We start from the raw sequence: 288,358 nt of genomic DNA, 5'->3' as shown, positions 1-288,358 counted from the left end.
TAAAATGTGTATATCTTTTATTATTGTCTATTTGCAGTATTTTAGCTGGTAACAACCCAAATATATCTCTTACCAAAAATTAATAATAATAATAACTTAAAAAATGAAAAGGTGGGTCAGGTAGATTCTGTGTCTTAATCCTTAAAATTGTCCTTTTTCAGTCTTGACTATTTTCTAGGTCATTTGTACAGCATGTCAGAACCTTAAAGAAACTCTTGCACATCTGATATAATACTTATCATTGCTTGCTGGCTTTGGAGGTGGGGGTCATGTTGGGCTGGAAGGGACGTTTTGTTGTTTGGGGGGGAGGTGTTTACATATTATTATCTTGACTCATTACAATCTGTAAGAGACAATGAACATTGTGAGTTCAACAGACAGGATCTGTACAGATTGCAATTGGACAGTAAAGTAGCCGTGCCTGCAAATTGACTAGATTAAAGGCTCAATTTCCATTTCAACAGAGAACATAGAGTATTTATTTGTGGAAATACCCTTTGGCTTATCAAAAAGAAGGTTAACAGGTGGCTTGATCTGAGAGTACCTAAAAAGCAGCTAGAAGAGAGCTCTTTAATCAAGTAGCCAGACACAAGCCAAGATCCAACAGCTAGAAATTGAAAATGAAATTAAATAGGAAATAAATGCAGATTTTTACTCTGGACGGTAATTAGCTGTTATTGGCTGTTAGGCATTAGATTACAGGAAGAAGTGGTTGACCACAAGAACACAAGATAGTTGAGGTTGAAGGTGCCTCTGGAGATCGTCTTGTCAGACCCCCCCTGCTCAGAGTCATCCACAGTAGGTTGTTCAAGGCTGCATCCAGCTGGGATTGGAATATCTCCAAAGGCAGGTTCTCCACAACCTCTCTGGACAATCTGTTTAGTATTTGATCACCCCTACAGTAATATATTTTTTTTTCATACATTTAAATGGAATTTCCTGTATTTGAATTTGTGTTGTCTGCCTGTTGTCCTGTCACTGGGCACAACTGAGAAAGGTCCAGCTCTGTCTTCTTTACTCCCACATCACATATTTCTATACATTGGTAATACCCCCATAAGCCTGCTCTTTCCAGGTTAAACAAGTGAAGCCCTCTCAGCCTCTTCTCAACTCCATCATTTCAAATTTTCCCACCAAGAACAGAGGTCTTTCCACTACTCTTTCCTCAGCACTAGGATGTGCTCTAGTTCAACCACAAATTATCAAGCTTAAGTACATGGGTTATAAAGTGTTATTTGTAATGTAGGAGGTCAGATAACTAGAATAACACATTTTGCCATTAAAATCTTTAGAATAACACCTTTACCTTTCTGAAAGAACAACCTTAATTGAAGGCACTGATGGATTTCTTCCTGCCTCAAAATCCTGTGATTTTCAGTCACAGGAATAGATTTATAAAACATGAATAATTTTCAGGGCGGGGGGTGGGGGGGGGTGGGGGAACAAACCCAAAGCATTTTCTTGGACCAAATCTTTAATGACTGATTGGGCTGTGCTGCTGTGCTGTACTCACAGCGTCCTCCTGGTCTACAGTCACTTGAGGATCTTGTTATAGGCATTTGTTTCCCTCCTGGAAACACTGACATTTTGGATTTTGTGGGTCAGCAAAAAGGCAACGACATGGCAGGAAATCCTAGACAATTATTGCCTTTATCTCCCATTAGTAATGTGGCTGCAGCAGGGCTGCACAGCTTGACATGCTTTACCAAATGATTTTCAAAGTGTGGATATTTTTCTGACATGACTTGTTTCTTTGCTTGAATAGGCAACCACCTTAGGATCTATCACTTTTCTTGGCACAGGGTTAATTGTATTACATATCTGATGTTCTCAGGGATTTTTTGTTTGTTTTTTTTTTAAACCTTTCATTAGAAATCAAGCTCTAGATTTCATTCATTGGTGTGTTTTGCTGAATCTGTCCCCCTTCAGACACCGTATTCTTCTAAAAATGGCCAGGGATAGATACAGGAACCGGATCACAGAGATAATTACTTAAATCTACTTCAGGTATATAAAAATTGGAGCATTGAATGGGAAAAACTCTCCAAATGGTGTTTAACTATGAGCTGGCAGCTCTCTGGAGGTGGGGAAGATGGACATCATCATGAGGAAGGCCATGCACGGGTCAAGCGTGCCTCTTCCTTGCTCAAGTATTTCACTCGTTATGGCCTCAGCTATTTTAAAAGGGGTAGTGAAACCAGGCATGGGGTCTGGGTACTCCAGGACTGTCCTAAATCAGGACATAACCCAGATACCAGAGTTCAAGGAGCTGCAGTGGGAATCTGACAGTCCTTATGGTCTGAAATGCATCCATGCATGTTCTCAGTCTCTAGGTGCGTACTGTTCTCTGGCTGCCTCCAGGCTCGAGCTGGTATGCAGCTTGTTTTATTTCTCCCCTTAGCTTCGAGTCATCTCAAGCAAAGGGGTCTTGAAAACCTTTGCCTTTGCACTGTCAGAAATTAACGCATTGGGAAATGAATTACAGCTCCCGCCAGCTAAATAAAAACATAGACTAATCTAAGAAAGTAATTTATTGATTTTTTTTTTCTTTGGTTAAAGTAGATTTCAGGGTGCAAAATACTAACTCAGCTAAATCAATATCTTTTTCACTAACAAGTTTGTCTTTAAGATTATGGGGCTATTCTGAAGAATGGAGTTTAATTTCAAGACATGTCCCTCACAGACATTGCTTTAGTTAAGGCTACGGGACATGTATTGGGAAAACATGGAGGGGGATTCTAAATAACAGTGATGTGTGGATCTTCTACAACCAATTCATTAAGATCACAATGACATATGAAGGCAGAGCAAGGTATATTGTTGAAAGGTGAGCTTGCTTCTAAATGCAAAGCGGTTTTAAATACCCTATTATAAAGTATAGTTTCAAATTCTGGTTTAGTGATCTTTTCCTTATCCAAGTCCTTAACTGGTATATATCAGCATAGCTTTACTGAATTTGGTGGAGTCTCATTGGAAATTTGGCCCTTTTTTTGATAGCAAGGAAATACTTCTAAACATATCTATGTATAAGTTGTCAATGAGATGTTAATTTATACAAAGTTTGCATTTTACAATACTATTTTATAGGAATCTAAACAAAGCTTGTTAGAAAAATCATATATAAAAGCATTATTTTAGCTGTACTGAGGGACTGCTAGGTATCAGCTGTGACTCATATCTTACAGTGTTGGGCATGACTGCAAAATGTGAAGTAATAATGCAGTATACAGTTGGAAAACAGTCCAACTAGAGAGAGAGGACTCAGGCAGCAAGTTGTTGCAGTGTTGTTTTGTTTTGTTATGTTTTTTTTGCCCCAGCAAATTATCCTACTTTACCTGGAAGAATTAAGAGCAACAATCTAATCACCCTTTCTAGTTTATTCTTTCCTACTCCATGATTTATAAATTCTCTGCTTTTTCTGCCCTTTTTTTTTTTTTTTCTCTTCTTCCCTGCAAGGAAAGTTTAATGAGGCATATTTGCTTGTTTCCATGGTATTTCAAAGAAAGATTACTAGCTGAAAGCAAAGAGATATATGGAATAAAGAGGGGAACAAATGTCTTTTCTTTAGTAACAGAAATAAACCTTACTTTCAGAATTAATTATATAAATATATTTTTCTATCCTTGTAATAAGTGAAACCACGACAGTCATTTTTACTTTTATGTAAGGTCTGATGTTTTACAGAAAAAAATGTTACGCAGTACTTCTTTGTTCTATGGTCAGAAGGGCATAGACATCTCTGGCTCTAAAGAACCATTAAAACCACCTGTTGCTATCGAAAAATTTCAGAACTAAGTGACAAACAGGATCTAGTTTGCACTATTCATACAGCACAGCACTGTATTATGCACTGTTGATGAAATCTGAAGTCTGCGAGTAACACCTGGCCAAGAAAAGCAGGAGTGTCCTTATATACCTCCCAAGCAGGCTCAAGTCCATAATTCATTGTGCACCCACTAATTCCCTGTGTCTAGTACAAGGTTTGCACAAATGGAGGCAGGAAAATACAGTTATCATCAAATCCAACCTTTGTTAAAATTAAAGACAGAAGTTCATGAAGCTCAGAGCATTATGTATATTGCTCGTTCATGGTCAGAAAAGAATTACCCCTCATTTTATTATACTGTTGATTATTTGACTTATTTTTAAAGTGCCCAAAAGCTTAGAGGAGGGATAGGATCTTGCCCTGCTGCTCTTGAAGTCAGTGCTAAAATACTTATTAATTTCAGTGGTCAAAATTCAAAGGCACTCAAAACAATGAAATTAAACATAGATACTACCAACAGAACTTGAAGCAAGCATTACATTACTGCAACACTTAATGAAAAATATAAACAGGTGATGCACAAATAAAACATAGAGGTTCATCAAGAACCTGTGACCTGTACAACCATGAGCAATCCACTAAAGACTAGGTCTGTCATTTAAAATGACTTACCTGAGATAGGAGCCCCAGCTTTCCCTCTGGTCAACAGAAAAAAGATCAGTAACTTCAGAGGACAATTTAATGCACCTAAGACATGAACTAGCCTCATGACCAGGAGTTTAATCTAAGTGCCTAAAGCTAGATGGGATGAAACAGGAACAGCCAATACACAAAATAAACAGTAGTAACATTTGGGACAAAACTGCTGAGGGCTTTGCAAATCCCCTTGAAATCTAATGTGTCTTATTTCTTACCTTCAAATCAAGTTGGAGTTACTACAGCATCTCTAGAGATTTGTTAATACTACATGCTTTGTTAGTGTCCTAACCACAACAGTTAGCATAAAGGGAAGAAAAAATAAAAGAAAAAGAAAAGCTGTTTATTCAATGAACACTCTTTTGTTTTAAAAAAGAAGAAAAAATCCAATCCTAGGAGTACTATTTTCCAAAGCGCCGGTTAGTTTACTGTTTGAGGTTTTGTTAAACATCTTCAAATGTGTCTTTGAACTACGTGCACTCACCCTTGCTGGCACTTTCGTGGTTTCTGTTTTGGTGGGGCATCTAGTTGTCTTGTGCAGAGCCCAGCTCCAGCAGGTAATTATCCAACCACAATAACAGCTATTCATTTGATTCCGTTGCTGCTAATCAACTAGATCTAATCCGCAACAATTTTAATGGAATCATTATGAATCAGCCAAAAAGACTTGCCTGCAGCTTCAGCGTGAAGGTATGTCTATGCTAATAAAAAGCCATAGGTTATAATACTGTCAACCTAAGTACACAATTTTATGAAGTATGATTATTTCAATACAATCAAAAGAAAAATAAGGGCTCAGCAGTTTAATGAAAACATACACAGAGTTCTTCTTACCTATGTGTCAGAAACAGTTACTTCATCTGCCATTCTTTTACCCACTTCCACAATCTCATAAAATTAATACTTTTTTTCCCCACTAGCTTTACCTAGAAGACAAAAAGGAATTATTATCTTCATTTTTTAGCTAGGAAGTTAGTGGCTAGAAAAATAAAACTACTTCTTTCAAGTGCAAAGGGCTGAGAACTGCTTTCTCTTAAATCCTCCCTGCTGCTTCACCGCTCAGCTATGAATATTCTCTCTTGCACTTTGCAAATATTTGCATTTTGCAGATCGGTGTGTCTGTGTTTGACAATGGGTAACATGAACACAAGTGTCACTAGGGCAATACTCACTTCTGCGTGGATCGCGGACACTATTCAGGGAAGCAGCCACATTTTAGACAAGATGTTTTGGTTTTCTGCAGGTTAAACAAATTTACATCACCGGTTTTGGCCTCCTAGATCATAATAGGAAATTCAGTTCTTCAGTCTCCAACTATGAGGTTTAAATCTACTTCCATAATTAATCTAGAATTTAGGTATATGTGCATAAACAAACAATGTGAAATAAAACCCAAAACAGAACATATGCCATTTTTGCATTCAGCAGAGTTTGATTAGCATTTCCTTATTTTTTAAGGAAAAAAAAATATTAAAAAAGCCCTGTTCAACTAAAGTGTTAAAATATTATCCTATATATACTTCCAGCAAGCAACTTCTCGGCATGGGTTAGGCTCTACTTCAAAAACTATTGTCATCCAGGAGACAACCTGTAGTTTTAAATGACTAGGCTGTCAGTTCTTTAGCTCTCTGCACTTGCTTTTTCTGCTTTAGTGAATAGTAACAATTACAAGACAAACAGCATGTTATTTCCAACTGTGTTTTTTTGACAGAAATCTTTGTGATACAAATATTGCAAACTTACATTCGTTTGCATGATTAATTTTTATGCAGATTTTTAAAGCCTTAAGAAGCTTTTCATAAAACCCTACAGTCTTTAGAATTTGGAAGAAAACCGAGGAATCTTTAAAAAAAAATATTAAAATTGAATGTTTTAAATAGGGCAGATTTGGGAACTTTTTAAATTAGTTTTGTTAGATTTGTGTTGAGATTTGCGTAGAGTACATTTCATATCCTGAAAAGGGTGTTGCCAACAATGAGAATGAACTATAAAGTAATTCTGTCCCAGAAAAAAATTACAAATCCTATTTTTTCTGTATTTACCAATAAACATATAATATCATACCTAGTAAATAAACATGGAAATATTATACTTGAGTAAAGCTTGGATGTCATTCATGAAGGCTGTTAGAAACCATAGACCCTACTCTAGTTTGGCAGAAAGCATTCTTAAAATTTCTCTTAAGCATCTAATTTTTGAAGGACAAGTAGGGATTTAAATCATTCATCAGTGTCAGATTTGAAAGATGGTACTTATATTTCTTTCCTTCCTGTTCTGCCTTCTCTCCCAACTGGAACATGAGATGTACTTCAGATGTCATTTTCTCCCAACCATTGACAAAGCTGCAACCTCTGCGGCTCTGTAAGAGCCTCCATCATTGCAAGGTGCCATTCCCAGAATGACGATCCATGCCCAACATTTTGTGATATCCTAATTACCTTACCAAAATTTCATGGGTTCAAACAACTGCGGAACAAGGCAGTGGATTTCTGTGAGGTTGTGTATTTTGACAAAGGAGAAAGTGTGACCTTAGCACGGGGTTGTGTCACTAACCCATAATGAAATTCAAGCCCAGATTAGTTTTGCAGTTCTGTTCAATTTTTATTTATCTGCCCAACTTTCTCTTAACGTGCAGGCACCATTGCATGCATGAGAATGAATTATTCCCCATCACACCCCACACCACACCCCTTAATAGATGGTCTTTTATTTCCAAAGCCTGTTTTGAACAATTCTGGCCTTCACATGCATGACAAAGTCTGCAGATGCAGTTTTTATGAACTGAATTCTTTTATGTTGTGCCTTTTATGCAATGCAATTAATGAATGTTACAATAAGTAAAATGAACTTTGAATCAGGGTTAGGTTCCTTATTAATAATTTTGTGCTTTTATAGATGCAATTTAACCAATGAAGAGGACTCCCTGTATCTTTTGAGGCTCTTTGATTTCCACCTAAAAATTTCACTTAAATCCATTCTTTTCCACATATACTTTTACATCAAAGATATCTAATTTCTTTATATATTACCTCTTAAACATACACACTAATTGACTTTTTTATTTGAAATAAAACATTTGTTATCCTGACCACCTTTAGTGATGGTCTCCTAGCAACCAACCCTTCTCAAATGACGACCTTATAAGATATCCTTTATCATTCAAGAGGCTACTTTTCTGTATATTTTTTAAAAATTTATTAAATTCTTTTTTTTACAACTCAGTTTCTGTAAAATAGCTTTATTATTTTTCTCAATGTCTTCATAATCATGAAATGATAGATTCAGAAAAGTATAGTAAAACTCAACATAAAAAGAAGCTGTTGCACTCTGATACAGAAGCCAAAAATTTGAGGTAGTATGGTCTTTTTTTATTCCAGGTTGCATGCAAAAAATTGAAACAATTATATGATGGCATCTTAACTAAAATGAAATGTTTTATTCTAGAATATCACTTCAACTGGAATTAATGTTTCCATCACACAATGTGGTTTAATTGATTGATTTATTTATTTTTCTGTTCTGGGTTGCAACTGAAAAATTCAAAACCTATTGCTTTCCCTAAAAATAATTAAACACAATCTCAAATGGCATTGTACTTAAAGCTGAAACAGCAATATTTTGACTAGCTGGAATTTTCAGGTTATGGATGTTGTTTTTCCCCATTCATTTCTGTTTTGTCACCTCTTTCTTTACCAAAAATGCTAGGCAAAAGGCAAAGGACTGTAAGGAAAACCGTTTTTGTTTTTTTGGTTTTTTGGGGTTTTTTAACATAAGAAGCCTTCCCACCACCACCCCACCACCCCACCACCACCCCCCCAGGGAAATACGGGGAGAAAGACAGAGAAAGGAGAAAGGATAAAATAAAGAAGAGAAGGAAAGGGAAAAATACTAATGTCCTAAATTGTATTCAGAAAGTTACATGATTTCTAGGTTGTTTTTTTTAAAAATAATTTATGCATATAACCATTTTCAATAACAACAGTTATTTACAATACCATCATATAATTAAAAAATTTGCTGCCTTTAACTCTTAGCTAAATGCCCAGCCACTCAGCTGAGTCCCAAGTGTTCAAGTGATGCTATTTTACCTGCATGGAGCTAGAAGTACGCACAGATCCAAGTAAAATGGGGTTGAGAGACCCCTGCATTGCAACCCCCTAGCATGTTTCCTTTTCCTGTATTAGTACTGTGGGGATAATTTATTAAAACACATTAACAGAATTGGGAAGCAATCACTGAGTCATGTCCCCAGTCACAAGGCTTCTTTCAAAATGTCACTCAAACTGCAATAAGTATATGGGGGAAAGGGGTCATTTCAGTGGAAACTAGAAAATTTAGCAGTCACAGTAACTGTAGTAAACAATTTTTGTCCGATCAATTTCTCTGTCAATGGAAAAATGTCAGGCAGCTTTAGTCTGATGTTAGCAGAATGACTGTTTCTCAGATATTAAAATTCCTTCTATGTAGGATTGCAAATGCTTTCTGTTATTTGTATGGGTTCAGATTTTTAGTCCATTATTATTCACAATGTTTTCATTAAAATTGCTACTTGAAGGTTGGTCTGCTTATGGGAACTGGCCTCCTTTTTGATAGCATTTTCTTTGTATTATCAATGCATCTGTGCCCCCACCTAAGTAATGCTGGCAACACATTAAAAATCCTTTTCCACAGGATTCTGCTCCAAACCAGCAGAAAAAGTGGAAAAAGGGGTACTTAGCCCTGATTAAAGAACAGCTCCCCACTTTCATAGACTTAAGTGAGCTGCTGCATAAAGCCTTTTGATATCTGTACAGAGCAGGAGGTGATGCACATCTGCTCATGAAGCTGGAAGTGCAAACCCCATGGCTCATTTTGACATCGTGTGACAGGTAGGACCCCAAGGAACCTGTGGGGAAAGGCAGGATGGTTTCCTCTTCTCTCCACAGCTCAGAGAGGTCTAAGTCCAGGAAACTGCCTTGCTGAGAACACAAAAACCTGGAAAACTGCTTGCACCTGTAGAAACTCCTAAAGGCTCTGACTGCCAAGTGTTGTGGCAGGTACCAGTAGGGAGGATATGTTTCATTGCCTGCCCTCCCACCTTCCAGTTTCACTGTCTGTTAAATATTTTTTTTCCCTCCTCAATTTAAAAAACAAAAAAAACCCCAAAACTAAAACAAACAAAAAACCAAAACCAACCAAAACAACAACAAAAAAATAAAACACAAACAAACAAAAAACAAAACAAAACAAAACACCAAAACCTCTGCTGTAAAAAAGCAAGGAAGCAAAGACCTGAACTATCCTCCCAGAGTTTATACTGCAGATCTGTTGAGACTTGGTCCAGACCTGTTCACTAGAGCAGTTCACTAGACCTGGCTTCTCAGATATAAAGGTTTCATCTAGAATTCTAGCCAACTGGGAGACGTCAGGTGCCTTCCTTTATCTCTGAATTTTTATCTCTGATTTTCCGAACCCTTTGGTATTGTGCCAATCTGTGATTCTTTTGCGTTTATAACTCCAGTAAAAGGACACAGAGAGCATTAGACATTTCAAATCTTAATTAACGAAATACCCTTATTATGCATAATCGAGCTGCTGGGTAAAATTAAATAAATGGACCCTATTTGGAGACAGAGCAGAGAGCAAGAGATCAAGAAACCAGATTAGACTAGAAAAAACGATCCATCAATTATCAGTTACTAAAATTAACTTTGTCAAATGTCAATATGAAGCTTTTCCCCCTTGAGAACTTGTGCTAGTGAAACAGACTTACAGGATTAATCAGCTTTGAACACTTTTTTTTGTTGTTATTGCTGGCTAAATTTCCTGTTCATTCTTCTATACATTAGCAGAAGTTTAATTCCAGCAGGTTGTTCAGTAAAACGGATGCTGTTTATCACTCTCCCTTCTTTTCCCAAGCTGCTGTTGGTTTCAGAGTCAATGAGGAATATTAGTTTAAAAAGCTAAAACCTTCATCAACTAATTGTGGCTAAAAGGACACCAGAACTTTGCAGGAGTATATCAAAGTGCATCCATTCATTGGCTCATACTCTTGATTCTTACTGTAAAGATCTATATTTATGCATGTTCCCTGTTTGCTTACTTAGAAATCTATAAATTATATCCATATCTGTCAGTCTAACAAATGCTTTAGCCAATACACTGAAGGGAAATTTGACCAGTAGGAATTTAATGTGAGTAGGTATTGAAATACACAGAAAGGAATGCATTAACCATTTATTTTAAATTTTGACAACTGTTTTAAGCAACATAGAATATTACAACTGGAAAGAAAGAATTGGTGACTTCCTTAATAATTGCACACTAGTCACAAAGAAATACAAAATTAGGAAACTAAAGGTTACTTCTGCAACTGACTGTGTCATTTTGAGGTCTTCCACGTTAGCAAATTCGTAAAATCAAGTACTAGCATACACACCAACATACAGAATAAGCAATATTGTATCTCCTAAGATGACTATAATTGCAATTCCATGCATCTGAACACAGTCACTCCAGCTGAGTGTTTAGTGCCAAAGATGCTGAACTGGTACCCAAGAAACCTCATTTTCTAGTGAATTGCAGTAAGACAGGTTAAGAAAATTCCAAATACCATTTATCTTTTGAGGGGTAAGAATCAAAATCTTTCCCACTGTTGGACTGATGCTTGATTGACGTCACACTTAGATGAAACAGGCAATGTTAAGCACTACTCTGGCCTAGAAAAAATAGGTAGGATATTATAAATCAACTAAAATATGCTAAGTTTTAAAGAGTGCTCAGCATTGAATGCAAGCAAAAGCAGTAATAAAGATAACCCACCAACGGTGGGCTGCAACCAGATCTAAAAGATAGCAATCTAATAGGCAGCAAGACATGTCTATTCTACACACAGTGAAATGAAAGAAAAACCATAGTACAGAGAGTCCGCTACACTTAGTTAATCAGATAATTAACCAATTGTTTAATTGTTAGATAATTGGATAACAGCAGCAGAGGAAATGCAGCTGCCTGGGTTTCAGCATAGGTTTGAACCACAACAGGAGTTTCTGGGCTGTTAGTCTGCTAAGGAAAAGGGTGGTACTGACTCTTCAATTGTATTTTTAGCAACATAATCTGAAGTAAAGCTAGAACAGATGCGCCTATATGTGGTAAAATCAGGTCCTTCTTCTTTTGCTGTCTATACCTTAAGCAGAGGTTAGCCAATGAAAACACCAGCTCCCACAGTTTAAAACATAGGAAAATCCTAAATGAAGGGGGATCTTTAAAAGCTGGAAGATAGTAGTATATAAAATACCATTCAATATCATGAATATATCTCACCCCTTTCTAAAATGTAGTACAACAAAATACTCCATGATGTTATGCCAGATGTAAGTATGGTTATGGATCTGCAAACAATTGCCTTGGACAGCAAAATGGCTTTATCAAAGCCACCACCACCCTCACCAACACTATTATTCAACTTTGCTACTTTAGTTATCTGGGCATTTTGTAGAACAAGTAAATATTTCTTGGCCCAAGGATCCTGTCATATAATTTCATAGGTGATGTAACAAGTGACAGCAATTTGCAGTAGTAGAGAAAGAGAGGACTGAGTATGGCTGTGATTATCCAATCTGAGCTTACAAACTGAGTGATGCACAGTACATACACTTTTATTTTGTTTTTTACAAAAGAAGGCAGAATTCTGAACAGTAGTTTTTCTATGCCTTTGCTACTGAGATTTTCATAGCCATCTCAGTATAAATCTGATTAGCATACACAATATAAATAAATTCCATATGACTGCCAAATTTCCAAAGTATATTCCAGTAAGACTACCAGGAAGGAAACCATAGGAACACTGTGAAGTGTGTAACAGTGAAATGAAAGCCCATTAAAAAACTACTGAGAAAAGAAAAAAGAAAAAAAAAACCAAACAAAAAAACAACCAAACCTGAATTTTTTAGAAGTTTAAAAGTTAAGGAGCAATTTCTTTTTTCGAAGTATGCCTCTTTTTGGCTACTTTCCTTTACATGTTACTCTTGTAATGTAATGACTTTCTGTTCAAGATAATAAGGAGTATCCACATAGTGTTCAAAGATGTAGACCTTGGGGTAGCCTACATGGAGGGATCAATGCTCACTAAGTAAGGATATGAAGTTATACAAAAGTAGCTACTCTGCACCAATTCTTAATGCAAACAGTGGCCTTTGCCACATCTCCCTTCATGTACCTAAGGGAATTAAATTAGAATCATGGTTGTCTTAATTTCCTGATGTTGTGAATGGGTAGAAATATGTGTGTCCAGAAGGAGACACAGATGTTAAATGGACTGTACTGTGCTGTTGAGATGGTTTTATCTCTCTGCTGTATTTATAGGGAGAAACTAGACTGAATGGACTTCAAAGAAACTTACATTCCTTAAAAAGGGAATAAATTACTTTTTTTTTTTTCACCAGGAAGACTCAATTGTACCAAGAGGAGGGGATGCACCTCCCCTGCCTATAGATATTTAGAAGTTGGATTTGATACAAGCCTTGTGGTACGGAGGACTTTGTCATCATACTTTTTCATGCTATTTAATTCCAGTGGTGTTCATGCCTGAGATCACAGTGTATATTCTCCACACATAATTTCTAAAGAACTTGTCTGAATGTTGGATTTCCTGATGGCCTCTGTCAGGGATGAGCCCACAGGTTCCTGATACAATAGTTGAATTGTACCTGTTTTCTAGTATTAACTTGAGCACCTCCCTGATATCCTTCCAAGTTCCCTCAGCTTTACAGGGGGCTTTATCTCATTTAACCTAATCGTGTAGAAGTTAGACATGCAGTCAAAGATAGTCATGGAAGCCCTCTGTACTTGTTGAGAGGGGCAGGCAAAATAGATCCTGGAATCACGCAGTACTGTAGGCAGAGAGGACCTTTGTAGTTCATCTAGTCCAACCCCCTATAGAATGGAGAGTTAATTACGACACTAGGTAAGGTTGCTCAGAGTATTTTCCAGATAAGCTATAAAAATTTCTGAGGATATAGATTCTATAAACCCATTCAACCTGTTCCAGTGTATAGCCATTCTGACTGTGATTCTTTTTCTCCATATATCCAAAAACCTCACTTATTTTTACATGCCATTTGCCCCTGTCCTTTAGCATGGAGAGTTGCTTTTGTTCTAAGGGACCGTGTGAAACATCATCACTCACATCTTGCTTTAGCAGAGCCAAGGTGATTTTCCAGTGAGCTGTGAAGATTTTCTTTTTCTCTCCTTCACTTGGGCTAACATGACTATTGTGGTTTGTCATGAGTGTCTAGATTGTGGTTGGATGTGGAAATACAGTAATAGATGCTTTCACGCAAAGATGGAAGGTTGTGACACCAGTGTCAAACCAACTATTTCAGCATTCCCCAGTGATGCATCAAAATGTCAAAATAGTGACAGAAGTTGAAAAGCATCTCTAACAGGGGAGAACCCTGAACACACCTTCCAAAGAAAGGAAAAGGCAAGGCAGTTTCAGAAACTGTATTCTGAAACTGTGTCCTCTTAATGACATGGCACTGGTTCTCGTAATGTCTAGTTTAGAAGGGCAATCAACTGGGCAGGCAGCCATTATGTAAACTGCACATTTCTTTGTGGACAAATAATCAGTGGATGCAAAAGGACTGAGATAATTAACAATTATATTATTTAAGCAAAATGGAAGAGGGTTATGGAAGTACCAAATATACTGGCAGAACAAAAGAGAATTAAGTATCTGGCAAAATGAAGTAGAATTAAGAATCAAGAGCACTTGCTAATTTTTTAGTCTTCTTCTGGGGATCTAAAGTACCTGTAATTATGCTGTACTTTGTTTATACTGTGGTAGCACAGTTATGGCCCAATGTGCCAGATGAAAAGCACATAATAATAATTAATCCTTGCACTACAGAATTTGCAATACAATTAGCTAGGATGAGGGAAGAATGGAAGACTTGCTTTGGGGATATGTAATCTTACTTGGGACTAAAACAAGATTTACCCCCAGTTACACTTACAGTCATTAAGACACAGAGAATCAAACAATCTGCTCAAGTCTGCAGAACAACAGATGCAGCGATTGCAGAAACTGATCATATATTTCTCAGTCCTATAATGTGCTTCAAACTGACTGTAATTTCCTATTTTTTCTTTTAATAACTAAGTACTTAGTGCAGGGCAAGAAACTGGATTTCTTTTCTGCTAAATATTCAGGTGGAAAGAGGAGGCCTGAAGTCCTGAGATTCCTGCTCCCTAAGGAGATGTTTCGTACCTGAGCTGCTGAGGTGTTACTATGCATGGCCAAAGAAACTAGGAAGGCAAGAGGTGAACTCATTTTTTAAGTGCTAACCCATGGCTGAAACCCTTTCAAGCATGTTTTGTCAATTTAAATCCCAAGGTCCTTATTTAAACCCATATTAGCTATCAGTTTAGATGAGGGTCTCAATAATACTTCTTAGCTTTGCTAGCTTTGTGTCAGATGGGTCATCCTGAAGTCAGTGTAGAGGTCAGAGACTTATTTAAGTAGAAATGAAGTCAGTGTTCTTTATTGCTGAAATCCACGTATTTTTTGTTGTTTACCTTAATATTGCCTGGCAGAAGCAACAACCTGCGAAAAGCTGCAAGGGTAATAATTCCATTAATTATGCCATTTTTAATTTACTTAACATGCTGGTTTTAAAATAATTTCTTAATACTATTTTCCAATATATTAAGGTGTCAATTATGTTAGTTTCAGCAGTTAGTTCCATCGAATTTACATTGTCGTTTACTTACTACTGTTGAGCACTGAGTTATATTATTATGATAACACTGCCATTCACTGCTGACCAAAGTTGGTTCTAGCAAACAATTAAAACCTCCTATTTCAATAGAATTATCACATCTTCATTCTCCTCTTTATCTAAGAAAAAAAGGCTCATCACAGCCACACTGTTAACAGGATGATTACTAGACCAATTCATCACTTTAATCCACTTATGCCAAGCAAGCTTCTTAGGCCTACAGTTTTTCTGGTGGCCTTTCCAAAAAGCTGAAATACCTCAGTAAGGTGAACAAATGACTGTCTCAAAATAGTCTTGTCAAAGGCAATGTAAATTCCTGTTACATTCAGTAGAGGAAGAAGCTTTTGGCAGTTACCAAGACTAATCTGACACTTCTCAAATATCATACAGGTACCTGTGTGTACCTGTTTCCTACAATTATTTTTGATAAACATGGAACAGAGCTTTCAATGCCAAAGCACTTAAATTTCTGTAACCTTTATTTTTTGAGATGTCACATTGCCCGGTTCTCTGCTGAGAGATTCCCTATCTAAAATGCAAGTGTTGCTGGATGATGCTGTTTGCATTAGATGATATTTGACTTACCCAGCCACACAGAAGAGGAATCAAACACTCTTTTTGTTGTAAGAGCAAGGTTCTTTTGGACACATCAGGGGGTGATTCACTGTGCACCCATCTTCCATCGCTGAAAATTTCATCTATTTTAAAAAGAGGCCAAAGTGCTTTGTCTATTTCACAGTCAAAAACTACTGTGAGATTAATTTTTTTCTATAAAGGTATAAAGTTCAAGTTGCTAAAATTAGCAATTGTTTCACCTGAGCCTCTTCTCTATGGTCCTATTCAAAGCAGTATTGTTTAGTGTTTCAGTGCCTGCTGCTTAAAATGTAATGTTCCCCATTTGATGTGTCAAAAAGCTATAGCTAATTATTCTCATAGCAAGGATAATTGTACCAATTATGATTCTTTAAAAAGAATGGTGGAAACAAAGAAGTAGAGATAAGATTTAACAATGACAAGACAAATTGGGGAAGCAGGGAAATCTTAAATGTTGAAAACCTACCATGCCTTCTTTTTTACAGGAAAGAATAAAACTACAGCTTTATGAAAGAGGCAAAGTTATCACCATTCAATCTGTGGAATTATGGATTATTATGATAAAGTTCCTGTGATTTGGAATGAATCTCATAGCTGTCCCTCCAGACTCAAAATCTAGAGGTATAGGATACAATATAGAGCAGGATCTAATGTTTGTACCATCTCTACCTTAGCCTGATAGGTGGTGGAATTTCAAGTGCATAGTCCTGAAGGCACCAGTCCACCATTTCCAAGACAAGCATTGTTTTTCTCAGGATGGTCTATGAAGAGGCAGACGGCCATAGGATTATGCAGTCTTCCTATGTCAAGTATCCAAATCCATTGATTGCCTCAGGAACTCACGTATTGCTAAAGCACAATTCCAGCCATCTAGGTTAGACCTCTGTTTCCCTTTATTAGTGTACAGGGTGCACAGGCTTTTCCATCCAGCTGGGATACAGGCTGCATACTCCCCTTTTAGGGAAAAGTAGCAAAAAGAACAGAGCTGAAGCTCGGTGAGGAAGGAAACAGTGGAACAGTGAGACCTATATCCCCAGCAAAGGTGAATAATCAAGAAGTAGAAGATATATAGGTTGTCAGCCTAGAGGGTGAAGAGCTCTTCTTTCCCACATCAAAAAGGCCACAATAAGATGAGGGACACCATCAGGGAGGAGCACTCTGTGATCCTGCTGAAAATGACTCTTTATACTGGTAGAAAACCAAGGATCAAGAACACAGTGAGGAATTTTGCTCCTTCTGCTTCCCTCCCAGACCAAACAGAGAATCTAGGAGCTTTTCAACTCAGTCAGTGGCCTGCTTCTCCAGCTGGTACTTCAGGAGCAGATAGTAGGCCTGGAAGTAATGACTTCTATCGTTTACTTGTGGGTATTGTTAATCACTTTAAATGGCTTTGTGACACATTTGGATTTCTCTGAACGCAGTCACACTTTGGACAGAAAATCACAAAGCCCTTGGTTCTGATCCAGATCACACAGGCAGTTAGAATGCACCTACTGTCGCTTCAAAAATGAAGAGTAGCACTGCACAATTGTCCTCTTGTGTATGGCAAATTCAAAGCCACAGATTGAGTTCAAACAAGTGTTGCCCTGTTCTGCAAGAGCTGATAATAAAAACACCATGAAAGTTCTTGGCACAAAGGAAAACAAGTCAATATACACATCAGGACACTACAACAGATAATATTTAGCTCTATTATAACCAAGTATTCAAGCACTCTTGGAGAAATTTAATCTGCCTGCTGCCATTTCTGCCATGCTTGCTCTAAGCTATTCTCTTATCCCTCTCATTGACTGTTTATAAAACAGAAGGCATCCTCTGGGTACTAAGGAGACATTCCACAATCAGGCTGAAGTGTGGCACTCTCCAAGAGGTGTCACAGTAAAAGGTGCTGAGAGATGGGAAAAGTATAAAATCTTTTTGACTCTCCTCCTCCCCTATTGCAAAGTCCTTTTCTGAAATGTATCTCTGTTGCTATCAGGCAACTTTTATAGTAAAAAAAAAATTTATACCAAGACTAGGGAAAGAAGTGGATGGGATGAAAAGAAAATCTGTAAGCATAAAGGTTGCCAAGACATTTAGTAAAACCTCAAAGAGGTTATTAGAAAGGTGGATTTTTGCTTAGCCAATTTTAAATGAAACATGGTTACATTGGGCCACCTTACTTTAAGAAAGACTGTGATTTTCCCATAACACAGTGGAATGAACACCTAGCAACTGCTCCAGGTTGATCATTACTGTGGGAATTACCCTACATTCCCACCTGCCATCACCAGTATTGTTGGCAGGAAAACTCAAGAGACAGTCAATAAGGCTTGGGCTCCTTAACATACATCTGCTCATTGCATGATTAGACTTACTGATCTTGGAGCAAGAGCACTGTTGGGCTGTTCTCAGTTATGCATAAAGGTGTGTAGCTGGCATTCATATTTCACACTGAGAAAATCAATGCTGCAGCACTGAGTTCTGGATATTCAGAGGTATTAGAAAATATCATAGTTTCCAGAATCCTTCCTTGTATTTATTCCATCTTGCTACACAAATCTTTGACCATTTTTTTCCGTTATGAATACCATTTTTCTAATCGATTTCCTTTACATTGTATAGATGCAAAATACTATCACTGACATTAGTTAATGTTGTGAAATGCCAGTTTGCTTTGAATTTCCTTTAAGATGTTTCTGTAAGGCAGAAGGGAACTCATGACCATGATGCAAATTTTGAGGACCTATGGGTGACTTTCACCACATCTCATATAAACTATCTAAAAGTTGTGGGTTTCTATTTTATCTGTGCCAATTGTCTGTACTCTTTCTTTAGGAAATGGAAAGGATAACTACTTCCAGAGGGCAAATGACCCTATTCATCGTGAACACTTATTTTAGATTAAGACATATACTCTGGAATACCTCTTTGCCTCTCCATGAGTTACAAAAGGAGCTTAAACTAAATGGTTCCCTACTGGATAACTAAATTTAAGCTCCTGTTGCAGCTAAATATAACAAGAATGCTGTGAGGCTAAGCCTAAAAGCTCTTTCTGTACTACAGCTGGTAAACAGGCCACCTGACAGCAAGGTTACACGCAGGTGACAGACACTTCCTCTTAACATTACTTTTTTTAAAAGCACTGCTCTCTGTATCCTCTACAATACATCTCAGGCCATCACAAGCCATCGTACACATGAACAGTCCAAACAGCCAGACAGTTTTGAATGGTTAAGTCACTGTTAAGTCTATACACGGATCTTACTACAAGCTCTTTGCAGGATTCAGGAGGTATCAGTTAAGCCAGTTCTGCTGATAAGAAACCTCATGTTCTGTCAGTAACAAGCTTATTTTGAATATGCAAATAGCTTCACTGAATTACCTTCGCTTGCTTTTGCATACTGTCATTTTGCGGCATGGTCTGACATCTGAGGGTATTAGGAAACTGGTAGGTGAAGCATCTAATGATGCCACAGTCAGGACATGGTTCTGCAGGGAGAACAGCCCAAACAGCCTCATGAGAGCATTCAGAGATTCTCCTCCAGGACCTGAGGGTTTAAACTACAGTGAAAACAAAGCCTTTATTTTTATTATAGCAGAACAAGAGGGGAAATAATTTGGTTTCCCCTCTGTTCCCTAAATGAGAAGCAGCAGCCCATTCCCAATGCTCCTTTAGAAATGGCAAAGCATGAGGAACTGCGAGGTGTGAGATGGGATTTTTCAGGTCATTACTAATCTGGTTGACATGCAAAGTGCTGAGGTAGAAATTGAAAGCCCCGTTGCACATCCCAGCCCCCTGAGACATTCAGTCTCCCAGGAATCATTATTTCCCCTGTACAATCTATTGTTTCATAAAGAATATCATGTTTCAGCAGAAAAGTAAAATGTGTCCTCTCATAACTCCATGTGGCTGTTAGCTTACTGCTGAGTTAATACTTTGCCACATAAATAAAACTGTACAAAAAAGAGAGAGCAGACTTGCAAAGAAACATGGGGGTAAATATAATTCATTGACGCTCAGGGCTGAAAAGCTAGTGAGCTTCTTTCCTTTCCTTTTTTCTTCACTTTATCCTTACAAGTTGATGTGTATCCAAACAGCTTGAAAAGTACTTTGAAATCCAACTTCAGTCAGCTACGATGAAGACATAAGAGGAACTGATTTTTCCTTTGTGATGCTTTGTTTTCTTCTCTTTTATCCAGTGTTCACTTCAGCAGTGGCTGCAGAAGAGGAGCCAAGTATTTTTTCTTCAAACTTTTTTATTGTTTGTTGCAGTTAAAGATATATTTCTTGAGTTACACTGAGCACTAGTCACTACCTATTGGTATCAAGCCAAGCCCAGCTAGTGAGCTGAGACAGGACTTGAACCAAACTGCAAGCCTTCTCAAACCAGGGATACCATAATATTTTGCTTAAGGGTTTTTTACTCAGGTTAAAAAATGCTGCTTTTTGTGGAAAGATGTCAAATAACTTTCATCACAGAAAACAATAAGTATTGCTATATTTATCTTTATTTTTTATGACAACTGTACTGAAATCAATTTGACAAACATTCTAAGGTACCATTTGTATGAGCTTTCTCATCAAACTGGGGACCAGCCATTGCACTCAAGGGCAAGGCTGCCACTCAAAGGTGACCTAGAGAGGATGGAGGATAGGGCCAACAGGAGCTTTATGAAATTCAAAAGGGGAAAAAAATGCAAAATTCTGTGCCTTATGTGAGTTATCACTGCACAGCTGGGCAGCAGCTCTGCTGAAAGGCACTTGGAGTTCCTGCTGAATATGAGCCAGTGGCATGCCCTAGCAACAAAGAGGAACAGTGTTCTGGATTGTTGATGCAGGAGCAGAGCCAGGAGTTGGAACGAAGTGATTGTTCCTCTCTAACTGACTGTCATTTGCACACAGCTACAATACTGCATCCAGTTTTGGGACACCCAAAAAACATAGGCACTGGTAAACTGACATGAATTCAGTGATGGGCCACTAACAAGTGAGGTGGCGTGGGGGCAGAGCAGGAAAAGGAGTAACTGCCCTTCACAAGACGCTGGGGGACCTGGGCTTGTTTGGGCTCGAGAAGAGACCACTTCAGGAGGGTATAACAGCATCCTGCCCATACCTACAAGGTCATCAAGAAGGCAAAGCCAGGCTCTCTTAGAAATGAAGCATGGTGGGAGGACAAGGGATCATGGGTGTAAGACAAAGAGAGGTTCAGAACAAATATATGGAAAAATGAGGACAGTCAGGCACTGGAAGAAGTTGTCCTTGGAGCTTTTCAAGACCTGGTCGGCAAAGTCCCAAACCTCCTAGTCAAATCCCACAGGTGGCCCTGATATGAGGAGGCAGGGTTAAAACAGAGAACTCCTGATAGTCCTATGTACTTGAATCCTATGAGGTCTCTGCTAACCTTATCTTCCTGTGTCCTTTGTCAGCATATTTGAAAAAGCCACCCATCAGCTTGTCATTCTGCTAGTGATAAGGTCATTTTGGGTGGGAAAAAAAATCCAGAAGAGCAGAACAATGGGTAATGGTTTTAAACCGAAAGAGGGTAGATTCAGACTAGATATGAGGAAGAACTTTTTCACAGTGAGGGTGGTGAAACACTGGTACATGTTGCCCAGAGAAGTGGAAGATGCCCCATCCCTGGAAACATTCGAGGTCAGCTTGGATGAGGGTCTGAACAACCTGATTTAGTTGACATTGTCCCTGCTTATTGCAGGGGGAGAGTGGACTAGATGACTTTTAAAAGTCCATTACAGTCCAAGCCATTTTATGATTCTATGATTTTATGAATTACTAATGTTTTTTAATACTGAGTTAGTAGAGTAGACCTATGCAGACAACCATGTTTCCTCAAAATTAATTATTAAACCCTTAGTTCAGCAAAGTACTTAAACTCACATTTAAATCTAAGCATATCTTTATTTCCTATTCATTATAGTGTCTCCATTAAATTTAGATATTTCTGTCTTTTTTAGTCTGATCTCTCTAATAGACTCACATATTTGTATTTTTTTAATAGACTCTAAACACCTGCTTGAAGGTGGACAAATTCCCAACATCTTTCCTGTGCTGAGATATTTTGTAATATTAAAATGTGATTATCATTCATCCGATTGGTGGATTAGGTGTTATTCCATTTAATTTTTACAGCTATATGCAGTATCACCGACTATCAGTGTGTAAGAAAGAAACGATGAAATTAGCTGGCTACTGCATAAAATGTAATGGTACTGAAATGATGAGGTTTATCTGGATGATTTTTAGAAGTAAAAGGCTCCAGTGCTGTGATACTCCATTGGCAGGGTGTCTGCCATGCCATGGAGTATGGTGGGTACCCTGCACAGTGCTCGTGTTGTGCACACCCTGGCCATGGGAGCTCCCCACTGACTGAAATGAGGACATGCACCACTGCTGTACCTCATCATTTTGGTTCACAGGTGACTCCATATGAATATGTTCTAGCATATATTGTGAATATGTTCTAGCATATACTGCAGTTTCCACCCTGACCCTTCAGCCTGGTACGCAGCTTCTTTGGAGGAAACCCCAATGCCTGACGTGGCCTTGGGGCCAGGAGAGCCTCAGAAAACAGGAAGGAAAACCACAGTTGAAAACCATTTGAATTATCTTCATCCTGCATAACAAAAGAAATGCTGCTGAGGACAGAAGACCCTCCAAAGCATCGGCTAGAGCTGTTGTCTCGTTCACATCTGAGAAGAAATAATTCTCAAGGTCAAACAGAGGCTGAAGTGCTCCTGGCCTCATTTTAGGAGTCCACCAGATAAATCAACATTTTTAAAGTGTCAGCAGCCAGAAGTGATTGCTCCTGCTTTATTGATTTAAGGGACTGTATTCTTCATGTTCTGAACTGATCACAGTGACTCCTCATTTGAGGTCTCCTAATAACAGCGCGGTAAGCTACAGCTGTGGTTGACCATAAAAGCTACATCCCTGTGATGCAGTGCATGACTCTCTCATCATGTTAAAGCAGCACTAGAAGACAAAAACAGTCCTTTGGAGCTGGACAAGGAACAAGATTAACATTATTGTCTTTGCAAGAATGCCCTGTATACTGGCAAGGATAAGAAAAGTTACATAAAATAAGAGATATGAATACAAAAGTCTAGCCAGCTTCTCTGAAGTGTCAGCTGGCAAATGACAAACGAATCCAACAACTCTGTGTAAATTTATAGTATCTGAGAATCCTACGTTGTTTTCTTAGAATAATCAAAAAAATAATAAAAACCTTAAAATTAAGGAAAACAGAATGATGTAACTTCACCTTGGAATACTTAAAAAAATTATATCCAGTATTAATACAAATGAAGATGACAGGAAAAAGATTTTCAGAATATTGGTTAAATGCGAAGCTAAACAGTATGTGCTAATATTAATTACTGTTTTCACCATTATTCTCTTGATGTTCTAGGAAGGATCAAGAGAAAGACTAGCAAGAATTTTTAACTTACATTGATATGCAAATTAATTTCCCATGTAATATCATGCATTTTCATATAGTAAACTTCATCTTTTATGCTTTTTCTGTCAAAGAAAAAAATGATACTGTGTGCCTTAGGTATTTAATAAAAATTTGTGACCCTTTTCAAGCTTTATTGATCAAGTACACACAGTGAAACCATTAACTGCATGTTAATAGGGTGACTCCACTATGTTTCATGGTGGGATTTGGATCTCTTTTATTGCTTTTTACATTATTTTCCTAATAATTCTTAATTACTTTTAAAATGTACTTTTTGACTGCTGCTAGACACTGAGCCAACTTTTTCATAGAACTATTAATTGCAATTTCAAGATCCAGTTCCCCAATGACAACTAATTTTAACATTGTATATGGAAAAGTTAAGGCTATTTTTTTCACGTACATCTGTTAACATTTACTTTTATACAGTTTTCTTTCCCTGCTCTTTACCTGCTGATCATCACATGCTATACATGTACCTTATTGCTAGAATGTACTGAGTTGTAGAACTAGAGGTCAAGGCGAGGCTCTCATTTAGTTGTTAGGCTGTGTCTCAGCATTAAGATCTTAGATATCCCAGAGAACTTTGTGAAGCACTTTGCTGTGTGGTTTTCCTTCACAGAAACTAGTGTATTGGAACTTCAGCACCTCTGGAACTGAACCTTTAACTCTTGTATCTGTGTTCTCCATGTATGAAATCTAATATTATTCTATGCCAGAGATAGCAATTTAATCCTGAAGAACAGAGGCTATAAAGAAAATTTTATTCATGTTTTTTAGGCACCTTAGGCAGTTTTCAAATTGCCTAATTTTAAATGTCTACAAATTGTCTATACCTGAACTAGGTGGGTTTTGGTGTTTGGGTTTTTTTCCTCTTAGAGACTGGAAAGAGATACGGGCACTTAAAGAATCTGATTCATCTCATCCTGAGGCAGATATCCAAAATAGGTCAGATGAAACGTGTAATTGAAGTTCCTGTTCTCTCTATGACTACAGAAGAAGTTCAGCTGCATACTGGACCATACAGTTCAGATGTAGACATCTGCACATCTGAATAGCTATACATACTGAAGTAAGCTTGACATCCTGAGTTTTCAGTGATGACTGCTGTTTCAGATCCTACATAGATACCCATTGGAAAGTTTGTGCAATATCTATGTCTTTGGGCTATAATCTAATCAATATTTTAATAACTAAACTTTTCACAGTTAGAAAAGATATTTCCCAAAACTATATGCACATGATTTTATTTTAAACTATGCTTTGCAGTCTGGTGTGAACTGTAGAAACTCTGAGAGAAAAGTGCCATGATTGCATGTAGCATCATGACCCAAAGGGTGCACAGAAATTTGTTTGCTAAATTCTGAATAAAACAGTACAAATACAATGAGATTACCCTGTAATTGCATTTTCACCAAACTATATGATTCCTTCTGAATTCAATTAAAGTAGCTCAAAGCACCAATGGAAAACAAATACAGAAGGAAGCAGGGATAAAGAGTATGTCAGAGTGGTAATGCAGGTTAGGCCAGTGAAAACGTTTTGTTCTGTACCCAAGGTAATGGGTAGGAAAACACAGTTTCAGATTCTTTGAGTATTTAAAACTTCAGAAGTAACCAGGAAAGGTTATACGTACAAACAGGAAGGATGATAGAAGCCTGAGTGGCCTTCATTAAGGTTGTTAGCATAGTTTCACCATAATTTTTGGTACAGCGAATCTAACAACAGTTTTGTTGTTAGTTCTACCTTTACTTCACATACATGTTCAGATACATTGTAGAAGTCAAACTAAATTCTCTTGAGCATCAAGAAGGCATTTCCAAGAAGGCATTTCCAAGAAGGGCTCAAGAAGCCTCCTAAATGTTGTGAAAAAAGTGACTTCATAATAGTTTAGTAAATTATCTTCATTAGGCCTGGAAGTGAAAATGGCACCGTCTTTTCTTGGGTTCAGTCTCTGTACTAGCAGGGTGAGAAAGACAGCTTTGAGGTGTCCTGCTTGTTCTTAGGACTGAGACCATTCTAGCATAACAAAAGACAGTATTCTGGGAAAAGAAAAAACATTTGCTCCATTCAAAATATAAATACATTAACAAAATAGACCTAAATCAAAGGGAGATGAATTCAGAAATGCATCAATTTTTAGCAGATACGTAAAGTTAAGGTTCAGGTTCAATGCATTAAGAGAGTCATTATGGCTGAGGAAAGCACACACAGTTCTGTAATGGATCGAATGGGAAACAATAAATAGTTTTCCAAAAGATAACTTTGTACTACCTAAAAATGTTGGAAAATTTAAAGTCTAGAAGAGAGTTGTTGCATTATTACTTTCTTGGAATCAAACATTGCCTTCTCCCCATGTTTCAAGGGCTACCTATATTACTGCCCCATTATCCTTCAGGCCATGGGACAATTTTCTGAGTCCCCCACAGCAAATGCTTTCAACCAACCTCATCTGCAAACCCTTAGCCTGAAGTTCCAAAGTTGTTTTGGAGGCAGTTTAATGCGATTCAATGAATTAGCCTTTAAAATCACAGCTATTTTCCAAACTGCCTCCAGTAGGTCCCCCATTGTCTCTTCACCTTTTTCTAGTCATGAACATTGAAAGTAGCGTTTTTTTCTCCAGAAAATTTGGGTTTAACAGCTTGCTGCAAAATTATCCCCCTTCCACAATCTATCCTAGAGAGCCATAATACCAAGCTTTCTATGCTGCAGATTTCTAGACTCAGTTTCCCATGGACTGAAAGAGAGCCGAAACTGGAATTACAGTTCCGGAAACAGGAGTTACAGATAAACTGAAAAACTCAAGGTCCAGGCTTCCCGTCTTGTCTTTCAGGAACTTGTTAGCCATTGGGAGTACTAACCTGGCAATTTTTTTTGATTCCTTGTCCCCTTTTCTCAATGAGTCTCAAAAACCATGTGCAGCTGTTGAATGGAAGAAAGAGAGACTGACTAATAACTGTAATGATTCTGCATCTATTCCTCCACAGAAAACAGTCTAGCAATTCAGGGAAGCAAGGCTGACAGCCTTTGCAACTATTTATATTTAAAAGGAATAACTTATACACAGGTATAAAACTCTTCTTGAGAATTTAATGTTTGTGGAAGATTTCAGCTCGCTGCCTCTGAGGCTGAGGTGCTCTGTGATCAACCACAGGCAGGGATAACAAAAGTGCTCGCAGTGCACAACAGTTGCTTGGAGAGGTGACTCTGAGAGCTAGGGCTCCTGGTGGCCACACAGTCCTGGTGTCTGTTTGTTTAGCCTTCCTGCTTTTTCTCATTTGGGGTAGTAAAATGCCCAGCTATGGATGCACTGAAACTCATTTCATGTATACCATTGAAAAGCCAACGGAAAGGAAGAGCTTGAGGTCTCCGCCAGCTTGGATGCATCAGCCTCTCTCACCCCCTGAGTCATGTCACTACTCCAGAGCTCTTGCTGCCTTTAGATAGATGAAGTTTTCAGTAGAAGGAATCAAGTGTGTTATGTTATTTCCAGTTAAAAAGAGTCGTCCATGACAGTAAGACCTTTATCTTTCAGGACTGTGCCTCAGGGTCACAAATGAGTGGTTTAGAGTAAGTCACTTAAAGAATCACTGTCAAAGGTACAAGCAAAATAGTTTTGAGTTTGTGGGAGTGCTGCTTCACAATGTTTGATGACAACGTTCACTCTGTTACTTATTACATGGATAGAACATACAAAGAAAAATCAAATTAAGAATCAAGTTAAAATTAAGCCAAAATTATTTACAGAGAGATCAAAGACATAAGGGGTAATGGAGGAACTACTGTTGAGTCATGAGGTTTAGACAGGACCCCCTTGCTTTCTAACTTCTTTGATAGAGTTCAGGTACAGCTAGATCCAATCTTAGTCTCAGACATGGTCAACAGTTTATCTCCAAAGACATTAAGAGCAGGACAAAACAATGAAGGAGACACAAAGTTCAAAATGGACCTTCTTGCTTTCTGAATTCTTTATGCATTTTAGGTACAGCTAGATCCAATCCTAGTTTCAGACTTGGAGAACAGATTATATCTAAGGGTATATCGAGAATGAGGGTTTATTCACAATTTAAGGTTGATCACAAAATTGTAGCAGCACTTAAACATCAATTAAATTAACATTTACCAACCGATTCAATACATTTTACTTAAATTATAACAGTGATTTGATTACAGATACTAAGTGATAATACTTATACAGTATTGGTTATGAAGTATCTAAATCAATTCACACACACATGCTCACAGAGAGACAAAAAGGAGTAAGTGTACAGAAATACATGTACAAAGGTATACCTGTTAAAGTTCCCCTCAAGTATGGTGAAATACTAATGTCAAATGACTTTTCATTTCTCAACAGGTGAAGGGTTGAACCTTGAGGAGCAAAGGTTTCATTTCAGGCTCCATCATAAGCTTTTGCAATGGTCCCCTTAGTATCACAAACTTAGCAGTCTGCTATTTCTGAGCAGTGTCCTACTCAGAAGGAGATGCTGGTTGCAGCCTGTCACAATCCAGGAAAGCTCAGAGGGTCTGACTTGGACCACTGTTTATAGGGTCAGAGATGATTGGCTTTAGTCATCGATAAATTTCCATCCTGGCCACTGAGTTGGTCATTTTTCAGTTACAATGGTACAATTCTGCTTGGGCTACGGTTTGAGTCATGAATGTCCCAAGGCTGTCAGGGGATGACCAATTATTGTTGCCACCTTTTCCATGCAACAAGAATTCCTGGTATGGCCAGTACTGCTCCCCACCTTAGTCATACAAGAGTTGTTGGCATGATCAAGGGGTGCTTAAGATCCAGCCCATTTTTTTTTGGCTGAGAGGGATTCCTGAGGTTGCAGAGTGGCCCAGGGAAGGGAGTGAGATGCACCACCACACTCATCAACCAAATTGCTTGAGGATTTCAAGGGGAAAAAAGAAGGAAACAAAGACTGAGGGGTAAACAGAAGAAGCAAATGTGACCAGAGTGGTTGCCTTGATTCTGGTCATCTCTCAGCCCTGTTGGTGTAGTTAACAGGGAAGAGTCTGCTTGTGAACTTGTGGAAGCTAAATAATGTTGAGTGTCATCTGTTATATAACTCCACCAGTTGCAAAGAGAAAAAAAAGATTTTTTTTGCCTCCAATTTTATTCCTTGATGTTGTCTTCAGTGATTTTTTCAAACTCAGTGTTGCTACTCTTCAGTTAATGTCTTCTGAAAAAAAACCACCAAAAGTTTGATAACTTCAGTGATGATTTTTTAATAGTTGTCTATAATCAAAGCTTGCAACAAGTTATTTTAAAACAGGGGCGGTGTGTGTGTGTGTGTGTGTGTGTAACTTTTAATTTATACTTGCTCCTGAATCAGAGCTCTTGCAGTATCTTGATTAAGAAATATTAATAACTGCCTTCAAAGTGTTGGTTTCACGAAGATAAAAGGAAAGTCTCCCAGCTTACATAAGCTGTCACATCCTGTGGGCTGATAGGCTGATAACATTTTAGATTTGAGGACTCTTATATTAACATTTTCTCTAGACATTCCCAGTTTTCCTAGTAAGTTCCAGTGTTTTGATTTTTACTTATACAAATAGAAAAGCCCTAAGGGCCCTAAACCAAGATGCCTTTAGCAGCCTGATTTTCCAATGGAAAATAGACAGCCCTCCATCTTCTGAAAACTAGACATTTTAAGATGTTTGTTTATTTGGACATGTATAAACCGTAAGCATGCAAAATTCAAAGTTTTAATAAAGTTTAAGTCTCCCTTTTTCTATAGCTACCAGCCAGGATTTGTAAAGACTGCAGTTGTGATATCACTTCTAAAATACATTTAATTTCACAGGGTTTTCTGTGTATCTATGATGAGAGCTTGAGTAATGAATAAGAACTTACCTTTTCATATTTGTTTTTATTTTTAAAGCACAAGGAAAATCATAAGGGAGAGCAGAAAGGAGAAGGAATATATGAACAAGGATCTACTCATTAGAGAAAGATATATAGATATAGATATAGAGAGATATATAAATATATATAGAGAAAGAGCAAATATCACCTCCAGTCATATTCATACAAGATAACGAGGTGACCCCACTGCCCCTTTCCTTTGAAGTTAAAAGGGATGTTACATTTTGCACACTTAAAATAAATGTCTGCCTTCTGGGGAAAAAAAAAAAAAAAAAAAAAAAAAAGTGTTGCTCAAGGGAAGCCATCAGCACTTGAGAGAACCATAATCCCCACCATCTGCTACCACAGAGACAGAGCAACTATTCACAGCTTTTGTTGCAGTCCTCAGGCTGCAATTGTACTGCAACTGAGGGTGGTCACAGTAGACCTGAGCAATTTTATATCTTTACTGCTTATTCCCCTGCCTACCACCACCTCTCTTCCTCCCTGTTCTGCCCATTTTTTTTACTGTAATAGGCAAAATGAGGGCAGGGAAGGGATTGTATCTTTCTGATCTTTAGGCCACCTGCTGCCACCAATGGAAACATGAAATATGTATTGTATTTTGGGCCTGTAGGAGATGTCCCCTAGGATGAGATTCATTCCATTTAATTATAATCATCTGAAAAGTATCCAGTCTAAGCTAACTATCTAAGCTCCTCCTATAGACAATAAAATAGACACAGTTCCAAAGGCAGTTCATCCTATCCTACAATTGGTGTTAATCCTAAAACAAGTGCTGAGTAAAACAAATGGTCCTGTACACTACAAAAGGAGCTCGGTCTCCAGTTTAGAACAGATACCTAGGAAGGGCTTTGCCTAAGCAAATGCGGACACCTCCAACACAGATATCTTTATCTGAGCTGACCTCTTAGATTTCTTTTATAGCCAATGGAAAGAACAGGAACATTTGATTCCTCTCTTCCTAATGTAAATACAGAAAGATTGAAATATTATAACTATTTCGCACCACTAATGACAATGATTAGCTGGGATGTAGACCTTTTTAAATACATTTATATAGCTAAAAGAGGTAACTTCTGCTTCTAATTTCCAGATGGCTAAATTTAAGTGAGATGAACATGGGATTAACCGACAGGCCCATACAACTAGAAATCACACTCTGTGAGCAGTGCCACTAGCTTCAAAAGATTAGTCCCCTTGGCCAGAGAGCTATTGACCAACATTATCACTTCCATTTTCTAGACTGTGTAGCTTTTCATGTGCTTCCCAGAGTAGTGTGCAGTGAGCCAAAAAACTGAAGACCACTCCTTCCTCTATCACAGCAATGTAAAGACAACAATTTCTTTGAAGTTTCAAGTTATCAGAAGAGAATGGAGGAGAACTTAATGCTAGATGTAAAATGTGTGTACGCTACTTAAACTGTCTTGAAATGTTCATATAGCACCATGTTCAAATGTCCATGGCACTTAATCTTCATAGGCTTATGGTAAATATATTATATGAGCTATGCATCTATAAGAATGCTTATTCACCACAGTGTGCATTTAAATAAGTACTAGTTCACAATAATCTTTATAACACAAGCATCTTTACTTCATTGGCATTTAAGTATTAGGTTGAGCTTTATCTCAATGTGCTTATTAGAGAGAGTTGAATGTATGGGAGAATACTTCTTCAACCTTATTATGGCAAGTTTTATAGTTAATTACTAAGACAAAATACTAAATAAAACACAAACAGTGTTACAAGTTAAAATGGAAGGTTCTGTGGCAGATACAGCTTTATAAAAAAGCATAAGTTAAATGCTAAGAACTCATTCATAATAAAAAGCAATTTCCCAAGTATTATGTGCTATCTCCATTATGGTTAAACATCATAAATTAGCAGTGAGCATTCCAATTCCAACATCTTGTGTTCTTCAGTATTCTTAAAAATCAGTCAAATCAAAAGTCCGCTACCGCTTCAATGGAAGTAATAGAAGACAATTTAATTGACGGAAATGTGTTTTAGATAGTACTTCTTATCTTCAGGCAACACATTTTATTACCTAAAACTTCATTACTGTGCAGAAAAAAGGGAGAAAGAGAAACATATGTTTACTTGTAGTGAATCATACATTTAAAATGATAACAGAATTGATTTCTTCCTGCATTTTTTATCTTTACTGTATATATCATGACCTATATGCTGAAATGTGAAAACCTAGTCATTTCTGGTTCACTTTTGTATCTTCCAGAAAAAGAACAATTATATTCTCAGAATAATGGTATTTTTGCATTGCTATAATGTGCATTGTTTTCCTAAGATCAAATCTAAATGGAAACCGGCCCCCGTATCATCCATGGCAGGGCTTCTGTCAGATCTTGTAGTTGTGTTTGCTGAACAAAGACAGTTTGGAGTTTCAGCGGGAATCCCCAACACAACAGTAAGGAACTAGCAATGCTGGTTTTCATCTGCAGGTACTGTCTCTGAAATCGACTTTAAAAGTAACAGGGTGACACCATTGATTTTGATCCTATATAATCAGTGGGAAGCAAAATAAAGAATCTGAACCCACTGCCAACAACTACCTGCAGATGTTTGTTTGCTTCAGAGGAAGCAAAATGATGCCCAGTTTCTGGTGCTTCTGGATTGTCAGTTATGAAACAGCCTCTAGCACTCCACATCAGTGCAAAGAGCATACTTTGATAGGAACACAGGATTAGTCATTATGCTAATGATTAGAAAGAATGAAAATAAAGACCTCCACAGTCCAACCACAGCCCTTTTCACATTTTGACTTACAAACCAGTAGTTCTCCTGTAAAAACAACTAGCATCTTCCACAATCAGAAGAGGTTGAGTCTAAAATAAATAGTCCACTTCCTAAAATGATGAGAAAATTGAAATCTGTTTTGGGGCTGTGAACTGTTGCTTGAACAAACCAGCTGAGACCTGCAATTCGTGGACGTGTTCAACAGTCTTAATCCCATTGAAACCAATAGGATGCATGTCATTCTTACCAGACTCTTAAAGCATCTGGATCTAAGCTTTCACGGTCACAGTACAGAAGGACCACTGACACTCACAAAGGTGTTAATTGACTTTGACTCAGAATTGTAATTGTATTACAGTGTACATTGTATTACAAGTTTTAATACACAATAATTGAATTACAAATAATTTAATATTGGGCAAGGGTAGGGGAAAGAAATCATTGCGGATAATTTTTCAAGTGCATGGAAAACAGCGAAGTGACCTACATTGCTTGGTCGGTCAGGCAGAAGCAGACAATATGGACAACAAGAACACAGCTCTATGACAAAGAGTATAAAGCTTCTACATAACTTTTGAATCCTATAGTGGGATGCAATAACTCTGAGAGCACAGCAGACTATTAACTGTGTGGAAGCCTTGTTTGTGTTATTTTAATTAAATATTTGTACAATCCATGAATTGATAGAAGGAAATACAGAATAAATATATAGAGGTAGCAGTACTTCTAGTGGGACAGTTGCAAATGCTGCTAGAATACAATGACCAGTTTTAGAAACCATATAGAAAAGAGAAAAAAAAGAAAAAAGAAAAAAGAGAAAAAAAACCAACCAAGCCAACAAACAACAAAACCTTTAAAAATTGTAGAAGGTTTTTTTTTTTAAAAAAAAACTAATGGCATAATGAAAAGATTGAAAAATAATGAGAAATTGAATTCCTATACTTACGCTATATTTACTCCTATACTGCTTCTGAGCTAGGTGATTCCAGAAGCAGTATGAAGACGGCTATGCTCCTGGGACACAATTATATGCATTATTAAACATGTTGGCAATTTGGGTTGAATTCAGGTTGCTTACAAGCACTGTCTGTTTGTGTGTAATTGCAGGACAATCTATCTGACTGACATCGACCACATGACGCTGCCATGGCCACTCAAACACATGAGAGGGGAACGAAAGCAGGGAGCACACTCAATGTTTTCCCTTTAAGTTTGCCTCCACGTTCAGTTTCTAGGTGGCTCAAATGCACTCTTATTAATAAACACTATGAACTATTTATCCATTTGATCTAAAGCTCCCTCTCAAGGACCTCTCAAAACACAGTATGTCTGAAGGAAATGGGCTTAATGGCCCCTCAAAGTGCCTGCTTCCATTGGCATGTGCGGATAATGGAGCTTGGAGGCTGAACCTGCAGACAGCATAGTTAGGAGAAATTAATCCTACTGACAGTGACCAGTATGATTTTATCTTGCTTCAGGTCAGTATTCTGTTCTTTCCTATATTTTTAATTTGTATTAATACCTTGTTACTTCTTAAATTAAGAGGGGGTTATGTGAAAATAAAAAGGTGGCAAAGTGACTTCTTGTTTAAGATCTGAATTGTTTCCTATTGTTACTTCCCTTTCCCCTCACATGTTTATGCAGAAGAGAAGTCTGGAAACAATTTTCCCACTGCTAATACACATTAGTAGTCCATTTTTACCCTCAATGTCCTGATTTCATCCTCTTTGAAGAGATGTACTATTTGTAGAGTATTATTACTGGAATGAAAGTATAACATGGTTTGAGGGATAGACAAGTAAGTAACAACAAAGTGCTAGCCTTGCAAGGCACTGTACAAATATCAATTAATGTTTGCTCTTTGCAGCAACCTTATGCAGCTGTTAGATTCCCGTTCTGCAGATGGAAGTACTAAGGCAAAAAGTGGCAAAGTAATTTACACTGTGGTGAGACATTGATTGAGCCAGAGTTTTGAGGCTTGACTCTTTCCTTGGAGTGCTTTCCCAAAAAGCACCAGAAGGCTCTGTAAGCTCTGGAATGAGTTTTTGTTGCAACAGAAACTACGTGCATGTCTTCTTTTTTTCTCTCATGTAAAGAAAATTCAGACTGAGACAGAATGGAAATATCCCAGTGTATAAATAAATCTTTTCCTGTCCCTTCTGTCCCTGCAGAAGAGGTACTTTGTTTCAGGCTTTTTAGCATCCAAGCTGCAACAGATTCCAGCCTGTCTCTTCTGGGTCCCCACGAAGTCTTTTCTACTAAAGTCTCCTTGATGGTGTGCACCTTCTTTCTGCCAGCAGCCCACATTCAAACAAGCCCCTGTGTCTTCCCCCTGTCTTAATAAGCCTTTCTCCCCATCCCCTGAACCCTTATTTTCCTTAAAGAGTCCGACTTTTCTACTTGAGGCTCCTGTCTGCAGCAGAACAAAGCCACGAGGCAGCTCTCCTCTGTGTTGCTTTGCCACAGCCTTTTAAAAGAGCATAACCTCTGATGCACAATGGGCTCCTAGCAGACATATAACCCAGACACCATCCGTCATGCATGGCCACAGAGTGACTCTCTCATTTCTGCTAGTCCAGTCCACCTTGGGAGGCTGAGATAAGGCAGGTTGTTCCTCAAAAAGCCTGTAAGCTTTTCTTTGTTATAAGCTATGAATGTTTTACTGTTGCTCATAAAAGTAGCTTTACATAGGCTTTTACACTGGATTTGGTTCCTCTGTGTGCAGCTTTTAACTGATGGAATCATTCATGGTGACTTTTTTAATTTACTGAATTAGAACAAATAATCCCTTTCTTTCCAGAAATAAATACTTGGTCTTCCCAAAGCACAGTTGCCTTTTAATTGTGTTAATGTATCTGGTGATGTTAAAAGTTGCCACATGGCTGTTTCCTCTGCTTGCTCTTCTGTATTTTCCCTATTAAAACATCAAGTGGATTTCCTTCTCTGTGGAATTACAGCCTCCTGAGGACAGAGGGGGAGGCGGTATGACTCCAGGATGAAACAGTGGCTGAAAACTGAAGGGACAAGCAGGGCGGGAGCTTCTAAAACATGACCCTCAAACTGAGCATCACCCTGGAAACACACAGACTTAATCTACATGTGTTAAGATGGTTAAAGAAGCCAATGAGAATTTATTTTTAGCACACCAGCATAATATGTAGACAATTATTTATTTTTACAGAAGAAAGCATTTGAAAGCTTATTTATTTAGGTCTAAGAATGAAGCTTCCTTACCGTCAAATACCTGATTTTCTTACAGAGCATCGTTCAAGCTTTCCACGTTAGGCTCAAGCCCAATACTGTGCCATCCTGTGCAGCAAGCACCCCACTTCCAGGCTTAGGGAGCTGGGAAGCATCTCAGCATGGAGCAGGACTGGAGCTCAGTCTTTCTGAAACGATTTCTTTCCTGTTTTGTACCTGATATGTGACCAACTCAAAATGACGTTCAGCTACTGCTAAAATGAAAAGTGAAGAAATACTTTAGAAAGAAGGCATTTCAAATTGAAACTGAGATTCTGGGTAGAGAAATGCTTTGGTCTCTTTATAGCATTTGCATATATATATATATATTCGTATATCTAGTACATGTATATATCCTCAAACCATTTGATTTTAAGAGGAAACCACTTACATGATTATTATTTTTAAGAGGGTTGAGAGGTTTTCTCTAATTATGCTATGCTCAACTTATGCATCTGTTCATTACATATCTATCTCTGTTTCTCGATAGCTAATCACTTAGAAGATCATCAGGAAATATATAAACAAGGCAGTTCCATTACACTGGCAGCCAATCAGAGAGGTTGGCAGTACATATTTGATTATCAAAGTTAATATTTCTGTTAAAAAACATTTTATTTAATTGTTTCCTTTCTTTGTGTTTTGATACTTGAACTCCCTATTTATGCAGACAGAAATATTTTGAAATAAGTCTCCCAAAATGGCCAATGACACTGCTAAACCTTTAAAAATTTATGTATTTCTGACTAAAATAAATTATCTTGGAAACTCAAAACTTCTCCAAGACACAACTTGGCTGACTTGGGCCAAGCACGTAGCATGTTTAGCAGCTGGGGTCCACCAGGCTTATCTTACCCAGTTAACAGAGGATCTGGGGAGTGAACTGAGGTAGGTTTAGTAGGTCCCTCTCATTTAGAAAATTGTCTGCTTTGGACATTGCAACACAGTGTGTAATCTCCTCTAGGTCCTGATATGAACTCCTACATCTTCTTATGAGAGTAGTCAGCATGGTCTCATCAAGGGGAAGTCATTCTTGGCCAACTTGATAAACTTCTGCAATGAAGTTACGGGCCTGGTAGATGAGTGGAGAGCAGTGGATGTTGTCTACCTGGACTTCTAAGGCCTTTGGCACTGTGTCCCATAAGATCCTCATAGACCAGCTATGAGTGGACTTGGCAGTGTTAAGTTTACTGATGGACTCAATGGTCTTAAAGGTCTCTTCCAACCTAAAGGTTCTATGATTTGAAGCTGATGATGAGCAGACAGTGAGGTGTATTGAAAACCAACTGGATGGCTGGGTCCAAGGGGTGCTGATCAGTGGTGTAAAGTCTAATTGGAGTCCGGTAACCCGTGGTATACCCCAGGGGTCAGCACTGGGTCCAATCCTGTTTAACATCTTAGTTAATGATCTGGATGATTGGGTAGAATCTCAGAAAGATTGTAGATGATACAGAACCAAGAGGAGAGGCTGATATGCAAGAGGCTTGTGCTGCCATCCAGAGGGACCTCAGCAGGCTGGAGAAATGGGCTGATGGGAACCTCATGAAGTTCAATAAGAAGTGCAAAGTCCTGCACCTGGGAAGGAACAACCCCATGCACCACTACACGCTGGGGGCCACCCAACTAGAAAGCATCTTGGCAGAAAAGGACCTAGGGGTCCTGGTGGACACCAAGTTGAACATGAGCCAGAAATGTGTCCTTGCAGCAAAAACTAATAGTATCCTGGGTTGCATTAGACAATCTGCTGCCAGCAGGTTGAGGGAGGCAATCACTCCCCTCTACTCCATGCTGATAAGGCCACATCTGGAATTTCTGTGTCTAGTTCTTTGCTTCTCTTTCGAAGTCCATACACTACCTATCCTTACAAGCTATGTTTTGCAACTTTTGTCCTACTGAACACTATTATTTAAAGTAATCTGTGGTGCACAGATGAGGATTGGGCCCTACATACAGATGGGTGAATACATTTGTGCACAGCTTACTCTCCATGTGCTTGTTGTACTTGAGATCTCAGGGATAGTATCTATTGTTTTATCTTCAGACTTGTCACAAATAAATGAACTGGGGAGAAAATAATGAAATGACTGGTGCAATTGCTGAATTACTGCATCTAATGAAAAATACATAGCCATAGAATTCTGACAAATATCTTCAGCTCACAGCTGGCAAGGTCACAAAGCCTGAACGGAGCTGCAAAATCATGGATATTTACTCCTCATTGAGTTAATATGACCTAAATTTTTAAAGGAAAGCAGCCTGTCTTTGGAGTCAGAATGTAAATACAGCTCAGGACAGGAAGGCAAGCTCTTAAAGTTGGTCTGAAGTGGTCTAAGAAAACATTGTCCCTGTTAGAAAAATACAACTCAGCAGGTGGTAGTTACTGCGTGTCTAAGGGAAGTGCAGGAATTGATGACTTAAAAACTACTGAGTTATGTTACACTGAGCAAAAAGTGAATGTGTGGGAGCACATTTCAGCTGATGAGTGGTAACTCAAGGGAAATAATTTTTCAGGCTATTCTTATTTGATCTGCAGGAGCATGTCCGTGCTTTCAGCAACTGGGATACTAAAAACCTAGTCATAAGTGCATGTCATGGGATGCTGTATTTTCTGTCCCAACATAGCCACAGATTTAAGTATAAAGAATACATAGGAAGATGTCCTATTTAAACCAGGGAATTATCTAGAAACAAGGCAGCACAGTCTGAATTATCTGAATTGCTACTGTATCCAAGTCCCTGTGATCTTAAACAGATCATGTCCTCTACATCTATTAATTACATTGCAAATTCGCCTGATTGTGTGACTGTCTAACATATTCAGTGTCGTGGCTCTAAAGTCTGTTAATTACAGTTCTGCCAGATGGGTGACAGAAGAGGGAACAAACTCCAAGTTTCTGTAAAAAGTTAAAAGAAATGTCGTTTTGTTTTTCATGTAGCAAATGTTAAACCAGATCCTGACCGATGTAAACTGACCAGCTCTCTTGCTGATGTTTGACTGATTCATACAAACTGAAGACATGACCCAGTGTTAAATGAACAGATGATTCATGAAGTTTTTATATTAAACATAGAAATTATGTTCTCTAACATAGTTTAATAGGTACTTATTGAGTGCCAAGTTTCCACTGGTGCCTTTTAAGTATATTGACTACTAATAATTAACAGATCTTCTTGGAAAGCAGTAATTTTCATATATTCCCCCTGCAAGATTTTTAAGTTAATGCAAGTTAAATTAACTATTGCTGTAAATTGATATATAATCCTTAGCTTTTGCCTTTTTTTATCCTCAGCATAGCAAAGAAATGATCATAAGAGACTCTAGTTTCCATCATAGGTGTAGCAAGGACCCCTAGGGAATTTCCCAGGGCTGACTGCAGCAGGGACTTCCTCAGGTAAAGCAGCCCATGGCTGCTGTTAAGCAAGTTGACAAATGGGTTGACCTTTTAGTCCACAGTATTTTTTTTGCTGGGATCTTTTCTTCACTTGTTTTATGTTCTGTGATTGTGGAAATCAATGTGATTTCCCTTCAAAGGTAACGCACCATTGCAGAGTGTGTCAGGACCTAGAACCACAGAAGGTTTGGGGTTTTTTTTGCAGCGTTGAGATCTTCAGACTGAGTCAGATCCTTATTGAGTCTGAGCAGCCTGACAGAAGTATGCCGTATAAGCTGGGGAATGAAAGCTTCAGAGTGCTGTTTGCACTGCACTGAATGTGGGGATAAAGCCCTCTGGACCACCGCAGGATCCTCGTATAAACAGGTTAGGGAGCTGGATACCAACCTCGCTAGTCCTGCAGCATGAGAGCAATGTCCTCCTCCCAGGACTCCCATTTCTCACCTAGGAGTAGCTCCTGCCGGTGCAAGCACTTAAGGGAAGTTTGTGTCCTTTTACGTGAGAAAAGGCAGTAAAAACGCAGCCCGGGGTCTGAATAATACTGACTCACACCGCGAGAACCCAGCCAAGCTCTGCTGATACTGATGTTTCACTTCCCCCAAACTAACGAAGTCTCTGCTTCTGAAGGAAAAAAAGCCCAAAACATCAGTGGATATTTTTTTTATTATTTTTATTTTTATTCTTTTTTTTATGCCTGCTAGTGGGAAGTCCTGACAGGCCAGGCTTTCCCTGAAACAATGCAAATCACTGCCTTAACGCCATACAGTTATCAGTGCCTTTATCCTTTGTGGGCTGCAAATGCAGCAGAACGGTGCATATTTAGTGTCTGCGAGGTGCCTCAGATAATGATCTTTCTCTGATGCAGTATTATTGCTGTTTCTGGCAGACTCTAGAAGCGCAGGCTAATTGCACTGTGTCAGATGGTAGGTGGGTTATTGGTTAAAACTGTAAGAGGCACATCAGAAGAGTTTTTTACAGTATAATAGGCACTGATTAGCCAGCCATGTAATACAGCAGGGAAAGTTTCACCACTCACTATTTACTTTAAGTTCAGGAGGTCTGAATGTAAACTAGGAATAAAAAAGACTTGTGTTTCTTATTACGGGAGTGAAGGATTAAGAAACTGCACTGACTGAAGAGTCTGGCTCCTTCCTTTACTGATCTCTGTGCCCCATTTTACCTGCTTTAACACCCAGTTCTTGGAAAAATGCCATTTGTTGTTTGACTTTTCCCAGGCTGGTGATACCAAGGAATCTTTCAAATCCCATCAGAATCACCAGCAATTTAATCTATCAAATAAGATCAGGGCTTGATCCTGCAAGATGAAACAAATTCACTTGTGCAGAACATGGAAGGATGTGGCCACTGGTTTTGAAATGCCCTATAGCAAAACAGTATCAATGCAGATTGCAGTGACAGAGTTTAAATGATAAGAAAAATTCTTAGATCCCAGCTTACCCACTGGAATTGAATCTAGAGGTTCCTCTCTTCAGAAACCAAGAGACTGATACTCCAAAAATCCCAGGAAGGCATTTCTCTGTTAACATTGAATACATGAGGGAGATGCTTAGATACTAGATGGCAGTATAAAACCTTAATAAAATTCATTTTAATAATGACATCCCAAATAATCACACAGTACATTATCAATATACTCACTGGGTTAGAAAGAAATGAATTTCATTTCCCTGCCATCCTATATATTCCAGGTATTGAAAGTTTCTTTTAGAACAGAGATACAAACTTTTTTGGATAATATTCAGGCATTAATGAAACTTTCAGATAGTCTCTGCTTTCTCCCTAAATTTAGTAATTTCCATCAATACATCAAAGATAAAGAAAAATAGAATGTTATTTTATATCAATATTCAGCAAGGATCTTCATTAGAATCAGAAAGACTGTTACGGTAAAACTAAACTCCTTAAATATTAAACATTTGAAGTGTTACCTTCTCAAAAGTGCTCTCTACTGCAAACTTTAAGTTATTTCTATTTTCCCCTATTTCTCCCTGTATTGCTACCATGAATGACAGCAGTAAAGAGAAGAATTTGGCCCAGTAAATCTCATACTGAAATATGGTTTGTTGATAATTAGTGGTCTGATATGCTCTTTATCATTTGAGCCAATTCATTTTTACTTTACTAGCTTGGGGAATGCATCAGAAATCCAAGACTGGCTTGTAGAAACCTAAAACTGAGAAATTTATTGAATTCAACAGACGTTAAATCAGATAGCAGAACAGAATATCCTGTTAGCGAGATTTACAGTCTGCTTTTTACTCTTCATTCTGGGAGATGTTAACATTCTCCGTTTACATTTCTAAGTCCTTCTCATGGCAATATCCATAGTTCATAGACTAATTCTTAAAGCATTGTTACATTTATCTAATCCAACCTCCTAAAACACAGGTCAGGGCATTTCATTACGCGTTTCTTGCACCTAGAAAAATACTTTTATAGCAGCTATCATAGAAATGGTAAACTGCTGACACCTTTCTATCAATTTATGTTCTGTTACAGTGAACTCTCATTGCCCCAGCCCAAAGTGCTATATACTGCCATTTACTCTCAACAGTTTGTGGTTGCACTTTCACTCTCCCAGACTGCTGGTTCTTTAGATTTATCAACAAAACCCATGTAAAAGGGCAGAAACAGAACCTGCATGATGCTAAGTTCAGATGAATATTGAGCAAGCAGCAGTAAGACAAGGTATATTAAGTAAGAAATAGAAGACAAGAAAGCAGCAGTCAAAGGGCTCTTGAGCATTTTGCTGCAAAAAGTCCCCTAACCTTTTTGCATTGTGCATTTCAATTGGATGTCAAAGCTGTCTGGATCTTTAGCTAAAATGAAGAGAAAAACAGAGCCTACTTGAAAATTACATGAAAATAAGTACTACTTGTTATTAACATCTTGGGGTTTTTTTTTTCTTTTTTTTTTCGTTCTTTTGTCTTTTTTTTTTTTTTGGTTTGTTTGGGTTTGGTTTTGGTTTTTTTTTTTCCTAATGAAACAAAACTCTTCAAATTATTTGTATTCCACAAGTATCAGCAATTGCATTTCTGACTCTTTCCATTTTCATTTTTTGTTTTTCTTTTTTTTTCATAAGGCTTTGCTTTCCAAACTAGCATGAGCAAACTCATACCTTCTATGAAAGTTTGCTGCTGTGGTAAGGTCAGCCTTTTGCAGACACAGCTGCTGCTGCTCCATGGCACACAAGAAGATGAGAAACATCTCATCTAAAAGCCACTTAGCTCTGTTAGCACACCAGCTCTGAGACATCAGCAGAGCATATCAGATCAGCACAGCACCACCTTCAAACTGAGACTTGCAAACATGCGGTCAGCCACAGCACATGTGGAACAAGCACAGGTCTGTCTGAAAACACCTGTAAGAACATTCGCACAAACCTGCATATGATTTAGCATAGCAGACCAGGTCCATACAGGCTTCACATAGCCATCGTGCCTCTCTTTCTGCTGCAAATGGCGTGCCAAAATGACCACAGAGGTATAGTAAGGACTGAGGGGTACAAATGCCCCAAATGAGCTCCAAAATAGCTTTCTGCAACATTTGACTGTCATCTTTATTCACCATATTACACGTTTTGTTGTTCTTTTATACTTTTCCATGTTTTCCAAATCCACCAGTTGTCTTTCATCTCTAAATCCAGGAAACAAATCTCATACAGGGGTGGACAATTTTTCCATAACTCATATAACTCATCACATAGTGGGTCCCTTATGACAACATCAGGATCTTATTGCAACACAAGTAAAAAATGGCAAAATTTATTTCATTTCCAAAGATTGTTCTGCTGGATGACTCCAAATTCTTTCTCTCTTCCCGAACAGGTAGCCACTGTAATATCTGAGCCTCTCAAAAGCATCCATTTAGTATCTGCATGAGGAAGAAATGTATTTTCTGCAAATAAGGAAGGGTCTGAAAAAGTAGTGAGTGAATTTCCAAGTTCTTAGATCTGGAAATATCTCCTAACTCCATAACAAACCGTTCTCATTATTCTCAAATTCAGTATATCTCAGTAACATCATTAGTGGGACTGCTGTACTGAAGGAAAGTAGATGTTTTCAAAATAGGTAGGGCAGTCGCTGGGGAACTTTCTCTATCTTACTAGACATTAGTAGTAAGGTGTAAAACCTCTTGAACCAAACGGAAATTGTCAATTTGTGTCAGTAAATTTGGATTATACCACGTGACGTGCTGGTTTTCACTTTGAATTGTTTTACAGATACCAACCCCATACTGCTGTCATCCCTATTTCCCTCCATTCTTCCAATCCAGAATCACCCAACTGATCTGCACCAAGGAAATGCCCATATTTTCACCAATGTGCATACCTCCGTTAAGTTTATTCTTTTATTCTACACCCATTGTAAGGAGATGGTAAGAAATAATTGCATTTACTTTTTTCAGTTACATGCCATTAAACTTCCCACGTCAATGCATTCTTTTTTAGTTTGTTCAGGAAAAAGTAATTAACATACAGCCCAAATGTTAAATGCACAACCAGGGCATGTTTTTAATTGCTTTTAGTCACTTTTAGAAAAATAAAGGAACCAGGCATTTTCCTCTAGTTCCTTGTCTAATCAGATTTCAGATTCCCAACACAAATTACAGTCTATTTGTATGCAATTGTGGCTTTTCTTTCTGGGCCAGCTGGTTCTGACTGTTGTGGGAGGTTGAGCAGAACACCCTTCATGCTGTGGCTGGTTTTCAGACTCCAGTGAGGAACAGGGAAGGACCAAACATCTCATTTTCCAACACTTCCTACAGACAGGTAATTTTTGGTTGCAGTGGCAGAAATCAGTCATATCCTAAGCCCTTGAGCAGAAGTTATTTGCAGAGTAGGTAACGAAACCTGTGCTTCAAACACCAGTGCTGCAGTGAGAGCCCTGACTACGTGACTTTCTGTAAGGGCAGGTTTAATCTAATACTCAAGGCACAACAAAATGCAAGGGCTAGGAATGGAAGCAAGGCAAAGTCAAATGAGACAGGACAGGATTTTAATACAGCTAATTAACCATCAGAATAACTTCATATGAAAAGTGCTGTCTTTCCTTCCCTTTCAAGACTTTAAAATCAGACATCACTTTTTCTGAAAGATCTTCTCCAGCTCAGCCAGAAGTCATTGATTAGGCTTAACACAGGAATTAATGTGCATAATTTTGTGTTATGCAGGAGGTCAGAGGAGCCGATGGGTTTTTCGAGCCATAAAATGTCATTTCAGTATGGTAGTGCCAAAAGCTTGATGCAACACATTAAACTCATATGTCTTAGAGCAATGCACATGATACGGGAGTGAAATGTAATCTCAGCAAAAAGTTATTTAACATTGCTCTGGCTTTTAAATACGAGATACATAAGCCATGGGATACAGCAATTGGCTCTGCTCCCAGCTACCTCTGCCAGTGAGAAAACCTTGAGCCTTGAACCTGACGAGTACCTCACCCACAACTGACCACGACAATGCCTTTTCTGTGCATTCCACATGGTTTCTGCCATGCTCATCTGTTAAATTGTGTTTTCCAGGGCAATTAGGTGCTACAAAGAGACCCTTATACAGCATTCAGTCATAAGCTGCTAATAGCTGCTGATTCTTCCTTCTGCAGAAACATACATTAAAGAGAAGATATTATCGTGCTCATGCTGAGGTTTAGAAGTCCTCTGTGTGGGTGTAGGAAGAGAGAAATGGGAGGAAGAATAAGAGTGTATATAAAGAACTAACACCATCTCTTCAAAATCAGAGCTATTGAAAGGAAAATGTTTCCTGGATCAGTCTTGGGAAGGCAAACTGTCCATGTGAACCTTTGTCCCTCTTTTTGCCACTGAAAAAAAAAAAAATTCTCCTAATGGGAGATACTTTATATTATTTGTTTGGATCTAGACCGTGTCCCTAGCTTACTGGAAATCTATATTTGCTACAGATTGCCTGCTTTATGCTTTTTTATAAAGAAGTTTTTTCCAAAAGGCTCGACTCCCCCTGATGTGCATGGGGCAGTCAACATTTGACTGTAATGCGAGGAAAATTGGACCAATGCTGAGAAGAACATCTCTCCCTTATGCCATAATGAACCCCCCCGTGTTTATGTGCTTTTAAAGCATGTTAAGTGATTATGATGGGGAAGACACTTTTAATATATAAATCTCTAGAAAATGACAGGAGCTTTCAGAAGCCTCCTGAGTGGGTAGGAATTCTGAACCAACTGCTATTTCATATTTAATCCCATCCCCTTTCTCCCCAGAACTAGGCAACCCTGATTAGGCTCTACTTTTTAATAAAATAACAAATGCAAATAACAAATGCACGTACCAGCACTGTGCTCCATATAAAATTTACATTAGAGCTTTTCTGAGAAAAGCTTTAATGCTGTGTTTGAAGTAATTTTATTTTTACAGAGTGCTGCTCGTTAGAAGTTGTAAATCCGTTTCTGTGTTGCTGAGGATCTATCTAGCTCTCAGTTAAATGGAAATATATAATCCTCCTCACTCGCTTTGCTTCAGCTCATAGTGCTCTTTCTGGGCTCAGTCCTAGAAGATGCTGGGTATTCCCCCAATTCCTGTCAGGAAGACAGAACCACAGCCAGACCTTCCTCCTTATTTCAGTGGTATATCACCTCCTGAATGAAAGCCATCCCTTCTCTCCTCCTGCCCACTTTGTACATTCTTGATAGAAGGAATAGATGAATGGGGCAGACCTATATTTCCTGTCCCCCCACCTCCATCCCTCACCAAGCAGCAGAGCTGAAGCCGCGGGAGGAGCTGCATGCTGTGCACATGGTGCATTTCCCATGAGTGAGGAGAAGACCACAAGGGAGACTGAGACTTTGAGGATCTCAGTCTCTTCCACAGCTTCTCCTCCCCAGCCAACGGGCCAGTGGATGTGCCTAAAATGAACCCAACATCTAGTATTTCAAAGACATTTTGGCAGCTAGCTACCATTGTGGGACTTTGGTGTGTAGCTACTTCAAAACCCAAAACGTGTGCCTGAAAATTAAGAACATCAGGAACCTCCTGTTACTTGTCCCTGCATGTTTCTACTGCAAAAATAGAGGAAAAAAATAAAACAGAGCAAAATCACAAAGGAAAGGTGACCTGTTCTTTATTTGTCAAGCCATTGGAGATGCTGAAGACCTCCTGCAGTCACGTAGAACCTCATAGAGGTTTTGTCTGTCCTAAACATTGCCAGGCTGGTGCTGAGGCTTTCAGGAGGAGAAGGTAAAGTACCATTACCCACAGCAGGAGCCATGACTGAAAGGAATCTTCTCTGTGCTTCTGAAAGGTTCAGCTTCTCTCCCAGCTGTATTTTGTCTGAAGTATAGACACGATGAGGTGGCTTTTATCCTGAGAATTTTAGGTTAATGTGACAGATGCAAGAAGTCTGAAGAGGATCTTGTGAGAATTCCAAAAAAACAAAACTCCTTTAAAACATGCCCTTCTCACACAATGGAACCAAGTAACTTTGTTTTCCTCCTTCGGGTCTTTTTTCAAATGTAAATTAATTCAAGGTTATCACTTCCCTTCAGCATCCCCCACTTCACTGGAATTACTCTTAATTTACTTTGATGAAACGTACAATATTAGTCTTAATTAGAAGCCCCGGGGACAGACCTGTGTAGACACATGACACAGACACCTTGCACTTTTGTTGGAGCCTTTCTTATTTGTAATTTGGAACCCAGGAATTTGTCTTTCAGCAAATGATAGCCCTGGTATTTTCCAGCTGTATTGATCGGTTAAGTAGTCAATGAGTTCACAGAGATATCCTGATAGACTCTGACTTACACTTAACTAGCTCCCTAAATCAGCATTTGTTGTCTGAGGCGGGAAAAGCCATCTGAGTTAATTGGTTCACATAACCAACCTATCTTACACATACATTGGATTTCAACAAGTGAAAATAAACAGTTAACTGAAGGTTCAATAGAACTGGCCATTGAGTGACATCAGGAATAAAACTGTCCCCAGAATTTTCTTTTTCTCTCTCTTAGGTTATATTGCATGAAAAGAGGGAGGCTGGGTCTGCTCAAGAGGCTGCCTTTGCTGTTGTTCAGCACAGGCATGTGACTTCCTACTTGGCAACCCACTGCAAAGCTGCTGGTTTCTTTCCAGAAACCCAAGTAAAAAACTGTTTTGCATTCAATTTGATGGAGTGAAACATCACAGTTTTCCATGATATTTGGAGGACACAAAACCAAATATCATGGGCTTTTTTGCTTTATTTTATGTACAAGTATATATATCTGTACATATACATATTTGTGTGTGTGTATACTTCAAAAGCTGTGGAGACAAAGTTTGTATGTGAGTGGCATAAGCTGGCAACAAACTTTGTATGTGAGTGGCATAAGTGTTAATTGTACAAGTGAATGATCTCTATTTTTTTCAAAAAATTACAACCCCACAGCTGTTCATTCCACCACTGCTCTTCAACCAGCTAAAAAATACAATAGGCTGCTCTTCCCCACCCCAGCAAACTAAAGAATATTTAAACTGATCTTTCTACACCTCTTCTTCTACAGCAAACACTCACACAGCCATGAATATCAAACTCCAGATGTTTGAGATCTTGGCAGTCATGCCCTGTCCCTGAACCTTTGCCATCATCCGTAGCAAATGGCTGTTACTGAGAGCAGTTGTTGACCTAAATGCTTTCTGGCAGCAGCTTCACCCTGCCCCTATGATTGGCATTTCCCAGAAAGGTGATGTGTCTGATGGACTGTATCAGTTTCGGTACTTCATGTTTCAGATTCAGTAGCTGGTAAAATGAGTTCTGTCCTCACTATGCATAATGTGGTAAATGCTGCATCAGTTTTAGCGCACTGTGCATTTAATTTGTTAGGAGAAGAGGTACATTTTGTACCCACAGATTGATTGTTATTTTACTACGTGGTGTGTTTCAATCAGTAGGTGACATATGTCATCTACTATATTACACTGTTTCAGATGTTGATATATGGTTCAAAGGGAGATGTACTCAATTTAGCAATTTTGTAATGCATTTGGAGGTGCTTTTTGTTCAGTATCATAGCTAGTTTTTCTATTGTGCAGGTTTGTCAGGTGGGTTTTTTCTTGGTTTTTGTTTGTTTGTTTGTTTGTTTGTTTTCTTAAGTGTGTGAGCTATGGGTGTTTCTCTTCATTTAAACTGTACTTAAGCCTTTTATCCCAGCCTCACTCTGTTTTGCTTATTTATATATCAGAAATGCTTATGCATGTAAACTATTACCACATGTAAAAAGATGTGTACAAAGCAAAATCAGTAAATTCATAGAGAAATGGACTAAGCATTACAAAATGCTTATAACGAGTAAACTGTGATTACAGGTGGGATCCTAGGACATTGCTCAAATACCACTGAATTCACAACCTCTTCACATGCCCACTACTTTTCTTCTTGTGATTTATTACTCTAATTTTCTTTATGCAAATATAAGTAGAAAACCATTTCTGCTAAGTTCTGTGGACTCAAGTAACTCCATACAGGCTTAGAAAGAGCTCCCAGTCCTGAGACGCACATTTAGGAAATGTCTTAATTTCCATTTCTGCTGGAAGGAGATTTCCTGAATTTCCAAGCTGACAACAGTTCTACCACTCACAAATGTTGTTGGACAAAAGTGTATTTTTTCTCCTTCTAAAGAAACGGGCTGTGTTCCTCACAATGCAAGGTATGCAGTTAGTAAAAGGCAATGTATAAATATTTTCTCTGAAGAAAAGTGAAGCATCAGATTAAACTGCAGATTCACATAACGTGCTGCAGCTAGAGGTTTGAATGAGGTTCAGGCAACTTCAGTTCTGCTTTTGGCATTTTGGAGCGGATGCTCTGAGATAAAGACATTTTACTAGAGTCATGAGGTTTATCAACCTAACTATGCTCCAGCACTTTAACTTTTACAAAACACTCCACAGACAATATTTAGTCCTTAAAAGAACTTCCCTAAAAACTAAGACTGTCAGTGTTACACACAATTGTTAAAGACTGCATGACATCCTCAAAAGAAGCAGTGATTTAGTCCAGAAATAAGGACAGGGTTTTGTCTCACCTTTATGTGTTTCAGTTCCATATTCCAATCCTTCAAGTAACTGCTGCAATTCAGAATATTCTCTAATGTTTTCCTGTGAATGATTTTGCTAGCACACCCCAGGCACTTAAACTGCATTTGTCCTCTGAACTGCTCTCTGGAGAAGGCTTTCTCACCCCAGTAAGTATAAAGAGAGCCAAAATATACAAACCTCCTAACTTAGGTACCTACCCTGTAAATACCCTCTGAGGGACTGCTGCTACAGAATATAGCATTAAGACATGTAGCGATACCTAGAAGAATTACTAAAGTGTTGTCACAGGCAGGCAGCTACGTATCATTTTCCTGTCACTGAACACCTTTACAGCATTACAAATATTCTAAGCGCTCAAACTATGTGCAAAGTAAATCCATTTTAAACCAAGCCAGGTAAAGTATAAACAGTAAAATGTTTGCCTTGGTGTTTTTTTTTCCTTTTCTTACACAAAAAATAATCATTTGTGAGGCTGTAAAATGTTGGAACAATAAGAGCAATTTTATAAAATGTTTTAACAGTTTGAAAAATGTTCTGCTTGGAGGTTGAGGCATACATATATATATATATATATATGGGGCCTGGGTTTGGTGGGGTTTTTTTGTTTTTCACACTGCTTTTCATACTCACAAAATGCTTTAGTTCATTGAATTTATTAAAGAAAATTGTATGTCAGTGTTTCTGATGCAGTGGTTGGCTGAACGTCTCTCTTGAGAACTGTGGGAGAGAAGAAATTCTTATGCTTTGTTTTTGCAATGCTATCTCTGGAGGTAGATCCAGAATATTGATATCAAGGGACCCACGTAAAGCTTATTGAAATCAATAGGAAGACTGGCCGCGGTGATAATGATATGTGCTACTAGCCACAATTTTGGAAAATTCTTAAGCAGCAGCTTTATACTGCAATGGGATTTGAGTAAATGCTTAAGCGCTCTGCTGTACTGAGATTACATGCTGGAACTGGGGCTTATATACCTGCATTTATCAAACATGGTGTGTATATATGCTTGCAGGTGTGCACACATGTGCCCAAATGAGCAATACATGTAGAGCTGCTATGCCTTTATTACCCAGAGCAGATATCCAGAAATCCATCGGTTGGTTAAGATAATAAAGAACTGCAAAAACTCACTGATTTCTCCAGCTGAGTCCTCCCTTCTGTCTCAGGGAGACAGTTATGTTGCTACATTTGCCAGGCTGTCACTGGCTCTTTCTCTAGTGCAGGGAGATCCTGACACTAGCCATCAATATATCACATCTAAGTTACGTTGTGCTGAAGACTCAGACAGGATGCTTCAAGCTATATAGTTCTGTCTTCTGCATAAGATCTTTCAGATGAGAGTAGCAGATTTACATCATGAGGTGAACTAAATTACAAGAATCAAATTTTCTTTTATGTTTCTCTTACCATTTTTAAAGCTTGACTGTCTTTGCTTCAGAGCCCTAAGTTTCATGGAGACGTGACCTGCTCCTTTGTTTTCCCAATGGGATACTAAAAAATCCCCCCGTCCATAAGAATGAATTTGTGCTCAGAAGTTTTTGCCATGCCACAGCAACATGTAGGCCATAAAGTGATGACTTTAAATACAAGGGAGAGATCATGCTGGTAGGTTTTGGCCATAGAAGAGTTTTGGTAAATGTTGAATGACAAAAGACTGCCCATGCCTCAGGTCTGAACGGCTGACACATGGCACTCTCCTGCTAAACTGGAACAAAAAGCTGGAGGAACTGGGTCCAAAGATTGCTTTAGATCTTTTCCGAGTGAGTTTGTTGTGCTGTTTTGGAACTGCAAAGCCCTCAACAGTGATAATAGGGATAGAAATGTTGTGTTACTATGGAGAGTGTTTTGAGGTAGCGTTACTTCTGAGTTTTGGTGCTGCAGTTGTGTACTATACGTGTAGTGGGGAGGGTTTTGTGGCTGCTCTGTGCTAAATTACTGCAGTGCCAAAGTTTCCTATCTCACTTCTCTCTGCTTCCTCCCCATCTTTCAAAAAATGCTGCTTCAATAACAAGCTGAAGATAACTTGCTGCAGAGTCCTGTGTCTATTTCTCAATCATTTTGCACTAACCAACTTTTGGTTGATGGTTCATAAAAACCAAAACTTTACTTACTGGAACATAATTGTTTCCAGTGGCACCACATTAATCCTGAATTATTTTTACTTTTTTTTTTAAATATTAGCTGTGCAAGAAACTACACTTAAATAAAATTGCATTTTCCTGGAATTATGTGAAACTGTAAGAGGATAGGAGTTTACTTTAGAGATGGATAGGAATGATAGACAGGCCCAAACAGTTATCTACGCATGTCCAGATGGTATGCTTCAGTGATCTGAGCTTAGAAATGTATGAGAAAAACTTGTGATTTCTAATCTTGGGTCTGACTCCACTTCCCTCTGTGGCCTAAGGCAAACCACTTAACTTCTCCATGCCTCAGTTCACCATTTGCCTCTAACTTGAGTCTATAACAGCAGCTGTTTTCACTTTCTTTGGTAATTAGGCAAGCAATCTCTTGCTTGAGGCCTGGCTTTAAAAGCTACCCCTCTGCTTAAAGAATAGAGATTTTTAACATCGGACACACTCATATTTTCCTGGTTTCCAATACTTTTTCAAGGTTTCTTTTGGTATATCTTGCACCTGATAATGCAATCGAGATATTCAGGTTACTGTATATGTAATAGCTGAGCAGCATGCACTTACTGGTGCATTACACCTGCCACTCTTCCAGCACCAAGTGGACCGAGGAAACACCGGTGAGCATGTCAGGTACATCATCAGGACCTTGCTACCTATATGGCAGCCACTGCACACTGTAGTTGTATCTATATAGCTGAATAAAACAGGTCAGGGACCATTTTCTGCTGCCAAGATCTATCACATGCTTCACACTCAAGCAATATATATTTTGCACCCCCCAAGTGGAGTGGTTATGTCCAAACTGCCTATGGGCATTGGTCCCTTTCATATACTGTCCCTTCTACTAGTAGAAGAGGGTTAATTGGGAGGGAGTAAATTGGCACAGGGCAAAATCATGAGGGAGAAATCTATAGGTTGCATGAGGGCTGCAGGCCATTCTCAAGCCATAGACCTATTTTATTCACCTGGATGGATATGGACATGTCCCAGCGAAGTATCCTGACTGCTAGGTAAGGAATAAGTTTAAGAAATAAAGCTTTTAAAATGTTATAGCATGTTCTCCATAGATAACTGAAATACTTGCAGTTCTGATGAAAATAGTAATACCTAAGACCCTCTTCTTCAGCAGTGAATCTCAAAATATACAGGTGATAAAGTGTCATCACCTCCACTTTACAAACTGGAAACTATAACCAAAAGAGAAGTAATATCCTGAGTCACCTAGCACACCTATAAGCGGGACAAGACTCAGACTTGAGGCTGCCAAGACCTGCTGGGTGTTCTAGGGTGCTGGGTGGTGTAGGGAACAGGGCTTCCCAAAACCAAACTGTGGTTAGGTTTTACTTAGACACTTACATTGTGTAGTAAGCTCTGCAACATTTTTGTAAGATTAGGTTTGGTTAGAAAAGTTTCAGAATGAACTAGCAAGTCCCAGGATGATTAATGACTGGTTTCAGTTACTCAGGAACCTTTTCCTAGACTTAAGATTCCTCAGATGTTCACACTGCTCCTCTAATTGGGAAGCATATTTCTCCTTTTTGAGATATGAGATATGAGAACAGTGCCTGTTTTCTCAGCAGTGCCTTGTTCAATGGCATTACCTATCTAATAAATGTTTGAGTAGCATTTATTTTCATGGCCATATCAACTTACAACCTTGTCAACAACTAGTATATCCAACAAAATCCTTCTTCTCTCTGGTCATTTCCAACTGAACACTGCATTTATGGAAGAATTTTTGTTATTGGTCCCCAGGTGCATGCACTTGCCCTCTGTGCTATTGAATTTCATCCCATTTCTCATCCAGTTGCTCCTGGTAGATGCTCTGAACCTCTCTATATCATCAACAAGCTTTATTAATGTACTCTCACTTTCTATACCAGGATTGCTAGTGAAAGTATTAAGCAGTATTGCTCCCAAGGCTCCTCTATCGGCCTTCCTTCAGGCTGAAAACTCCCAGTCTCAGCAGTACCTGTTGCAGTCTCTTGGTGAACTAGTCTGTGGGCGACCTGACACTTCTCTGTCCTTTTCACAGTTTAACATCTTCCTGCTTTATATTTCAGCTTTAACTTTTATATAGTTTTGTTAAAGTTCATGCTCCTTTGCTGAGGAAATCAGTGTGGTTAGGTTTTTTATACACGAAAAACAATCAGATTACTCCAGCAAGATCTACCTTTGGCATCCCAAATTGTGTTTTACTCTGTATCCATTTTTTTCAGAATATTTTAAATTTTTCTTTTCCTTTGAGATTTAGTTCGAAGTTTTTATACTGTTCAGGTAGAACTAACAGGTCTGTAGTGAGCTGGATCATTTTCCTTTCTACTTTCTGAAAATAATCCCTACAGCTTCAACTACATATGCCTTAAGGATTTAGTGCTACTGGCTCTGCAACTTCTTGTTTTGTAATTCAGGCACATCAGATCACCCTGAATTCTCTTAAACCCTCCGAGTTTTGCTGCTTAATAATTTCCTTGTCCATACCTTGGTGTATATTAGCCATCCTGCCTTTGCTACTGGGTCCTGCATTGCTGTTCTTATCAGCCACCTCAGTACTAATAAATAAAGCAGGATCTTGGCACACACTCAAAGACTGACAAATAACCATCCTTGCCATTTAATTGTAGGGATACAATTGACAGGTTTTGATCCATGCAAACTAGTACTGACAGATTATGCTCATGTCCAGCTCAGGGACAGATCAGAGTAAGAAATCTAGATGTGATCATCCTGCTTTGGGAAGCGTAGAGAGTTTAATGATATCAATATTAGCACTTGCTCTACCCACATGACAGATTTTAGGTCCATTTTCTTCATTAGCATAGCCGTATCCATTGAAACCAAGGCACAGTGTTCATTTAGATTAGTTCATTATCTTTCCTCCCTCCACTGCTAATTCTTACTTTGCAGAAAAAGGAAAAAAAAAAAAAAAGAAGAAAAAAAAGACAACAGAGGTACTCAGTAAGTCACTAAGTTTGGTGCAGTCCTCAAAACAGGATGAAATGAAACAGGACTAGAAATGCAGTGAGAGGATTTCTATATGGCTTTATAGATTTCTTTGTTTGTCAAGCCTCTAGCTTGTAAGCACATCCCTGCTTGAGTCTTTTTTTATTCTCTCCATGTTGTGATTTTATCTGTTTTCTTTTCTCTTTTGGACAATAGGTTATTTAACTTCTCCCTACCCTTCCCCCTCCCCAATCTGTCATCTCTGTTGTCTTTTTATAGCTTTGTTTGGCTGATTTGGGTGTGCATGATTTCTCACTCTAATAACCTCTTCCCGCAATGGTGACAGGGAAGGTGCCATGGAGGGTGGCAAACTCCTGCTTCTTTGTTGTCTCCTGTGTGATCTGACAGTCTGGAGAGGAACACAAAAGTGGGAGGGATGGAAATGGGAGGCACTGGAGCTGCCAGGACCCCAACCCCCCTGCTCCTTTTAACATTTCTGCCAGGTTTTCTAGAAATGACAGGTTTTCTACCCTTTTGTTCAAGCCGTTCAAGGGGAGAGGGTGGTACTGAGTGGCAGCACATGAAAGGCTGGCCTGAGAGAGAAAATAGTTGTAGGTTTGATGTGAGGATCTGGGTTTGCAAAGGCTTCTCCTCCGGTGAGTTTCTTTTTGTACAATCTAAACTAGCCGTGGTTTGGCTTTAGGTGCCGTTTATTTCAGAATGGCTCATTCTAGGGGTGTGGGGTGAGGGGAGGGCTCATGTGGCTGTTCTCGTTTATGGTCTATTTAATCTCAGCAAGGGGGAAAAGACTCCAAGGAAGGATGAAAAAGAATGAAAATAAGACTAATGATTGGTCTTCTGTGGATAAGAAGATTCTGAGGTATTACAACATCAAATAACACAGCCAAGCCCTGTCACTGTTTTCTCTATTTTATATCAAGTACCGAGTAGCTAGAGACCAATGGCCTCCTCAACTACTTTATAACACCTTTGTTTCACCTTCACATTGGGGGGGGGGAAAAAAAGCAAAAAAAAAGCAGAATATTAATTTCCTTCACTTTAACTCATATCCTTGCTCATTTACTGTCTCAGAGCTCCTCTCCCTCCACCTACCTGGTCATATGTCACTTGCTTTAAATGTGAACATTTGTCACCAGTTTCTTACCCCACTGTTTAAACTTTCCCCACCACCCTCACGGTGCTGCTCTTAAAATGTTTTTGCCATAGTTTTTCATCACATATTTTCCCTTGGAAGTTGCCAAAAAATATTCTGGCTCAGGAGACCTCCCCACCTGCCAAACTGGCTACCTTGCCTTCTTTTCCAGGGGACTGAGATTATACACTTCTCCCACTTAGAAAGTTCCATTTCAAAGTTACATTAAACCTCAGTATTTATAGCAAGAAGCAACTTACAGCATCTTCAGGATAAAAAAAATGGCCCATGGGTGGTCAAGGTTGTTTGAGATGAAGACTTTAAGCTGGATTTACAACATCACAAGTTGGGTTTTTTTCTACGTTACCATCTCACATTCGTTCCCACAGCTCAGCTCTGAAGGGGAATGTCATTTTCACTATGTTCCTCTCTCTTTTTTTGGTTGTGGTTGTTGTTGTTTTTTTTATAGCAAGTAATTATTCAGGATTCCAGTTTATTACAGCACAGACCAAGCAATCATTGATAAGTCTGTCAGGACTGATTCTGGCTGGGGTCCTGAGAATCACTTCTGCCTCTCTCTCCATCGTTGCTCCTTTCTGATATTTAGTGGCTTTTAACAATCTCATTTCTAATTTATTTTCAGGAGCTCTCTCTGCAGGTTTCTACTTCATAACTTGGACTTGGCTCATTTCCTGGCACTGTCCTTCAGAATCTGGAGAGGGAGTGCTGATGGCTCAAGTAGTTCATGGGAGTAAGGAGAAATCGCCCTCCCAAAACCTGAGTACCACTCTGCATGCCAGCTGCACCCTGTAGGCATCAAAGCTGGCAGTAACATGGGTTTAGTGTGCCCTTTTACCAGTGGTTTTGCAAGTATCTAAAAGATCTGCTCTGCCTGCTGCTGCAGGTGGAAAGAAACCAGGAAAAAACTATGCTTTTCAGGAAAAAACTTTTTGCTGCAGTCTTTAAGGCCTGAGTTTGTAAGAACAAATTAAGTATCTCTTTGAGATCTTAAAGACTTAGTTAGAAATACTCTGAATACAACTTTATTTTTTGCGAGGCATTTTAATAAGTATATTTGGGTGGCTCGTTCCACTTTCAAATACATAATTCCCTAATGCTTTTAAGTCTTTCCGATGCAACTGTAGACCATCCCAATTATAGACATTTCTGTAATACCTTGTTTGTTAAATAGAGCTCTAATTCTGCCTGTGACTTCATTTGATGTTAGACTCCTCAACAATGCAACCTCATGTTTGTGGGAATAGTAATTCAGTATTCCAGTGTAGTTTGCCATCCCACCAGTCTTGCACAGCCCCAAGGTGCCCTTCCCCTGCATTGGACAGTGAGTTCTGTGCCCTGAGGCAGTAAAGCTCATTGGTCTTCAAGGTGATCCAGAAGCTTCTCCCATTGACTCATGATGGATCGTGAGTCATGACCAGGGGGGTGATGTTCTCTGGGGACAGCCCTGGAAGGAGGCAGGGCAGGGGGTCCCTTCCCAGAATGGAGCACTGGGGTACCCCCACCTGCCCGGGTGCCTCCAGAATCTTTCATGTTTGCGGGGATGAGCCTTCAATCACATAACATAGCAATTCATATTGCTCAACATACTGTTTTGTCTTTACACTTCTTCATAATCAGGAATCACGTCAGGTTATCCTAATCTGGAGCTTGTGGTCCTGTAACTCTAAGTACTACATCATCAGCTACAGAAAATTCTCATTTAAATTAGAAAGATATATTTTGTAATTCCCATGCCATCTTACACTGATAGCCTTGAAGATTTTCTGCAATGTCTCATCCTTTGCTGCAGTCCCTGCAAATTTATTCCACATTATTTCTGAGACTGGATAATTGTTTCTTATATTTACACCATTACATTTTCTAGTTTTCTTCAGTCTGTACACTCAAGCCTAGGCTAAACATGTTTTTAAACCTGTTTTTAAATTACCTTTTTATTCCTGTAATTCTTACAGACTCGATCAGTTCCAGTTAAAGATAAACTTCAGATCATGTAATCCTTTACTCAGAATTAGTTTCATGCTATGCATTCTGAATTATACTTGTCTCTCCTCTATGTATTTACATTTTCCATTCATTTTTTTCCAAGTGATCTATGTTTAGTTCATAATTTATAAGCATTTCATTACTTTTTAATGAAAAAAAATCATTTTTTGCTTCAGCATTTTTCAGACAACCCCCATGCAGAACTCCTCCATGTTGCTGTCTGCTCAGTCCCCTGGAAGAAGCCCTGGTGTGCACGAGAGCTTCTTTCTTTTTCTGACTAAGTTGTCCCACTGAGAGGTACTACCTGTTCCTTGCAAACCTTGTCACTCTCTGCTGTCCTGATCACTGAGTCGTGAGATCTTTCTTGTTCCTGTAACCTGGGCTGACAACTCTTGCAAAATGGTATTTATTTCTGAATGTTGGGTGTTGGTTGGGTCTGTACATGTTCCCATTTCTCAAGCACCTTTTTTTTTTTTTTCTTTTCCTTTGACATTTTCTTGCTGTATGGTCTACAGCATCTCTTCCAAATTCCTCATTTTGCTGTGTTAACCTCCTGCTTCCCAGCTTCCTCTCCTGCTGGTCGGTCAGTCGAGAGTAGCTGCAACTTGGTTTTCTTTTAACATTTTCATTTTGCCTGGAGTATTTCTCCAGGTTGGTGCATCCTGGTGGCATTTTCCCTAAGTCTAAGTCTCCATCTTCCAGCAGTCCTTCCTCATAGCTCTGGAACTTTGATGCTGGTCACTATCTGATCTCCTGTAATGCAGCCCGACAAAAAGTTACTCGTCTGGCTCAGTTTAAGATCAGTCAACAAAAACATCAAAAGGACTTTTCCTCTCTTTTCAGAGTCCAATGAAATCTTTCTCTTTCCAAAGCTTCATTTTGCTTGGGAAGGCAGTATTCTCCAGGTTTATGAAGCTTACCCATTTGTTCTGGCTTAATTATGTGCTACTAAAGCCAGCAACGGTCGGGAGAAGTGCTGTAAGCTCTAGGTGAATGCTGTGGATTTAGTTCAGTATGAATTAAATATCTGACAGCAGTCTTAGCAGCTGACACTCTTAAAAAAGGACCATTGTGAGCTCTTTCAAAGCTTTTTTGAAAGTAATCAAATATTATGGCATTTGGGAAAGCAGACCCCTTCATGTTCCTGCTTTCCAAAGCTGGGACAGAGAAAACTGTAATATTCGACCAGGTTCCGACTGGAAGAGCTCTGTCTTTTTTGGGTAACTTCTTTGAAACCAGTGCAGCTGGAATACCAAAAGCCAGGCAAAAATAAAATAAAATAATGAAATTAAATAAAACATAAAATACATATAAAAGTTAAAATGTAAAATATAAAACATAAACATGAAAAAATTCAACGCTTTATCTCTCAAACTGTAAGTTAGAAAAAGTCATTAAGGAGGAAAAAAAAAAAAAAAGAAAAAAAGAGAAAATAATCCCACACAGACTGCAGTTCTCATGTAGTTTTTTGATTCCAACTGTTGTGCTGTTAAAAATACCTTGTATGACTCATGCTATAACTGTTAGAGGTGGTGATACTCACTTTAAAGTCCAGAACTGGAACCTGTGCTTTGCTTAAATACGAAGCCAATTCGACATGAAAAATACCGATTAGTTAAATAACTGTGGTAAATCATTTCTACATTTGAATATTTATTTAGAGAAAGATTCCTAGTATATAATGTCTCATTCTTTGAAGGTAATGCTCTGTGAAGTAACCAAATATAAAATGCAGAACTGTCGGCTTCAGACACGTTATATTATGAACTGCCCTGGACATCAGTTAAGACTGGAAAAATGTGACATCAATTTAGGCTGGCTGACCTTCTTGTATCAAAATTGATAATTCTTGAGTCAAGCTTAGATCTGGACTCTCCTCAAGGATCTAAAAAAGCTGCAAGAAATAGCTTTCCATGCTATTTTGATGCTTTCACTTTCTCACTCCAGAGAAGATGCTGTTGTGAAACGAAAATACAAAGAAATAATGCAGGTAAGAAAATTTTGGAGGGTTTTAGGTTTGTTTCGTGATTGTCATGAATTTTCTTTTTACAGTGCTATCTAAACAGAAGAGTAACTCCTTGAAATACAAAGCATCATTTTGATTATGTTAAGGGAGGTATAAAAGGTAATTAAAACATCATTTTAAATAAAGAGTATGATGCTAATAAAATCAAGCATTCTTTTATTGATTGAAAAATCTCTTCTTGTGATTAAAGTTAAAGGCAAGGGTTTCAAACAAATATACTTTTCTAAAAAAAAGAACATGGGCTAAATTGATTAATTAACATTAAGACACCTTTCTGGGGAAAAAGAAAAACAACCACAAAACCACATTAAAATTAAATTTGTGTGTGATTACTTCAAACATCTCCTTATTAGTAGCTACCTAGATGATCGTGGTCCTTCATGCATTCATGTTTAGTTCCCAATTATTCACAGTTTGTTAATTGGTGTGATATGGGATGAATATTGATGGTACAGTCTGAAGATGATTTCCATACCAAAGAGGCAGGTGCATTTACTGCACACAGACACAGCAATCAACAAAGTTCCCAACAGGTCTGGCTTTGACATTTTGCAGCCACCCTCTGTGTGTGCTGTGTGTTGGCTCATTGCACAGATAGGCTTGCAACATGCACAATGGAAAATACAATGCAACACAATAAGAAAAAGTAAATAAAATTTAATAAAACCCCAAACAAACAGAACAAAGTGAAATGGCTAAGTTCCATTGTTTAATTTGTATAAACTTCTTGAGAAGCTGTGGAGCCAGTAGGTGGTTATGATAGGTATAACAGTGGTGTGACTGGGTGTTTCTAATAGAGGTGGGCCAGCGTGTGGTGTTGGCTATCCAAATTTACATCTAGACTGAAACATTAGTGTTTTCTGTGAGGAAAAAAATCTCTAGGAATTCAGATCTGAGTCAGGGTTTTCCCCAAGCTGAGTGTTAGCATCCCATTTTGAGCTCCTCTGTGCATCTGCGTTAAATCTGGCATGGCCACAAGCCAAATTATTCAGAGGTGAGGTGAAATGTCCTTGAGAACCAGTGAAAAAAGCAACCTTCTCCTTCACTCATTTCAAGACACTTTGTTTGTTTTTTCCCACAAGGTAAAGCATACTTCACCAGAAGGATGTGTTAGTGAGTAACGAAGCAACTCAATCTGGAGAAGCTGGAGTGGTGAGAGCCTTATTTACAGGAATATCATCTCTGAGGAGCTGGAGAGATCGTTAAACATTTCAAGGGAAACCTGAGAAATTACATCTAAGCCAACACCTTAGTGGGATGGTTCAAACTGTCAAAATAGGTATGCAACAGGAAAATATGCCAGAAAAAAATGCAAGAGGTGAACAGGATGGAGGATTTCAGCAAGAGATGATACACCTAAATGACAATAAGACACAGCATGGCACAAAGCCTCATATCTGATCTGCAGGAAAGGATTTTCTCCTAACCAAAGACAAAGTGGAGTTTCCAAAGGAATAAGTACATCCCCTACTATTGAAACTAGCCACCAAAATACGGACTCACAATGATTGTCTCCCATCTCCCATCTCTTCTTTATCCTGGCCACAGTGTGCAGTGTGTAAAATAAACTAATCTATACAAGCATGTGAAGTTCTTAATGGATTTTATTTTCCTTTGAAATGACTCTACTTATCCCTGAAATGTAAAGAAATACAGCTACTCAGTAAATGTTCAGAAAGCCAATGCACGAAAAGAAAAAGCATTAACATTTAACTTGCATTTGAGATGGTCTTCACCTTTGATCAGATAGTATAATATTAAAAAAAATGTTATTGAAATACTGACATTTCCAATTTTCAGGCAATATCATTTTCCACATAAGATGGAGAATAGTCTTGGCCTGAATTCTTTTCACTAAAAAATTGCACTTTTAGTACAGTCCAGGTAATATGTAAATTCAGCTCAGCCTGTCAGACTTAATTCCAAAAAACTTTAAAGACATTACATGTAATACTTTCTTTTACTTGTTCAAAATGCTGTGGGTTTTCTTTTACAAAATATGGTGATTCAAAACCTTACTTTTTCCTCAATCTGAAACAAAGCACATTTTAGGTTAGAGAAAATACTGTGTTCTAAACAAAGTGGGTTTGTTCACCTTTTAATTTGCTGCTTTTTTTACTTTTTATTTTTTTCCCCAGTCAGTGGCAATGGATGATGACTTGGGGGAAAAAGAGTTAATTTTTCAGTTCTTCATACTGTTATAAGCAATGCAAGGCAATAGAAGGTAATTTTTTCTAGGTAATTCTATATGACAGAGGGAGAGATGCTCTGGCTATATCTACACCAGTAAAGTGAACAGGGCAGTGCACAAAACACAAGCGCTCACTTTTGAAACATCGCCCTTCCTATTAAATTCTCAGCACAGCCTCTGGCAGGATTTTGGCCTGGTCTAAATCACATTCTCCAAAGCAATGCCCAAGCTTGGTACAGGGTTTAGCTTAGGCAGGAATAATTTTTAATAAAATATGCGTAGCTTGCACATATCCATCCAGTTGTAGATGGAAAGAATATGTTCAGCTGAATGGTCCCTGGACCATTTAATTTTCTATTAACATGTAGCCTCCAAGGCTACATTTAAGATTGGCTTCAGTCTCCGTATAGAAGCCAAGTATGCAAGCCTGGTTCCAGGCACAGCTGAGGGCTGTCTTCTACAGCACACAGGATCTCATCAGCAACTCACTAGCGTTTAATGAAGAATATATTGGTTAGTGGCGTAAGCACACAGAGCATATGCTTGCTCTTGCATGCAGATGTTAAGTAGAAGTATCCCATCTCAAACAAGCAATAAGTCTTTGCAAACCCTCCTACATTAAAAGTAAGCCAAGTAAACCAGTCTTCATGATGTTTTCAGCTAGCAGGTTGGTAATGCTGATGGGGGAGAAAAATAAAGACGTGATGGAGGCAACAAGCCTAGGACAAGAACATGGCTTAGAAGCAAGGAACAAATCTATACCTTGCCATAACATCTTGAATGATGTTAAAGGAGGGACTTTTGCCATCAGCAAATTTGGGGTTAAATCCTGCACTCGCTATAGTAAGATGTCCACTGACTTCAAAAGCAGTTATGATGCACCCTTGGTTTCTTTCTGTATTTTAATTTCTCTGTCAACCCTTCTCACCATCCCCTTTCATATCTGCCTCCACTTACTATGTGTTCAAGTATCAGAGCAGTCTGCTAACCCCCATTACCTCTCTACCATATTTCTCTTGTCACATTCCCCAACAGGAGGCAAAGAGAGCACAGAATACTCACTCATGAAACACTGATTGCTTAGCTGCAGAGCCTACAGAGCTCCTTTCTAACAACATGTTTCTTTTGGGGTTTATGGCAGAGGTGGATTCCTTTTCAGTCTGGCAGATCTCTGAAAAGACAAGTAGATTTGCCAAATGTATAGGCACACACACATAGGCTTGCACATCTCAAAGCTATCAAACATATCACATTTTATTTCTTTCACCTGCTCATGGACTGTGGATGCCTGTGACTTATTGGCACCACATACTGGTTGTAATGGGGAAAGTTTCAGAGGAATGAGCTTTGTACTCCTCCAGTCTCATGAAATCATTCTGGATTCTCTCTCAAATATTTAGTAACTGTTTAAAGCAATTTGGTACATTTGAAGCAATAATATCTTTTAAAAAACCCAAACAAACAAATGAACAAACAAAAAAAAAAAAAGCCAAAACAATCTTCCTTTGGAATTCTACAAAAGCCTACATACAGGAAAATAAATCTAATAAGACTCAAATGCATGTAATAATTTATTTTTCTTACTACACAATAGTTTCACTTCTGACAAGTGGAATCAGCAGTCTGCAAACTGAGCAACAGATGCTCTTAGGTAGTAAGAGTTACTAAGCAGAAAGAGCTTTAGGAGCAGTTGCTAGGTAGTGCAGGAACCTTTTCTGGTAACAGTTGCTACTAGGTATTCAGGATATTTCTGCTTCTCTCATCATCTGTTGTGCGGGCTTCACTCTTTCCACTGACTCAGAGCAGAAAGCATTTGGAGTTTACTGTATTTCTATTCGTTTTAGGAGAAGTTAATGGGACCATGTCTGCATGAACATATTTTGAAAGAGGTTTTGGAAACTGTCAATAAAACATGCATCAATACTGTGAACAGATAATTTTTTTTCTATGAACAAATCTAAAACTTATCCAGAGGTTTGAATGCTTGGTATTAAAAACACAGACGAGTTTTTAAAAGTTAATGGAGACCAAATTTCTTTTGTCAGATTTTCTTCCCCTTAAATGGTGTCATCTGATTTGACAAAATGAGTTAAATTACACTGACAAGGCTGACGACTGGTATATGACATTTCTACTATCCAAAGGCAGAGTAGCCAAAGCTTTTGGCTGTATCAGAAGTATCAACTCCCAGTTCTTATGGGGTTTCATACCCACATCTCCAGCAGAACTTAACCTAGTCATTAACTCTGGTGTACTGGGCATGTATCTGCTGAAACTGTTCCATTTCACCTACAAAATTTAAACATTTAATGGAATGAAACCTGGAATCCTTGTCCTAATGCCTGGTTCAGTGCCTTAATCACCAAACAAGTATCTTATTTTTCATTGTTTAAGGAACAATTTAAAATGTTTCATACAACACGAAATGGCTCCAGTGAGGACAGCTCAGATGGCACCAGCAAAGTACAGATCCGGTGCTTCAGGCAGTATTCTGAGTGGCAGGAAATGTGTGAAAAATTCTAATCTAAGTGTTGTTTTCCCTCCTCCTGGATATTTATTCCAACTGCAGACACATCTGTTAGACAAAAAGAAGGCTGACTACCCCTTCCAAGGACTGCTTTATGGTCTACATCCCAGTCAAACCCACATGGCAAGTTCTGCATGAATTTGGAAGAAAAGTTTACAACAGTTAGCTGTATTTTTCACACAGTGGTATTCACTAGCTCTTCTTTCAGGATAACAGTGCAAGGATCCTAAGACCCTGCATTTTTTTTTGAAGAAAAGCAAGTGAGAGTTTTGAGAGGTGATTGGATTTTTGGCTCAGATCCATATATTGTTGATCATTAGCAAAACAGGTTAGAAGGTATGTAATCGCTTAAATAAGTGGCAGAAGGCTAGGAATCTTGGCTTGTAAATGTAATTACAAAGCCTGTCAATAGCCATTGATTTTCTTAGATGGATCACTTGAAAGCACTCAGAAAGCTGGGAATAAAATGGAGAATGCTATAGAGCTCCAAAAGGAGCAAATACGATTTTTTTCTATCTCTTCTTCCAAGTCATGTACTTACACAGTGGAGTATCTTACATTTCAGGAGCGTCTTTTGTATCTTTGGGAAAAATTACTCAACATTCCTCTTGTTCTCCTGTGCATTTCATTAAACTTTGACTTTTAAAAGTCTGACTAAATGCTCTAACATGAAATGACTGCTAATCTCCAATATTTCTATTCTCATAGTCCATCTACCTCTCAACTATTTTCTTATTAATATCTAACATTTCTTCATATTAGCTTCTAAATAATCCTGTTGTGAACCAAATTATTCTACTGTTTGCTCTAGTGAGACCCACCTCAAGTACTGCCTCCAGCTCTGGGGTTCTCAGTCTGGACCTGTTGGAGCAGGTCCAGAGGAGGCCACAAAAATGATCAGAGAGCTGGAGCACCTCTCCTATGAAGACAGGCTGAGAGAGCTGGGTTTATTCAGTCTGAAAAAGAGAAGGCTGCAGGGACACCTTCCTGTGACCTTTCAGTACTTAAAGGGGGCTTATAAGAAAGATGGGGACAGACTTTTTAGCAGCGCCTGTAGTGATAGGACAAGGTGTAATGGTTTTGAATTAAAAGAGGGTATATTTAGACTAGATATCAGGAAGAAATTTTTACAGTGAGGGTGGTGAGGCACTGGCAGAGGTTGCCCAGAGAGGTAGATGCGCCATCCCTGGAAACATTCAGGGTCAGGCTTGACGGGGCTCTGAATGACCTGGTCTAGTTGAAGATGTTGTCCCTGCTCACCTGCTCATTGCAGGGTTGTTGGACTAGATGACTTTTAATGATCCCTGCCAACACATGCTATTCTATGATTCTAAAAATTTACTCTTGAAAAATTGCTCTACCTCCATTCTCCTTCTTTCCCTGAACCTTTTGTCTCACTGACTTTGTTGATAGATTGGAAGTATTTAAAGATGGAGCCCAGAAGTCTTCCTTCAATTTGTTGGAATGTGCACCAGGAAGTATTAAATGGCAATGAAGATATCAAACAAAGCTGAACTGTATTGGAGGAGAAGAGAAAGAAATGTAAACTCATTGTGGAAGTCAAGTGTCAGGTAATAAAAACGTGAATATCTGGGACTCCTATTCAAACAGTAGCCTGGAGAAAAATTATTATAATTAGTGCCAGTAAATAACAGCCTCCTTTCTATGCAAGAAGCGATAGAGATCCAGCCAAATATTTAACAGCAGGAAATGAAAAATGGATATCATAGACAATTGCTACTATGTATATCACATTACTCTTCCATCTTCTTATTTTTGAACATTTTCTTCATTTTTAACAATTGCTGCTGTAAACCTTTCCCATGTTCTTATTTATAGGCAAGAATATAAATACTTTTCCAGCCACTTGGTGCTATTGAAATATGACAACATGGCTGAATTTTGGAAATTATGGACTCACGCTGAAGAAGTTCATAAGGAACTGTCTCCCATGGGAGGGACCTCATGTTGGAGCAGAGAAAGAGTGTGAGGAAGAAGGAGCAGCAGAGAAAGAGTGTGATGAAATGACCACAGCCCCCATTCCCCATCCCACTGTGCTGCTGGCAGGGAGGAGGTACAGAAATCAGGAGTGAAGGTGAGCCCAGGAAGAAGCAGGAGTGGAGGCAGATGTTTTAAGTTTTAGGTTTTATTTTCTCATTAACCTACTCTGATCTGATTGGTAATAAATTAAATTAATTTTTCCAAGTCGAGTCTGTTCTGCCCATAATGGTAATTGTTGAGTGATCTCCCTGCCCTTGTCTCAAACCATGAGCCTTTCGTTATATTTTCTCTCCACTGTTCAGCTGAGGAGAGTGATAGCGTGGCTTGGTGGGCATTTGGTGTCCAGCCAAGGTCAACGCACCACAATGGTACAGCAGAGTCTTCCAGTGCTCCACTGCTGCTCTTCCCAGCAGATGAATTAGAGCACACTTAGAACTGCAATCGCTTCTGCTAGGTGAAGGTTTAGGAAGACTTAATAATCCACTTGAACAGCTCAGCCAATGTAACTTGAGCCAGTCCCACCCACCCCTGAGGACTAATGGACAATGCACCTACAATCTTGAACTCAAAACCTACCTAATCCTGAAAAATAAGTGGAATACCTTTCTCAGCTAATTCAGTGATGGGTTCTGAGCTGGGTTTAGAGACCTCCTGTGTTTATCATGTACCCCATGTTCTTCTGCTTTGAAGGAATTTCTAGCATCTCAAATCTAGAGGAAGAAAAGGACAGCAAATGCTGAAATTTCAGCCCCTGCCATAAACAGCATCTATCACAGAATTTTTATAATTCAGATTTACAGAAAAAAATGTGAAGTTGCCTGGACTTCCTTACTGGGGGAAAGTGGAAGTTACCACTATATGTTTGCTGGTGAGCTAAATTTTCTTGAAACAATCCACAAAAGATCTTGACAGCACAAGTGCTGCAAAGGTGGATACAAGCCAAGTAACCATATGTGGTCAAAAGGAAAGTATGGGCATTCTTTTCTTTCAATAACATCTGCAAGATGAAGAATTTACTGGGGTTTGTGGCTAGGAAATAACCTAGGAAGTATCAAGACCCTCCCACTGCTTGCATAGATAAGAATATATACTTCCAGGGTGTCAGATGACCTAAGAGTCTGGTCCTTTGTGGACAAGCTCTTTGGAACAGAAAACTTGTCTTCTATGAGGTTTGTGAAGTCCCTGTACCCTATGTGGCAGAAAACATGTGTGTGGAAAGCAATAGAAAACAGCAATCTGCTGAACATGCCACCCAGATTTGAGAACAAGACAGGCAGCTGGGAGTAGGGGAAGGGGGGGGGGGGGGGGGGGGGGGGTGGAGCACAAAAAAAAAAAAAGGATGCTATAAAAATAAAAGCTAAGTCACTTTAAAAATCCCTTAAAAACTCTCCAGGGTGTTGCAAATCCCTGTAGGCATGGAGACTACATGGCTGTGGATTTTTCTGTAGAATTCTGCAGACTGCAAACACTTTAGGATGCTGCAGGGACCAGATGCTGTCTAGCTGTCATTGCCAGAGTATTGCTAGCCAATTATGGTTTTGTTTCACAGCACCTTTAATATTTTCTATTCACTTTATCATTTTTCCTTAACTTTTATTAAGCTAATCATAGGCTTGCAGTTGCCAGCCTGATAGACTTGGAGAAGCAGTTGTTAAGTAAAGCTAGCTTGTCCCTCGAGAGATTCTCTCACAGTCAGATAACAATTCTAATAAAAACAATGATATGGGAAGAGGAGGAAAACAATAATTCGGGCAATAGAATATAGTGTTCATTATGTTAATTTACTCCAAAGTATTTACACAGCGTTACTTGGCACTAAGAAATGAAAATCATTCGGCCCCATTCATGTAAGGAATATGGTAACATCATGTGAAGTGTTCAGGGTTTCATTTAGGACAGGTAGGGAAACAGGGTAACCTTTTAATCCTTTGTCACATACATTCATATTGTGACATTGCATGCCACAACTTAAAATAAATGGCATTTCCTCCATCAAGCAGATCTATTTGGCTATTTATTTACTACACAAACTACTCACAAATATTATTTACTGTGGCTAGCTGAATTTGTTCAGTAGAGGCTCAGGGCTACAAAAAGGTAGGAAGATATGGCAAGTTTAAACTGAGGTGACTTGAGAAGGAGGTATGGAAACACTTTAGTGGTAGTGGGCTGCCTTCTGACTGTTAAGTATATCTCTTATCTAACACTCACTAGAGGAGATTCTTCTCTGCCAGTAACCACCAACATCCAAGTTCCCTGGACAATTTCTGGATAAGAGGGCATAGTGAAGTGAGAGTCCAGTGTTGTTTTAAACTTATTTGAAACATCCATGTTTCTCCCTTATACAGGTGCTGACATGCCATGTAAAGGCTCAATACTGTGATGATGTAAGCCATCCCTTGCAGTAAAGACAGTCTCCTCTAAGCAGAGGGTTTGCACAAGGAGGATTGTACCAAAAGTGCAGGTTGAATGTGGGAGTTACATGAGGGTCACCTGGAGTAAAGAAATCTCACTAAAAGTTGAGTCCACCCAGTCAGTGAGTGGAAATATGTTTACTCCAGGGCTGACCTCACCTCCTTCCTCCTCTGATGGTCCTGATAGTGGGACCTTCCAGAATTTCAGGCTTCAAAGTGAAGTTCTCTTTCTATAGGGAGCCAGGGCATGGTGGAGGTAGTGAATGTGTAAATCTCACTCTGACGTGATGCTGGATCCCATTCCACACTGCTACACCAGTATTTTTGGCTTGACTGCCACCTTGGAAGACCATCCATGATTGCAAGCTCTGCTTCATCAGCTTCTGAAACAGATGCACATCATTACTTGGAGGCGCAAGGGCTAGATATTCCATCCAAATTCTAGGCAGGCTATAAGGAAAAAAAAAAAAAAAAAAAAAACAGAAAAAAAAAAAAAGAAAAGAAAAAAGAAAAGAAAAAAGAAAGAAAGAGAAAAAAAAAAAGGCTTTTCTCCATCTCTCTGCTCCCCTGTTTCCAAGCAGGAACTAAGCAGAATCCCACTTCATTGAAATCATCAGGAATCAGTTGTGCGCCCATTGACTGCATAAGTCCTTGGTGCATAATAAATACAGCAATGGGGTTTTTTTCCTATTATCTTCAGAATTTGGAGACAAGGAATAAAAATATTGAAATGTGCATAATGCAGGGAAAAAGAAGAAACTGCCCACTTAACTAAATAAAACACATCTTTGACTACCTAAAAAACCCCAACAAATAAGGCTATCTGGTCCTACACCTGGTCATTCTCTCTAGTCATGAGAGGATAGGAGAAGAGAAATGCATTTAATTGCATAAGGCTGATGAACTTCTTGAAAGTTATGTTGATTTTGAAATAGAGATTGCTTACTGGATAGTTGTACTGAAATACCAACTGTGGCCATACCAAGTGTGCATCGAAGCAAATCCACACTTATTTTAAACTGCCTTACTCATATGTCAGAAGCTGGTAGCCTGCAATTCAGAGTACATAGCAACAACTGGGCCACGGTGTTCAGTACGTGCATGGTCACTTGGTTTACTCTGAGCTCTGCCATGGCAAGAGCTCCTCTCTATCTGACTTTGCTAATAATCAGAAGTAAAGCCAGAGTTGTCTGTAGGTGCTGCAATCACTGTTGCTTCTTGTGCAACAGCATCCACTCAAAGGCGACAATCACGGGGAGCTGAGCACTTGGAACGGGCCAGTGCCTGATGAAGCTCTTCATGGTGGTACTTGTTGGGTAGCATGGTGGAGCTACCGTGTACACCATAAGGCACAGTCTCAGCCCAAAAGTAGCTGACAGCCTTTAAAAATTTCAGCCAGCCCTGGTTAGGAGAATGGCAGTGCATGAAGCAAAAGCACAAGGAGCTACCTAATGTGGGAAAAGGGTTTCTTAAATGAGTTTCTCCACCAAAACTTTGATGAAATCTTCAAAACATTGAAGGAATGGTAAGCATAAGCAAATCTTAATTCCTGCTTTCTTTACAAATTAGGCTATATAGCGCATACACTCTTAGTGAGAGAACATGCGTGTGCATGTGTGTGGACTCATATATAATTAACACTCATAGACTTAAGCAATAATTCTTCAGATAGCTTCAGTTCTATTTCCCCATTGAAAGTCTTCAATTAAAAAAAAAAAAAAAAAAAAATCTTTCCTAGAACCAAAAGCAGAGAATGTTTGGGTATCTGATCTCTTTAATATCATGTCAATTCTTGAACTTTGGAGGGGTGGATTTATTTATTTGTTTTGGTTGGTGGTTTTTTGTTTTGTTTTTGGTTTTGGTTTTTTTAGTAGAACATTGCCACTGAAGTTATTTTCAGAACATCATATGGATTTTTCATTGAAACATCTGTGTTAACTTTTATCATCCTTGCTCTGCTTTGTAATTTTGGAAACAGATATAAAGAATGAGCAACCCAGAGCACAGTAATATAGTGGGAAGCATCCTTCATAAGTCAATTGAGGAATTTAATAATCTCTTTAGAAATAAGCTCTGCAGCTATGAGAAAAATGTGTGGGTTAAAGGCCTTCCAATTAAGAAAGGTTTCTCTGTGGATTTATAGGCTGGTGGTTAGCTCTTCCTGTTCGTGTTTCCATGGCAACTGTCAGGTAGATTTTCTGCTACTTGCTAGGAAGTTGGAAATGTTGAGTCTGGTTGAGCCTTTCAATTCACTGAAGCTTAAATGAAATTCTTTGCAAGGAACTGGCATTTAGCCTGGGTCATTTATTCATATCTAGAAGAGAAATCAATTATAGTAATCAAATGTGCAATTTTTTTTTTATTGGAATTATTTTGGGTACACAATTTTTTATTATTATTATGCCACAATCTATTTTTAATGCTAGGGTAGGAAAGGTTTGAAATGCTGCAGCTGGTCTCTTTGCTGCTGATGGCTTATGGCTTTAATTACAGCCCAAGACACACACAGGCATGTCTCTTTCTGGTCTACTTATACAAGCTATAATCACACCTGGTGATATTCATGATACCAGCTCAAATCCTATAGATTCATTAGAGTTGAGACACCTGTATTGTGAGAAATGCAGCCTACCATCTTTTCTCCTTTCCATTTTCTTGCCTTGTTGATTTGTTTGAATTAGGCTTGAGGAAAGTAAATAATTTGTATGCTGTTATTCAAACTTTCCGAGGACATCGTGTTTTAATTGCACATCAGAATCCCCGTGTGTTTGCACACTTCTTTGTGCTCCTTATATTTTCCATCCTACACTGACTGCTGCTTGACAGCTCCATGCAAGTTCCATTCTTTTAATTCTCTAACATCAGGTACGTGGGCGTTCATGGTGTGTACCTATACTTTCAGCCTTTCTGTAATGCATAATCTGTACCACCCAATGAGCTGCATCCTGCAGGCTTTGTGTGAATAATACCATGTAGACCTCATTGAGTTTTATTGCAAGAATAAAGCCAGCATGGCTTGGTCCAAATATCACAGATTATCTAAGCAGAGGCAGGATGGTTGTCTCCCTAGAGCAGTAGTTAAGAGCTTGGAAAACCTGGGGGCTTGGTTTCCCACTCTGCCCCTGGCTTCCAGGGAAAAGGGGGATTCATTTAGTGGCAGATCCTAAACTCCATCAAAGTCCTTTCATACTGGAGTTAATGGAGCTGTGACAATTTATGCTAGCTAAAAGACTGCTCCATTACCCGAGCCTCACTCCAGCTGTATAATAGAAATAATACAAGTGCCCTGCCTCCAAGAAGTGTCGTGAGGATAAATAGTTAGACAGGAAAGAGTTATGATACTATGATAATGAAGACCAGAAAAATACCTGCGATAGACAGAAATCAGCATAACTGATCTGACATTTACTTTTATTCTTTCAGTCCTACTGCCACAGAGAGACAGTAATAGCTTGACAAAGAAAAAGTGATGCCCAGCCCCCATTTCTCCTGTTGCTTTGCTTGCTTTGCCTTCTTGCCTTCATTCTTTCTTTCCTAGGATTTCAAGTAACTTTTCTTAAAAGCTTTTAAGAACCATCTATCAACTATATTTCATTTTCACCCTCACCTTGTCCCAGCATATTTGTTTTTCTCTTCTGTGGTGTTCTGCTTAGCTTCATTTTCATGGACCCATGGATCATTTTTCATGGACCCAAAAGCTGTGCACACAGAAATCCAAACAGACTTAGTTAGCTTTGAACACAAAATTAGTTCCTCTGGCATTGATAAAGCAGTCAGAACCAAGTCTCAGTGCCGTAAATTTTAGCAGTTACTTCCAGGCCACCTCAGAGAAAGAGAACTCATTTTGGTCCAAGGAGACATAGCAAGCAGCTTGTACTAGAATACCCTAGCCAAGGTCTTAAAATTATGTTTAGACTACATATTCTGTATATACAGCTCAATTGGCTGCTGGAAGTTGTCTAGAAGGGGTAACATGACTGTCCAGTTCTCATGACTGACCTTTTGTCTTAGACAGATTTGGTACCTCAAGCTTATCTCCTAGGTCTTACTTTGCTATATTATGCAGTGTAAAGTTCCTTGAAGAACAGCACTCTCTAAGTTTTCAGCATGAATGTCTTCTTTCCCTTTGGGTCTGCCAAAGAGCTGGCCTGAGCATTTCTGTGTGTTTCCAGAGAATGTTGCATCACTCCCAGCACCAGTTTGAATTTATGGGTTAGTATCATCATACATACACCAAGGAGCTGAGTGATGGAGTCACAGATGCATAGGTGGGAGGAGGTGCCTCTATAGCATCCACTGCAAAGGAGTGACTCAGTTGCTTAAGGAGTGTCTGGTTCTTACAGCCAGGAGGATATGTTTATAAACCACTCTGACCTGCACTGGTTAGGGGTATATACTTCACCAGGACATGGAGCTGAGTCTGGTTCATAAATCAGATTTTGAACTATCTCAGTCCTCAAGACACCAAACTGTTTTGCACCACAGGCAGATAAGAGAAAGCCAAGGTACTGCCAATGCCGTCAGCATGTATTGACGGTTCTGTTCTGAGGTCTGTATTGGCTGCCCTTGTTTTCTGGTTTATGACGTTAGTTTTAACCAGCAAAGGAAGGAGCAGCTGTGCTTGTTCAGAAGACCGCCTCCATGACAATACAGTTCTACAGGCCCTCCAAGGCTCAGACCCTACTCCTTTCCTGGGGCAAACAGACCTGGAATAGGCAGGACTGATCTTTCATCACCACTTTAAAAGATGGTGGTGTGACCGTGGTTTTGGAAAGTTTTGAAAATGTCCTTTTGTGGTGCTACACAAGCAGAAGGCAGGGCCCCTGTATTATGGCTTGGGAAATTTCAACATATTGCAGGTTGCAGCTCTAGGACGCTGAAGGCTTGGGTTACAACTAGGTTTTCCTCTGTATGTCTTTTCTGTGGCTATTCAAACACTGGGTTCAGGCACACACAATAAAAGAAACTGAGTGCCTACTTAACCTTAGTCTAGCACAGCACATGGGTGAGAAGACACTGCGGAATAGCTCCACTGCTCACTGCGTAGTGCAGCTGACCTAGTCATGGTGAGCTGACAAACTAAGGATGGTATTGCTGTGCTGGAAACTTCAATCTACCTTGCTCCAGTGCAACTAAGCAAGGAAATGGGGGGAACTGAGACGCAAAGCATAATGTGTCTAGGGTGGTTATCTTTATGCACCAGCCTTTGCTCACAGTTGTGTGCAAAGTAATTTTTTTTTAAATCATCCCTATAAATACATGCTGAATATCCAACTCTAAAGCAGTGCTGTGTATAAGCTGCAGGTGTCAAAATGGCCAAGGACTGGAAAGCACCGATGCTTGTTACACAGAACCCGAACCAGTACAATCCTTCACTGCTGTATATAGCCACATCTGTTTTAAACGTAAAGGCTGCTGTTGCAGCTGACCTTATATACTTTCAAGCATTAGAGTATGTTAGCGAGAGTGTTTTAGAAAGGTTAAAAAAGATGTTGTGTCTTTTTTCAAAAGCTATTAGTTGGATACAAGCAAAGCATTTCGGCCATGTGGTGTTATTGTAGGAAATACAAGGATCAATTCAGATTCAGTAATGGCTTGTTCTTCCTGGCATTAAAGAATTGTGGCATCTAATTAATGACTATACTTCTCCATTGCAATCCCAATACAGATTCACATATCCATTTCTGCAGGAGCTCACAGTATTATCCATATACAATTACTCTGTGGTTGTTGCTGCAAGGCAAGAAACAGTTTTACCAAGTCACTCTCCTAAGCAAAACAGGAGAATGAAGAAAAGAAAATTAGTTTTTCCTTAGGTGCAATGCTTGGACTTCTTTGAGGAATGAGGAGTGCCAGCAAAAGACAGGACTTATTTGACTAGTGGGGTAAGAGTATTCCAGTCCAATGGCTTGCCAAACTGCTGGGGAGGGCCTTAAACTGGGTATGGGAGGTGATGGTGATAACAACTTTTATTTGGGCTGACAGGGAGACAAACCCTGTCAAAAGGGGCCACCTTGAGTCCCTGTATACAGATTAAGGCAGACAGAGAAACAGGCAGGAAAAATAATGCTGTAGATTGTGGATGCAAGCACTGCTGCAGTAATTGGTACACAGTTGGACTGGAGACCTCTGGGTCCCTCCCACCCTGAATGAGCCTGTGATCTGTCACCTGAGTGGAGTTTCTCAGTGTTTGCATTCCTGTAGAAGACACTGACCCACACCTGTTTTCTTGATTCAGCTCATAGTCTTTCCTTTTTAAACTCTTCTTTCTTAATTGATCAACAGTATCTCTTTCCAGAACAATAACTTTTACTAAAATTACTTTTCAACTCTTCTCCTACTTACAGTAGTATCAATCTGAAATAAATTCACAGAGACCAAGGCAGTGATCCAAATTTATGTTGCTGTCATTGATGCGTGGTTCAAGAGCTTTACAGCATGAAGACTTTTGAAGATGGCTGTGGGGACACTTTATGTGATCTATATGGATATACCCACCTTTTCCAACCCAGAGAACAGTTCTCGAGTTTTTGAACCTTGTTTAAATATTCTAGAGTATTGACAGTGAAGGACTACATCTTTTTCTGATTTCTGTATATGACATCAGCCTGCTCCCTTTCCAGCTCTCCTACTTCACACTAGCAGAAACAGGCCAATGTCATGTAATCCCCCATCTGAGTGAGAACAAAAAGGGACAGATTATCCAAGTCACACAGATGGCTATTCCTTATCTTACACCTTTCCAAATATTAGCAAGCACACTTCATCAGTAAGATCTTTACATTGCATAATTCAAATCAGAGACACAAATTTATTTGAAAATGTTTAAGCCACTACTGATTGTTCTTATTATGTTAAAAAATAATAATAAAAAAGTAGTCTTAATTGTTGCTATGGTAACTAACACATCTGCCAGGATATGTTGCAGTGGGAAAAGAGTGTGAATTCTGTGAACATTTCCTGTTGTCTTTCCATGGAAAGACTTAGAGCAGGGCTCCTTAGTGACAACTTTACGAACTCAGCTAGAAGGCACTGTGAAATTGAAAGGCAAGCAGTGTGAAATGAATGGAAAGAAGCACTCTGGTTTAAATAAACAAGCAGAAAATCATGACTGGCCAGTAGAACCCATTGCCTTGTTAGAAATGAAGGATTTTTTTGTAGAGTTTCAAACACTACTGGATGCTTTATACAGATGGCAACATACTCACTTGGTAAGAATTCAGACACTTATATTTTCAAAAGGTTCGACAGAATTACCCTTTATGGTTCAGGCCAGCTTATTAGTATGGGAGGAAGGAAAGGAGCAAAGGAAGGAGGTCAGGTTCTTTAGAGTTCTCATCATCTGAATGTGGCCTTACACAGAGTGGGTGAGGAATGCTTGTTTGGATGTTTGCCTGTTCCACATTCTGCAATGTAAAAAAACCCAGAATATTTCCCAAACTTTATCTCTCATTGTCAATAAGATGACCTGCACCTTCTTTTTTTCATTCTTCCCGCCACCCATATTTTTATGTTTCAGTCTGAAAGAATTTGATGCACTGCCCCTCTATTTATAGCTCAAACAATTCAACTGCAAGGCGGGTGGTTTCATTCAAAGATAAACAAACTTCTAACAAAACCCCACTGATTCGTAAATGACCAACTCTGCTGACACTGCAGGCTGCAGGGGACTTAAACTATCCTGGGAAGTTAGCCATTTACTGTACTACAGAATAAGAGCCCCTGTTGTTCCCTTGGCCAGCGAACAGCTGGTGGGTTTTGTTTTTTGTTTTTTTTTCTCTTTTTGTTTTTCTTATAAAAATAATCAATTTCTGCATTGTTTTGTAAAAGTATTAAAATTTAAAATTTTGTTGCTGTTCTAATGTAATATATAAAACATAACTAATTGTATCCCTTGTCTGACACATTTATTGATTTCAAATTGTTTTGGGGGAGATTGTTAGCATCTTTTTCCTTTTAAAATGTACTTCTGAATCTAAAGATTTATCCCCTTGTGTTCAGAACTTTTGACCTTTAGCGCTGGGATTTCTTGTCTTGATCTTGTTCTTGTTGATGCCTCTCTCTCCCTGAATTAAAGCAAGTTTCTATTCCATTGACACTATTACTCCATAAAAAAGAGGTGGTAAGACACATGATTTTGTGCTCTATCTCCTTTCAAACTCAGTGGGCTTCTGGGTGAGAAACAAAACTGTTTGTCTGATATTTCAATGGTAAAATACACTTTTGTCAAACACTGCAGTTGCATTTTATTTAGAGCTTTCTTTTATGGAAATAGACTAATATTGATGAAATGTGGTCTCTGCATCCCTTAGAGAAACAAAGGAGGAGAGGAGATGGCTACATAAATGCGCAGCATTTCTAAGTATCAAAACTACTTCAAAGGTAGATCTGTGCATTATCTTGACTTGTCCTCCCTCCCAGGGTGGATTCCCTTCCTTTGTTAGACCTACACAAATTAATCACATCTGTTTGAACTGAAGATATGATTGATTCACCCAGCAAAGGTTTTTTGCATTGGCTTCCTCCACTTGAGGTTCCTACATCATGGGGATGACTCAGGTTGCTGTATTGTCAAAGGAAAAGCATCCTTCCTGCATTCTCTGACAGAAGGTAAAAGAAAAAAAAAAAAAAAAAAAGGAATTAAAAAAGGAATTAAGGATTATATAGTGAGCCTGTGCAAGCAAAGATCAGACATTTTTAGGGTAGAGGATCACACCTGTTAGTGAGCTCAGTTAGATTGGTCACATAAACTGCCTCCTCCTCCTAGTCTATAGCCACATGGCTAGTCATCTTGTCCTGGAAGGATGGCCCTCATCCCAGTGTCACACAGCCACATGTACCAAGACATCAAGCCTTCCTACATCCAAAACCTTCTTAGTCTGTGTGTCATCTGGGGAAAGTGTGGCTGTTTTGTGGCCTGAAGAGTTATGATTGACTTGTTTGTGTGGGGTTCAGAATGGTATTTTTCAGTTCTGAATTCCTGAAATAATGAAAAAAAAAACCAACCGTGTAATGGTGCATCAGAGAGGTGTTTCTGTAAAATGACCCAAGGGAAATTTGTTTTATGCCCTGAATATGAGAGCCTAGAGGGAGTTATAAGCCTGCTGAAGTAGTATTGAAGGAGAGGAATACTGAAGGGAGAGGAAGCAAAGTAAGGTGTGATTTCATCCATGTTTCCTGCAATGCGTGGTTTCTAGAAAGACTTATCATTTGAATTATATCCTGGTGTCACCTGGGAGGGAGGGAGCTGGTTCCCTTCAAAGGGGAAACCCAGACATGAATGAATGGATGCAGAAAGAATGGGGACCAAGACCAGAGAGCAATGTGGGCTCTACCAACCTCTGCATATTTTTTGTTTTCTGATCTCCTGTTGAACAGTTCTGCAAGGAAAAATTATTTGAAAACATAAATGTGAAGAGGGGGGCTGGCCTGAACATGGTATTTTTAGTGGATTTTTGGTGTACTACTTGTTAATGAAGACACATCACAGAAAAAAAAAGTGTGTTTTTTGCACATTCTTTGACTGTGTGGGAGAAGTGCTGAAATCCATCTCTGGCCTAGACATACTACAGTTGACTCTATTTAGCATTCTTAAAATATGAAGGGAACTGATAAAATTATCACACAATCACAGAACAGGTTGGGGTTGGAAGGGACCTCTGGAGATCCTCTAGTCCAGCCCCCAGCTAAAGAGCAGGTTGCACAGAGTCGTGTCTAGACAGATTTTGAATGTCTGCAGATGAGACTCCACACCCTCTCTGGGCAGCCTGTTCCCCTGCTCTGCCACCCTCAAGGTACAGAAGGTCTCCCTCACATTCAGAAGGAGCTCCCTATGCTGCAGTTTGTGCCCACTTCCCCTTGTCCTGTCACTGGGCACCACTGAAAAGAGCCTGGCCCCGTCCTCCTGACAAGATCCCCTCCCAGCCTTCTCTTCCCAGACTGAACAGCCCCAGCTCTCTCAGCCTGTCCTCATCAGGGAGATGCCCCAGCCCCCTCATCATCTCCACAGCCTCCGCTGGCCCCTCTCCAGCAGCTCCCTGTCTCTCTGGAACTGGGAAGCCCAGCACAGGACACAGCACTCCAGATGGGGCCACACCAGGGCAGAGCAGAGAGGGAGGATCTCCTGCCTCAACCTGCTGGCCACCCTTCTCCTTACAGCCCCCCAGGATCTCACTGGGGCTTTCTTGGCCATGAGAGTACACTGCTGGCCCATGGGCAGCTTGCTGTCCACCAGAGCTCCCAGGTTCTCCACAGAGCTGCCTTCCAGCAAGTCAGCCCCAGCCTGTACGGGTGCATGGGGTTGTTTCTTCATATGTGCAGGACCCTACACTTGCCTTGGTTGAACCTCACAAGGTTCCTCTTCACCCAACTCTCCAGCCTGTCCAGGTCTCACTGAATGGCAGTGCAGCCTTCTGGTGCACCAGCCACTCCTCCCAGTTCTGTATCATCAGCAAACCTGCTGAGGGCACACTCTGTCCCTGCATCCAGGACAGTGATGAGAAGCTGAACAGGACCAGACCCAGCACTGACCCCTGGGGAACACCACGAGCTACAGGCCTCCAGCCAGAGCCTGCACCGCTGGTCACAGCCCGCTGAGCTCTGCCGCTCGGCCAGTTCTCAGCACACCTCACTGCCCACCCACCTCACCCACACTGCCTGAGCCTGCCCATGGGGATCTTATGGGAGACAGTGTAAAAAAAAAAAAAAAATCATCAAAAAAAGTACTTGGTTTTTTTTTTCTTTTCCATTTTTTTTACAAACTCGGAACTGTGTGTGTTTTTTAAAAAAAATAGTTAATACCCATAAGATTTCTTTGAATTAAGAAACTGGCATTTTATTAAAAAGAAAATAATTTTGATGTATTTTCCTTGTTAGGAAAATAAAAACACAACAACAACAAGAAAGCCTATTTTTTAAAGAATCAGTTGGATAAAGCTGTCTTTACACTTGCTTAAATTTTTGGCCAAGTTATCAGTCCTCCTAGCCTACAACTTGTCTTGAACTCCAAGTTATGTCAGCTGGATTGTTTTACATGCCTTTTAAACTATACATTCGTTTTAAAAAGCCAAAATAGCAGGACAGAATGAAAAAGGAGGGAATTGTCTTTAAATTACTTGGATTTATATTCAACAGACCACTGCGTGCATGACAGAACCACAGAAACCAGCAATGTCAAAGATATTAGATCATCCAGTCAGGCTTTCTTAAAATGCAGAATTCTATTTGCTTTGATATCAAATCAAAAGAAACTGAAATGGAACTGTATGTAAAAAATTAAGGCAAATGGTCCTGGCCTTTAGAATAGAAGTCACTTTACTATTTTATGTTTCATGTCTCTAAGGGAGGATTTTCTGAAAACACAAATGGGAGTTGGGTGCCTGAGTCGATGGAAATCGGACACCTGACTCCCATTTGTGCCTTTGAAAAATCTTCTTTTTATAAATCATTGTGGAATTCCTATACTATGATAGAATGTAGAAAGGGAGAGAGGGCTTAGAAGTAATGCTTGAAGTTCTCCAAGGACTATAAGGATACCCTTTCTACTTTCTTGCCTTTGAAACCAATATTCTTGGTTAAGTCACTGTATTTAAATATAGCTGTTCCTTTGCAAAGAATTGTGGTTTGCAGATTATGAAAACCATCTTTCCTGCTGCTGGTCATTCAAAATTCTGCTGTGTGATCTTTTCAAAAAAACCTGCACTATTGTTTGCACCCATCTTTTACTAATAGTCTGAAGTAGTGAATTTCTGAAAAACACAGGGAGATGAAAGCATTCTGTAGCTCATTGGTCCACTGATTGCTGTAATTATTGTAACACTTTTAAGTTACTTTTGTTGCTTTCATTTTTTTTTTTTTCTGGTTTTAGGCTTTCTGACCAACCATTATGCTATTCTAACAAGAGTGTACAGAAAATCAATGACCTGAAAAGTTCAACGCACTGTAATATGACTTAACTCGGAAATATTGTGCAGTATGGTATTACTCATGGTGTACTCCTACCTCAGCTTTTCCCTTGTAACAATCTTCTTAATGCTTTATAGACCTGAGACACCGTAACTCTTCCTTCAAAGTAAAATCATTTCTGTAAGGTATAGGATAACAACAAGAGACATTCTGTGATTTCCCATCACTATTTTTTTTCACCACAAGAGAAATGCCATTCCCTCTCAGTTGTAAGAATGTTTTGAAGGTTTGTTTGCATTCGCCCCCCAGATAAAGTTTTCAAGGTCTTAAAACCAGACTGGAATTCATCCAGAAGACCAGGCAGTTGTTTAGGGAAATGAAAGATACTATGGTGGAATAGGAGATTCAGTTTGAGGAAGATGAATATTTTTTTTTTAATTCATTAATAAGTGAAGAGTATGTAAAATAACATCTAACAGATATATTATCTTTTATATCAACAGGCTCAGACAACTTACAGATGGCTCTGAACTACACTTAAAGTTCTTTAAGAGTTATTCAGTGAAATATAAGCCAGTTACTAAGATATTCTCAATAGAACCTGGAATACCAGAAAAAAATCCTGAAGAATGAAAAAAATACTAACGTGATAATATTCAGAAAAGGTGCATGGAATAATCTGGTAAACTTCAGGGTTGTCAGAGTGATATGAAGTTATGGAAAATATATAAAAAAGAAATAGGAATTAAGTTGATGGAAATTCAAAGAATGAAGTATCAGCCAGCACTAATTAATGCAAAAAATATCTTTTACAAATTTGAATGTCGTCTTTGATGAGATTATGAGTTTGGCAGGGATAATTAAGAGATGAAGCATATTACTTTAGGTATGCAAATCAGATATTACAATGCCTAAAATGACCTCACATGGAGATTTACAACACCTGCCTAACGTAACACTGCAGGTGAGCTTAGGCAGTGTGTAAATGCTTGCTCCAAGAGTTGTGTAAGTGTGTTATCAAAGGCTGCAGGCAGACAGGACATCTCAGGCAGTCTAAACAGCTTTCTGGTGCCTGAAGAGGCAGTATTGACCTCCCCCCCCTGCCCCCCCCTTCTCCTCCTCTTTTCCACCTTCTTCTGTTTCAAGCCATTCCTGTGAGGCTCATCTAACCCTTTGGTGAGCTAATTCGAATTGCCAACTCTACTTCAATTTATTCACTGTTGTTTTGCTGGGCTAATTTTTTTCTGCTTTAATGGGTGGAAATGACTCGTCTAGAATTCAGACAAATGTCAGACCCTGCATATGGGAAACAGCTGGAGCATGTGGCTGGGAGCTGGCTAAGGGAGGTGGAAAGAGGAGAAAAAGTCAGGATGCCTTCTTTTGGCAAGAGAGAGCTTCTGAGTCAGCCCTGGCCATCCATTTGGAGCACAAAGTTCATTTGGAGCAGAAACTGCAGTGTCTCCAAAGCAGCACCTTAGCTGAAGTGGTTTGGTGTATAACTAAAAACGTCTCCCAAGTAGTACCTCAGTTTGAACAGATCGGTTCTCCATCAGGGTTGAGAGGAAAAGGGATCTGACATCTACATGGCATTTTAGAAAAACAGAAAAAAAATCTCAGGGGAGAGAAATGAAGGTGCTGCTTTGTGATCCCACAGTCTTGAATAACAGGCCGAGTAGCAATTTTGCACTTAGGTGCCTAAACTCTGACAAAGACCATCATGGGTGTTCAAATGGGCATATAAATACTCATACATATATTTTTTTGAAAAGTAATAAGTAATACTGTAATAAAAGAATAGCTTCACAGAAAATCAGTTAAACAATGCAGATTAAACTGGACATCAGAAAAGATACTTACAGGAAACATTTCACTCTATGAAAGTATTTCTAGTAGGATTCTGCAGGAATCTATATTAGGGCTGATAAAAATCAGTGTTTCCATAGCAATGGAGAAGTAAACATGGTAAAGCTGCCAAAAAATGGGTAATTATTGGCAGAATGATAGATAAAGATAGTGACAAGGAAATCCTGCAGAACAATCTGACAAGCAGATTCCGTTCAAAGAAAAATGCCTACAGATATTTGCATCTGTATAGCTAGTGGCACACATAAAAGTGAGGAACATTACAGAATTAGGGATTGCACTCTGGTAAACCACTAACTCTAAAATTATATAGCATTGTAGTGTAACTGTAACTCAATACAGAGTCCTAGTAAGTTGCTGGGCCAGAAGGACAATTGTAACTCTGAGAAGGCAAAGGTTGGTACTAACTGTTGATGTGGCATTTGTAGCCAAATGATCTTGCTTGGTCTTGTTGGCTTCAGAATTAGGTTTTTTTAAAGCAGAAAGTTGATAACAATTGCACAGTGTAGAAGAAAATCTACAGAAATTATTTAAATGCTAAAAAAAACCCCAGCTTTCTTTTTCCTATTTAAAGAGCTCAGAGTGTTTCTTTTTCCTAAACCCACACATATATGCAACCTTTAAAAGTTTGCTTGTCCTGAGAAAAAGATTGTGCCTTCAGGACACAACTCCTTGAACCATAGGAAATCCACTATCACCAAGAAAATACTACTTTGTTTCCAACTGAAGGTCATTTCTTCCAGATGTGAGATAGTTTTTTTCCTAGGACAGCTTCCCAGGTTAATTTGTGCATGACTGTCCTACCTCAATTGACTTCATGCTCTTCCTTTGGAGCAACTGCACATGCACATCCATGGCTTGAAGAAAGGTTGAAAGGTGACTTGATAAGTACCTCCAGGAGTAGAAAATCAGAGATTTTAAAAGGCTCTTTAATCTAGCAGGGAGAGCTGTAATAGAGCCATGCTGATCCAAACCAAATTACTGGAAAATAGGTACCTGCTGTAAACACTGGAAGGGATTAATCACTGGAACAAATCACCAATGGAAGTGTTGGTTCCTCGGTCTCTTGATGTCTTTGTGTCAAGCACAGATGTCTTTGTGGTAGTCAAACAACTGCAGTTTGGGTCAGTTCAGCCAAAATTAAATGGCTTCTGACCTACAGAGGGTCAGAGTGCATGAGCTGAAAGTTTTATCTGCCTTCATCTGCATGGCTGTTTGAGCAAAAGGACAATATTAAGGAATCACTCACTACATGGGTAATTTAAATATTTTTTTTATTATCAATCATCCCAGAGCTGATTAAATATTAATGTAAAATCCAAGGGTTTTTAATTGAAGGTCCACTCAGTGAGATTTGTTTTCTCTTCATTAGTGAAACTAACGAAGATATAGCGATCTCATCATTTTACAGGACTAAATGAGTTTTTCTGTTCTTTATCATGCATGTGGTACATAAGCAAATGCCAGCTTCAATCGTTCTTCTAATATAAACAAAATATTAGCACCTGCTCTCATAAAATCAGTAACAAAACTAATATTTGCATCCTCTGAGATTATAATCCAACTTAAGAAGAGAGAGAATGATTTAAAGAAAATCCAGATGCATGGCTAGTCGTTTAATTCATATGAGAATTTTCTAAAACTTTTTTGCAAACGGGGCGAATGAATAGTAAATAACAAATTAGAGAACAGCAAATGTATATCCATTCAAACATTTATGCTTGATACTTTCAGGACTCATAACCATTTTGGCAAAACATCTGGCTCACTGTATACTCAAATAACATGACCCCTCCAGAAGCAGTGTGTTGATTAACTGTGTTTATTTATGAAAATGTTCTTGGCTAAGTTTTTTTCTTTTTTTTTTTTTTTTTTTTTTAATTCGGGCAGCTGTAATGGCAAGAATGTAAAGCAAGATCTTAATTAAAACATGATGGTAAGATCAAATGGGTTTAATTAGAGAAGGGTAATATTCCATGTGTAATGGAAGTGATTTACAGTGTGGTTAGTTTGTTTTCACATCTCTCAACTTAAACCTTGTGACTTCTTCCTCTAAAAATTACCCAAATCCTGATGATTTTTTGTAGAATTTGAGTCTTGACATTCTCTGAAAAATGTTAGTCCTATTCCTTTAAGGCTGCACTACTTCGTGAGTACATCTGTGCTTAACAAAGTATTTAAATGTGATTTACAGAAAAAAATTCTTTGGGGTTAGTAATTTTTCAGATGTCTAGTAAAGCAACAGGTTTTGTAAAAACACCTTTTTGCTATTTCAATTAAGCTGTAGATTTGATACTCAAAAACACAGGGAATTATTACCTTTACAGACATTTCCAAGAACTCATGGAGACGCTTGGGGTTTTGGGCTGTTTTTTTCTTTTTCTTTTACTTTTTTTTTTTACCTTGCCTGAGCCATTTTAAAAAGATGTACAATTTGATCCTGAAACTTTAAAACTATAATGTGTAATTGAAACATCTACATTTCAATTAAAACAAAGCAGCCTAGAACCATAGGGTGTTAGAAGCTTATAAGCAGGGTATAATTTATTGCCATTTTGATGATCTATAAGACTTCAACTTAAATCAATTATAAATAACTCATTTGAAAATGGATACATGTGAAATTAACTAAATTGATAGCAGTTTCTTTTTGTGATCTGAAAATAAATGCATAGATGGCAAGAGAATATTAATTGACCTTAACCTTTTATGTGATAAGTCTCTTTGGTAATGTAGTAATACTTGGCACTTATACAGTATAGTACCTCCTATCTGAAGATCTCAAAGAGCTTTACAAAAATTAATTAAATTTCACAGTACTTCTTTGACATAGGCATATGAAGTATTAAATAGGTGATTGAACAGAAAAAGAGAGGCTAAAGCCAACATTTTCAAAACAGGGGGCCTAGTGTTAGGAACGAGACCCTAAATCTGCTTATTGTGGTACCTTATTTTCATTAAAACCACACTTCCCATTGATCCTTGGTCTCTAATGACTCATAAGCACAGAGCTTTTGACTCACAAGGTCTTTGATGCAAGAACTTGATTACTTTGGCCTTTAGAATGCCAAGCAAATCACAGGTCAGACAGTGCAGAGACTCCTGCTTGGTGGAAAGAAAGAGACATCCTCTCATCTTTAACACATCCTAATTCTGCTAGTCTTCAACACAGAAAATTTAGCTCAGATACATGGCACAGCTTTGAAATGTATCACCATCCGAGACACTAGAATGAACTGTCTCCTACAGGTGCCTCTCTCCATCAACAGTAGGGATAACCAAGAAACCAGCTAACAGAGATGTCTAATTTTTGACAGCCAATATCATGAAAGATTAATTTCACCCTAATTAGGGGAAATTCTACTTCTGTGGACCTGATTAGCATAGTAGTGCTATAATTTCAGTATTAAGAAAGCACAACCAATAGGTAACACTAGCAGGTATCTTTTAAATAGACCCCTTTGAGTCACATATTTCTTTGTCACTTTGAAACTAAAGACATAAAGACAGAATAAATTTTATGATTATTACCTTATATTCTTGTTAACATTTGTTGCGATCTGGATAAGCATAAAAACTTCCTGCCTGAACAAGGTTTAGACTCACAAAGATGGAAATGCAAAATGTTTTCAAGCAAGGTGTAACTACATATTTGTGAGGATGAGTGTGATGGTGTGTGTATATATTGTGCCTTACTTCCAAGATTTCCTGCCCGAAGCAGCAGTTCAGTGTCAATTCAGATAGAGGTACCTGTAGAGGATGGGCACTCTCTCTTGCATGTAATTCATCCATGACGAATTGGAGAAGACTTATTCTTTCCAAAAACCAAGCATTCCCCTTTGGAATTAATTAGGTTTATAAGCAGGGGTGACTATTTTTGTTAGCACAGAGCTCAGAAGTCCGCCAAAAATCTCCTAGCAGAGACCAGACACACATCAGTATTCCCAGGAAAAAGAAGAGACAAGCAGTAATTTATTTTCATTTCAATATTTTCAAAATGTCAGTCCCAAGTTTCCAGGTGTCTTCTTAGGTGATGCAAGAAATTTTTTTTAATTCTGAAGTTCTAAGTGCCCTGTGTTGGGTATCTCCAAAACTAAGAACACAGAACCTTAGAGGGGGGGGGGGGGGGGAATAAAATTTTAAAACAATAATAATAAAAGGCAGAAGGTTTTGAAGATGTATGGATGCTTTGTTTTCACAGGAATCACTATCCACAGATTCATGCTGTTGCAGTCCGTGGAAGATCTCAAGCTTATATACTTTCATCTTCTGTATCTCCCCTACATGTCTTTCTCACTAGTTTTCTCTGGTTTGTTTCCTCTTTACTCTTGAATGCAAGTTACCCAGGCTAAAGCAAAAGCAGACAACTTATATTAGGAAACCACCAACCAAAAATATAATCAGTTGATATTCAGTCTCATAAGCACTTTGCAGGACTAGCCTGCCCTTATTTGTATCACACAGTGCATCAGCCAGAAACAAAATTGATAAGAACAAGCAATGGAGCTATCTTAGTTTATTTTGTTTGGTGGGAGTCTAGAACTACTGCATGACCTTGTTATATCCGACAGGAAATGAAACAATATACTAAGTTTTTAAAAGTTTAATGTGTTTGTGGGTGAAGCTTGATGAAGTGCAAATCTTTTCAAAGAATGAATGTATTTCTGGGTATTTTATGAAAATAACAAAAGACAAGTTCAGAAAACACATCTTGTGTTCCTGACACTGTGAAATTCTTGAACTGGAGTATTCATGGCAGAATATAACCAGCTGGAGCTATTGAACATAATTCTGGTGGTAGCTTACATTTTTATAGCTCCAGGGGCCAGTAGCATATGATGCATATTTGGCACCACAAAAGACAATAATAAGTTTTGATGCCAATTTTTGTTGGTTTTTGGGGTTTTTTTTTAATGATGTGTTTCTGTTCAGCGTGTAGGGAACAGATGCTTTTTCTAGGTGTCTCCAGGTATACAGGCATGATTAACACATTTCACATTATTCAACTACACGGCTGACATATTTTCTAAAATGGCATGTTGAATATTTCCGTTTGAGCTTGTAGCCTGTCCCTGAAATAGCTTCAAAAAAGAAAGAAGAAAAGAAAAAAAAAAAAAAAAAAAGGAGCCAAATCAGGTATAGTCTTTCCTTAGATTACTTTGCCTTTTCTTGTTCTAGTAGCGATAGAGTTTGGCTAGGTCAGCAAATTGTGGAATTAAACCATTGCATTATCTATCAATCCTCTGTGAAAAGTGCTTTTAAAGTTAGCCAGCTCTTCAAATGAGTTACAGCAACCTTATACACCATGAAAGAACACCCTAAGTGCACCCAAAAGATCATTCTCAATTGAACGTTGCATTATCTTTGAAAAAAAGATCTCCTGGAATACCATAAGCTGTATGGATGCCAATTAATAATTGGGAAGACAGCTGTTGGTTCAGTTATTTATAAAGGTTTATTTAACCAGCATGACCACTGGGAAAGTCAAAACCTTAGGTGTGAGTTTTGTTTTCAGCTAGATTTTGCATTGTCCATCCTGTTTTTTACAAATAATTCCTATATCATTATCTGTGTTGAAGCAACATAAGACACATGTCTGAGAATTTGAAATTCAGAAAATGCTGCAGATTGAAGTTGAACTTTGCCCTCCTGCAAATGAGTGCTGTGATTCCGGGATAAACTCACTTCTAGCAGCCACTGACAAACTACACAAAGTCTCCTTGCTCAGCACCCGCCTGCAGCCGCGGCCACCTTCGCCAGTGAGGGGCTCCATTTCGGCTTGACTCCCAAGACCTGCACCACTCTCCTATTTGTCCCGCTTGTGTGGGCCTGATTAGCACAGCAGCAGAGCAGCTTGCAAGCCACAGCTGTTACCTAACGATGCTGCCCACTGACACGTTCATATATCTTTCAGGGAGTCTTCTCTACCTCTGCTTACAGCTGCTTCCAGATCCTTTCTGGTCCTGTTCGACTAAAGTTTTGCATGACTGTGTGAGTCTCACTGTGGCTTGGATCCCAATTCTCATCTCGCTTCGTCCCTGTGTGTATTGTGCTTGCTGGAGATTTACTTTGCCTGAGCTACCTGCCTCTAGATTTCCATGGGAAAGAACTAATTACAGGGGATTTTTAGCACAAATCAGATAAGGAACCTTTTTCTTCCTCCTGCCCAGCAAAGCAGTTTGCTGCTCATCTGGGACTCACACTCAGCTGACAGAAATAACCCCGTTGACATCAGTGCAGCTCGGCAGACTTATATCAGCTAAGAAACTAGCTTCCAGGGTATGTTGAAGGCCTATCTTCTCACACAGGCTTTAGCTTCTCAGATTGTCAGAAAGACACTAGACTTAACCTTCACTGTTGACTTGACCTTTAAAACCTAGTCCCAAGCGCCTCTCTTCCCCACCTGAAATGAAGAGCCTGCTCCAGCTCCATCAGACTGAGGAGGGTTGGCAGGACACCTCCCTTGGCACCTGAGCTCTGGCACACACACCAGGCCAGGGATAACTGAGGCAGCTGCAGAGCTCATCTGTATCGAAAGGCACCCAGGGAGGAGGATTTGGCTTGAAACACGGTTTTATAAGGATGGAATTTTTTTTCCCCCTCTTCATGTTGCCATTTAGAGTTTGTTGCAGCTAGGTTTATTTCCAGGACTGGATGTGTCTCTTAAGTAGTTGTAAGGACACCTGCAGCTCCAGGACAACTATAAATATGAACATTGATTTTTGATTGCTCTATCTTAATTGTCCAGCCTTGGAGGGATTTCTGATGAAAGATATTTTCACTTTGTAAATCAAGCTGGACACACAAAACTGAGATACACCTCACAGTAACCAACAACACTAATCATTTTTAAATAGCTTGCCTGGTGCCATTTTTAAAATCTACTTTATATATCATAATTGAGGACCTCATATCTTGTAACTTGTTTAATGTGTCCCTTCTGATTCTTCTAGTGCTCAGACATTGAGTGATGCTTGAAATCAAATGAATAGGAGCCTTATTCTGTGCACTGCTTGCTAAGCTGTCCTTGCAGTAATAGAAAGAAAACAGTAAACTGCATTATTGAAAACAGTCCCTTATGGTTTTAGGTGACCATGTCAAATAATCCTATTCATAAATCTATTAAACTCCATCTTCAAACTAGTTAAGTCACTTATTCCACCCCTTGTTGTTTATATATTGAACCAGATAGTTACAACTTTGCATCCCTTTCTTGTTTAAATGTGTTTATTCTTATAATGTTCACATGCAGTTTGTAATGTCCAATATTGCCAAGTAACAGGAACAAGCATCTTTTGACCTATATCATAAAGTTCGTAACTGAAGATAAGAGATACAAATCACAATCTGTAGCAAGGTTGCCTTGCTATGTGTTTTTAGAGCATGCAAGGAAATATCTAACTGTTTAGGCAGAACAATGGATGAAGAGTCTAAATTCATATCAATTGCAGAGAGAAATTTGCTGAAGTGCATGACACCGAACACAACTTCAGAATGCAAGAAGCTTTTGTATAATTTCTGTTTCTGAATAGTGCGATCTGACTATTTCCCAAATTGCCAGCTCAAACATCAGCAAAGAAATATGAAGAGGTTCCTAAATTCTAGCAAAGATTTACACCTGAAGCCACTGGTTGGGCTTTCTGAAGCATGTCTAAAATTGTAGTCAGGTAAAATTTCTTACTGATCCATGAAATGCCAAAGTTTAAACAGTACCATTTAGCTGCCATCACCTGTTTCAATTAATTCTCTTACATGTTTCATGCCTTGAAAGCTTTCCCCTTTCTCTTCAAGTCACCCTGTCAAAGACCACAGATGTTTTGTTTTTGTTGAAGCTTTCAGTAATAATAAGACCTGAATTAAATAAATCTACAAGACATACCATACACGGGCATCCATCATCACTTGCAAAATATGTGGGCATTGTTGTCAGATAAGAGAAAAAAGTCCTAAAGGACTTGGCAAGACAACAAGCAGCTTTGTGTTGTGCTTGCTGGGTATCACATTCAGTTACAAGCTTAGGGAAAGAAATACAGTCTCGTAAGCAGGGCACTGGGCAGGGAACTGAACTGCTGGTTATAATCCTTGCTCTCCCACTGGCCTGGCAGGCAATATTTTACCTTCCACTCCATCTTGTGAATTTATGCTGAGACCTCTCTTTGTTTAATGTGTGGGGCACCACCTTTGGCAAGAGCCTTTCAGTATAATACTGATATGGACAGTAATCTAAACCCAGAAAGTCAAACACAGTTTTTCACATTCTTATTAAAGCTTGAGGCACTATATTGAGCCCTGTGTGGCTAGAACCACACAACATAAAAGTAAGATGAAACCTAGCTGCAATGCAATGAAGGATTGTCTCAAGTATTTTCAAAATCCTCAGTTAGCATTTATTTCCCTTCTATGGCTGTCATAGGATGTGAAGGCATCCCACTCCTGCCACCTCACCAGCATCCTCCCTGAGCTGAGGTTCTGTGCTTCTCTGAGGACACCTGAAGCTCCTTGAATCCTTCTCTCCACAATACAGACCCTTAACATTTCTAAGCAAGCACAGAGAAAGGGAAATTTGTAGCTTTAAAAATGAAGACTAACAAGATAGTTTATCTTGTTTTCCATTGTTTTGCAGGAGGACCACAGTAGTACACTGAAGACCTGGTTCTGTCTGTTTACATTATGCCTTTGGATACACCTACAGGATGACTTTGGATCATCCTTTGAGTTGTTCTAGAATATGGTACCTCCAGCTCACCCAAAACTGATATCCTCTATAGATAACCTATAGGCTATTTATCCAGGAGGGCTTTTCCGTGGAGCATCCTGAATCTATCAGTACACATTTTACAAGGCTGCAAATATCACCTGTGCCACTGTGGCCTTCTGTCAAAACACCTGCACCACCACAAAGATCTGACCTCTCCCAGAATTTCAGCTGGTATCAGTTGTACATCTTGTCTTTACCTTTACAATAATTTATCTTCAAAATTACTATCCTTTTGTTTCAGTGGGAGGAAGCTGGAAAGAAGTCTCCTGTATCTCACCTTATATAAGCAACATGCATGAAATCCCAATTCCACCAACATCACCTAAAACCATCAGCTGTGTGAGAAGATCTTTGCCTGGTTTTGCCTGCTTGAGTATATGTGACTGCTAACTACAGCCAGTTTACAAGGAAGTAGGAGGGAATTCCATTGCAGGTTGGCCACTTCAGCCAATGTGCTACAGAGCGAATAGGGAGAAGGACAGAAGCAAGAGGTGTGAAGAAGCATGATTTCAGAGTCTGTGGCCAGCTGTGGACAAGTTCATGTGTTCTGAGATGCGGAAGGAGAGTTTGCATCACTGCAGTGATGCATGTGCAGATGTCATAGCTTCTACCTCCAGCAGGTGAGTTTTGCTCCTTGCTCTTCTGGGGCACGTTGTCCCAACAGTCAGAACAGTGAAACTGGTGTATTATGGTGTCTGGAAGGAAGGTAATAAAAGTCAGGGAATTAATTTTAAATTTCAAGTAAAACAGTGAGGGGTTTTGTCTAATAAAATTCAAAGTAGTTCCATTGTTTCTGAAACATTTTATAATACTCCATTCCAACTGCTGTAGAAAAGAAAAAATAAGCTCTGTGACATTCAGAGAGAAAAGTGTCTGCATAGCAGTTTTTCAGAATGGTTCCAACTAGAATATATTTTCCCCATCCACGACAAAAAGGTATATATGGGAGATTTTAGTTAAGACTTTGATGTGTGTGTTTGTGTGTGCTTGTTTGGATTTTTCTTTATGCTGAGCTCAGTTTCAAATATGAGGAAGCTGTAATGTTGATTTTCTTAAGAACAGGTAGACCAATGCCTCTTAATATCTTGTTCAAAATGGGCGATCACAGGATAAATCATCAAGTCTGAAAGCCTCTTGGCTTTAACATGGACCTGGAATGAAGCTGAGCACTAGATCTACATGAGCATTTTTAACCTTTCCCTCTGCTGCTAAAATCTGGGGGCTGTGGGGGAAGGTTTCAGCCTTGTTTGAATTTGTAAAGCTTTAGGAAAGCACTTTGCACGTGCCAAAAAAATACTTCCTTTAAAATATTCTCAGACCCCACTGAAATAAGATTTGCCTAGAAAACATTAATTGCACATCCAAAGATTTAGATCAAGACTTGGCTCGTTGTATCGAAAGCAGGCTGAAGATGCCAGTTTAATGATTCCTAATATGACTGCAGAAGTAAGCAAGTAAAGATCAAGGAAATAAACCTTTTTTTTTCCTTTTTTTTTTTTCCTCCTCCATTTCAGGGAAATAGGTCATGCAGCTCAAGGAGGAAATATCACAATGCTACAGGGACCACCACTGATATCATGAGACCAATTAGTACTACTTTCTTTTCAACAAAATTATACACAGCTGTGAAGTTCAAGGCATTCAACAGAACTGAAAGTCAGATTACTTCTTGGAATGCTTAGATGTGGATTTCAGTTACTCACTTTAAGCACCAGTCTTTACTTATTACTTTTACACTTATTTTTCCACAAGCTTTTCTCTGGCTTCGGCTAACCATAATGGCAGCTGTCCCTGTAGAAATAGGTATATGGAACTTAATACAGGGAGAAACCAACAGGAATCCAAGGAAATAATTCTGTCTTTTGATGTACGTATTTCTATCTACATTGCAATCCGGAGGTGGGTGGCTATCCTGTGTAGATATATCCAAATTAACATCATTCTGGCTGTGTCTCCATGGTAGCAAGGACTTCCTGCGAGATGTATGATCCTGCAAAACATGGGGTGTATGTGCTGGAAAAGCTGTGCCTCCTGAATTCCGCACCTGTCAGATTAAAGCTCACTTGGAGACGTCCATGTAAGATGCCATTGTGCAAGACTTTGGGGTGGGTTTTTCTTGTTGTTGAACGCTATTGAAAGAGGGCTAGGTCATTTTTGAGATGGTGATTCAAATCCTGACAGCTTGAAAAGGGAATGAAATCTGAGGTGCTTACCCAGCTGGGGCAAAAACCAGAAGAGCTTTTATCAGTTCTGGCTTTCAAACATGGTCTCTGTGGAGTCACAGGCACCTATCAGTAGCCTGATTAAGATACCTAATTTCTAAAAAGATCATTCTAGTTTTTGATGTTTTCCTGTAGATTGGTCTGCTAAATGTTAAGCATTGTTCTTCTAAGCTGTTTATCTCAGCAAACTTGCTGCACGGCAAGCCTATGTATCTTATTCCAAATTTGGGGGTTCACTTTGCAAACTCGTTACATCAAAACATAGATGCGGCAGCACTGAGAAACGCAAGCACCAAGATTTGATTCTACCTAGCCCTCAGACCCTAGAGTGACCCCCATGCCGCTCATCCTCAAAGACAAATAGATGTATTTCATTGTATTACATGGGATTTCTCTCCTCTATTTTGAACTCGGGCAGCATTAATTCATACCCTGGTTTCTAACCAGCTGCAACCTGACTAGAAAGAGTGAGATTAGCTCTCAGAAAACTTTCCAGGCTAAGGATAATACAGATATTTCATGTGTCACTCTCTTATCACAGACATCTATATAAATGAGTTTCTGGGATTCCTCTACTTATTTGTTAGACAGCATTACAGATTTGCAAGATTATGCTTTCTGTGGGCTCTGAGATACCCTCTTCAATCCAGACATTCGGCATTGTTTTCATCACACTTGGACTTTGTTCCACTTTTACTAGCAGCGTGAAGTCAGTCACATTTAAATCAGATGAAAACCTGAATTTTTCATATTAATTAAAGTTCAATAGATTCCTTATAAAGAATAGATGAAAGGAGCAGCAGTGACATGGGAGTCATGTAGACCGGATTTTCTGCAGATTAGCTAAAGCTGGTATGAACTTCCTCCCTGGCTTTCTCAAATGTTTCCTGATTTTTTGAAGAGATTGACAAATAAGGTTTTGCATAATAGCACAGGAGTAATTTCCTCATCATTTACACAGTATAAAGAAGAGACAAAAATAAATAAATAGATAATAAATATATAAATAAATAATAGATAAATTTAAAAGATAGATAAATAAATAATAATAATAATAATAATAATTAAAAAAAGAACCAAAAACCAACAAAACATGGCTGTCTCTCCAAAGCATTGTTTCTTCAAATACTGTTAAAATGCACACAAGCCTAATTAATCTCCAGTATAATTCTCCCAGTAACACTGGTATATACAGTAGTGATGAGTTTAGCATTGGTGTGTTTAGGTGTAGCATCCTGGAAAAAGCACTAATCGAGTCTCTTAAAACCATTGATTTTTGGAGACTGGTGATAATTGTTATTTACAAAGGAACTCTCCCCCATTACATTAAGACCCCTGCATTTGATATAATGGGCTATATTGTTACAGAATCACAGAATAGTTTGGGTTGGAAAGGACCTGTATAGGTTCACCTAGTCCAACCCCCCTGCAATGAGCAGGGACATTTTCAATTAAATCAGGTCGCTCAGAACCTCGTCCAACCTGACCTTGAACATTTCCAGGGATGGGGCATCTGCCACCTCTCTGGGCAACTTGTGCCAGTGTCTCACCACCTTCACTGTAAAAATTTCTTCCTGATATCTAGTCTAAATACACCCTCTTTCCATGCTTGTTTTGACCTTTTCTGGCTGACATACCTGCAGAAGCCCTTCTTAATATTCTTTGTGTCCCTTGCCAAGTTCAGCTCCAGAGGCACCTTGACCTTCATGACCCCATCCCTGCCCAACTGGGCAGCATCCCTATACTCCTCCCAGGATATCTGTATCTGCTTCCACTGCCTCTGTATTTCCTCCTTGCCCTTTAGTTTGACCAGCAGGTCTTGACTCAGCCAGGTCTCTTTCCTTCCTTTCCTGATTTCTTACTCCTGAGGATTGAGATCTCTTGCACTCTATGGAAAGCATCCTTAAATATCTGTTAACAGTGTGCTTTGCTGGTAGATGCCTGCATGATCTTACCTTCCCCTTAGGACAGTGGTTTCAAAGCCACATCTGCAGAAGCTGCACAGCCACATAAACACAGTGAAGCAATCGAGCTAGAAAGCCCTGCTAATAGGTGTATAAACTCTCCCATATGCCATTTTATGAATTAGGTTGGAGGGCTTCTGTTGCTATGAGCATGGTGGGAGCATACAAGCACTTGCTTCCAATAACCTTCCCATATATGCATTTACACACTATATTCTTCATGGCATGAGGAATAAAGAACATAAAGAACCATCAGTGAAACACAGCCCTAACGTGATCTACATAAGCCCTCTTCAAATCATACATACTTTAAATTATACGTACCATGACTGAAGCGTGTGTCACCTCATATTCCCATCCATACTATGTATCTATACAAGTATCAGTATATTACCAAATTTTGTTCAAGTTAACCAGCTAAAGACAGCAAGGGTATAACTGGACGCTGTACCTCAGGACTCCTGACCTACTGGTGTCGTCATCAGGATGGCAGATTCACTTACTGACTAATTATGGAGGCACTGAATTAGCCTTTCTCCAAGATTTTCTGAGGACTGAAAGCACAAAAACTGGGATAATTGGAGTAAGATAGAGCAACAGTTAAACCTCACAAGAGGAAAAGTGAAAAATGGTAAGGAAAAGGGAATAATATGTAAGGTGCTGGGAACCTGTTTGGAAGCAGTATGTCAGTATAAGAAACACAAAGAAAAGGAAGTGAGAGTGTTATAAGGTGAAGTTGAACAAAGGAAGTGACATTAAATGCTGTTATCTCTGTGAACAGAACAATTGCAGAAACAACCGTGGGAGGAAAAGTGAAAAAGAGCAGAGAACAACCTAGAACTCATGATAACTCAAGCCCTCAATCCCCAGATTCTGTAAAGATCTGTAAGTTAATTGTGTCCCTGGAAGATTGGGATGCAGATATATGGGGAGACCCTGACCAGGAATTTAACAATGAGAGCAGTGAAGAGAATGAGTTAGATGAAATTCAGTTTAAAGTGGCCCCTCTTATGAAAAATGAAGTGTCCATAGGGCCCCATGGGGGAAACCAAAGAAATACCACAAAGAAACATTCTGTGGGACCCCCTTCAGCTGTCTAATTTGTAAGAAAAATATGGGTGGAAGCCAGGCAAAGGCAAAACTGAATATCTGTGGCAAGTCTCCTTAACCAGAGGAGATTGTATTATGCTAAACCAAGATGAAGCAGACAGCTTTTGGCGACCAGAGGTATTTTTAACAGGGGGACCAGACTTTAACAATGAACTGCATTCTATCATTTGCCGAATAGCTTATTATATGTGTATATATATGTATATAATATGGCAGGGGGCACACACCCTCAGGAACAAGGAGAACCCACTGCTATCCCTATACAATCATTAAGCGAACTTTCTACTGCTGTTACAAAGACAGCCCACACTCAGGTTATGAACTATAAGGGTAAACATGGCAACTACCCTGTCTCAGCTTCAATAGGACCCCAGGTGATCAAGCCACTAATATGGGGAGACCCCGCTGTTTTAAAATGTATCTTATTGCAAAAAGAGGTGAAACAAAAGATAGCAGTGGAGCTAAACATCATATTAACATTGGATACACCTGAGACACACATTGAAAGGAGCAACCAGTCTGCAGTCACCCCACCAAGACTTGTGTTATTTCCCATTCCAGGAATAGTACCAGGGATGATACCAAAGCACCTCCCCTGGAGACTGGGTCAACCACCAGAAAAATACTTATCCTTCTCACAGATGTAATCATCTCCAGTGTGAATCAGATCTGGTTTAGATGTCAGCAAGCCCCATGCACAAGGTGGTAACTCCTAATTCTTTTATTTGTAGTAATCAAAATGGTAACAGTTGTAATTGTGCTTAAGCCTGAATGCATTACAATAGCAATCACTGTCAGAGCAAGCTATAATTGTACAAATTCAGCAATCTCATCCATTAACATGAATTTGGCAAAGGGACATGTAGGCATAATATGTGAAACACAACCCCCCAAAAATAAAGGGGAAATGTACTTAGTTTTCAATATAGCTCCTTTGAAAAGTGGCATAGATGTAACAAGGCTGGTAGCTATTCAATGAGTGTTACTTAAAAGAAAATATGGAAAGAGGAATAGTATGCATGTGGAGATATAATTTATCAGCAACGGAAACTGGGATAATTTATATTGGTACAGCAAACTATACCTTAGCCTCTACAATGCATCCTACTATCTCAAAGACCCCTGATCAGACTGTCAAAGCCTTATTCCCATAGAACCCTGAAATTGGACCCTATGTTATTATTAAATATACAGACCAGCAACAGCAACAAATGATATTTAATCCATCATGGTCCCTCAAGTGAGTAGAACTATCAATGCAGGTTAATATCTCTGCAATTAAACCTACCTGCTCACCATTCCTAAATATATCCTATAAAGGATGGTTAGCATGGTTGCATTCATGAACCCTCACCTCTCCAAAACGAGCAAGGGGAGAAGTGACTGGCATCCTGGGAACCAGATTGGGAGTGTTAAATGTTAAATGACATAGATGCTGAACTTTTGGCAAACAAATTAAGCTCAGCAACAAGTGATTTGTATAAACTAAAACATCCGTTAACATATTCTTCACTGGCACTGGGAACTAGTCAACGACTTTTAGCTGATACATTGCCTAGATGGGAAAGAATTAATGAAAAGAACCACCAACTAATTGTATATGCATTTGGTATCACCAAGAATAATGTTACTCTCTCACCTGTAACCAAGCTCAGTCATGGGTGCCATCCACTATAGCTGCAATTATAAGGGAAGGCAATGAGGGCACCATGCCCACCGATATTCAAAGGGTAATTTGGGAAAATGCAACTCAATTTAAAAAAAAATACATTTCTATTATTACTGGTATCTAGTCTGCTTTACTTATGATCCCACCAGCAGTAAAGTTACCGCTTTTGTTTAAACAACACGCAATGCTTCAGTATCCACCAGATACCTAATCATTTCCCTTGGATTAAATCACCATGGAACTGTACTCTATCCATGTGAACCTAGTGTATAGGGCCAATGAAATGGGAATAAATGGCAAACTGTTGATGTTGACATATGTGATGTATGGAAACAACAAGGATTTATTTGTGAAAGCAATACTATTAAGGCCCAAGGCGTTTGTCTTGACACTGAACAAAATGTTTGTAATTTTGAAATTCATCCCAGTGAAGCCCCTGAAACTGTACTTGCATGTGTTGGAAACTGATGTGTTTGGATAAGAAACCTTTGTGATTTTGTGTTTATAGACAACACCACTATATATATGCACAATCACTCAAATATCTGTATTTGTAATTTTACTGAAATGATGGGATGACTTTAACTATTCAGGTTATTATGACTAAAATGATATATGACTTTAACTATTCAGGTCCTGTCACCCCACCAACTGTCACAATCCAGCTACACATTGTATCAATATCTATTGCCTACCTTCATTGAAACAAATCTCACATTGGTAATAATACTGTTGCAACATGATGACCTGTACCAATTGCTAAAATAAATTCAAAACAATGGACAGAGAACATCCATCATGATACAGATGAGATACAGCACATCCTAGAAACAGTGAAGAAAGATGGAGAACATCACTGGTGAGAAACTGTCCTTGGATGGTCACCAACAGCAACTGGAGCTTTGAATTTGATGTTACACCCAATTGTAGCCTTGTTAATCTTTGTAGTTTTGTGTTTATTGTTAACCCGCTGCTTATATATCAAATTAAGGTGCTTGTCTCAATGTATAATAGCTTTGAGTGATCATGTCAATGTTAAAGAATCAGCAGATCTCATATATTAACTTATATACCAACCTATTGAAAAGGTGATGTCTTTACCATCCTATATTTATGGCACAGAGGCAAGAAGTGACCATATCACCATTATGTGAAGTACAGTGCATTGGCTGAGGTCACAGGGTGACAATTGTGGTGGATGCACTCCTTCTACTTGAACCAAATGAACTTTGGTTCAGGCAGATGCTCAGCAAGTAGAACTAATCAAAGATAATCTTATTGTGTGAGGCTGTCAGTGAGACAGCACCAAAGCCAAAAAAAGGGTTTGGCTGGAGACTGGCCTGATCAGCAGCTAAAACTGCATTAACACAGAAGAAAATCTGACTACAAATCTACCACTTTATGCTATAAATATCTGCAGCCATCAGAGTCCGTTGAGCTCTCACTACATAGCAACTGCCTGCATGGTGGTGATCTTCCCTTGAGGAGAGACACCACTTAAGGTTACCTTTTGAGGCTGAGAGAACCCTTATCTGACAGCAGACATGGATGGGTTGGTAAGGGACATTTTTTTCCTGCATGTAACATTTAAGATATGTATAGTAAGCTTAAGCAATAATCTTTGTATCCCATACCAACTTCAACTGTAGTAGAGTATTGATCAGCAATCCATCTGTACTTATCAAATATTTTACATACCTAAATTTACTGATTAAAACTCAATAAACTAAACTACTAGATCAAATGTGTCTGAGTGATCTCTGACTCTTTTCCTGACACCTATTGACTAATACCAGGTTCTGACAGTGGGCTGAAAAAAGAGGACATATGACCATTTTTGCCAGCACCATCTAAGGTACTCTTACCACAAGTGCTGCAGGTACATTTATGGCTTCTTGCTACAGTGAAGAATCTCTCGCTAAAATACTATGTTGCATTTATCCTCTGTTTCCTTAAGTCTTCAGAAGAGACTGTTAGTTATACATCCAGAAATGAGGCAGAGAAAAAGTGGGTGTTTACAAGATAGTAGTTTAAAAATGGAAAAATGTACAGAGGTTTTAATTTAGTTTGGGAAATATGTAAATTAATAAATAGGTAAAGAGGTGTATTAGTGGCACATTTCCCAGTGAAGCAAACCACTCACTGTCATTATTTAAGGATATTCTGCTTGTATATTTGACTACCTGTTTTTTATTGAATACTTGTAAAACTGTATATAAAATAGTGATTCTATATTTTTTCATAGAAAGATCAATCAACGCTATTGTTAGTTAACATTGCAGGGGCTTGTTTTTTGGTTTTGTTGTTGTTTGGTTGTTTTTTTCTTGATACAAAGTCTCTAAGGTGTCAGTATAAAACTTGGCTTGGCTTCATTTTGGATGACAGTTTCAGAAAGGGGCAATCCAAGACAAGCATATCCTAGGAGCCTTTGACTCAGAGTTCGCTTGCAGCCAAGGAGACCGCAAGACTGGCCAGTACAAGAGATGCAGCAGGGAAATTCTTCCTGGCTTTCTCCTTTGAGAAAGGGGAGCAGTAGTATTTAGGATGTAAGTCTGTTCCCAGCAGGAGAAAAGATATGCATCGTTATGTATCACATACAGTATTTCTGATACATAGAAGAAAATATTTCTGTTTTCTAAAGGGTAACCATTGCTCCCCTTGCTACCAGAGACTGTGAATAGTGAACTTGCTCCCTCCTCAGCTAGCCCCTCAGAAGACAGCAACTAGCACTTATGGCCTTGGGTCACCTAGAAGCTTCCCAAGGGTCCTTTAGTAGCAAGAATTGTTTCCTCGTCTATCCAGGATGACTCTGAAGTTAGCACCCATGGAGACCCAAGTCTGGGCTATCAGAGCACTGAAGTACTCCACGTAGCTTAATGGGCAGCTGCCTCAAAAATCCATCAAGCCAAGCCAGGGAAGGCTGGTATACCTTCATGAGTCAGGAGAAGAAGCCTCTCCTACCACAGCCTCTACAGTCATGTAGACACTCTATCCTATTTCTTTAGTCTGTACAGCTACCAGTTATACATCCTAACATGTCAAATTTTAGCATATTAAAAAGCATTCCAGACTATTATCCAAGCAGTCAGTAAGGCAGGGAGAAACACGTTTCTAAGTAGATTAACTGCTTGTTCCATCTCTGCCGAAGCCACCTGCAAACTGGCTTCTTACAAATAACAAGGCTCAACTGAAGCTGCTGCTACAGTAATTCTTAACAGGTATTCCTGCAAAGAAACCAGTGAGATAACATCCACTAGACAGTGGTTTTAGCATTTAATAACTCCATTCCACTAAAGCTGTTGCAAGGATCAGCAGCAAGGTCCAACTGGTCTAGCGTTATGGGGAGCATGAAGAGAAATTCTCTGCAGGAAGCTAATGCTATGGTCTATTAACCCTCCCTTGTTCCTAACTAGATCACCCAAAATTGTCTTTTAGATCAAAGCTCTGTTTTGAGAGGGCAACTACTTGTTTCACACAGACTTAAACATCTAAGAAAAGTTTAAGCTAGACTAGGCTGTGGTAAAGACTGGGGCTAGCCTAGGGGTTTATCATCTCCATACCAGAAACCTGAGCATTTCAACCCAAAGTAATGCAGACGGCTTTGTCTTGTTTCTGAAGTGTTTCTACATGGGACAAGAAAGCAAGGACTAAAAGAACCCCTAAACCATTTCATCTTGCTTCAGTATCCTGACAGTGCAATATGAGGGTATGCTGAGAAGAAAGAGGCCTCTGGAAAGCTGGAAGGTAACCGTCAGCAGCAGCAACAAGTGTCCAGAATATGCTGGTCTGATACAGGTCTGTATGTAATCCAGCTTGCCTGGGATTTGCCTCTGGCATATAAAAAAGCTACATAAACCCTTGGCCCTGGTGCTGGGCATCTCCACACTTCCCAAAATGGAAATCTTGGGCCTCCCACTAGTTTTGGAGGATACAGAGAACCCACAGGGGCACAGGACCACTGTACAGACTTGTAGGAAATGTTGGGAATTCATAGCAGATCCAAGCAGTAGCTCTCTCAAGTATGTGATCTTCAAAATTGCCTAAAAGGATGTTAAGGTGCAAAATAAGTCAAGTGTTCCCTACACGCCTCGCTCATTCTTTTGTCGCGGCAAGCAAGACATTGCCATGTGCGGCCAAAGGGCAATGTATCATGGACCACTGGGAATGTACTTATTCTGCCTTCTGAAGGAAGGCACAGATCCTCAAGAAGCATTTGGCAACTCCCTTAAAACTGAAGTTCTTCCGAAGATGGAGGTCCACACACTACCAGAACTCATCCTGCAACAGAAAAATGCAAATGAGCCTTCAACTAAGGGAAAACACCAGCTTTCCTTGTTATCAGCTAAAATTGTATTTGCAGATATTGTAAATAAACAGGAGTATAACACATTACAATTTGATAAGAACTTAGATAATCTTCATTTTCCAGCCAGAAAGCGGATTACTGATTAGAATTTTTTTTAAAGAGCCAAAGCAATAAGTATGCTAGTGAGCCATGCAAAGAGAAAATCTACCAACTATTTTATTAGGGGTTGGGGGGAGGGGTTAGTTTTACTTACCATTGTTTATAATAGATATTCTAAGGCTGAAGAAGCATCTTTTTATTGTCACTCACATTGAAAAGTGTCTAGAGGATTCTAAATGATGGGTAATGAAAAACAAAGTTGAAAGTTGCTGGGAGGTATCTGGCAGGTACGGCAGGAGTCAGGTCAGGCCTTAATGTCTTCATTTTGGTCCAGGGGAAAAGAGTAAACAGAATACTAATGAAAGTTGCAGATGGTACTAAAATCAGTAAAGGTTATCAAGCCCAGTGAAATAATGCAACAGGACCTGAATAGGTTAGGAATGTGGGCTTAAAGCAAAATTATGTTTAGCCTGGAAAATTGCAAGCTAATCCCACTAGAGAAAAAATAATTAATGTTGAGCAGCAAAGGAAGGAAGGTAAAAAGAGCCTGAAATACAGGCTTATGGAAAGTAATTTGTGGTGAAAGAAAACTTGAAGTTAGAGATAAATTTGCAGTGTGAAGCAGAAAGAAAAAATATTGCTGAGTTAAAGACTTAGGCAAAATTCACATCTCATAAAATGCGATGAAACATTGTAGCTTTGTGTGTGGCAATATCTGGCAAAACATCTCTAAATGAAAGTATCTCAGTACCAGAGGGCGAAGTACAAAAAGTGAAGACATGTTTCTTTCTTCCTTTCAGGGATAATTGTTTTCTGAGGATGCAATAAAGGAGTTCTGGAATAAATATGTAAAAGTGGGCTTGAATATGTGATGTGAAAGTGGGCACGTCCCTCCAGAAATAAATATTTCCTCTTCTACTGGTGCTTACATTGTGGTTGGCCAAAGAGAATAAGATGAATTTAAAGACATCAAAATCAAGATCTAGTAGCCAGCGTAGCAGTCACACATAGAGAAGACATAAGTTTTAGTGCTTCAGGCATTTGGAGGAAGGAGTAGGCAATTCTAGAGCTGTACAACAATAAACTTCGGTAAAATTGGGAAGTAAACTAGATAGCCCAGCAGCAGCTCTTCCACACTTGTAACTTGTGCTACTTTCTCCTGACTTAAGCATTTCTGTCGGATAAAACTTGCTTTCTAGGAAAGCATGTTTCAAATTCATCCGGTGTCCTGAAGGGCATTGCTTCAGTGTTTTCTTGTAGAGTAGGGATTTTTTTTTGGTCAGGTCATGTTAGTTTAATTAATATGAAGGATCTCTAGTTATTACTGAAGATCAGCCCTCAGTTATTTACTGCTTCACCTAGACAGCTTTGGATATAAAATAATAGTAGTGTGTTCCAAGGGAACGTGCTCTGTGTTCAGAGATCTGTCCTTTTTCCTGTCCCTGACTTTTTTGTCTCTATAGGAAAGTTATTAAATAGCTTTTAGACTTTTCTTACATATTGATAACATGAAGGCAGTAGTACACATTTTCAAAAACTACTGTCAATGTATAGAATTTTCTGCATCAGGGACAGATTTTATACCATGAAATATTACACATATACCTACACACACACATATACACACATCGATACTGCATTCTAATTAACATTCTAATTTACTATATTATTTTGTTCAGTTTAGCTACTGACATTTGTTTTCAAAAGCTCTTAATTTTGAATTGATATAATTTTTTATTAAATATTTTATAGTCCAGAAGACTTTCCTCAGTAAATAACAAATGTCAGATCGATCAGATTTTAAGCCTAATATATGTTGGAATTGTGCGGGTTTTTTCCCCTCTCACAAATCCAGTTTCTATCATTTCAGTGAGAGGTTCCCATTTTATGTACAATACTTAAGAATGATTAATGAGTTTCATTGTTAAAGCCAAAATTTTAACAAAAGATATCCTAAGTGCTGTAATAACTAATAACTGGTTCCACTGAATTATCTAAAGTCAATTGAAACAAATATAGTTTTAAAAAGTCACTTGCTTCTTCATTACTTATGCTAAGTGCAACACACAAGTTCCCGGTTTTGCACAGGCAACATAAAAAACTTGCTATAGAGCAGCAGTGCAGTCGTACCTGGAAATGTGTGTGCTTAAGGTCATTGCTTTTTCTATTTCATGGCAAATAGTCATTTAACGTTGCATAAAAGGAGCAGGGATTTCTCACAACACCAGCACAAGGCAGACCGATTGCTGTTTCTCACACCTGTCTCAGGAAAATCCCATCCTGTTCCTGCCTCATTACACAACGAAGGGATCTGATCTGGGAAGGGAGTTAGGCTGAAATCTTGTGAGGATTGTTGATCAGACATGCCGTAGGGTTTTTGCGCATATTTTGACCACTGTGTACCTCCTGAGCTCTGCACAGGAGACCATGGTAACACCGTTGAAAGACAACTCCTCCAGTGAGCCACGCACAGAAGCTCTGGCCTGGGGAATGTGCCAGTGGCATACGCCACGACAGCAAAGCCAGGATGCACTGCAGCCTGTGAAGTGACAGCTAGGATGCACTGATACATAAGTGCCTGGCAACTGTTCTAATTTATTGCAGTAGCTGTTATGGCTCTCTGTGAAGCCTCAAATAATCTATGACCATTTCACATTTTAATAGTATTCATGTTGAGGGCCTCTGTGTGACTGCAGCTATATGATAACATATGCCCCAATCGGACCTGTCCTTTGTGTACAAGATGACACAATTTGTGCATAGTTAGCCATGAGGGAGAGGGAGATTACACGTTTCCAGAGCAGGCAACGCCGAGTCTTCCAGCCTCTTGCATACGTCAGAGAGACAAATATTTTATTTTTTAAAAGCATTTACACCCTCAGAGCTCAACAGATGGGATGTTCTTGCCCTTCAAGGCAAATCTCTGCTGTCAGAAGAGACACACAGAGGAGTAAGTAGCAGGCACAGAAACTAGTTAAGAGTTTAATGGGATCTGGCTGATTATTATGCTTTCTTTCATTATAATTAACACATATTTTCAATAACACCAAGGACCTCAAGCAAGGGACACCATTAGGATTCTGTATAGTTCCTAGCAAAGAAAAATGCTGTCCAAGAACATTACTGTTTATAGAAGCTCAGCACTTCAAAAGTTAGGAAAAGCAACGTTCACTCCGTCTTCCGAAGCCCATGTTGTGCAATGATACATAACCATGTGCTCCTCATTATTCAATTTCTCTTTACCCATCCAGCCTGTTTCCAGCAGTGTCTCTCTAGTCGCCATGTCTGAACCCATCCCCCTAACTGCCTGCTCCCACCTTACTTCCAGGCAAGAAGTCCTGCATCATCAATCTATCATCCTCTCCAGCAGCATTTCAGTTTTAGTTCTCTTTTTCCAGGCATTTCCAGCCTCCTTTCTTTCTCTGTCCTCCTGGGTATACATCCAGATTTTCTCCCTTGACATTGCCTCTAGTCCACTCTTGCTTCTCTTGCCTCTAGTTTCAGAGTATTTCCACCAACAGCTCAAGTGCTCAGCACTTACTGTAATGGCTATACCTGCACTAGTAAGTGAAGTGGGTTACAGCCTTGAAAGCAAGTGGCACTGCACAAATCCATGTGCCTAAGCCTCCCTCCCTGAACTTTCTCCCCCCAAATTAGGATGGTGTCATCCTATACTTCCAGTGATGCTGCACCTTTCCCTAAACCATGCAGGATGCAGCTTGACCATCCTGTGTTTTTTACTAGCTTCTCCAGAAGTGCCCTCATTTGTGTAATTTTCTTTATGGATATATTTTTTTACAGTCCTTGACATATATGTCACCCTTACTGACAAATTTCAAGTCCCTGCTTGAATTCTAGCAGAAACACAATAGTTGCAGACCTCCTGAAAGAAAAAAAGACTACAGCCATCTGAAGATGCTTTTCCCCCAGCCTGGCTCTTAGCAAACACTGGGTTGATTTGGCTGAAGTTTTCCAATGATCAAAGGCTGACCCCTAGCAGAGAAAATTTAATCCCCAAATACAGTGCAAAAAAAAGCCATAAGCAACTGAAAACAGGGTTATGTAAAAGAAAACATTGTGAAACTTTGACAAGCACTGCTCCTAGCCCTGCTAATAATACCTTTTTGACTGGTCTGATATCCCTTGATCCACTTTTAAAGATTGCAAAAGATAAAGAAGATTTTACAGGCAGGCTCAATAAATACAAAATCATGTCTTTGTATAGTTCCATCCTTCTCACCTGTTAAACTTTAATCTCAAAGGCAAAAAAAAGGTGTTGGTTCAGGAGCTGCCAACCTGCACTTTCTGAATTCATGATGGTTCCCTGTCAGATCTACGTAACAAGGTGAAAACACAGAAATCAAATGTCAGGGCCAGTGCCACACACAGGGATGCCTTTTTGTGAAGAAGCCCACAGAGCACCCTTCTATGGTACACATCAGGATTTAATGAGCACATTTAGGGAAGCTGCCAGAGTGTTTGGAGTACTTTGGCAGCAGAAGAAACAGCTGGTCCCATCAAAGTGATCATATTCTTGGGCATTAATTTAGAGTCTGAGAGGATGGGGTGATGCTTGCCAGAGGATAAGCATCATAAACCTAAAGGGTTAGGGACTCAGAAATTATAGGCTAGTAAAGGTGTGGCTAAAGCAGTTGCAACTACTTTGTTAACTGGTAGCTTGAACCTTGAAGAAGAGTGTATTTAGGCAACAAGTTGTCTCCAAACTGACAAGTTCTTTCAATGGCAGGAGCTATAGATGGACTAATGCTCTGAGGCATCAGACTGTGAGCGTTGGGACCTATTTTATGGAGTCTCAGTAAACAACAAGTCAGCACTAGTGCAAGAATGAATTATTCATCAGTGTGTATTGTGAAAATACACTTGAATGTGTCTGGAAGATTTTCTTCTGGGAAGCACATGCTGGAGGTATGCAGAGATATGTATTAGGAAAAAATAAAATATGTGTTTGTGATGACCTCCATTAAAATATGCAAGGCCTATTGCTGTCTTATTTATTATGGGATTCCCTAAACATAAGAAAAGCAGCTCCTACAAAGTTTTGGTGTTGACCTTCTCATAACTGCCATAGTAGATGTCTGTTTTATTTTTGTTACCCTTCCAGTCTATAGCAATGAGAAATATCCAAATAATTCCTAAGCCAATTAATGAGTCCCTTTCTGCTCTGAGGCTGTTAAGAAGAAAATTTCATAGTTATGAACACCTGAACTTGATGTTGGTAAGGAGAATCTGGTTATCTTCTCTCCTTCTATTTACACAAGCATGGAAAACATGTCCTTTCATCTTTGATCCAAGGCTTCTATCACTACATTACAAAACTGCTGATTAATGTTCTTCCTCTGCTTAACTGTTTACAGGTTTAGCATCTGGAAGTTTCCATCAAATCATCAGTTAACATCCCACTGAATGCAACCAAACATCAAAGCAAACCCCAAAACACATCATGAACAGAACTGGCACCTTTATCTTCCACGTTAGTTTTCTTGTCAAAAGAGCGGGAACGTATACACAGCATCTGTTTCTCTTGTCTTAGGGCTTCATTTTCACTCCACAAACCATTCTTAAGATACAAGCATTTGGAAGGCTAACACACAAGAGTGGATTAATTTATCAAAGCACCAAATTCCGTAGAGATTTTTTTTTTCAAGTTAGCCTCCTTTGATTGCAAGACAGAAGGATGTACTGAGGGGACAGCAACGTAGGTATGAAAAATGAATTCAACCAAAGGCAAGGCAACAGGGAAGGACTACGATGTGTAACTATCATTTATTCAATCATATAAGCAACAGAATTTTTTTCTTGCTCAATAAGACATTTTGGTAAGGTGAGCTACACATTATAAAATTATGATCTTTTAATAGAAAATATAACATGCCATTTTTTTCCAGCTGGAAAAAAACCCCAAAACCAAATAAGTGATAGCCACAATGCAATCAGAAATTTACAAATTTACTTTTCACTTTACCAAACCGGGTTTTTTGGGGGCTGGATTTTGATGGGGGAAGAGGAAGTCTCCTGGTGAGGTGTTTTTTACCCGCCTAGGATAATTAACCTATATAGGTCACCACATCAGATGTAGAAATCTTCCAACAGCACACTACTTCTGAAGTAATGCACTGAATTCAAAGACTGACAGAACTGTACACAAAGTACTCCATTAACAGCAGGTGCTGTACAAAAAAAAAAAGCTCTTTTTAAAGGAGCTTTTAATTACTGTATATCTTTGTTTAGAAGCCACCTTCAACTATCTTTTCCTTGTGAGCAGCAGGGGAAAGCAATTAAATGTGAGAAAGCCATCCTCAATTTAAAGCTGTAGGAGGAAGCAATTAGCATAACAGAATTCTTAGCTTGTACACAAAGAAATACGGTACGTGAAGTCACCGGAGGCTGGGTATTACTTTGACATAATTAATACATGTCGTAAATCTGAAGATGCGTCACTGCTGAAAGTTAAAAGTCATAGCTGGCTGTATGGCCCATGTTTACTCCCAAGTCTTCCTATAACAATGGATTTGGCTGTTTACACAAAATTACATGTATATCTCTCAGCTGTATACTTCACATCTTCTCTAAACTCCCTTTACCTCAGCAAAGGGTCTTAATACATCTGAGTGAGCCCCTTTGCTCCCAAGGGGCAGGAAGGCACAGGGCTTTATTTATTCCCTTTGCTCCCAAGGGGCAGGAAGGCACAGGGCTTTATTTATTCGCAGCAAGGCCATTTAGATAGATCTGGCTACAAAGAAAGACTTTACAAGAGGACAAAAGGGATCTTTCTGGCCTCATTTAGTATTTGCCAACTTTACAAGTCTTGATTTTAATACTGGGACTAATCTCATACTGGGCTAAAACCTCTTCTTTAACCTTTTTCCCATTACAGCATAGCAGTGCCTATTTAGACATAGCGCAACAAGGCATTTTGAAATTTTGGTGTGGTGATTTTTTTATTTTATTTTTCTTAAAAAAAAAAGGAATGGAAATTTACAAAACGGTTTCGGTGTTTTCAGGAGCTAGTCCTTGATGGTCAATGACGCAAAAACTTGTGGGGAAAAAAAAAACAACCAAACAAAAAAACACCAACAAAACCCACCAACAAAAGTCAATATGAACTCCACTGAAATTAAAGGCAAACATGTTCCCGACTAAAACAAGACCAGAAAATGCTTCACTTGATGGTGTTTTGTAAAGGATACAAAGGTTAATTAGATATCCTCTGTTACATTATATAGTAAGAAACCTCCATTAATTACTGCTTCTTTAATTTAGCTGATTCATTAAAAACTGACTATAGAACCACAATAAAACTGTTATCTTTCCCATAGTACCTAACTTACTTCTACAGTCCAAAGCCTATGACCCTTAATCAAAATTAGATTTGAACAGACACTGAATAAAGACATTGAAAAGTTAATAGTAACATAAAGCTTCACTACAACCTAAAATGAATGAAGCTTCCACTGACTGCAGTCAGATTCTGCTCTTCTAAACATCTCAGTATTTGTTCTTCTGTTTTCTAGTGTCCTACATTACAATATAAAAGGTTGATAGTAACAGCTAACATTACCACTATTTTTATTTCAAGTTAATAGCTCAAGCAGTGTGTATCTATAAATGTTTGATTTTATGAGCTCTTGTGCATTTTCTTAAGCAATTAGTCAAATTGCCTTCTTGACTGTATCTGCTTGCCAAATCTAGCTTTTTTAAGTTTTGTTATTTAGGGCACTATTGTATTCCATTAAAGGCAAAGTTCAATGATTTGTCTTTTGAAGGTCTGAGTGCCTTGCTTAAAATGCCAAGTGCATTAAAAACAGGCCACCCTTGACTGTTGCAAGGAGATATAGAAGGATAATAACTCAGCTGCATTTAACAGAATTTTGACATTGAGCATGTGTGTGTATGTGTGCATGTATGTGTTCATAAAGATAACAAAATAAGGATTAAATGTTGTCAAATCCTCAAGAACATTTAATTTATTTTTTTTTTTTACCGTTTGCCATTTATTTTTCTTAACAAGAAGCAAAAAGAAGGAAAGTCTTCCAGTTAAAAGAAAGAACAGCAAACCAGGAGACACGGAACTTTCATGAAAATGTATAGCAAAACCTTTTAGTAGCATAAAAATAGGGCTTTAAAGCCACACAAGTGTAAATGAGAGCAAATTCTAGTGGAAAAAAATGCTGCATTTTTGCTGAGTACCTGGGGAACCTACAGTTGCATCTCTTCTGAATTATGTTCACTATCTTTATCTATTTGTATTTCCAATTTGAAGATAACCCTCTATACTGTCTTTTCCCTGTGTACTGAGACTAAACCCACAAGGAACAGCAAAAATTCTTGTAGAAAGTGTAAGTCCACTAAGAGATCTCGGTGAGCTTCAAAAAGAGATGGTCCTCAACCATACCAGTTTAAACCTTGTGTCTGGAATGGTGGGAGATTTCTACCACCTGTAGAAATGGCTTCAGGTGGTCACCTGTTAAAAGGGTCTGGAGGCTTTAAAACAGCTGAAAAGCAGCTTAAAAGTTGACTGTGGTACCTATTTGACATGGCTGACTGAGCATTAGGAGGGCTGTAGGGCAGACCTTACATCTGAAGTCCTGTTGTGCCATCTCTGATGGTAAGAGTCACCCTGTCAGAACTACTTTGATGAGTAAAGGCTGCACAAGGGATGCAGGCATAGCAGCAATTAGTTTCTACAGAGTTTTTAAAAAACTATTTAGAAGCCAATTGTCTATGGCAGGCATGTTCAGCGTGCATATGTCTCTTCCTGTGTAAATGGCAAACTTTGAGTAAAACAGAGATTAATTTAATTAAGCTTAAACATTTCAGCTTTTTATTTTATGGTTACACACATAAGTAGAGCAATAACTGAATACAAATGTTGCATATTTACTGTGGCATGATCCAAGCAATTACTGCTAAAGTATTAAGGAAAAGCATCATTTCACTGTTTTAATTTTATTTTATAATTAGGTGGGAACCATATTTTCATGAATACATTTATAGTTAGAAGTTATAGATTATGCTTCTCTTTGTTTTGGATGGATGATTTTAGCCCTGTTGCTAAAAGCCTGTTAGCAACAATTAAAATAGCTATAAAAAGGCATTTATAGCTTTTCTAGTTGTTTTTCTTGTTAGTTTTCATCAAGTATTTTGTGCTCATATGATGTATGCTGTCTGCTAATAGTCACTAGCACAGAGTTTCAAAAATGGTTTTAAGCATCTGGTTTAAAACATAGCTTTTTTATGTACTGTGATCATTAGTTTGTCCTTTTCATGAGTGTTGCACAAGTTGTTTGTTATGCCTCTGACTTCTGTTACTTTTAGTTCTCAAAAATTATTTGAAAAAGTTTAGAAGGAAAGCTTACAAGTAGAGCAAAAACAATACCAGCAACTTTTTGGAGTGCCAGAGTTTTAACTGCTTTTTGTTGAAATGCTTTCCTGACTTTCCATTCAAACAAACATTTATTTTTTTTTCACAGTATTACAGACAGGGCTGAATGCATGCTTGCAAAGTGCAACATGGTAAATGTCTGTGTATCTTTTATACATACCATACCACTAGAATCAATGTGTTCAGGTTAGTTTCTATTCTGAGGAGAGCAGAGAAACACAATCACCACTTTCTGTCATGTGATGCATTGTATCTATTAAAAATAAATTAAATTTCATGCACAGAACCAAACTTAAAAATCCCAGCAAACAACAGAACCTTTCCACTAATGATATTTGGTTATCAGAAGTAGAGAGAGACTCAGACAGCAGTCAGCATGGTCCCAGCATGCTTTTTGCCTTTTTTTTTGTTTGCACAGTAGCTGTCAGTTGCAGCCCTGCAGGTAGTAGAACCCAGTGGGATGAGGGGCGGGACAGAGCAATGCTGCCTGAACTGACAGCAAATTTAAATTACTGAGCTTTCTTTTTATTTTTTTTCTTTCTTTGCGTGTGTGTCCCCCTTTTTTTTTTTTCTTTTTCTTTTTTTTTTTTGGTATTTTTCTACTCTGCGACAAACTGAAAAGCTTCTAGCACACGCTAATTTAACAACCCTGCTTCGTCGTCTTTTTTTTCTCCCCTTCTGCTTCCAGGATAATTAAAAGAGAAACCTGTAAAGGCAACATTCCTTCAAGCAAGTTGGTGCTGCAACGTGCTGGTAAGATGAATTTAGTTGGGTTTTTTTCCCTTCCCCATCTTTTCTTTTTCCTTTTTTGGAACTGAAAGCTTTTGTATGTCTAATGCAGTCATAAGTGTGGTTCCCCTGCTGTGGAGGGTTAGGATGGAATGAAAAGGTATAACTGCTTGATATGTGACCTTCTCCTATTACTTAAAATGGATAATAACAGCTTTCGTGTCTGTCCTCGTAACGCTTTTCTCTCTGTGAATTGACTGTTTTCTCAACAGAAGCAGTGCTGTGATTGTCGCACTATGACAATGAGGACTTGATTGTTTTTTGGTTACTGTTCCATGCTCCTATCAGAAAAGATACTTGAGTTGGGGGGTTTGTGCGTGTGATTTTTTTCCCTTTCAATGTTGCCTGAAGCACTCATATGACGGGGGGTGGAGATGGGGGTGGAGGAGATGGTCTTGGGTATCATTCTGCCTGTTCAGCTGTTTACTGAAGGTAAACAGGTAGGTAAGGAAGTGCAACAGCGAAACTTTTTTTAAAAAAAATAAATAAATATTTTTCAGCTTGCATCGAGTGGGGTCAGTATATCCAGGATTTATTGTTGTCCAGTGCCGGCTAAAGTTCTTGCTCTACCATGCATTGTTCTTCTGGAGAAGGGAAGGGGGGAAGGGATGTTCCACTTTGTATCTTGTCATACCATTGTAGAAGCTAATTGCGAGAAGCTGAGAAACTTTGAGATGAAATACCGAGTGCTTCTTTGTAAGGAATGAGTTTGATGCTGTGGATTGTATTTCCTACGAATATAAGCCTGCCAGATAAAATCAGATCTGTATTATACACGTTGCAGTTCCTGCTTTGCAAGTCCCCTGATTTCCAGGGTCTCCTTTCTAGTATTTTTCTGACATAAATACACTACTATTCATTTTATTTCAGAAAATGAGATGTGTTTTGCTTTTCCTTTGTGTTGATCCTTATGAAACTTATAAGGCGACTTTTTTTCTCAGGCTTTCTGGATGGTATTCTGCCAAGTATTAAATGCTACAACACCTGCTGAAATCAACAGGAAGGCTGAGCTTGTCCTGTGTTTAAGAGGAAACTGCTGAGTACTAGCAGACCTGGATCTGATGTTTGCTGAACTCTCTCTCTTTCCCTAACTGCAATTAGCTGTTGTTACACTTAAGGCTGGATCACGTGAGCTTTTACTGAGGTGTTCAGAATAAACACAACTCTTACAGCCAGTTGTGCGCAGCTTTGTGGCCACGCTGAGGCAAACTTTTTGAACATAGGATGGGATTGTTCAGAGAAATCTGATGGAGTTAGAAAGTCTGCGTGATTTAGTTCTCTAACTCCTTGAAAGCTGTTTTCCTTAGGTTTGGTTATTGGTTTGGTTTTTTTTTAAAAAAAAAGGTGTCTTGCAATTAATCACTTGCAGATTGATACGTCAGACTTTCCAGACTCAAAGGTCTGTTTTGCCAAACGCATAATGTGATCACAGGAGCGAAGCTGTGTGAGGACAGGAGAGATGAGAGCAGTCGGAGATTAAACACAGACTCCCTTTCTCGTCCCTGAAGGGAAGAGGACGTGCCAACACCACATGGGAAATCATATTCTTCTGCAGCAGCTTTGTAGGGGAACAAGGGTTAAGGGCACTGACAGAGGTTCATCACTTCCTATTTCAGCCTCAGTTTCAAGCACTGCAATACTTTTCTGTAGGTTTACTTTGCTTGAGCAGAAAATGGTGGTGTCTTGTGAAATGAGGTCTTTGTAGCTCCCACATCTTGCTTTTGCCCTGACAGCTTGCCTTCCCCCCACTACCCCTACACCAAGGTCTGCAAGGCTCAGAAAATTAGGCTTTGTCTCTTGTAATCCTAAACTCCCATTCATTTATAACCAGAGAAGAAAAGGATTGAATTCAGTGTTCTTGTTATGGAAATAAGTTTTTATTCACTCAGTATCAACTGACAGTTAGAAGCGTATCTGATGTAATATGAATAAACTGTAGACTGTTGACGGTAAATTATGCAGCTATAGTCTCAAATTCTCCTAGAAACAGTGTTTTTACAATGCTCAAGTGACCTAATGGGGTGAAACAACTACCAGTACTCTCATCTGAGGTTCTTAATCAGCCAAAGCTGTGATTAAGTCCATGGTGGTTGATTCCCACTGCCCATGATGGGCACCTCAGCAATGGGCAAGGAGTAGAACCTGAATGCAGGCAGGGGTGGTCAGTCATAGAGGTGATGTCAAAGCCACTGTTACAAAGCAACATGAAAACATATTACAGCCAAGTTTAGATGCTGAGTTTGGTGGTGGGAATTTATTCCTGAAGTCATAAAGTATAAAAAGCTACATATCTGTACCTTTAAAAAAACCACCATCATATTCCAATATACCAGTCTACTTTCTCTTTGAATTTAGTCCTTAAATATATGCATTTTTAATTAATCTGTGCACTTTAAATTGTTGTTGGCTTCCAGTGATACTGTCTTCTACCCAGTGCTTGGAAATTTCTAGTTGAATGGAACTGCTTTTACTGCACAAGAAAAAAGCAAGCCAGAAAACTTGCTGTAATTTCCTGTCAGTAACACAGAAATAAGAAAACACTAGGCTAATAAAAATGATAATCTGAGTTTACAACTGTTAACAAGATTCCTGAATAGAAATGGTGCTATTATGCACAAAGAACCTCTATCATCACTAGAGAAATGCAGTATAAAATTATGAGCTTTATTATTAGGGCCCTGTCATCCAATCAGAAATCAACCCATAATCTTACTTGTGAAATGGCATAAGTTTTGGCATCTTCCCTCCCCTCCTATTAATAAAAGATTAAAGAAATTTTATAATTAGAAACTTTGATAACATAGCTATGAATTTTCTTTACAGGGAAAAAGCTGAAATAATTCTGTATTTCTTCCACATCTCCAACTCTCTGCACAAAATCACTGCAAGCCTGAGTAGCATGCAGCAGGTAGAACTGGGGTAAACCACAGACTTGCCATGGGCAATCATGATGGGATTTCATCAGCTTCTGTCTCCTGAGAGAGGCCAGAATCCCAGACTTTTCTCAGGACTCTGAAGAAGTACTTAAGAACATGCAACAGTAACTCTTTCCCTGAATGGGATTATTTATTAACATTACATTTCTGGTCAGCTGAATTGAAGCATCACAGAGTCATGACAAAATGCTTAGATTTTAACCTCTGAGGATTTTTTTTTTTCATTCTAATAATAAAAGACTTTTACATTTCTCTTCTAATGGCAAATGATTTATGGCATTATAAGGGGCTTGCTGTGTTTCCATTTGATTTAACAAATTAGCTATGGTCTTCTTTCAGCAAGAACCACTCTTAAAGCCCTACATCACCAATGAAGCAAGACTGCTGTACCTGGCCTAGAGCAATCTCAAGTCCCTGGTCTTCCCCCACTAGCCGATTGATAGCATCTTGGGCTAACACTTGCCAAGACACACTCCTTTCACAAGCCTGGCAGCCAGACACATGTCCTTCATCTCCTGGTGAGGTGAGCATGGTTTGCTGTAGACTCTTTGGGACCTCTAACCCTGTGTAGGGTATAGGAAGCCCTAAAAATAATCTAATGCCTTCTAATTACTTTCATCACTCCCAAGGCAGTAGCATATGCAGTATTAATCAGGTCACTAGATATGAATTAACAAAATAAAATATTTATTCTTAAGGTAAACAGTAAAATATCAGCAAGAATGAACCAAAGCATTAAGAGAAGTGGAGGCCCAGAGAGCTCGGTTCTAGACTTTAATTATCGCACAAAGTCTTCCTTGTTGCTTTGAGTGTCCCGTGGCCTGTGGAGGCTGATAACTTAGCTCCCGTCCTAAGGCTGATGAGCTCCAAGACCTCTTGGAGCCACATCTTTCCTAATCCCATTGTTAAAGACACTTACTGTCACCTTCTTCAGGGGTGGTAGAAAAAGGGGAGCAAACCCAAAGCTCTGCATATATATTTATTTCCTTTGCTTTCTCCATGTGGAATCTCCAACTGCCTGTGTATCGCCCATATAAATGTTTGCTCTCTGTTTATGGCATTTGGACACCAGAGGTAAGATTAATCTCATCCAAATTTACTTACCTATGCTGTAGACACCTACATCTGAGCTAATCACTTTGGGGTCCTGTTGACAGCCAGAGGAAATAAGCAGGCACTTTCAGGGAGTGATTTTTCTGACCTATTTTAAATGTTTATTTTATTTGAATCCCACTGAAGGACATCACATTCAAGACTCAGATCATTTAACCGCCTCTCCTCCTCAAATTTTCTTAATTTACCATGCTGTTGCATTGCTTAATCTAGACATTTACCTCGTCTTCTTGGCTTCTCTTTTAACTACTTCATGAAGACAGAGGGCTTAGAACTCTGTACATTACATACCTTGAAAAACAGTCATAGTGCTATTGATTTACCTAGCCAAATATACCCGCAGTGGGTATAAAACAAGGCTAATCACAGTGAAGTTAACCCTGGATTATATAGGCAGGGTAATGTCACTCACTTATATCTTTAGTCCTCCAGGGCTGCTGGGAGGATGCTGTCACAAGTGCATTCCAGCCAGTGTGTTTAATGTACAATTAATCTTGTTCCTCATGGTTTCTTTCAGTAGGCTGAACTGATATAGTGAAAAGAGGTACTGCAACTGGTTTATTTGTTCTACTTTGCAGACTAGGGACATTTAAAAGTTACTCCTCAATGCTTTAAAAATTCTAAAAGTCAGGAAATTCCATGAGTATGGTGAAGTCTACCTAGTTTAGGCACCAGCATTTTAGTGAGCTGGTGTTCCTGATGGAAGTTCCCTTACCCAGAGGAAGCTACGTGTGTTTGAAAGCTTCCAGACAGACAATTTGGCTTCCTGAACTTGTACAACTAAGGCTTCATTTACAGTGCTAAAAGTGTCTGCAGCAGAGAGATCCCAGGCTCCCAAATGTTACAGTATACCTCACCCCCACATCTCACCTGGACATCTGTGGAGCAGCTCTTCTGTCCTCTTGGCCCTTTGCTTGGCCCCAGGCATTTTCTTGGCATGAAGGGTGGTGGGTGGCGCTGGTGGGCTCACTGTACAGAGCACTGGAAGGAGCAGAGGGAGCTGGCGTGAGAGCAGCCTTGTTCATAAGGTCTAGAGGAAGTGATACCTAAGGATGACTATAACCAGCATTGCAGTCAGGTTGATCTTCAAGGAAAATCTGATTAACTTCAAAAGTAAATGTATCAGCACATGAATATATATTAATATATATAAATGCACAGTATAGCTGTTGGAGACTTAAGACCACACTGGACATCAAAGACATTTAGCAATATGGACACGCTGTCCATCAGACAAACATGGTCTTCCTGAAGATTAATTTCTCCCATAACTTAGGTAACCTTCAGCATCTTAAAGATTATGCGTAGGTGTAGTTTAAGTTAGAGAAGCTGTATTCTACCATTCATTTAAATATAAAATAGTCGATCATCAGGTATGATTGAGGTAGCTCTGTTCTGAACCAGAGCTATGCAATGTTTTGCAGAGATAGTCTATCCAGACAAGGACAGTGGCTGGATTTTGAAGCGTGCAGAAAATGTAGTAATACACAAGAGATCTGCTCACGCAAGCTCTGAACACAAGATCTGATCTCTTACACATTTTCTATTTTCAGTGATTAATGGATAAGCACTGTACAAGCCCCTGACACAGTGAGCAATGCAGAAGGCCCGTTGCCTTCGTTTTGGTTAACAAGAGACAGAGTATAGATTAATAGTGGCTCTTAAGCAATCTGATGCAGTCAATGTTTTCCATTGGCACTCCATTAATAAGCAGCCTTACTAACATCTTTCTTCTGCTGTATCTGAAGTTTGATGCTGATGATTATGAAGGACACACGCATGCTAAACGAAGCTCTCGCACTTGAGTGAGGAGCAATAGCAGCCTACCCAGTGTCACGCAGTAAGGGAGACCACATTCACAGGACATTAAAGGCTGGGTACTCTTGCTGAACAGGTTTACACATTTAAGCCTTGATCCTGCAAGGATTTACTCACTTGCTTAACCTTACACACTGTGAATGAAATCCTGGGCCTCTCAAAATCAATGACAAAACGCCACCAACTTCAAAGGGCCACTCTGTGAATAGCCTCTTCGGCTTCAGTGCAGCCACACAGTGTGCAGAAGCGTGTGAGCTGATCTCCCCAACCTTGCTTTCTGGCGTGAAGTCTTAAGAGATTGAGGGAGCTGCTAAGTGTAACTTTCAAAACACTTCCATCTCACAACAAACTATAAGCATTCAAAGATGTTTTCTTGTTTGATCTGTATTCTTTAGGGGTTTTTCCCAAACCCCATGGTAAAACCTGTGGGAGTGGTTTCTGCTGGAGAAGCCTGTGAGCAATCCATAATGCATTCCTCTCCCTGGCTAGTACTGCACTCCGAGCAGGTTGTTGCCTTTGCTCTCCGGAAGATCCAGTCCCTGGAGTGAGGTGATTATGCTGGAACCACATCTTTCTTTTTTAATGAAAAAAAAAATAAAAATCTATAGCTCACATGAGTTTATAGGAAATCTGGGAAATATCTGCTGAAATGACTTACAGGTCAGAAAAACAATAATATATGGATTTGTGCAGGATCTAGCTGCTGTTTTTCATCTGTTTGCTGCTGGTAATTGAGATTCCCTGTTGCAAAACCTAACAGCTGTCTCAGGATCTGTTGGAGACCGGATACCCAGTCCTGCTATGATGTGTAAAACTGTCCCCTCGCAGTGGTACCCCTGGGACCCACTGTGGGGTCTTGAGGAATTTGGTTAAAAGCTGCGTGGGGAGGGAAAATGGTATTAGTCCCATTTTGCAAAGTAGATCCCTTTCCAAAGCAGGATAAGTCAACGATCCTTCTCCCTGCATAGGCTTTACATGTGATGCAGCTTGCACCAACCCTCACAGCAGCTGAGATGCTGAAGCTGGGGGGGAGCTTTAGCAGCCCTGAGTAACACCAAGGTGGGTAACACCAAGTAACACCAAGGTGCCAGCAGCAAAGCTTATGCTGGTAAATGCAGGTCTCATGAGCAAAACAGCTAATGACTGTTTTGCAGATGCATCACCACAATTTGCACATGCTAGGAACTAGGAAAGTTTTGGCTACTGTCTCCCTAAGCCAGCAAAAAGATCTGTGAGGACAGTTATCCCGGTGTAAGTGTACTGTAACAGGGAGTAAGAGCTTGGAAAAGAGGTTTATAAAGTTTTACATCCCAGTTATGCTTTAGGATAAGCCTGTTTTAGCTTTTGTGTAAGCCAAATTATCACTTCTCACCTAAATTGGTGGCAGTCATTTGAGAAGAGCAGGCTGGGTGAGCCCAGTGAAGCTTTGTTTCCTTTTTCAACATTTTCCTCTGACACGTTTCATTGCTTTAGCAGCAAAAAAATCCCCAGACTTTACTGGGGTTTTTGGCTTTTACTGTAAAGGTATTTTAATTTTATCTACGTTGTGCTCCTGTACTAATGGGCTTTACATATTCCCAGCAAAGTCCTGTGTGAAATTCTTAACCATAGAGATTACAGAAATTTACTGCTTCACTGGCATGGTCAAGTTGCCACAAAATTGCATTTGTTAATGTAGCTGTGAAAACACATGGCACCTGCCATCCCCAAGCATAAGGATTTTAAATATGGCTGGGAAGAATTTAAGAATGCCTATAAAATGGGGCTTGGCCATGTCAGTTTAGCTTTAGGAAGGAGACTGTGCTATAAAATCCTCACCCATAATTGGACACAAGTGACAGCTTTACTTAACTAGTGTTCACAAATGAACAAGCAATGAAAATGTTCTGCCTTTCTCACCCCAGAAGAATGACCATGGCAGATGTTAACACTGTTGAGAACAGCTTTATTGTAACTACAGGTGAGACAAATGGGAGATTTATTAGTCTGGGCATTGAGGGAAGGGGAGGGAGGGTAAAAATCGCATACAGTGCTGTTCCAAAGAAATGCAATGTACATTATCAAACACAGGGCATGGCACACACCGTGCTCTAAACCAGGGGCTATTCTGTATCCATGAATTCATGAGTATGCCTGCTTTATTGTTTGCTTTTTAAGCACCCAATACCCAGAATCACAAATCGTACATGATTCTGCTTTTTGTTTCCTCATGCCCTATCCTTTACCCATTTACATCAATGGCACACCTCTAACTTCATTGATAGTACGATGTAATCAATGACTCAAAGTCTGGGAACTCAGTGACCTGCAAAAGAGGAAACAAGAGACAATGTTGTTTCTCTGATGAAAGTCCTGAGACAAGGCTTGATCCAATGTCTGCTGGATCCTTTCTGTTCATTTTAATGAGCTTACAATTGGTCCCTAACATAATGGGCATTCAATAGAAATCAGCACTGGTTGTTCAGGCACTGAGCCAGTAAAGCCCCTAATTATGTGCTTAAGATTATGGTATGGGAACAGCCCCATAGAAGCCACTGCAACCACAGAAATGCTTTAAGTTCAGCCAGCAAGTAAATGTTTTGTTGCTGAAGCATCATCTTTTTTTTTTTTTTTTTTTTTTTTTTTTTTTCAGTCAATGCCCTCTGCCAGGCAAGCTAACAAGTACAGTTTCTGGAAATCCAGCACCTTGAGATTCTATAAATGTGATGATATTCAGATTTGTATTAAAAAATTTTAGCTGCTTTATACTTCTTTTTGCCCAGATATAGCAAAACACTTTCCTGCAATTGTAACATGAATAGAAACACTTGCCATGTCAAACTCAAAGCTCCCTCCCCTTTTAGATTCGCATGTGGTGCTGCAGTCTGATAGTCAGTCCCGTTTCTAAGTAGAATTGCACTTTTAAATTTATATTTTTTTATTAAACTGTTTGCAGTGTTAGCAGGAAAATATTCTTCTCTGTAGCTGAAGTAAATTCTGTTGGTTTGCCTCAAACTCTTTAAGCAGGTGGTCTCTTAGAAGAGCTGCTTAAAGGCACCTTGAGGTTCTGTGCCATGTGGAGCACATATTGTTTGACTGCTTCACTTCAGGTCATCCCGTTTAACTAAAGGGTACCGTACTTCTGCGTTATCTTGCTTTCATAAACCTGTGATATTCAACAGGCTTTTCAGGTATTGTTTACAGCAAACACTGCCTATGGTGTTTCCAAAAGTTTCCTGCTGTCAGAAGCATGAGGGCCAAATTGAAAATATTGGTTTGGGAGAATGTAATCTTTTCAGTACAGACTTTGGTCAGCATGATTGTGTTCAGTGTAAGTGCCCAATAGTAATGATGTCCAGGCATAGGGCCAAATGCTAAAACTGCCCCCAGAGTGAATATACTCATACTCTGCAATAGAAGCAGTAAAGTATGCTCATATTCTGGCCAGCAACATCTGAAAGCACAGCTCCCCATGAGGATAATTCTTGCCAGGAGTATGAATAAGCTGCGTTGAGGCTGTGCATTATGGCAACTGCTGCATCAGGGACTGCTAAGTAACTCATAAATAAGCAGTCTCTGCTGCCCCCCAATTCCTGTATCCAGCTTCAGAAGGTACTCATGTAGGTCCAAGTATGAAAGGCTTGCACAGTGTCCTCAGTGGACTTCGAGAAGACTAAAGCAAAGGTGGCTACTTTCCATCTCCTACTCCTTTGACTGGCCATAATTTTTCTGGCAAGCACAAATATACAGTGCCTAGAAGGATTTGGCTTCTGTTCTTCAGCTCATATTCATCATTTAGGTTGCTCCAGTGAAGTTACGAAGCCAGGAGTTCCTGTGATGGTAGGATAAAGACTCCACTGCAGCTGAAATCTTTATTAATAAATGAATTATGAATAAACCCAGAAAAATAGACACACTTTAATAAATCACCAATCATCTTGTTTTAGGCATACAAGTGGATTTATACCCACATCAGACCTACATTAAAATGTAGGATTTTTATATTAGTGCTCATTTCAGGTTTTTTTCTTGAGAACGACTTCAGTTCTACTCACATAAGCCTTGCAGACCTTCTGATGATATGTCAGAGTGGCTTCTTGAAGTGGGCTGAGTATCTGCCCCAGAATGGCAAATAATGATCTCTAGAGCCTGACTAATCTTTAAGGACGATAGAAGTTACTGTTCCAACATGCACAAATTTTTGCATAACAGATAAAATAATTTTAGCCAGGAACTCCTACACTAGGGATAGCCGTGTTCTGTAAGATGGTGGTATAGGCTAACTCTATTCTTGCAGCAAAGCATCCTGTCTTGTTTTAGAGGTTTCAGACTTGCTTATATGGATGCAGTAGTTCAAAGTTTTGTGCGGACAGATAATCAATATCATAGAATCACAGACTGGTTTAGTTTGGAAGGGGCCTTAAAGATCATCTAGTTCCTACCCCCTTCCCATGGGCAGGATACTTTTCACTAGGCCACGTTGTTCAAAGCTCCATCCAGCCTGGCCTTGAACTCTTCCAGGGATGGGGAATCCATTACTTCTCTGGGCAACCTGTTCCTGTGTCTCACTACCCTCACAGCAAAGAATTTCTTCCTAACATCTAATTTAATCTACCTTCTCTTAGTTTAAAACCATTAGCCCTTCTCCTATTGCTACAGGCCCTAATAAAAAGTCTGTCCCCAAGTTTCTTAAAAGCCCCCTTTAGGTATGGGAAGGCTGCTATAAGGTCTCTGTGGAGCCTTCTCTTCTCCAGGCTGAACAACCTCAACTCTTTCAGTCTTTCCTCATAGGAGACGTGCTCCAGCCCTCTGCTCAACTGCATGGCCCTCTTCTGCACCTTCTCCAACAGGTCCTTCTTACACTGGGAGATTCAGAGCTGAATGCAGTGCTGCAGGTGGGGTCTCACAAGAGCAGAGAGGTAGAATCCCCTCCCTTGATCTGCTGGCCACACTTATTTGATGTAGTCCAGGATACGGTTGCCTTTCTGGGCTGCAAGTACACATTGTCAGGCCATATTGAGCTTTTTGTCTACCGGCACCCCAAAGTTCTTCTTCTCAGGGTCCCTGTAAATTCATTCTCTGCCCAGCCTGTATCAATACTGGGGTTTTCCCCAACCCAGGTGCAGGACCTTGCACTTGGCCTTGTTGAACCTCACAAAGCTTGCACAGGAGAACCTCTCAAGCCTGTCAAGGTCCCTCTGGATGGCATCCCTTCCCTCCAGCACGTTGTCTGCACTGCTCAGCTTGGTGTCATTGGCAAACTTGCTGAGGGTGCAATCGATCCCACTGTCCATGTCACTGACAAAGATGTTGAACAACACCACTCATCACTGGTCTCAACTTGGACATTGAGCCATTGACCAAAACACTTTGAGTGCAACCATCCAGCCAATTCCTTATCCACCAAGTGGTCCATCTCTGAAATCTATGTCTCTTCACTTTAGACACAAGGCTGTCATGCAGGACGTTTGCAAATTCTTTGCACAAGTCCAGGTAGGTGATGTTAGTTGCTCTTCTCTCATCCGTCAATACCATAACCCCATCTTAGAACGCCACCAAATTTGTCAGGCATGATATAATACAGAATATGAGCATTAGACCTCTATATTATTGAATACTGTATCCCTGTATTAGAAATGGTCCCAGTTCTAACTGCTGACACACAAAGATCCAGATATGCTGCTTCTTTGGAGCAGAATTGCAAGTTCTGGGTTCAAATAAGCCAATAAAGTGATTCCCTGGAAAACAATACTCCGTCCTGTACCCCTTTTCTTCAGATACATTTTTCTTGCTTTTCAGGATGTTTCATAATCTACTGCACAGATATCACCTTTTGGAAAAACATGGAAATATCATCAGTTGATGTTTTTATTTAAACCAAAAGCTAGATAACTTAGAGCAAGAATAATCAACGCCTTCTGTACGTGAACACAAGCTGACCACCACAAAACATGAAAACATTGTCACAGTTTAATTTTCTTTCTGTCTTTTTCTTTCAACAGTAAAAGGATATACTTTTGTGCTGTAGCTACTGATCTTTCCTTGAATACATGAGTGAACATACAGAAGTTGTTCTTTTTTCTGTTATTTCCAATCAACTTCATACCTCAAACTACTAAAAACCTCAGGCAAGTCTTTCTCATGAAGTGTGATTCAAAAATTCATGTGACTTAGTCTTCAAAGATTTTACTAGAACAAAAATGGTACTCTATGACCCCTGCTAGTGGTTTATCTTATATAAATGTATATCTCTGCATAAGTTTCACAAAATACATTAGGACAAAATAAATGACATTGAAGCAGGACAGCAAACACTTCAAAAGGAACTAATTTTCACATGCTGCAAAATTAATTTGGGGAACTTCTTAACTCAAAAGATCCTCCATGCCTCCAAGTTTCTTTATGCAGCTTCATTCATTGCCTCAAGATTGATTTTCCTGGGCATGAAACCTTGTTCTCAGGAAGGTAACAAAACTGGTTTTGAAAGTCCTGGTGATAGTGGTTCATGTTACTGCATCATCATTACCTTACTTGTGGGCATGCCTCTAAAATTATGTCAGTACTATGAAATAAAACAGTCAAGGACCACCCTACAGCCCCAAGGCCTGCTGGCATGGGACAGCTAATATTCATCTGTATACATTGCCTGCAACCCCAGACAAAACCGACAGCATCCAGCCTTGCTGTTGGTACCTGCTGTCCTTCAACCCAAGCTGGAACATTTTGAAGGAGACTGTTGACACCACCCAAAGCTCTGCAGGGGAGCATGCTACCGGCTAAAGGTCTTTTAATGATCAGGCAATAGTGCTTAACACAGCCCTGCCCTTGGGTTTGGTTTGTTGTTTTTTTAATTACTATAGGCATAACTAATATAAACACAGAACAAAGGGGCTCTCCTCTCCAGACTACTCACCTGCTCTGATTTGAACTTCAGACTTTAGACAGGTGCAGTTTCTTACCTTGCCAACCCTGTTATGGGGGACCTGAAAAGAGTAGGTGGGAAAAATTGCTAACAGGTGAGTGTACAGATTAACTAGGGCATTATCAAATATAAAAGTATATCCCTAGCCTGCATAATAAAAATTCAGTGTGAGGATATACGTACAGGACATCCCTGAACCATAAGGTTCTGGAAGGTAGGAAAGTATTACAAGCTTGCTTTACTCTTACAGCCTGCTGGAGCAAGCATCCACTCCTGATTACTGGCGGAGACAGGACAATGAGTTGGATAGACATCTGATCTAACCTGGTGCAACCCTGGTGCAGAATCCTCCTATTACCTAAACGGGTGTGGAGAGAGGCCAGGAAACTTTCTGCTGTTATTAGGGAAAACCAAGCTGGCTGTTGGTACTGAACTAATGAGACCTGATGAGGGCTATTGGAGCTGGCTTTCAGACCAAGCATGTCTGTAGCCATCCAAATAAATACACCAGGTACTCATCGATATGCTCTTGTCCAGGAGCAAATCAGATTCTGAACAAGCATCCAAAGATATAAAAGTGTAAACATACTGATGCTGTCCCTTTGGAAAAGTCAGCTTCACACATTTAACAGTGTAGGAGGCGGGGTGAGGGACTGGGGGTTGTGTTTTTCTACTCACTTGAAATGTCAGTTTAGATAATTTTTCTAATTGTCTTGATATTTCATTGCTTCCCATATTTCCCAAAACTGTTATTAACAAACAAACAGATCTTTCTTAGTTGTCTCTGAAAATAACGTTGCATATGCAGGAACTACAATTTACATGAAGATTATTTCTGGCAATGCAGCAGGTGGCATCATGCAGACACATCTACTAATAATGCTACTTCTTTTGGTGCATGTTGTGCAAGCAGCATGGCAGGATATGTTCCAATCCTGTTTTTAGGAAATGAACAATACAGACCACCAATATGTGTATGTCAGTGGAAAATAAAAGCATACAATATATATATAATATGATGATGATGATGATGATGATGCGAAAATGCACTTAGAGGACCAAATCACTGTGCTTCCCTTCTGTGGGTTCTGGCAGGCTTCCTATGTAGCTGGCCAATTTAAAAATAGCAGGGTCATAAGACATGTCCCAAAATTTAATATAATTTGGATTTACCAATAATGTACTCCTCTGAGGAAAAATAAGTCCTCTTCTACAGGATGGATAAGTCTTCCCAGAATATTTCCCTCGACAGATTCTCTTCTGCACATCCCTTTGCCAACTGGAACCTTTTGATCTCAACATTCTTAGTGCCAAATTCTGAAATGGTGTAAATGAGTGAAATTCCACCTAAGGCGGTGGATCAGATCCCATTTACACCTGCAGAGAATCTGGCTTTGATTCTGTAGCCAAGGAGAGATTAAAGCCATTGGTTCTAGCAGATTTGTTAGTCCGTAAAAATGTTCTTCATGTCTGGTTGCAGATAGCTCTGTTATCCAGTCCAAACGTGAGAAGGAAAAGCAGCAGAAAATGCACTTGAAGGGGTGAATCCTGGACAGGAAGGGTGATACACTGGAGGATTTAGCAGGATTTGGTGATCTCTATCATATGATCGAGTATACATTTTCATCATCTTGATTATCTCTTCACTTGCTCTCTGTGCAGCTTTTTTTCTGGATCTACCGATACATATCACTTATTCCAGATTGCTCTTTGAAGAAGGCATCCAATGATACATCAGAGATTAAATGAGTCACTCATGATGGATTGTGCTTCATGGCTTTATATACCACAGAAAATTATGCATTTTACACTACCTTGTAAAATAACCATTTATCTAAGTAAACATATTGACTCCTTTTGGGTTCATCCGAAAACTATCCTGGGTTGTGAATCTTAATTTAGCAAGCTCTTGACAGGCAGGAAAAAAGACAGCTAACAATGATGGAGAAGAATCAGTTACTTAAATGTCAATAGAGGGAGTTTAAAAAATGAGCTCCAAGAAAGAGATCGATTCGTTCTCTACTGTCCAGTCCGAGACACAGACTTGGCAACTTCTACCACCATTTCCACTTAAAAAAATAAAAAAAAAGAACCACCCAGCTCTAGAATTTGTGGCAAGTGTGCAGCCATATGCTGCTATGGTGTTGACTCAGACACAACAACAGCACATGCTAGAGGAAGAAATGAGGCCTAAGTGGTTACAGCAAAGAGGAGCAGCTGAATATAATTTTCCAGGGATTTTACCTTTTAAATTTCCACACTTACTGTAGATACCAAAGCAAGATATCTCTTTTCAAATGTCAGAGTTTGCACATCTGTAATATGAAAATTACACTTCTGAGCCAGATTTTCTCTGGGGTCATTCCACGCAGGTCACTGTAACGTTTAGACATCTGACACTGGCAAAACCAGATCAGCGTAAATGCACCTCGATTTCTCCTCTGAGTTGAAAGTGTCAGAAGCGTGCAAGAATGCTGTTTGGGAAAGGGGGTATAATGGCCTCATCTCAGGCCCTTTCCAAGCCTTGTGTTTGTCTGTCTAGTGAGCAGGAATACAGGTGAGCGCTAATGGAGTCTCCCTTAGCCTTCACAAAATAGCAGGTTATATTTTCTGGTACCTGACCATTTACGCTTGTTACCCTAGACTGCACTTAATTCGTGTACCTACCTGATTTTTTGTCCTCTTGGCATCCTTTTCTGGCTAACTATTTACACCCCTCTCACTTATGATAGGGTCTAAGATGCTGAGTGCAGCATTTACTTCAACAAGCTTTGGATCAGACCTGTAATCACTTCAAGCCTCTGACTAGCTGGCTCTAAGTATTTAGGATGAATCATCTCAGAGACAAAGGAGAATATCAGAGCAAAGTATTATCTTATATATTTCCGCTTCCCCAGAGGTTTACTCTTAAAAAAAATCCATTGTCCTATACGTAATGTAAAATAATTAACAGTGGAGCAAAACATTTTATCATGATACAGATCTGGGCAGTGATTGAAATAATAACAGACTGTTTAATTGCTAAATTATGGTGGTGATATTATGAAATAACATATTATATCCACATTTATAATAAATTAATCCATCATGATTAAAGGTCTCTCAATGAATACCAAATGAATTAATACATGATTGGCCTTTATAAGTATAAGCCTTTAAAATTATGCAGTATTCTGCAAGCAGCTAACAGCCTGCAGAATAAGGTTGCAATGGGAAAATATGTCACGGAAAAAGTTTTCTACATTTCATGCAGAACACTTCCTTTCAGAACATTTTTGCATTGAATTCATTAGCAATTATGACAGATAGCTTTTTAACAGGAGAAAGTGTGTCCATAATCACACAATGTTTGGGGGAGAGGGGAAAATTACCACAATATGACTAATTTTATGAAAGACATCTGTCATTTTCTACTGTTGTAATACAAGCTGTTTAGTAAGTAAATTTAATTAACCAGATTTCTCATTTTAAAAAGGGGAAAAAAGGGCTTTTAGAGCATGCCAAGAGCATATCCCTTGAATATAGTTTGTTTAATGTGCCCAATTAGACTGAATCATCAAATTTTCTGAACCTTAAATATCTCAAATTAATTTGTTTCCACATTGTTTTTCTATATACCATTTTTCAGCCATTTGTACTGGGTAGAAGTTGTTGTTTATTGTTTATATTACTGTTTTAAGTCTCTGCTTAAAACTGAGGCTTTTTGGCACACGGTGTTGTACCTGAAGAAGGAAGTCTCTATCAAAAAGTTTCCCATTGAAAAAGAGAGATTATACAGTGCAAAAAAAGGAGAAAGGCAGGGAGAGCAGGCATATCTGCCCCAGGCCATGAATAACTCAGTGAAACACATGAGTCTTGGTCTACTGATGTATCAAATACTAGACCACGTTAGACTTTTGGCTTGTAAAAGGATAGAATTGTAAGACAACAGTAAGCTGCCACTCAGGACTGTGAAATTCCCTCTGTTGCTCATAGTAGTTGCAGACCTGATGGGCTGGTCCATTTTTTAATGAGGGTAGTATGGTTCATTTTCACAAAATTCTGGTTGTCAGTACTTCATGGACCTTACAGCATAAATAGCAATGTTCTATAAGTCCTTTTGTTAGTAATGTGCTATAACATGGCTCCCCAAAAATACTGGCAGTGTTTTTCCAATGACAGGAAACAAAACCAAAAAAAACCCAACCAACGAAACAAGAAAAAACCAAACCCCCCAAAAATATTTTATTGACATCAGTGCAAATTTGGGGTAGTTCCACTGGCTGTATTTTAATCTAGCTAAGATTAAAATCTGACTAGAAATCTCAATTTAACTTCCGTTAAAACAAATACTTAAAAAATACTAAAATAGTTGATTGTAATGTAACATAGCATGTTTTCCGATTGCTTAAACTATTCTTAAGAGTACTTAAGTTGGTAGAAGCTACTCACTTCCTAAACAAAACCTCTGGTGGATTTCTGATGTTAGTGCACCTTTTGAGTTCTGCTCCTAAATACAAGCACATCCAAAATTTAATATCTGCTGCTTTTGTACACAGGGGAAGACTTCCCCCCTGTTCAGAAAAAAAAGCAGTCACTGCAAAAGATACCCAAGTCCATTGCCTAGGACTCTGCTGAACTGTACAGAATTTCATCGAAGAATTAAAGCTTCTTAATTATTTTTTTCATTTGCTTGCATTTAGAAACATTTACATAGATTATGTATGGAGAGCACGCCATTAATTCGGGCAAGCTTTTATTACTCTAACCTTAGATTTGGAAAGCCTAATTGTACAGAATATGTGCCTGGTATTTAGAAAGCATCATTCGCTTAATAGTGTGAATAGAGTTACTGTATGTGGGGAACAAGTCAGTCCAGAAGATAATAGATTGCTTACTGGGGTGGAATAATCATGAAGAGAAGTGGATAGGGAAAACTGAAGGACTTTGGATATTCTCATGTACATGCACATGTTGTGAATCTGCTAGAATATCTGCAAGCTTAAACACTGCATCTACTCCTTTAGACCAGGGTTTTCCTCCACACTGTTGCAGGAGGACAGACCCTGGTAACTCCAGTAAATGCCCCCAGTCTCCTGCACATGGCTTTTGGATGAGTTGTTAGTGAGTAGGGTCAGAAAGTAGGCAGAAAAGTAACAGGTGAAGAGCTGATATGTGGATTTAAGCACCTTTTTTGGTTGCAGACTCACTGTATCCCCTTTACCAAGACTCTCAGGGCTACATTCGGACAGCATGACGTGCCCACATGTGGTCAGGGGAGAGAGCTGACTGCTTCTGAGGAACAGCTGATGCTTTAGTAAGGCACCATGTAGAAGGCTGCTTAGAGCAGCCAGGACAAAACATTAGATCCAAAGCCCTGATTACAATCCAAGTCATTTGAATATGGCTCCTAGATTCTCTTTGCTTGAACTCCCCATCTGCAAAATAGCACTTTCTAAATGTCCGGGACAAATAAACACAATAGAACTGAATATTAGAGGACATATGATTATCTATATTCATAGCAGTGCTATACAGATAGAAGAAATCTGTGATTCAGCATGTGATGCATGCAGACGTGAAACAAACCCACCCCCGAGGGGTCAGCAGCAGAAAAGGTGTTAGAAGCTCAAGGGAGTTTTATATGAGCAAAGGCAATAGGATCAAGCTCTGAGACAGAACAGCTTTTAAGTGAGCACAGACAATCCTGCAATTAATGGAGACATATCTACTCAGTATTACAGCACAGCCGACCTGCATCCTTGGCTTATTAATTTCTCCCACTAGTACAAGTAGGTTGACATCTTCTAAATTAAAAACAGTTCTGCCTTAGGAAGAATTGCCAAAGAATTTGTACATTAGAAGTCTCAGGAGATGCAACTCTTGCATGCCGCCTTCGCTGGGGAAGAGTACAAGCTTATCCTTCAGGAAGTGTCATCTGCCAGTTATGACAGCTACACATTTGTATTCATTTATGAATTCACCATTTACAACTGTGGCTATTTAACACAACAATTCCCTGGAAAATCTTTGGACTCCGTGTTTGCATAATAAGAAAAAAAACTTCCAAAAACAGCTCTTCTTCTTCCTCCTTTTCTGCTGTTACTCTTTTGTACTCAACTAATTTTACACACGAATAATTTAGGACAGAGTTTGGCAGGGTTGTTCTGGCCTCTGTGCACGTAGGAAGCTTGTGAATCTCTTGCAGTCTTGCTATGGGGGACAGCATTTCTAACAGGGTGTATTTAAGAGAGTTGATTTTGTTATTCTGTAGAGTGAATGTGTAGTCTGTCACTCGGGCAGATATGAGTGTTAACTGGAGCAAGACTCCAGGTGCTGAAGCTCTGTTCCTGATTCAGTTAGAGGTGTCCTGGGTGGCCCTAAATAAATCACTTAATCTAGCTGGTTCTTCATCCTTGTATAACATCAAAATACAGCTAAGATTTCTTCTTCTCCCAGGCATGCTGTGGGAAAGCAAGCTATGCATAACGATGAGGTGTTTAGTGTCCACGCTCCTGTGTATTTGGTCTATGATATGCATTGCTTCCTGAAGTTGAGCCATGGTATACAAGTCCACCTAGGCTGTTAGCTGTACCTCTTCTGGGTGTCTCCCCTTTGACGGCTGAGGTGGTGGTGACCATCTGTGATGTTAATTCATCAACTTCTTTAGACCAAGAGATTGAGAATGAAAAAAAGGCTGTCCAGCTCTCACAAGACAAAAAGGAGACAATGAAGTATACAACTTAACTGTGATGGAGAAGCAAAAATCAAAAGCTTACCTTTTTAATTTTGCACTATTTCAGTTGGTTTCAACAACTGATTTACAAAAGTTGATCCAAAGATCTATGAGTCTATATTTCTATGAGTCTGTTATTTTTTTTCCTTCTTGGCTTCCTTGTTCATTAGTGGTGGTGAGGGCTTAATGGAGAGGAAGAGGATGTCAGTTTGGAGGGGAGTAGTGATTATTTTCACAGAAATTTGGCCTCTGAGAAGCACAGGGAAGCAAATGGAAGAGAGCTTGTTAGTGGACTTGTGCCTCACTGAAGCAACATGCTGCTTAGTGCATATGTAATAATGGGAGATTTATGAAGAGCAGAGGAGGTTATAAGAATAGACCACATTAATCTTCTGCTTCAAACTCTTCTCATTAATCTCCCAGTAATAAACTCCAATGGTCAAAAAAATAGAATTTTCCTTTAGGCCGGTTTTACCGTGATTTTACAAAGTCCTTAAAGGGCCTCACAGAAAAAAGATTGCTTCTGTTTCTCTTGACTTATATCTTATATGGGATGCAGAAAACTCCTAGCCAAGCTGTAGGTTTGCAATAACATGCCTCATCACCATAACCTCTTTTCACTTCTAGCAGAAAGTCAGTGTACATTCCTCATGGCTCAGAGTTTCCTTTCTTCTCTCCCTTCTCCATAGCTAGTGAAACACAACAAAATTGTAATTTGTGATTGTTATCTGCTGATCAGCCTGGACCTGAACTCCATGAGTAGGTCAATTTGCATTTGTAGCATTAAAATAAATCCAGATACCTGAATAAGCAACAAAAAATAAACAAACACCTAAAATAAAAACAAACAAACAAGAGCAACAACAACAACAAACACTGAAAAGAGTTTCCTTTAAAAAGCCATATGAAAGGAAATTCAGCAACAAGCTTTATCCCATCCTGAACTCTGCCTGGTACCTGTAAGGATTGCAGAAGTGCTGCATGCTGCTGAAACCATCCAGATAACTTGGCAGTATCTCAGTAAAATAGATTGGGCTAATCACTAGCCATTTAATTTTATTCTGTGTCTGAACTTCTTGGCTTTGGTGTACTGCAAATGTTCAGTAAGTCTGTTTTTTATGATTTTCAGTTATCTTTAAAAGTATCTTTCAAAGAGTGGAGGCACTGACCAGATAGGGATCACAGAAAACGTGGAGTCATTTTTCTTCAGAGTAGTAGAAGTAGCACTGTCACAACAGCAAAATTGTATTCCATCCAGGGAGTAAATGTATTGATCACTTACTTAGCAGAACTAGTGAACAACATACATTACACCTACCCTTTGCAGCTTGTGCTAACTTGCAGTTTGCTTTTGGATGATGAACTTGATGTATAAAGCCATGAGTTTTGTGCCTGTGACTGTTCTTTGCTCCTTCCTGTGTCTGGCCACCAGAGATCAGCTGGAATCCATCTGCTAACAATCCCATTAACTCAGGGGGACCCATACTTCTACTTCACAAAGTACTTCTGCTACCCCAGTAATTTTAACCCATTTAGTGCCTGGTACAGCAACTATTTACTTAGGTGATTTCCTGGGGAATGAACAGAGGCTGAGTTGAGGTCATCTGTAGGAGTTCATTGTTTGACATTTTCAGTTTGTTTTGCAGTCATCATTCTCGTCAGTCCTCTGCCTATGAGCAGAGGTTTGTACCATGGTAGATTTTTATTTTCTTTCCCAATATAAAATGAATATGACAGGGCTTTAGGTCTTCAGATCAACTCTTTAGCAGTGACCACATACTCTCTAAGCACATGGTTCCTCAGTTGCTGTGGTGAAAAGATTGACATTCTCAATGTAAAACCATCATTTCTGAAGACTGCTCTGTCTGGTGCTCTGAGCAAGGAGCTCCCAAATCTGAATTCAAGAGAAATCCCTCACTTACACTGGTTTTGTACTGAGGTATTGCCCAGTCTCTTTAGGAAACCTTGCAGTTCTTCTGCTAATATTGCTTGTGCTCTTTGGGGAAATGCAGAGCTTCAGGTATTCCATGCTATTAGCTGCGCATCTCCCCAATACACATATTTTTAAATGCAGCTGAGTGCAGCAAATGGATGGTTGACTAAGCAACTTGATGTTTCATCAGTTTTGTTCTGCCTTTGAGAATTTTCTTTATTTTTACCATGGTTTCCCTCTGTCTATGGTATGGGATTGCTAATATGTGTCTCCCTTGGATTTGATATACGTGGTAGAAAATCTTAAACTGCAAGGTATGGTAGAGGATTTCTTGTAATACACTGATTGTACTGGCTAGCAAAGGCTGGGCAGCACCCTGTACAGCACCCACCCAGCTCTACCCATTTGTCTGACCAGTTCATTTCTACACTATACTGAAACATGTGCAGATTTCAGCCTGTTAGCTTCAAAGTAGTTTTTGAAATCAACATTTCGGATGCTTCATTTCCTTCATGTATAGCCTGTCCCTAGATGCACCCAGCTTTTGTGTCCATGGTTTCCCCATAAGCTAACATAAAGCCAGCATGCATGTGCCTGCACGGGCTGTATGCACTTAGACCAGCTGCTGTGTGAATCTGCCTTTAGCCCATGAAATTGCTGCAAATATCTCAATATTGCATTAGGAGACACCGCTTTGCCAAAGAAGTTTTTTTTTATTGATCTCAACAGAAATTTTACTGTAAATATCTCATTTTGGTTAAAAAGCAATCACTCCAAAATAAAAATGCGACTGTTGCTATGGTACTCTACTAGATTGTGGGAAATATGGGAGTTTTAGTGCAGGAAATGAGTTCATGTCTCCCTAGGCACAAAAAGGTTGGACTGGTCATAGTTTCACCCTAAGGTAAATGATTTTAATTCCCCACATCTTCTGAAATAGGCAAGCTGTTTCCTATCCAGCTACTCCACTGGCTGCAAATGTCTGTGTCAACTCAAAATGACACCTAAATAACTTTACAGCTGAGCCCAGTCTCTCAAGAAAAGGTTTGTGTTTTTGTCTTGCAGACAGAGATAACCTTTATCTTGGTCGTCTTAGAAAACAAGGCTTATATGAGAACAGTACTTGTCCTCCAGGACACCATAACTTTTAACTTCTGAGTCCACGAGCAGGCTTTAGCCCAGTTTGGCAACCACTCTATATTTTGCACCAACAATTGGTTCTGCACGCACAAAAGCCAGGACCAGTCGCAATGCCTCTTGCCTGCCAAAATTTCACACAGAGGACCAGCCCATGTATTAGCTGGGACAAGCCCAGGATACAACGTGGATGGAAACCTGCAGGATGTTTGGCTTTGTTAATTCTGCAGCTCACACAGCAGCCTGTGGGGCAGGAGGGGGTTGTGGATTGATGAGAAGAGATTAAATATTTTGTGTTTGGAGAACCCCTCGAAATGGCATAGAAAGCAAATCCTCCGCTCTGCAGAGTTTCCTGGGAAATGACTGTCCCAATCTTTATCGCGGCTTATCTCTCATGCGGTGTCCTTTCGGTGCGTGCACACCGCTGCCCAATCAGCCCACCGAGCCGTGGCGTTATCGCGGCTGTAAGCCCTCTCCTTCTCACTCTGCAAGAGCAGATAAATGTGAGGCAGGTGTGTTGTATCCGGCATGTTAACTGAGTGAGTGCTCCCCAAATCTGCTTCCTCAGCTCTCCCTTTTATCTTGTCTTGAACGCCAAGCAGCCACCGCTGATAACAAGCAGATTAAAAACACTATCAGATTAACATTTTTATGTAATAAATGGTCAAGAACCTCACATTAAAAGAATATCTTTCCTGGCATTAAGCATCCTTCACTCACCCAGGAAGCCTTTATCAGCTTGAACCTGCTCTGCTCGTTGCATAATAAATCTCCGAACCCTGATTTCATTGTAAGAAAATTCTTCATGAGGACAGCAGGGAGCTAAATGGATGACTGTGTTTGAAAGGAAAATCAAGCAAGAAGATTAAAGTGCTGGTCGTCTTTAGTTTAAAACTAACTCACTGTGCTAAATCCTTTAGTTGGGGGACTGCTTAGTTTGGATGTTCCATAGCGTGGCACCAGTTTTTTTGCTTTCTCCAGGGCAGCTCAAATTTAGCTCAGGTCAGACTTACTGCAGACAGACTATTTTTTAATGATAAGTCTCTATTTTTTTTCCTTCAAAAACAAAGCTCTGATCCACTTGCCCTTTCCAGAATGCTAACATTACTATTAGTACTTTAGTTTTGTGTGCTCATGTTACTCATTTTGCCCTTGACAGTTTCTGGCATCTTTTGTTTAATAACAAAGTACTTCTCAGGCCAAACACTGGATCTCTAAAAATGTGGCAAATCCAAAAAAACTACTTTGATAAAAATGGCTATGGTAAACACTCCATGGAAAATCCTGTGGAAAATGAGCAAAGGTCATTCTGAATCCTGTCAAATGGAAACACACTTGCAATTTAGCTGGGGCAGCAGTAGCCTTACAAGTAAAATGTACTAAGAACATTAATCTATTCTTTTCAGGGTAAACCCTGAAAATTGTCCCGGTGATTGCCACTAACTTGTATTCAGGTTGTAAGGGGAGCAAGACTGAGGGTGAAAAGAACTATAAGAAAAAGATTCCATTTATCTATATGCAGTGCTCCAAAGAATGAGAGCAAAGAGTGATATTCAAGGTCTGACATTTGCACCACAACTGCTGCAGCTCTCGTAGACAAATAAGCTTCTGAAGCTCTGGCATCTTTAGATGAGCACTAAAGCCACACAATGAAAAGTAAAACAAATATCTTTCTGGTAAAACAACTTTCTAGTAGACTGAAAAAATGCAAAAATATCTTGTCTGGAAACTGTTTTGGTTGGGGTTTTTTTGTTTTGGTTTGTTTTTTGGTTTTGGGGGTTTTTTTGCACAATGTATCCATGTAAATTTGATGATTTAATGAGGTTTTCAACAACAACTGTCCCAGAAACAGTTTTATATTAATTCAGTGCTCTGTTGCTCCTCAAGATCTTCCTTAAAGATAATTTCAGTCTACTTTAGCTATACTTTAAAATAGGCTGGCTGGCACAGTCCCAAGCTGCTTCACTAGTGTTGCCTGATAGATTTGATTTTCAATCCAGAGATTATTTTTTTTTAAACATATAGTGCCTGAAGGAATCTGAATTGTGTTTTATCTTCAAGATACTGGACAGCCTCTATCCTTTATTACAGAGCTGTACAATACTCAGTATCAATCATTAATAACTTTCCTATACAGTATTCTTAAAACTATGTGTAAACTCTAGTACTTTGCCATTTAATAAAACTTTTTTTTCAAACGCAGATGTTCACAGCCACCTTTGGGAGAAGAATAAATCTTCATCTGTGAAGATGTCTCTTTTTGGTTGAAAACTACTCCAGTAATCCCTGGAGGAAGCATCATTTTCAATCACATTCCAGATGTGATCTAGGCTGGTGCCCTAACCTTTACAGTAAAAAATGATTATAATTTTTTGTTGTTGTTTTAAGGAGGGCACCCTTCAAATGATACACATACAAATTTGAAATTGTCTGAATGCACATCAATATAAAAAGTATAGGGAAACAAACAAAAAGTTATTGTGATGTTTTTAACAAAATATACACTGCGTTCAGTTGTTGACAAGTAAGTACTACAGCAATGCTCCTCAGGTTGGATTTTGCAGTCCATATGCACACTGGTTAAAACATGTCTGGAGCTGACACATGCACCTCATATCAATTGAAATGTTGCTCTTAACTTCAGTGGAATAACATCATTTTGGAGGAGCAAGACATTATCAAGTAATAGTTGATAACACCTGCTAGAATCTCATTTTTAGTAAAGCACAACAGACCCACTTGACAGTATTTTAACCCCTAGTGTTTCAGAATAAAATGCTAAGGAGCCAAGCTTTTGTTCACCAAGCACCCTCCATCTAACCAGATCCTAAAGTATTGTGCAAACGTAACAGATTTCATGAACAATGCAATGATTCACTGCAACCAACAGCAAAGTTCAGCAACAGCTGAGGCTGAACAAAGCAGCTGCATACAGAAAATCCAAACAAAAGGGCATGAGGCAATAATGACTCTATGGAGGAGGCTCTTTTATTTTTTGTGTGAAAGGATATTGGAGAAGGAATAGAAAGGTTAGGCACGGAGATTCCAGCAAGTAGGAGTGTTAGGGGCTACATGAGCAGCCAGAAAGCGATGATTGGGCAGGAAGACCAAACAATAGAAGTGCTGTCAGCACCAGATGCCAATTTCCAATAAATTCAAGCATCAGATAGGGTTTTAGCCACATGACTCCTATTGACTTTAATAGGAGTCATGCAGCTAAAAAACCCTCATTGCTTGGAAAGTTGCTTATTAAAAAGTGAATTTGAAAAATTAATTCAAGACAGACAGGCTGTTCTGAAAGATCTGGCTTGGAAATACTATGAGTTATGCCAGCAGAGAATTTGGCCTGGTAGCTGCAGTATCACCCTGGGCACCTTTTTCCACTTGATATTGTACATGTGCCTTCTCCAGCATTAGTTAGTGTATAAAGAGGAATGTGAGCTCAGCTGACAGTTTGGTTGACTGCCAAATAGAACTTAATAGAGTTAATAGACACTAATCCCGATTTAGAGTTTTTCAAGGTTTGCTCCATAATTTACTATGGCGACCGTATGCTGAAATACTGATTTTAAAGACCAAAAGTGTAGTAGAGACAGCTGAGTGCACCCACGCTTACACTATTCCCTGTAAACTCTAACAGCAGCTGTCATTGACCAATAAATTTTGCCCCATAGAAAAGATAACCTGAAAACACATTTGCAGATCTTTTTAATCTCCATTTGCACTCTTACCTTCTTTACCAAGCTTGACAAGAAGAAAAAGGAGGGGTTTGAGCACAGAATCAGTAAAATATTTTCAATTGGGATGTTAGGTGACAAGAAGCATAAACAACAATTAGAGGGACAGTAACTCTTTGAAGATACATAAAGAATACATTTTTTTCATCAGATCATCCTCAAAGTGCCTGGTTTGAAAGATCCTCATGAGGAAAATAAGCTGAGCTCCTTCTTGGAGATATATGTTTGTCATATTTTCATGAAAGGAGTAGTTAAGTGAGGTTGCTTAAAGAATTACCAGCAAAGAGTTTAAGTGAGGTAGGTTCAATATGTGGAGATGCAACTACACAAGATTCAATGGCAAGCTTCACTCTATTACTTATTACATGGAATAAATGCACAGAGATAAATCAAGTTGAAATCAAGTCAGAATAGAGTTGGAAACAGTTTATAAAGATTACAGATATAAAAGGGTAAAGGAGATACTCCCATTGAGTTATGAGGTTTAGAGGAGCCCCCTTTGCTTTCTAAGCTATCACAGAGCTTACGTGCAGCTTCATCCAGTCTTAATCTTGGGCTTGGTCAACATTTTATGTCTAAAAGGGAAAGATATAGAAAGTGGGGTAAAGAATAAGGGAGACCTTTCTGCTAAGTTATGAGGTTCAGAGTAGACCCCCTTGCTTTCTAAACTCTCATAGGGTTTAAGTGCAGCTGGATCTATTCCAGGACAACAGATTAGATCTAAAGGGGAGAGAGAAAGAAAGAGAAAGTTCATAAAATTGTCCATAAGACTTTATCAGTAAATCAATTTGTTTTAAATCACAACATTATATAATTACCCTAACTACTTCAAATTTGCAATATATATTACAGCAAAGTTATATACCTACTAAAAGTTTGCCCTTGAGTTCAGTGAAATACTCATGTCTTATGCCTTTGCATTTCTCAGCAGGCAAAGGGTTGAGCCTCAAGGAGGAGGGGTATCAGCCCAGGCCCCATCATCAACTTCCCGCGATGGTCCCCCTAGTATCACAAACATAGTGATCAGGGAGCTTTGCATGGCGTCCCGCTCACAGGGAGATGCTGGTTGCAGCCCACTGCAGTCCAGGAGAGCTCAAAAGGGTCTCACTTTAGCACCACTGTTCTATAAGGCTGTGAGATGGTTGGCTTTAGTCACCAGCAAATTTCCATCCCAATCGCAACCTGAGTTGGTAATTTTCTCAAAAATTCCAGGAATAATATATCCCTCCATCAGTTACCACTCAGATTATGATCTGGCAGGAACGTACTGGGGTTGTCAGGGAGTAACCGGTTGTTTCCATTCTTCTTCCCTGCTTTGACAAGTCAACAGGAGTTCCAGCATGGGCAGTGCCATTCTCTGTCTTAGCTGAGTAGGAGTTACGGGTACAGTCAAGGGGCGCTTCGCTGTCCAACTCATCACTCAATGCACCGAGGCATAGCCAGCAGCTCCTGAGGTCATAGAACAGCCCAGAGAAGGGGGAGAACTGCGCCACCACGCATATGTGCAACCATCATTTCTAAATTGGTTGTTGATAAGCTGAGAAGAAAATATTCAGACGTATATCTTTTGTTTCCTGGCCTGGGCACTCTTTTGAAGGAATTAAAATTCACAAGATTAGCACGAGTCCATTTTACCAGCAAGCAACTCTCCGCAGATACAGTGGTCCAATGCAACCTCAGCTGTTTTATTTGCAGATCTCTCACCTGCACTGCTGCCTAATCATTTTCTTGAGGAGGGTATTATATAACACGTGCAAAAACATGATGGCAAAAAGCAGCTGCGATACTAAGTATTCCCATACTAATATGCCCATGTCATGGCAGCCAGAGCAGTTTTTTACAGTACGGACCTTCTGCAATATATTACCCTGTATAAACACAAATCAGGCCCAAAGCAGAAATACTGAATTCTATCATCCATAGCTCAGCAGAGCTATCGAGTTTATCCCTTATTTAACTTGCACACATCCTGAAACATAACCAGTTTTTGTGTTTAAACAAAAAGTTCTTAAGTTTTGCTTCTGCTTAAATGTATTCACCTGCTTACCTCCTTGGTAATAACAGGTAAAGGTCAAGGCAAATTTTGTACCTTAGAAGCTTCAGCTCTTACAGCAGTTTGCATTTACAAGGGGTTAGGAAAAGACTACAGTGTTTCAGCAAGGTGTAGCTCATACTTTTTCCATCCAGTTTCAGTTTCTTGAACACTTTTATGAAGCGTTTAGGACTATACTGGATAAGGACATGAACTGAGAGTGAAAACCACAGGACAATTCTTTTGATTCCTTTCCTTGGTCATATCAATTAAGCCAGCTGAATGGCAAAAGAATAAAAGGACATATACTCACTCAAAAGAGTATGTATTACAGTCCCATATTTATAGATTAAGCTGATATTAAGAATCTGAGACAGGGAGCTTCAAAAGGAAACCGTGTAAAGTACACAGAAATGAGCCTTACTGATATTATCATGTCCAAGAAATGGATGATGCATTCATTTACTGTACTGACATTTCTACCAGCATAAACAGTTTAGGATGTAGGAAATATGTGAGATAACATTGAATCCTGAAAAAATGTCTTTATTCACCCATGGCACCCATCCCTATCTCTCTATTTCTATGTGGGTTTTTTTCTGGTTAGCACATTGGCTCTTGTTAATGTTAATCTGGGAAACAAGCTTGCCCGCTCTCCCCAGCATTTTGGATGACTAACTTTCCCCCTCCAAGCAGAAGCACTAGTTTCTCAACATAAAACTGCTAAGCATGACAACTACCTACTTTCAAATACCACCACAAGTCCTGCCAATGTGCAAACAGCCTTTCTCACATGGATTTCTAACTAGATTCAGACAGAAATAATGACCTCTGTTAACCTGTCCAGGCATCAGCTTTTCTCACCAGTCATTCTCACAAAGGTAAGAAATTGGAGTCCACTGCAGAAGATAGCTTTAAGCTACTTTTCTCTGGTTCCTAACCTTGCGAGTCAAGCCATGAGCCCCAATGCAGTAATATCGCTCACTCTTGTGTAGTGACACAGCATAGGTAACCAAGAGAGAAGGACGCAACAGAAGGCAGGAGACAAAAGGGAGGAGGTGTGTCAGAGGATTTTGTCAAACTTTACCATATTGGATTGCCTTAGGATGGTTACGGTAGGTCGGCCCCATGCAATGCACCTTGTTGCTTATGGTACAAATACAAAAGCTTGCTGCATTTTATCATTAAAAACAGGCTGCAGAAAGTCGCTCAGACAGGTGAGTGAATGTGGTGTGTAAGCGCTTATTTTTCAATTCGCAGTTGTGATGAGAAGCCTGAAATGTTTTGATTCCTCATTTACGATGGTCTTCCCAAGAGACTTCAAGGTCCTCAGCGTAAAGACAACTGTGTGCTTTGCAAAATATAGGGAGAGAAGCAAATATCCTAATATGCCATCCTTTGGCAGTTGAATGCAGCAGAATACTTTGCTGGCCTCAGACATCTTTCTTTGTGTCAGTAAAAATGTAACCCTTAAAAAGAAAAAAAAAAAAAGGAAAAAAGAAATCAAACCACACAAATGAATTGCTGATACCCCAGGGACAATAGACGAAATATGTCTGAGTCCAGATATATGTTAATTGCAAATCAAAGAAGCAGCACAATCCAATGAAGCAGCGATGCTCTGCAGGTTTCAGCTGACACCTGCATTTAGCTTCCTTGTTTTTTTCCACCTTAATGAACATATGGGGACTGTTCTATAAAGGGAGCAACATGTCATACTCTCTGTAAGTAGTTTTGCACAGTTGCTGAAATGAAACAGAATAAGTGGCGGTATAAACATCTTCCATTAATCACCCAAATACTGCTATGACACTTAAGTTAGCAGCTTGATTATTAAAAGCCCATGTTCCTGGATCTCATGTTCATGCAAATGTTATGCTATGCCCATAAAATATTAGGAAAATAATGTGTCAAAAGGAAATTAATCAGTCATTGGTGGCTGGCTTATTTTCCATTTCCCTTCTTTTTTTTTTTTGCATTATTTTAAAGACAAATATCTTTAAAAACTAAAGGTACAATGTTTACGTATTTGCCTGAAATCAAACAGTGGAATAGAAACAGGGGTGTCCAGGCCTTCATGTAGAACAGAATGGAGAATCTAAGGGACTCTGTGAGGCTGACATGCCCCAGACCTGTGGGCCTTGAAGCTCACCTTGGTATTTCCAGGACTCCAGAAAAGCTGGAAAGTATCACTTAGTGTGGTAATAGATAAAATAATAGGGAAACTTCAGGGCTTTCCAGCTCAGGATGTGCCAAGTTTGTGAGTTCTGCCTTGTCCAGCTCAGATAAACTCTCTGACCCTCTTCCATTCTTGACTATGTTCCTTGTTCATACCCCCTATACCACTCAGTTCTTAGGCTGTTTGGGAGGCATTTCTCAGTAGCCAGACTTCTGACATTTCGTGGAAGTGCAGAACTTTTTAAAACCTTGAGTTTCTCCAAAGTAGTCCAGATGCCTGGCCCGGGCTGAGGCTGCAGATGCCGAAAGCTTAAACACCTTTGCTTTGAAAGCAGTTGATGCACTGAGGCTTCCCAGAGCCACAGAAGATTTGGACTTCTATCAGATAACCTGGCAGGAGGCCAAGCTCATTTCTAATAGAAACTTGCATTACTATAATTCTAAGAAGAAAAAAAAAAAGAGGGGAAAAAAAGAAGATATTTTCTCAGAGCACTATATTTAAGAAGATTTGGCATTTTTCCACAAAACCCTACTTTGCCAGAAAATTCACAGCTGCAACAAACTATTTAAAAAAATGGATGAGACCAAAATGTCATAACACAATTAGCAGTCTAGCAGTCAAAAGAGAAATCTCCATTTAATGAGATAAAAAAATAAATAGTCCCATAAACTCACAGATATTATGTTTATATTAAATTATTAGTTTATAATAAATTATCTCTATTGAAAATGAGAGATCTAATAAACAGATTACAGAACGTCCCTGGAAAAATAATTTCAAAATTTCTTATTACAGTTCTGCCTGTGTTCCTCAGGAAAAGTCCAGATGGGACAAGCTCAGAGTACTTAAATTACTGTAGTAATCTTTAAATTACTCTTGATTTTCCTGCACCTATGCCTTTTGCTCACTTTTCATGTATTTAAAACAACAAAAATATCACAGTCAGCTGTGTTATCTCGGCAGTGAAGAGAGCTGAAGGCAACAGTTCAAAATAGATTACTGCCCCTTGAGGTTTCTCTAAAGAAAATGGGCTCTGCCTTGTGGCAATAATAGGAAAGGGAAATACCTGATTCTGGCAAAGTTGTGCAGTTAGGAAGGAACTGTACCCTTTCTTGCTGAATGAATGTCAAAAGGTTAAAGGCTGTTCTAGATTAGCGCCTTGAAGCAGTTTTAATATACAAGTCACTGCAACAGCTGATGGTGTGCAGCAGTGTGGGATTTGTTTTAGAGGCCAAAGTGGGTTGTGCCCATGAGTCTCACTGCTGGCAACTGAATCTGTACCTGCTGCATGCAACCAGCTGGAGAATATTCCTGGCAGTCTACCCGGAAAGCTGACCATCTTACTCCACAACAAAGGGTCTGTTCACTCATGCTTGGACAAAATCTCTGATCTTGTTTGCTTATGCAAGAGACTAACACACACAGAGTTTCGAAGACAACCAATGTGCTCTCACTTCTTCCTAGAGCTCAGGGGTTTTGGTTTAATTATATATATATTTGATATCATATCCATATAAGCCCACCATCAGAGAATGCAGCTTCACTATACATCCCCTGGATTACCAGACACACTGGGAAATTCCTCACTGACTTACACTGGCATACCAGTCTTTCTGGGGCGTCCTGGAAGTGACACCCTGGCAAGCCTCAGGAATGACAGTATTTAAGTACCATTACTTCAATATATTGAGTCTAAGATAAAGATTTTGAAGACAAAGTACAGCAAGTATGTGTCACTGGTCTTCCCCAGTGCCGATAAGATCCAGAGAAGATAAATTTGTCCTTGACCTCAGTTATAGCTTTTGTCTTTCAGATCAAGCTGTGATTATATTTTTGTGTTTAACTCTGCTGGTTTAAGTAATTTTGGGCAGCTAATTTAGCAGAAATAAGGACTTTTTTGCTACCTCTGTCTCATGAATCCCACAGCAATCAAGCAACTTTGACTTTCAGAAATGGTTTTCACTCCAGCTCCAGGTCAAATGACGTGTAGACTGAAGTGCTTAGTATGTCAACCAACCAAACTCTAGGATAATAGACCTTCTGGACTTTTTTGAGGCTGTTCTCCTAAATGTACAGAAGATCACAGAAGATCACACACAGAATCTTAGGGAAAGCCAGGCACATCACATTCAAGGCTGGACTGACAATACCTGACTATCCTTCCTTACTTTAGGGGCTGGAAGGTATTTTGGCCATAGACTTTGTAATTCAGTCTGAAAGTTCAGATTTCCAAGACAAGGTAAGTGGTTCACTTTCCTGTGACTTGTACCAATAGTTCATATTCCCATTAACAAGACAAGCACATATATATTTGAAATAATATATATCTAAACTCAGCGCTTTAAAGCACTGCCTCCTGTCTACATATATGTTTTGTTTTTAATTCATAGGTAAATAATATATACTATGAGACAGTTGCAAGTCATTTTATAAATTCAGAGCCAGTACTGATTTATGCCACCTAAACTACTTGCAATAAAATAGGAAAAAAAATGGCTACGACATTCAGCAGAGGCTGCTTGGGTCTCTACCTTTACTTGTTAATACAATTAACTTGTATATACAAACTACGTAGTTTGTAGATGCGGTGCTCAAAGACATGGTTTAGCAGTGGACTTGGCAGTGCTAGCTTAATGGTTGGACTTGATCTTAAAGATCTTTTCCAACCTAAATGATTCTGTGATTCTACAACTCCCACACAATCCCTGGTAAGACTCCCACTAACCCTATCTGAACATGAAGAATAATATAAGCTTATTCTTCCCATCCTCTGTCTCTAGCAAAACCCTGAGATATACCGGCACCCATTTAAAATCAACCCTAAAGCCATCCACTCCTAATGATTCAAAACTGACAGATTTATTCATATACTTCACCATATACACTGAGCCCTGGAGGGCCTTGGAACATTTTCTTCCTAGATGCCCAGGGAATTCATGCAAATGAGAAGTTCTCTACTTAAGAGAGTTTCTGGAGTGGAATAATAAAAGTGATGTAGCTCAGGACCAAGGAACCATGATGCAGGGGAAGACTGCATTACACCTACCAATATTAAAACTGGATAGTACCAGTATAATGAGAACTGATTTTTATGACAGTGCATTTGTGTTGGAGTTTTGGGGGTTAGGTTATGTCAGTCCTTCTCAGACTTGATGCTGAAGGCAGGAGTGTACGACCTCTTGTCAACGCCGGAACTGGGCACATCATACTCTGAAGAATAGTTTATTGACTATAGCATTTCACCCTGATTTTTTTTCTAAAAGCTAAAATATTTCATGTTGGTGTTTTATTCCAGGCTTAGCTGATTAAAATCAGAATTTTATGAAGGATTAAAAGGAACCAAGTTGCATTTACTGATGTGGGTAGTAAATTCGTATTCCACTTCAGTACAGAATTCCCTCATCCTTTTTTTTTTTTTTTCTCCTAAGAGCACCTTCTTTACTTGGGAATTGGATGTTCGTCTTAAAAGCAGTGCTTTGAGAAGCTGTTCCCAAGAAAATACTTGGTTGGAAATTTTACCTTAAGAATGTGCAGGGCACCCAGAATAATGGAGAGCCAAGAAGAAAGATGAAAATCTTCTAATGTATTGGTGATTTCATTTTTAATTTAGAAAGTTTTCTAAAATGTCCCCTAGCTCTCAGGCAAGGCAGAATAAGGTCAACCAAATGGTAGTATCATAGAATCATTAAGGTTGGAGAAGACCTTTAAGATCATCAAGCCCAACTACAAACCTAACATTGCCAAGTTGACCGCTAAATGTTAATTTATACTGGACTTTCACTCAAATGGATTCTATACAGTAGTACTGTCATCTATAAAAGAGAAAGAAGGTGGTAAACACTCCATGGAGCCATTGATACAACAGTAAAGATTTTTATGGAAAGACTGTAAATCAAACTCATATTTTTACAGAGGTGTTTTAATGCTCCTGTAGATAAAAATCTAACCAGAGGTTGTTTATAACAAGGACAAGACTATTTATTTCCTGAGAAGGGAATGAGATCAAATCTTCATGGGAAGAAATGGTAGTTTCAGAGAGTGGCTCTAAGGCTTCAAATCATTAAGATATTTTTTTTTATGACTCAGCTTTGTTCTTTAAAAAGAATGCCATTTAAATGAAAAGCATTAAGTGACCTACGTTAGCATAGATTGTCATCACTTTTGCTGCACATAAGTAAATGAAGGACCTTGCAAAGCAGAGAAAGGTGTGAAGAGAGGAAAAACACAAAAATGTTGAAGACAATGTGCCACATTTTTCCTACTTGTAAATAAGGTAGAAAAATTCAATGCAATAAAATATCACCGGTGTTTTTGATTTCTAGTCAAACTAGCACTACAAGTGATTCGGCTCACATGTGACCATCCATGTGTGTGTAAAGAGTAAAAGTATCCTTGTCCAATATTATTTATATTGTTAAAATTTTATTTTTCTTACTAGAAATTGATAGCAACAGGTTTGTTTCTTACATGCCCCTTAGTTCTCCAAACCCAAGAGTTTCATGTAGCACAAGCACTATTTTGTTTCAGTTGTGATCTAGAGAAAAATGTGGGGAAATCTTACAATTAGAAAAAGACCCGTAAGATGTAATAGAAAGCAGTGAGGAAGAAAGGAAACATTGTGCAAAAAGAAACAGAGGGTATAGAAGTCACATCAGAGAAGCTAACATAAAAGACTTCTGAAAGATTTAGAGGATGATCTTGTGAAATATTTGATGCCAGGTCTCACATGATTTTTACAGTTGGAACAAATACATCAGTTGTCACAAAGCAGAATCTGAGACAGTCACAAAGTTTTCTGATTTCTGTCAAGGAGGACATAAGGTGTAGGTATTTCAAGATGTACTAAATACAGCTTTAAAGAAAAGGCAGGAATTAAAACATCTACTAAAGCACAAAATGATAAAAACAGATGGGCTTTGACAGAACATCATAAAACCAGGCAAAGATTGGATTTAAATCCCCAAGCATCTGAACTTACTAGGAAACACAAGCACCGACAGTAAGGTTCATCTCAACCAGATTTATAGAAATACAATATAAAGGTCTCCATTCCAGCTAGTCACACACAAGGTTCCCCTTTATAGTCAACAATCAGACATTTTTAGGGTATGGTCCGTTTCAGGTATCTACTTCAGGATGATATTTTTTTCTTTCCATGAAATAGCAATTTCTTCCTTTGAACTAAACCAGGAGTCTGGACTGCTTGTTCACATTAGATGCCTGTATTCTAGAGATCTCAATTGTCTGAATGAATCTCATGCAATGAGGCAACACTTCACCCTAGGAAGCAGTGCTGTTCAAGCCAAACAGATGCTTTCAAGGTTTTTGACTCTCATGGTTAGCGGCTGTTTATGCAGGCCTGGTAGTTTCATTCCCTTTTTCTGTCATGAGGAGGGAGATAATTGCTATAAAAATGCCAGTCTTTAAACTACCTCCATGGAGCTTTGCCAAACTGCAATCCATTTGAATCCTTTCAAGAGCTAGACTGTTTTCCTACACTCTCAGGAAAGCCAGGGGGTGGGGCGGGGGGGAAAGCAGTACTAAAAGTTGCTTGAGTATTCACAGAAATGCAGGTTCTTCAGATGGATTATGCCCAGCAGAGCAAGGTCTGACCACAGCAGCAGGGCAAGTGCTCTGGGTAAATAACATCACCTTACTGCTCGCTCCTGGGTCACCACACACCAGCAGAGTCCTCTGACTGAAAGGACTAAAGGATGAACAAGGGAGAGAATATGACACAGTTCTTCATGCAGATAACATGTAGCTTTTTGACCAAAATCCACTTTACTCCTTGGAAAGAAGTAGCATGGCAAAGGTAGATCCAGTTTAATTGCCTCATATGAAATTAGTTATGGTAAACTGTCACAGCACTCTCCAAACTACCGAGCTACAACAAGGTCTTTTACCATCTCATACCAGCACACTCTTCATCCAGTCCCTCTGCTGTCTTCTCCTCGTCTCACCTTATCCAGGACATGCAATCTCTCCCTTCTCTCTGCTTCTTCCTTGGCTGCTCTCTCTTCATTGGCTCTCAACCACTTAACTTAACCAGCCACAGCTGCACCTTATCTACATCGGCCAACCCACCACCCCTGAAGCCAACCCACAGTTGTATATTATCAATGATAATTAACCCAGCTTCGTTCTACTACAGTAAACCAGAGGTGCTAGACATCTGCTTTCCAAAGACTGTAGAAATCTTCCTAAATACAACTGATTTAAAACTATTTGTGTTAACCTTGCAAAAAAACTTTTAAAAGTCAATTATATATCTATAGACTCAAATAACATAAGCCTTTTAGAATGGAAAAAAATGGAAATCTCTTGGAAAAGCAAAATAGCTATCACCAAAATGAATCAATTCCCAAGATATACCATCTACATATATAAATATGAGACAGTATTTTATGGATTTGGCTAATTGTTTTAATGAACAGAAATGCTCTATGAGGTGTCTAAAAGGGGATGTCTCAAAGCTGCCAACATACTGATATACTGTCAGTTCATCCAAGCGTGTTATCAGGTGGCAAGGGTGAAGCCTTATTGAACAGTATTGGTTCATGTAAAACTAGAATGCTGGAAGAAATGGATTTCTCAGGTGGATCATTTTCTTCAAGGTACCTTGAAATCCCCAGCTGAATATGAAAAGATTTATCCTCTTGCCTCTGCCATCAACTAACTTTGACAAATAAGAAATTTGTGACTTCTGCCTACAAAACATGTAGCTCTGTTGCTATAGGTGCAAGTTGTCAGTTAACACCACTCTTGTCAGAGAAGATCTGAGAACTTGGCTACAAACTTGAGATTACCATGATGTCATAAAACTCACTCTTCCCAAATATTCACAAGTTAGAAATTTTATAATAAATATTCATTGGAAACTTTCTAAAATAAAAATTAAAAAAAATCTAAAAAACATATAATTTAAAAGAAAAATGAGATAAGTAAGCAGATGAAGATTTGAGAAAGGCTGGTGAAAAGAAGATGACCCAGAGCACATATTTTATATGGATAATTTTTTAATGAAATGTTCCACAAATGGCTTCTGACCAGCTGATAACTATTGCTGTCTTACTAGTGATGCATTATGCTAGAGAGGTGGTAAAAAATGGGCTTCCAAAAAACTTTTGAGAGTCATCTAACCCTTGAATAGTTTGCCTGTTAAACAGGCTTCTAAGGTGGTTCACTTTGTGCAAACTCGGTGACGTTCATTTTTATTATTCTGAATCAAAATTCAATCAAGTGTATTATGTCTTCTCCTTATCAAGAGGGGAAATCAAAGGCCATGGGGTAAAGTGGCCCATCCTAAAATCCCCTCTGCAGTGGAGGCTCAATTCACCACTGCCATGTCCGAAGTCTCTCACCAATGCTGCCTTTAATCAAAATAAACAAACATCTTTTCTTGAGGAATAAACCCCATGTATTATAAATAAAAAGTATCTGTGATTTTAAGCTCTAATTCACATTAAACTTGGAGCTAATGTTTAACATTGAATTCAAGAAGTTTATTGCATGGAAGCTAATCACATGTAAAATGCTTTTCTTCACCATCACCCTGATTCTACAAAGATTTAATTTTTGCTTCACCTTAACCTCAAGTTTACCACTGAATCAATGAAATTGGTCTTATGCTTAAATTTATGTGAATATATATGTGAATCTGGGGTCTTAAAGAAAAAGAAGGATTATAGTAATAGTACCATGCATTTATTACCATGTCTTTATGACAAGAAGTTGAAATGGAGATAAATTTTGGTAGATTTTTTTTTTAAATGCTATTGTCTTTTTCTTTAATAGTTCTTGTCCTTAGAACTTAGCTCAGCTTTTTTTGTGTTGCACTCACTCAGGGCAGCTATCATATCATAGCCAGGAAAGATAATTGAATGAAGAATTGATTTTTATTGCCTGTAATAAAAAGCAGTTCTTATTACTTCTACAAATTACTCATAATTACAATTGTCTAGAGAATGCCTTATCACCCTGAGCGGAGCCGAAATAAGCTGGATGCACAATAGTACTTCTATGTGTATGATTTAAAACTTGTGTTCTCATTAATGGCAATGTAATTTAGCACTATGGCAAATCTAGTTCATATCATTTTACTGGACAGATTCTAATACTGCTGGGGAAGAATCTCAAGCAGACATGCAATTTATTTCTGAGTGGCATCATTCCTGCTGGAGCATGTGCACTGAGTCTGAGAGGTTTCTTTAATTATTAAGGAAGTAGAGTTGTGCAAGTTACACTTCACGAAACATTTTGATTATGTCTTTTAGCACCCAAGTGCTGGAAGCTCTGAAGTGTTATAAGCAGGTATCAGATTTGTTGTACTGCAGACATGCAAAGCTAGTTTCAGCATTGATTGGTCTGATTAGGTTCTGTAGATATGTGTCGAATGGCCCTTACTAAAGTCTTGTCTTTAAATTTCACAGAAAAGCAGCAGTAAGTTTACACCTGCCACAGCTGAATTTTTTTTCTTGTTTATCATGCAGTAAGGCTAATAGAGAATAGATCTGCCTTTTGTCTACCTTTTTATTTCTTTTATTTTTTTTTTTTTTTTAAAGTAGAACAGGTAGCTCTGGGTCACTTTCATACACTTGATCTGTTACAAGACAGAGAAGGAAAAGCTAGAATAAATCACAACCTCTCTCACCTCCCTTAAGAAAAATGAATTGTTAAAAATCCCATGGGCAGTCAGTCTTCATTAAGTTCTATTGAAGAGTTTCATGCCTTGTTTAAATGTGTCACTCTGATAAATCAAGGTATTGATCTCATTTGATTATAAACCGTCTTTCAAGAAGAATGAGAACAAGTTTTGGGATGAGACATTGCCATTTCTTCTTGTGACCTGTAGTATGACTGAGAAACATCTGGCCTTCCCTTGTTACATAGTGTGAGCATAAATAAGAGTTACTTTTCTGAGAGGTGTTTAAATGCTAAATTAGATTTGCTAATTTTGTTCATGTTAATCTTTGTATTTTACGTGGTTTAACTTACTCATTTAAAACTTACTACCTTTGAGGCAAATATTTATGTTAGACAGTACTGTGCAAACTTGGATTTGTGATTACTTTTTACCAATCTACAAGTCCTATTAATTCACTAAGACCTGCCTAGGGATATAATCGGCAATTTAAAGAACAATTAATATATTAAGCTTGCATACCAGCTATATAGACCTATCCTAACCACACCATGCAACACAAACAGGCAGTTTGTATAGACATGTACTGAGCTTCTGCAGTTATTCAAAACTAAAATTAAATTACCAAACTCTATTAAAGTATGTGGTATCGTTAATGCTCTGTCCCACAGGCATTCTTATAAACAAGAAACTTCCATTTCTTGTGTTTGCCAGTAAAAACCCCAGTTTATAGCATCAAAAATATTTTACAAGACAAAAACAAAAACAAAAATGTAAACAAGGAAACCAAACCAAGCCTTCCTAAAGCATCTCTCAGGATATCCTACTTGAAATTTCAGTGAAGAAATGTATACTTAGACCTACTTAAAAAAATCTTGAAATGTCAGTCTACATTCAACAGAAGAATTTTTGGCTGCTAATATTAAAGGAAAAAGGTAAAGTATAACCTTGGAGAGGAGAGCTCTTCCAACCCACTTAGTCCTGGGAACCTCAGAGGAGAGGAACTGCTCCCTTGCTGGATTCAGCAGAATGCTGTGGACTCTTCAGCCTCTTCTAAGGTTTCCCATGGCAGCCTCCTGCTCTGCATCGCTGATGCATGGCTTATCTGAGGACACAATCTTTTCTTGTTCCCTATGGACACATGCCACCAGGCTTTCAAGTAACATAAATAATGTATATGTTATCATACACATTTAGGTTTCAGTTTGCACTCAAATCCAGACTCCCCCACTACTTGCTTTCTGTCTTGAGCCCACAGTGGTCCTAGGCAGGCAAGCTGGGAGGAAAAATTCTTCATGGTGGGGTCATTGTGCTCAAGTTCTGTCTTTACATGTCCTGTAGACATAATAGCAGCATCATGACTTCTCTTGCCCTGTCAGTCCCCCCATCCCAAGACTATCTACTTTCAGCAGATCTCTACAAAAGAATTGTAACTGTGAAGGAACTCTCCACCCAATTATTGCTACAACAGGTCACAGGGAAAGACCAAGGCTCGCCCTTAGATAGAACCATGGTGTAGGTTTCTGTCTAAGAAGACCTATGGAAAAACTCTCTGGGTAACTAAACACTACTTTGAGAAGCCAGGCTGAGGCTTATATCTGCAGAGCAGCACTCAGTTCAAAAATGAAAGATGAAGGAAGATTTTCCCTTAGAGAAGGGACTGAGCCCTTTTAGGCTGTGAGATGCACTTTTCCTTTTTAAGATTATTTTCACAAGATGCTTGGATGGCAGGTCACCAGGGAATGTTTAAGCGTTCACAGACTCTTGTTAGCAGGGCAGAGCTGTGTGTCCAACAGAAGTCCCAAAGCCACCTCGGGAAGGGGTCTTCAAGACACCTCAGGCTCAGCCCACTTCCAAACTCAGACCTGGTGGCATCATCCAACACATGATCTTCCTAGATCTCTCCAGGCACAGCCAGGCCCCTTCCACAGCCCAAGAGCTGGCCTCCGGTGAGTACATTTCTGGTGGAGGGGGCATGGAGAGGGGGCATATGAATGGGGGGGCACATGGGTCCTGCCAAGGGACCAGATGATGTGTGTGGCACTCTGGGCATGACAACTGCAACGACAGCATATTACAGTTCCCTTTTGTCTTAAAACTTCCCGCCATCACTTCAGGAACTGATGCCTTCCCCAACCTGCTCTCAACTTCTAACTGTGTAAAACCAGAAACTTCCTTTAATTAGACAGTAGAGGTGCGCAAATGTGGCCAGATGGAAGTTCTCCAAGTAAGCAGTTGTGTCATGCCCAGAAATGTCATTGCCCAACTTTGCCAGCCCCACACACTTCAGTGCTTGCATCTTGAAAAAATCTGGTCATTCCTGACCTGAGCAGAAGACCCCAGTCTGCAGCATCCTCGTGTCACTCCCTCTTTCAACACCAAATGTATGTCTGTGCTGGAGCACCTGGTTCTCCCCACCTGAGCTCCTAAAAGGTGGAAACATAGGTTCCAAAAGACCATGAAGTCAATTAACTGTAGAATTAGATCATTACCCAGTGACATATAGCAGCAGCAGCTGATTCTCACCCCTCTGTCTAGACTCCACTCATGTACCTCACCCATCTCATCAAATTCCATCTTCTGCTGACATTCCCAGGCCTGATAGTGAATGATAGTAGGAAATTAATCCCATTTCAGATCACAGTCCTGCATTTTTCTCGTCCCTGTACAAATCATCTCCATGGCAGGATCTAGACTAGTTCCGAAGACGGGGCAACTTCTGCGTAAATGCCATCACTAGGCCATAGTTTTACTAAGCAACTAAACAGTGAGATGTTTACAGCACAGCATTGCTGGGGGGTGGGCGTGTGAACACAGTTTCACCCACCTCTCTCCTGCATTCTTCTGAAATAATACATTCACACCACAGAAAGAGATCAGCTCCACCACTCTGTGCTCCATCCCCCGTAGCATAACCTATAGATTACCAAAATGCTAAGGGTTCATGGCCATTTCTACTAGACTCTCAGACATCAACTCATAGTTTTCTGATGTCCTGTTGTTTGTATGATCTCTTTGTATGGTCAAGGTAACACAAGCAGGTTTGGGCTCTAAATGCAATGTTAAAAGATTTGACCTGTGGGTAGATGTCTCAGTAGTCTTATGTCTGGATATTGGTATGGTGTAGTATCTTCTGTCTTCTTGATCATGCAAAGGAATTATATGGTTGGTTTTCTTTCAGTTTCTCATAGACGTATAGAAAGGAGAAACGTTGATCCAGGACGCTTTCACCATGGAAGTTCCAAACCAATTTGGCCCGTTCAAGTGGACTAAGAGCAGATGATACGGCAGAGAAACTGCAAGACAGCTAGAGGACTGAAGTAAGACCCTGCATCCAGAAGTACTGCAAGGATCGATCTTAAGTCAGCTGACAACAAGCTGGGCCTACCAGAAGTTCTTTGTCTATGAACGTAGAACAAAAAAGAAACAACTAGAAAAGTAACTTTTAAGTGCTGGACAGTGCCAGAGCTGCTGCCAGCATCCATTGTGGTAGGGAACAAAGCCCCATGATCCTGCAGGAATTCTGTCCACTGAGACTTCTTCTAATATTTTGGACTATACCTTCAATCACTGCAAGAAGATGGGGTGGTCTGACTCCTCTTTGAATCACTGTGATGGGTAGGGACTACATGTATGTTCTCTGAAACAGGCAATGCAACTGCTGTTATCTTTCCCTCAGTGATGTAATACCTCTGCAAGCATAATCATTTCTTCTTCTTACTGTTCTCGTATTAGGCCAATTGACCAACATTTACTGTGTATGAAAAAATAAATGTTTCAGCTGCTGAAGTTGTCTGCAGTGCATTAACTTTCCATGTTTTTCTGGGCCCTCCTGAATTTTCATTCTATTTGGACTTCTTTGCTAACTAGAAAACAGACTAGAAGCCGACCTACTTCAGTAGACAAGAGGAAATACGGTTGTTAACAATCTGTCCAAGACATATACATATGTACCTTTACATATTTTTACATCCTATGTATTTTTTCTGCTTTTGTTTGGGGGAAAGCACTTAACCACTGCACAACTTGAATAATTAAAGCAGCAATGGTTTTCAGACTTTCAGGTGCGGCGAATGAAGAGACGGGACGCAGCTTGATGCAAGCAAGATGTCAGTTTATTAGTGATTTTCTTACTATTATATACATTTCTATCTTCTACATACTACACACTGATTGGTTAAATCTTAAAAATAAAAAACACTGATTGGTTGACATTTAAGGCACACCGTTAAAACAATAGGAACTGATTAGTTTACCTTGTCATAGCAACAATTTCTATTCTGAGATTAGGGGGTTTCTTCCTACGTGGCTTTCGTGATTGGCAAAGTTCCTTATTGGCACTGTCTGTTCCCATATCTAGCTATCTGTTCCTCTTTGTCCGTCTGGTTGTCATCTCAACCGCAAGACTCAAGAGTCTGCGATTAGCTTGTTCCTTTGTTCCCAGGGCTTGTGCTCTACAAGTTCTAACACGTCTCTATTCATCAGGTTAACAGTACTTGGACTCTTGTTCTTGAGGCCTTGTCCTACATTCAGGTTCTTGTCCTCCATAAGCGGTACTAAGTCTTCCACAGATAACTTTTATCTTTGCTTCTGTTCCACTCATTTGTTGTTTTTTTTTTTTTTTCCCTAACATGACTGATTTCTGCTTGGGTGTTCCGCTGACTCCTATTACTGCCTCCTCAAAGGACTGCTCCCTGCACAGTGCCAGCTCTGACTGTGCTGGCTAATTCATCCGTGCTCTGGTTCACTCATATTTAACCTGTAATATGGCAAATTTAGCTGGCTGAGACCTGAAAGCTACACATTTTCAGGTTTTATGTTATGTAAGGTAGGCAGTACTATACTACCCCACAGTTTTTCACTGGCACTAGTGATGGCAGTGTCTTGCACACACTGGAACTCCATGGAATTCAAGGCAATGAGAAATCCCCATCTTACTTCTTAATTTCTTTCCTTTAAAATGGATATAATAGAACAGACTGATATCTTGCTTGCTGACATGAAAAGTCAGTCTTGCAAAATTTGTCATCCACTTTCCCTATTTACAAAATTCCTTCTCCCTTCCCTAGCTGGAAAGGTAAAGGTGATTCTGTACTCCCTTTTAAATGTAAATGATTTATCCTTGGACAATGGTCAAGTAGGATGTTGCAAGTAGATATCATTTTCTAAAATAGGTTAAACCAGCTGACAGGAGAAATCAAAGTTCAATCCTAAGAATTATCCTGTCAAATTATTCATGCTGTTTATTCTTTCCTTCATCTTCACTGACCCCTTGAAGGAAAAGTTCTCCATAAAAAGGCTTACCAAATACCTATCCAATTATTTCTTAAATAGTGTTCAGGAGTTGTTCCATGATCAGTTGTGGTTACCGTTTTAATTAAAGTTTTGCAGTGTATCTGCATGAAAATATAGCCAGCGAGACAGACAGACTTGTTCTATGGGAGTTGATTGACAGAAGGGAACAGATTGACTTGGCATGTTAGTAAGACTCATTAATCTTCTTCAAGTACATACTAGGAAAACATGGAGTTCTCTCAACAAGCTGTTACCAAAACAGAGTTTCTGTTTGAACAGTTGGAAAATTAACAGTACAAGTGGAAGTTGTAAGCAAAGAGTGAGATGCTCTTGCATGATGAAGCATTGTGGTTTGGTGGGTTTGTCGCTGTGTGTAATGTACTTTAATATTTAGAACAGCATGATGCTTGTTAGAAAATAATCCATTATCACTTAGGTCTGAAGTTTTCTGCTCCGAGTACAAACAAGCCTGGAACCTAGCCATTGAAATCCTGTTGCGAGGCTTGAGCTATAGATTATTTTAGTCATTTTATATTGGACAAATAAGCAGGTTCTTAGAAAGCAACGTATATATAATGTGCTTTCATGCCTATGTAATGTGACAAAAGTATGGAAACATGGATACCTTAGATGAAGTACAACAGGTTTTAAAGGAAGATGAAGGTACCAGGACATCTTGCTGGAGAATCAAATGTAACAGAAGTACAAAAAATTGCAATTTCGCTTAGTACTGATCAGCTTATCAGTAGACAGACTTCTAACATTGCTCATATGTGACTTGTATTAGACAATTTTTCGTGTTTCTTATACTCTTATACAGAATACTTAGCAGGAGGGGCTGAAATGTCTTCTTTCTTTTTTTTTTTTTTTTTTCCTTCTGAATTCTTGTATTAGTTAATAGCTAGTATTTTAACCACAGGCTACATCTGACAGTCCTCCACAATCTGCTCTTATAGTTTTTATTGCATCTACTAACAATTAATGTATCATCTGAAAAAAATAGCTTTTTAACATCAAATACAGAAAGTCATTCTAGCTGAGGTATATTGAGGGGAGAGGTACAACAAGGCATTTTTGGGGAGATATGTACATGCACAATTATATTAATGACATATCCCTGAAATCTCTTTACGTTGCAGATGCAACCAATACAAAGAACTTAATTTTGCAAGAGACTATGAATGTCCTTTTTACTCCCACTAAAATCAATAGGACGTTGAGGATGTGACAGAATTCCTTCAAGACAGAAAAATGCTCAAGAGCCCAGACAGGAGTGGCCATAAGGAGGAAATGAGGCTAAAGCTCTTTCCAAAAATCTCCTTCACACATTATAAATTAAATTTATGTACATCACAAGCCGAAAGGCTATGATCTGAAAAGGTGATTAGAAGAAGTCTGTGAACCTGGGTTTTTTTCTTAATTTTTTTTTCATTTCATTTCCCTGAAAGTACAAAGGGAACTGAACTTAAGAATTCCTTGCTATCTCAAACATACAACTTAGTTCTCTGACATTTTGCCATTTGTAAAATGAAGAACATTTTTTACTGATGTTGTAAATAGTACAGGCAAATTAGATGCTATCAAAACCCCCATGAAACGTTCAAAGCAGCGTCAGCATCTGCTTTGCATATAACATATTGTAAAAAGAAATTTCCTCTGCTTTCTTACAGGAAAGATATTTATGTACGTTCATTGTATTTGCAGAGCTTTCTTTTCCAATGCAGTGTCAATTGAATGGTTATACACTATAAATTTTACCAGGCATACAAACACACAGAGAAATAATACAGACTGCAATACACTTAAGCATGGGATATGTATATTGGAGCAAAATTGGACATTGTTAATAGAGTTTTCCTGGTAACAGAACCACTGTAATATGAATTTTTATTCACATTTGGTTTAGCAGGCATGCTCGAGGTGTCAAGCTTAGTTCTGAAATGTAGAGCTGACAGCAAGATACAATGCACAATAACACTGCATGTTTCCAAGGGAGAACTCTGCTGTGTCTTCCTCGGTTCTCCTTTAGCATAGCTGTTCTTCACATTTTCAAATTTAGGCTCATGAATACATGTTCCCCCCAAGAGGGGTAAGTGTCATTAGTATGAATTTTAGAAATCACAAGAAACATTTTCTGTGATGCTCATCAGTGTTGGTTGCCTCCTTTTGTGATATTCAGTGGGTTATTACATCCTGCACTTTCAAAGACTGTCAAAGGTCTTCAGCCAACTGAAGTGGCCTGCATAGGTACTCATTACTTTTGAAAATTAAGTCCATGGTTTCAGCTGAGCATCCAAAAAGCAAAACTCATATATATTTGGAAAGCATTCTTCAGGCTTGCTTGCCAGTGAGAAATGGATTATACAAAAGGAACTCCTAAATAAATGTATTTAGAACATTTTGGACAACGTTTGGCAAAATGCACAGTCTAATTGATACTAAATCTTTGCAGAGGCGTACCATTTAAGTTTTCCTTAAGTGGGTTTACAGATTTGCAATACTCAGGAGGAGAAAAGAGAAAGCAAGAAACAAGGAACAAAGGCTTTCAGTTTACAGACAGTGGAAGAGCAAACTACAGTTCACAGCTGCTCAGAAGTGTCTGTGTGGACACTTTTGGTTTCTGGCACCTTAGTAGACAGACAGCAACTGATCCCTGGTTTGTTGAAATCACACCTTGGATAAAGGGTGGGGAAGAGGAAAAGTCAGACTTCAATACCCATTCTGCCTGATGCATCTCATACCAATGCCTAATCCTCTGTGCTATGCTTGACATCGAAATCAGAGAAGCTGCTACGAAACTGGCCTTGGCCATTCAGGCAGCTTTACCACAGTTAGACAGTAAAACCATATTGTATGTACCTTCTCTGTCCCATGCTGGTGTCCAGCCATAAGCCCAGCGTTCAGCTCTCTGGCTTTTGTCCTGCCACCTCTTGCTCATTACTATGCTGCATGCTGCATGTTGGATCATTCCCTTCCTCTCTTCCCCTTTCTCCCACATGCTCCCTCAGCTCAGATTTCTTCCTTTGATACATCAATGTTAGCGTCTAGACCTCTCCACCATAAAGCAGAGCACTTTAAATTCATTGCCTGACATTGATCCAACACCTCCAAACCACATATCATAGCAGATAAGGCTCCTTTGATACACAAGATCAAGAGTTAGACATCGGTGTATTTCCACAGGTCTGAGATTTAGAAACCTGCAAACCCTCCCTGGGGGCCCTTCATATGCACCCAAATGAAAAAGGATGTTGGTGGTGGTGAGACAAAGAGCTTCAATCCAGTTGGATGAAGCCTGAGCTGGAGTACAAAAGAAGGAGATATGGAAAAACAGTATCTGGAAATTTCTGTATTCATACCCCAGTGACACTTCAGGACTCAGCAAAGGTCTGTGCTTCTGGAATTAGAAGCTTCATTTGGAGGTGTTCAAGAGAGAATTTGACCTGGACCTTAGTTCAGCTTTTGCCACTTGTTGTTTCTTGAGAAATTTCTGTCCAAGGTTTCAAACCAGTACAATGTCCTTACCCTTCATTCACCTCCCTGACCTTCCATACACCCTGGGAAGCATCGATGGGAGCAAAGGAAACAAGTCAAATGTTTATGTTAACACCTTAACCCACATCCACTCTGAATTAAGGTGGAAGAAAAGAAGAAACAGTACCTCTAATGGGGTACCATGATGAAAGGCCCATAAACCCAAGGGTGAAGGCCACCAGAGAAAGAAGCTCTAAATTATGAGTATTTCTTACTAAGGTCATTTCAGAACTGGAGATAAATGGGGATAAAACAGCAAAAGAGATGTGTCATTTTGGCCACACTCCAAGAAAGGTAACTGTGAAGCTTTAAGGACAAGTATTGTAGTTCAGACCCTTCAGGGCAGAGGTTGCCACTGAGACCAATCAGTAAAAGAAATTTTAAAACCATATAAAAATAATCTTCAAATCTAGGGTACCTGGTGCTGTTAATCCAGCCAAAAGAGTTTCAGAAGCACCAAAGCTGCTTATGCAAATGCAGTTATCTGAGAAACTGGTCTTGAGTTCTTATACTGTTTTCATGGATTGACAGTGGAGGCTGTTATGTTAATTCAGAAAGTGCACAGTAATGGTTTAGTTATTACCAAATAATTCCTGTATTGCTAATTACATGAAGTATTTTGAATAAATTATTCATACACACTTTAACCTTTTTAAAACAAATGTTTTTAATCTGGGTTTTATCTATTTTATGCAGCCCCTGTTTTGTTCGAGTGCATGCTCCCAGAGTAAATAATACTGATGCTAGTAACTAACATGGGTTATTTTGGGGGAAGGATACTTCAAATATCCATTTCTTCCCTTTCTATGGGTGGCTGGCTATGGTAAACTGTAGCACAGACTATGCAGTAAGTAGATTCAGCAATAAAGCTGACTGTAAATTAATCAAATGTTGTCTTTGTCACAATGATGGATTATGTGCAGTCAAAGATCTGACACCTTACAGGTTAGAAGGGACTATTCCTCCACCTGACTTACTGTGGTTTTCAAAATTCATATGAAAATTCACCTAGAAAATCTCTAAAATCTTGGTTGGTAGACTTGGCAAGTCTGTTTTCACTTGACATCTGAATTGTAGCTGAGGTATTAAAAACTGCATAATTGTCGACGTTCTGAGCACTTTTGCAATCCAGTATAAATTATCTTGTAGGATTACCGATGATTTATATGTGGTTTTCCTAGTCTTCTGAGTTTTGCTAAGATTAGACTTTCAGTTATTATTTATTTTCACATCTCTGCAAAGATAAAAAGTGAATTATTAATTTCTGTGTCATAGACTCGTATGGTTGGGAGGGATCTCAGAGGCTCTCTCATCTATCCCCCTGCCCTAAGAGGCATCAACAGCAGATGTGTTAGTCCTGACAGATGCTTGTTTAAGGTCTTCTCACAGATTTCCAGTGATGGAATCATCACAACTTCACAGACAGTCTGTGTTTCCCCATCGACACAGTTCAAAAGAGGGTTTGTTTGGTTTGGTTTTTTCCCTAATGTCTTTGCTTTGATTGAAACCCCTTAACTCTAACCTTTCCAGCACTGGCCTGAGGAATAGATTGCTCCCCTTCACACTGCAGCAGTCATTTCTGTATCTGAAGACTGCTACCATTCCCACATCAGGTTATCAATTTCTTTCACTCATTTCTCAACTACTGTATTTCCTTATTCTTCTGAAGGTTCTCTAGCTTAACCCAAGCCCTATGAGCAAAATGTGGACACTAGTCAGGATTTCATCTTCACTGGATCTCCATCCCAGTTCCTATGATGTAGATGTCTACAGCTGAGCCAGTCACCATAGGCTCCTTTTATACTCACCAGAGAGCTCATCACCTCCTTAAAATCAGCAGCATCCAGGGCACAAATGGCTCTGTTACAAAGTGGATGCTTGCTTTTCGCCAGATTAATTGCATCCTAAACTCCAACATCTGTACTGGGGAAGACTCATTTGAGTACAGCAGGTGTGTAAGCAGCTCATCTTGTAGATGCCAGAAGAAGGTGATACAATTTCTGGAGCAGCAATTCCAGAGATCATTGCTTTTAGCTGTGTGCTGCTCCTGTGTAGCCATTGAATACCCGTACAGATAGCACAGGCTCATACCACCTGGTCTCCGTCTTGCTCTTCAGAAAGGGATGAGTCTCATACAGCTTTTCTGTGTCATCTGTCTGTCCCAAACAGAGGTCTCGGGTCCCCCAGGGTGTCTGAAATGGCACTACCTGCCTGTATTTAGGCAACTGAATCCTTCTGCCTTGCAGGTTATGCTCCCCCTTATATTTCCCAGTATAGCACTGGCCCATTTTGAGACACCATAAAACTCAGTTCCTTTCCCATGGAAAAGCTACATAACAAATTGTTCTTCATGCTATACATATATATACATGACATTAATTATTCCTGCTGAGGTGTGGTATTTCTAAATATATGTGGGACTCCAAATAAATGTATTTCTGTTACATCTGCCTTTGAATGTCTGTACATTTTAGTGTATCTTTCCAGAACTCTGTGTAAATTTATGCTTTGGAACTCTAGACCTTGCTTCAGCATCTGTGCTTCACAGTTTGGTGGCACAAAACACTTCTACAAAAAACTGGTGGATTGCAGAAAGTCCATGGTGAATCAGGACACGTAGGGTCTCATCCAAGCTCATTCACTGATTTCAGTCTTAGACAAATGTCTTTATTTCCCTTTTTATTTCCATCCTGTCAGATCTCCAGGACAAAGAATCTCTTCCTTTGCATTTCAGTCTCTGCTGGGACTTCTAAGTGCTATAGGAAACCTAATAATAATAATAATAATAATAATAATAATAATAATAAATTATTATTATTATGCTTATAATAAACCTGACATTTACAGAGAGAACAGCGACTCATTTTTATTTCTGAGCATGCCAGATAGAAGGCCAACTACATCCTACAGCAAGAATATATTTGTACTAGAGGGAGAATTTCTGGCCCATTGAAGGAAAAGGGAGTTTTGCAGCCACAATTTTAACCTCAATCTATTATGAAACCCAAAGAGCAAGGTATGATGGCAGGGTGCAGTGTACCAGGTTTTTTTTAATCAAATAACTAGAATTAGACATGGAGGGGACTTTTCGTAGATTTTAGAGGGTTTTCCTATGGATTGTTCTTCTGACTGGTTTACCAATACAGTATCCATTTAGTAATGTAAGTTTAGAGTTTATGTTGTGTCATTGCTTGTGTCTACCTACGCTAGATCTAACAGCTAGGAAGCATTTTCTGATATTCAGTTTACCATTTCCTTTTTCACAGACCTGCCCTTTTAAAGCTTCATTTTAAAGGCTTATCTATTTCATAGAAACTAATGCACTTTTCATTTTCTAGTATTTGGTATTAAATGCAGATAGCAATCTTTATTTTTTATTTTTTTTTTTAGAAAAGGTTATTATTTTTCTTTTTATCACATGGATGTCCGTAAGTAACATGTAAAATTATCTCTGCTCGTCTCTTGTAGAATTGTAGACACATAGTGCTTGACTGCAAAGCTCTGTAATTTTCATGTTTTTTTTTTAATACCCTGCATTTAAAGTTTCACATCTGCAGATCTGAAGAGGAGGATGTAAAATAAAAAGCACACAGTGTTCTCAGGAAAACAAAAGAGGAGTGGGTGGCTTTAGATAAAATGATTGCCTTGTACCTCTGACACTGATTATTTTGTTTGGTGGTGCATGAGGCTCTAAAGGAAAGAGTCCATTTGGGAGAGACATCCACTTTGAAATTGCCCTGTACAATGGAATACAGGCAAGTCTTTGGCTGAAGGTGGAACTCAGATAAATTCAGACAGAAATGAATGTTCAATGTTAAGCAAAGAATACTGTATTCCTGAATGGATGTTAAACGATGTGTCAGGCAGCTCTAAAGCACACCCTTTAAAATGAAAAGATAGTATTGCCTCCATGTCCTACTTGCTTATTTGCACTGAAGCATCGGTGACAAAATATGGATTGTTTCTCTGATTCTATCTGAAACAATGCTTTGATTATCCTCAGCTGCCAGGCAAACTAAACCCCAGGTATTATCACAGGACAGACATACTTTCAACTTGAGACATAATTTACACTGAATTTATGGTCAAAACATTTATAGCTGACCTGGGCATAGGCAGAATCATAACTAGAGCCCAAGATATTTTTCAAGTAAGAATATTTTTTTTATTTCCTGTACATTTCAATCCAGACTTTGAAAGGCACCTTTTTCTACATAAATTACAAGGATTTCTTAGGGAAGAGGTGGGTATTTGTGTGTAGAAATGAGGAATTATGAGATTTCACTGTAGTAAACCTAAAGGGAATGCATTTTTCTTACAGGTCAGTGAAAACAAGGTTAGTGGAACTTCTTGTTGAATAATCAAAAAGCAATATACTATACATGCATGCAAAACTTGCCTGATTCAATATTTGCTTTAATTAGGCTTGCTGCAGTGCTTACAAGGGCTAGTGATCCCTTTAGAGAACCAGCATTTCAGATTAGGATTCCACTGAAAGACTTGCTGTACTTTTCAATTAAAAAAGAATCCCTCCCCCACCTGCTTCTCCCTTTCTTGCAAGGGTGAGAAAAAAAAAAGAAAAAAAAAAGAAAGAAAGAAAAAAGCAGATTTTAAGCATTAAAATAATACTTTCATTATTAAGTAGTAATGAAAACTGATTCAAAGCATGATATTCTATACTTTTTCAGCAGCCTAATCTAAAGTACAGAGAAGTTATACAATTTAATCTAGGTAATGTGATATATTAAAGGGAGGTGTGTTTTTTGTTTGGTTTTTTTTTTTTAACCCTGGGAATATATATAATTATCATCTCATACTTAGGAATAGCAAGAGAAAAATCTGCAGCTGCTATTTATATATATATATATATATAATTGCAGATGGGTGGTATTAAGGATAATTTAGACAAAAGACAATGTCTCTAATATGTGAAAAAATCCTTGCTCTTTTGTATAGGACTGAATTGGTCTGAAAATGTTTTATGCCAGAATTTTCTGCAGAGTAAAAGCTCTCAAGAGGCATTGAAATTGGCCGTCTGGCTACATGTATTTCTACAAGGGCATCAGGTTTACAGGGCTGCAGCAGGGATTTCATAAGCTCCCTGGTTTTAGGGCAAATCACCTGTGAGGACCTCATATCTCCATGGTGTCTGGCTTTAAGTGTTCTGCCTCACAGCTATCCCAGCCTCGGAGGTGTCCCACAGAGGGCTGCATCTGGACTGACACATCTAATTTCTTTTTGTTAACTTTGTCCAAAAATTTCCAATCACTACTAACATAAAGCATAGCAAAAAAACCTCTTTGTCTTCTTGGTTTTAAGAGGACAACTGAATAAGTATTGCAAACATCTATTAAGCCACCCTTCAAAGGTTCCCTCAGAGCCTAATAAAATAGCCTTCACATGTAGAGCTTTAAATGAGACAATCAACTTCACCACGCTGATGATTTTTTTCAGGCTCTTTTCAGATCACTGCTAGGATAAGACTTTCAACATTCATTGTTTCAATACCAGGCAGCAAAGAGTAAAATGGATGGATGTGGGTTTCTAACGTTTCCAAAGTATTCTCCAGGAAATACTGCTAGGTAATTATCTGTGCTGCTTTCTGGGTGAGAAATGATTCTGCTTTGGAATTAAAATCCTTACTCCTCTGGATATGCAGATGTTTACAGGTCTGACATCGAAAAGTATCCTTCGGGTACGTCACCCTTTGCATTCCACTTTCCCGGCACACTGTGCCAGAAATACTGAGGGACTGGAGTTTCTCCTGGTGTTCTTAGGGAAAGAAAATACCATCGACACTGTCCATTCTTTGTCATTGTTGATGCGTGGCAGAAACCAAGTGAAGCAATGGAGATAGAGACAAAATGGGAAAGAGATGAAAAAGAGAAAGTAAAAGAAAGCCTGAATGAAAGCCAAAGATGTAGAAAGTCACCGAGACTTTTTTTAAAAAGAAAGTGAAATAGTAAATAGAAAGAAACAGAGAGAACAGCTCAAAATGAGGAAGGAAAGGATGATGCTGCTTACTTTCGGTGTGTTAGAGGAATGGTAAACCTACAATGGAAAAGTTCAGAAAAAATCATGAAAGCAGAGAAAGAAACCATAAAATTATGAAGAAAAATAAAACCAAGGAATTCTGTAATAATTCCAAGCATGTTATTTACAGGAAAGTGCTTGTAAATATGCCTTTCATATGCTTATAAATATTAATGTTACATATTGAACATATAATAAAAAAGCAAGCAAAGAAAAGAATCTAGCTTTAATGTGATTGTGATTTTCTAAGCTGTGACATTTTTTAACATTGACAAAATACACCAGGAAACTAACTGAGCATGAAACTTCAGCATATGCTGAAATCTAAGCATTTCAAGAATTCCATTCACTGTTGTAGTTGCTTAAAGCAAGTATATGCTTAAATGTACTACTGGATGGGGATTTCTGGGGACAGGTTAACTTGCAATGCCTATGAAAGAAGGTAATGTTTGAAACAACATCAGTTTCACTCATTCAAAGCCTTTCTATGATGGCATAGGTTTTTATGTAGATATTTGGGATCTCCTTTCAGTTGAACCTCTTCCCATAGCTGATTTTCACTGAAAATGAAAGCCAGCTTTTCAGGACGGACTGTTTTTTTAACTGGGATGCATCGTACAGTCCCACTGCCACCCTGCTTGCAAAATTCTTAATTAAGAAAAGAGATTTACAAAACAAAGCTTCTCTAGGAAGGGAACATTTTCAGCACCACACACTGACAATTAACGAGGATCGAAGGTTGAAATGAAGGGATGGGGCTTGGAAAATATACAGAAAAATTGCACATGCACAGGATTATTACTCCAGTACTTCCACTAATTAATCATAAAATACAAGGTGCTGGCAAATACCAGATTTTTTTGTCTGTGTTGTTATTTGCTAGCAAGTATCTTCTTAAATTCTGTTTATGTTATGACTTTTTTGACACAGCACTCAGATAGGGATAGATCAGCAGCATCAGTGCCAAATTGCACAATTAATCTAAGGTGACCTGAGTAATTCAGCTAAATGAGGCATGATCTGAACATGACAAGGTAGAAGGCATGCAGAAAAAGGGAGCAGAGCACAAAAGGAGACAGTCCTAGCTGAAACAAGACACAAAGATCCTGGTTCACTATTTCCCAGTACTTTTTGTATTTATTTACATCTCTGTGCAAAGTGGATGTTACACAATACGGAAGAACAAGTAAATGAAAATGCATCTCAGTGGTACTGTGCAATGGTAAAGGAGGACAGGGCTGTAATTTAACACATGGGACAAGGCTACGCTAAAAGCAGTCAAAAATCCCTGCATTTCAACAGTACTCCCTCCGCGCTCTCAGACCTCTTCACTGTAACTTCAAGCCTGACTCACAGATTTGTATAAAGATGACAGTCGATTGAATTTCTCTTTCAACAGCCTTAATAGCTCATCATCTTTTCTTCTGTCTGATTCATTTGTGTCGTTCCATGGTACATTTTCTCCAGCTGAAAAACCTGTATAAGATTTTCTTACCCCATCATGCCCCAGGCACCTCCAGCCCATGTCTCACCAGAATAATTCAATATCTCTGTTCTGCCAGTGCTGCTTTTGCAGAGTTGCACCATAACTCAGATTTCTGAAATGAGTGAGTTTAAAAAAAAGAAAAAATCAACCCACACAACAGTTCCACAGTTGTGTGTAGAGAAATGTGAAACATGGGAAGGACTAAGGAACCTGGAGCACAGACTTTGGCAGAAACTGGGGAAAAAGAAGAAAATCTTCAAGCACTTGTGAAACCATTAACCAAAGAGGGTAATGGGGTAATGTACCAGACAAATAGCAAAAGATAAAAGCAGCGCTGAGTGACAACAAACTTTATTCAGTTATAGGCAGAGTTTAGTGAGCTGTCTAAAATATGTAAAAAAAGAAGCAGAAGAGTCCAAGCGCCCTAATAAATCATGGTAAATCATGGTGCCCTAATAAATCTTTTCTCTTTCTGCTGATGCAGTGTTCAGAGGAATTAATAATTCCTCATGTTTTTCTGCAACAGGAGCGGGCATGTGCTAAAGCAGAAGCGTTACATACCTTTGGTGATGTGGGGACATCTTTCAGACAATTGTCTCTTTATATCGTTGCTATTAGGATCACAGTTTAGTTCAGAGTAATTCTAAATGTATCCTAATCTCTTTCTCACATCTCTCCAATAAATCTTATCTGCTGGCTTTGTGGAGGAGGGAGTGGCATAGGATACTATTGTAAGAGATGTTTGCTTTATGAGCCAAGGTAAAATTTACAAGTTACAGTCAACCCAGCTGCTGGAAATGTGCCTTTTTTCACATGCAATTCAGTAAGTCCTTTTTACAATTTTTTTTTATTTTATTATTTTATGAAGACAGCTCTGGCAGTCCATTATAAGCTACTACCAGAATCAATTAAACATGGCACAGCAAAACTGCAGAACAAAGGACAGAATCTTTGCAGGATACAGTATGTTTAATTAATTATTCCATTGTGAATTAGAGGCAATTAAGATCAAAATCTTTTTCATTGATTTGTGCTAGTTTATCTGTGATTGAGCCAGTGGATGAATTGCATAAAACGACAGAAAGAAGAAGAAAGAGTGAAACAACTTCAAAGAAACATTTAGCTTATTTGGATTTGTTTAAGGTCAGAAACCATACCAGACATTTCTCAGACTTGAGAATCGAAGCAGCGGTTGGGAGTGGCTGGGGTGAAGGAGAGTACTAGCTTAGCGATACAGAAATGGAATGTATAAGACAGGAACAGGCCTGGCTGGTGGAGCTTTGTACTGTGTTCTGGAGACCATGAGGGCCATCGCCATCTCCTGCAAATACTCAGGGGAAACATACAGGCTTTTAAAGTGCACTTTTCTACATGGCATTTAAATGCCTTTAAGACAGCTATGATGGGGGGCAGCTTATCTGCCATTTGAATCTCGGAATTTTTGCTTTCAAAGTGAAAATCAGGTGCCTAAATCACTGAGCTGGAAGGGAGGAGACCATAAAACCTATCTTAGAAAAAGTGTGTAACAGTCCTATTAATAAAGCCTAATTACCTCTGACCAGTTCACAGATCTCCAAGTTACACAGTTCCTGAGGAGACAATTTTTTCACCATATGTTTTCCTTTTGGTGGACTATAGTTTATTCAACTACCCCGATCCAGCTCCCAAACTGGAACTGGAAAGCAAGGTCATAATGCTGCACTTGACAAAAACACATGTACAAAGGCAGTCCTCAAGACATTTTATTGTACAATGCGTAAAGTATCCATAATAAAATGCCATTATGGTATATTAGGCTTTTTGTGGACTGTGAAATGCTTTGAATGCGAATAGAATTGCTACATTTCCAAACCCTGGAATACCCGCAATTTTGCTGTCTCTGAAAAGACACTAATGCCAGAGAAGGAAATAAAAAATTTAAAATATATATAAAGCATTTTTTAGTCACTTAGAAGACATCATATTTATGAATGCATGAGGAACCTGGCTACCCAATAAATTGATACTTGAACCCCAGCAGCTATGAATCAGTCAGAAGTTGTTAGTCTGGTGGCAATTTAAGAAAGTAAGTGAAATAGTCCACATCCCTGTAGGCAGAACAACATCCTAGTAACCATGGTGTATGCTCTGCTGTTATTCCCACGGCCATTATCAACACTCAAACATGGAAATGACCTTAATTTTCTCCCATGGAGGGCATGTATGCTTATCAAGACTGAGCTGCCTTGACATGCCAGTGTGGGCAACTGTGCACTTGCCACGATATACATGGCTTGTGGAACACAGCAAGGGTTTGAGACTCCAAAAGTTAGCAGTGTGCCTGCTTCTCCCATCAATAACATCAGACACAAATGCACAACAGAATCCCATCATTCTGCATGTAAAGTGTATTTAGGTACAGCTACAGGTTCACGGAAGAGCTTCCACATAGAAGGAGGTTAATTAATCTCTCCAACAGGTTTTTCACAAGTTTGATTTTTCTTCCTCTCTGTTTTCTGATGTGTTGGCTCCACCCCTCTGAAAGTAACAGGTGTGTGTATAGCATCGGTTCAACGGTAGGAAAGCACAGATGGATCCATTAGAGCTTGAATGCACAGACCCACCCCAAGCTGCCGAGTTCTGTAACTACTTCTCTGCACACAGGTTTTTGGACCACAGATGTAGTAAGAGCATTGTTCCCTTGTTAACAATTTAAGTACAAAGAGCAGTGCTGTCTTGCTGAAAAAATGAAGTGCGAGCATAATAAATTGTGCTAAGCTGATTTATTACTGCTCCATTATGCTTCTGTAGAGATGCTTTTTTTTATGTTAGCTTTTCACAACTCATAACAATTCTTACATATAGTTATACCTACTACATGCAACTATCTTTCTCTTTTTAAATACATAGTCATACCTCTGTATATTTAGAGTTGAACATAGAGACACATACAAGAAATAAGTAGTATGGCACCCTAGATGACAATAAATTCCTGTACATTCTATAAGGAACACTTGCTTTTATATACTTTATATAGTTATATATATGTTAGTACATAACGCTGCAATTGCAGAGTACATTTTAGTGTTAGTAATGTGGTATTTCATAGATACAATATCATACCCCAACTCAGAGTAACAGGTAGGATGTAGGACATTTTTAGTATAGACCTTTCAATGCACTGCATGTTGGTGCCTACTACCAGGGTTACAACTCCAACCAGGTAAATGCCAAGCTCCTACCAGAGCTGTCATAGCCAGACGTGCCTGAACTCTTCCTCCAAGAAAACTGTTTAAAAGATACAGGGAAGCATCTCAGTTCACTTGAGATTCCAGAACTCAGCTCCTGAGAAGGCAAGTAGGATTCAGCTCAGATCAAGACAAAGGTAGAGATCTACGAATAACTGTGTGTAAGCTAGGTGCCTGAGCTTCCAGTATAGTCATTGGAGATGTGGGATTCAATTTAAGTACCTACAAATAGGCATCCAGTGCTATCTGGGATTGAGTGAGACATCCGGCCTGTTCTCCAGACACTCCTCCAGAAAGTTCTGAGGATCAGAGATTTTATGATATATGAGCCAGTCTCATGATGCACCTCAGATCCTCAAGGGTGCATCAGGTGACACTAGAAACTTACTTTTAAGCAACATAATCTTTGTCCACTTTCAGGTAAGCTGAATTGCTCTCCAGATTCTTTCCACCAGGAGACTGATATCCCTGTATCGACCAGGGGACCAATAAGTTGTAAAAACAGTAAAAGAAACTGAACAAGTTAAAAAAAATATATCTACATACAGTCATGCTTCTTTTGAGGAGCCCCATCATGTCAATGTGAGTTAAATACACTCTTCAGGGACATGCCAACCTGGGGAACTGAAGGAGTTAAGACATTGTCCCATCAGTTTACATGGAATTTAGACAGCAGATAGCTGTTCAAACCACAGCAAGTAAGCACACATGGTATTGCTGGTCTATTTCAGCAGGAGAATAACAAGCAATTGAGAAATCACCTCAGCAAAATAACTTTCTGCAAATAGCAGCTTTAGGCACCCTGAGAAATAGGCAGTCACTGAACTATGACATCCTGGAACCTAAATTTTACCTACAACCTAATTTAGGGCCTACAGCCTTCTTTGAATCTTACCCTACATGCCTATGTAATCCCTGTGTTTGGGGTGTGTATAATTAAATACCAGCAGATTGGTGTGGTCTCATCAGATTTCCTGTTAGGTGACCATGTAAGTTAAACTGAATAAGTATAGTGTGTGAAAGTATAGCAGTTACAATCTTGTGTCATTTTCATTAAAAATTATGGGAAAGGAACTATTTCCCTAAATTTGACTTTTAGAATTTTGTGGTAAAGTAGTTCCAGAAAAATAATGTTTCTTAAACCTGCCCCAGTACCAGACCTACAGATCTCTGGCATCTCAGTGACAGCCCTGCGTCTTCAGTTCATCACTTGCTTAAACAGGGCATACTTGGGCCTTGTTTCACTTCTCTGACAGAGTAATTGTTCTGCAGCAGGAAAAGCAGCCCACCATTTTTAAGTGTTCTCACTATAAATATCAGAAGTCTCATAGTGGAGCATCTTATGGTCACTGTAGTTGTGGTCACTCATTCCATAGCGCAACAGCCCCACAGGGTGTATGTGCTTTATTAGATCATTTCTTCAAGCCCTGACTAGAGCTTCCAAAAAGTGCTTGTCATCTGAAAAGTGACAAAAATAACATTGTACGTTCTTATATGTCTTCTCCCAGTGGATTCCAGATCCAATTTTCTCACTTTGTGAGTGAAAAAGATGCTAATTTTGTCTTCTCCCACTTGCAAATACAGCCTGTGATCGGAAAACCAAGTGGGGTTCTTCTTACCTCTTGCCTCATTACCAGTAATAAAGGTTCTGCAAGCAGAGTTTTACCGTTCTAACGATGAGAATACATTCTAATTTGGTTCTTCATTTTTTACTTTATCCCTCTGATTGTATTGAGTCTTTTCCTGTAAACAGGATAAACATAGTAAGGGCCTGTATCTGAATAAGAGGAGAGGTCACTCTTACAAAGTTGTGTTTCATAGCATAATAGCATTTCACAGAGATTTGTTAATGTGTAAAGAGAAAATGGATGTGTGGAAGATATCAAAGTTTGTTTCTGAATTCCTTGGCTTGAAAGATCAATTTGAAATAACATCAGAACCGGACTCTAATAACAGCAGGGAGTCCCAGTACTTGGTAAGATTATAAGGAAAGAAAAATGTGTGTATATTATTATTATTGTTGTTGTTGTTGTTGTTGCTGTTGTTGTAGTTATTACTATTATTATTATAAAGAACATAGGGGAGTACAATGTTTGGCTTTAGACCCTGGACAGCATCACTTTAGTTGAATCAGTCATCATTTCCCCTCCTGTTTTTTTATGAACTACTGTGGAGCTCAAATGTTTCCTTTAGGGCAGTGTGGGGTAGCCAGCCAGGATCACTCTGATGGGATTACAAGTGACATTTCACTGGCCCTCATTCCAGGTAGATGTTTCTGCATCAGCAGGCTCTTTTCAATCCCTCTCTTGTCTCTCAGAAATCCAGGAAACTGTTTCCAACAATTACCTTGACCATATCTGAGCAGGCCAAACTGTAGTCAGTTCACATTACTCTGTCATCTTGAAACTAGAGGTGGGAGAAAATTAGGTTTGAGAGCAATAGAGTACATAAAAATTAATACATCATAGTATTATTAACAATAAAACATCAGCCAAATATAGTGATCATAAAATAGTCACGAACTAAAATCAAGGGGTGTGAAAGAAATCCTTTAATCTTCTTGCTTCACATCACACCATTGTATTTTATGGTAGATTGCGCAAAATGCTTTTTGTACTCCTGCAGTTGCAGGACTTTTTTATTTTTTTAATGTGTATATTGCTGTTAACCTCACTGTCTCTCAAAATCTCATAGTTCATTGCAAAATGTAGTGTAATGCACTTCACCATTCAGATTAGATAAGGGTGATTGTAACACAATAATCGTGTGCATGTGCTATATATCTATACAATCAAGCCATTCTTTTTTAAATATTAAATGGCCTCTTGGGGCAAAAAGTAGGTTAATCAAAATAATACTGTCAAGCAGAGAGTACAGACCTTCTTATAAAAGAAAATTAAGTAGAACTGGTAATTATAACTAGTGTACAACCTTTCAATGTAGTCAATAAGAAAGTCAATTTGCTTAAAATAATGAGGTATTCTGGCATGAACAATCTGTTCATACTTTGTTCCCAAGAGCCTCCAGAGGGAATCAGAGCCCTAGCTGACATTTGATACTTTCCGTCAATTTATCAGCTCTGTGTCAGTCTGAGTTTGTAAGATGGAGGTAGGAGAATGCTTGGGGACTGATACAAAAACTGGGAAAACACAGTTGGTTTCTAGTGCCTGAACTTACCCTTATTAAAAATAAATAAACCCCTCACATTTCCATCCATGCTCCCTCCAAAATTGACTTGCGGTGTTTAGATATGGTATTAAACTAACAAGAATAACTAAGGTAATAATAATAAATGCTAGCAATATTTTGGAGGGGTAAGGAGATCTTAAGCTTTAAGTTTCACTAACGGAGAACTGTGAGCAAACTAATGAGTATGGGAGAAAGCAGATTACCTCCTCTTTGCCATTTCACTCGGAGGTTTTTCCTGTGCCGCCAGGGGAGCTGTCAAGTGCCAGTCTTGGTAAAACAAGATACTGGATGACGTCAATTTGGCGGCCAGTTCGGAACAACATTTTCTGCATCCAGCAAATTATACGGATTGAAGCCCAAACCGTGGAGGCTTGTGTTCCCTTCTGCTGCTTTGCTGCCAAACATCTTTGCTTTAGGAAGCTTTTCTTGGAGAACAGCAACAAACAGCCAAGAAATTGAGGAAGGCAAAAAAAGCTATGATTCTGACAAGTTATCCTTCTGATTTTGATATACTGTTCATACCTAATGTGGAGAGATTTCAACAATCTCACAAATCATTGGTGCTCCATCGGAAAGCAGTATCATTAGGGGAGTGGTCTGGAAAAGAGCATGCATGCCACATAGAGGTCACAGCTAATTAACGGTCTGTGGTTAATGAGAATTCATAATGATTCATGGTAATATTGATGTGTTAAGATCTGCGTTGCCCATTTGACTGGTTCGCAGACTCATCAACGGCTGAATGGAGAAGGTCTTCAGATCAACAAAATCAGTCTTTCAGCTGAGGAGAGGCAACTCCAGCTCTTGCAGAGACCACTAAAACAGCCTTCCAGGTTAATTGACATTACTGCTCAGTGAGCCAGCTATCCAGAGGAAGGGCAGTAACTGGTCCATACTGTCAAATCCTGCTCAATTACAGCCAGGTGAGAATGGTCAATTATCCTGTGCTGAGGGAGCTCACAGTGGAGATGAGACAAGTCATTGCAACCATCATCTTTAAGAAATAAGCCCAGAAGACGTGCCTGCGAGACCAAACAAGTGACACCGCACATCTTCAGTAATGGCAATGTTACAGGAAAAAGGGGGCTTCAGTACTGGTGATCCTTTTGACTTTGAGACAGAGTAGTGAAAAAAGCAGACAGATCTCACCAAGGGCAAAAAGGGACTGAAGGAAGAGATAAGCAGAAAACCATGAAAACTGAGAGGACAGCGAGGTCATCTACTCGTTTCTAAGGCTGTCTTGTTAACTGAGGAATTGAAGTGTCCTTTAGAAAAAGGCTTGTGCACATTTTTAAACAGCTCAGGGAAAAGCCACTGACAACAGATACTCCAGCAGGTACTCGGGAGCAAGCAATGTAGTTTTGGGGTTCCTTGTGCACAGCCTTGGGCAGGCTTCCCAAGCAGGACCTGGGGAACCTGCAAAATTCTTGCCCTCTGTAGTGCTCTGCCATAATGGTAACAAAAAGCTGCTCAGTTTCCTTCAGCCCCTGATAAGCTCCAAGTAGTAGGTTTGTTTACCCTGCAGGGGAGAAGATAAAAGAATTTGCTTTCCCAGGCCTCCCCACAGGCAGAGGGACATGCCAAACATTCCTGGGAATGTGCAGAGCCATGCAAAGCCTCCCTGCTTTTGACCTTCTCTGCATCGATGCAGAAATCCTCTTCATGATGAGACATTTCTTCACGATGAGACATCTCTTCACGAGTTCACTACCTTCCCCAGAGACATTCCTGTGTGTCTTCTGGGCACAAATGCGGATGCAATGTGTTCATCAAAATGGAAGTGCTCTGCAAAGTCACAGCACCCAAAAAACTTCCCTCAGGGAAGCTTTAAAAACTCCCAATTCCTAGTACTGTCTAGCCTCTTTTGAAGGCAAATGTTTGCTCTTCAGAAGGGTTTTTAATGATTCCCAGGGGTGAGTGTCACCCCTAGCAAGGCTAGTAGTGCTGCCTTTGGTTTGGCAAAGAAATAGATAAATTACAATTTCTTTCCAAGAACACTCATCAGCACATTGCAGCGGGTCTAGCGAGTGGCAATGGCTATGGGACAAACAGCTTGCTGTAAAGGAAGGGGGCAAAAAGTCAAAGAATATTTAAAGAACAGAAAAAATTATTACTGTCTAATGTAAAACAGAGACAAGATCTTCCTTACCATGTGGGTTTCCTAAAAAAAAAAACATCTTGACTCCTTTTCCAAATAAAGTAACACTGAGGTAGACTGTGTACTTTTCCAAAAGAAAGCAAAATACACACTTTAAAGTGTTACATTTCATCCTGTCAGCATCCGCACATTTTTTCTGGAGTGCACATTGCTTCCACTGGACTGCAGTAATCCAGATACCTGCCTGTGTCACATTGTCCCATTAACAACAGATGTCTGACCATCTGATGACTGTTCATGCCATCTCCTCTGAAAACATGCTAGCAAGCTAGGGCTAATTATACACCCTTTCCTAATTAATTCCAGGGAGAGGCTGCAGTTTGACAGGAATGGAGGTGATGGTGGGAAATATTTCCTACTTTCACTATCAAGGGAGGATTAAGAGAGAAAAGGTTAAACCTTCTCACCATCCCCACATCAAACACAGTCCTTGAGTCCTTAAAAATGCATAGCAAATGATGGAATTATTTTCTATGAACACTCGTTCAGTTATTTTTAAGATTAAACCAATCTCTTGCTATGAAAGTTCAAATAGAAGTTTTTTTGGTTATGTGAAACTGAAATTACAGAGGAAATTTTCATACAGTATATAGCTGCTGAAAACTAGTGGTAGTTTCAGACTCCAGCAACTCACTTGATGGTGTATTTGTGCCCTTAACTGGGTGTATGAGCAAATCTACAAGGCACTTGAAGAAATCCGGACACTTTTCATCCACACTGTCCAATTGACTGCTGATTTGGGATTCTTTGCTTCTAGAAAACTTCCTGAAAATGTCTTAAATAGGCTTGATTTTCAACAGTCAGCGGGTCTTCACCCATTGATGATTGGGGCTCACTGAAGTATCTCAGGTTGAGTACAGTAAATACTAATTGTAAAGTGCAAGCTGCTCTTGAAAATATTTCCAGGGTTATCTGTAGGACAAAATAAATGCAAAACTTTGTGTGTGTGTGCACGCGTGTACTGCACAAGGTAGAATTCATCTGAGCACACATGGGTCTCTGGATGTACACACACGCATATAAAATATTGGTTTCAGCACTTCACCAAGTAACTACAAACTCCCTTTGTAGAGAACCAGTCAATACATCCAAGAGTCTCATCCTATTTCAGACAGCTATATTTCATTAATAAGACTTCCCCCTAATCTCCACTGACTCTCATGGAGCCTAGATTCTCATAGCTCCAAAGACTGAGCTTAGACATACATTCACCTTTCATCAGATGAATCCCAGTTTGTGTTTCTGACTTTCCAATTTAACTTCTTTTTAAGCTTTAAGATTAAAAAACTATTCTTTTTTTTTCCTCTTGCAGAAGTTTGACTTTTTGCTGCTTCCCCAAGGTTAAGGTTCTGCAGTCCTAAAGAAATACAGGTCAGCCCACCCATCTTACCAGGGAATGAGTTCTTCATGCTACCAGGTGCAGCCCAGTATAGTATACTGGTATACTATATACAGTATACTGGTATAGTATACCAGTAACCATGTGTTTTCAGGTCTTATCTACCCAGTGTGCCTGGGTTTCCTCCACACAGCAAAATTGCCCCTATCCCTCAGTATCAAGTAAGCTGTTTCAGTTTTTGTTCCTCTCCCCACTTTTTCTAGTCCTGATGCACAGATTTATATGTAATTCCCTGTGTTAAATTGTGATGCGAACTTCAAATTCAATGGCTGATCATGCAGGTTTGCTGTTAATAATAGGTTAAGTGATTTCACATGTTCACTTAGTACCAGAAAGCCCACATATCTCCGTTCTCCACCTTGTGCTTGTGACAGCCAGTGAACTCTGCCTCTTCATGGCATGATGAACACAGGCAGTGAACACTAAGAATCATTAACTGCATCCACAAGCCACTCCACAAATGTCTTTCACTCTGCTAGATCTCATTGCTCAATTATAACCTAGTCACTTATATTTTGCTGTTCATCATCAGAGGCTTCTTATCACATGTGGCATTTACTCATTAAGGCTGAGATGTTATTCCCAGGATTCAGGCAAGGGTTAACATCAGTAGGAGTTGCATTCTCATTCTGTAAAAAAGTTGTTCTGAAGCATGACTAAAACGATCATCTCCTGTTAGAAATTTGCTACTTGAAGAAATGAAAGGCATTGTCAAATAAAAATGAAAACTTCCAAAGTTCCCAGTTAAACTAACACACCAGGCATGCATTAAATCAATTAGCTGTAAAGACAAGTAAATCAAACTATCTTGCCTTTTTTTTTTAATAGAACGCAAAGACCCACCTTTGCATTTGCTATGCTGCCTGAATATTTAGTATACACAAAATACTGAAATATCTGGTGACCTATTTCTGAAATTGAAGATAACATGCAAAAAACATGAGCATGTTTTTTGTATGTTGCCTTGAAATATCTTTTATAGATTTGTCAGTCATTGCTGCTTCAGAAACACATTCACATTTAACATATTTCTTGTGGGACTGAACACCGTGCTGCGTGGAGGAACTTTGACTTGTGTTGGACCGCTGTAAAAATCAATATCAAGGCACTGAATGTACTGCAACAGGGAATGCTTATTAATGTGCAGTTGAGGGGAGTAGTGAAAATGACCCATCTTAATGCTGTTGACAGCACATTTGTCTTAGTGTCTTATTGGTTTTAATTTGTCATCTGATAAATGTCCATTTATGTAATGGAGAGTTAAGTGCTCATTAGTTTACATTTAGCTTTGTGTCTAGAGTCCGGTCAGGCTGCTGAAACTGAGGTTACATGAAAGCTATTAATAGTCACAAAAGGTTATTTCAATAAAAACAACTGAGAGGAAATATCATATTTGTAACTGTTCAAATAAATTCATCATTTGGCTGCTTGATGGACTCTAATGTCAGCACAATACTGTTTCTTGGTGGTTTTGGAAGATGTGGAATTTTATACCCCTTAATGTCCAAGAACTTTTGTATAAAATGCTTATCAAATCGATTTTAGTAATATGAAAATAAATATATAACCTTTATTACTGGTGCAAAGCAGGTGCTGTAGAACACATATGTAAAATCATTAATTTATGAGGTGTCATGTGGTCTGTAGGGCAAAGCCACTTGCCTTTTGTCTTTCCCAGGTTTTATTTGTGTTTGCTCAGTCTTTCAGTGGAGCTATCAATGCTACTTATAATGAAGATGTTACAATAGAAATCGTTACTTGTAGGGCTTTCATCCAAGACCTGCTGTATCTGATAAACAGCAAGGAAGGCATAAACAATGGCATAATCCGAATTAATTTTTTAGAGATGAGCAAGGTTTCCCCTCTGAAATCCATGTAACAGGAAATATTTTACCATCTTTCCCAAAATATCTTAATGAAGAACACTCAGCTTTTCTGGTCAGGTGTTGGAATGAGGTGAGAATGTGCGTAAGGTCAAGTTATACACGGAACTGTAGCCTGGACTACAGAGTAGAAGCAGAGTCCAAATCAAGGTGTTCTTAAACCATTCGTGCCAAGTGTGTTTGCTCTATACTCACTTATTAAAGCCACTGAATCTGTTAAGAACCAGTAAAATCTCTTTGCCAGTGTCTCCCTGTAGATTTGGCTTCCTCCAGCTTACAACAAGTTTTGACTTCACTGTACACATGAACTTCTGCAGCTGAAGTTAAGATGTCTTTTGTCTCAAATCCTTTTAAACACAGGAAGATGGGAGAAAGTTTTGCATGTGATGCAGAACGTTACTGACACCTTAAAAAAAAATCCATGTTATGCTTTAAAAGCAATCTTAGGCCAAGCTACACTCTGACTTCGAATCCACTTTGCAGCTGTGTTAGTCATACTGAAAAAGCCAAGATGCTTTTGTACAGCTTTGAAAGGTGAAAAAATGAACAGAGGACAATGAACGGCAGGGAGAATTATTTCTCATGTATTTTTGAAAATCCAAGAAAAGGGTTTCATCCGAATGACCACTTCAGTTAGTACCATACCGTTGAAGTCCTCACCTCAGCCTTCACAACAATTGAACACGGTTGACCTCCTTCATAAACTACCTTAGTTTTCACGGATGAAAAACACAGTGTAATAGCTGCCTGGTGGTGGTTTATATCGCACAGGTCAGTGAGTGCAACTTCTGCCTTGCACAACTAAGCCACACTTAATGAGTATCTGTATTAGCTTTCAAATCTGGCCCTTTGACTTAATTCCTCTACTTGGGAGGCTTCCCAGTCCAGTTCCCAGCAAAGGCAAAACTGCAGATGTGCTTCCAGTGCCTCAAGATACCAAGTTCCCTGAAGTGCCACAAGTACCTTTTCTCAGGTGACTCCTATATTTTCCAGGCAAATATAGTATCTGGGCAGCAGGAATTGAGCAACAGAGAGATGAGAAGCTTGAACTGTCAGAGTCAGAGTCAGAGAAGGTTCTTCCCTGAAAGAGCCCATTTTCTTCCAGAGATGAGAGGAGCACAAGAACACCTGAGATCAGATACAGGATGGCTTTGCAACAATTTTGTGTTGTCAGCCTTGCTTCTTCCAAACAATTCCTGGACACAGTTGGGCCAAAGTAGTTTGAAGTGCAGCCACGATGGAATGTAATAAAGTTCAGCTGTATGGACGCAAGCCATGCAGTGCTATCTTGTTTCAGGCCATCCTGAGTCACCAGTACAGAAGTCATCAGAGAGGTGTTAGGGACAAGGGGAAATATCAGTAATCAATAACCATTCCTAATGTTCCAGTGCTCTGGAGAATTACTGTGATCTGGATTCCAAGGCTGAAATACAGGGTGATGTTTTATCTTTCTCAAAGTATCTCTCACACTTTTCTTTCAGCTCTACTTTCCTATTGACCTTAATGGTCTTACTATATTTCACAAGCTTAATTTTGTTTTTTTAAAATTTTGTTTATCAGTTTTCAAATATTTCAATATACTTTTAATCACTTTTCCAAAAACTGAAAAGGGTGCAATTTAAAACAGTTTTATTTTTTATTACAGCCTTAACCATCAATGTTTAGCCAGTTTCTGCAGCCTATTCATATCTGTTTGAAAAAAGAAATAGTCTTATACTGCTTTCAAGACAGGATTGGAGAAAAAAAAATGTTCACAAATTTTCAGATGTCTGAAGAATTGAGATTTGAAGACAAAACTTCTGGTTATTTTCTAGAGTAATCCTCATCTCCCAGACCTTGAGCTGAATCTCTAAGTACACAATATTCCTCAAATAAGCCATGCCTCCAACCCCGACACCCTTATAAAGTTTCAGTCCTTCAATAATGATCACAATTTCATGAGAAGTCAGGACTTCTTCAGAGGAAGGGGGGGATAAGGTGAGGTTATTTTGTTTGCTGAAATCAAAATGTGAAGCCAAAACTTTCCATGAACTAAATCCCTTTCTACTTCTTTATAGCCAAAGTATTAGGATCAATTCTTTGTTATAACTTTCCCTCTGGTAGGTATAAGTTATAATAGTTTAGCACAGAGGAAGTAAGATTTTTATAAATTTAAGCTTGTGTGGTTTATGATGCAATTCTGTTGTATTTCTTTCTTAGTGTCCTCAATCATTTCAAGTATCCTTACCACCCTGGAAGATTACAAAAATCTCACCTAGGTAATCTTGACCTGCCCATAATCTACAGACAACTAGTAAACAAAAAGTAAACTGTACTATTTGGAAGCATTTTTTTTTTTATTTTATTTTTTTTTAGTTTCAGAGATCTAGCAATTAACAAACCTCACCCATTTGAATAATTGTGTTGGCAAAATAAACTTACCTCTGCTTTTCTAATGCTTCTGACATATCAAAAAGCAATCAAACACTTGTTACACAACATGCAACATCAAATAATGACTCTCAACAGCATAGTTTCCTGTATTATATAACATATGAACTGGGCAATTAGCTGGAAGTACTCATTATCATTTTCCAGGGTAGTATCTCTTAAAACAAAGCATTAAGTATTTTTAAGGAGCAGCATATAACAAAGAAAATGTCTCTAATATGGAAAACGTTCTTATAAAAGAATTGCATAGAGCTAACAACAAAATCCAGATTGTGTATAAAATTTACAGGATTTAATTAAAATAATAAATCAAACACTTGAAAGAAAGTGATATTTAGTATCTATGGAGCAGAAAGTGATAGTAAACTGTGAGGACTGTTAAAGTAACAACACATCAAACACTACAACAAGGAAAATAGTTTTATGTAAAATGGAGAGCTTGTAGCACAAAGGCAAGGCTAGACAAAGAAAGCAATTATGTTCTTATCTACCGACAACTGCAAAAGGAGAAGTCAAGTGTAATATCATGAATTAAGAGGCAAAGTACCAAACATGAGGCCACAGCCATAATTTTTATTTCAGATGTGTAATTACATGAAGTCGTAAGACAACACAAAAAAAGAAACCTTTTTTTTTTTTTTTCCTCCCAGCTCTGTGATTAGTTCTTGTTAAATCACTAGCTTTCTTTGGGTTCAATTCTGAATGGAAATAAAATTTAATCAACAGCTATGTTTTACTTTATATAGTTTTGATGGATTGATTCAGCTTTCTCCTTATCCATGCCATGAATCAAAGAAATATGGAGAGCAATTCAAGTAAGAAAGATTCAGTCAAGCTGAGTGGGATATAAATTGCTTCATTTGGAATAAGATTTCTAGTGATCTTTTGAGTATTTTGGCTAAACAGGTTGCATACCTAGTTATTATTAATTAAATGAAGTCTTGTTATAGATTTTAATGTTTCTTATTCTATTCATCCTGTTGAATAAAAAAGCTCCAACCATTGTAAAATTGTTTGAGGCTTCATTACCTTAGACTGGACTGATATAATGTCAATTCTATCCTTTACTGACTAGCTGCCAACAATTAACATTTTGGAAATTGTGATAGTTATTGGCTTGTATATATTTTGTTAAAAACATCAAGTTTTTACCTTTGTATTAGTAATAGCACTTCAGAGTAAACATTTGAACCAAATCAGCATGGAAGAAACTGAAAGAGAGGGGTTTGTAAGGAGCTGGAACAGGGTGGTGACTGTAAATACTTAATATCACCAAGAAATAACAGGCAAATTGCACCAGTTCAGAAAAAATCAGGAATCAGACTCCCATCTGTGGGTACAAGTAGCACCAGCAAGACGGATGGTTTACTAATGGCACAGGATCATATTCTGAGTCACTGCTGAACATACTGAGAACATCTATTGCCACGGCACAAAAAAGAACGTAACACCAAGGCCATGAATTCTACAAAACAGAAAGGAAGTAATTTTTATTTTGTGTGACTGTATTACACAAAAGGCCAGTGCCAAGGATGGGACCTCATAGTACTAGTCTCAGTACAAACACAGAACAAAGAGACTGCCCGGGCCAGGAGTTTGCAATCTAAATATAGCTCTTGATTTGTAGTGGGCAGGATATAAATTGTCTGTTCAGTCTGGCCAGCACTGGTTTAGCATGTGCATCACATTATTTTTTTCCATTCTGCTTTCCAAGACCAATCAGGAGGGATCAACTAAGAAGCGTAGTTCAGGCAGAATAGACTTACTATTTTCATTTTCTTCTACATAAATAATGCAATGTTATTATGGAAAGGAATAGAAAAAGATTATCCTCTTTTTAGTTCCAGTCCCTGGATGAAGGTTGAAAAATGTATTATTGTAGTTTGCAGTGTTACACTTGCAGAGAGAATTTGAATATCAATAAGCAGAGAGATTTTTAAATGGATATTTACATATAATATCACTGTATGTTTACATTTAATATCATATTGGATTTAATTTTATTATGTTCAAGAAAGCAATTGGGTGAAGAATAAACACTGTGGGATGTTATCTCATTGATATGCAGAATCAATATGATAATCAAGTTGCTGATATAAACTCATAAGAAAAGCTTCTGACATTTCATCTAGGATCCTTAATTTCATATTTACAATGTGGTGTGAAACTACATACTGCAGTCTTACTGTTTAATTAGGAAGATTACTCTTGTATCAATTTTTATTTTTTTTCTAATTACTTTTACCCTCCTTTCAAATGATGGAAGACTAATACTGGCTTCTACCAAAAAGTCATGAAAACTGTTCTTTAAAAAAAAAAATAATTAACAAATATAAGGTGGATATATAAAGTAAAAGATCATCCTAAACCTGTGTTATAATCCTTGTGAGAAGTATGTTTGTCTTTATGAATTAGAGAGGTTAGCATGTATTTCCAATATCCCAAGCAAGTATAAGGATTTTTTTTTTCCTTTTGAAGGAAATTGAACTGGGTATACCTTATACTCTTAGTAAAAATATAGTCAGGCATGATGACTGTTAGGTATATGCTTGATGCTGTATTTTAGGGGAGTCATTTCTCTTCCCTATTTTCACTATCATTTGATTTATTTATTTTACAAATGCAATTATTCTTCTTGCATTTGTGCAAATAAGCCTCCAACTCCAACAAGGGTGGCACGATACATGTTCACTGGCAGGTTGCCTGCAATACATACCTAGCTGCTCCTCAGGAAAAGCAAGCCAAAAAACAATGCACTTTCCTAAAGTTCACAACCAGCCCCCACAGGGTGTATTTATGGCATGACCTCTCTAAGGGTGTAAGTGTCATCCTTGGACATCCAGAGCCAACAGCAGTAGTGCCTGGTACAGGAAACATACCAGAGCTGGGGACTTGCTGTGGTTTTGGGGCAGGACTGGAGAATAGCCTGTTCTGAATGGAGATGGTTTATAATCTTAAAGGTCTGGGCACTGGAAGGACTATGAACCAAATATCCTCATCTATTTAGACCTGCCTTTAAATATAATTAACAAGTAGTTGACTCTCCCCCTGGATCATCCCTTAGGGCACTGTCACACACAGGGCACGTTACCTGTTACCCCTGCAATGGACTAAGCAAAGATGACAGTGACAAACCATCGTTCACACATGTCTCCAGTGATGTGAGAGCACCTCATGAAATACATTTCTCTGTCTGAATTAAATAAGCTTATCCTTTTGCAAACTGTTCTATAAAAAGTTACGAGAGCTGAATGTCTCTAAAACTGATATATCATTAAAGCTTCTACAACATTCCAGGCATTGCACTAGTAATTTTGTGAGTTAGGATTGATTGGGACTCTATTCAAGAATTAAAAATGAGTGGTGTGCCAAGAATGTTGACAAGGAGCGACATGAATCTAGTCTTATCTCAGTGTTATTGCTCTTGCCAGTCACTATCTTACTATTAAGATAAAGCAAGTTATCCCGGCATGTAAGCTACTGATTGAAGGCTGGATAATGATTTCTGGATTTCTCACTGCAGCTGCAATATTGGAGAGAGTCTGTAAGAAGATGGGTTGGCAAATTGCAAATTTATGTTTTAGGATGTGCACATAAAATGCAATGTAATGAATTTATATACCTGTTCATATATGTACTTCTCCCTGTCTTTCATTGGCATAAACAAATGGCATCTACTTTTCATAAATAGGGGTACATAAACATGTCATCTCTGCTTGTTGGTATGGCATTTCAGGTGTTCAGAAATATCCAAGCATAAAAAAGACATTATTTCTATTCTGAATGGTTCCATTAGTGTGAGATATATATATATATATCTCAATATTTGGGAAACATTGGTGTAGCTTACATATTGTATATATATAAGCACCGTATGCATATATGTGAAATTTATATGTGGACAATCGTATCCTGTAAAATATTTCATCCTTTTAAGTGGCTTTTGGATCAGTCCCAGTATATATTTCTTGTCTAGATGCAGCAGAATTTAATACTTTTTTTTTTTCTTCTTCTTCTTCTTGGCTGTCTGATAAGTTATGGTTACAACAAGCAGGAGCTGTGCAGGGGGAATAGAGGTTATGAGATTCCATAAATTTATCTGTTCCAAAAAAGAATTAAACTAAGACTGTTAAGATTTTTGAAACAATAGAGGTAGACCTAGAACAGTCATGGGGCTTTCCAGTAGAATGCAAAGAGCAAATTCCTCCTATACGTAATTCAGATCAGGAATCTGAACCTCAGTTTCCACCTCAGATTCACCCCCTAACCACCAAGTTATTAAAAGTTTTGGAATGACATTTGCTTTTACTTATTTTGTAAGAGCATATTTCTTATCAAAACTGCTATGTGTTTCAAGAATTCTATGTTTTTTCAGGAAAACTTTTTTTATTGGAAGATCCTTGACCAACACTGCAAGACAACTTTCAGTTTCAAAGTTGGATGCCTCCCAGCTTACTCTGGCTTCATCCTCCAAACTATTTGGTGAAGCAAGGATCTGCTCAATGTGTTGTATGTCTTTATAAAACATCTGACAAAACAGAGCATGGGCTGAGTTAGGCTTCAGGTGTTAATATATGTGAAAACTTACAGAGCTTGATGCTGTAGGGCTCCCTCTGTAATCAATGGGCAGCAATAAGCACTTCAACAAAATCATTTGTTTGAACTCTTATATTGAGATGGGGTTAATCTTCTTCTAGAGATACTTTTTTGGGAAGACAGGACCATCAGAGCAGTCTTCCCTAACACTATCCTGGAATTCTTGCAGAATCCTTAACCCATCACCAGCATTTCTCCTGGCCCTTCTCATTGTCCTAATCATTTATATTTGGGTATATTTTTTAGACTTTACCAACAATACAATTATGGTGTATTCACTTGGATAAAAAGCCTACATGTAAACAACTTCAGCATTAAATGTATATGAGTTAAAGAGCTAACAACAAATGTGCGTGATTTATATCTTCATTAGATACTTACATCACACCATGTTCTGTACAACTGACAAGAAAACCAAAAACACAGATGTTTTTTCCTCCTACTGTACTATTTCAGGTAGAAACTGCTGCTCTTGTTTTATGGTAAACAGACTAGTTGCTATGATTGTTTTCTTCATTTTACCGTTTTCATGAGCGCAAAGCCCTGAATTTAATAAAAATTGAGGGGCTGGGGAACTTTTTTATAATGTTGACTCATAGCTATGAAATCAACACTGCTTTACTTTTTAGCCTTGGGCTAGACAGTTGACAAGATTGTCCTCCAGACTTTGTCCAGCCTGCCCGCAACAGGCTTTTAATGCCAGCGTCCACTTCTTGAAACTGATAAGAAGCAAATACACTGTATAGTATGAAATCAGAAATAGTTCATGGATTGCTGCCAACCTTGACCATTATGACAGGTTTTGGATTTATCTTATTAATTGATTGCATTAAAGGATTGTCCGATCTGAGTCTTTTCCAGTTTTAATTAGTGTTTAATGGATTTGAAGAAAACAATATTTTAATCTGCACTGGCACAAATTATACAGTTTGGCATGAAATTCAGAAAAGGAAATTAAGATACTGTCTACTTACCGTGTGTGGGTCTAAGTGTTTCATAGAGTCTTATATAGGTTCTGTTTATGTTACATATATCATACTTATATAAGCTGGCATTCTCTACAGACCACAAAATCCCTTGTAGACTATAAGCAAGCAGTATTATCCCCATTTTTTACACTTGGAAATTTAGGCATAGAGGCTAATCTGAAGTTCTGTTTAGCATAAAAGCTTTTCATCCAGGGTTTTATATTAGCTGCTTCTCTCTAGTGTGTTGGTATTTCTAAGGAATAATACATATATTATACACACAACACTTGCAAGAATGAATTTTTTACTTCAGTCTATACATAGAAGCTGAGGAACAAGAAAGGTGACTTTCCTAAAGCTGGGCAGATGATGTGTGGCAGAATACACATCCAGCATTTTGTAAGTCTCCTTCTCATCTAGTGTGGAATCCTGGATTTATTCTTACCCTCCTGTTTTAACCAAAAGCTTCCTATTTATTTGTTAAAAGCTGACAGATGTCTTCAGATCTGAAGATCACTCTTGCTGTGAGGAGCTTATTGTCTAAGTAGACAGTGTGAATTGGGATGCCTAAATCCCTGTTCCACCTAAATTGGGACTAAGGCTTCAGAAACGTAAATCCCATTCAATGATCCAGACTGCCTCATTTCCAAGGGGGCCTACCAGTAAAGATACCCATATTCATTAGGTATGTCCTTAATCAGTACCTAACTTTATGCTCAGAAATGCTTGCTTTGCAGAATTGGAAAAAATCTTTTGCTGTAGTTTCTGGTTTAGTCAATCACGCACACTGTGCTGATATGCCCAGAGAAGCCCCAAGGCTGGAAAGGAACAGGACCAAAATAGTGTGAGTGCTGCACAGCTTTGCATAATATTAGGACATGAAGCATTTTGGATGAAAATGCCTTCCATTCCTCCATTTATGTTACTGTAAGAACAAAAAAGAAGAACAAAAACTCCCAAGGCAAGGTGGAAATCCCTTGGCTAACCACGTTCAGCTGGCTCTTCTCAGAAACTCTGATTTCTGGCCCATGATTTGCACTTATGGACATAAAGTGCTTCATCTTTTAGGAAAAATTTCTTCACTGAAAGGGTGGTCAAGCACTGGAATAAGCTGCCTAGGGAGCTGGTGGAATCACCATCCCTGGTAGTGTTCAAAAAACGTGTAGATGTGGTGCTCACAGGCATAGTTTAGTGGTGGACTTGGCAGTCCTAGGTAAATGGTTGGACTTGATGATTTTTAAAGGTCTTTTCCAACCTAAATGATTCTATGATCCTCAAGATATTCTCACTCAGAACACTCCTAAACCTCAAAATCAGGCGTTAGAATGTGGATCGAAATGTTCAAGTAAAGAGACAACAATCTCTTCCCATTAACGATACATATTGGGTACAAATTAAGGTGGAATTGTTTTCTCCTATTCTCCATTTCTTTTTTTCCTCTGGTTTCCATTGCTAAAAATTTAGTAAGACAATGCTAATATTTAACATTGAAATTCATCCAGTAAATATCCATCATATGTCTCCCAAATCTCATGTTCTGTCATCTGCTATTTTTTGCTTTTGTCTGCTGACACTTCTTAATTTAATGATTTGGGGTAGCTGGTTTTAAAGATGAGCCTTGGGTAGGAATTTTGAAGGTGAGAATGTGGTCAAACATTCTCAGCCTGAGGGAGTTCAAACCTACACCACAGAATGCCCTAATTATTCAGGTTTGGAGCATTCTAAGGAATGAAGTATCAGAATGGGAAGGGATGAGAAAGCAAGGTCTTTTAGTCAAAGCAACAAAATGCTAACAAGGAAGGACAACAGAGACACAAACAGCTCAAAATTTGAAAGGGAAGAGCCCAAATTTGAAGCTAGGAGAGACTGAAAGGAGGAAGCTCCCTGTTATCCAATCCAGATCTCACTGATGTTTTCTTTTTTGTTGTTGTTGCTGAACTCAGAAGCAGCGTAATATACTGATATTTCACAGTGCTGCTAATTTTCTGCTCAAGATGCAGCCTTCTCTTTACAGATGTGCCATAACTTAATTTGCAAACTACTGATTATGAAACTATGCTAAATAACATGTTAATGCAAAACTTTATCTGTCTGTACCGATTGTTATTAATCTGGCATACACATGTGCCTATGCCAAATTATAAAATATGTCAGTTGTTTCATTGATTTATAGTATGAATTATAGACTGTCACAACTTAAATTACTTCTGGGTGTGCAGCAGTGCTTGGACTCACAGTTTCATCATTCAGGATTAGTCATTAAGATACTGAGATAATGCTAAAATTTCAATCCCCCATATGTGGTAAGCAACTTCTATAGGGCAATGTGTGGTATAAATGAGGTAAAACCAGAGCAGGGGCTGTAAATCTTCAGGAATTTAGTATGCAGTTAACAGCATGTAGATCCATGAATGTGATTAACAGTCTCATGCAAGTAAGGCAGCTCCTCTAGCTGTCAAGATTTTCACAAAGCAAAGCCCAATTACACATAAACAGATCTTGAATTCTCCCTCTGGGCTTGTGTTTCTCTTAGCTATAGATTTTCATTCTTACTTTTTTTTTTTTTCAAATGTAATATTTAATACATCTAAAGGTTGCCATTTTATTGAGGATTTCAGACAGCGTAATCCCCTGGGTGGCTTTCTTTGATCGTATGTGGTACATTTTAAATTGAATATATTGATAGCCTATTATAACATGCTTTGTCTTGTAAATTAATTTTCAGTTAGTTTTTAATGTATGTCAAATATTGATTGTAATCAGTTCTTGTGTTTGTGTTTTAATATCATGAACACTTCTTTCATGAAAGGGCAAAACCCCTCTGTAAATGACTTAGGGCTACTTTCAAGTAAAGCATGTCATTTCATCTCAAAGGGCACAAGTGAAGGTCACCTGGGGCAAGGTTCATGTGCCTTAACTTAAGCATCTATAAGTTGCTTCTCTAAATCTGAACTACACATGTTCCCTGCATAGTCTACAGAAAGAAATGCTTAATTATTAAAGGTTATTAATTTTCTCCAAAGCAGTCAATTTTGCTAGGTCAAATGAATTATCCTCTCCCTTGAGACTCCAGAAAGAGCCTAGACTGTCTACCTCAGACCTCAGCAACACACTTTTTGGATAGATAGTGTAGGATTCAGTTGTTTAAAATAGATGCCCAGGGTCATTTGAGATGAGTTCTGGTATCCAAGTTAGGCACACGATATGGCAGATATGATGCAGGGCTTACAGCAGGCTCAAGATCTTGTACATTAGCAATGAGAGACCAGGCAAAATAATAGGCAACATGAAATGAACACTAAATGTTTATTTGAGGCAGCTGAATTCTATCTCTGATTTTAGATGACATATTTTCCACCCCAAGTGGCTACAGCAAATGAGTTGGGGGGTAAAGGACTACCTTTGCTCTCTAGACTCCTGGTTTAAGGTTAGGCAACTCACATTCAGTAGGTTTGAGATTAAAATGTTGAAATGTAGATGTCAACATACAGTTGTGTATCTGTGAGCTGGGTAGCTGGGCTCCCATGATCGCTGGCTGCCCACAAGCATCTTTTGTGACCTGTGCTGCTGAAGTGTATCTGAGGCATTCACACATATTGGTGGCTATGATCCAGGACGTATGAGGGACCCGCACACATCTGGGCCAGTAGCTGAAGAGCAGATGAGGCAACAGCGGCATCTTCAGTAACCTCAGTGCCAACATGTGGGGAGACGGATCAAGACCCTCTTGATAGAGCCGTTGGAGTCTAGACAATCATAGAGTAAATTGCAGAGGAAATATTTGCACATTACCAGATGCATCACACCTTAGATAATTGATTTTGTTAGTTAGAGCTCCATTAATCGTCATAAAGGGTCTGGCAACTAATGCACATGCAAGTGCCTCAGTCTGGTGGCTGAATTAATCCAATACCCAAAGCTGATTGAACTTTGGTTTGTGTGACACTAGCAACTCCTCAACTCATCTTCCCCAGACAAGGTCCACATTTCTAAATGCATTTCCCTCTTACTCATTATCAGTGTTAAAAGGGGGATAAGACAATACAGGTATTACTTTTTTGGTTGGCTGTGACTGTGGCACTTCTGCTGAAGGCTGTGGGACTAAGCCGACTATCTTCAAAATAATTTGGTAAATGGAGCAACGTCCTACCCCCTAAAACAATATTTTGTCTGCAGCATGCCTCAGAAAAATCACTTGTCTCCACAACGCCAAAGAAACCAGTTAAATACCGGCAGCAACTTTAAAGGGATTCTCTGTTTAGCTGCTCAAATGAACAGATTTAAAAGTAACTTAAATCACAGTCTCTATTTGCACAAGTACTTACACTGAATCTGGAGGGGTCTTTAATCTAGCAGACAGAAACAGGATAAGGTCTAATAATTGCATGATGAAATCAAAAAAGTTCAAACTAGAATTAAACAGAAACTCATTTATTTTTTAACTGTATAATGAGCTAACTTACGGGGGCAAATTACCAAGTGTCATTGTAGTCCTTAAATCAAGATCAGATATGCTTATAAAACATACATCTTAATTTAACAACATATAGCTGGGCTTGAGGCAGAAATCCCTGGATGAAGTATGGCTTGTGTTACGCAGGAGCTCAGACTAGACAGAGGTTGAACCAGTTAATCATGATGGTCCTCTATGACTTTAAAATCTATGAGCCTATTAATTTCAAGCAATAGGCAAGATATGTTCATGTAAAACTTAACTTCCTTCAGGTCCTTAACCGCACATCCTCCTTGTATACTAGTTTCTGCCCCTATCTGGGACTCGAGTCTGCTGTTACTTTGTGAGAGACTTGTAGTACTCCAACATACAAAAAAGAAGGGTTTAACTAACCTCTTAAGTGCCAGGGTTTACATTTAGCTGAAATAGCATAAGTGGAAGAGTAGACACTTCCACATTCGCTTGCCCTAATATTTCATGGCCCAAATCTGAGTTGCCATGTTTAGTGAGACATCTTCTGTTTTAGTCTAGCTGATACAACAGGAACATCTTAGAAAGAAACCCTTTCAGATCATAGATAGGGCCCCACTTCTGGAGGTTTAGGTGACCACATAATGTTTATTTAGACAGTCCTGGAGGTGTATAACACCCCTTCCCTCATCTTACAGAGAACTGTTATATTTGTGGGACAGAAAGAACACCAAAGACTCAAATACCCATAGAAGAATTGCACATAAAATGAGATGCCCTTTAAAATCCAAGTGGCTGGGTGTCTTAGCAGTTCCTGCCTCGCAGGTTGCTTTTCTGTCCGAAACACAGAATTAGCATTTCAACAGGAGCATCCTAGTGCCAGTGATCTAACGGACACCTAGAAAATCATATTAAAAAGCATCTGGAAAACAATGAGCTTTGCTGGTCCTTGAGTTCTGTAGAATTCCACCAGCAACAAACTTCAACATTGACATGACAGAACATCAGTGGCCTGTGATGTATACGATGGAGAAAAATCACATGAAAAGAACAGTAAACCTGGATAGTAATCTGTATGTCTATTCTAATGTGAACTCTACCTTGGGAAAGAGAGAATTATGCAGAAAATACAGAGACCAATTACCAATGTAAAAAGATCTTAGCAATGTAAAAAGCTCTTACCAATATATCAAATGGGATAAGTTGTGCTCAGAAAGACCAAAATCATCAAAAGTTGCTGCTATCAGGCACCCTGTGGTCTGGTCCAATTCTATATGTGTAGCATTTTCTGTCAGTGTCAGTAGATTGCATTTTGGAGGGTGGATGCACTGTGAAATCACTGTGCATTACATCCCTGGGTTTGGATACAGTAGTTTTCAGTTTCGTGACCTATACTGCAGAATACTCAAGAATGACACTTTTCTGTAATGGGAATGGGAAAACAAAAAGAGGTCTTTTTCACTGCATGCCTAGGTCTTAAAGAGACGTATGTGCACAAGCAGGAGAGTGCATTTGCCACTAGAAACACTTCTTATTTTCTGGTGAGAGCTGGGATGCAAAGACAGCGCTTTGTTCCCTGTTAATGTCAGTGGTCATTCTAACCATGCAAGAATGTGACACTTCGCTTTTCATTGTGAGCAGGACTAGACTGGGAAGACAGCAATTCTAATAACTTCATTTTTAATATTTGACTTCTTACAAACCACAAAGCCTCATAAGATAAACCCCTTAACCACCTTATCTTTAATTTTTTTCTGCAATTTCTGTAGTGTTGCATGTGGTTGCTGTGACCCAAGTGCATGACAAGTTCCAAGTTCCATGGAAATCCTAGTGGGAGCTACCTGCCTTAATGTCTCATGCATTTGCGCTGCAGGAAAGTAAAGCTTTCAGCTTGTTGGGTTCTCATTGGCACTTACAAACTTTATTTTTGTCCTTATAGCTGGGCAAATGGTTAAATTCTTTGTCCTAGGTCAGCATTTTTCCTATACATTGCTTTTAATTGCTTTTGAATTGTTCCCTGCCAGTTATCACAATCCTAATTCAAATACAGGTTGAAAAATATTTACAAAGAACTCCATCCATCATCAGTAAGACAGTTGCTAAAGGTAAGTCCACATGGTTTGCTGCGATACAAACCTAATAACTGGCTTTTCAACCTGCAATAAATATTCTTTTCCCTGTGCTCTTCTGATTGCTCCGTAATTAACACCAGGGAGACACAGATTTAACTATCTGACAGATATTTATTTAAAATACCTTCTGCTGCATATATTAACATTTCTATATCTACTTTTTTAAAGCAGCTTTGAGTTCTGCAATAAAATCAGATCCAGAGTTTGGTTATGTTAATAGCCTCGCATGGCAGTGGTATAGATCAATTTGGAAAAAGCGATGAATCAGTTGTCTGCAATATAATTGTATGTGTTTATACTGTAGAAATGGTTTTGGCATAAAAACACAATAGAAACATATGACTCACATCAATATCACTTAAGCTGGATAAACTGTGAAAAGAAGTTTGGTGGAAAGGAGGATTTAATGCTTTCTACATACATGTACTGATGGCATACATTTATGCATTAACTAAGTCTTTCTCCTGAGCCTCTGCAAAAAGGTGGAACTGCAAATAACTGCTTGGTTAGTGAATACGATCATGCCACTCAAAAAGAAGGCTTAAGTGCCCATGCATGAGATTAGTTTTATTGCTAGCTCTGGCTAATTCATCTGTCTTCTAAAAACCTAGAAACCAGAAGACAGACTAGGATTGCCAGTCTCCTTTTGCTTTGCCTTGCCTTGTTTGCCTTGCCTTGCCTTGCCTTGCCTTCTCTTCCTTTCCCTTCCCTTTCCTGATTGTAAGGTGATTCCTGCACCTTACAGCTGTCTAATGTTGAGGATACCTGGCAAAGGTACTTGATGCAAATAGAGCATGAACTTCATCACTGAGCTCCTGGAAGCCAGCTAGGGACACCATCACAATACTACTATTAGTGTCAACATTTTTGCAGTAATGTTCCCCAGGCAGTTCTGACCACTTCATACTGTGGCTGGCTGAGCAATCTGGGGTGCAGAAACCCTGCTGGGACAGCTACTGAGGCTGGCACTCATTGCATGCTCAGAGCTCAGGAAATAAAGGAAATACGTAAATATTTGCACTGTTAGTGCATGCTGAGGGGTGTGATGCTGACAGGCCCAAGGTGACGTAAACCCAGCCTATGTGAGGCTATGTGAATCACTACAGGTTAATGCTGCCCAAAATTTTTGCTCCTGAGCAGTGACTGGTGTGAGGACAATGTCCCTATTCTTTATTTCATATCTGCTACATGGTGAATCTGTTAGCATAGCTGTAGGAGCCAAAATCACTTTGGAACACAGATGAAACAGATAGAGATAATCCAGATTACTGATGTATCAGGATGCACAAAACCAAATCTGTTGCCTTCACAGGCACGCGGTGACCTGGTTCAGGAACGGCACGGCAGCCAACCCCTGGCCGCGCGGTCCATCAGCTCACAGACACCAATGTGGTGGATGGCAAATGGCGCTTATTGCTGAGCGGCGCGACACTATATAGCCTAGGTTTACAGTGTCACTTCTGTCTGCTTACATCATAAGCTAAAAGCTGTTGGCTACCTGGAGGGGGGCCCTATGTTTCCGTACAGCGCGACTTCTTCCGGCCGCCAGGCCCTACCTAGCAACACAAATCCCACTTATCCCAGTCATTTTGCTACTATCTGTAATGTAGTTCACCAGAAATTTAGTAATGGGTTTTATCTGTCCTTCATGACAAAATCTTTCTGTGCAAATGAGCGATAAAGATGTAATGGGTTAAATATTTCTTTTGCCAGATAAATCTGTGTGTTTACTCTTCGGGCACATATACATGAAGATGCGTCTAGAATAGAAGATTCTGTTATAGACATGTTCTAATGCTATTGCCATCACAACAATATCTGAGTGCTTTCATATCAAGCCTTAAGGTCTGCGATTAAGATCTGCAGTTTGTAACTCAGCCTCTCTCAGGGAAGAATCAAGTGTGAAACACAGTGCATTGTTTTGAGAGGGTTTTGTTTTGTTTGGGGTTCATTTCCAACATATATGCTGAGGTCTGACAAGATGAACATTGTTTTCGAAAATAGCAAAGTCGCAGATGGAGGAAATGATTTGTTTATGGTATTCCCTTTCAAAGAAGTGTCACAGATAGATGGGGTTTACTCAAATATTAGAGTTTGCAACCAGTTCTCTGATATAGCTGGGTAATAAGTGTATAGTCAGGCAGCAAGACAGCTTGCTGTTGGCTACATATATCATACTCAAAAGTACAGAGGAATCCCAACAAAGCCACTTGTAATTTGCACTAACTAAATTGGATACAGATCCACCTTTTTTTCCAACAGTAGTTTAGAATAACAAAGGTTTTGGGAAAAATGCCTGGGTTTGGTTGAACATTTCTTCTCGTTGGCTATCTGCCACCACAAACACAGAGGGGATATAATAACAGTCATTTGGAGTTCTGTAAACCTTGTCATCTGAGGACCTCAGAATGCTTTCCAAGTGTTAATTAAATCCTCACAACATCCATGTACCCATGCATAGCAGATTTCAGGTTGTTAGGCTCTCCCTGTGACCACAGCAGTTCACTAACTCTATTGTTCTTGGGAGACTTCAGCCCTTTCACACCACAGACAAGGGCCGTATCTCAGCCGCTGCCCTGCCAACCCAAACACAAGCACTGCGGTTTCTACCTAACTCTTTCAAAACACATTTAGGTGAATTTTTACAGAGAAACTGAACCCCAAGACTTCATTTACAGTTGAGCTTTAAAAGATGTTAGCTTGTTTTGGGGGGATAATGCTTTATTAACAGCTTCAGAGACAGCAGTTTAAAAAAACACTCAGGTCGGTGCAGAGAGAAATCATTCTTTAGTTCTGAAAAAGCACATAATACCTCCCCATGTTGCTGACTCCAAGCAATAAAAAATCATGAGTTCACTCAAAAAATTTATTTTAATAGTCTTTTTGTCTGCATGCTTTTTGATCCCTGCCCAGTTCTTGAGACATTAGAAGATTTTGAGGTGGGAAAAGATTTTTCCCACAACCATAAAGAACTGAAAACAGATATTCTTTTCAAGTCACATAAGTCATTAAGCTAGGAAAAAATTAGCTATTGCAAGACCTGTTACAAAACCATGAGAGTTAGCAGTGTCATTTGTTTACCTCTTTAACATGGCATTATTTTCTCTTAATAGTCATTCTGAAAAGACACTCAATCTCAAACTCTGTGCAGAAAGAGATCTGTCTCTTTTTTTTTGCACTGTAATAGGCCTCTTGCAATATGTCTCTGAATATATCTGGCATGATGATCTCAAACAAGCTTCCATCTGAATGCTGGGTTGTTTTTTTTTCCCCTCCCATGCATATTTGTTTAATCTACTAAGTGTGTGTCAATAAATCCTGCACTAAGCTCTATAAAGAGGCAAGTGTGAGGATGTGCTACAGCACACATGGAGCTTTGCTTTGTTACGTCCTATTGCTGCAGCCTGCATTCTCAGTTCTGATCATCCTAAATTCAAATCCCACTAAGTCACCTATGGAGACAAATATCGCATGTAGATAATGGTAAATATTCTCCAGGCAGCCTTCTAGAAGCGGTTCTTTACCTCAAAATATCAATGGAAGGCTAACTGCTGTTTACCTTGTGATCACAGAGAAAACTGCACAATGCTCTCAGCATCTACCGTATAGCATAGATACACCAGAGGTAGCTTTAAAATGGATTGTTTGGATGCCATAACAGCCCTGCTGCAGTAGCCTGGAGCTCCTTTGCCCTGTCAAGAGACCTCTTCAGACCATATTGCACATGGAAATCTTAATATTTCTTCTGTGCAAACTAAAGGCAGTCTGAAATGGTTCGCTAGTCCACTTTATAACTCAAGACATAGCACAGAACAAACTAGATTTCCAGAAATTGCTTCATCTGACATTGTTGTGGGGTACTTCAACAGTGCTACATATAGCACCTTTCTGATTTTATAATTAGTCATAAGCCACTAGAAAATGTATTGACTAGAAGTAGATATTTCTTTGTGTTGTGTCTTGGTGATTGGCATGAAAGTTATGAGTCATCACTGGGTAACAAAATATAATACTTAAATGTCTTGATTTGTTTTTCATTCAAGACATGTTGTATTTTTAGTTATGGCAAGGCTTTCCAAACTGTCTTTGGTAAAGTTGCAAAAATTTTCAGTTGTGAATTTTTTCCCAGGGAAGTTTTATTTGGAAATGAGGTGTAAACAGGACTCCTGTTCCATACACCTGTTACACCTCATCTAGCACTATATCTGAGAGCCTTCCAGCCCCATACACAGTAATATTACTAACTTTTTCTATAGTATTTTTGTGTTCAGGCCCCCCTCTGAATTAAAAGTAAATGCAGCAGAATGCTTTGTTGTGTGCATGTACAGAAAATATGATTTATGTGATGTATTTGTTAGAGGAGGCAAGTTCAAAGAAACACACACTACACATGGAATGGTTCTTTCTTCTGTGGGATTGTGATTCAGATATCAGACAGCAGCTGAAGCTCCATCTATTTCACACAGCCACCAGCTCTAGCTTTTCAGACTTACTACATTATGGGTAATCACAGTCTTTCTTTTAGCACATTCTTTGTTGGTCACTATCTTTCAAATAATGTTGTTCAGAAAAAACTAAGCAACTCCTAATTTCTACCTCTAAAGGATCTCCAGATGTGCTTTCTGTCACCCTTTTCCCTACCCAGCTTATGGTAAACCCCAAATGGTAAATCCCATTTTCCTTGTCACTCTGCAGTGCTCTGACCTCACCCTCCCTATTTCTGTTTCTCCTCCTGAACAGTCTTAAAAGCACCAGGACCCAGCTGCTGAAGACAACACCTACAATATTTCACACATCATTATTCTCTAGGAACTATTTAATGCAAACACACTCATCTAGGTACTTACAAATGTCAGCATAAATTCACTAAGCAGAAATTGTGTCAAAACAATGTAGATGCCACCCACTGGAATGGGGAGGTTTGGGGACAGAGGGGAAGTGGTTGAAAGTAGAGCATTTGACTTTTGAGTAGAGTTTTTGACATTGCCTTATGTGATGCTCTCACAAGAAATATTAGGAGGGCGAAGGTGCAAAGCCATTTGAGTAATTCATCGACAGTGGCTCGTTATCAAATTAGAGGGAGATGTCAAGCAGAGTTTCCAGGGAGTGCAGCTCTGCTCTGTACTGTATTGAGAGTCTCCATTAAAACCTCAACAAGGGAGTAAAGACTTTTCACTAAAACTGCAGATGACACAAATCCCAGAGGGACAGAAACCACTGTGAAGGACAATATAATACCCATAAAAAAATGTCAATTGCAGTTCTTTGGCTGGTTTTAGATCTTCTTGGAAGATCCCAAAGGATAGTGATGATAATGTCTAAATTTATTAGGGTTTATTTAACCTAAAGCCAAGAATTCTAAAGAGGATAGGATAAGTGTTAAAGATATGAAAGGCTATTAGAAGTAGAAGCTGATGCAAAGGACAGAACAAAGTATTGCAGGCTTACACTATGACAAAAAAAAAATCAGTTTAGACATTAGAAGCAGTTTTTAACAATAAAGACAGTAAAACTCTGGAGCAAATTGAGAAGGAAGCGGGTAGATTCCCCACCAGATTAGACAAGAATCTACCAGAAATGATGTAAAGTGAAGGTGGTCCCAACTCAGAGAAAAGATGTTTCTCACCACTTTTACATTTAATTGTCTCCAGTACCACAGAATCTGAGTGCCTACAAAACCACTACTGCGTTTGTCCTCACAGCAAGCTCATTAGGTAGAGAAATAAATATTATTAATAATTATTTTTTTTTTTTACCTTAAATAAATGAAAAGAAACGGAATGTGCCTCTAGCAAAGGCACAAAGAAGCTGCTAAGGCACAGATCCAGAAAGTACTCAGGAATCTCACGTCCACTGATATGCTGGTGATCCCCTGCAAGTCTAGATCGGTGCTAGGAAGATACGTAAGTCTCTTCTGTTCATTATAGCATCTGAACTGCATCATTGTTCTTTGTTCCATTTCATATCCCAAGAGAAAAAAAGAGACAATTCCTCTCCTCCTAACCAATCACACAAGTGCGCAGTCTAGAAACACAGTGTATGAAATAATGGATCTAGTAAGTACAGTCTATAAACCAATATATAGGTCTCTTGCCAACTTTACAGCACATTTCAACTTTGATCATAATTTAAAAGGTGGCACTCATCTGTATCGTGACTGCTCGCCTTTCAAAGTTTTGTTTCTCATGAAAAGTAAGATAAGATGCCTTTGAAGCTAACAGCCATGAGGATATTGCATTAATGCTATATTGACTCAGCCCTTCATCCTTCCAAGGTGTATAAAATGAATTGCATGCAGGCAGATATGTGATGAGACCTTTCAAAGGAGATATCTGTGTGCTCATTATCATCGCTATTACTCCATGTGTCTCAGAAAAGCATCATTGTGGGACGTAGTAAGTAAAGCACAGAAATGTGGGACTTGGGAGATCAGACTGATGTTCCTGTCATGACCTTGGACATGTAATTTCCCCTCTGTGTGCCTCAGTTTCTGCTTTTATAAATTCAAATAATTATACTTTGCAGACCACGTTAATATCTGCAGATGAAAAACATTGCCTGAGAGACAGCTATTGCTATTATCTTTATCAGTGTTGTATTTGGGCAAAATATTTTCCACCCCTAACTGTCAAGAGCTTGCAGCTTAAAACAGGAAACAGAAAGTTTTATTCTCATTCGAGAGAAACAGAGATGCACAAATTAAGTGTGTTTCCTTTGGTTACAATGGAAATTTGTAGCTAAATCAGGATCCAATTTGCAAGTCGGTGCTTTAAGCATAGGCTTTTTCAGATGTTCTCTCTAGACATTAAAGATTTAGTGGGAATTTTCATGAGACAGTGGATTTGTGCCAATATCCATGGCTAGAACTTTTCCCTTCCTCTCGGGTTATGTGGATAACTGTTTGCTGGTAGTTTGCTGGCCTGCCAGACACCCCAGAGGTGACCATATAGAGTAAAGCTGCACAGATTGTAAATTATACAGATCCTTTCATCCTATGGAAGAGCAATCAAAATCTTATCTTACACAGTTTTTCCAGCCATTTATTTGAATGGATGGTGCAGCAGAAGAAAACTCAGTACTTGCTGCAGGGTGCCATGGGTCTGGAAAAGTCCCAGGGACAAAGGATGCCCATTCAGAGAAGGATGAATCAAATTTTGAAACCGGGTCAATGGACTGGGGCATAAATCTTCCCTGTTCTGCACAGCAGCTTCCTTTCATTGTCACTCTGCACAGAGACCAAGGGGGAAATCTGGCATAATGTAGTAATTGTACATTTAACTGCTGTTAGCACATTAACACCAGGCAATTCTTTTCCTCTTGGTTACTCTTTCTTCGCACCATCGCTTTCTCTCTACCTCCACTGTTTCTCAATTTCTTTTCCTCAATGTTTCATACCCTGGTGCTACTCTTCCTTTGCAAATTAGTGGTTTTCATGATTAGTACCAAGCCCCATTCCATTCGCTGAAATGATCACTGACTAAATAAAATCATTGGTACCAATGTGCCAATATAGCTCTTTCACTTCCACAGACTAAGCAAGGATGGTGGTGCTCAGACTTCTGTTTCAGGCTCTTGTTATATCAGTAGTGCAGGTGGCTAAATACCACATACTCGCTTTGCAGGGAAGGCTGCCTTTTTCTTTGAATGCCTAGGTCTGAGAGGCCATAAAAACATAATACACCACTGGATCTAGGTCAGAAACTTCAGGTGGAATCACCTATGCTCACCATTTTATGCAAGTTCTTACTAGAAGAATTAAATTTTGAATAGCATTTCCTGTGCACCTAATGCACCTAATCCATCACAGGTTTTCTGTCCCAGCTTCCACAGTAGTCAAAGTTTAGATATTCAGCTTAATCTGTTTCTAGCATCCAAGAATCAATGTCAAGAAGTGACACCAGTGGCTTCCTGGGCTGCATCAGGCACTGCCCAGCTGTGGGCTCCCCAATACAAGACAGAAGTGGACATACTGGAGTGAATCCAACGATGAGCTGTGAAGATGATTAAGGGACTGGAACATCTCTCATATGGGAAGGGGTTGAGAGAGCTGGGACTGTTCAGCCTGGAGAAGAGAAGGCTGAAGGACATCTTGATAGTGTGTATAAACACCTGCTGGTGGGGAGTAAAGGGGTCCAGATTCTTTTCAGTGGTGCCCAGTGACAGGACAAGAGGCAATAGGCACAATCTGAAATACAGTAAATTCTGTTTGAACATAACAAAAAAACCTTTTTTTACTGTGAGAATGTCTGAGTACTGGAATGGGCTGCCCAGAAGAGTTTTGGTGTCTCCACCCTTGGAGATATTCAAAACCCAACTGAACGTGGTCCTGGGCAACCAACCTGCTATAGGTGACCCTGCTTCGAACAGGAAAGTTTGACTAGACAGACTCCAGAGGTCCTTTCTAACCTTAGCCACCCTTTGATCCTCTGTTTCTGTGAAACAACATGTTTCAGTGTAGGGAAAAATAAAATTTCATTTAATTGTCTCCCCTGGGAACCACTGTACATTACCATATCATACAGGAGTAAAAGGGAAATAAAGGCTCCCAAGTTTTGAACACCATAGGAAATTAATACCATGGGAACAGTGGCCTGAAGGGCACATCCAGAGCAACTCAGTTCAGTCCCCTGCTTTTGCAAGTCATCGTAACAGATAATCCCTATTCTAAACTTTATTTTAAATTAGATCCAGGCATACTTGGGAAGACCAGATATTTCCAAACTCAAAAAGGGAACCCAACGGGGATACTTGCATAGAGAGATACACCACACTCCCCACACTCCAGAATATCCCTGAAGGAAGGTGACCTGCTGATTACAGTTGATTGGAACGTGGGGGAAAAGTGAAAGTCATGTCAGTGGTTGAGACTTTGTATTTTGTGTAAAATAAAGGAAGCTGGAGAGCTGAGAAAAGGAGGTCTAGGTGCAATACTCTTCTCAGGGTGAGTGGGACTAGTTTTCAGGCTAGAGGGAAGAAACATGTAGTGTCAATACTATGTGGACATCCAATATAAATATAAACAACATCCTTTAGGTCCATTAAAAAAAAAAAAAAACAAACCCAAGCCACAACCAAGACACAAAACAACAGAAAAAACAAAACAAAACAAAACACTACCAAACTCAGACAAACAAAAAGTCCCACCAAACCCCCAAAAAAACTTGGTTTTGTAGTTACAAAAAGAGCAGGAAGGAATAAAGAGTGTTTACCAGCTGTTAATAACACAATGTTGCAATTTAGGCTTCTTTTACAAAATAGTGCCCAGTATCTACTATCTCATGATAAATAGAAGCTGTATCGCATGACACTTGTGAACAATGGGTAAATGGATATTAGAAAAATCTCATTTATCTTCTGCTTTATTTCTTGATAGAGGCCCTTGTCACCATGGCTATTATGTGACTAGCCCTAGAAAGGCCACCTCATTAGTTTTCTTTATCAAGATAGCAAGGTCTCCTTTAAAGGGACAGCACTCAGATTTTAGATTCAAATAGAAAACAGACTTCATTGTGTGAATGTGTTTCTACCTCTGTTTTCACTGCTTAAATATGTAGGTTATTTCCATAGCTGTCAAACAGATTAAATTAATACTCTTGTGATGAGGAAGGTGTCCCTGAAACAGAAATATAAAAATGGACTTTTATGAGCAGATTGCTTGTTTTTGCCTTATGCATTTCTTTAATGCATGTGGCATTTCTTTAACAAAAAACCACACACCAAAGTGAAAAAAAAAAAAAGAAAGCAACTTTCTGTAAATTCTGCAAATCTATTTTCCCCTTTGTCTCTTCCACTCACAGATATATCTTCCTCTTGTCTGACAACCACTTTGAAAAATTTCCTCTATTGCCACCAAAGCAACCATGTGAATGTCAACAAATCAGTAATGATTTAGAATATGTCAAAGGAAATTCAACATTTTTGTCTCTTTTCAAAAATCTTAATGACAGGTAGATAAAGTTGGACACCACCACCTCTATCGGCTTTCTCTGAGTTTTGATGGGTATTCTTCATAGAACGAAAGAGCTTGTTTCATTTCTGCAGCAGGTAAGGCAGAGGAAGAGTAGCTTCAAAATCTGATAGTGCCAAATAAATGTATCAGCCTGTTCTAACTTCCTGCATAATTAAGAATGTTTTGGACTTGGTGATCTAGAAGGTCAATTATTACAAAACAATATTGGCTTTTTCTTTGTTCTGAATTATGGTATAATAGTAATTAACTCTCAGAATGCACTGCTAGCTTTAAATAGGTGATTAAAAGTACCCTCTCAATTGATACCTCACTAGGGAAGAGCCTTAGAGGTAAGAGGACACTGAATGGATCTGACAATACTATTAGCTTACTGTATAAATCACAGGCTCTTATTTCACTGCATTTAAAATTAAGATAAAATATTAAAATGCAAAACCAAAATTGCATTAATACAACATTAAGGTTAGGAATTTTAAGACACAAGATCAGGAAAAGAAAAAGCTAAGGCTCTTTTAGTAATAATACATGTTATATGTTTTCAATGAGTAAACTGAGTGATAAATGTTGTATCTGAATGCATTGAAAATTTCCTAAAAATAACGAGTCAACTACATTTGCTAGGAATAGATTACCTTAGGAGTTGGAAATTACTATTTGTCTTGTTTCAAATATGAAAGAATAGAAAGAACAATGTGTTATCTCCATGGAGTTGTTGCATGCTCTACTGCAAACCTTCTAGAACTACTTTCCCCATGCGTCACGTCCACTAAAGAAACAGCAGTCACATTCCAGAAGCTGACTATGAAAGTGCCATCAAGAAAGTTTAGGAACAGCTTGAACTTCAAAGGCTTTTCAAGTGCAGTGTTAGAGTTAACAGATGAAGAAAAGATGCAGGAAAGAAGGTAAAATATATCACTGTGGTGGATGGTGGATGGATAGTCATTGACACTATGAGTCTGTCCTGCTTCAAATGAAACATCCCTTGGGCAAGGTAGCTGCAGATTCATTGATTAAACCACCAGTGCAGAGTTCCTCTGTTGAGTTGCTGATGTCTGAAGTGAACTTGTTCTCCTTTAAGGCCAGATTTGTTACTCCTCTCCTATTGGTGATTTTCTTTTTGGAATTTCCTCAGTGCCCAGGAAATAAAGGAGACTGAGATAGGAATGGAAAAAGATGACTCCCTAGCACTTCCCCTCTCAGTTTATTCCTACCTTTCTAATCATGCAAATGTTTTCTCTAGGAGCTTCTTTTATTTTAGGGTCCTTGAAAGTCACATTCCTATTCCACCGAAGTGCTATCATTCCAGAATAAGTTTTGTGCCTGAAAATACTGTCACATCACTAATACACATCACATTGGTTACTACATTGTATAGGTCAGCATGTCATTAGTAATGGATGCATATGAGCTAAAGAAACTAAAGAAGCACTGAACTTACAGTCATTATTTCTTCCTAATGGAAATGGCCTGTCAGGGCTCTGAACACTAGCACTCCAGCCAAAGCCACAGCAGCAGAAAGAGATGAGAGCTAGCGCAAGCCTGTAGGAGCTTAGTCTAAATAGGCAAAGCAAAGTGGGGAGAAAAGCTGGGGAAATGGAATATAGATGTAGAAAGACAGAGGGAATAGCCTAAAAAACACAGAGCGCAGCTAGATGATGACAAAGCTGGGAAAAGAATTAGCTCCATAAACTCCCAGTTCAGGGCATAATCTAGCAGGTTTGGTGGGTGTCCATACTGGGAACGTATCCATTTTGTTAGTCTTTCACAAGCTAGTCTAGAAAGAAAAGAAGAAAAAAAAACCTGGGTATAAAAGACACTTGTTTGAAATAATAATGTTCTTGGAGGGGGGGAGGATATTTTAAATGTCATTGCTACCCACTATTGCATACATTGATGAACCCCCTGGTCGGGACGACCACCACACAGAGAGAGTCCAGCCAGTATAAATACCATAGGCATTTGTTACGTAACAAACCTTTACCTATTTACCTTGCAGAACATGAGATCAATCTGCTCTGAACTTTGGTCTTTTCACAGTCATAAATATTATTGTTTCCGATTCATAGTAACTGCAGAAATAGCAGGGATACTGCTGATGGGAAGATGGTGACCTTCCTTATTACACCATCTGTGCACTCTTGAGAACCCTATAATTGAAACATTACATGTTGACTCACCTTTTTCTTATGATGTATTGTAACTTCTCAAGGCTAGAGTTTTCAATCATGGTTTTTCAGAGTTATATCTGAGAGACAGATTTTAAATCTATTCCACTCTAAGAGAAGCTGGTCCTCCTCAAGAAACTCTCTTTTCTAGTTATTTTATTTCATTAAAACAAATGTTCTAAACAATTCCTTTTACTTTTACAGTCCAGTCTATTCTTGAATAATGTTTTACTATAAGGTGTGCTATTAACCAGGGAGGATTCAAAAGTATACATGGGCCATTCAGGACTCCAGCGTGTCAACACCACACAACCTATTTCCCCCTCAAAGACCCCTATACCTTTCTTACACCAGATATAGGGATAAAAATATCCTCCCACTACTACTGTATCTTGCAGGTGTTATCCCCTCTGTTCCACTTGTCTCCTGCAAAACCTGTCATGTAGGTGCTACCTTCAGCTCCTCTCTGCTTTTATGTCCCAAAACAAGGAACCAAGAATGTGTCTAAAATGTGCTTATCTGCCAGTGGACATACTACACTTGTAGAGGCAGCCTGTGTCATTTGTCTTCCTGGGAGACAGTTCCTGATGGGAAGCAGTCAGATCATCTGCATATCATCCTCCAGGACATTCACCTGATGATTTATTATCCATGGTACATTAGCCCAATATGGAGAGCAAATATGTTTCCAGCTTGACTAATATGTTTGCCTAAGTATCTTTTGAGGTTTGGCCCTTGTTCTGTCAGATGGTCGAAGGATGCCGATATCCAGAAGATATTTCTCCCAATGAACTCTATGAATGTTGCTCATCTACCAGGGCTGGCTGTAGCCTCACCCACACAGCTGAGGGATGAAAGAGCACAAGGTATGGCTCATTATCTATGACAGCTTTCCACCCCCATGGCGAAACCAGCTCTCTTTCCTGGCTGAAAGCTCAGTGATTCATGCATTTTAGCCCGTTGTCCCTATGACACCAGCCAAAACATAGGAGGGACTTTTAAGGACAACTGTTTCCCTAGCTGTGGAAATTGTATTCCCTCTAAACTGATACATAAAATAATCCTAATGATAACCAAGCAATGCTTTGGAGTTTCTTATCACCCTGGCTATATTTTTTTTCATATTTCACCATTTTATGCTAGCCAATTGCTAGTTAAAAACCCTGCTGAAAAGCATGTCACCTGCTGTAGCAATAGCTGAGGAGAATATGTTACAAGAAGTTATAGAGGAAGATACTTACAAGTGAGAAAACACATCTGAAATATTCTCAGATTTTGGAAAGCTTGCTCACCAGATAACCAGAGATCTAATTACAAAAGAAAATGGAATCATTGATACTTGACTGTCTGGAAGCACTGAGGTTTCTAGGCAGATACTATGTCCTGTCCACCCTTACGCACAATCCCCCCATTGCACCTAGTAGTACCTTCTGGATATTTTAGGGTTCAGTGTTGTGGGAGGTTTCCAGAGACTTTCCAAAGGCTTTTCAAGAGGACACTAGTTTATATAAAGTCCTGTGGAAGAACTGAACCCAATTCTTGGCTCTGACAATTGCCTGACAGGTAAAGGGCACAAAGGCAAGTTCTACTTCCTCAAATATAGCTTGAGTTTTCCACAGTGAGTTAGATGCCTGAATAAAGTCAAAGATTCTGATTTAGATCTCCTTATGACAGATGGGATACTGTTAAGGATCTCAAACACTATGAAATTTACTAAGGTAGTAGTAAGGAATTATTATTGGGAACAGTTTTGAGTGAAAATATTTAATTCCCTTAATTCTTTGGAAAAAAAAATCTCTTACCTTTGAGAAAGGGCATGTTATTTCTCACCTAAAATTCCTGGCATCATTTCCAACTTCTTTCCTCTTAATAGAAAGATGTTCCAGAACACTGCTTCCACATTTTGCATATTTTAAATAATGAATGTCTTCTGAAAGAATGTATGAAAATTATGCTTGGCTTTGGTTACTAGCGAAGTTAACATAAGCTACTTAGATTACTGTTATAAAAATGTTATTCAAATGTTTTTACCAATGTAAGTCTATATTGAGAGCTTGATCATGAATGGCTTTTGTTCTTCAAGTTCTTCTTGACCTGCATAATCCTTTGGTTTAAATTCTTGGGGGAAAATAAAAGCGCATTAAAGAAATCATGCTCTGTATACAAATAATTTTTCATTATTCACATAACGAAGGAGTAGTCTTCCTATTATGCATTGCTTTCTTCTTTCACTGAAATATTTCTTCACATCCAAAAAAAATATATAGCTTTGAATCACAAAGGTCTAAAGTTTGACAATGTGTTAAAATACTTTCACTGAAGTAATTTAAAATAGGCTGTAGAAATTGCTACTTTTTCTGTCAACCAGAATACTACAAAAGATTTGCAAAGGGAAAAATATACACCCTGTCTTTTTTGCTGGCCTATGTACAATTTCCTAACAGCTTTCTACATTAAAAAAAAAAAAGAAAGAAAGAAGTAAAAAAAAAGAACAAACAACAGAGTAAAACTAAGGGAAGTTTCAGAAGGTATCAGAGAAATCCATGTTGTACTGAAGAGACAAAGAATTTCAACTTCTGAAGAATACTTCTACCAAAGTAGCAAAACTAGACTGAGGAAAGGGAAGGACATTCAGCATGTTCATACTGCCATGAAAACGCACCCTGTCGTGGTGTGGCTTCTTTCCTCCTCTGGACTTCAACCCACATAGTGGTGTTGGTGAATGCACTGTTGTTACTGGTGAAGTTAATGGTTTTGGTATTACTAGTTAATCGGTAGAGATTCCCATTTTCAGGTGTCCTGGTATTCATTCTCATAGATGATTATCCTCAGGAGTATTATAATTTTTTGCAGTCATCAGCTGATGGCAGTTATGGAAGAAAAATATTACATACGATGGGGATGAAGTGGATTGAGCAAGGTCACTGAAGTGATTTGGGGGTTACTTTACCTGTTCAATCCCCATCTTGCACCCAAAACATTCATCTGCATGGTGTGTTCTTCCCTTGAAAACCTAAGTCACAGATATTACAGTACATCTTTTCCTTTTCTGTGGGAGTGTGGTAGCATACTGCCACCCTCTGCTGGAATATACATGGACCAAGCAAGTTCTCCACCTCCCAATGCCTATTTAGAAAGAAAAGTATGAGTTGCACTATATTTTCTTGTCCAATAAAGCAAAAAAATAAGGAATGTGGAAGGTTCATTTGACATCATACTTTAAAAAAACAGGGAAATGAGAGGTTTTGAATGTTTTTGTAATTAATTTTATTACAAGGCAAATGTGCACTAAGTACATAAAATGCTGTTCCTACGACTCTTCCCAAGGAAGTAATGGCAAGGAGAATTTTGATGGAGTTTGGTCGGGGAGCTTTGGTGTTACTGGTTGCAGACTTGTAGACCTCTGGGGATTCCTTGGTTGCCTCAAACTTTACAAGCATGCTGAAAGGACTTAGACAAGCTTCCACTTAAGGACTTTTTGCAGTACTTCTAAACTCTGCTAGTGAACAGCTGAAAGCAGATTGACACACAAGTCCAGCTACTGTTGCTTCTTTATATGAACCAACGTCTACTTGGTATTACTCGGGTTATAAGCCAGAACTTCCTGATTTGTTACAGCGAAATCAATGTATTTTGAGTTAAAAAAGCAAATAAAGGGTGTGATGAGATGGTCAGGCATAAATTATTTAAACAAGATCAAAAGATCAACAACTTTGCCTGTATGATTGTTCTAAAGAGGTACAATAGGGCCCATGTTTTTGAATGTGAGTGATGAAACCTGGCACCTTCCTTTCTGCTTGTCCAGTTTGGGGCTTTAAAAGCAGGTAAATGATGCTCGGTCCTCTCTGAGTATCAGACTTCTCCAAAATATTTAAACCCAATACCAACAGGCTGAAAACCACTAATCACCTCTGAAAGCTTAGGTTTATTTTTCCATCACCACTAATGCACAGGATGAGTTCAGTTTCTAAAAAAAATTAAAAAAAAAAAATTGAGCTACTGAGATCAAATTCTGACCATATGGGAGTTACAAGAAGGTCTCAGCACAGGAATATTCCATCATGTTAATTGATTACTGCAATATGTTGCACACAAAGAGAAGGAAGGAAAAAGAATGTTACGAAGATGTTTCAGCAGGTCCCGTCTTTGAGTAATGCAGATCACTGAGAATTTATTGCCCAAGAATTTACTGCTTTTATTCACATTTGGCTCTGATTTAAGGATCTGATCCAGATTCTTGAAACAAATGGTAGACAAAACCTTGACTGTACTTGAGCTAGGTTCTTTACAAAATGAAGTTAACTATTAAAAACTATACACAGCTTATCCAGGACAATCAGATCTTTGCAGCTAGCAGTCCAGAGCTGTTGCACAACACTGACTTAAATGGTAGTTTGACAAGCTTTATGATAGTTTCATGATCATACTCTATGTATGATCACCTAAGATTTTTTCACTGATAATATCTGATAACTTGGATTTATATTAGGTAAGCAAGAACAGAAGGCATTATTTTGGGTAATCACCTACTCATAAAGTGTTGTTCACATTTATTTCTTATCCATGCTGCATTCATTATTTCTGTACAAAAATGCCTTCATTCTCTGTGTTAGAACCTCAGCTATATGTAACAAAAAAAAAAAAAAAATGGAGGCAGCTATAGTGTAAGCACAAGAAAAACCATGATAGTTTGGGAGGGAAAGTGTAGCAGAAGGGAAAAGTTGGGTTAACATTAAAGCTCAGTGTTTCATCACCTTCACTAATAATTTGGAATTTAAAATCAATTCAAATTGCTAACACATGAGAGCTTTCAATAAAATCATGGTGACTGGACTTGTGAGCCATCTCTGCCATATATGCAGCTTAACTGCATTACCGTGGTCAAAGCACTGAATTAAAGGGAGTCAGGAGGAGGACAAGGGAGGAGAGACAAGAGCTCCTAAAACCTCTATAAATCCAACCTCCCTCCTTCCTACTGTCATTAGATTTCTATTCTGCCACTGAATAGTCTCAGGTAGGGCTTTAGCATTTGACAAATGAGGGCAATTTGAGGATTTTGTACTTGTGGATACATTGTAGGACTTCCTGTGTGACTTAAAAGCATTTTTCTTGTAAATCAAATATTACCTTGGAAAATAACAATACTGGCAAATGAAACCAGTGAGGTGCCACTCAAGACTACAGTCCTGCTTTAATCATGTTGCTCTTTGAGAATTTAAAGCTTTTAATCATGCCAGGCTGCCTTGTTTTGGGTTAAAATTCATGGGAATTTACTGATATTATTTTGGCCACGGGAGATCTCACTTACTAATATAACAGGGACTTTAGTGAAGTCATGGCAAGTTTTTGCATTATTATTTTTTGAATGCATTGCAATGACTGCAAAGTTCAAACCTACATAAGTTCATGTGACAAAGTTAATGAAAAATAGGCTTAATTTCCAATGATTTTGCCTCTTTTCCTCTGTATTTTGTCTGCAGGCTATGCATTAGCAACTGGTTCAGTCTAAAACCAGCACATTTTGATTACTTCATATCTTCATAGCAATAGCCTGTGTTGACTTTTGCATTAGTGCTATAACTTTAAATTAAAAAATATGTAAATGTTTTTGCATCTTATGTATAGTTTTACATCTATGCTGGTTTTAGCATGCAGTCAAGGCCAGTGTGGTCTTATGACTGGCTACAGGCCAACAATTAACTGTGTCACTCAATAAAGAAATTCTTTATCTTTCAGATGAATTACCAAATAAGCACCTACAAGATACCAGCCCAAATTATAAAACCAAAGCCATTAGAAGATAGTGTTGGGGTTTTTTTCCTCCTAGGTTTAAGGAGAAACCTAAGGGCTGGCAGCAAGTATCAAGGGTAATTTCTATTTCCTTCCCCTACTCTGCATGTATGCATCTACACAGCACTGAGAAGGTCTAGAAACCAATAGGGGCAGATAATGTATATAGCATACCATTATAAATACATAACCAAACAAAATTAGAAAATGGTACCAACTAGTTGTTATTGCAAATAAACACTGGAAAGATATTTTTTAGCTTTATGAGCATGTAAGTCTGATTTTACAGAAGGCGCTACATGAAGGTCTAAGCCTTTTGAATGTTCCTTCAGCAGTAATATTCCTTCTGTTGACAAATCTTTTAAATACCTTATGCAAGCATCACTTCATGCAAATCAGATTTTCAGAGGTGCCATATGAGAACACATGCATTAGATCTAAATCCACCAGAATGCCAGGGATAAACACATGTTGCTGAATCATGGGAAGATCAGAAAAAATTTTAAAAAGCAGTCTTTCTAGAATGTAGATTAATTTCTTCATAACCCCATTTTCCAGACAGATTTATTTCTGAGTATCAAGTTTTGAGTTCATCTTAGTTTGTGTTTCTGAACCCAACTGTCAGCCAGGTATTTGAAAAGCCATCTATTTCTCAGACATTTAAACTAACCTATTCATGGATATGCATGGCTTGTAAACCTACTTCCATATACCAATCTTAATGAGATTTTGCTCCTCAGCCTTCTAGTTATGGGCAAAACAATCTGGTTTTGTGACTCCAGAGTGTATGCTTTGAATGTGAAATAGACTTGCACGTTTCTGTCTCTCACTTTTGTATCTGGGTGACAATTTATGTTATGCACAGAGAAACACAGTTCTAAATCAGTAATAAAAACACTTTAATCTTACTTAATTTTCTGGATTTCACCTATGCTCAGTGGTGTGTAAGCACAGAAAATTTACTGAAGTGTCAGTCTAGAAAACAGAGGTCTCAAAAAAACCCTATATAATTGTTAATAGCAATTGTGTCCAAAATATACCTCATTTAATATGGAATAAAGGATGTATAAGCCATTCCCAGTGCAAGCACAATGCCAAACAGCTCAATAGATTTTGTATTTCTCTCAAGAAGTTGAAATTGTTAATTAACCAAATTCAGTTAGTGAAGTATAAAGGACTGTAGCACCACAATTCTAGCCATTTAACCTTTAACAGCTATGAATTATTAGCATTATGAAGTTGCTTGTGTATAGATTGAGAACTTGTCTTCAGTCTCCCTAGGTGCTTGCTATGGACATGCTTACGTGACTGCCAGTGCCTGAGCAACTGCACTCAGCTGACATACTTCTTGCCAGTTGATCCACGTTATCTAACCTTCTGCAAGCTCCACTCTTATCCCAATTGTAAAACATGGCAAATAGTCTTAAATCACCATCGGGACAGTATAATACATTTAATTTGCATTTACAAGAGGAGACAAATGCACTTAGACTCAAAAAAGCAGAAGTTTATCAAGGCACCTTCATTTACAGTGTGCAAAAGCACATGAGCACTGGGTCAGATGACTTCCAGAGGTCCCTTCCACCCTAACTTTTTTCCTGGGATTCTATTACTAATGTAATTTAGTGACTAAATTGCACCAAAGATTTGCAAACACTGAACTCTGATAGCCAAGGAATGTAACCAGAACATCTCAGTTGGAGGAATCATCACTATGCTGACATTACGCTGCATCTTACCTGAAGGAACTCTTATTTGAAAGGAAAGGGATTTCAATTACTAATGAATAAGGTGCCGACACAAAAGGGTTATATTGAAATATCTGCAGCCCAGACCAGCCAACCAGTTATGTCTCTGAAGGGCATGTAGCCTTTAGTGCTGGCAAAGAATCTCTTAAAGCTTAGCTGGATCAAGAATAAGTTGTTAAGGAGACGTGAGAATGGGAGTAGTACCAAACTCACTGGTGAGGTAGAGGCTACAGGGAGATAGGTTATAGCCCCAAGCTTTATAGGTTGAAAGCTCCTGATTTGTTATTGGACAATACATATTTTATAATAACATGGAGCTTGTCCTTCATAGTCTACTGGTCTCATCCACTTCTGAGCAAAAGCCTGACACTATCTGTCTGAATTATGAAGGCTGATCCAAAACAAGTAATGTTCCCATCAATACAGAATGGGAAACCCAAAACAGACAAACTGGAAAGGCAGATGACTCAAAGGACTTATTGCTGGACCTGTAACACTTCCTTATCTCACATTCACTGAGAATTACACATGCTCTACAAAGTTAAGCGAAATGGTTTTATTATTGATTTAAAAGATTCAAGAACTTCAGAGTCACGTGCAGAATGATACCACTGTAAGTCACAAAATCAATTCATTCTTTTAAAAGAAAAATCTCCATTTAGGAACAGAAAAACAGCTTTTTGAATGTACTAGGCAGGCAGTTCAATTTGTAGTAGAGCTGTTGTTCACGGAAATTTCAAAGCACCATATTTTCCATGATTTAAATATTTTAAAAAAAGAAATAAAAATTTTAGATAATGTAAATTATGCTGTCATCTGATGTATGATGTGAGCCTGCCAAATACTTGGACTGCACCAAAGGAATAATTTCACAGTTATGTGCATTTTTATTTAGCTCGGCTTCATTTTCACAACTCCATTGTGCTGGTATTGAAGAGCCCATTTGACAGTCCCGTTCTGTGTGGGCAAGCAGTGAAGAGGATGGATCTTGCTTTAGGTGACAGGACACAGCAGGCAGAGAAGAAGCAAATGGGAAGGTCAGAAGTGACCAACGTAAAGTGAAGAGCCAATATGATAGGAAAAAGGACATTTTTGGTTCACGGCTTGCTTAAGTAATAAAGGAGGAAACAACGCAAAGGCATCACACTGGAAGTAGCTTACGATCTCATTCCTTAGTAGCCTATGTGGGATGAGTAGGAATTGCCATTCCTAACACAGACTTATCTTCTACCTAAATACCTACTGTGATGGGTGGGTGTACTGTACACAAGTGGTCTCTGGACCAAACAAGAATGCAGCTTGAGCAGTAAGGATAGAAAATGAAACGCTGGTAGAAATTTTTTTAGGGTTTTTATTAATTAATTAAAAGGATTAAGTTGTTACAAGTTTATGATCCTAGATACAAATAAAACTATTAAAATCAAAGGGAATAAATTGCGTGAGAATTTTAATGTACACATACTTGATTTCATTTTTTTGAGCCTTTCAAGCCACACAGCAATGCATACCCAGACACAAAATAACCCCAAAACCACTAGTCTAGAAAACATTATACTCCAATAATTTTGAGGTTAAGATTACCTATTCAGTAATAAAATCCTTTTCAGGCTGGATCACTTTAACACAAACAGCAAAACTCCAAACATTTGTTAAGATCGGTCATGGTTTATCTTATCTGTTTCTTGGGGCTTCCTATCATGAACACTTACCTGAAGATTTTCACAGACTGCATATTTGAGTAGTATTATGCTCTCCCAAGTGTCTTGAATCAGAGATCTAGAGCTTGTGACTGCGGCAGCCTGACAGACTCCTCATCACTGTCAACCTTCTTTCTCATATGACATAAAGCTGGAGGGTGGGTGCAACACCACTTTGTATTTAGCTTAACAAAAGGAAACAATCTGTTTAAAATATTCTGTACTGACTGGACAACAGTGATTTTCTTTGTTGCTCCAGCCCAAATACTATTCATTCCCTACATTCTGGACGTAATAATCCTCCTAAGTAGCCATTGGCTCAGGTTTAATCACAACTTCATTTTTCAGGTGGGATAATATCATTTTCCATGCAGCTTGGGTGGGCGAGTCCTGCTTAGTGCCTGGTTTATAGCTATGGTCCTCAGTGGCTACACACACACTAGTGACTGAAAGAAATAAAATTTAGTCTGGTCATTTTATAATGCCATTTAGAGTCTCGTGGTATTGGTAGCATGTTAAACTTTTGCTTTCTGAATTTAGAGTAGACACTTTGAATGAGTATTAAGAAACTGCCTAATGTTTTTATCTTGTTCATGTATAAGACTGAATTTGAGCATGCAAATAGACCTTTTGAAGTTACAGAGAATTTGCATGGGATATTATACATACGCTTTAGCAATGTGCTTCATGTAACTGTTGATGATTTTTGTCCTGACCATTTTAATGTCCATTCTAGTATCTGTCATGCATGAAATTCCTCTTACTGACACACTTATATGGATAATCTGGCGTTTAACTCCTATCTTTACTGAGTCAGGTTCCTTTTGCTTTCATCTTTACTCTAAGCCAATACAGTGTTCGGTGATTACCTTTATCAATCTCCCTGCACTAAGTTCGAGTATAGTCACTAAATAAACTGCACTATAAACAACCTGTTTGGTACGTAGATAAGAACTGGATCCTCTTAATCCCAAATTGTTATTACTTCAGGCCCCATATGTGTAATTTAAGGATCAAAGCCTGAATTGCTATCATAAATGCAATTCAATAACAAGGAAAACCTGAAAGATTTTCAGATAAATAAAATCAGAAGAAATCAATGTAAACCCCTAACCATTTCTCTCACATCATTTAATGTATTTAATTTCATTCTGCTTTTTCTTTGTCAGGTCAACAAATAGAAAGAACTCAAGGTGTTAATCAGCTGAACAGGTAAGAGTCAAGTTTTCCCTAGGACTTCAGAATTTCATACTAATTCTATTTTTCTACTCTATAATATAAGGTTATAACGAATTTATAAGATTATAATTTAGTTATCAGATCTTGTTTCCAATTCCTATGATCTTATTTACACTAATTTTTCACATTCTTTTCTGTGCTTTATTTTCTTTTAGGGAACTTTCATAAATCCTTTCAGTTATTTATCATATGATTAATAGTTTTTTCTCCTTATTTTAGTTAAAAATATCTTAGGATTATCAATAAAATATTAGTTAATTGGTAATAAGGGGGGAAATGTCTACAGTTTGATGTGAATTGAAATATTGGAAAGCACTTCAATATATGGGATAGATCAGCTGTGTAAACATCCAAAGTATATTGCCCAGAGTTTTAAACATAAATTCTGCATTCTCTCTCCTTCACTTATATATACGCAGATGCATGCAACAAGATAATGCATGCAACTTCAGTATATTCTACCTGAGATCATTCAAACTTTATCAATAGAATTTAATCAATAACTGAAAAGTAATCGTGGGCTCCCAACCTGTAGTTAAATTATACTTCTTCTTTCTATAATAAAGGTTTAATTACTGTTTACAAGGGCTGAAAACCTAGAAGAAAAATGACAGCTAATGTAAATATTTACTTGAACATCATAGAGTAAATACATGTATCTTTCCTTCTTTCCTTAGATATTCAGTTCTTTTCAAAAGAATAGCAAGGAGTAGGTAAGTTGCAATGATAAATCACTCTTTCCAGTTTCATATTCTATTTATAGCCTTTTCATTCCTTAGTGGTTTTAATTTTTGGGGAATTTATAAGTTTTCACACTCCCATGCATTTTTTAAGAAATAATTTATTACAATTCATATTTCTTTCTTTTCAAACTTATAATCCAATTATTTTCCCAGTAAACAAGAATTCCTCCTTTTTATATGAAATGAACTACCAGCAAAAGTGGTTTCTGATTAGACAAGCTAATTTTGAAAGGACAGGTAGAAACAAGCAATGAAATAGACAAAAATAATAGAGCATACCTTGATAGAAAACAAATGGAACAGACTTTGGAGACAATTAACACAGGAGATACATAATGCTGAGATATGTTATACAAGCTTTGTCTTATTTATTTACTGCTATAAATCACAGTCAATTTCCTTAAATAATGTACTGTGAACACCTAGCTAACATCACATTTTTTTAAACAAATGCCACTGTAATTCTGTGTATTCTTTCTTACTTTGCACAGAAAGACCAGCACCCTTTGGAGGAGGGTGTGTGTATACGTATGTATGTGTGTATGGATTGATGGATGGATGGATGGATGGATGGATAGACATAGAATAGATAGATAGATAGATAGATAGATAGATAGATAGATAGATAGATAGATAGATAGATAGATAGATAGGTAGATAGGTAGATAGGTAGATAAGTAGATAGGTAGATAGGTAGATAGATTGATCAATCCAATCAGGGAAAGTGTTCTAAAAACATTCAGGATGAATCCAATGGATATACAGGATTTCTTTTGCATTGGATTTCCAAATGACTAAATTGCAGACTGCAGGACATTTCTTGCTGGGCTTTATTCTGTTTTAAGCGGCACTTTTCATTGGGCTGTTGGGAAAATTGTCAGTCAGGTGGTCTGAGGGATATTTTTCCTATATTGCCTGTTCACTGAATGTAGTGAGGTTCTGTTTCTAAGAAGGAGCATAAACAAGGAAATTTTTTGAGTGGCAAACTGGCTTGGTAGGCTTTTGAGGAAAAAAAAAAAAAAAAAGCCTGTTACTCTTATCCTTTTATGTTCTGGAAATGAGCATATGTTTACATAGTTGGAAAGAAAGAATCAAGCTAGTATTTAAAAGATCCCTGGCCCATTGTGATGACTTGCCACCTCCAATGGAAACAATCTTGCAAGGCCAAACTTTGTCAAACTCCAGAAGTTAAGGGTAAACAATACCAGTTTTAGGACTTTTAAAATGTGTACAGAATAATCAAAGTGAAATCCCAAGTTCTTTAGTACAGATGTATGATCCTGACTGTGTCTGTTGAGCTTTTTATTCAGCAGTTAAGCAATTGGCAATTTAGTTCAGAAAGCTAACATGCAGTTGCATATCCCTGTTCTGTGTAGCTGATGGGTTTTTTTTGTTTATCTGAAGCTAGAGAAATTTTATATAAGACCTGTTTGTCTCACCTGTAAGAAATAGAAATGCATTCTCTTTCCTTAGCAGTAATACTTCCTCGGCAATTTTCAAGACTGCTTTCAAACAGTAGAGAAACATTATGTGCAACTATTAAGACATCAGAGTTTGACATAATTCTCTAACTGTATATTGTATGATTGCATTTTACATCAAACAGTAAAATTTACTGCTGTGAGAGATTCAGTTATAACAGTATTTCTTCATCAACTGCCTTCAACTAGAAGGTTGCTGAAGCAAGCAGTTGATACACAGTGGTTTAAAAAGGAACTGGACAATGTTATAGGGAGTCGAGATGCATTTCCTCAGCAACCCGCAGCTATGAAGGGTGTAGGAAATGCTTCATTTTCTCTGGGGACATGAGAATCTGAGTGGTGAACTTTCTCATGTGATTTTGAGAAAAAATGACACCAAGGAGTCAATGCAAGACTTCAACAGCAGACTCAGGCACCATGAATGGTTAAGGATACTGTCCTCCAAATCTACCTATGGACCCAATCCAATGTTCACTGTCAAATTGCTCCATCTTCCTCTTTCTGTGGCTTTACCCCATTAGCAGGAATTGTGCTGCTTCCTATTTGTCTTGTGATCTCTGAATGTCTCGGTGTCACATGGAAAAACAACACTATAAAAAACTTCCAACAATTTCACAGGGAGAATTTGGTCCTCTTGGCACCTTTACCTCCTTGAAACCAGGAAAAATAGAAACAGAGTCCTCCTTCATAAAGCTAGTCTTGGATTTGGGTAGCCAGATTCTTCCTTACAATGAGAGACCTCTGCAGGAGAGTTGGTTTGGATAGAGATGTGTCAGGCACTATGCCTCAGTGTCCCCCACTTAAATAAATCCTACCATCTTGAGTCTGAGGAGCAGCTCTTTACAGTCCAGCCAAAATAGCATAAGGATGCGATCACTTATAAGTATGACTAAGTGTGTTCCCCCACTAGCATAGACTCAAACCTAAGAAAGAGCCATCAAAAAGACTTCATTTTAAATGTCTGATGATTTTTAAAGTCATCAGTAGAAATGTAGCAAATACAACCAGTACCATAAACAGCCAACCTCTAGTCTTGAAGAAGGGAAGGGAATCATGAGTCTTTATCTCTTTCTGCAGTCCCTGGGTGGGACCCACATGCTGTGGCAGTGGGCAGAATAAACTGTTCTCTTGTGCTTTCACACCTTGTTTGAAACCAGTCCTTCTGCTTCTGTTTGTACTGCAAACTTCAGTTTCACCTAATGCATTAGTAGGAAAAACTTCAATGGCATTTCTGGAGAAATGAAAATAATTCCCCTAAATGCATAGAAGGCTCTTATTACAAAAAATATTAACTCATTCCATCTCTGTTTCCTACTTTATACTTTTATTTTTCAGCACTCAGGCAACTAATCAAATGTATGGGTTTGCTTTTTGTTTTGGTTTTTTTTTGTGGTCAATGGCAACCTATTTCTAAGTACTACTTATACTAAAACTTTTTTATTTACTTCCAGACACTTCCCCTTATTAACTTCCTCTTGAAGATTACACTGCCAAATCCCTCTTATCTCTTGTGTCTGTACCTGGAAACCATCCTGAACTGCCTTCTCTCCCTTACTCGGCCAAATTCCACCTTAATACAGATCCAGTGAAACAACTTCATAGTTTCAACATCTAAAATCTCTGTCTGTGTCTGTCTCCCTGTCACTAAATCCAGTGTTTTCAGGTGTTTGCTACTGATGCCATGCTGCATGTCTAGAGTTAGAGTCACACACAATTTTCTACTTATTCCTTCCTCTACTACATCAGTTCCCTTTTTGTCACCACTTTCTGGATGTACACTGCCAGAGGAGCACAAGATACACAAAATTGTACTGGGATGTAGAGCCAAGACCAGAATATGAACCTCTAGTACCTCAGCACAGGGCATGAGGTTGGATTTGTAGTATGCATGGTGTCAAGATTTTTGGGTAATTTTGAATTCACCACCATTCCTTGCTTCTGAACCTTTGCCTAATTTTGTATCATTTCTCACCTCTATTCTCAGTTTACCAAAGGGACCTTGTGATTTCCTCTTGAAAGCTCCTACCTTAAACATTCTTTCCAAGATTATTACCTTTCTGGCCTCGTGATTTCTCTTAGAGTACCCATTCATTTCCTGTGACTATGCTCCTTACTAATGGAGCTTATTTTTGTACGGATTAGAGTCCTTCTACATTTCAGAAGCCCTTAAATATCAGAGAACCACTCTGTCAGAGAACCACTGCACAAATGCATTTACAATTGAGTACCCCATGTGTTAGTAAATATGACTGAATCCCGACTTGCCTACCTGTTCCTGTTCACTCTAATTATATATGTATTCAGTAAAGAACAAAAGTGAAAGATTAAATAGCCATCTAGGTTTGTGGAAAGCTAAGTTTCAGTCAAGATAGTCATTGCATAATTCTGCATGGGTTTTTTGTAAGTCATATTTTCATTTCTCATGGGAGATGTTGCTAGGAAAGACTTTTGCTTTCTCAGGCAGCTCATACTAGAATCAAATGTGACACAAATTAGTAGTTGCTGTAATATCAGTTTTCATTTGATTTCTTTTTGTTTGGTTGGTTTGTTTTGGCCTAAGTTTATGTGTAGGCCAGGGTTTCATGCTGCCACAGACCAAAAGATTTAACACATAGGCAGATTGTCCTTTAAGTCACAGTTGTCTTAGGACACATGCAGGAAAGTGTACAGGAAGGCACAGAGACAAGCCTAGGAGCTCGGATTGGATCCCTCCCATGGAAACAGAAAGGGTGATGTGTTGCTGTTTTAGCCTGAATGGGTATGAGATACAAGGGTGGAAAGACATCTGAGTGCAGGAAACATAGTGATGGGAGAGTGAGAACCATCCTGAGGAAGAGAACAAAGTGCCAGAAGTAGGTTGTAGCAGGAACCAGCTGTGATTTCAAACATGTTGAGACAAAACTCCTCCAGCATAGCCCTGTGATGGAGATTGAGGACCAGGGAGGTCTCTGAGGGATGGTGGTGAATGGCCTAGCCAGGAGACAATGAAGATTTCAAGGCTTGCCTTTATTTCATTAGAAAGTTGAGCAAAATCACCATATTTCCGGGGAAATAGTTCTGTACTGATGAACCAGCATTTTGTGTAAGACAAATATTCTGTTGACAGTTTTGACCACCTCTATTTTCAACATCAGGAGATCTTGTGCTACTTCTTTCTGTCATATCCACGCTGATCCCTGATGCCAGAATTGTCATCTTTAGTTATATTTCCACATTGCCTGCAACACTGACTGGAGGCCATAGACTACAGCATGAATAGTCATAGAAATCAAGACCTAAGGTGTTTTCATCTCCATGTCTATTTAATTGATAGCCACTCTAACTAATGCTGCCAGAAATTGATACTGTCACATCACAGATCAGGCCTGAACAAGTGAACCATATGCAACATTCCAGATATTTCTGGTATTGCTGGCACATAAATATACTACAGCAAAACCTCAAGTTGTAAAATATGGATAGTTTGTACCCAAGCAGAGTATAATCACAAGTGGTGACACTGCCCTCCTTTCTTTTGGCTGATTTACATTTAAGTTTAGTTCACTTTTTAAATTTATTTCTCCTTTTAATTTTCCCTTTTCATATAAGGGAAATTATGATCTTATGAAGCTGACACTAAATGATCAAACAATATTGAACAACCTAATGAAAATCTTAAGCAAAAGTCATTGTGAATTAGGTATTTGCTAAACTGACAACAGAAGCCTTTGTAAACCTGATATTGTTCTTATGTAAACTCATGAATGGAGACTTTCTCAAATAAATTACTTAATAACATCAGAGAGTCATTGGCTGTGTAAATATATCCCAGGGGCACATACTAAGATTCCTGAATTTAAATGTTCAATAGAACTTCATATTTGTCACCTTTACTAACGAGTTTTTTCTTATGAAATCATTATTAGCATGAAAAAGTTAAATTTTGTATCTAATTTATTGAATTAATGCTGTTTGAAGACCCTAAGGGTTTGAAAGTTCTTTCACTGGAATTCATCATTTACATAATTTTCATAGCCCCAACCCTTTGCTCTCATCTATGAATGCACATTGTGATTTTTTTATGCATTAAGGCAGCAACTTCTATTTTTCTCTACACAAAACAATTAACAGAAGAGTAAAAGGTAATAAACATTTTTAATCTTTAATGTTGCATTCACAGTGAAGTGCCATATTTCATGCTTTCACAACACCACTGCTTGCTGAATGATGCCCTTCTGGTTCCTCACTATGAAGATATTTGGTTGGAAAAGGAAAAACAATTGAGTTATTTGCGATCACTGGAGCTTTCCATCATTTCCTGCTTGAGACACTTGTGAGTGCACAGCAGCATGGCCAGATTTTTAAGCAGACTAGGCAGTATTCTCTCAACTCTGCATTATCATAGTTCCACCATTATCTATGAATGAGATGTTTACTTGTTATATTTCTTTTTGTTGTTAATATAGCTTATTAGATAGGAATTTTGTTCTTATCATAAGCCCAGACTTTGGACACCAATGCAACATGGCTTTTGACTGAAATACCTCTTCATGTTAACCTCTCCTCTGCCTACTGTTACTACTAATAAATTTTATTGCTACAGGTCCTTGTGAGCTCAGGATCCTGGACATAATGTAGGCAAAAGACAAAGACATAGGACAGACCCAAATCTGAAAACCACTATCAAATTAGTGGCAAAGACAGGCCAAATATCTGGATGCTTTAGGTTTATCGTAACAACTACAATGGAAACATGACAGTTCAGACAGTATTTTGAACAGAAATAATGAACTTAGCTCTGTGTCTGGGCAAAACTTCTTTGACACCAGCTGCTTCCATCCAGTGGTTTGCTGCAGACTACAAATTAGTTTTATATGGTAGACACATCTCCCCTTCCCCAGTTTAATAATGTGCACGATAATATTTTAATCATTATTATTATTCCTGTCTGTGTACAGTGAAAAGACTAAGGTAAATGATACAACCTATTTTGCTGGAAATTTTTTATTAGGATTCAATGTGAGATTAAGATTCTGTTTTCAGGTATACACTTTTTATCCACCTACAAGTATTTAAAAAGCTATTGCACCCACATAAAATGCACTGACTATTGACTGTCTTTCACCTAGCTGTGATGGGAACTTACACACCTACTGGAATTACATCTCTATGGTTTTGACATTTAAAGTCTAAATCTGGAGCTAAATGTGACCCTTTGATTCATTTGCCCATACATTCATGCCCAGTGCTATTTGAGAAGCCTAGTGTCATGTTCTCTTATATTAAAGAGAGAGAAGTTCTCTACACCACCTTCTCATACCAGTCTCTGGAATTAGTTTATCCTATCCCAAATCAATATGGAGAAGCAGCTTCTCAGAGTCTAAACTGAACACAGTTTAGCTTGCATTGCTAAATGCAATGCAGTACAGTGAATATTGATGATATTCTTTAAGCCGGTCTGTTGTGCCTCAGATTACCCCCAGTATTTTCCAAAGTTCTGTAAACACACACTCTTCTTTTTCTTTAGGAAGAATACCACATATCTGTGTGTTTTCTCTCCAGTCACAAAATGTCTAGAATTAGTTTCTAGGTGCATTATCTAGATTCTTCTTGTTTTCCAACAGAAGTTTCAAGTGTCATGTTGCATGTTAATGTTAGTGATCTTCCTACCCAGGGACAGTACTAAAGAGTCTCAGGGATGAAAAAAGGATGAACAACCTTGAAAATATTGTTAACAGTTAAACCCAGATATTACAATTTTTGGTGATCTGTGCTTGATGTGGAAAAGGGCTGAAATCAAATACTAAAACAGAATGAACCCATGAAGCCCTGTAAGTCTATCTTCTGACCACCAGAACCTTCCTTGCAAACCTTGACCCATGTTTTCTTTCTAGACAAATCATTCAGCTTGACATAATGGAGGAAGTCCAGTGTGTGTGATCAACTGTGTATAGTTTTAAATTTCCTACAAATCATGTTAGTTGCCTGAAAATACATGAAACTGTAGGAATCAGCTGTACTGAAGTTATTCATTTCGGACTCCAAACAAACAACCCCCGAACAGCTTGTTGGAAGGCCTGGCACTTAGTTACAATCAAATTCGATGATGGCTTGTAATGTGCATGTCAAAACAAGGTCAGGCATTTGAGGCTGCTTGATACTAACCTTCCCTCTTCACGAGCCAAATCACTGCCCAGATGCTCATAGAAGCTTGTTATTACCATAATGCCAACATGTTATTCAGGTTAAAATGTGCTTTTGCTATTGATCCAAACATACACTAAGCCACTGGAAAACTTTACTAAGGAATTCTATGCTGCTTGTGAATGCCAAAATTTGACTGGCTGACAGTTTTGAAGGATTTTGAACCATTTGCTATGTCCTAACACTCACTATGTTGTAAATTCTGGTTTATAAGATATGAGACATTAATTGAAACCAAATGATTGGGTTTGATTTTTTTCTCTTGCTTTTGCATGGCAATTTCCAATAGCCAAACTGCTAAATCAGCACTTACCAAAGATTCCCACTGATTTCCGTGAGTTCTGGATACAGCCATTGGAAAACCTACACCTGACATCCATCACCCTGCTGAGATTCCAGGTGATGTTCTCACCTTGTGCTGATGTACTCTTCAAATAAAATTGCCTCTGATTTGCAGTATCTCTTAGTAACCCAGGCACTCTTGATTCATTCCAGTGACCATAGGCACAAATTGAAAAAAAAACCACTTATAAAACCCAAACTAAAGCATGTACCTCAAATCTTCATGCTACGGCAAAGTTTGACTGGTTATAAATAAAAACTATTTGGACTGATATTAGAATTTTAATTAAATACATTTTTGCCCTGTAAACCAAAGCTATGACAAACATGACTAATGGTACCAGGACAACAGTAGCTTACATATTCCCATCTATTTATGTGATCTTGCTTGAATAACTCAGGGATACATTATATTCCACTATTGTTAGATCACTAATTTTCAATTTGCAGACCTAAGCTTCTTCTATCTATCCATCAGAAGACGTTGAAGACACACCAAACTTGTGTTTCACTGAATCATTCCTCTACTTTCTGCCTTTTTTTTTATGTGCATATTAGACATCAGATTGGAAACAAAAATCTATTTCATTAAAATTTCTCTCAATGTTGTTATTTTCCTTTTTGCACATCAGTATCTTGTGATTTTCCTTCCAAGAAATATAAAGTTCTCAGGGATACTTTACTCATTGATGTAGAATTGCGTCCTAACTTTGAAGGGAATATTCATGAACAGAAAGTAATTTTCTTTCTTCTGTGTTGTCTGACTGTAACTGTGGCTTTCCTTTCCTTAATTTCTGTATACAGTAAACTTTTCCATGTCATTTATTGTCACCACGGCGATTTCTGTTGTATGACATACATTTTCCTTTCTTCTGTTCAGGAAAGAGAAGATGGACTGTCAGGAAAGACTCCTTTTATTCTTTTCGTGTTTTATTTTGATAATATGCAAGTTCATAATGTTGCAGGTTTGGGGGTTTTGGGTTGGGTTTTTTTGGGGTTTTTTGGTGTTTTTTTTTAATGGTTTTACCTGGTGCTTAGCACATAGACTGAGCTTGTACATTAATTAAAGACAGAGAATCTGTGCTGGTTTCAACTGGGATAGAGTTGGTTTTCTTCCTAGTGGCTGGGGCAGTGATGTGTTTGAGATTTAATATGAGAATAATGTTGATAACACACTGATAGTTTTAGTTGTTGCTAAGTCTTGTTTATACTAACTCAAGGAGTTCTCAGTTTCTCAGCCAGCAAGAAGGGTGGAGGGGCACAAGAAGCTGGGAGGGAGCAGAGCTAGGACAGCTGATTCAAACTAACCAAAGGGATACTCCATACCTTAGAACATCACACCCGGTATATAAACTGGGGGGAGTTGGCTGGGGTCCACCAATCGCTCCTCGGGGCCTGGCTGGGCACCAGTCAGTGGGTGGGGAGCAATTGTGTTGTGCATCACTTGTTTTTTTCCCTTTTGGATTATTCCTCTCTTTTCTTCTCATTACAATTGTTATTGTTGTTGTTGCTATTATTATAATTTATTTAAATTCTTAAATTGTTCTCATCTCAACCCATGAGTTTTAACTTGTTCCTGAATCTCCTCCCCAGAAGAGTGATCGAGTGGCTGCGTGGTACTTGGTTGCCTGCTGGGGTTAAACCACAACAGAATCTCAAGCTATTTAACTTCATAAAGAGAAGTTAACTGACTTGTTCAGAGTCTAATACTTGCAGAAGGAAGCATATCTGATAATCATTGACTCTTTAATTAGCAGAAAAATATATAACAAGATTCAAGCATTGGAAGAGGAAGCTTGACAAATTTAGAGGTAGAAATAAGATACTCAGAGTGTAATTGGCCATCACAGCTTCCCTACAGATGTGTTAGATTCTCTGCTGCTTGCAGTTTTGAAGTCTTAAAAATCTTCTGACAAGATAGCAATATTCAAATAGAATTTACTGCCTGGTTGCGATGCTAGCCTGAAATTCCTCGTGTATTTTGTAGAAGAGCAAACAAGTAATTTCACAACAAACCTTGTTGAACTTCACCTACATTTATAGCAGAATACTGTCAACCCACTCAGTTGTCTCCACCACAGCTTCCATAACCAGGGCTGCACTCTTCTGCTTTGTGTGCAGGGCCTCCACTGAAGGTCTGGTTTGAAAATGGCACAGAACCAATAATATATAATAGGATGAATAGCCTAGAATGTGCAGGCAACTGTAGCAGTATGCAATACAGAGAGACACAGATAACTTCTAGACAGCCTGACTTTGACAAAGCATGATCCATACTCCAAGATTTATTTTTCTTTTTTTAATTAGGCTATGAATGTGTATTTGATTCCTAGATGGAAAGACCCTACTGATAACAGCCTCTACTCATGGCAAAACTGGTGAAGTGTTTGCAACATACACTTTAGGAGTGGGATTCAGGTGAGCAGACTAGACACGTAGTTCAAACCAGTTCAAGTTATGCCAAAATATTCTTGATATAGTCAACACAGAAAGGCTTCCAAAGAGAGATCCTGCCTATCTAAGTTTAGGGTTTATATCAAAGTGCTGGGCCCAAACCAACTTCTGAAACAGCCTGTTTCCTCTTCTTTAACTGTATAATGATTCTATGAGATTAAACCCCTAATTTGGGTAACTACTTAGGTTTCAGGAAAACACTTTATAGTAGACCTCTGATGACCTTCAAATATTACATCTTCCTTTTTTTTATTTTGCTCCCTAAAAATTTGTCAGTGCTGTCTAGCTGTAGCACCTGACAGATCTTCTCTTTCCCTCTTTAAACCCACATTCTTCTTAGATAAGCTAATTCTTTTTTAAAACTTTGGAAGGATTTCTCAGACTAATTGTAAGCTGCCTCTTGGAACAATCATCCTCAATTCTCTTTCTAGCCAAAAAAAAAAAAAAAAAAAAGGAAAAAAAAAGAATAGCTGTTTGTAAGACATGATCCATCTACTGTAATGCACTGCTACATATGAACTGCATTCTAATGATGCTTATTTTTCCCTATAACCACAAAGTCGGCCAAAGGAAATTAGTTATTTTAAATTCTGACACTGTAGATGTCCCAAGTTAGATCCAATGGACCTTCCAAAGGTTGTCATGCCAAGCTTCTTCATGTGATCAAATTAAAAAGGGTTGAAGAGAAATAGATGTAACTCAACATTTCAGAAGACATCTCAGAATAGCAGTAAATGAGGTTTTTATTGTATTACATGCATCATTCATTTACTATTTTAATACAGGAGAAAAAGCTTGTATTACACAATAGCAAAAAATGGAAATAAATTTTGAACACACTGTACAGAACATTTCTCCTGAATAAACCTTTAATAAGAAAATAAAACATCATATGTGAGGTACCATCAGCATTTCTCATGCTCAGAACAAGGACAGGCTGGTTATGATTTGGAGGGCACACATGGCATTTGGCTACTTAGTTGGTATTTTAAGTAATTGAATGTTAGGAAACTACATCCCATCCCTCTTGCTGAAAATGTGATTCCAGAGCTCATATCCTGGAAAAGTCCTGGGTCATAGGTATAACAACCATATAGATGAGGAGAAAGGGAAAAGATGTTATCCATAAGGTCATACAGCTCCTTCTCATTGTGAGAGAACAGTTTTTTAAAGTCAGCAAAGGCTTTGGAAGAGAATGTCAGAAATTTTCAAGGCGGAGATTTCTTTTTCAATAGGGAGCTCGAGTTGGAGAAAGTGGAGGTATTAGAGCCACAGGCATTGTGACTATCCTGATACAACCAAGAGAAAGAGAAGGATGCTAGAAAATGAAACGGATACATAAACAAGTCTTACGACAAACATTATTACTCCTTCTTTTTTACCATGAAAGACATTAGACTGAATGACAATCATCTCAAATACCTCCAACCTCTAATCAAAAGAAAAATGAAAGCTTATACCCATTCTTTTTTTAAATTACAGTTCTGTTCTTTCTCCAGACTGACATCAAACACTTCCCTCTATGTTCCACCTTGTTCCACAAGTCAACTTAAAGGGTACAGGTGAGAGAGGTGTCACATGTATGAAGAACACTGAGGTCTATACCTCAGCAGGAGCTGTAAAGTGCTCTTTTCCATTGTGAACCTATTAGGCAAGTAGGTGCAATTACATGAAAGTATGACTGGCTTATAACAACTTTAAGATCTTTCACTATTTATGTCTTTAAAGAAAGTGAATTTAGATCAACTCTGTGATTCTGAATGGGTTATCAGGAGTAAGTGGCTTTGAGTTTTAGTCTTTATACAGTTGCAGAGCAAAAACTTCCTCAGGGTTGGCTCTAGTAAGTAAACAACATGAAATCCAGCTGTGAGTTTCTCTGTAGGTTTGGCTGTTTGTTGGAAATATCCTTTGAAGTTCTCAGATTCATACCTTATCACACTAAAAAACACCACCAGGTAGCATCTCCTAGCAATATTCATGTACTTGCTAATAAGGACTCCTGGAAACTGTTAAATTGCTAGATATAATTCTCAAATGGTGCAGCTCTGTAAAGTAATTATTTGCATTTTATTTCCACCAACCTTAGACAAAACTTCACATTGTTCAGATAACACTGCATTTGTATCCAATAAGATTGCATTTTTACCCAAACAGAAACAAAAAAAGACCATTTCTTATTTTGAATCTTGTCAAAACAATTTGCAGTTGGCCCATTTCTAGGTTTTATTTTCTTAGAATGCATCAGAGCTACCAGTCTGGGACATATGAAAATGTAATTGAGCTTGAAATGTCATCTTGATAGCAAGTGATACAGTTAATTCTGTTGGTAAATGTTGTGCAGTGCTAATTGCTAAGCCTAAATTTAACAATTAGTTTAGAAAATTTGAAGTGTAATTTATAATGGGACATAAGCTGCAGGCTTCGGCTTGAACTGACTTTTTTATTATTATTACTTATACCAGTTTAGCAGGATGCAGCTGAAGAATTTTAACCAAGAATCAAGATGCATGCCTAATTTAACTTCAACCAAATTTGACTATACGTCTAGTAAATTTGCTATGGCTGCAAAACATGCTTTAACAAATTAAACTTGTATCTAGTCTTTTGCTTTCTACAGTTTGTAATTATACATAAACTGATATTGTCATCCTAAACTTCATTAGCTTCTTTAAAATTTCTATTTATGCTATCAGAGACGTTAGTTGGTACTGGTCTGTGTGGTTTTTATCCTTTTAAAGAGGAATGTTGCTATATTTCAGCATCTGGGATTTTGGAACCCCAAACTAGTCACACAAGTTTTACATTGAACATTCTGCAATACAAAAATCTTTGAGATAATAAAACTTAAGCAAGAAGGAGGTAAACTGGAAATGATAACATTAAATCTTATTTTCCTCACACTACAATCTTTTGTATCACAGAATTACTGGATAGTTGAAGTTGGAATAGAGCTCGGGAGATCATCGAGTTCAAATCACCCCTACTCAACGCAGAGTCAACAAGTGCAGGTTGCCCAAGATTATCCAGACACGTTTTGACTTTCTCCAAGGATGGAGACTCCACCACCTCTCTGGGCAACCTGTTCCAATGTTTGATGACCTTCACAGTAAAAGAGTTTAAATGGAATTTTTTCTGTATTTCATTGTAGGCGCATAGCCTCTTGTTCTGTTGCTGGGCTCCACTGAGAAGAGTCTGGCTCCTCCCCATTGGTTTTTTATACACACTGAGGACATCCTCTAAGCCTTCTACTCTCCAGGCTAAGAAATCCTAGGTCTCTCAGCCTCTCCCCATTTAACAGGTGCTCCAATCCCTTAAGCATCTTTATGTCCCTTTGCTGGACTTTCTCCAGTATGTCCATGCCTGTCTTGTACTGGGAAACATGGAGCTGCGTGCTACGCTCCAAAGCAGAGGGGAAGGGTCACCTCCTTTGACCTGCTGGACACCCTCTGCCTCATGAGGCTGAGGATACCATTGGCCTTGTTTTCCACAAGGGTGCACCACTGGCTAGTGATCAACTTGGAGTCCCACAGGACTCCCATGTCCTTCTTTTCCAATCTGCTTTCTAACCATTTGGACCCCAGCATGTACTGGTATGTGGAATTGTTCCTCCCCATGTGCAGGATTTCACATTTCCCTTCCTTACCTTCATGAGGTCCATGTTGGCACATTTCTCCAGCCTGCTAAGGTTCTTCTGAATAGTAGCACAACTATCTGGCATATCCATCACTCCTCCCAGTTCTGTATCACCTGAAAATTTGTTGAGGGTTCACTCTGTCCCACTAGCTGGCTCATTAATTAATTTGCTACACATTACTGGCCCCATTATTAACCGCTGGGCTACTCCACAACTGACTGGCCTCCAGCTGAACTTTTTATTTCTGATCATAACCCTTTGAGTCTGACAGGTGCAGTCCACCTCACTGTCCACTTATCTAGCCTGTGTTTCATCAGCTTGTTTATGAGGACGTTATGGAAGACACTATCAAAAGCCTTACTGAAGCTGAGATAAGCAGCATCCACTGCTCTCTCCTTACCCACTGAGCTAAAGGTTTTCTGATTAGTTAAGTATGATTTCCCTTTTATAATTCCCTACTGACTGCTCTCAAACACCTTTCATGTGTTTCAAAAAGGTCTCCAAAATTATTTACCCCATTGTCTTCCAAGGGACTAAGGTGAGGCTAACCAGCCTGTATTTCCTTGTCCATCTTGAAGGTAGGAGTTGCATTTGTTTCCTTTTTTCCTCAGGAGCCTTTCCTAGTCATCATGACCTCTCAAGCATAAAAGAGATTGTCCTTGTAATGACATTGGCCAGTTCCCTCAGCACTCACAAGTGCATCCCATGAGGTTCCCCATGTCACAATACTCTCAAAATTAGCCAGCTGCAACAAGGTCTTTTACCATCTCATACCGGCACACTCTTCATACCAGTCCCTCTGCTGCCTTCTCCTCATCTCATCCAGGGCATGTGTTCTCTCTCTGCTTCTTCCTCGGCTGCTCTCTCTTCATTGGCTTTCAACCACTTAACTAGCCACAGCTGCACCTTATCTACATCGGCCAACCCACCACCCCTGAAGCCAACCCACAGCTGTGTATTATGAATGCTAATTAGCCCAACTTCATTCCTCTACATTCCCAGACTTGCACGTGTCTAGTTTGTTTCAATATTCCCTAACCTGACCCTCTCCTACCAAGGGTAAGCCTTCCTTGCTCCAGACCTTTTTCTCTGTGGTCTCAAGGACCTAGGATTCCTGAAGGCTGGTCTTACCAGTAAAGAGCAAAGCAGAGAAGGCATTGAGTATCTTGGCCTTTTCTGTCTCCCTTGTCATCAGACACCGTGCCACATCCATAGTTTTCTGCCCGCATTTTCCCTAGTCTTCCTTTTGCTGGTGATGTCCTTCTAGAATACCTGTGTGAGGTTCCATGACAGCTTTCCTTCAAGGTTCCAAAGCATTTCTGTAGGCTGGGATTGCTGCTTGGGTTACAACATGGAGTCACGGTAGCCAGGAGCTTCCACTTCCAAAAATGTTTCATTAATCAGGTTAGAAAAAACTCTAACTCCTCTTCAGCAAACACACAGTTCAGACCTTAAAATTCAGTTATACCAGTGTTCTTATATATTTGTTTTGACAGGGTTTTTTTAGTAAACTCACTGTTTTCCAAAAATCTTTCCTCCTTTGTCTGTTTCAAATCTAGCACTGAAAATTCTAAGTGATTGTTGAATCCATTCACCTTAATAATTTACCCAATTTTTTGTATACCTATGCAGGGAAAAAAGCTTTCCACCAACTGACATTATTATATTCAAGATTCAACTATGCCTTTAGAGCACTATTAATTTGCGAAAACCATGAAAATTATGAAAGTTGTTGCTACTTAAATACAACAATAGGCAAGGTGTCCTTAATCTTGATTTTTGGTGGGTTTTTTTTCTTTTCCACTTAGCTTAATTTCTTCTAATTTCTGTCTCATTCAAGTATGCAAATCTGCCATTAGTCACCCTTTGCTGTTCAGATCTTTAGATACAGTAGTGTAGAGATACTTGAGATTTTTCATTGGCAATAAACGCAACTGGATTTACTAAATTACATAACCCTGAAAAGATTCACTTTTGAGAAACACAAGAACCACAGCTAGTATAAACTGTTATATTTCATTGAGGTGTGTCATGCCAGACTTGCATTGGCTCAATATTTGGCTCCAAAAGCTCTTTTTGAAGTTAATAACCTTCTTATTGTCATCCCTGTGGAATGTGGAGCATTATACCTGTGCCATAATCTTTTAGGTAGAACCAAGACAAGGATTTTCCTTGCCAAGAGGGTGTTATAGAAGAGAGAAAACATGGTAAATGCTTTTTAAGCTATAAAATGTTGTTAAAGAACAGTCATTGCTCTAGCATGATGGAAAATAATGACTGAAAGAATGGTCACACAGTAAGTATCAGCCCACTGAAAGAGCATGCTTGCTCTCCCCCAAAAGTCCAAAGATAATACAAAAATTTGAGACTAGTAATGATAAGTTGATTTTCCTCTGCACTGCCCCAGCTTAAAAAGTGTAATTTTCTTGTCAGATAAAAATATCTGAATGACAACAGGGCAATACTGTAGTTCAGCACCCTGCATAGTATTGACCTTAGGTATGAATTGCCAGTTCACTGCTATGAGGAGACAGTTACGTTTCTTCTCTTCCACTTAACCTTTCTTTACATGAAACAATTCATGTTCCTGTGCCTTCCACCAGTCCTCCTAAGCACAGTATCCAAAGCATCACAAAAACTCAAGTGACATTAATGACCATTACCCTGTGCGCTCAAGTAACGGGGAAGGGATGTGACAAACTGAAATGTGCACCACACAACCACAATGGCAATAGCAGGAAGAGGGGAGGGATTTCACCTTCTTTTTAGCTATAGGATGTGCTTAATGAATTGAACACTTTTTAAACCCACACATGTAGTGACTTGTCTATGCCTGTGTAGTTCTCTTTCTTTCAGTAGCAGGCTTGCAAGCTGACATTCTGCTTTCTGAATTAAATGAAAATAGGTTAAATGGAGTCAAAATGTTACATTGCTAAAGATGCAGAGACTTGCATACATTACAGTACCTGTTTCATAGCAATCTTGTGAATGATTGCTGGGGCACTCACATTACCAAACTGAAAGTAGCACGCATCTTTTATGATTTTGTTGTAGAAGTAGTGACACATTGCCAGACCTCTTTATTGAAAACCAGGTGAAATAAATGACCCTAAAAGCAATAAACTATATACTTTACCCTATAATCACTGAAATTAACAAGATTATATTTCCAGCCATTTTCAGAGATTAAGGTTAGCTCAAAGCATTAAGTGTGACTTTTAGTGTTCTCTTCATACAGTACCAAAGGCACAATAAATTAAGTAAGTTACTACGGTTCATAAAATCATTGTAAATGTAATACATCTCAGTTGATATAAATGAACTTAGTTAGGATTGTATATAACAAAGATGAGCCTTTAAATGATGAGTAATATTTCTGCCTTTTATTAGTTGAACTAAAAAAGGTTTTTATCTTGCATTTCTGAAGAGACAGTTAAGACATAACTTTAGGGATCTCATCTAACAGGTATAGAAGCTTTCACATTAAAAAAGCAAGAGACACAGTTGGTCACAGAGTTCATCAGGTGAACTTTGTAAGGATTATAAAGAGGTAGCTTGGTGTTAGTAAAGTTTTACTATTGGGCATTAAAAACATCAACATTTCATCTACATTAAACGCCCAGCAAGAATCCTGATAGCTGGCTTTTAGAAGCAGGGTGTCCTGGTTTTGGCTGCAGTAGAGTTAATTTTCTTCTTAGTAGCTAGTACAGTGCTGTATTTTGGATTTAGTTTGAGAATAATATTGATAATGCACTGATGGTTTCAGTTGTTGCTAAGTAGCATTTATACTAAGTCAAGGGCTTTTCCACTTCCCAGGCTTTGCCAGCAAGAGGGCTGGAGGGTCACCACAAGCTGGGAGGGGACACAGCCAGGACAGCTGACCCAAACTGGCCAAAAGGGTTTTCTGTGCTGTCCTGCTCGATATATAAACAGGGGGGAGTGGCCAGGACCCATTGATCATTGCTTGGGGCCTGGCTGAGCATGGGTCAGTGGGTGGTGAGCAACTCTATTGTGCATTGCTTGCTGTTTCTTTTTTTTTTTAATTCCCTCTTGACTTTTATTTCTCTTTCTCTTTTTGTTATCTCCCTTTTCATTACAATCAGTAGTAGTAGTAGTATACTTTATTTATTTCAGTTATTAAATTGTTTTTATGTCAACCCACAGGTTTTCTGTTTTTCTGATTCTTCTCCCCATCCCACCAGGGGTGTGAGGGTTTGGAGTGACCAAGTGGCTGTGTGGTACTTAGCTGCTGACTGGTATTTACCCACAACAATGGTATACAAAAATGTTGATGATATTAAATAAAAACCAGGTAGAAGGCAAGGAGTTAAGGTGAATACAACATCCAGCCTCTGAGCAGTTCTCCTGTAAAAGAAAATACTAAAAATATTTTTCACATTTTATCCTTCAAAACCAATGCAATATTAAAAAGATATGTTCAATAAACCAGAGAGAATTCACAACTAATAATGTGCAGTTTGTCCAAGCCCTGGTATGAATCCTGTCACTGCTAGTTGCAAAGCTCTTATGCTTCCATGTATTCTTATTGCTTTTTAAAGCAATCTGGACTTGAAAGCAATCCAAAGCTACACTGGTACATTGTAAATTGATGTACATCAGCGTTAAGCCAGTCATTAGTGTAAAGGGAACCAGGAGAAGGCAGGGAAGACATAAATTATTCAGCATAGAGGGAGACCATTTTTCCATACGCTTCCATTTTTAATATAAAAACTAAATGTGCACACACATACAGGCACCCACACATACAGATACTTTCTATGAATCTGTCAATTCTGAGCATCTTTGAAAGCAATATCAGACAGATATAATCCAAATGCTTAGTCCAATTCTCTGCACAATGGCACTATCGTTAATAGACTATCTTTTATATTTGGTGAGTAGAAGGACAGAAAACTATACTAAGGCTGGCTGTGACTAATAGGAACCCATGGTGAGGTTTTCAAAACTCTCAGGTTTTGAGATGTTGGTTTTATTAAGAACAAAATTTGTCTAAAATTAAGTTTTAGATATCATATATTGTACTAAGAGCAGCAGGCCCCATTTGTGTTCATGGTTTTTTGTGGTTTTCAATAATTATCTGAACAAATATTCAACAACATTACAGAGAAATTAGTTCTGGGGCTGGTAACTAGTTTTAATATATCCTGGCATAGCACTGGAAAATAGAAAAACTATACCCTTTGAAAAGGATGTCTTATAATCCAAGGCTGTACCAGAAGTGGGGGAAGGGGGGAAGCACCTTGTATATTAAAGACATAGAAATCATAATTTTTTTTAAATACTATTTTCTTTTACAATTTTATCTGTATTTTATGCACAAGCTGCACTGAGTGAAAATTCAAGTTGAACCAGGCAATGTCATTTTCCAATTTATAATCGATAATAGAAAATATTAGCATGAATTTCCGGTGCTGCAAAGGAACATTTATGAAGCTGTATCTGTCCACTCCCATTTGCATGAAATATATGTGGTCCTACCATGCATCCCAAACCTTAGAACTTAAATTTGGAACACATGCTTCCTAATAGCCTCTCTTTAATAATGTATTTCTGTTCCTAATCAATGTGAGTGAAATGTTTTCATAATTTAATAATAAAGTGGGTACATTCAGAATTTTGAACAGGTGAGGATAAATCATGTTTGCCTGTGAATAACAGCTTTTATCTTTTACTCAGTGGGATCATAATGTATTCTTTCAATCTACACCAAAGGTAATAGCAGGAAGCTATTTTATAGATTTCTTGGTAATCTGAGCTGATGTTATACCTATTACAGGACACTTCCAATAAAATAGAAACACAGCAGGATGAAAAAAGATACAAATTGTGGTTTTATACCAGTCAATAAAAGCGTGACTCTGTAGTAATAGAAAATTTGTTCATGAATTGTGAAGTACCAGTGGCTCAGTCGGTAAGGTATTAAAATAATTTGTGTCCTGCCATTGTAACTTTTTCTTACTATTGTACCTTTAATTTGCTGTCTCATTTTCATTGTCAATGAGAAAAAGTAAGTCAAATGCGTTTATGGACCATATCATCAAAGTAGTTTATTGAAATGAGTTTTATTTTGTAGAACATTCCTGGTAAGAGGGAAGTCTAGCACATATGTACATATGAACTTATTTTTAATGACTCAAGTTCATGTTTTAGATGTTATATTTGAATGATGGAAAACATATTTTGTTCGAGATTCCAGGCCTATTTAGCCCATGTCACAGAATCACTTCCAGAAATGTTCAGTCTAGGCTGCTACCTGCAGGCTAATGCCTGTCAGCAATCACTTTTCTCCTCTTTGCTGAAACTCTGCAGATTTCAGGGGCACTCCCAACAAGCGTACAGGGTGCCAGTTGCGCTCAGTTTGCAGGAGAGTCAGTAATTTGGAAAAAGGTGTTACAGATATGGAAGTTAATTGGGTGCGACGGATTCTGACCCCAGTCAAACTACTTAAATTGGGAGTCATCCCAGAATGAGCAGAAATTATTCTGCTTTATGGTTATGGTCCATAAGCTGTGATTCTCATCAGTGTGGGTCTTGCACTTCTTTAAAACCAGGAAATGAAAATTAAATACATTGAAGAGAAATAGGAGTGGCCATACTGCATCTGAAATGTAATTTCTTTCACTGGCTGGAGATGATTTTTATAACTGTTATTCTCTGTTTCAGTAAATAGCTGTTTTGACACATTTAGGTGTCCAGTCTCCATTCTTTTAACCATGTATTTTGCATGGTATTTTAATGTCTACAGGGACATTGCTCTACTGCTTTTGTTTCACCACATGTGCATTTGTTAATTTTTTCCTGGACAGGAAATTCTGATTTTTATAAACATGTTGTACTTTTAAAGCACACTAGGTCTGTAAAGGAATGTTCTTTCTACCTTCCATGGGAAAAAAGAAGTCATGAGTGGTATAAATTTTGCATCTTAGATCTAATTTCCTCTTTTGAATATAAATCTTGTGCAAAGGAAATAGGATCTCCATTATCTCTTCAAGATGAAACAGCTTCTAATATGGATAGTCTGCATTCCCTCTGTCATGATCCTGGGGGATAGGTTAATAAATAATGAACTAAATGTCATATTTTGAAGTCTCTTAGTTCATAGTGATGCAGCTTTCTTACATGTTTATTAAGTTTCAATCTTCATTGGACAAGGTTAGTGGAGAAATTAGGTCCCTCTTGTATTGATTTAGTAATGCAGAGTTATAAAATAAACAAAAAGCAAAGAGATTTTTGCTTTTTTTTATCATCTGTGGGTCTTTCCTTGATCCTGACTGTGCCAGGCACGCTGTCTATGACTGAACCAGCTGAAACATTTGCCAAAATTATTTTGACACCATCCATTTTAGAGGTTAAAAAGGGAAAAGAAGATTTGAGATCGTGAACAGTGACCAGCCTGAACAATTGCTAAACAGATCTGGCAAAACTCTTTTTAAAAGTTCTTACTTAACGCATATTACCCAGGACCTTGACATACTGTTGTATCCTAGATATAGGGAAGTGTGCAGACACTGGCCTTGTCACCATCTCTCTTCATGTCTACACTCAACTGTGTCATTTGGGTCATCTTTTTTAACTTTTCTTCAGTATCTTGGGGCTAACCTAAGTTCAGGCGAAAGAATTCATACTAACTTAATGTTTGCTTCTTACCTTTCCCAGAAGTAGTTTAAAAATCTAACATAAACATAAAAGAAGCGTTTTGGGGATTCAGAAGTGATTTATTGACTAGTAAATCCCACCCACTGGACATCCTGCTGGTTGGTGGGTTTGAGTTGAAATGGCTCAAACAGGCTGAGCAGAGCTTGGCTTTGTAGGCATCATCTCCAAATGCAATGCCAAAAACTTTGCGGTCCAGCTCTCTGGGCACTGACACCAATGCCTGTGATGGTCTTACATATTCTTTACTCTCCAAGAGTTTAAGCAAAGCCTTACCTTATGATCCTGTCTGTTGAGAGCTCCCATTTGCAGTTCATCTCCCCAGGTTTATAAAAGAGATGATGGTCATAACACACTGAGGGGGCAGAAGAAAAGAAAAAAGAGAAAAAGATGTATAACTTCATAGATTCCTAGAATAATCCTGGGCAGGGACCTCAGAGGTTCTCTAGTCTACCATCCCACTCCAAGTAGGTTTAACTGTAAAATCAGACCAGGTTGCTCAGACCTTCATCCAGCCAGGTCTTGAGGACAAATGCAGGGGCAAAGAAAAGCTGACTGGTGGAAATAATGATCTGGAAATTAGTAGCTGCAGCTAAAAAAGTGAGAAACAAATCCCCAGCTGAGGTGCCATTTGGTTATAGTTACCCACACGCAACTCTAATAGCAGCAACATGTACCATTGTGCATGAGAAACTTGCTAAACCGGGTAAGTACCATATAAATAGAAACTAGCTACAATTGATCCTGTAATTAAGAAATGGACCTTGGAAAACTATAAATTTGAAATTACATAGTACTTTGCAACCTATTTTGTAGAAAATAATAATTTCTGAAGGAAAAGGAAAAGAAAATATACTATACAAATACAACATTATAAGTGGCAAGATAACTGTCCAGTTAAGTAAAATTTGGAATTTGCTAAAATATTTCATCTGGTAATATATGGAAAATAAATTATCTTGTTGGAAAAAGGGGGAATTAATACAGAAACTGTAAGAAAGGTCTGTTAAAAAAGAGACAGAATGGGTAATACAGTAAAAGAACAACAGGATTGGAAAGAGGTTATAGATGGATCACAGGATTGTTGGAGTGGCTGGATACCACTGTGAAAAAGGATGTGAGCAGAAATCTTTCCATTATTCTTGCCACTTGCCATAATGTTAAGACCTCACTAGGAAAACAAAATGCAGCACTGATCACTTCTACATGAGGAACATGCTTTCAAACATGAACAGACACAGGCAGAGGCGGCTAGGACAGGCACAGAAGCAGAGTGCTTCCCTTGCAGAAGGACACAAAGAGAGTTTGGCTTGTTTAGCCTTGCAAAACAGAGATGAAGACAGGATGTGATTGCTCTCTATAAACTTATCAGGTGGATAAACACCAGGGAGAAGAACTGCTTAAAGAACAATATTGGTCCAAGAACAAATAGGTGTAAATTGCCCATGAATAAATTTAGGCTGGAAATTAGATAAAGTTTTCTTATCTTCTGGTGAGTAACTTTCTGAAACAGTCTTCCAGTAAGAATTATAAAGGAAATGGGGAATCTAGTTGGTTTTAAGAAGGAGCATTATATATTATTTGAAAGGGATTAGATGGTGTGGGTACCTGTGATGAGCAGATTGAATTCAGTGGCCCGGTGGACTGTTTCCCATTTTATAAATAGATATTCTGGTCAGACAGATTCCACTGTATTATATCTAACTCTTTACTCATGGGTGTCCTGTTTGAGTGGATAGTGATACAAATGTAGGAGTCCTCCCTGACAGCCCTAAAACAGAATTAATAATTTACTTTTCTGGTGTATTTATGTGAATGTGAAGGTAAAAGGTGTCAGAAAATGAAAACAAATAGAACGTTCAAAGGAGGTTGCTTGCTATACAAAGCAAATCACAAAGAGAACAAAGGCAGCACTTTATGTCTCCAAGAAAATGTGCAATTTAAAAATAAAAATAGTCAACGGCTAGATAGTAAAATGCTGAATACCTGTGTTAGCACATGACAAGGTTTTTTCTAAATATGTTACAGGAGACTTTTGAGGACAAAAATGAGGTAGTTGTATTTATGTGAATTTGCAGTGAAAGTGGAAGGGCAGAAGAGGGTGCATACATGTGAGCAGTGAAGTTGAAGGTGTATTCATTACTTAACCAGAAACAAGAATCCACCGCATGAGAGAGAGAGAGATGATAGACAGGCAAGGCTGCAGGTGGTGAAGAGCCATGAAAGTAAATGGAATGTTTCCCTTTTGTTGCATGGGAATGCAACAACCAAAGAGAAAAAATTAGTGTCAAAAAGGCAAAACCAGAAAGTGATGTTTTGCAGTGGCATTCCAAGTGGACATAGGCAAGTTAAAGTTGCATGTATGAAAAAAAAAAAAAAAAAAGTAAACCCTACATGTTATAAATGCTATGCAAAATCAACCTATAAAACTTGAGTGAAAGTGAAACTTGAGCCTGAAAATGAGACTCTAGCATGAAGATGATGTACATATGGGAAATTCAGGAAGTCAGACCGGATCTCTAAATTGTCTAAAGATGGACATCCTAGATGACTACAGATGCTCAAGTACCTTTGACTCCCAGTAAGACAGCAGCTTTTCAAGGACTCATGTTGATGCTCTTAAACCCAGGTCTAAAAATTTTCTTTAATGGAAGATAGGACATTTCATGGGTAAATAAGTTTGGTTTTCTTTCTTCTTCCTTGTGATGGAAATAGATTCATGTTGTTGAATCTAGTTGGACCTAGCATTTAATTTTTCACTTTAAGTCTTTGTATCCATTTATAAAGTTTCAGAACTATTTATTTTAATATATATGTTCTGATTCTTGAGTATGGGCTTCATGTAGTCAATCTACTTCTTTTTTCTCCCAAGTGATATTTAACAATTATTGTCATTTAATTCCTGGATGAAAAATTACAGGGCTTTGCTCTGCTCTGTAATTATCAATGACCTTTCAGTGCAGCTGATCAGATGCAATGGGACTGCCACAGGCGGCCTAAGTATTTGGACAGATATCTTTGGAAGAATGCTGTCCCTCCTCTGGATCTGTGTTGTTGAAGGCCAGTGGAGATGTATGATAGAGCTTTGAACAAACTTTTTTTATTGCTACCTGTCATTTTAGCATTAGTTATGCTAAAATACAAACTAAGAATGAATCTATCTGGAAAATGACACAATATTCATTTATTTCATTGCCTCAAACAACAGTCGTTTATTAAGTCAATAAACACAATACTAACATTGGTAGTACAGCAAACCTGGAGGTACACGTGCTATCAGGTAGTATACTGACACATGATAATTCATTCTTTCCATAGAGAATTTACGGCATAGCTAAGAAAAGCCAGTAGTAGTGAACAGGAGTACTTAAATTAACCTCATTTTAGAAAGAGAAATACAAAGATGAGAGTCTGATTCAGCAAGTCACTGACTTCAGACATGCTGGGTAGTGTGTTTCACATCCATGACTGGTAGACCTCCCCCAGTGTCTTCCTGCTTCACAGCCTAGAGTAGTCTGTCCCAGATTACATGGGGAGACCATGCTGATGAGAGAGGTATAGGGATCTTGTAATTTGCTCTGGAGAAAAAAAAAATACCCCAAAAAAATCATTGTCATAAGCACAGCTCTTCTGGCTTCTCTGCCTGAGGCAGTGTCAGGAGGTAACAGGCAGTTAAGTAGCAGCCATCTATGAAAAAGCCTAGAAAAGAACCTAGCAAAGCAAAATCACTAAGGGCCCTGACAGAAGCTTCCCTCTCTGCTGTTTCTTCAGGTGACCCCACATGGATCCATCTCTGCTGATCCATGTTTGGTGTAATAACTAGACACAGCAAAAAAGAAATATCTTCTATGGATCTCACTGATTGTTGCAACACAGGGAATCACCCTTCCTGGGGCAAGTCTTGCCCTCTGTTCATAAAGTAAGCATCACAGTACTTTCCTGAGCTTTGAAACAGGAACAAAGTGAGCTGGCCCATGCGCTTTTACAAGTTACTATTCCTCGATTTATTCATTCAAATTTCTATGTAAAGCACTTTCTGCTTATCTCTATGACTGTTCCTGTATTCTAAGTGATTTATCTGGTAAGAAAGTCTTAGTACTCAACATATTCCTTTTATTACTTTTGCTTTTTGTCTAATCTGATTGGAACTAAGCTTAAAAATTGTTCACTTTTTTGTTTACTTTCGACAAGGTTTTGCTCAGGCCACACTTACACTAACACACATAGGTTTGCAAGAGCCCACCACTGCTATAGTGAGTGAAAGCCATTTCTTTGATGGTCTGCAATTGCTACATACTCATTGGTTACTTAGATCTTAACAGCTGTTCTTTCTGAATCCTTTGCCCTACTAAGTATTGCACTCACAGAAATATATGTCACCATTATTAATGGACACTGCATTGCAGACCCACAGTACGAAAGCCTCAGCTATAGTTATCTGCATGCCTGTTTATATGTAGGTAGATCCAGGGACATATGCAGGTAAGATTGTCATACCTATATGACACTGTGATAACCAATGGTGCTTTAAAACTAGATAGAATCAAGAAACCGTGAGGTATCCTCACAAAGCCATGTGTCAGAAAGGTTTACATATTTAAGGAATCTTTTTCATCCGCTGATCCAGAGTAAACTGTGGGATCTGCTCAAACCACACCATTTAGGACGGGAAATGAAGACAACTTCTATATCAGTAGTAGGAATCTAATTATCCTTTTGGAAATCAGCCAAGATCCTGAATCAAATATAGATGTAGTATTCCATACTAAATGATACAGATTTTTAAGAACGACACATGGCCAACTTTCTGTTCCAGTTCCTTATTAAAGACATTTTCCACAGCCTCTTGTCTTCTAACAACATATGCATTACCTCAGGCTTGACACAGCAAAACAGACTGTCTGCTAAATTCAGCCATTCTGGTGCTTCGCCTAAGAGAGAAGACTGCCATCCACATATTCACCAAGCTATATACCCTATATATCCTGCTAAGCCTGTAAGATCTGAGAAGATAACTCCTGAGGTTGCGTGGCCACAGGGGGTAGGATACTGTTGAGCGTAAATGAGAGGAGAAGTTCGAGCATCAGAATCTTAACTGTGAATCATCACCACATCCAACTAGCAAAATATATTAATTCATAATTAAATGTTGATTTTTTCCCTAAGGATATTTTGGCTTCTATACTAGCACAGTTCATTAGTTACTCACTGTGTTTGATCCAGTTATTGTCATGCCTTTGATCACTTTCCATCTAACTGAGCATGTTAGAGTGGATACCAAAAACCTTTGTGCTTCTTCGTTATTGCAAGCAGAACATTTCCTTCCTATGCAAGGAAGAGCATTTTCTCAGCCTCAGCCATTGCTTCTCATGACAGTTCTCTTATTTCATTGAAGCTGCTGAAACTTTCTCAAAATCTGTTTTGTATCATGATGTTTCCTTTTCCTGACGTCATCTACATCAGCGAGATAACCACTCTTATTTTCCTGGAACTGTCTAGTGATTCTTAAAATAAGTAATTCTTGCTAGAAGAGATGAAAAACTGGTTAAAAAGCAAAAAAAAATCTAGTTAAGATAACATCTATGCTATTCATACTCTAGGTCTAAAAGTACTACAAATAATTATATTTCTTTGCTTAAATATAGTGCACAGTAAAATTCCTGTGCTGAATCAGCCCTCAAAGGGTAATAGCATTTCTGTCTGTCAGAAGGTGAAAATATAGAAAACATGAAATTTATAACAAGCTTGACTGAATTTAAGTATCCTACTTCCAGCACAATTCCCTTTACTTTAGTTACCAACTGATTGAGCTTTCCTACTCAAAACAGCAGGGGGGTTGATTCTTTACAAGGTATTTTCCTACCTAATTTTTTATAGTAAAAAAGAAAAAATAGTGCAAAAACCAAATACAGAGCTCAAAATACTGTTTAATAACATTGTCAACACTGATGACTTGCAGATGATATCAGCTTGTTAAATGCAGCATCAACTTTATAAAACAGCAATTTCTTTCTTACATTTCTCACAGCTTTTGCTGTGCATAATACTTAAGACTTCTGTAACTGAAGGTTTAATGTATTTTTTAAACCCGCCTCTTTAATGTTTCAGTATTTCTTTGAGCATTTGTCAGAACTTTGCGCTTACACACCTTCATTAACTCCCCTGTATAGTCACTCAGTTAGGATTCGTTTAATGTAACGTCAACCATCTAGAAGTTAGTGTGTGGAGTAAAAGAGCGATCTAAGCTTTCTGCAGGGACAGCTGATCCCTTGCTAGGATATACGTCTAATATAGATGGAATTATTTTCTTCTGAAGTTGTTTATCTCTCTCCACTGACTACAGGGGAAGCCTAGGCAATTACCTCAAAAGAAACACCAAATATTTCAACAGCAAAAATGATGAGATAAATTTCTTAGCCTTCTCTTTTGTTTATGTGGCTGAGCTACAGGAGAGGAAAGGACTGCTTCCAACTTTTAACAGAATATCATAATTGTGAATCTAACAGTGGAGGCAAAATTGAAACCTATGCTATGACTTACATTTTGAAATTAACAGTAGTGGAAATTGGGTCCCTCCCCAACTCATGGATGTCACTGGGAAGTGTGTCCATGACTGTATTTTCTGTATCTTAGCTACAACTACTGTGTTACGGAGCTAAGAGGCAATCAAGGTATTTGTCCATTGCTAACTTTTGGCATGATTTGATATAATAACTAAGCTGGGACTCTCACCAAAAGGGACTATTCCTCTTTCCCTACGCCTAGTCCTTAACATGCATTCCCTCTCTCTTCCTTCACTAAAGCTTGTACGGAGAGGTGATTCAATGCAAAACTCTCAAGGTTAGTTTTGTTTAAAATTCGCCCACTGATCTTGATGACCCAAAGCTAGGTCAGCAGTGGGAACACACGAGTTATGTAGGCCATGGGGGTAAGACATGGACTGCCCCCATTTGCAGCCTTCAGCATTTCTAGATAAGTGGTAAATCACACTCTAAACACTGCTGTTCTCACGGCATGCATGATTTTAAACTTGTGTGCAAGATGTATATAGAAATGTAAGCACAAATATAAGATGCAGATATAAATATTATTTGCCTAACATCATAAGAGTGATGAAATAGTTCGTATTTACTTATTCTTATCCTAAAATATTCAAAAGTGTACACTGATCAACCTTCACACCCCTGAAAAGAAATTTTCCCTGGTGTGGACTGTGTAACTGACTGTTGCAAATACTGTAACATGCTGCTGTCCCACTCTGGGTGTTGCAACTTTGCAAAGTTTGAGGAATAAAAAACCTACTCTTTCTTTAAATGTGCTAGTTGGACATAAGAAGAGAGATACATAATCAAATTATGGTCAGGAAATTTATCAGAACCACATCACTCCCAAAACCTGTAGACAAACTTTCAAAACCTTGCCTTTCAAAACATGTTTGTGCAGTGCTTTGAAGCGGTTTTTTGCTACTTATACAGGATTTTATATCATTAATGATCTGTCTTGTTCCTATATTACTTTTATGGCTTCCATTCATTTCACATTGATTTTTTTCTGACTTATTAAGGTCCCAGTGTCAGACCCTAGACATTCCGCAAATGTAAATTGCTGTACAGAAAATAAAAATGCCAAAATCAGGCTGTGCCTGCCAAGTCATAACTCAATAATATCTACAATCTATGAAAATAAAATCCATAAATAATTCTTAATATCTACATTAGCCTCATAGAGAGTAATCTGTAAATGCTATAACTACTCCCTCCTCCGATGCAAGAAGTGAGAAAGGATGAGGAAAAGGCTGAGATGCTTAATGCCTTCTTTGCCTCAGTCTTTAACAGTAAGACCAGTTCTCTGGGTACCCAGCTCCCTGAGCTGGAGGACAGGGGCAGGGAGCAGAATGAAGCTCCCATAATCCACACAGAAATGGCCATCGACCTGCCACACCACTTAGACACGCACAACTCTATGGGGCTGGATGGGATCCACCCAAGGGTGCTGAGGGAGATGGTGGAAGAGCTCACCAAGCCACTTTCCATCTCTTAACAGCAGCACTGGTTAACTGGGGAGCTCCCAGCAGACTGGGGGTCTGCCAGCATGGCGCCCATCTAAAGGAAGGGCAGGAAGGAGCATCCAGGGAACTACAGGCCTGTCAGCCAGGGAAGGTGATGGAGCAGGTCAGCCTGAGTGCCATCATGCAGCACGTGCAGGACAGCTGGGGGATCAGGCCCAGCCAGTGTGGGGTTATGAAAGGCAGCCCTATTTGATTAACCCGATCTTCTTCTATAACAAGGTGACCAGCTTAGTGGGTGAGGAAAAGGCTGTGGATGGTGTCTGCCTGGACCTTAGCAAAGCTATTAGCACTGTTTCTCACACCATTCTCCAGCAGAAACTGGCTGCTCATGGCTTGGATGTATGTATTTTTCACTGGGTTAAAAACTGGCTGGATGGCAGGGCCCAAAGCATGGTGGTGAATGGAGTCAAATCCAGTTGGAGCCGGTCACAGGTGGTGTTCCCCAGGGCTCAGTACTGGAGCTGGTTCTGTTTAATATCTCTATCAACAATATTGACAAGGGAATCAAATGCAGCCTCAGTAAGTTTGCAGATGGCACCAAGTTGGGCAGCCGGGGGGCAGGGGGCTCTGCAGGGGCTCTGGGCAGGCGGGCCGAGGGGCCGAGGCCAGTGGTGTGAGGGGCAGCGGGGCTCAGTGCCGGGCCCTGCCCGTGGGGCACAGCAGCCCCCGGCAGCTGCGGGCTGGGGGCAGGGGGCTGGGAACTGCCCGGGGGAAAGGGCCGGGGGGGCTGGGCACAGCCGCTGGGCAGGAGCCCCCAGCGTGCCCAGGTGGCCAAGGGGGCCAGCAGCGCCCTGGCCGCTGTCAGAAGCGCTGTGGCCGGCAGGGCCGGGGCAGTGCCCGTCCCCCTGTGCTGGGCACCGGTGCGGCCGCCCCTCGGGGCCTGGGCTCAGGGTCGGGCCCCTCAGGGCAGGGGGGACGCAGAGGGGCTGGAGCGTGTCCAGAGCCGGGCAGGGGCTGGGGCAGGGGCTGGGGCAGGGGCTGGGGGGGGGCGGCGGGGGGAGCTGGGGGGGTCAGCCTGCAGAGGGGGGGCTCAGGGGCACCTGGTGGCTCCCTACAGCTGCCTGGCAGGGGCTGTAGGCAGGGGGGGTCGGTCCATGCTCCCAGGGAACAAGCACCAGGACACGGGGAACCGGCTTCACGTTGTGCTGGAGGAGGTTTGGATGTGATATTAGGGAAAATTTCTTCACTGCGAGGGTGGTCAAGCATTAGACCAGGCTGCCCAGGCAGGTAGTGGGATCACCATCCCTGGAAGTGTTTAAAAAATGCATAGATGTGGCGCTTAGGGACCTGGTTTAGTGGTGGGCTTGGCAGTGCTGGGTTAACGGCTGGACTTGATGATCTTAAGGGTCTTTTCCAACCTAAATGATTCTATGATTCTATAAGTTACTTAATCCAGATGCTGGATGTATTTCTTTTCCAAAGTGGTGATCAAAGTGAATCTTCAAAGCTTCCACATGTCTAAGTATTCGCACGATCCTGAGCGACCTGTATATAGTCTTGCCACTGTGTTTCAGACTGTTTACGTGCTAAACTTCATATTGAATGTATAAGCATTACTGGATTGCACCAAGCACACTGTGCAAACATTGCAGTGTGGAGAGTGCTTTGCCTCCTGGGCTACATGATACCGGGAAAATGCTGGGAAGCTTTTCATAAAAGCAGCAGGAATTATTAGAGGACTGACTGATAGATTTAGGAAGATGGAAGAGAGTAAGAACGAATCTGACTACTTTGACTAAATAGTGTCTCAGACTTATGAATAAAGTGGTCTGGCAAATCACTTTTAAGTCTTTTTACCCTATCAGCAAGCCCATAACCAATTTTCATTATGGGTTGTAGGGCACCCACAGATAAAATTCATGCCATAGTGTCTTTTTACCTTATGGATATGCAGGTAAATTTATCATTTATAATGTGCTGCCTCTTATTCATTTGGAGGACAGTGGAATATTTCACAGCATATTCCACTGGGATACGTAGAAAACATTGATATCCTGGTATGCAGTACCTCACATTGGTTTGAGAGTTTAGTTTGCACAGTAAATATGAAGTATAATGTACATGAATTATAATGCAAAATGACTGTTTAATTCAAGAGACATCCAAGGATTTAGATAACTGCAGATATATACAATATGTATGAGGAATATAAGTAAATCCATATTTTGAGCAGGAGAACCTGACATCTACAGGGATTTCTGTATTGCAAGGTATGACACTAGGTTTCTTTAGCATCTTCTAGAAGTATAAAACCATCTTGGTGTTCAAGAAATCTTTGCAGTTTACTCTAAAATTAAGGAAGTCAATTAGTTTAATAAATGAGTACCTTCATCTGTAGAAAAAAAAATCACTGTGTGTTTCAATGGATATTGAACAGGAGAAAAACAAGTTGAAAAAGCATAGGGTAGCATTTAAGCAAAAGCTGACAGGAGCAGGGCACTCATCTCGCATCCACCATGTCCTCAGCCCTTCTTCAGCTCTTCCATGTAGATTCAGCCTAGGAGGGAATTGGGTGGCTCAGGGACAGCATGGCCCTTTCAGGAGATACTCTATGCACAGAAAGATCCTCTCTCAAATTTGACAGCAATCTTCATGATAATTGAAGGCTACATATAATATTAACTTCCAGGGGAATGGCTTTGCAGCCATATCAGGGGGAGCCCATATGCAATGGGTATATATTGGGAACCCATATGCAGTTTCCTCCCTTCGCAGTGGGACCTTCTGCTTCCTCATGGCCCACTGTTCCCTGAGGAAAATTGCAGCTGGAAAGAGAGGAATACCAGAAGGTTTTTCTCTGCACACTGTAAATGTGGATATATGTTGTGGTTTCTGCTCACATTCTGCTGCATGCATCATGGTCTGCGCTGCCCATTAGCAAACTGCACATAGCCTGAAAGAGGTATGTCAAAATGCTGACACGGCCACTTTCTTTTCATCTGAGTTTTGATTTCTGCAGTTCCTTTGACTGTGGTTCAGCTGCTGACAAAGTTTCCCTCCCACAAGAACCAGCAGACTCATCGCTATTTCTTTGCTAGCTAGGAAAATAAAGCTGTCATTACTGCAGAGCCGTGCTCCACCCAGAGCGGGGCTGAAGCTGAAATTACAGAGAACATCACACTTTAATGCACAGAGCCACAGCTCCAGGGTGAAAAAACCTTTCACTGCATGAGAAAGAGGCATGCAAAGGTGCTGTGTGTGTCCTGGCTGTGAAAGGTATTGAGGCATTTAATCTAAAAGGACTGTTTTTCAAGAGACTGGATATAGGTGCACATAATGCACCAATTAACGCAAGACAAACAAATGAACTGAGCTACTCATTGTTGGAGATGGGACAGTTCAATAGCTAGAACATTAATCTATTAAGGACACCCATGTTGGAACTCAGTTCTAAGTGTTTTGTAATCTTAGAGGACAGAAAGGAAAAATCTGGGGGGAAAAAAACGCCAAACAATTTGAAAAATTACACAACTCCCTTGGAAATGCTGTAAAATAAAGCTTCTATTCAGAAGGACTTAAGGCAGGCCCAGGCCAGTCTCAAATGTTCACAACAATTAAAATATTAATTATGTGTTTGCTTATAGTTAATATAATTTACCTGTGTTAATTTACATCAAAATAACTTGGAAGTTAAAAGTAGTCTATACACAAGCATCAAATATTCAGTAATTGTTTAGGGAAAAAAATATATGTGTGTATATATATTTAAAAATACACATGAACTTTTATACATATACACATAAATATATCTCAGAGATGCTGTTTGCAGGCTTTGACAAAAGTTTTTGTGTCAAAGTTTTGAAATTAAATCAGTACCCTGCAACAATTTTTCTTCTCTTTTTAAGCACACATATTAGACAACTTCTCAATGTCTTTCATGGTTTTTTGATGGCCAAGAAGGGAATTGTCCTACCTTAGGAGGATGAAATGCTACATGGAAATCAGATGTGCAGGCAAATTAGTGGAAGTCTGCTGCTACCATGAGATTCCTACAGCAGCCAGGCACAGGTCAGAGCAGCAGAGAAACTGCTCCAATTAATACCAGAGAATGAAGAGGCCAAAGGACTTCACAACTGAAAAACTATTTGTGCATCTTTCTTTGGAGCTATGCACTGCTGGAAAGCAAGCAGATGCTTTACATCAAATGATCCTTATGGATATTTAAATAAAAGCTACTTTGTAAGACCTTGCAATTTTATACATGCCCCTAACCACAGGCAGGACCAGGCATTCATTCCAGTCCTGATGCTGAAATGTCCCGATGTTGAAATTCCATTTGTAGCTTCAAGTGACCTGTGGAAAAAATACCACACACAAATATAAGACATAGTCCTGCAAAAGGAGTCAGACATCCTCACCCCATATTGTACATCTTCATACCAGCCAGGAGTGGGTAAAGGATAAAAGTAACGATATCAACTACTCAAATATCTACACCTTTTTCCAATTACTTCATTTTTTCTTAGTATTCTCTTATCTAAATGTGAGCTGGTTTCAAATTAATTCAGCTGGAAAAACTTGGTAAATCAAAGTTCAAGTTAATCCGACTGCAAGTTTTCAGTTAAAAGTATTCAGATTAGATGTTTGGAGCTAACCATTACACAAGAATTTGGCTAAAATGTCAAGGAAAAAGTTCTGTTTGTTTAGTATCCTTTTTCAAGAAAAACATGCTTTGTCTGAAATATTTCACGGATGCTGAGTCTTTTTAAAAAATTCCAACCAATACACATTTTGCTGACAGTGCAATTTATATACCAGAAGACCTTTGGATGAAAGTTATCTATACAAATATTAGCCTTTAATACAACATATGAAAAAGGCCAAGTTCTTGGAACGGGAAGAATCTTTGGACTAGAATTATAGTTCTATCACAGAAAAATTTCAAACGGTGAAAGGTGGTGCAGATTTATTCCTAGTGTCCTGCCAATGTTTTTAAAGGGCTTCTACACAAATGCACACACACATACAAAGAATAACCCATAACTGAGATGACAGACCTATAATACAAATACACCACTTGCCAAGCAGATGAAATCCATGCACTTCAACTATGACTATTTTGCCTGTCAGTAAAACATGTTGCTTAATTCACTTATGCACTTTGAAAACAAGGTAGAAAGTGTGGTGTAGTTACTGCAAAGGCAAAAAAATTAAAAAAAAAAAAATTGCTCTTCAGAAGTATTTTTCAGACCCCAAGGATAAGTCTTCTCTGGTAAAGTGTTAGCTGTAGACCAAGAGGGGGTGGACTCCATCAGAGACAGAGAAAATCACACCTACTCTTGAGGTGGAGGAGGATTTCTTAATCTGGGGCTCCCGAGAGCCCCCTCTAGCACTCCATCACATGAATGCTTTGAAGATCTGTGATGGAGACTTGGAGCCATACTCTTCAAAGGGTAATGAATAGATATTCTGTTTAGACAACTCCAGCAAATAAACAGCAAGCCCATCAAATATTTTTTCTATGTACTGTGAGCAGCTTAAAACAAAGGGTTCCACTGACTGGCAATGGCATTTGTGACTTTGAAATCTACACCTGAAGAAGAGGCAGTGGTACTGTTTCCTGCAGATAAGAGAATCAATGGCCATAATATTCTGGAAAAAGTTGAGTGTTCAGTAACATTTACATCCAGTGAAAAAAAGGACTGCAACACAGGAAGCCTTCAGCTGCTTTATTTAAATGTAAACATTTAAGCTGCCCTTATGCTTGACAAAATATAAATCTACGAGAAGATTCAGTATGTTTAGAAATGTAAGATTACTATGGAGAATTGTTAAAGCCCAAGGTGAGCAGAAATATATCAGCTGACGAAAACAAAGACTGCCTCTCCCCACATTCCTTGACTCACTTATGTTTTCAGATCATCGTGACTGCAAAAAGTTACTGATATTTCACAGAAGTGCCCACACACTTCCACACCTGGATGCTGGACTTTTTTCTCCAAGCCAGAACTAACAGATCGCATCTTTGCATAAAAAAACAACTCAGTCTCTAGATCTGTTTGCTTTCCTACTTAGGTTGCAAACTGTGATATTTTTGAAATGGGAAAAAGTGCTACAACTCATATTGAGGGCATTCAACTTGTTTTACACAGAACTCATGGGCAGGTTTCAGGTAGAAATGCCTCCTGTTCATTATCAAGCCCAGTTTTTAATCGGTTGTCTGAGGGTAAAAGGCTTTGCTACAGCAAATGTTAATCTGTCTCCCACTGCAGTGTTTGGTCTGCTGTACAAATCAGGGATTTTCCAAGAGAGTTTCGTGCACCACAGATGGATTACAGTGCTTGACACAATGCCTTCAAAAAATGACATGCTTTCATGCTCTTAAAATAACATGCTTTCACAGATTTGTTGCTCTTCTGGCTGAAACAAGGAGAAAGGACTTTTCACTTGTCCTATATAAGCAATAGGATCCAGCTTGTGAGATTAGGTGGGAGACTTGCTAGAGCTCCAGTTAAATAGGGTCCTGCAGAAGAATGCCCACAAATCCCAAAGCACTGTTAAATAGTACCCTATATAATTCAAAATTAAGAAATTGAGGCAATTTGCCCACTGTGGTCCTGTAGGACTGTTTTTTTGCATCGCTGTAGAGTGCTGTCCGTTAAATCAGTGTCATCAGCCTGTTATGTCCATCATCATATTTGATAACGAATAAAAATTCATCTTCCTCATGCTTACCTTTGATCCTTCTGATATATCTGAATAATTAAATCATCAGTTTTTAACCAAGTAGAAAGTTATATTTTAGCACTTTGTTAATAAAGCGTTATTGGTTCTATGCTAATGGGACAGTATGTATGCCAATGCCAATATAAAGATGCCAATATGAGTTCAACCTCTTGTAGAGTAGGGTTTGAGAAAAATAAGAGCAATGCCACTGAAAAGTCAGAAGTGTTACCTATGTGAACATGTTGCTAATACAGCAGCATATCATGCCTCAGGGAAAGACTTAACCCTGCTTATTGGAGGCTAATATTTAAAACATATAGGAATGCAGATAGACAGAAACAGTTTTCTCTTTAAAATAAGTAATTTCATTCTTCTTTTCTGAATTAAGTAAACAGAGAGAAAAATGTTCTGCTTTCAAAGATCTCATTTTCTCTAAGGAAAAAGAGAGATTCTTTATCCAAATCTGCTAACGTGATAACTAATTTGAGATGAATTTATGAAAAGAAAGGCTGTTCATCCATCTCCATGCAAGTTAGCAGACTGACATGTTTGGTGTGAAAATCACTGACCACCTTGTGTCCTTTCAGATTTTCACTTTGTTTTAACTAACATAAATTAAACCCATTCTTTCTCCCCTAATATTAACATAATGAAAGTCACTTCTTTTAATTATGGAGAAATATTTCATTATCTTCATACTAGACTAACAAAACACTACTTTTTGGAGGAAGTGTGAAAAGAAATGTGTGATTTATTCTATAATTTGTAGATTGCTATTCACAGAAATAGGTATAGCATATACTCTTACATCTAAAGGAAAAAAAACCAAACAATGTTTCTTTAGAAACCTAGTTAACAAAAAAAAAAAAAGGACAAATAAGAAGAAAGACAAAAACAGAAAGACAGTGAATGAAAAAAAAAGTAAGCTTCAAAGCTCAACGATCTGATGTATTTGAAAATTCATTAACAAGAATAATTTTAAAAACTACACCTGGAGGAATATTCGCCCCTGTATATGTGCTATTAGTCCATTCAAATGCAACGTGAAAAGATCTGAAAATCTTAGAAGAAAACTTATGATGTTACTCCAAATGGTGAATGAAGCATAGTCATGTCTGTTTCACTTAATAACAACCTACTTAAAGCAAAAAATTCAGCCACAACACAAAAGCTTTCATAAATATATAAAGAGATTTTAATCTTTAAAGTATATTCCAAAATTGATCCTTACAAAAAATCCCTTGAAGGGAATTTGTATGTAGAAAGTCAACAGAGAAAATTTTTGTTTGACCTTTTTGGTGTACCTGCAACAGAGTGAGTGGGATGGTCAAGACAGGACTAGGACTCTTAGCCACCCATTCTTGACACTTGACCTGTAGATAAAAGGGATCTGCAGGGGGTCAAGCATGTTCACAACGAGGAGATAACTTCTCTGTTGACAAGTCTCCTGACTCAGACCTCTGATCACTACACTGAAATAATTGTTTTCTCTAGCTATTTTTCACGCGGATTCCCTTTTTGAAATTGAAACAAGAGTTAACATTCTGATTATTATAATTCCCTTCCTTTACATTCTTCAGAAGGCATATGTGCCTTTTTTAGTAAATTGTGTTATGGGCTTCAGTGGGTTTTGTAAAGTATTTCTAAAATGTCTTTGCAAAAATTGAGCTGAGATTCCAGTGTAAAGTTTCAGAGTAATCCTGAAATCACTAAACTCTGTTTTGGCAGATCAAAATGTAGCCAGTTTTAACACTTTGGGGAAAGGCCCTACACCAGTACAGATGGCAAAGCATTCAACTAGCTCTGGAGTCTATAAAAATAATTCCTTTTTATTACTCAGCTGTTTCACAAGCAATATGAAAATAAGTCTGTTTCTTGATGATTATATTAAGGATAATTGGGAGCAAGTAATAGGGCATCTTCTCATTATTGTCCATGAATTGATGTTCCTCAATTATATCCTTTTTATGTGAATGTCCTGATTTTTTTTTTTTTTAAGGGAGCAATTTTGTCTTCCAAGTGTCTTTTCCAAAGGAAATTAACACATATCATGCTTTTAGACAAAGTACTGTAGCGTAATTAATCTCTGCACTGTCCTTTCCTAGCAACCCAAAGTAGGAAAAATATGCAGCCAAAGTGTAAAGCTAAACAGCTAGCAGGTTTCTATATTTACAAGAATCAAAGCAGTTAAATGACTCAGCTGCCTCCTAATGTGGGTTATATTTGAATTTGGGGAGGGTGGAGGGAAGAATGGGACATTATTGCTTTAACAAGGTTTATTGCTAAACTGAACATATGTTGCTCATAATGTCACTTTCTAAATCAATGAAATTATCATTATAGAACATGTCGACAAATTAGACATGTAAAGTGCAGGCTGTATGTGGGAGAGATGTAATTTGGCTCTATAAAAAGAAATTAAACAATAAAATATCAATGACAGATGTAGTCAGCTAAAGGTTTTGAGGTTTAAATACCAATTTGTGAAAAAAAATTATGCAGACCCAATCAGGGTACGAGATAAAAATACCAGCCTTCATGCAACAAGATGATTAAGTATTTGGACCAGATGTTCGGAGACCTTAGCTGTGCCCTTTATTTAACTGGCAAGGATGCTGGCAAGTCCTTAAATTTGTAAAATCCAAGTAACGAAGGTTAGCTCAGATGGAAGTAATAAAACAATCAAATATCAAGAGTCATTCATGTCTGTGCACAATAGATCATGTTACTGTGCTGAACTCCATGTTTTAATATACCCGCATAGGTTTTAATGGAAGAAGCTTTTTGCATTATTTTTTAGGAAACTTACTGGGGTATTTTTTTTTCTGTTCCAGCTTTCAGTTCTCAAAGCAAATGCAGGTATTGAATGCATTTGATATGTTTTAGATCCTTTCCCACAGGTTTGCAGATTTTATAGCTCTCGAGTCTCAGCTAAAACTTCGTATCATAATTCCTAGGTTATAACTTTGTCTCGCAGCTGCTATCAGGTTGTGGGCAAGGTGTTTAAGACTAAACAATAAAACGTCTGTGCATTCAAAGAAGAATGTCTTACAGGTTAAAGAGATTACTTCTGTTTCAGACTCTTGTAGTGACTTTACAGGGTAATCAATCTCTTTGTGCCGTGTCTTTTCCTATTCACAAACAGCAGGGTGACATAATCTTATCTTTTAGCTCATTTTCTCTCTTGGGCATAGTCTCATTCCTAACCACATCGGAGCTTCTGTGCACAGCCAAATTGTGGCAGACCAATCGTGATCTGCAGTCACATATCTTGGGGTCCTGGCTGGGCCATGCTACTGGTCCATGTCTAACCCATGTGCCAAGCTCTCCTTCTAATGGAAACCAGGGCATCAGAAGTGAGGAGGGGTTTTCACACATATTTGGATCTTTCCAGAGGATGAAATGGGGATGTATCCCAAGCTCAGAAATACAGGATCCCTGCCTTTGATGCGGCCACTGTGCTCGGACAGTGACTAGCAGAGATGGCCCTGATCTTGTTTAAGCCTTGAAGACAACGCCATAATATAATCAGCAGCAATTCTGAGGGCATAAATAAATGATAACATTCATGAGGTTTCCAGAGGGATGACAGTGTGCATAAAACATTTGAATACCACAGACAGAGCAGATGAAAAGGGATTAAGCTGTAAAGAAGAAATCATTCCTTGATGGGCTGATGTAGTTTGGCAGTAGAAGATGGGTTTCATCTGATCACTGTAGGCATCTACAGTGTACAGAAAGCATCTCAGCTATTCATCCCCACTCTTTACCACCCTTACAGACAACGAAGTAAAATATGCTTCTCAGGCACAATTTAACTCTTCTGAAAATAAATCTTTAAAACAGATTCATTTTAGCTACAGCCTAAAAATGCCTGTTCCTCACCACTAACTCTGGGGAGTCTGTGGTGACTAGCTCAGATGTGGACATCAGCTGGATAAATATAAAAAGGCAAATGAAATGTGTGCAACCGCAATGTCTATCAGGTGGCAGCTTTTCAGCCTGCCTTGATGCTGTAACCCCACTTTAGGATTTAGCATTACAGCCAGTTAGAAAATTAAAGAAAATGAATGCATGAAAAGTACTAACAAGTTTCCTAATTCTTATGAGAAGCTTGATTTGATATTCCTCACAACTCAGGAAAATGAATCCAGTCACGTAAGTAGAAGAATATGCTCTTGTGTACTCCGTTGCTCTTGTGTACTCCATTGCTCTTGTGTAACGTTCTTTGAAATATGGGGTTTAGCACTTCTGTTACCATGGTGTCACTTGCAAAACACTTGTAAGCCTGCTAGGGACATCAGAACTTGATTAATTAATCTCTACAAAAAGCTTTGAGTTTCACTGAATGAAAGATACTCAGGGTTAGTTTATTTGGCTTTCTCTCATGAAGAGCAGTACCCTCAAACGATGAGTGAATGTATGTGAAAATTATTGTTTGCCTGAAGGCAGATAAACCTGTCCTGAAAAATGAGGGTTTGGAAACTCATTTCGACCCTTCCTTTATCCCCATTGCCTTTTAAAGGGCAGATCCCAGTCCTATTCAAGTGACTACCCTACAATGTTCTGAGTAAGTGTAAACTCTTACTCTGGGCAAGCAGGGAACATGGCTTCCACTATTCAAAAGCACTTAAATGAAGTGAAATACCTTCTTTTAAGTGATTATCTGAGCATAGAAGAGAGATAGGACTTGTAGGAAGAAGTAATGTCTTTTGCATGACAAACTGACAGAAGTGAAAAGAAGCAGACAAGGTTTAAGGGGTTTTTGTCCTGAAAAGATTGTTTTTTTCCAACACCATCAGTTATTCTAATAAAATATATTACCTCTCCCTATAAACCTTGCTTCTCACCTCTTAATGTTTCTTATACTGATACTTTTTATTCCTGTTTTTGAAGCTATATGGATTTAGAAAGAGTCCATATCCATCTTCTGTGGTTTCCAAGTGCTTAAAACACACTGCCTGTAGAATTTATACTGTATATGGAGTGCTCTCAAAGAGCTGCACTTACATAACAGTCCTTGATTGAATGTCTTGTTTTCCACATGCAAGTCCAACAGGCTGGAAATCAGAACTGCGGTGAAATACCTGCTTTCTGAAAAATGTTAGGATTTCTTCCCCCTCCCTAACTGATTTTTTTTGTACCTCTAGAGAGTTGCACAAGAGGTGCCAAGCTGACTGAATCTGGAACATGCTCCAGTGTAACCTGGGCTTGCCTAGGGGTCCACTAAGATCCCCTGCTCACTGCTAGTGGGGCTATTTGTGAGCTTGACACAACTTCATTCCCAGGATCATACTGGAATTACATTTAATTGCTTTTGCTCTTCTCTGGACATGATTAGAAGGATGTCACTTCGTCTCTAAGATGGTTCAAAGAAGGAGAAAGCTTCTGGGTATTCATACTGAACTTTCCAATCACTCCATTGTCACAGCACTCTCCAAACTACCAGCTGCAACAAGGTCTTTTACCATCTCATACCAACATACTCTTCATGCCAGTCCCTCTGCTGCCTTCTCCTAGTCACAGCTCCCTGAGGGCACACTCTCCCTTCTCTCTGCTTCTTCCTCCTCTCTCTTCCTTGGCTGCTCCCTCTTCATTGGCTGTCCAACCACTTAACGGAAGCAGCCACACTCCATTTATCTGCACAAGCTGAAAATTATCTACAGTTCTTTGGATGAAGGCAAAATTACCTTGTCTACTGAACTGATAAAAAATAGCATCCTTCCTGTGTTACCCAGCTTGGACTACTTTTTGTACCTGCTAATTTGGGTTAGTTCTACTGTGCCCTTTCCCAGACTGTCAGGGCACTGCTTCACTAAACTGAGACAAAATAATTTTGTAAGAGCTATGACCCCCATTTTGACCGATCTCCTATTGAAAGATTATGCTTAGCAGGGAAATACCGTTAAAAATTGACAGTCTGATAGTTCTGGTTTAGAGAAAAAATAAGCAGAGAGATTATCTGTTAGAGGGATAACACAACAGTTGTAAGCAATCTAGGTTTCTGAAGTGCATTGATGATAACTTCCTCCTCCAAGTGATAGAGAAGCCGATAAGGAGAGGTGTTCTGCTGGACCTCATACACACCAATGATGAGGGGCTTGCTGGGGATGTGAAAATTAAAAGCAGCCTTGGATGCAGTGACCATAAGGATCATGAGGACAGGAAGGAGGGTGAAAAGCAAGCTCACAATCCCAGACTCCAGGAGAAGAAACTTTGGAACCTTCAAAGATCTGCTCAGAAAAATCTCATGCGATAAGGCCCTGAAGGGAAGGAAGGCCCAAGAAAGCTGATTCATATTCAAGTATGATCTCCTTCAAGCACAATGGCATTCTATTCCAACAAATACAAAGTCAGGCAAAAATGCGAGGAGGCCTGCATGGATGAACAAGTTGCTCTGGGACAAACTCAGACACAAAAAGGAGGCATACAAAGGGTGGAAGCAACTGACTCTACACAGCCCTGCTTAAGTACAGTGGTTGGACCAGGTGACCCAGAGGTCTCTTCCAACCTCAACCATTCTGTGACTCATGATTCTATAATACCTGCCATCGTGCCTTGAAAGCTATCCGATGAAAGACAAAATATATTTTTCCAGATATATAAAGTATCAAGACATTACATCTGGCTTAATGAAACACTAAATGCTGGAGTATGGGTGGTGTTCTGGCATTGTATCATCTCCCTTTTTCATCTCTGGGCACTGGCCACTGGGTGTTGGAGACCGAGTTGACCTTTAGTTGGAGCCAGAACATTTTTAACATCTGGCCAAAGAAGTCCATCAACTAGCACTAATTTCTAACTGCATTTATATGGCATTCTTTCACTGTCAGAGATGTACATGGGCACAAATGGCAGAATATAAACTTGTTTTCATTTCACTGAGGGTATATGAAGGTGAGAACTACAGCTTCCACATCTTCATTAATGTAGTTTTCTGCAGCTATAAGACATGCTTTGTAGAATAATTCCTGGTGGAGTTTAATTGCAGCACTTAAAACTTTTTGAAACTGTCTTTTGATGGAAAGCTCTTTTCAGTGAAATGGAATGTCCCTATTTGGTAAAATTTGCAAGTTTTGGCTGGGGGGTGGTGAAAATCAGACAATAAATCTTTAGGTTTGCAGTTTTAATCTGGAAAATATAGAAAACTTTCAAAATTATTTATTAATACTTACTAAATAATAATTTCTGTGATTTGTTTTGTTCCTCAAGGCAAAAGAAATTATTTTCTGACTAGCTTTCTTTATGATAAGCATTTTGCATAACAGGTTGTATCAGCCCTTTCTCCCATAAGCAATATAAGCAAATGTAAATTGTTGGCATGAATCCAGGCAGCTGATCTCAGTGGGACATCTTCCTTGGTCATGCCTTTGAATCTAAACACTGCAGACAAAAGGCGGTGGTGAATAAGTCACCCTTTTCACACTGGGCTCCAATTACATCTGTTGCTTTTTGAGGGAGGGCGTTTGAATTTTGCAGACAGTCCTTGGGTAGCTGTTAAGTTTGTAGCTATATCAGAGTCTGAATTCTCATGCATTGAAAGTACTTAAACTCTGCTATGATTCCCATATCCCACAACCATGGGAACTGTGAGAAAACTTAGACTGATTGATTAGACTCACTAAGTCACCTAACTTCCGTCAGGGATGTGAATCTGGAAAACCAAAATAAGCTTCCTTCAGACAGAGGTTCACTGGCTATTTCTCTATAGTGTTTAATAATACGACTGTGCCCAAAGAAAACCAAGAAATTGTACGATTCCCCTCATCTGATATTAATAAAATTAATTTGCCTTCAGCGTAATAATGAAATATTTCTCAATGGAAACTTATTTTACATGCAGTTTTATTTCTTCTTTTGAATGGAGTATCTTCTGCCTATTCTGCTGATTATATTTATAAATGCTGCACTATTTTGAAATCTGAAATTAAAAGGTTTTCAAGCATAAAAAATGCAAAATCTGATAATAGCTTCTTGGTCCATTTTTGTCTCCTTCAGCCTTAGTCCCATGAAGCCAGAATGGTAGGAGTTATTAGTTCCCTGTTATTTATTGGTTATCTAAAGACTTCATCCTTCTTGTGATATCTTAATATATTAAGTGTTTTCTATGGAAATGATTAAAGTATTACGGGCAGAAGATTTTGATACTGCTTGAGTGGTTCCAGAGCATGTGATCTCCAAGGAAACAGAGATCTTATTACCAGTCCCTTTCCTGCAGAAGTTATCAATAGTACAAGATGCTGTGAGTTGTGCCGTTGACTTCCGTAGGACTGTTCCTAAGGTGTGAAGTTCAGTACATGAAATATGCCTAATTGGGTTATTTTTAAAGTAAATTAAACTGTACAGAAATTTATCTGAATGGTATGTTTCCCAGGCTTTTGAACTTCTCTTGTACTGTTCTGAGAGGACTATTGGTATGAGAAAAATAAAACTTTACAGCACAAGTTCAGCATTTGGTGCAAAAAAACCCCATGGACTCTGTGATCTGTCCAGGCACTGCAGGGGTTGGCCAGCTTTGGTTAGCTTCACAATTTAGGTCCACTTCCAAACCAAAGAAATATCAAAGTCTCTCCAGAGGTGTAAGGCAATTAACACATTTCAGCAAGCACTTTTACTACAATGAAGAGGAAAATGCAAAATAAATTATCAATTTTACAACTCTCCATATTACCTTATGAACAGCCTTCCTAGTTAAATATGTGAATTATTGTTCATATTTCTGCTGGAGTACATGCAAGCTTCATCGCTACTGTATAAGGGCCCTTCATCCCTTCATAGACAACGTCTCGGACAGCACAAGGATGTGCAGGCAGGTCCCCAAGGGCTAAAGTAGTGTTATAGCCATAGGACAGCCTTGTAAATTTATTGGAAGGAGAAAGGGGGCATGATTTTCCAGTGCTTTGCTGAACTGGGACCTGTATAAGCCTGTTTCCAGGTGTTTTTTTCCTTAGGTTCTCTCACACACTAATTTATACTGACTTCACAAAATCCTGGTGCATTAGATGTATTGCAAATGATGCCTTAAGTATCACTGAAGGATCCCTGAAGTATATTCCCTGTTAAAATGTTCTGTCTGGTTTAGATGACCAAAGCTACAGAGCTCCCGCTAGCTCCCTGAGGAAGTTCTTGAGACTCTAACAGATCCCACCTTCGAGTCAGCAAGACTCTTTTTTAATTTTGCCCACTTGTTACCTGCAGACACTTGTACCCCAAGCATGTCATTTGCACTTTCACTGTCAAGTGTTATAGCTTAGGATACCAACGACTTAACTGTCTGTTGGTTATGTCTAGCCCTTTGTTCAGAAAAGATGTGAATAAAAAACATATAGCAGAAAATCTGTTAGACATTTTATAGCTAAGCCTAAAAGGTTATTCCCTGGATCTTCTACCTTACTCTGTTTTGACTGTTTCTCATTTTAATTGTCTTAACATGGATAGCTAGAGAGAAGTACTAATCCTATCAACTGTGCTCTCTAAATCCCAGTACCTTTGTTCAGGTCAAACTGGAAGTCTTCTTTAAAGACTGCCTGTAAAGGCCTTTCCATTAACTGTATCAAATGGTAGAAGCTTTTAATTTCTGGAAGTTGAAATGGAAATGGAAAAAAATTCTAAAAGCTGATGTTGCTGGATTTTTTTAAGTTAATGCATCTGGCACTGAGATTTTATAAACAGGCTGGGAGATTAAGTAACTTTATTTTCCATAAGTTTATAAATGCATTTAATGAAGGCAGCTTTACATTAAGAGGATCCTGTTGGTTCTGGAACTAAAATGTAAGCCACACAATTTTTTTATGGTATCTTAAGTGAAGCTGGTTTGATACTGTAGGCTTTGGATAGATTGGCATTAAAATGTAAGAAAAAGGATATGAAAAATAGAACTGTGGGTTTCAAGAAGCCTAGGTTCCCTTAACTTTGTATAGAGCATTTGCAGGAATAAATATGTGCACAATAAAAGCCTAATTGTCCCTACAAGTGCAACACATCTTCCTCATGTACAGTTTAGTTATAGCCTTGTTGGACTGAAGACAATCTCCATCCAAAGATCTGCCATCAGCACAAAGTGGGATTCATCCAATATTGAATATATATATTTTTCTCCTAGCTCTCATCTGTCTTTCCCACATCAATTGTAAGCTTGAATGAAAGGTCTCTGTTTTAATGTATGTGCCTGGCATAAGGGATTTCTCATCTTGGACAGCACTTTTGGATGTTAACATAATGCATTGATGACTCACCTTCAAATGCAAAATGTTCTGCTCAAGAAATCACAGTTGATTATGACTTGTACTACAGTCATCCCAGATGAGTCTTGCTTCTCACTAAATAGGTTTCAGATAAAGATGAAAAATCCCACTGCTAGAGAAGGAAACAACATTTCAGGGAGAACATAAGTCTATATGCACCTCCTGTACAGTGCCAACAACACTATGAAGCTAATATCATTTTTTCTTCAGTATTTTTCAGCCCTAAGAGCTAATCCTGCAGGAAGTTAATACCTCCTCTGATGTCCTTCAGTCTCACTGATTTTAGTGGTGCTCAGTGCCTTAAAAGATGAGGTAAAACATTTGAATAAAATGTAAACACCCCTATAAAAACAGGATAAATATAATAAAGTGTCAATTAGTCATGATAAATTTAAATGGAAGTGATTTTTTCCCTGTTGCATTCAGCTTTCATTCATTCAGTGGACATTTCTTCTTTAAGTCTTTGTAACTTTAATCATTTCAGATATGAAATAGCTGCTGTTTCAAGAACGTACGCTTCAGCAGAACATATAATCAGAATAACTTTCATGCAGTAAACCCAATTTGACTTGTGTGGAACTGAAATGTAAATAGGCAATGGTAGCATTAGTCAGAAGGTTTGTCTATGCATGACAGTTGCTTTGTAGCCCCTGTGATAAAGTGAAAAAGCATGGCATTGTCACCTGCCTGTCTCTTCGTCCATCATTAGTTAGGCTAGAATTGGTTAAGGTGTCATATATGCTGACTGATGTAGCAGAATGCTGTTCAATGTCAGTTGCTATGGGTCCCAGAGTCACTAAATCCCTTTTTATTCCTATTTAGACTCAGGGTCTATAAAAGGTGCTATATCACTTTGTTAAAAACTACAAGCTGGCACTGAAACCTACAGATATGACAGACATCATTTCTCTGAATACCTGTAGGAATCTCAGACATGTTTTCTGTAGTATTTCAAAAAAAAGCAAAACCTAAATATTTTCCCTTCTTTTTATAGAATGTAGAGGGATCAAGAACACAGTTTGTCTGTGTGATATGGTTCACAAGACTTGCTAGTGGCTGTGAGCTTTCAGGAATTTTCTTGTACCTTCCTAGCACTATATAAAAGCTCTAAAAAAATCAAAAGAAGTTTTTGACATTTCAGACTCTGGTTAGCCTAAAAAGAATGGTTTAGAAGAAGCACTTAAGTAAGGAATTGTGGGACCAAGATAAACTATTCCAAGAAGCTCTGCTTCCAATGTAATTATCAAATATGTATGTGATTAACGTTTATAGGAAAATCAAGCATTTGGGTTTTGAGGCAGAGACAGCAGTGTTTGTTTTCTCCAGTTCATCAAAATATCTAAATGAGATCCGTCTTGTTATTTGATGCAATTTTTTTTTTTTTAACTTTCTCGATTGTCTTTGTTTCTGAAATTTGGAGGTAGAACACCTATGTATATTTTTGGGACCTAAAGAGCAAGAAGTCTTATTTTTTTTTGTTACTGTCAGGACATTTGTACTGTTTCTGTTCCATGCTTTTCATTAAGAATAGAATTTTCAAGCAGTATTAAAATCAATATGTACTTATACAAAACATAGTGTGTGCATTAAAAAAATCAAAGCAAATACTGTTATGCTAACTACTGTAAAAGTGATAACAGCATGAGGAATAGCAAAAGTGTCTTACTAAAGTGCCTTTACAAGCACTTTATCACCTTTCCTTTACACTATAATTTGTCCTGGGCAATGATCATATTGCAATACTCTTCACAGTCACCTCATTCAAATTATGAAAGTTCATTTGGCTTGCCATAGAGTAAGATGAAACCAAAGGGGCAAGTATAAACCTGCAGACACAAGAAACTATTTGGTATTCTTTCCATATTGAAAACAATATTTTCAATATTGCTACTGCTCTTATTGTTTTCATTACTATCTCAATATGTTCTGCAGGGCATTACAACTAAGAATTTCATTACCTATATAACACTGGATCTGAAGTATTGCAGGTAAGAGTTACACCACATCAAACAATTCTGAGGCTATTTCTTACAGGCATCATTATAAATTTATAGTTCCATTACTTCCAACTGGGTTTTCAGATTGAGTACTGGTTTATGAAGTATTAATTTTTATTTTATTTTTTGAAAATACTGCTTTCTTAGTCTTTAAAAAAATCAATATATACAATAGCAAACATTTTCCCACTGGGCTACAAGAAATTAGAATCCACCAAGAGAAAAGTCACCTGTCAACTGCAAACACTGTACTTAAAAACAAATCCTCAGTGCTGTCTGACTAAGCCACTGTTTAAGTAAACAAATATATTCAAATATTCAAAGATATAGTCAATGTAGTAACACTTTTTGCTGAGCTTAATTCAAAAATCATTGCAGTGTAGTAAACAGAACACTCCCTAAAACAGAGATTAAAACAAGTGATGATAGAACTGCATATAAATGACAAAATAACCACAGGTATATGAATCTTTATTGCTGAAAGAGACCACATTTCACAGTAAACACAAGAGGTTTAGGTGGGGTGATAGAAAAGAATAACCATTTAAATAAAAAATAATAGCATTTCATTAGTCTGTGGCGTGGTCACAGTGTTTGACAATGCTCAGATCATGCACCAGACCAATAATATCTCATTCTTATGGACATATATTGTATTATAAATATATATTATATAGAGACAAAATATTATTCATTTGGCTGCATCTTATTGATCGTAAGACTTAAAGACAAGGCATAATATTTACTTTTTCATTGTTTTTTGAGTCTATAGGGCACACTTGAGTCACATCTTTGTGATTTTCTTCAAGGTCTTATGGACATGAAAATTCATAGTTTTAATAAAAGATGAGTTTTTTTCTGTTTTCATAAGACTCATTAAATCACAGGATTTGGCAGTATTGCTGTAAATTTATAGGCATGCATCACAAAGATTAGATGGCGGCACTTGTCTTTGAAAACATCCTTGACTTTCAAAGTACACACTTTTATTTAGGGATCTCTACATTAAGCTTTAACCCTTTTTCTCATTTCTTTTTTTTTTTTTTTCTTTTTCTTCCTATCAAACTGTAAATCCCAAGGATCCTAGTTTCTGAACTGGTGTTAAACGGCCAGCACTAAAGACTGTACTGAACGGTCAGCAGCAAACCTGCCTCCCATAATTTGTATGCAGCGCTGCAGCGATGGCAAAGAGAGGTTACATTGCCCACTGCTTGGTTTAATTGGAGTTAAGTAGATCTATTATGTCGGTGTGCCCCATAAGCTAGCTGTTTATTTTGATTAATGCATGCATCCCTATGAGTGAAATGTCTGTGTGAAAAAGAAACTTTAAAAAGAAATAAGTGAAGAGTAAAAAGATGTTACATAGACTAATTTTCCCAAGAGATCTGTGTATTTTTAATGCTTCCCCTGGACTGGGGTAGCCAATTTCAGACTCTTTGATATATTTGCTTCTCAGGATGAGAAGTACTCAGCAATTCTTATATTACACAAGGTGGGACCCTAAGAATTGAGACACCCTAAATCACCAGCCTTGCTTAAACTTTATTACTTCTATTGTGACAAAAATAATAGCGAGTAAACTATGAGTGGGGATCTGGCCAAAAGGGATGTAGACACTTGAAATGGGCAGTTTAAAAGAATAAGATCTGAAATAAAACAGGGTAAAAAGGAGCTGGGAAGAAACTTCTTAAATATGCTTTTAAGCAAAACGATATACAGCCTGCAAGGGTACTGTGATGGGGGAAAGAACGGAGGTTAAGGCATTAGATAGAGAAAGGAGGATAAATCCAGTATTTATTGGTATCAGACTGCCAGATAGTTTCAAGGCTGTCATCTTCCTGGACTGCAACAAAAAAAAAAAAAAAAAAAAAAAAAAAGTGGTTCTGCTTTAGTAGGCTCACAGGAGTGGAGATGACCCTCCTGGAGAACATAAGGCGTAAATGAGCCTAACTAAAAAGAAAATGTGAGAACCAGGACAAAACCTTTCCATACAAACTCCATCAAGGTCAGGTAAATTTTAGTCCCTTCCAGCATCAGCTGAATCTTCTGGTGGTTACAAAAGGAACCTAAATGGCTCATTTATGCTAAATGCCTGAAACCAAGGCATCAATCCTGTGCCATCTGAGCATGTTGCCAGCCGTGTGTGCTGCAAGAAATGGCTGTACTATGGCCTCAGACTGAAGGTTATTTAGAGAAAGTCCTTTTGTGATCTTCTTTATTGCACTGTAAAACTCAGGGAAATATAGTGTCCTCAGCAGCCAGAACCTGCTCAGGACCTCACAAAGCCACTACCAGCCACATCTTCTCATGGGAAACAGGGGCAGAGAGATTACCTGGAGGACATTTTTTTAGGAGGTTAGGACCAAGAGAGACATGTGCTTATTAGAAAATAAGAATAACAACCAAAGTTGGGATAATAGCTCATAAGCTGTCAAAGTTTCTAGATGCTTATCCTAATGAAAATTGAACCTCTGAACCTTCTGAGGTTAACTTGTCCCCACTTATAACATCATTAGGAGATAATGTCAACAAAATGGAAAATTGTCACAGGACAGCAGTTTCCCACTGCTAAATAAATGCTGAGCCAAAGCCAAGATACTTATTTTCAAAGTGGGAGATATTTGCCCTGTAAACATGTTCTGTTCCAGTGACTTTATGTCTGTTACACCAAACTGCTAATGAGGTAGATGCTGCCTGACGCATGTGGTTAAACTAATAAGTGTTTCTTTGTGTTATCCTATTGAAAAAATGTATTTTTATTGGATTAGAGAACAGATTATCTCAGCATTTCTGCTAATCTGGAAGACAGCTGATTCATTCCAGTGCAGTTTCTGATATACACCCTACTTCAGTGGCTCCTCAGCGTAAACAGCTAGAAAGCCCTCTTGTCATTCAACAGCTATAGAGCTGCAAATTAATTGTCTTGCTAGGCTAACAACCTGACATATATGATGTGGCCCTAGCACTGTAGATATCACATGAATGAAAACTGCAGAATTAATTTCAACATGAATGGTACTTAAAGGAATATCAACAGTTCCTAGAGATACGGAGAAAGAGGAAAATCTCTGGGCCAGGAAGCTGCTCTTTATGTAGACCCGAGAATTTCCAGATCCAAGCCCATCCAGATACAGGAATTTGGAGAAAGGCATGTCTGCTCAATCAAGCATGGGTAGTACAGGTCCCAGAAGAAGGGGATGGATATAGGGGCAGGAAGTGTAGTATTAATAGCCACTTATATCAAAATAAATCCCTATCAGAGCTACGGACTGGTTTCTCTCCTGTTTTGACAGCCACAGTACCTGATTGCTGACTGCCTAGAGGAAACAGAAAAACCATTTTCACGGAAGATATTTATTTTTAATTATTCCTTGTATTAAAAGAAATCAAAACTTAAATTAGATATTCTAAAATACAAGAAATCAATCCTTTCTGGCCATATATATTGAGGAAAGGCTTAAAAGTATGATTTGGAAAATAAATTTCTTGAGAGAAAAACATCCCCTTAAAGACACTCCCCTTCCCAAAGGTACTGAGTTCCTAAGTCTCGTTGATATTAGTAGGATATTTGTTATGTCATGGGTTTAAAGGCTCCTTAGGGCTCCTCTGGACCTGGATCCTTGTGCCCTAAATTTATCAAATCACAGCTTCTCCAATAGTGAGAGATGAATATTGCATATTGCATAACCCTGAACCTGAAGTTGATGAAAGCAGTAAAAACCACTGACTGTTAAGGAATACTTACACATTACCATGAAGCACCTCTTATTATTTGCACCTATTGTCCTTATTATTTTTTACCATGTGAACTTTTTCTTAGGCAAGGAATTTGGGCAGAGTCACCTCATAAAATCATTAATCCATTGCCTAGCAGTTTGTAGTAAGGTATTTTCAGTGCTTCCACTGAGTACTTTCTCTGCCCCTTGGTGAGGCCAGGATATTTTAGTGTCTCAGAAATAAACCAGCCTCAGAGCGTTAACCACAAGGGCACACCTTTATGACTTACTGTATTCCATTTTCTTGCTTTTGTCATGAACTCTCTCAGTGCTTTATTCGGCTCTGAAATTGATTTTTTTAAAAAGGAATGTATTTTCCAGGAGCAAGGCTAGGCAACACTGCTGTGGGTTTGAGTTTGCATTTTGAGAAACCTTGCCATCCAGCTTATACCCATACCCTCATGACTGTCCTACCTTGGACCACATATGTCAATAATGATAAGCTCTTCAGCTTCCTCCATATTCAAGTTGCCTCAACATGCTTTTTCTGTAGTTTATTTCAATTCATTTCAATATAGCCTCAGAGCAGATGTCATCAGGATCCAATAATCACAGTTTATTGGGTGGACAGAAAGCAGGCAGAGAAGTCTATTGGGATCTTCAGCATCAATTTATGAGGTGCATTGCAAAACTAGAATCCATCTGATTTCCATCAGCTTAGCTATAAATGTCGGCATAATGATTCTGTCCACTTATTTTCAAATCAATTTAACATAACTATCTCCTAGAATTAGGAGACATGGATCACTGCACAGTTTAGGCACTAATATAGTGGTTTCTACTCACCAATGTCCAATAGCACTGATTAGTTTAGCATCCCACTCCTGTATTCACTCCACATCATTAACAACTATTGGAAATTGTAGATTTGTGTTGTTTGGCCTTTCCTACAGAACCCATGCAATTTAGAGAGCAGAAAATGAAAATGTTTTAATATCAACTGTTGCAATTGATAAGCGCTTAGTGCATCAGAATGCTGAAAATTATTTGGTACTTTGGGGATAAAAATGTCAATAACTTAAAATTTGGAAATTTGGACTGACATGTTCATGGAAAACTTGTACTGAATAAAAACGTCCATTTTATAAGCAAAATTGAACTCTGTTTCATTTATGTATTCTTCCAGTTTTCAACTATCTCATCAGCTTTGCCAGAATACAAGCGATTTATATCAGTGTAGTTATGCTGATGGCTGAAATGGGTGCAAATCCCAAGTTAGATAATGTATCAGCAGAATTTATATGAGTATGTAAACATGCCTAGCAACATTTCAGTGTATACATTATTCCTGAGAAAAATTCAATTCACAACATTTAAGGGAAGAATTGAGACATTAAGTTGTATGCATTTTAACATGGAAGTTTAATTTATATTTTCTATGCTTATTTATAGGGAAGGCTTTATTATGAACAACAAGATGTTCATCTGATCAAATGCAATGATGCAATTAAATGGCTGCTTGTTGAAAAAGGTTTTATGGTGCTTATTAAATGTAAATATAAATAAATGTTTGAAGATCTGTGTGATCAGAAATGCCTTTTGATAGTAAATGGAAATATATCAGTGCATGAGATGCTTTAACTCTTCAAATGTGGCAGATGAGTGTTTTGAGCATCACCACACCAGATTACTATAAACACAACTGACACAAATCATTTGGTTTTTTCAGAAGCTTTTGTCAGAGACCTCATGGGAGGCTATTAAAAAAACAACAAAAAGTAATCATGGGCCATGTCAGAAATATCCAGGTCAAAGACAGAATCCAGTATGAAAGCATACTGTTAGTCAGGCAATTCAAGAAGAGGAAGAAAAGGTTTGTTCTGCTACCAAATGGAGTGGGAAATCTATGGACAGAAACCCCCAAACAAACCACAGTGCCTACTGGCTCTTTTGCTTCTGCCTTCACTAACGAGATTGATGTGGTGAAATGGCTAAAGCAATTAAAGGCATGAACAAATGAGAAAAAGTGAGGCTAAGTAAGATAAGTGCTTATATTAGTTATATATTTTCACGGTCACTGAACTGCAGGAAATCCACCCCAAGGTGAGCATTATCAGAGAAAAAGAGCTGTCAGGACAATCTCAGAGCTGTCACTCGTTATCTTGGGGAGCTTATGGGGGTGTTCCAGAATGCTGGAAAAGTGCAATTATTGTGCCTATCTTTAAAAAGGGGGGAAGCAGGATAGATTTGTCAGCTTAACTTCAATTTCTAGAAAAATCCTGGAGCAAATAACCAAGAAAACAATTTTTAAGCCCCTAGAAGATAACAAAAAAATAAGTGACAGCCAACACGGATTTGTCAGTGTTGTGGGTTGACCTTGGTTGGACACCAGATGCCCACCAAGCTGCTCTATCTCTCCCCTCCTCAACAGCACAGTGTGGGGAGAAAATAAGATGGAAAAAAAACTTGTGGGTCAAGATAAAGGCAGTTTAATAAAGCAAAAGCAAAGGCCAGACATGAAAGCCAAGGAAAACAAAAGATTTATTCTTAAATTCCTATCAGTAGGGGATGTACAACCACTTCATGGGAAGCAGGGCTTCAGTGCATGTAGCAGCTGCTCCAGAAGACAAACATCGTAATAACAAATGCCCCCCACTCCTCCTTTCTCTTAGTTTTCGTTGCTGAGCAGCCGTCATATGGTATGGAATGTCTCTTTGGTCAGTTTGGGTCAGCTGTCCTGGCTGTGTCCCCTGCCAGCCTCCTGCCCACCCCAGCCTGCTGGGTGAGGTGCAGGGGGAATGTTGGAGAGACAGCCTTGGTGCTGTGGAGTGCTGCGCCCAGAGGCCAAAGCACCTCTGTGTTATCAGCACCTCTCCAGCTACCAAAACCAAGCACGGCAGGCACTATGAGGGCTGCTGGGGGGAAAATTAACTCCATCTCAGCCAGATCCAATACAGTCAGAAGCAAATGTTGTAAAACCAACCCCATTTCCCCCTAGGACAGGGTAACAGGCTTTGTATACAGGGCAGAAGCAGTAGATGCTGCATTCTTGACTTCAGTGAGATTTCTGACAATGTTTTACCTAACAGTGTCATAGTAAGGAAAGGAAACATTGGCTAGATTAAACTACTACAAGATGTGCAGAGAAACAGCAGGAAACTTTTATTCAAGGCACACAAAGGGGGGGAAAAAAAGGTGTATTTATCGGGACAGAAGATGACAAGTAAGTAAAGAGAGGTCCAGCCACTTGGGAGGGTGAGAATTCAGAATGAGCTTGACAATTTGTAGGCAGTCTGAAATATCTAAGATGACTTCAGGGAACAACTGGCTAATCAGCAGCTCTGCAGAAAAAGAACAATGATGGAGAATAAGATAAGAAAGGATCCCTGAAATGAATATTATCAGCAAAGTGACACTTTTGCAGAAAAGCCAAATACTATTATGGGATGTACAGGCAGGAGTAATCTCTCTAAGATAGATGACACAATCTTTCTGCTCTATTTGGTATGAATGAGGCTGTAGCTGAAGTCTGGTGTTCCCTCTGCAGTTTGCATTTCAAGAAATATTTGGGTCAGCTGAAGGCAGAGCAGAGTGATTAGGGGTGTAGAAACTTGACCTATTAGAAATCAACGAGTTGAGATTGCTTCCTCAAGAGAAAAGACCAAGCAGAGACAGCATTAGTAGTCTTCAAACACATAAGAGTTTGCTGAAAAGGGGAAAAGATTGGATTATTCCACATACTCATTTTGTATGGGACAAGAAGCAGTGTGCTCTAAATTGCAGAAAGGGGTATTCGTGTTAAGGCACTGGAAGAATGTTTTAATGGTAAGAATGATTAAGCACAGAAATATAGTACCTGTGAAGACTATGAATCTCCATCACTGGAGATCTTAAGAGCAATTTAGATAAACATACATTAGGAATAATGCAGAGATAGTGGATTCTTCCTGGGGTAAAAGAATGGCCCCTTGATGTTCCTTCCACACGTTCATTATTTACTTCTCCAAAACATCAACACCATGGCACACAAAGGTTCACCATTCAGAGTTGTGGAGCTGAATGAATTTGCTAACGATGGGCACAATGAATAAGCAGGACATTGACAGAACATTTTCTCTAGTTTAAGTTTACTCAGAGGAATTTTTCACAGTACTAAACAGGAAGAATGATAGCAAAGATAGCTTGAAATAGTTATTCACAGTGCTGGCTAGGCTAGCTAGCAAACCAGAAGATCTAGGTAACTTTGTGCGTAAGACACATCAAAGGCCTGTTCAGCCCTCCTGGATGGTGAAACAACATGAAAGGAAGGTGTCCACACTAACACTCATAATGCTGTTAGGCAAAGTCAGAGGATTTTGTTGTGTTTTAACCTGGAGTACTATATTAGTTTGGGTTATTCTTCAGCAGAAATACAGAAGTCCAAACTTACATTGTTTCCTTATTACAGAAGAACTGAATGACTAGATTGGTTGGAATGAGTGGGGAATATCAAAAAGCTAACAAAAATAATTAGATACTAGAATGTATTCCAACCTGTAATTCAAGATCACATGAGCACACAACATCAGTTGTGCCATTCAAGCCGATGATGAGGGAAATGAAACCCTAAAACATCCCTAACTGGAATTTTTTTAGTTTACCTGTCATTTAGAGCAGACTGGCTTGGAGACTGGAGTGTATTCATCAAAAGAGCAATAGAGCAACACTCATAAGTAGGTGGTATGTTTTGAACTCCGTAAGACTTGTTCAGCTCTCTGTACAATAGAGGCTTGTATTCTGTAAAGGATTTTCTTCTTCTCAGTAACTGTGCACCGTTATTAGCCACCAGAGTCTACACTGGGCCGTTCTTCCCTTGCAGCAATGGAATCTAGTCTAATTTGCTTCTTTGCCACTAGCAACTCTTTTTTGAAGCATGCTTATACAGGCAGGTTTTACCTAACAGCAGCACATTCCCCTTCTAAGGGAAATGCATAGGATGTGAGTCTCCCCTATCTTTTGAATTAACCAAGGTGTTACCTGGAGTCTTTACCATGATGACAAGCCAAAGAAAACCTACATGCACCAAGATGCCAGTGATTGTTTATAAGGAATGCTGTCTTCCAAGTCATCAAAGAACAAATCTGTTCTCCTAAATTCACAAAACATAACACAACACAGCTAGGTTTTCTTGATTTTTTTTAAGATGAAGAAACAAGATCTTCCTACCTGTCTAGAGTATCAAGGAGAGACACTTCACTCTTTGTATTTTTTATTTAAATATATTTGTCTCATATCAATATAAAATGATTGTTTTATTTCCCCCAGCTGTAGTTGTCTTCACAGAGTGGATAATTGTGTCTCAGAGTCTCTAAACTGTGTTGGTGTTCTTCAGGATATAAATTGCTACACAGATAACTAAAAATCATCTGCTTTCCTGGTTTAGGTTCGATCATAAAGGAATGACAGTTGCTTGCACGACATTTAGAGGAAGAAAAGTTGTTAGCAGGGTTTAAAGGTGTTACTTGTTGGAATACAGCAATGCAGACTTGACAACTTGAAATTACTATAAGTGTCACTAAATAAAGTAATGGGGTCAAATCTCATGTGTCTCTAAACTGGTACAGGTCCATGGAGTTTAACAACGTTGTGCTACTTACATCAGCAGAGAATTTGCCCTCTAGTTTCTTAAGGCCTGTCACAGACAAAAATGCTTTGCACACAGGCATTTATTCTCAATTTGATATCCTTGGATGTGCTTGTTGGTGTTTATATAGATGCAGAGACAGATGCAGGGATAGATCTGTGCAGCTCCCTGGCTCTGGCATGGCTATCAGCAATCTGTACGTTTTCATTTTGAACTCTGGCACCTTGGAATAAGCTGGGGAAGAACTAATAACTCTGCCTGGTGTCTCCAGGTCTAGAGAGATCTGAAATGCTTTTATTGATAGATGAACTCTGTTTGTGATGGAGGAATGTGGGGAGCATTGAGAGATGTTATGCTGCTGAAAAAACATAACTATTGAACTACTTTTACTGAGGAAGGGAAAAAAAGTGAGCAAACAAAACAACTCAATGTACTGTGTATTAGGCCTGAATTCACCTTAGGCCCTTTATCTACTGTTTTCATCCTTTTTTCTCTCTGCTTTATTCCCTGCTCCAGACAATAAGAATTTGACAGCACTGCTGCCCTTTAGCAATGCTTGCTCTACATGGGAGGGCAGCAAAATATTAGCTAATTTAATGACACTCTCTGGCTCCCTAGAAGAGCAGCATTCCTCATCATCACTTAAGAAAACACCTTATCTCAAGTAGACAAGCTCAAGCAGGTTATTGCATCCACATCTATTACAAGGTTGCAACACCTACACTGAGGTTACCAAGAGTCAACACACGTTTTACTACTCCTTCAGAGAGAATTAATGTATTGAATCACAGTGCTAGCTAATTATCCATATCGTTGACCCCAACACCTTAATGCCCATTGCACAGCAGCTCACACAGAATTAGTGTTGCATTGCATTAGAATTGCATTGAACATATTATAATTAGCGTCTGAAAGCACATAAATTGTTAGAAAGAGGAAAAAAGGCCACTCTTGGTCTCCCTTACTCTCTCTCTCCTGTTCCTCCTTCAGGTGCAACTTGAAGTGGACTTCAGTTCATTTACGTGTGTTGCAGCCTTGTGCCAAACAGTGATGTCCAAGAAGGATTTCTCCGGGGATCCTAAAATCATAGGCTTGTATGTTAATTCAGGCTAGAAGGGACCTCACTCATCCAAGCTCTTGCACACAGCAGGGTCAGCAATGAGGTCAGACCAGGTTCCTCGGGGCTTTAATAGCTTTGGGTAGCATAAGCGGCGCAGAGGTGTGAGCACAATGCCTCACCTCTCAACTGGACTGCTCCTGCTGGTCACTGGGGCCACTGCACTGCTCAGAGTACCATGACTATCTCTGCTTCCCTATGTAGTAATAACTCCACCATGCAGAGCACTTGACTGGCTTGTGTCTGTTTCCTTTTAATTGTACACCTTACTAACACCCCACCACTTCCTTGTAAGAGCCAGAAAGTAGTTCTAAATACATAACTGTTTGTGATTTCCTAATCACCATGTATTTTCTAGGTTTTTTTCCTTTATTAATTTTTTTGCTCTTTGCTGACTAGTCAGTTGTCTTAAATATTATTCTTTTAAGTCTCTATAGTGTTCTATGAAAAGGAAACAGGCTTCTAAGTGTGTTCTCAGACTTAATCTTGCAATTATCTACTTCATATTGTTCATCACTCTGCCCAGGCTCTCTCTTTAGGAAGATTATTTGGCCTGAATAAATAAATACCTTCAAGGTCTGAAGGCTCAGTTTCAATAAACTTTACAGAGGCTTTATCTTTATCGACATTACCAAAATCTGCAGTGTGATTTTTAAATTTAGTGGCATAGTATCTTCCTTGGACTCATAACAATACTCTTGCCCAAGAGTTAGGAAAACTGTAGTAACCAGCTCTTCAATATTTTGATTCTTCTCTTCCTTTTTGGACTCAGAAACTGCATTATAGGGTATAAAGATATGGGAAATGCTAAGAACATGTGAAGATCAATGCACAGGACTGTAAAGCAGAGATCCAAGGATTATATAGTGTATTTCACATGACTGTAGATCATTGACTAAATATTTGTTGCCCCTGACCTTAAGTTTTTAGTGTAGTAACTGTGCTAGTGTCTCAGTCTTTATGCAAAGTAACTTCAGGCAACTGTCAAACTTTTAGAAGTGTTTGCAATTTTGAAATCCTTAAAAATCAAGCTCCTCTGAAATGAGTAAAACAACATCATCTCATGGCAAAGCTTTCATAAAGCAGTCAGAGACACAATAATTGCTTCAGAAACTGAGATCCCTAAGGAAACACACCATCATTTCAAAGCACCAATGCACAGATTTGCTCAGTAGGCAGTTGGATGCTGAGAGCAAGAGCATCTTCCTAGTTTTGAACCTTTAACCAAGTATCAGTATGAAGATCTAGGCACCAAAATCAAGACATTGTCCATGGAAAAATAAACCTGACCTTGACTGAGCAGCAGGTTGAACTAGAGAGCCTCCTCTGGTCCCTTCCAACTTGTGATCCTATAAATCATGAATAAAAGAATTTTTTTAGGATATATTCTTACATATTTAATTGCCAGTTTTATTAGTATTGGTTTAAAACCAGGAATTTTCTGAAGAAGGTAACTACAAAACCCCTGAATGACTGCAAAGAAGCTGTAAAATTAAATTAAACATCATTCTTTAATATCCAGGCCAGAAAATACAAAGTTTGTAAGGCAAATACAGTAAATCTATGTACATATTTTAGTGGATTAGATGTATAACACACGTGGATGACTGTCCTATGCTATGTTTTATTTGCTACACTAAATGCATCATATCTTACAAACCACAGAGAATTGTGCTGCTGTATTAATTACATTTTTAAGTGATTTTCTAATCTTTGAACCATTTTAATATCTGACTGTTGCAGAAAGAGTGTATTAGAATTTCACACAGCACTGCTATTTGAAAGAATTTAAATAGTAAGCAAAAGCTCTCATTTTTTTGTGTTCTTTCAGCCATTTATTTCTATTAGGATCAAAGTGGCTGTTTTACATTATGCAAACATTCATTGCAAAAGCAAGTTGGATAGTAGGTTAACTCTTAAAAGAAGAAATATATGCTATGATAACATTAACCATTATGCTATGATAACATGAAGCATTAACTTCAGTATATATCATTCTTCATATGAAATAAAAGTGCTTTAATGCATTACAGCAAGATCCTAAAACACAGTAGATGGATGTTGTAGGATGTATTCTGGGTGTTGCCAGTCAATTGCTCCTCTTTTTAAAGTAAAGGATGAAATTGTAGACACTGACATTGAGAAGAACATAAAAATCTGATGTATACTCACAAAATCCATGACTATTTAGAATGAAGCTTGAAAACTTGGTATAAAACACTACCTTTATCTCATCAAGCTAGGCCTACATCTTGTCCCATTGAGGGGATTTATGGAGGCAGTACTGCAGTATCTTTAAATGAATGTGAATTCCCCTGCTTCTTCAGGTCTAAGGCACACAGTGGAACAATATGACCTGTTGAGATTTTTTCTGAGAAGCAGCAAAGGTAATAACAGCTTCACTTCCAGGGATATGGGAAATCAACCAGTCTTTCCTTTTAAGGTTCTCTTTACTTGTGAATAATATAACCATCATTCAAAAGTATCTTTAGCAAAACAAGGAATTAATTTGTTTTCAGACCTTGATGGAAATTTTGCATCCATCTTCTTCCAGTAGAAAAAAAAAAAAAAAAAAAAAAAAAAAAAAGTGTTGTAAAAATGAAAAGTTCTTCTGGAAATGTAATTTTTCTGAGAAAGGCCTTTTTTCTGCCTTAAAAACATGTAGTATACATTTGGACTAAAAAGCATATTTAATGTTCTTCTTTCTCCCTGCCCCCCCCCTAAGAATTTCCTCCCTACATTACTAACTAATCCTTAAGTAGCAGTTTTCATCAGTAGCTTTCAAATCAGTACAAAGGAGGCAAATGTCATTGTTCCTCCTGAACCTAAGGCACAGCGAGGGGGAGGAAGGAGATGCTAAGTGGCTTGCATTAATCTCCCAGCATGCCAGCGCAGCAAAACCCACCTCCCAAACCCAGGGACAGTTTTCTACTCTACTTTTGCACAACCAGCCAGCACTCACTTGTATGCTGGCTCTTTTGGTAAGAAATCCACTGAGATACTCAGCCCAAAAAACCTTTAAGTATGGAGGAATATGGATTTAACATTCATATTTGAGCAGTTCGTCTGCTGAAGGAGGAACTCGAGGCTCAGTCAGCAAAAAATCTTCCCTTCTTTCTAATTCACCAGCTTCTGAGTATTGGGAACCAAACCACATGAATTTTTGTGCCTTGACTGTTTATTGTTTTACTTTGTAGCTCAGCAGACAAAGAAGAGAGCAGGTGTGGAAGGCAGGGGAGAACAGTGGGACTCCTTCAAGACAGGAAAAAATACTCTAAGTCATGGGGAGAAAAAGAAAGAATAACTTGCTTTGTACTACCAGTGCCTACAGAGGAGGAGCTAAACTACATTCCCAACAGCAGTTCTGCCTCTTTCTCCACATGCCTCACTTTTTGCATAAGAGAGGATGATACTTTGTCGTGCTGTATTAAAGATAATTATATCCTCCAGTCCTTGTGGTTTTCTATGGTTCTGTAGTTAATCCAGTTACAGTCCTTGATATTTGCACAGCAACTGGTTGTTACTGCTTCAAATCAGAAATAATTTGTTTGCTCCTGAAGAACTCCTCATCAATCCGGATGGTGACCTTGACTGCTGGTCACCCAGTCAGCAACAGCACAGCTGAATTCAGGGAGAGCTGTGGTGACCCTTTGATTAGTTTGCATTCTTGAGAGCCTCTAAAAAAAGGTCCACATGGTTGTGACACACCTGGGGCCTTTGTCCTTATTAGTGGAAACAGTAGTGACCCACACCATGAGGCATCAGGGCACAAGAGGAAGAAAACATCCACAGAAATTTTGGTGATTTCCACAAAGCTGGAAAAAAATTTTTGGATCTAGTGGGGCTTGAATTACCTATGGAAGCTGCTCTTCTAGTGGAGGGCCCTTTGTAGGAAAACCAGTCCCCAAAGGAGACATCCAGGGGACCTACACTGGAGGTCCTGAAGGTCTGCACATTCACAAAGCCTGGATATCTGCTGATGTCCTTGGGAATACCACAGGGTTCTCCCTGTTCTTTGATACAACTGAATGGATGGCTTACAGGCAGATGTGAGTCACAACTGTGAGAAGAATCCAAATAGATGAAAATCAGACCAATAAAAGAGATTTCCTGAATAAGGGCAGGAGACAGCTATACATCTATCACTGAATACAACATGCTTGCCAGTGAACATCTTTGGAAAGTCCACAGGAATCAGCCAGTATTGGAATACTTGAGACATTGCAATGCATTAAACGGCTCGGAGATTGTGAAATATAAAATCTCGTGCTCCAGTACTTAAACACACCAAGGCTTGCCTTTGCCCACAAGTCAGCACTGAAGTCCTCCTTGTCTCAGGACTTTCCTTCTTGGACATGCACTAGGGCAGAGTCACATGCTAGGGCAGTGCACTTAAGTCCCCAACGTGTATTTTTACCTTATGGTAATATCTAGAAGCATCAGCTGAAATGACTGCGCTGTGCTGTACACTGTACCAGCACTACAAAAGACAGTCAGATTCTCAAGCCACCGATCATTTAAATAGACAAAAGAATAGGAGAATGTAAATATTATCATTCCCGTTGAGCAAACAGAAAGCTGGTATCACTCAGGGGGGTCAGGCGGGCTAAGGAAGAAAACCCAGATGTCGCGACTTCCAGGCCACTGTCTGAACCACACAACCACAGTTCTGCGCTCAACAGAGCTGCTGTCTCTGGGTTTTGATCAGCACATACTGCTTGCAGCACTTATCCTGGCTGATTTCCATATCCCTATTAAATTTTCTATAGATGATGTAAAAGGTCAGTGGGAAAAAAAAAAAAGAACAAAAAAAGCACATTGCAAACATGGCAAGAAAAATGCCACCCCTTTTCTGAAGGCTTATTGAAAAATAAATAAATAACGTAGTATTAAAGAGTGAAAAAAATTACCAAGGGAGTCATAAAAAGTTAGCTTTAGGCCAGAGAAATGTTGCTTTTGGTTTCTATATAGTACATGAGAATATTTTGTGGACTAACAGTGCATGAATAATGTTTTATTAAAATGTATATCTTTACAGCTTTATTTTATCAGGTCCTTCAAGGCTTGGCATAAAAAAGGTTTAACAAGTTTGACACATGCTGATTTAGCATTTATACCACAAACTGAATTGGCTGCTTTGTGAAGGAAAATAGGCCAGCTTTCAAAATATAAACACTGTGAACTATTCAAAGTGAAACAAAACAAAAGTGAGAAGTGGGAAGAACAAAAAAATAAAAAGAAGAGGAAGAAAAATGCAGACCATCATAATTTCAAACCTGCTGTGGAAAGGTTTTGGACTAACTTGGAACATTTATTGCATTAAATGTTGCAACACTGATGCTCTCAGCCTCCAAGTTTCTTAATAGAATATGCAAGTCTGATATGCACAATTCAACTAAAAGTAGCCAGTGAGGTGTTTTTCTCTTCTTTCAGTTGATCATTTGATCAGGCCCTTCCTGTTTAGTGTCACATCATCAGTTGCAGAAGGAAGTATTTTACCAATCTCCTTGTTCAGCCTTAGTCCTCAACCCAGAAGAAAGGCACCCTGATGTTCATTAAGGCTGTTACTTGCAAGTTGGTTTACAAGGCAATAATTAAGTATGGCTGTAAACCCCAACATTTAGGAGAAAAGGGGGTTTCCCTCTACTGTGCTAAACCGCGACCCAGATTCCTGCAATACTGAAGTCAGGCAAACCTCAGCTAAACTCTTAGCTAAACTGTCTGGTACGGGAATTTTTAAAATGCTTTTAATCTCAGGTTTTTCTCTTTGTATAAACCTTAAATAGCTGGCACATTTTGTAATTTTGCATTTCCACTATTAAAATCACCAGAAAGAGACCAGTTAAAATTATTTTTATTTCTGTTACTTTGATATTTTTATACTTCTGCTTTTAAAGTAACCAGATGTGGGTTAGCTAGATCCTCTGAGCTACTTGTTTATACAAATGGACTGCAGAGACAAGTATATAGATCTATATACTAAGCTTGCTGGAATTGCCACAGCACTGCAATAGGCAGAGGATGGGTAACACACCCTTTTTGTTAACAGGGCATCATCTTTATAGAGCTAATCAATAAACTAATTAAGACTGGGAGTCGTTCCATTGCCTAGCTTTATGCTGGGGCTTTTATGTTCGATCTACATTTCTTCCACGTTTCCGATATTTCTGCCAAATTAGAGACATCAGAAATTTGCCTCTATCATGACACATATCTGAATTTTCATTTCATGGTGTATTGAACAGCAGCGACCCACTCTACCACATAACTTAACATGTATGTTAGAATGAAAGCTAGTTATATATGAAGCCTCTAATGTTTTCTTTGATAAGTACATTCTTATGACATTCATTTAATCCAAAGATAATTTTCCTGATCTCTGTATTTTCTGGTTTAAAGCTCCCAAGATTTCTAGTACCTTAAAATCCGTTTAGTAGCTATCATTCCAGAAGTAATTACAATATTTTTTATTTGTATATCAATATTCCTACCATTAATTTTTTAATTTCAAGAGATTCCAAAGGTACTCATATGGATTATTTCATTTTCCAGCAGTATCAGTGGACACAGTCACTTTCTGCAGCAATCCAGGAGAAGGAAACAGTGATGGCTGTCACATTCCATTGCAATTTCCAAAAAATCATACAAATACATTTTATAAAGCCTGAATATCAAAAAGTAAACTTAGAAGATCTGGTCTCATTAAGTCCACATCGTGATTTTGATGAAACCAACAGTTCTTTATTTACATGCACTTACTTGAGGCAAATGAATATGGGAAGTATATATCAGTAATAGTGTAATTCATTAAGCTTTGTGGAACTATTCTTTGTTCTTTTAGAAACAATACTTTGCGGTTTTAGCCAACGGTTTTTGTTTTAGCTGTGTCAGCTAGAATAAATCTTTCCTTGACAGCCTTCGTAGGCAATACAGTACTGGGGGAGATAGTGTTTCTGGTGGTAACAGGTGTGGTAACATTAACAGAAATGTTAAACCAATTTTTGCCTTTTTAGGGTATATTTAGTATGAGATAGGCTCTTACTTTCTGGAATAAATAGCCTAACCTATACAACAATCGTCAGTTTCTCTCCATTGTATGTTTTATTGCTGAGTGATTCAAAACTAAAAAAATGCTGAAATTGTCCTAGGAAAAAAATAGTTAGATTGTGTAATGGGACTGATGGAAAGTGATAATTGGGGAAGCTATAAAAGTTGGAAATTTTCTATACTAATAATAAAGGAACAAGTGTTAATTTTGATTGCTTTGCAGTAATCTAAAGAGGAGATTTGTATAGCAAAAGAAATCTGATCAATGAAGAAATTGTCTTGGGATTTTCACACAAATTCACAAGCTCTGCATATCTACATTTTCTGGTGACATGTTAGGCTGTTTGTTCAGTTGCCTCTCCTATAAATTTCCATTTCAAATTTAACTTCTGAACCCTTTATGAATATAGTCAGGTAGTGTGACAACAGTAGAGCACTCCGAGTCCTTGTAGCACTTCCTACCTAGCGCTGCATGTTCTGTGGCAAATTTCTCTTAGCTTCAATGGCAATGGCTCTGAAACACTGTCACAGATTTAATTTAATGTTGTCCTCCTCATAATATCATCTTCCTCATAATGTTGTCTCCTTCATAGTATTTTCTTCTTCTCTACTGTCATCTTTGCTCCTATTTGAAGAGCAGAAATAAGGGTTAATCATTGTAAATGCTCATTGGGTTAAAATCAGCCCATAGCTGTTGATGAGCATGTTGGAGGAAGGTCTGAAGAGCAAGTTATTTTGCTTTGTTTTCTGAGCATTGTGGGCGGCCCAACGCTCTCTGCAGGCTTCTGCTCCCACAGAGTTGTCCAGATGGTCTGGCTCTGACCCTCTTTCCTTTCATGTGAGGTGGGGAGGTGGTGGGGAAAGTTCGTGTCTGGCTTAAATGACTCATTCCCCAGATCCCTGGGCCTCAGCTGCTACACAGTCCTCAGAAGATCTCAACATGTGCCTTACACCACTGCTGGGTTGGTTTTTTTGTTGTTGTTGGGTTGTTTGTTTTTTTTTAAATAATCTCACCACCACCTCTTGATCCTTCAGCCCTGGAAGGATAGAAAGAAGCAGATGTTTCCCCCCTGTTAGCTCTAAGTTGTAAGGCAAGCTGGAAAGTGAAAGGCAGGGCATGCCAAGATGGCTCTGGCCAGCTACAACAATAGTACAGTAGAAATGTCAGTGGTTTTGCCACATTGGAAAAAAGCCAGTTTTCCGGGTTTGTGGAAGACACAGCCTGACTGAGACATATTGGAGACTGGCCTCCCCCCATTCCCCAGTAGACAGCTGGGCGTACCTGTGCTCAGGGCCGGCTGAAAGCTGCCTGCCCATGCTTAGCACAGCCTGACCCTCACCTGATGAACTGCACAGTGCGATACGAACGTTTCAGGCAAATAACAGTTGGAGCAGTCAAGAGGGATTTCAGCTAGCATGTTTAGCAGGGTACTGTGAAGGTCTGGGCAGTCCAAACTCAAAATTGAACCTGTGCAGAAAAGAATATGAAATAAATACATTTTCTCATTGCTTACATGCAAGTGCTATTCCTATGAATTAAAATCAAGGGAACTGGGAATTTATATAGAAAAATCTGATGTAGTTACCTTGTTGAAAGATTGCTGATTTGAATAAACAGAATTAGTATCTCTACTTGTAAACAATCTAAAAAAAAGTGGAGGGGCAAAAAAAGGGTGAATGGAGAGGATTTTAGGGTCATAGGATGACTGGGGTTGGAAAGGACCTCAGGAGATCTCTAGTCAAACCTCCTGCTCAAAGCTAGGCCAGCCATAAGGTCACACCCGGTTGCTCAAAAAGAAGAATCTGCAAAAGATAAAATTATAAAAAAATAGTTTATGTAAAGCATAAAATACACTTGCTATAAAGAAAGTACTTGAAATAGAGCTTATTTGTGGAATTAATGGATGGATGGAATAGATATCCAGAGTCTCAGTGCTGTGGAGCTCTGTGCAAGTTCATAAGGTCATGGAGCATAGGATCATAGGAGAGGCGGTGCTCTGTACTAAAAACACCATCTGCATCTGCGTTAGCAGGACTGAGGGTCCACATCAATCAATGATATAACCAATAGTGCTGTAAAGGCAACTCCGCTCAACTACTTCAAGCAAGAGACACATATCAAACCTCAGAATAAGATGTGTTATACCATAAACACTGGTCAGTAATGCATGGAGGGGAATCAAGTTGTGATGGGAGACTTCTGTTCCTGAGACATGGCTACTGCATCCATGCAGTTGGTAGCAAAATATCAACGATGATTTGTTTGGTCTTTTTAAGGGGAGTAGTTTCAAACATAAATGATATCGTGCTCAATGCAAACAAAGTCTGTTCTGGATTTCATTATGTTGGATAAAGATGAATTTGTCACTGGACTGGAAGTTAGCAGTTGCCTAAGGAAGAACGATCATGACATGATTACATTCAGCGCAGCAAACTGAGTACATCCCTGCTAGTCATACACATACTGGTGCTTTTAAAGAGGTGATTTTCTAAAGGAGAAAAATTCTGAATGAAACTGATTTGAAAACAGAAAGTTCTTTATAGGTGGTTTATTAGATTATGATAATTCCATAGTGAGGAAAAAGGGTACCTTTGGCTAAAACCTTATGCCATGTCATAAGCATGTAACAGCAGTTACAGATGTATGGTGATATAGCAAGAGAAAATGAGAAAAAAAGGGGAAATAGGGGGGAATGAAGGCTTATGAAATATATAAAGTTGTAATAGAGAAGCCAAAGGCATAGCAGGAGGTGGAGGGTGGCTGTTAGGACTAAGACTAAGTGGGAGAAGCTAAAGGTGTGCCAGGAGCAAACAGCAGTGCTATAGCTCAGGGGACTACGAACATTTATTGCCACATACTGGTGTTGTTGCTGCTAAGGCAGTAACAGGTTTTGGCTCTGGGACAGCCTATTTACTTAAAAGCGGTTCTTATATCACTCTTTAATTTGGGAATCCCTGCCTTTAGGAACCCTTTTCTTGTATTACTGAAAATGACATAATTTCTAAAAATGCAATATATTTTTTCATTCACTAGGCTATTTTCTTAATTATATTTGCTGCAGATAGTTTCAATTGCAGTTTTGTTCACTTCAATTTATGTTCTTATTTCTAAAGCCTTTGGCAGTCTTTCAAAGAGTATCCATACACACAATTTTGTCTCTCAGCTTCAGATGATAGCTCTCAATAAATCCACAAGCAGTGCTTGCAGAGGGGAGAGCACCTTCCCTTTTCTCCTCCCCCGAGCAGAGCTCCAAAATAAATCATGATCTGAAGCTCTACATTGATCTTAGTAAATCTCTCCTTTCTGCCAAATTCAATGGCTGATGAAGTTGCAGCTATTATTTCTCCAGTCTTGTGCCAGGTTTTACAGCAGTTGGAGCACAAATTAAAGAATCTGTAGTATATTAATGTTTAAGTGTTTTTTTTCCTCCAGGTATCCAAAAGCTGTTCTGCTGCCCAGGACAAGACAGCCTTGCACCATGGATATTTTGCTGAGACATGAGTTTGAACTATGACAGACATGTCAGATAAGGTGGTTTGGCTGAGATGGTTGTCACCTCTGATGGCAGGGGAAAGTGGCCAGAAGGGAGCTGGGAAGTAGGAATTTGTTTCAGCAAGAGCTGGTAAACGTTCAGCACATATGGGTGGGGATAAAAAGTGGCATTGCTTCTCTGTGCTGAGCTGCATACTCTTTCAGAACAGTTTCTTTTAAAACAGTTCCATACCACCTTCTGTACCTGAACTCTTGGTATATGTCATTACTACCTGGAGATAACGTTATAAATAGCACTGCAGGAAAGTCAGAGGTGGGCAATAGTTTTTTCTAGATCCTGGGTGATAAATATTTAGGTTCTGTATTTGAAATGTAGCAGGATGACTTGTCACATAATCTAAGGGTAATGAAATTCATTTCAAATTTATAGAAAATATAGATAGCTAGAAACATGTCTTGGGAATAGATAATTTTAAATAAAATTTAAAAAAAAAACACAACCAAAACAAACAAAAACAAAAAATAACCATAAATGCGTTAATCTGCACTGAAAGGGAAAAGTTATTTGCCATACCATGGGTACATTAAAGTTATGCAGGTTCAAAAAGGGCAGGTGGTCTGCTCTACCTCCCCACAGGCTGCTCAATCTGTCAACAAAGGAAAATACCAGAAAAGATACAAAACATTTGGCTGAAAAACATTTGACTAGTAGGAATGTGACTAATGAAAACTAGGAATTCCTTCAAAAATATCCATTTCATTCGATGGAAAAGCATTAGTACTCCTAAGCTCTTTACTTTGCATCCCTTGGCAGTCTAGGGAAGATTATCGCTATTCATTACCAGCAGAGCACAGGTTAACTGGATTGGACACAGGCCAATTAACATCTCAAAGCAGGCCTCAGCTGGGTGATTTGTCTTGAGAGAAGTATTAGGCCCAGTTTTGTCATCAATAATGTCAACATGAATCCTGAATTCGCTATTGACATCATGAAATGAACATGAATTTTAGATGCAGCATCCATAATTTGAAAATAAGGTTGTCTGGAAAAAACTTTGAGTGAAACTTAGGATCTTGAGGGCAGAGATGAGGGTGAAAAGCAAGCTCATAACCCTGGACTTCAGGAGAGCAAACTCTGACATCTTCAAAGATGGGGTAATGCCCTGGAAGGAAGGGCAGCCCAAGAAAGCTGGTTCATATTCAAGGATCACCTCCTCTAAGCTCAAGAGAGTTCCACCCCAACAAATTAGAAGTCAGGCAAAAATGTCTGGAGGCCAGC

The 288,358-nt window shown here is 38.8% G+C and overlaps 1 long non-coding RNA gene across 1 annotated transcript; it reads left to right on the top strand.

Annotated features, from left to right (window-relative positions):
- Positions 1-111,755: 111,755 nt before the first annotated feature.
- On the top strand, positions 111,756-279,985 carry LOC119148766. Its single transcript, XR_005104489.1, has 3 exons — positions 111,756-112,054; positions 217,275-217,310; positions 279,737-279,985. It is a non-coding gene; the product is annotated as an uncharacterized LOC119148766 (long non-coding RNA).
- Positions 279,986-288,358: the final 8,373 nt, after the last annotated feature.

Source organism: Falco rusticolus, chromosome 5 (genome assembly GCF_015220075.1).
Source record: "Falco rusticolus isolate bFalRus1 chromosome 5, bFalRus1.pri, whole genome shotgun sequence".
NCBI lineage: Eukaryota > Metazoa > Chordata > Aves > Falconiformes > Falconidae > Falco > Falco rusticolus.
This window is presented reverse-complemented; position numbering and strand designations above follow the sequence as displayed.